This window comes from Rhipicephalus sanguineus, chromosome 2, assembly GCF_013339695.2.
Source record: "Rhipicephalus sanguineus isolate Rsan-2018 chromosome 2, BIME_Rsan_1.4, whole genome shotgun sequence".
Taxonomy (NCBI): Eukaryota; Metazoa; Arthropoda; class Arachnida; order Ixodida; family Ixodidae; genus Rhipicephalus; species Rhipicephalus sanguineus.
This window is the reverse complement of record NC_051177.1, coordinates 28,608,660-28,828,864: the sequence shown is the minus strand read 5'-3', so window position 1 is coordinate 28,828,864 and position 220,205 is coordinate 28,608,660. Positions and strand designations below refer to the sequence as shown.

General features: G+C 46.8%; 3 protein-coding genes across 3 annotated transcripts; 1 reads left to right on the top strand and 2 right to left on the bottom strand.

Annotated features, from left to right (window-relative positions):
- The first annotated feature begins 17,332 nt into the window (after window positions 1-17,332).
- LOC119381132 (uncharacterized) lies at window positions 17,333-27,447 on the top strand. Its single transcript, XM_037649104.2, has 3 exons — window positions 17,333-17,472; window positions 19,283-19,399; window positions 27,163-27,447. The coding sequence occupies exons 1-3, from the start codon at window positions 17,362-17,364 to the stop codon at window positions 27,295-27,297; spliced, it is 363 nt and encodes a 120-aa protein (XP_037505032.2). The 5' UTR covers window positions 17,333-17,361; the 3' UTR covers window positions 27,298-27,447.
- Window positions 27,448-36,850: 9,403 nt separating this feature from the next.
- LOC119382618 (rho guanine nucleotide exchange factor 17) lies at window positions 36,851-165,300 on the bottom strand. The gene is made up of 25 exons (XM_037650398.2): window positions 165,058-165,300; window positions 145,393-145,592; window positions 142,678-145,024; window positions 78,654-78,731; window positions 77,721-77,903; window positions 75,393-75,509; window positions 75,186-75,278; window positions 74,008-74,184; window positions 72,462-72,512; window positions 72,240-72,349; window positions 70,360-70,454; window positions 69,068-69,180; window positions 67,684-67,793; window positions 67,469-67,560; window positions 66,361-66,628; window positions 60,956-61,087; window positions 58,347-58,399; window positions 57,932-57,933; window positions 57,594-57,700; window positions 57,285-57,371; window positions 57,141-57,208; window positions 56,197-56,345; window positions 49,374-49,548; window positions 44,173-44,343; window positions 36,851-42,462 (listed from the first exon to the last, which is right to left on the bottom strand). The coding sequence occupies exons 2-25, from the start codon at window positions 145,497-145,499 to the stop codon at window positions 42,164-42,166; spliced, it is 5,184 nt and encodes a 1,727-aa protein (XP_037506326.1). The 5' UTR covers window positions 145,500-145,592; window positions 165,058-165,300; the 3' UTR covers window positions 36,851-42,163.
- A 2,983-nt stretch (window positions 165,301-168,283) lies between these two features.
- LOC119381511 (circadian locomoter output cycles protein kaput) lies at window positions 168,284-202,227 on the bottom strand. The gene is made up of 15 exons (XM_049412797.1): window positions 202,056-202,227; window positions 193,132-193,176; window positions 192,915-193,063; window positions 190,650-190,741; window positions 189,638-189,727; window positions 188,845-188,968; window positions 188,484-188,600; window positions 183,573-183,789; window positions 181,927-182,033; window positions 181,671-181,818; window positions 179,537-179,721; window positions 177,895-178,199; window positions 174,668-174,976; window positions 170,437-170,754; window positions 168,284-168,459 (listed from the first exon to the last, which is right to left on the bottom strand). Exons 1-15 carry the CDS (start codon window positions 202,142-202,144, stop codon window positions 168,352-168,354), a joined length of 2,403 nt encoding a protein of 800 aa, XP_049268754.1. The 5' UTR covers window positions 202,145-202,227; the 3' UTR covers window positions 168,284-168,351.
- Between the last annotated feature and the right edge of the window lie 17,978 nt (window positions 202,228-220,205).

The window sequence follows — 220,205 nt, the reverse complement described above, 5'->3', positions numbered from 1 at the left end:
ATCATATATACGCAGACCTCGGCTTGCCGGAAGTCGTCCCAGAGCAGCTACACGCCGATGCCGTAGGTGGGCCCTAAATGAAAAACGATCCAATAGACAGCTCACGCGCGACGCTCAGCAACCACCGTGCGTGTTTCCCAAGCGGTAAATTTCTCACAAACCCTCGCTTTTTTTTTTTCGCACGACTTTCAATTCAGTCAAATGTGTTGTGGCACGCCGTTCGAGCGAAGGAGTTCCGTATATGTCAGCCATCGACACGGACGTCTTTGTGAAAGCCTCGCCGGCGCGTGGTCCGGAAGAGGCAATCCCGCCGCATCAGTGGCCGTAAATCCGACCCTGACTCTGGCCCCACGACGACGAAAGGCCAGCGCACCACTGTGAGCGGAAAGAATAGTACAAACATCAACCTCACGGACGGCGTAGCACTGGAAGCGCCGCCACTGCCTCAAAGAGTGCGGCGTCGGCGCGGTTACGGGCGAATCGTGTTCCGGCGAGACTCATTAGAAGCCGCGAGGTCGTCAAGCTAGCGCCTCTCTCAGCGGCATCGGGAGCGCTCACGCGGTCCTTCTTTAAATGGCTACCGCTGGACTCCTCCCGCTGTCTCCACAAGCATCACTCGTCTTTATTTCCCTTCCATTTGCGCTTTCTTTTTTTTTTTTGTAGCTTGCTCATCCGTTCGCGCTATGAACTCTCTCTCTCTCTCGCCAACTACCTTCTCACCCTCTTAACTGCACGCACAGATAGCCAACCTCCTCTCCCTTCCCTCCTAAGCACTTACGCTCTCTTGTTCATTGCATCCGTGCTACGTGTAACCAAAATCGTGCAGTGAGCGTTTGGAAGATGTACAAACCGACCTTAGCCAATCATGACCGAACTACGTCACTGGCTGGGGAAATCGGTGGTCACGTCACTTATTATACAGTTATTGGCCAAATCTCGCAGCTGATAATCAATAACAGCGGTGAACGTCACGCGAGCCAGTTCGAGAGTGCGTTCTCCGGGTGCGCGAACGACTCGGTAGTTCCCACAACGCTGCACCGTATTAACGCGGAAGGAGGGGCATTAGCATGCCCCTCCACTCGCCATCTGAGAGCGAGAGCCCCTCCGGGACCAAAACCTCGCGCGGCGGGCCCCAGCTGTCGCAAGGAGCCCCCGCGCCGTTTACGAGTCTCGTCACGAATAGCCATAAAAACGGCCGCCCTGCCCCCACGCAGCAGCGGCGTCGTCAGACGAGGTGAACGCTGACACAATCAACGAGCGGCGCCGAGAGGCCTGCCAAAATCGGGACGCAGCCGCGGGTGCGCAGGTGAGTTGTGTGTGGGCGTACGCGTGCGCGCGCGAGCGGGCGCGCAGATCACAACACACGCGCGCCAACACGCGCTCGCAGACGGAAGCGAGCTTGCCAAAGCTCCGGTGGAAGATCAGAAGACGCACGTCTTGTACCTGCGTCCAGGGTCACGCTGTCGTAATCATGGACTCTTTTTTGGTGTCGTTGTTGTTGTTTATTTGTTTGTTCGTTCATTGCTGTTTATTTTTCTTTGTTTACGTGGCACCAACGATTGCGCGAATGGGGATGAAAGAGGAGGTATAGCGAGCCAATCATTCATATTAATTTCCTGGGCGGGTGCGACGCGCGGCTGCAATTCCAGTGAAATATCCCCCCCCCCCAAATCACGTGACCCGGGTTCGATATGTCAGTTCTCGTTCAACGCCACCGCTCCGAATGAACGGCAAATAGAGGAAGCGCGACACGTGACCACCTCCCCTGAGCGAAATACCTGCTCATTGCAGGAATTGCGAAGGTGAAGTTGTGAGCTGAGACGGCTGAGGCGAAGTGCGAACAAGGTATGGAACATGCGCAATTTCTTTATGCATACCTCTGGCATTTAAACAACTTCCTCAACTTATTTTTGTCTTCGGAAGTCGCTATTGAGGAGACAGCAACTTCACTTAATCCATACAGCTTTCTTAGCTTATGCGTAATCCTATTCTTATCCACGCTCTCAAGTAGTTCTCAAGTCAAGTTCTCTTCAGATAGCTCCAAAATGCTACAGCTCTTATTCGAGTGATTTTTCTGTGACTTCTACAAACTGCGCTATATATCACAAGGGCGTTTGTACAGAGCGAGCGCGCGGTTTTCCATCGCAGACCTCTAAAGGAAAGCTTCATGACAGATTAAACTATGAATGAGCTTGGTTCACTACTTTCACCTGCGCTGCTTTCAACTTTAGCCAACTCCGGAAAAGCAAGTGCAGTTAAGAGAAAACTATTCCAGAAGCGCGAACAAAAGTAACGCGTGTTTAAGAAGCTGCCTACGAAAGCTAACTAGTAATAACTGCACTTTTTGGAAAAGTTTGGGGTAGTTTTTTTTTTTTTTTCCTTCTGGGGCAGCGTCTCTGTGTGATGTACTTAAAGCTCACGTTTGAACGCGTGTGGTAGAGGTGTCGTGCACTGATGGGAGCGCATCTTAAAGCGCACGCTAAATGGCATTTCCCGAATAGGACCTGCTTGCATCACAATTAGCAGCTCATCTGAAAAGGGTGCAGCAAAACTGGGTCTTCTGAACATCAGCGCTCGTTTGTGTCTCCTTCTCTGGTGTTTCGTCCTTTTTTTTTGCGCTGTTCCGCAATGAACTATTACCAACTGGCCCAGCTTACCACGCTTCCTCTGAACATGTGTCTTGACAAAGCGTGACTAACGCCAAAGCAGTCATGTGTGATGTCCTTTGCTAGAAAAAGTGATTAGCAATTCAGCATTATTGCCCTTTCTCTTTTTTTTTTCACCAATAGCGGAGGGCTCAGATATTTCTTTCTTAACTCTGTTGGGAAGATATTATTGCGATAGCAGTTATATGAACACTCTAGGCACATTTCTGCCGTCGCCGTAGCCGTGAGGTTCCGTATAAAGTCCAAGGCCGATAACGTCGCCCCGTGCGTCGTAGGTCCTATGTGCGAGTGAAAGCGTGCGGGGGCAGCCGGCGATCGCTGCTCAAGTGGAGAGGAAACGCGCCGGTCGTATTTTGTTGCGCGAAACGCTCACGGGGAGTCCCGGCGGGGGGCTGCGCGGCACCGGCAGGCACTGCGTACTTTAAATGGCCGGGCGCGATCGCGCGTGCCCTATCTTGACATGAATTAGCAGATGGTTCATGTCTTTGTACGCGCCATGTTCTCACCGCTGAGTTTGTGTTGAATCGATAAAAAATTGGAAATCCGGCCCCTAGTGCGCACTTCAACCACTAAGTGCATACTTATTAATGTGTATTGTTACACACACACGCACACAGACACACACGCGCGCGTGCGCGCGAATGGTACAAATTTTTGATCTAAAGCAAGGGTCGCACAGCCTCCAAGATATACGCCGCGTGCTCGCCATCTCGGAGGCCATGAAGAGTCGCACAATGCCTCATAGATGGCAGCACATTATCTAGGGTTTGCTGTTTGCTTGATGAACACCTCCGCAAGCAGGCGTTGGCTTGATATGTTTTCCGCTAGATGGACATAAATATCCATTTTTGTTTGAAAGTTCGTGTGTGTTTTTAGCGGCGATGGCTGCACTATCCCGGCCTTTTTCGACGTAGTTTGATGGCCTCCCAAATGCGCCTACAAATCGCCGAATGGGCTTGTTTTCGTCGTGACACCTGCCGAACAAAATGCGTTAGGAGACTCCTTCCACTACACGGCATTTATGTAGCGTTTTTTTCCGAAGCGGCTACAAGTAACATCGTGGCTTTGTGGTAAGACACCTGCTTGCCACGCGAACGGCCCCGGTTCGATCCTCAATGGGCCCGAAGGTTTTATTCTTTATTTTATTTGCTTCTTTCTCGATTTTTCGGTCACGGACGATTTTTCGCTCACAACCAACGGTGCCGACGGCGACGGCGGAATTTCTGCGAGACGAGCTCTCTAACGCTATCGCGTTAAAAGCACGAAGGGTCTCTTCGATCACCGCAGCGGCCGCGTCTCCTTACACCTGCGTTTCGTTCAGTTACGCCATGGTGGACGCTATAGGATTTAGCTGCTAGCCTTGCTTCGTATAACATTCCAATTCCTTGCTATCGCTTTCATTGCTTCGCCCTTATGGGGAGGCTGTGACTTCTACATTAGTATTTCCTCAGAAATGAGAAAAGTCGATGCGATATATGCAGCGACGAATGTTTGGGTGACTAATACACTGGCGTGAATTCCGTAACTATAGTATAAATGTCACTCCATAGCATTTAAACAGCTTCCTCGAATTCTCCCTGTTCATCTGTAGCGATCGGCTTCCCTCTCGTTTCTTCTGCCCCGTGCGTTTTCCTGCGCTGTAATTCACGAATCCACCCAATAGTTTTGACTTCTTTTTACTTTTTTTTCCAAACGAAAAAGTTCTGAATGTTCAGAGTTGGTGTCTACAATTTCATCGGTACTGATTCACTCGAAAACAAAATCCTTCACGAGTTTTCTTCGTTAAAAATATACCACACTGCAAATTTAACCGAAGCGATCCGCGCATCACCCGCTCACTGGAAAGCGCGTTCAAAAAGAAGGAGGAGGAGGAGGAGAGAGAGGGATGTCAGGAGGCGAGGAGTGTGCTACTCTCCGAGAAGCCGTGGGCAAAGGCAAGAAAAACCGCACTGACCGAATCGCGCTTTTATGTTCAGGTGCTGCGACCGCGTTCTGTCGCGCGGAGACACGCTTGGACAAACCACAGCGAAGAGTAGTGAGAGAGAGAGAGCGAAAGAACGCGATAAATAGAAATGAACGCGTAAGCCGTGAAAAGACAACCAAAATACGAGAATCGCTGCTGAGATTCAGGTCCGCGACGAGCAAACCAAAGGTGTTTAATTGCATCGCCAACAGACGCCAGATGCTTTCCGCGGAAGCGAGCCGAGCGAATCGTATTCGAGGGCAAAAGCCTGCAATATAACGGGGAAAAAAAAGAAAGACCGACGAGGCTTAGGCTTGACAACAAAAGGACACGCACACGGCGCCGCTCTGGGCGAATAACAAAAATAAAGCACAAAAATAAAGGAATATGAGCTGAGGGATGAAAGGAAAAGAGAGCAGATTTCTTTTCACGTACGCACGCGCGCGCGAAGTAGGCTAAGAACGAGAGAGAGAGAGAGAAAGAGAAAGGGAAGGAGCGAGGGCGAGGAGGACGTAGTCGTAGATCTGTCGGGACAGCGTGTAAGGGTGTCCACAACCACAAGCGAGTGAGGGAGTGGGCGAGTAAACGAGAGCGTTTGAGCAACAGGCCGCGACGGCAGCGGCGCGGAGGACTCTATACGTCGATGCGCAATAGTACCGCGCAGTAATGTGGAGTGCACTAAAAGTCAGCGATGCGAGAATGTGATTCCCCAAACAGGAGGCCGCATTGTCTTCTCTGTCGAAAACAGGCGGCCCGTGGAATGATCGCAGAGCGCGTGGTTCTCCGTATGCGAGGCCTTGCATATAGCGCCTGCGTTTATCGCGAAAATAGCCTGCGAACGACGGCGCACGAGGCGAACTCGCGGAATGTTTAAAGTCAGCTAAATGAGTGTTATGTGTGTCACTTTAATAATTGTTGGGGTTTAACGTCCCAAAACTACGAACCATGAGCTAGGGACGCCGTAGTGGAGGGCTCCGGAAATTTCGACCACCTGGGGTTTTTAACGTGCACTTAAATCTAAGTACACGGGCTTCGAGCATTTTCACCTCCATCGAAAATACTGCCGCCGCGGCCGGGATTCCATCCCACGACTTTCGGGTCAGCAGTCCAGTGCCATGACCACTAGACCACTGTGGCGGGGGTTCTGTGTGTCACTTTAATCGAACGATTTCCATCATTCAACTTCTCATAAATATATTTTTTCTCCGTATCGTTGACACTGACGACCAAAATAAACGTAAACTTGGCTTCCTAACTAGTCTCTGAGCGATACCACTTAGGAAGTCGTTCAAGTTGAAGTTAATTGTTTCAGTTATGAGGCATGTATACAGCAGATGCTATACAGAAAGAGAGGTGGCACAGTTTTAAACTGCAGCGGGAAAGTGGAGAAAAAAATAATAAATGAACGACATTACAAAGCAGACACTTTACAATACCATGCAACAACTTATACGACAGCTTGGTGCTTCAGCTACTGTACAGCCGTCTTCACGCGCATGCCGCTATCAGAACAATATACGAAGTACAGGCAACGGCAAAACAAGGGACCAACTTCACAGATTTCTGCTCTTAAGGGTTGTTTTGAAAGTTTCGCAAACCTGGGAACGCCTCTTAATTTCGTCTGCCGGAATTAAAATTTCGGCAATGTTAGAAACGTTTTCCTTTTTTTGTTCGCACTTAATGTGATGGCAGCGGAGCAGCAAATTCATCGCGCCATGTTATGTACTTACTACCTCGTCCTATTTGTGCTTACTGAAGTGGAGAACGAATCGCTACTCTTGAGCAGCGCATTTTTCCGTGTGCCTGATGTGTCATTAACCAACAGTAATGAGTTAGTGAGATGTGTGTTCTTAGTGGCTACACCTTGCAAGTGTCGTTTAGCGAACGGGCGTGATTTACGACGCCATGCTCAGAACAATATATCAGTGTCCGCTACTTCACCGAGTGAGCTCTCATTCCGTCCGCACATCATACCTAATTAGTCGGCGCAGATCGTTATACGTGCTTAATCGTTGTTTGTGCTCAGGTTCATCTGTTATTTGCTTTAGGGGTGAAGAGAGAACGAAGTTATTATTCTTTTTTTTAATAATAATCTCATGACTGTTTGAGAGCTGACATATGTACATTAAGTAAGGGGTCTATTCCTTGTTTTTTGTTTTGTTTTTGTTTTTTTACGCGTGCTAGCTATTGTCTTTAGTAGTATTTAGATGACATTTTTTGAGTGTCATGTTCATTCTGTAAACGATCATTCGAGTCTTGTAAACTTTATAAAATAATAATGGCAAGCGTTATTGCATCATAATAATTTGTTATGACATTTGTTTGTAGAAACCATTTCCTATACCAGTACCCACGAGGCGCCTGCATGACGATTTCACGTTACACTGACTGCCTCCATACGAGCGAATACCAGAAGCTTTCTTCCCTTTAAGGACAGAAGCGCCTGCAGGGCCAGATGAAGTGCTCTATACCGCAGTGCAGCACACGTTTGCATTTCGTGTCACACAAGTGTGTCCGAGTCGTCGTAATTTACAAAGCTTAATCTTTCGAACGTGCGAGGAGTACTTCGTAGGGCCCGTACGAGTTTTCAAGCAAGCATACGTCAGTATTTATTTAGCATCAGTCCATGGCGTCCACAATACAGCGTGATTTCCGGTAATCGGAACGCGGTTTTTGGGCTGCGAAATTACCGGAACTGCAGCGATACCTGGCAGCAGCATGCAGCGGGTCCGGTGTCCAATGTCAGTGCATTATTCTAATCTGCCCCGCAGAAACTCTTTCAAACATTCGTTCTGTGTTTCTAAAAATCCGCTGAGTTGGTTTCTTGTGCAGTTACTGTATCCTGTATTTCTTTAATTGTATTTTGTCTCCATGGTCGATTATGTATTTGTTAATATCGTATACCGGCCATGTTTAGTTTCTATTTTGCATTCCTTTAACTGTATTCGGCTTTCGTATTTATGTTTATGTTTATTTTTCAAAAGTCACAATTGTACTTCCCACCCTGCTAAAATTCCGCAGCTGGGATTGCAGTATCTATAAAGAAAAATAAAGCGGGCACGGGTTCGTTGATTGGACAGGTCTACCTCAAGTACCCGGTGGAAGCTGAGCGCGCTCGCGCGTGTGTGTTAAGGTCCCTGTATTTTTCCTCGGTACATGTGTATAGCTCAACCGCCACATCATCGGTGCTGTCGTGTGGTCGGTGAAAGCGACAGCTCAACGAGCGCGCCTGTTCGCGCAGTGTTTGTGCACGAAAGCGTCTCGCGGCTGCTGCTCCCTGAAAACACTCCCACCCCGCTCACGATCTCTTTGCAGAAAGGGAGGGCATGGCCGACGCCTTACGGACACTCGCGGTGCTCGCAGCCGCGCTGCTCGGTGAGTCGACACTTTAGCAGCGTTTCTACAAGAGGTCTTGTCATTAAGCTAAGGCGTGTGCAAAACTCTAAAGCAGTAAAAATGGCCCCACAGAGAGAACGAAGACCACAATACGGGCCTGCACTTCATTACGCATATTGCACTTTAGAGCGCTTTGTCGTGATAATTGTTGGGGTTTAACGTCCCAAAACCACGATATGGTTATGATGGACGCCGTAGTGGAGGGCTCCGGAAATTTCGACGACCTGGGGTTCTTTAACGTGCACCTAAATTTATGTACACTGGCCGCAATCATCTTCGCCTCCATTGAAAATGCGGCCGGGATTCAATCCCGCGACCTTCGGGTCAGCAATCGAGCTCCATAACCACTAGACCACCGCGGCGGGTTAGCGCTTTGTCGTGAGACGTGTGGCTGTGTGTATGCAGTTTTTCTCAGAGTCGAACACAATAAAAATTCCTTCTTTGAGGTCTATGCAGCAAATTTTGTTGCGATGCTTGTAACAGGTCCCATTTTCTTTTTACAGCATTGCTTGCGGAAGCCTCTGGTGAGTACGATGATACCGTGTCTATATTTTATTTATCAGCTCAGTACTTTGATTAAAAAAGAACCATAAGAACTTCATCATGCATGTTGTATTTGCAAATATGCTGTGAGAAATGGAAGTGTGAATATTGTCACCACGCAAGATTGCACTAATCTGTATACGCCATGCGGTAATATGTAAATGCCTTTTTCGTGCTAGCCGTACTCAAAAGTAGTCAGCTAACCAGGATATGGGAATGTGTTTGTCACCTGAGGCAATTCTAACAAAAAAGGCAGTTCTTCCATAAACTTTCTGGGCGCCACGTAGAACCAATAATCACGGTACGTTAATACTAAATATTTATTAGTAACCACACTAAAAACCTTTAGTTTCATTAGTATTTATACGTTCGATGGCAACTCCAGTCATATTAGAATCCATTATAACAAAAGTTCGATACATAAGGATCAGGAAAGAATAAAACGCGTTCTGTGCGTGTTTGTGAACGACACGCGGCTATATAATCGCTGCATATTTACATAAGCCCTGCAGTACAAAATTGTACGTTCACACCTCCATCCTTACGGTTTAGGAATGTGCCTATGGCAAACTGCAAATAAACCGGATACATGGGTGCCGCGTGCACTCCACGTCGTGTCTACGTCAATCTATATATTTATTTAATTACGTGCGACAGGAAGTCATACTTTTCGCTCACTCTGTTTCGTGAAGCCTCGTCTCTGAAGCCTCTTTGCGTCATATCTTTTTTTTTGTCTTCTATCTTGTCATATATATACATCGTATCAGGTAAATAAAGAGCTAAATTGTTCGCCCAGTCACGACACCAGTACCCTTGTAATCCTTCTACGAGTGTACATATCTAACACGTGCAATCAGACTCGCTTCGAAGACTCTTGTCTGGCTGCCCATTCTAGACATGTACTTACACATCTGTACCAAGTTCGTGACTGCGCAGAAAAACTGGTCTTATTCTGCGGCTTATTCATCTGATTCGCTTAGTTTGCCGCATTCAAACGTCCTTCACAATCAAAACCCGCCCTGTCAGCAGCTTTCTTTCACTTTATACGGCACTTTTACTGAGAAAGGGTTAAACAGCCAAAATTTTAAATATTCACAATCCACGTGAAATTGCCCGCAAAAGGAATCTCCAAGAAACGTACGCTACCCCTTCCCTCTCTCCCTCCCTCTCCTTCTTTCTTCATCAAACACGCGCTTACTTTCACTGCACCGCTTGATGACGGTACAAAAATTGGGGGACCCTTAAGCTTCGCCTTTAAGAGTTGAACGCGATAGCGAAATCCGGCCCCTAGTGCGCACTTCAACCACTAAATGCATACTTATTAATGTGTATTGTTACACACACACACACACACGCACGCACGCGTGCGAATTTTACAGGCTTTCGATCTAAAGCAAGAGTCGCATGGCCTCCAAGATATACGCCGCGCGCCGGCCCTCTCGGATGCCATGAAAAGTCGAGACATATTTCTCACAATGCCTCACAGATGGCAGCACATTATCTAGCGTTTGCTGCGTTGGCTTGATATGTTTTCCTCTAGATGGACATAGTTGTCCATTTTTAGAGCTGTTTGAAAGTTCGTGTGTGTATTTAGCGGCGATGGCTGCACTATCCCGGCGTTTTTCGACGTAGTTTGATGGCCTAGCGAATGCTCCTGCCGTATGGGCTCGTTTTCGTCGTGACACCTGCCGAACAAAATGCGTCGAGACTCCTTTCACTACATGACATTTATGTAGTGTTTTTGCCCGAAGCAGCTGCAAGCAACATCGTGGCTTTGTGGTAAGACACTTGCTTGCCACGCGAACGGCCCGGGTTCGATCCTCATTGGGACCGAAGATTTTATCGTTTATTTTATTTGCTACTTTCTCGATTTTTCGCTCACGGATGATTTTTCGCTCACAACCAACGGTGCCGACGCCGACAGCGGAATTTCTGCGACACGAGCTCTCTAACGCTACCGCGTTAAAATATATCAGGCCGATGCCTCAGGCGCTTATCACGAGGATGCAACGTCCCATAAGTCAAACGCAAAAAAGAGGCTGCGTGGTAATGTCTTGTACTCCAACCTCCACGTCATTTCCTAAATATCTAGCGCACACGGCTGAAGCATCGTGCAGTCATTTTTTGCCGAGAGTGCCGATCGAAAAGCCACAAAATAAAACAAATCAATCAGGCGGCGTCTCAGATATTCTCCACGCCGCTTCGTCCAGGTGTGAATAGCCCGTTAGTAAAGCATTGACGCTATCTCGTAAGCGGACTCGTTTTCCCGCGAATGGCCACCGCTAAAGGACGGCTTCTATCGGCTCAGTGTGCAGCTCGATCGAGTGGAGTTAATGGAAACCAGCGTCTAACCCCCTATATCGCCTTCGACGCCGCGTCTTGCTTACGTCCGTCGCACCTGAGGCTCCGAACACCGCCGTAAACGCGGGCGACCGCCAACCTGCGACAAGTTCCTCGACGCCTCTTTTCCTCCCTCATCCCCGTGTACGACGCCCACTTGGGGGAAACGGTGGTAATTAATGGCCGCGTACGCCATTCACGCCTCGAATACCTTCGTTAGCGACACGCTTGAGCTGAAGAGAGGGCATTTTTGTGGAAGCTCAGAAACCATGTCCCAGAAACGAGTGGCGGAGGAAACGAAGCGTGGAGCGATCTGTGTGCCGAGACGAAGGGGGAGACCGGGTTGAGGCCGAAGGCGAAAGGTTAATCTGACTGAACCACGCGATAATCTTGCCGATTACGAAAAAGACAATGTAGGCTGTATTAAGAATGCTGCTTGGGCGACACTTGTAATTGCGTACTGGTATAGCTGTGCTTTCTCAGGCAAGGACACCGACAAAAACCAAGACAAACGAAAGCGCTCGAGCAGGCAACTAATATTTATTGAAATGTTTCCAGCGTGCATAGTTGTTACGGTGTTTGCCTCTATAATGTGCCAGTTCGACAACAGCGGTGAACCGCATCGCAGTGCTTTTAGCAACATATCGTTGCTATATAGCGCTCCCGTTTGCTTCTCCGTGTGTCCTACTGTCCTTGAAAGGGGGCGCAATTTTGCCACTATGTTGCTACCAAAGTAAAACAATACTCTACGCGCTGTTCCGCGAATACGATCGGTGAGGGGTGGTAGTCAGCGACATTTGACTCGCCCCTTTCCCGGATAATCATGCACATAGCGCAAGCCCCAACGTGGTTTAGTTCTGATGAAAATCGAAAGAAAACGTGATACGAGCTCATTTGGCCTAATGAAGGAAATGCGAGTCGCGTCTTTTCGACGCGACAGTTATTGACATTACGTGTCCTTTTTTTTCCCCCTTCTTTTGTGATGTGTGCTCACTCTGAATGGCGGTTCTTCGAATTTTTCAGCTCAGCGTGTAATCAGGTTGTGGTTTTAGTTGTTCCTATTTGTGTTATTTCTGACAAACTTCCCCATAACGAGTAGACGACCGGTGAAGAAGCAGTGAAGAGTAAAAATACAGCGATGAAACAGCGCCAGCGCAGTTTCTTCACTGTTTGTTTAGAGTTTGTTCATTCATTAGCAATTGCCCTAATCGTGCGTAGACTGTCTTGGTGCAGTTGTGGACGAACTGTGGGCGTATAGTTTTCTGAGGTGTCTAATTATCCCGATATAATTAGGTTGGACGAAGTTCGGCGATACCTGCTTCTATACTGACGCCTTCGACGCTGTTTCTATTTCCTGGGAAGTGCACGTAGCCTGATGGGCTTCTTCATTAACATGCAATCGCACCTCCAACAGAGCCTTTAACCAGTGTCAGCGAGATTAAGTATAATTGCCTAATATATATTCTTCCGTAAAATAAATATATATCTCATTAGGAGGGAAGGTTTCGTGCGGGCGAAAAGGTGAGGTGTCGTTCCCAGGCAACGCATTCTATTTAGTGTCTCAGCCGTTTCGGTAGGACGAGGAGCAAATTTCAATTACTGTTATACTGAAATTGCGATAATGACATTAGTCAGCCAACAAGTTCTAAGAACACGTGTTGAGTTTGTTCTTTAGCAAAAGCAAAATGACGATTCACGGTGGTTTTTGTCGCCTGGTGAAATGATCAAATGGCTATCTGCGCCAAGTGCACAGTTTGTTCGTTTGAAATGACTTTATTATGTTTTTATGCGCACTACCCCTCCGGATTAGTTTAGTTAGTTCGTTAGTTTAAGTTGGTTAGTTTTAGTTAGTTCGTTCGTTCGTTAGTTTAAGTTAGTTAGTTAGTTAGTTAGTTATTAGTAGTAAGTTAGTTAGTTAGTTAGTTAGTTAGTTAGTTAGTTAGTTAGTTAGTTAGTTAGTTAGTTAGTTAGTTAGTTAGTTAGTTAGTTAGTTAGTTAGTAGTTAGTTAGTTAGTTAGTTAGTTAGTTAGTTAGTTAGTTAGTTAGTTAGTTAGTTAGTTAGTTAGTTAGTTAGTTAGTTAGTTAGTTAGTTAGTTAGTTAGTTAGTTAGTTAGTTAGTTAGTTAGTTAGTTAGTGATGCGGCCGAATTTATTTGTGGGTGAATGGACCTGAATCAGTGCTAGCCTGTCAGTTTACACAGCGTTCCTTAAACGTGCCGAAATGTCGTGCTTGTACACTATTTGACATTATGTGTTTTGTTTTGTTTTCTCCCACCACAAGTATTCGACGGTCGGATGGGTAAGCACACCCCACAACACTCAACACTTTCAGTAGTAAATGTTCGGTTGAGCTCCAACGATGTTTCAGACGTTATGAACGGAGCGGGTTCACGCCGCAGGCTGTTTCCTGCAATAGTGACCAGATACTTGCATTTTTTTACACGTGGACATAAACTATCGTGATTTTAGATTGAAGGCGTCTTGGATGCATCAATTTATTTCTAAAAGTACATAAAATATTTTAATACTTCATATTTACTTACGTTTATTTGTTCGATAATTTTTTACAGCAGTTACGTGCGCACGATGAAAATGAACATTTAAAACTGATCTGCAAGAATTAACCGCAAAACCTCTTAAGAACAATGGTAACGCCAATACCGCCATCGCGTGCCATGCAAGATTATATACATTAGTTGATTATGTAGTGGAAAATTAGCTTTTGTAGCATTCAGCATCACCAACTCATCGTTCGCACTAATTTTGTGGCTCCAGCTACGAGGTAAAAATCAATTATAACACTACCTCTTCACGTTGCTGTCTCTCTGGAACAAGCAGCATCGATGACGAAGAATTTATATCAGTAGTAACACCACTAACTGTTCTCAGCGCGACGAAATCGAGGGAAGGCCTTTTTTAGTATAGTTGTTTCTCGCGTTACACAATGGATAGCAAGTAGCAAGGACAAATTCTGGCACAAGCAATCTGGCCGCTGCCATATTGTTACTCAATCACGTTAGCGTACAATCCATTATCCCCTAGTAAAAAATCTAAGCAGAAAGGGGGGCTCGTCGAGGCTAGACCAACTGGCAGAAAGCTGAGTGATAAAGTCCAGCGTTAGGGCAAATACACATTTTGTCTGCTTCAGGGTAGTTGGTGCAGATGCTTCAGGGTAACTTCTCCCCTAACGAAGACGTCTACTTGTCGTAACCTTATCTCCAGCGACATGCCCTGTTCAATTTTTTCAATTGAGGCTTGAAGTGATTTTTTTCTCACTTCAAGCCTCAATTTTTCTCTGAATCTCTGTCTCGTTCGAAGGCCTAGTGTAGGTGTTTAACATAAGCACGGTTGTGTGCCCAGTGGGTGAATCGTTATAATAAGTTAAGAAGCACAATGTACACAATATACCTACTTCTTTTTTTTTTCATTTTTTTAGCTCACCGTGTATCGCATGATATCGAACGAATTGTGAAGTATAACCACGTTGTTGAGGTTTAGATTGCGTCTGTACCCCGCGTACTGCTTTATTTTATTTGTTCAGGAGCGCAAATGGGGATGGGAGCTGGATGCGTTCCCGGGCAGTGCTTGGCGCAATGCCAGAGCGCAGGGAGCGGCGTGGGAACTTGCTCGCCGCAGGGATGCATCTGCGGCGCCGTTCCCGGAGGGGTGAGTGTACGCGCTTTTTAGTCTCCACTAAGCCTCGTAGGCAACTATGAAAAACTGCAGAGCATAGTGGCACAGGAGATGTTTTCATCGACATCTGTTAAAGGAGGCACGTAATTTCCGCCCAATTTCTATCACACAACGGTGCACAGCACGTGCAGAATGTTATGACTATCTACAATGTTCCCAGAAACGCCAACAACAGACATAGCAACCTTAGAAACTTGTAGATGCTCAAAAAATTCAAGTCGGCAGCTATTTCGAACGTGAAGGGAACCTGTTTTTGTATTCCACTTCCACAAGACATGGTACTCTTCATTTTAAAGCTGCTTAGCTCGAGGGAGCGGGTTCGATTCCAGGCCCTGGTGGCTGTATTTAGATGAGGTGAAATGTAAAGAACACCCGCGCACTTAGAGTAAGGTGCACGTGAAGGAACCCCAGATGGCTGAAATTAGACCGGAGTTCCCTGCTATGGCATGCATAATAATCATATCGTAGTTTTGGCACATAACGCCCCAGCAATTAACTATATTACATTTTATTTCAAAGGGACGTACAAAGTCCTCCTAAATTATTATAACGGACTAGTAACACCAAAATAAGTACAGATTCATGTTTTAGGGGTAACAGCTTGTTGGTGCGTTGGCGCTATTTCATAGGCTACAATAGTAGCATCTACGTGTAATAAAGTCTATAGGGACATGTTATATGTTACTGTACTTGTACCAAATGATATATCATATACTGATTTACGGCTAGCCGACACCGCCGGGCTTACAACAAAGTTGTACCTCCGCGTGCTCGCACGCTCGATCCTGCCAGATTATCAGAGATTAAAACATGATGTATGGGGCCACAGTTACCCGCCAACTGCTCCTGTAAAGTATACCCGCACCGACTATCCATTTGCGTCCCACACAAGAAAAGCCAGCACCGAATATTAAAGCAAACGAGGAATCTAAGCTCTAAACATTCATTAGTGCTAGAGCGCAGACGTTACCCTTAATTATAAAGATGTGCGGCTCGAAATACAAAGACTGCGGTGATGAAAGCGTTCGATACGATCACAAAGACTCGAAAATATCGGGCCATTCATCGGAAACCATGTTATGCTTTTTATATGCCCGCCATGATTGCGCGCACGGAGCCTATTCCATAAAACACAGCCTAACAGCAAAATGACTGCCCCACCCCTCTCCCACTCTAAAACCGAGATGGCGCACTTGTAGTTGTTTAGTTGGACACTCTCGGCTCAAAAAATACCAATAAAGTTTTGTTCATGTAGCGCCACAATCAATGTAGAGCTACTTGAAAATAGGAATCTTGAAAATCAATCTTGTCTATATACCCTGTTATTTCGGGGCTCTTATCAGCGTTCTTGATCCACCTTCCCTAAGCTGCTCTTCGGCACACATCACTGAACATAGCAGCAAGAGATCTGCTAGATTTGCAAGGGCTGAAAACTCAGCGACAAGCTTGTTTGATCAACGCGCGGGTCTACGCCCCCAACAAAAGAAAAATATCTGTCTTAACTCCGGCGGAAGGTGACAGAAGATGTGTATTTGCTCGCGTTCCGAGAATAGAGCAGGAACGTTTCGACGAGTCTTTGTCATCGAAAGGTCTACGTCGAAGAACGTTTCAGTATCCCGCCCCCAGTCTTTTTTTTTTTTTTCGCGAATGTACGTGATTCAACAGGGTTACCCTTTTATTCCCACGGTTGAGCCTGCGTAGGTGGACTGATCGTGGCCTGACTGCCAATAATTGTGTACTTCTCGGGTTGCTTTTCTTTGTACGAGACCTTAAATATGAATAGAACCGCCCTTTGATGGTTGCACAAGTCATTCGCGGGCCCTTGGCACCGTTATGTAACCCGAGTAAGAAGAACGCAGCTCTCCTATTTTGGCAATCTCGTTACCATGCCAACCATGCACAGGCCGAAAATGCGCACAGTACTTCGCTTGTAACTAACAAAAACAGGATCCCCTTGAGCCTATTTGTATTTCTCACTTACAACATCGCTTTTGCCTTTTATATTCTTAAGGTGAATTACCAGGAAGTGTTGAAGGTAAAAAGCCTGAGTATCTCTCAGATTATTAATTATATCATTCGCTGGTCCATTTGGCCGGTCAAAAGGAACAAACCTATCGCTGTTATGTTAAATTGCGTGAGTGATCAGCAAGACCAGTCTCCTCAACAAGACCACCTTGCATCTAGCAATTCGGGAATAGTATCGCTTAGTTTGAGTCTGTGGCGCGTTCGGGAAAAACATAGGTGTACAAAAAGGAAGAAAATTTGTCTACTTCCTGGAGTTGTGGGAACTTCATGAACTTCCAATACATTATTTAAGTGCGACGAATGCCACTTACGTTTGTTTCGTGACGCCCTAGTGTCGACGACGACCACCCGCGGATATTTGAGAAAGCGTTTACGAAACGCAAGGCTAGTAATATCTCGAACGAAGCCGCAGAGCCGTGATGTCCCATTAGTGCGCTGACGTTTGATATTTCAAGTCTCGCTGTCGTGAAAATACGAATACGGCAAGTGCTTTGCTGTGTACTTGATAGAACAGAGGCGTCCATATGTAATGTTGGACCAAGGAATGTCGTCGGAGCTAACGCTAACGTTCCTCACATCCTTGTCTGTCGTGTGGGCACTGAGAAACTTTCCATAATGCAACGGCTTACCGCGTTTCAACGCCCCTTTCGAAGAGTGTCGCTCTAAGAGTAAGGCTTAACGACTACTCCTCGACATACACCTGGTTTCGCAGGGCGTGCCGGGGGGACCCCCGGGCATGCCGTGCAATAACGCGCGCTGCCTGGCGACCTGCCGGGAGTACAACCCTTCCGTTGTGAGGGCTCACTGCAGTAACACGGGATCTTGCAAGTGCGAGTGGCTACAGCCGGTACGTGCGAACATCAATTATCTTGTATACCTCGAAAAGAGCTGCCTCGGCGCTGGGCTTCGCGACGAACAGACCGCATATCTCAGCGCCTACTGTAATAGCGGATGCTTTTAATGTCATTACAATGTTCTTGCGTGAGCGGTAATCCAATTTGACGTTTCCATAATACCGGATTACCGGACCCTGGTAGCCTCCGGTACACTAGGGATTGGGGAAGGGTAATAGAAAGATGAGAAAGAGAAGAGGGAGTGACGAAAAAGAGCAGTGTATTCACTGAAGCGTTGATATTTAAAAAGCACGAAGTTCACGATTAGGCCGTTGCCGAAACCTTACACGCTCAGCGAATTAGTATACACTCGATTGGTTACTGTATGTCCACACATTACGTTCCTTCAGCGCAATTAGTTCGGGGTACGGTACTGACGGAAGCACAATAATGAACCCCGACTGCGTCCAATTAAATTACAGTTTTACCGCCTAATTTACAAGGAATGTCAACAGCATGATCCAAGGTAAAAGGCGCGAAGACGACGACGGACAGGAGAGAGACACACACGCAGGGCGCCACTTTCAACTATGTTTATTCCGGAAAAAACATGGGTGCCATTTATACAGACAGCGCTGTCATACTTCATCGCTGAGCAGTCGCTTTCAGAAAACGCAGCTCTTTTTGTGATAATGAACGCGACTGCGAAGCGATGAAGTGTGACAGCACTTTCTGTATAAATGGCATCCATGTTTTTATCCCGAATAAACATAGTTGAAAGTGGTGCCCTGCGTGTGTGTCACTCTCCTGTCCGTCGTCGTCTTCGCGCCTTTTTCCTCAGATCATGCAGTACCAACACGCCCACGTGTCCACGCCAACGTCAACAGCTTCTGATGTTTTGCTATTTCACAACTGAAAGTTACCAAGTATCTAGGATAACTAAGATTGGAAAAAAATCCGAGCAGTTAGACCCATGATTCATGCGCATACTAACTCCGTGCGACTGGTGACAATATTATTTTTGTGAAGCGTTCAAAATTTGCGCATAACTCGTTCAGAGATTTCCTCTGCAGCAAAAGAGGTATGCGATGTCAAATGCCCAGGCAGCCAGCAGCCAAGCGCTCTTTTCGGGGTCACTATTTTTTGTGTTGGTAAAGTGCTGTTCTTTCCAACGCAGCCACAATTTTCCGATAAGTCAGCTACAGAGCATAACACGTGTGCGTTGAACACACAGACATGTCACTTAAACCACTAACATAAGCACGCACAACCATTACCTATACATAAACCACAAACACTCCGGCTTGGTGACTCGCTCTAAAACTTGCGTTGCGTCTCCGGCCATCCCATACCCTCTAACTCAAAAGAAAAACCTTCGCTTACTTTTACAGCACTTCAGAAGGACATCCACGTTAGGATATGATGTCTTTCATATATTCCCAATTTATTTCGGACGTTAAACCCCGTTAATGAGTGACTCAATGAATGAATGAATGAATGAATCAATCAATCAATCAATCAATCAATCAATCAATCAATCAATCAATCATCAATCAGTCAGTCAATGAACCCATTTCCCACATTGACATCCAGTAACAGATGATTCACAGTGACAACATAAACACCAGCAATTTCCAACCACAAACAACTAAAAGACCCTGTTGCCGATATATCTGTTTGCGCGTATAACAGTAGTCAGCAGGCAGAGGCCTTCACTGACATTATTGTGCATCCCGTTGACGGGAAGCGCTCTTAATTAGTTTTGCTTCTAGAGCACGTAATGTGCATTAATTTATCGCCGCATTCGGCCCGTTACGTTTGCAGCCTCACGAGCCGTGCAACGTCCTCAAGTGTGACAGACAGTGCCGCATGGATTCGAGGAAACCGTTGATGAACGCCCGCTGCGCCCCCAACGGCTCCTGCAAGTGCACCTATCGGGAGGTGAGAGCAACGCCCACGCCTTGCGAATGTTCGTTTGCCAGTGGGCGGAAAATAGCACGACATAATAGTAACGGTTGTTGTTTTATTCACTAACTCACTGCAAGAGCGGCAAGCCATGACTTCTACCACGCCCACGCGAGCGTGCACAGATGCCATTTAGAAGAAAAGCCTCGGCGTTATGGCGTTCATCTCAGCGGTCGAAGCGACAGAACAATTAACTGCGGAGCCGTTCAAGGGACCGCCCTGTCGTCTTCTCATGCCTCGCGTTGGCGTCATGCAGGTCACACATTCTATACGCATAAACCGAGCAGACTGCACGTTTGGAACGCCAGCGTCGCCCGTCGGCGACGCTGGCGTTCCAAACCGGCCTTATGCCCCAGCTGGCATAACGACAGTTTGCTGGCGTTACGTTGGCGTTATGCTGGCGTAATGCCCCAGCCAGCCTCACCCCAGCCAGCGTCTTTCGTCAGTCCTGAGCCAGCGAAGCTGACAGCGGAAACCTCAGCGTCGGGAGTTAGACACAGATCTACGGAAGAGAGAAGCGGAGGTTAAACGCTAGCGTAGGGAGTTAGACGCACCGCGCTCGGAGTAGCAAGCAGTTGAAAAACAGTAGAAAGGAGACCCTAGAACAGCAAAGTAGATAATCGCAGCAAATAAATCAGGTAATCACAAGACAAGAACAGAAAAGGATATAAAATATCACATAATTACACGAAAAGACTCACCGTAACAATATCAAGGCAGACTAAAAATTCCACATTGTGTTCAATCAGTATCAATCCAATCATTGAGTTGTACGATCTTTTTTACAACTTTAAAAAGGCGGATGTCATGCAAGAAAACTTTACTAGCCTGCTTTTCATGTCTGTCTGCTCTTTTTTTCTTTCTCTCTCTCTCTTTTGTTGGTACAAATAGACACACTAAAAATAGAATGAGCATTTTATGTCTTTAAAACTTTGCGTAACCAACGGCACTAAAGCTAATTGTGTCTGATGTGCGAATACGATTCGCAGTAGAGATTAAGAAGGAAAAAAAAAAAAGTTTCGGGAACCGGATAACAACCTTGTAGCCGGAAGGCCAACAACACCTCTCGCGGTGGCTTAGCGGTAGCCGTAAAACCGCGTAATAAACGAGGATTAACTCGCATTCATCTCTTTTTTTGCAGCGCGTTATACAGTCAAAACAGCTTCTCGTGAAGTTGGTACGCTTAAGCTCCCATGCTCTCTTTACCATACCGACCACTTAGTTCTTTCGTCGTCGACATAAAGACACGCGTAACCTTCTTTTCTAGCTATTTTGCATCACCTAAGGCTTCTCTGTCTGGTTTGTTCGTTATTCTCTAAGATGGGGCCGTGGCCTTCGCAAGAACTTCAACCGCCCCATTCAAACACGTGTGAAACCAAGCAATGCATTCGTTAGAAAACTTACTTCGAAGTAAAGGTCGCATGCCAGTGACCAGTGGTCAAGCACTTGTCGTTTGGATCTCAAATGTCTTGAAAACACTTAAAAATGTTACGCAGCTTCACGTAGCTCGAGACATAAGATTTGAGGCTCCACAACTACGCAGCAAAGGGAAATTGCAATTTTGTAAATTGCGTTTGGTGAACAGTGTGGAAAGAATGACTTGTACGTAAAATGGGTAGAATACGTATTTCTTACAAATTCCATGAAACATATTACACAAATACGAGTACTGTGACGTACTGATCCTGTCTGCTTAACATATATATGTGAGGTGCAGCTTAATGGACCTCTTCAGCGGAGTCATGAAATTCTGAGAAAAGAACTACTTTTTCGCTCCTTTTTTTTCGCACTGTACCATTCTTGTCAATTTTTTGTGATGCAGCAGAGCAGACCCGTAGCCAGGAATTTTTTTCGGGGGGGCGGGGGGGGGGGCACTTGCTGAAAACCTTGACTTTTTGAGAAAAACACCCGTTTTTATTATTTATTTTTGGTAAAAACACATACTTCACCAAAATTTCGGGGGGGGGGGAGGGGCTATACCCCCCCCCCCCTGGCTACGGGCCTGCAACAGAGTGCTCCTATTCAATAATGAAGAGGAACGATTGGCATCTACGTGCCTGAGGCCCGAAGTTGCAGTAGAAATCCGTACATATTTCTCAGAAAAAAAATGCCACGCAGTTTACAAAAGTTTGTCGTGGTTCTGCTTTCTTTTTTTTTTTTTATCTAGGAAGCTTCTTCCACCTTACGAGCTTTGACAGAAGTGATTCACCATATTAATTTGAACTAGATTTGTCGCAAGTCACTACTGTATAAAGTTTTATTTTAATTTAATTTTATAATTGCTGAACGATGGCGTTAGTAGAATCTGTGGAGCTTGTCTCTTTGAAAAATTCGCCGCATGCTTTCGTCAGACGCTTACTGTACCCCCTGTTCTCTCTCTGTTGAATTTTTCTTTTCAATAACGAGTTTTCGTCAAATTAAAACATTTGTTGGTGATATGAAACACACACACAAAAATAAAAAATAACGCCACATTCAGTACGTCCCGCCGACCCCTAAACAAGCGATATGCTCACAGAAGCGCTCTTCTCTGCATTGTGTGTTACATTGTGGAGAAGCTCCTTACTTCTACGAAAGAGATCAATTTGTAAATAAATCTACAATTTTATTAGCCCTTGAATAACACTGCTTACAAGTGATCGCGCGATTTACGCCATTACTTTTCTTTGCCATTGTACGCAAGCAGCATAATCTGTACACACACAAGCAGCGCAAGCGTGTGTACAGTTCGCAAGCCGCGCTGTAATCATTAGCCCAACAACGTAATGTGCAATGTGTGCAAGTGTGGAGACATTGCAAAAGAATTCAGGGGGTCAATACAACAGTGTGACTGAGATACGCGCCAAACCAATGCTTTCAGACGCAGTGTTTAAACTGACGCCGTAAATCTCTAACTAACTTAACTAACTTACTAACTTAACTGCAAGGTAGAAAGAAAATCTCTTTTTTCGCTGCAGCTACCGCCAATATGAGCCTTTTTTAGGCACCACTCAATAGTCTTTAGACACCAGTCAACCACTAACCAGTAACCACACTTCCCGGGCACCTGCACTGGGGGTTTATAAACCAAGGTCAAAATAAAGTATACATTCCGGCTTACTTCGTCAGCATTACTAGTGTTATCTCCGTGTTAGTGTTATCACTGGTATATAACAGTCAAATGAGCGCAAATGCTAGAAGCCCGTCTACTTATATTTAGGTGCACGTTAAAGACCACCAGGTGGTCGAAATTTCCGGAACCCTCCACTTCGGCGTCCCTCATAATCACATCGCGGTTTTAGAACGTAAAAGCCGAACAGCTATTATTATTATTTCATACAATAATCAAAGCATGTTGCAACTCTCCTGTGTGCTGCTACTGACCTAACACTTTTTTCTAGATGTACGGAGGACGGTGACCAGCAAAGCCATGCGAAGATGTTCCAGCAGAGCCGTCTAACCTTCACCCACCAATAAAGCGAAGTCCTGCTGAAGCGTGGTGAAAAACCGTTCAGCCGACGCGTTCCACGGCAACACCGCTTTGTCGATAATTCGAGAAAACAAAAATACATATGTTTGACTATACACGATTGATCGAACGAAATATATATGCGCATCTGTCTGTGCACTTGTGAATAGTAGGCGATTCGTGATTTTACAGCCAGCAAACGTATTCGTAACTTCAGGATACCGTTGCCTATTCAGATATCCGAAATAAAACTTGGAAATACCGTCGCAACGTTGGCGTGTTCTACCCTGACGGTTACGCAGGAGATAAGAGCAAATTTTGCGTGCTTGTTATTGTATAGCTAAGGATTCGAAACTTTGATAACAAACTTTCGTCTGCTAGAAGGAAAAAAAACAAAAAGGCAGAAGAAAGCTCTTCAATCTAGGTTGCCTGACGACAGAAGCAATCATACAGATTTTATCAAAGTTCAGGCGGCTCGAATCTTGGTCCACGGCAAATTAAGCAAGCGCTCGTTATCGATTATTAGCCAAAATTATTGCAATACACCTCGTCGCACTATAAAATCCGCGTCGCACTTGCGCAATGCTCGAGCGGAAATGGCAGAACACTTCCGTCTCTACACCTCCCCTTGCGAGCGTGTTAACAACTTCCTGCATAAAAGCTTACGCGCGCCATGAAAGCGTGAAATGATTGCGGTTGTCTGTAGATGGCTTCAGTTTACGTCAATGAAACCGCTATGCCGCAGTACCAGTGCGGTAGGAAGCTACGTTCGCGGCGCCACGCAAATGTTATCAATTATATCGCACGCAGGTCCTGCCATTATACTGGCACTGAGAGTGATAACGTCTCGGTCGTGTCTTTATCGCAATGAAGCAGTTTTACCGCAGCAGTGAATATGCCGCGTTGACATCGTTATAGGGGTCATATCGCAGTACGTTAATTAAGAAGCTGCGTCCATGACGTCCCGTGCAAACTATCATTTGTTCTCATTGTGAACACATCGGACGCTTCTCTGTCCTTTCTCTTCATAGCGTTCCGAAATTCCCATTTTTTTAAGACTTCCTGCCACCGTCAGAGCGTAAAACCAGTTTCCTGCGGACTTTCTTTTTTTTCTTGTCAAGAAAGGCTTATGCCCCGACAAACAAAAGTCGAGTGTCACAAGTGTGTGGCTGCGATTTCGACACTTGCTGCGAATAACCCGAAACTGAGCTGAACAACAAGACAGTAGGTTTTTGATGACCTTCATTTGTATCGCCTTTATTGTGCAGGCCGCCGGCACACTGCCAACGTAAACGGCAGAAATGGTTATGGCACAGCATAAATGACGTTACACATTTTCACTTAGACGTTCGCGTACATTCTTTATAATGCATCAATGGCTACTGCCCGACAGAGAAATCCGGAAGAAGCAGCAATGTGATGCAACGTCGAAAATGTGCACAATTTATGCGTAACGTAAAACGTAGGGTTCATTCCATGCCGACGAATACGTTACCAAATGGGCGACAATGTCATATTCATTGCTATTCGCTAAACACTAAATGTGTGGCGCAGAGTACTAAATATTGATCATTTACTGACCCGCTTCGACCACGTCGAACTTGCATGATTGTTAACCTAATAGCGAAACCCAATTACACATACTAAACTACTTATTGGTCATCACTAAATGTACGAAATACAAAGTTGTGCAAATCCGCAATCGTTACTGCTATTTTGCCACACTAAGGGCCTGATATACATTCTCTTCATTAGAAATTTAATTGAATTCCGGGATTTTTGCAAGCCGAAACTACAATCTAATTATGAGGCACGACGTAGTAATGAGTACGGATTAATATTGACTACTCGTAGTTTTTTAGACGTGGTCAACTCAATATTTGTACACGAGCGTTCTTACATATTGCTTCCATCGAAATGCGGAAGCCGCGGCCAGTATCGAACCAGCAACCTCGATATCAGCAACGTGACGTCATAATCACTATAAGCTACCGCGTAGGAATACACATGCCTTCAGGAACCAGAGCAATGAAATAGTGTTCTTGTACATCGCAATGCCAACAATGGAAACTGCCTCCTCGGGCAGCGAACTGGGCTCGGCCTTGTTAACCTCCTCGCCTTTTAAGTGCGAATGCACTTTATAAGCGACCCTGAATCCGCCGTCCCATAGCAACGGCGCGAGGAGCGGAGAGGAGCGTCTGTAGCAACGGCGCAGCGACGTCACGCCCCACGTGACTGCGCGCGCTCCGCCCTCCGCTCCGTGGCTGCGCGCGCCCCGCGCATTGCCTGTGGTGATGAAGGCCGGCGGCGAGACGCCGAACGAAAGCGTGCGAAGCGAGCCGAGCACCCCGAAGCCGATCTGGCGCGGGGACGCGCGATGCGTGAGCGAGCGCGGGCCCTCGAATTCGACCGGCCGGACGCGCGCTTCAAGCGAGACTTCCTGGACCGCAGCTTCGGATATAGCTGCGCGGTGTGCGATCGACTGTGGTTCGACAACAACCTGAGCACCATCTCGGGCGTGCGCAACGCCGCCAACAAGTTGAACGCGTTGCGGGTTCTTTGGAACGAGTTCCGAAGGCAGATCATCATCATCAGTAAAAGTGCTTTGCACTTAACGGCCAGACCTCCGTGGGTCGGCTGGCGCGTGCTCTCTCGCTGCCGTCGCTTTCGCTCGGCTCTGCAGTTTAGTCGCGCGCGCCCCCTCATAGCATCACCCCGTGCTTCGCACTTCCTCATACTCCCCTTCGGGGAAATGCGGGTTTTTTTCTTATGACTTTTGCTTTCCCTCTATCTTACCTTCTTATCGTCGTCGAAACTTGACACCACAACGTTGGCATGTTGATTGATGAATCTACCGCTAGATAGCGACCACAAGCGTACAAGACTAAACTATCAAATGCAGTGCGTTAGCCAACTCTGCTGGGATACCGTGCCGCCACCCACTGTTCGTTTTTGCCACTTTTGCCAAATGTATAGCTTCTGTTATGCAAAGGTTAAAAATCTGAAAAGGTGGAAGAAGTGGGACGTACGAACATTTAGGGCGAGCAGGTGCCCACCTTGACCACCGACTGTGCTCCCATCGTAAATCCGTCGTGTAAATAGTCACCCTTGTAACGCAACGATGTGTAGCTATGTCAAAGCATTATAGTCCTACTTAGATTTATACAGAAATTACCACATCAAGGCGTGAATCTACGTCCGTTGCCGTCTTTTACAACGTTTTGCCAAATACTTCCAACGTGTCATCCTTCGCTTGAACGACATATTGTAATGCTTGTCCCTTCATTTTGGTTTCTGATTTTACAGAATACGTCGTCGTTCTCTTTTCCGTTTTGTCGTCATTACACGCTAGCGCCAAACGTAGTATGCCAACTAAGTCTTGAAAAACCTGACATCAACAGCAAACGCTGCATTAGCTTTTGCACCATTTGAAGTCATCGACCTTCAATGTTTCATCTTCACGTGGCTCTGGGGTAGGCACTGTTACGCACGAAGTCGGTAGAGAAATGCAAGAGGCACAGCAAAGACTACCTGCCATAACGCAACAAAAAGTTGAAGCGCAGCACCAGTTACGTCCACTTCAAGCTCTGCTTACTTTCATGACCTTTCCATGTTTAGTTTAGTTTTTTCTTGATCGCATGCACGTTGTGTGACAGGAGGCGCGGCTACTTCAAGTTGCGGTGAACTTACCCTTGGCTTCAATTCTGGCTTCATGCGGTCACTCGCTGTGGTTGAATCGACGAAAGAACAGTTGTGTGCATGCGCTCTTCCTCGTAATGTACCGGTCGCGAAAAACTGTGTACAGGTCATGCGAAGCGAGCACAATGTGGTTCGTCAGTTGCATCACATTGCACGTCTAACGCATTCAGATCCATCCAGGTAACACAAGGTCTACACACGTGTAGCATCGCCGTCATATCTAGCAGTGGAATGGTAGCCAACACAAACAAGTATATGCCGATAAGTCTGCAGTAACGCTTACCGTACTCGCCATTTCGTCACTTCTTAGTTGGCAATGCAAACGTATAGTTCCCGCAGAAAAGGATTAACACAAGTGACCGTTCAGGGCAGTAGTCGCTTGTAATAATCTTTTTTTCTTTTTTTTGCGGCAACTATACTTTACCTTGATTAACGTCACTACTCCAACAGCGTAGGCCTTGTATTGTCTGTAGATTTAGGTGATGCTATCAAGCTGATTTTTGGAACCAAGTTTCACGCCTGGCTTATAACCCTTCTTGCAACCTCGTTCTCGCGCTCATACTTGTTTTGTTGTTTTTTTTTTTCTTTGCAGGTCTGCGACGAAGGCGTGTGCAGGCAACAGTGTTTGGCAAGGCAAACAGGAAATGCACGAACAGAGTCATTTTGTGAGAACAACGCGTGCCACTGCAGGTACAGCAGGGTAGTGTTCACACCAAACAAGCGCTAGATGGCGGCGGCGTTGATGACCACCCGCAGTCTTCATTCATGCTGGAGTTGTTAATAAAACGGCGAAACTTCGTACGCACGAGTGTTCAGTGCCTTTCTTTAGTTCTTTTCCTGCAAAAAGAAGAACATGATTAAAGGTATAGCGCGTCGAGCTATCGCTAACGTGCGGAAATTGTTTGGAGCAAAACAACTTCTTACGTGATTCGTTCGCATGCAGCGATATCTAATTAAAGATTCGAGAGCTCGTGCACGAAGGCACTTCATTGTGGAATATTCCAAATCATGGTTTTGTGCATGCAAAGCCAAAACTTTTGGGGGGGGGGGGGGGGGGGGAGCTCAACCCCTTCTCACCCTAATTTTTTTAAATTTTGCATGTGTATATACATGTAGTACACGCACACATACAAACGCACGCATAAACATACATGAAGTATGGTCGAACCACCCCCTAAGAAAATAATTTCTGGATACGGTACTGATGTCCTGGTATTACAAGCTGTGTTCCCCTTACTCTGTCTTTGTTCAAAGTGTGGCGTGGGCAAGCTGAAGTCTTTTGTGTTCAGCAAACAACGCTAGACATACACAGGGCAGAGTAGAACAAACACAAAATGTCTCACCTAGCCAGGGGGAGGGGTTCAACCCCCCTCCCCCAGTTCAATTTTGCATTTGTACATATACATGCCCGCATACAAGCACGAACCTTCATAAAGTATGGTTGAACTTCTCCCCCCGCCTCCCCGAAAAAAATTGGTGGCTACGCCCCTGCATCTCACGCTCAGGTGTTATGAGCCACTGTAACCACAAAGTAGCAGTAACGCTGGCAGGAAGGCTGGTTGGCGTTAGTCAAAGGTGTTTAGCTTATTTATTCGCAATATCCGCTTCATCTATAGAAGCTTCAGTATGAGTTTCCTCTATCAGAAATGACACGACGTCGCCGGAATGTTTCGTACAAGCTTGCGAATATGCTTTTCAGTGCAAACGCAGCACGATCGGTGACTGGTCTACTTAGTATGAATTCTCCAAAACTTATTTAGCGCAACAAAAAACGGAACAGGAGAAACAGAAAGTGTCTTGTCCTGTTGTTTCTCGTGTCCTGTCTTTTGTTGTGCTTAGTAAGTTTTGGCGATCAGTGAAAACGTTTTCACTCATTTTACTCTGAGAATTTAATAGCAGCTTGACTCCAACGAATCCCCTGCTTTCACCGACTACGTTTCCTCTAATTCAGTAGCCACGCGTTCACGATCTGTAAACAATTAGGTCATGAACGCGTGAATTAAATATTGCGCTGCAGCATGAAACCTACAACTATGAAACGCGGAATAATTACGGAATATGTACGTAGACAATCGCACACGATGTTTACAAACGTTGTGCATTATCTACATAAGTTCAATAATTGCGCATGTATTAGTAAACAATTTTCACTAATGAGGTAAGCACCGCTAACGGTAAAATTTACCAGTTTGCGCAAGACTGAGGTTAACAACAAAACCATTGGTCCCACTGTCATACTTATCTCCTGCACCTTTTATTTTAAGTATTATATGACCCGAGTTAACCGGGTCGCACTGCACCATGTATACATCAATGTGCGGCCTGCCCCATTCGCCATCCATGGCTTGTATGTTTTCGTCTCAATTTTGATATCTTCAATACTGCCTTAGCAGACCTTAAAAGCATAAACATACGAAATCAATTAAGTAATTTAGTACAAATATGTGCCCGTGCCATTGGTCCTCCCGAAGCTTCTATACGGAATCCCGCACCAGACATTGCAAAACAAGCTAAGAAAAAAGAATGATAGGAAAACAAACCTACAGCTTGGTATTCTCAAGGCTGCATCTTCATTTGCATATATTTAAACCTTCTACCCATCGTGCTTGTCTTGTGGTTATGGTACTCGACTGCTGACCCGAAGGTCCCGGGATCGAATCCCAGCCGCGGCGACCGCATTTCAATGGAGGCGAAATGCTAGAGGCCCGTGTACTTAGTAGATTTAGGTGCACGCTAACGAATCCCAGGTGGTGAAAATTTCCGGAGCCATTCACCACGGCGTCCCTCAAGATCATATCGCAGTTTTGGGACGTAAGAACCCCAACAATTATTTTAACCTTCCGAAACTTACCTTACCTCGTTTATTCGAATATATCTGGATCCAGCCCTCTTGTAGTGGTCCCGCAGACTTCTCACCGCTACAGAATTTTAGTGGTATATGCATAAGGTCCACGACCGTGTTTGCACACCACCTAAACTAAGTCAATAGAACTTTTCAAATTGGAGCAAAATTTGATTTTACAGAAAGAAAAAAAAAACGCAATGAAAGGCAGTTCACTTCAAAATACGTTGCTGCGCGGAATGCAAACTAAACTTTCAACTAAAATTTAGAGCCATGCATTAACCTCGTACACTTGCTAACCTGCATCATTTTCGTGTAACGTTCAAGTGCTCAATTTATACTATACCGCATACACTTTGACCCCCATCTCAATACCTGATGCCCAAATCTATAGAAGCAATAATGGTTTCAGACGGGTACTTTTGATATAGCGATCAGGGCCGGTCCGGATTAGGCTCGATCAGGTGCTACTACGCGGTCACTTTTAATCGCGCCAAACTCGATACGTATTAGGTTGGACCATGCAGCAGTGAACGCTGTTGATCGCAATCAAGAAATCCGATCCGGATCGGCCCTGATCGCGATCAAAAGTGTCCGTGTGACACCGGTATGAAATTAAACCGCTCAGCTCGAATTGGAAAGTGGAAGGTTATAGAGTAACTCATTCTACAGAAATCTAGCAATGTGTAAACGCTGATTGTCGATCTCTCTACGATGTCAAAGTCTATACTTGAAGAATAAGTGATAAAAAAGTCAGCACACTTCCCCGATTAGCTAGGTTAGGAAGAGAGTTGTCGATTACGTACCGAGAAGTAGCTACGTCGTCATAGCTGATCGCCTGACGGTCAGCCGTGGGCCCCGTCTAAGCCAAGTTTCGGCGTCCTGTGCGCGCATTCGCGGTGCCCCAAGTGCTCCACGCACATTTCCTAAGTCTACTTCGCATTCGTAAACGAAAACGGAAAAATAAGAAATGGGCAGAAGATGGCGCGTTTCATAAATCACTGTCGCTTCTAGGCGGACGTCGTGCAAATATACAGCAATGACCCAAGCGGATCCATGTACAACACTCGCGTGCGTTATCTTCCTAAACAGGTGGCCCCATACAGAAAGGGGGAAACGTACGGCGGAAGTCCTCTCGGTGTAGGAAGGGTGTTAAAGGACGTTAATCACGAGGCCGCCTTTCATCTCACTTCCAGCCTCACTGAAGTTTCGTCTCTGTAAGACTGCGCGTGACTTTCATATTATGCCGCATGCGTGTCCCACTGCGGCCCTGGGGAATGGCTGCCTTAAAATGCAAACAAATGAGCGAGCAAACAAACAAACAAACATCCCTCTTAGATATGTGCATGCGTGATTGGACGTCTTCGTGAAGACCAGAGGAGGACGTCCTAGTAAAAACTGCAGGCATCACGGCGGTGAAAGGCCGCTTAAAATGAAAACGAACGAATACACCTAAGATGTGCGCTCTCGAGATGGTGCCAGCAGCCCGGGTTTTTTTTTTTTTTTTTTTTTCGCGCCATACCCCAGGGAAGTAGGCACAGAACGTTCGCTTTAATAAAGAAATTAATATTTTGATGACGCATATATATTGCAGTAAGGATGTTTAGCTACCATCTTATTTATTTATTTATTTATTTATTTATTTATTTTGTATCCCCCGCGTCTGTTCCACAGAAGGCCAGCAACCAGCACATCTGTTGGAGTAGCAAGTAGGTCTTCATTTAATGTAAATATTTCTGTCCCTAGGGTGTGTCCAGATGAGATCGAACACGAGGTCCCGGTCACGATTCCCGATTTTGATGAAATTTACTGTAGGTCTAGGCATTACATCCAGAACTATTGTTTCGAAGCTTGTTTCGCGAAAAAAGTTTGTTCGCCTGAAAAAATATATAGGGTGTGTCCAGATAAGATCGAACACGAGGTCCCGGTCACCATTCCCGATTTTGATGAAATTTACTGTAGGTCTAGGCATTACATCCAGAACTATTGTTTCGAAGCTTGTTTCGCGAAAAAAAATTTTTTTTCGCCTGAAAAAAAAATATACAAATTTTGGCCGCAAAAAAAAAAAAAACACTTTTCCGCCAATTTCGCGATTTCTGAATTTTGAGCGCACCTAGGGAAAAAACAGTGCACTTCTTCGTCACAATATTTATTCCCCTTAAAGAACAAGTGAAATACAATCTTATGAGTCTTTTATTTCCCTTGCTTTTTGAAGCACTTTTGAAGAAAAAAATCACAAAATTGCCGTCAGAGTTTTCGTTGCATATTATGACATTTGTTGGCACTTAACGGCCTTTAACTTTCACAGTGATGCATTCCTTCTCTCGTTTGTCCTCTGAGCGTAGTTTGGCGCGCAAGCGGGCCTCATCCGCAGTCGAAGTGGCACTCATGTAATGTGAGTGCCCGTAGCATCGAGCGGCCGCTGCTGCGGGCTTCTCAAGCGGCTCATGGCAAGACAAAGGTTGCTGAACCATGACACCTGGCTGGGCATTTGTTCGTGTGGAGCTACTGATTTGTGATTATGTCACGTACAAGTATTTTTAGCAACTTATCTCCGAGTTTCAGCACATAACGAACGACGCGGCCGCTAGGCTGGCATGATATCACATTCGACGCACTCTAACTTGTTAGCAACCAAAATAATGCAACGTCTTTTTTCTGCAGAATTGTAGATGACGTCGTCCAGAATTAATCAGAGGTATTTTAAAAAAAATTAAAAATGGCCTTTTTGAGAAAATCATTTCAAAGTCCGGCGTTTTTGGTAAATCACTTACGTTACAGCCCACTTATCGAGTGAAACAGAACGCGATAAAACCATGCAAATTATTTTAAAAGAGAGCGAAAGCATCAAAGTTAATATGTACCGAGTTTTATTATCCTCACTTTTACTTGTTCGCAGCAATAAATTCCTGAAAAACAGGTATTTTGTACGATTTGCCAAGTTCGTGATTTTTTTTCTTCAAAAGTGCTTCGACAAGCAAGAGAAATAATAGACTCATAAGATTGTATTTCACTTGTTCTTTGAGGCGAATAAATATTGTGACCAAGAAGTGCACCGTTTTTTCCCTAGGCGCGCTCAAAATTCAGAAATCGCGAAATTGGCGGAAAAGTTTTTTGCGGTCAAAATTTATATTTTTTTTAGGCGAACAATTTTTTTTTCGCGAAACAAACTTCGAAACCATTGTTCTGGATGTAATGCCTAGACCTACAGTAAATTTAATCAAAATCGGGAATGGTGACCGGGACCTCGTGTTCGATCTTCTCTGGACACACCCCCTACAGCCTTCTCCAACGACTCTTGTTTATCTTATTTTGCGGTAATGCGTTAAACATCAGAACAGAAAAAAAAAACAGTTAAAGATTCATTTTGGAATTTTGCGCCTCCTCTCCAGGGCCACTAAGTCAATGTGACGTCACGAATCGTAAATATCTTGGTTTTTATTTATTTATTTCTTACATTTGGACTTCGCGGTTCATTAATGTTATTCGCTTTTACCTATATATATATATAACACGAACTGACTTTGTCTTTAATCATTGACATCACTTCCAAGACCGCGTGGTATCTTCGAAGTTCTCGTCTACTCGGGGTAAGATCAAATTGCTTTTACTTAACTTTTTTTTTGTATTATGGTTGAGCGTGATGATGTCCTCATCCTGATGGTGCTCACCTACAAAGGGGGATGGGCCAAAAACCGGGCGGCAGGATGTTTAAGGTTAAGACTTTTAAGGAGCAAAGGAAACTGGAAATTTAGATTACAAATACAGCATCGACTAAATTAAAATGCTTAAATAGCAAGCGGTCAGACTATCAGATGTGATGTATGACGGCGATAATGAAGGATTTGGAGCCAAGAATAAGAAATTAGAATATGCTTTATTACTACCATAACCCAGATCGTTTTTTTTTCTTTAGTTTTGTTCCATAAATTCATCCTATTCCGGGCACCAAATTGGGGATTACCGCCTTTCCGAGGCATTCTCTCTGTTGCGTAAGCTAAGCAAAGAAATAGCAGACCACGAGTCGAGGCTACCTGAAACGCAGGGATGCTGAATATTGGCAAGCGTACAGACGTTGCTGTGTGGAGCTGATAGGCCATGTTCTTAATAATCAAGCCTCGCTCTGCGGCATAATAGCATTCTAATCAGTACAAGTAGTACAGCGACCATCCAGGAATGGCAATAATAACTGCTTATATTCCTGCAGCAACAGAGTGAACTCTTCTTCAAGAGCAAAAGTTTCATTAGAACAGCACATGGTTTTCCCCTGTGGCATCCTGCTACAGTCAAGTAGAAGGTAATATTTTCCTTTTCGTGAATTAATATATTCCTTTACTTTACAGACTTCCGCAGCGCTTATTTGCCAAGTCATCATTCGTAAATTTAAGAGCCATGGATGGAGCAATATCTAAATTCATGCCTCGGCAACAGTGCCCTTTCGATTAAAAAGAAACAAAATGGGGCAGCTACGCAATGGTGGAGCGAAGACTGAGGAAACAGCAGAGCTTGTGGCGGTTCTCTCCCCCTCACCCTCACATTCCTTTCCCACCCCCTCGCTATATTGTACCACCCAAGACTACGCTATGCACTGCTAGCGTGCCTGAATAGCAGAGCGGTTACGACTGCTCGCCTTTGGATCGTGGGATGAGGGTTTCGAATACCGCATCATCAAGAAATCTGTTTCGCCAAGAATTTCTCTCTTTCTCTCTCTGTACGCATTCTCTTGCCCATCAGGGTAATTGCATCCCACGCCGGACAAATCAGCACACGTGTTCTGGGAGCGACCCAGAAGCTGAAGAAGAGGACAAAGAGAGTGCATGCCGGTTTATGGTGATAATTATTGCTCACGATTAATGGGGCTTCTCCGAGCTTAAACAGCTCTGCTGTTAAAAATGTTAATCTTATAGACCATCATCCTGTTGGCTGCAAGCCGTAGAAGTGATCACAGGAACCGGAAACACTTCATAGATGTCGAGTTTTGGATGCCACTTATGAAGGTCTAGTGAGGGCAAAGGTAGAAACTAATCGACACAGCTAGGAACAAATCACAGCATTCCACAGTCGAAAAAGTGAAGCCAAAGCCTATGCAGAAAGCAGTAGGACAACATGAGTGAACAGAAACTTCTATAATATACAACAATAAATGCTGCAAACAACTAGTCTATATTTTATACCTTTTTTTCTATATATAAATAGTGAAGACACTTACTGGTTGCACACATGCTCTTTCTGTCTCATGTCCAATTGTATTTCTTCACCAGGATACAATTGGACGTCATTGTGCCGTGACAATTTTGTTGTTCCCTACTAGTAGTTCATATATGACGTCAGTGCAGATCTGATTCCTGTTATGAAAGTACCGAATGGGTATGAACCAGTATTGGCACATGGAACCAAAGGATGAATCTTGGATACACATTGATTCATTATAAGGAGTTGTAGCTACAACTGTATAAATACACCAACCGGTGTTCTGAGGCCCCAAGTTCCAGTTGGTTTTTTGGTGACTGCTAATAGGTCTCAGTTGAAAGTCACTTGCTTGTATAATGCCCTGAAACAATAAAAAATCGCTAGGAAAAATTATAGCATAACTAATGCTCTAGTCCACAGATGAGAGAACTTTTTGGTTAGGTACGATAAAGCAGAAATTTAGCTCATTGTTACGATTCACAAGATGAGCAAAATGAAAGTTGGAGGACCGCTTGAGCTTTGCCTCAAGAGTTGAATGTGACAGCGTAATCAGGCCCCATTCACATCGCCTTCTCAACCGGTACGTAGCTTCCCTTCACTTCTCGGTGAACACCTCAACCAGTGCCGAAAGGGAACGAACGTCTGTACACATAACATTGGCGATTTCAAACTATCCTACAATGCCTACTGCAAGTACAGTTGCGAAGTGTCCCACTGTGCCATCATTCTTCCTTTTGCGAATCAGCGAAGTACCCATTACGCATCCATAAGGCAACATGCTGCAAACCTATGCAGCTGCTCACTTTGTTGATGCGTTTGCTGCTGATGATGATTAAATATGCCTGAGCGCTTTGTAATGGGTGGGCCTTTAAACCCCTCACTCGTTGTACAATTCACAGGTCTTGATGCCTGGTGCGATTCTATGCGTCCGCCACACAATATTACATACGTGTCTGCTTGCGTTACATGACATTCATGTAGGGTTTTTTTCGGAAGCAGTTTCAAGCTATGACATGGCTCTGAGGTAGAACACCTGCTTGGCATGTAGAAGGCCAGGGTTCGATTCCCACTCAAACCGAGTTTTTTTTTAAGTGCGGAGCACTTTATGGGCCCGGGCTGTCGTACGCTGTCATCGTTTGGCATAACTGCAGGCAAAGCCACGTATAAAAATAGAAAAAAAAAGAGGAAGCAAGCGAGAAATAGAAAGAGATAGAAAGAAAGGGAACACTAGCGCCAGTCCCGTGTTCATCGTTGGTCCTTGTGTTGTTTTGCGCTACAATTTTCCTACAGAAGTCATGAACCAACTAGCCCAAGAAAACGTTTTGCTAAGGAAAGAATAGGAGGAGAAAAAAAGGAAAAAGAAAAAGAAGAAAGAAAGAAAGGAGGAAAGAAAGAGAAAACTGAAGAGAAACAAAGATGGCTGCCCAGCTCCGCACTTCCTTCAGGCTTGGCACCACTAGTGCAAAGCTGCCTTAATTTTTATGTATTTATTTCGCATCTATCTTGAATTTTTGCTCACAGACAATGCTGATTTTTCGCTCACAGCCAACGACGCCGATGCCGACACTGAATTTATGCGAAACGAGCTCTTTGAAACTATTTGCATTAAAACTTTACCAACTTGCTCTGAAACTCTAGCAATTAGTTAATGCTAATCCAATTTTTTATGTAAAATAGAATGCATGAGTGAGATCGCATTCAGCAAAATGGTAGGTGCCTTTTTTAAGTCAATTGTTGTTGCACTATTTGTGCATGTGTCAGCTTCTTGAGGTGACAAGTGCTCATGTTCTTTGACACAGCCAATATTGCAAGTTTCACAAGTTTTTCTGTTTTTATGCAACTGTTTGGGAAATCAGAAGGATTGAATAGAGCCAATCAATCCCTGTTGTGCTAAAAAAACAGTTGGCCTAATTCAAGAATGAAAGCGCATTCTTGTTTTCTATTTCTTTACCTGCTATGCTGATAGCATCAGCGGAACACGTGCATGCCCTGCTCTTTGTAAATCTGTGTATGCATTTGTGATGTAATGAAATAGTGAATGATTAGTGAGCCTGACAGAATTTGCTTTCCACCCAGCTACAGCCTCTCATGTGGTTAAACAGAGGCTAGGATGATTCATCTCATACCAATTGCATAACAAGAAAGATGCTAAAATGCCCTAAATATTTGATGAAGCAAGCGCTGAGACTTCTTGTACACCTTGTGTAAAATAACGAAGCATAAGCGTATGAAGCACAGTGCAAGTGAATACTCATTTTGTCACTTGTTTTCATTCACTTCTGTTTAGTGCAATGTTTACACAGAGATGAGTAAAGCAGTGAAGATACAAACAGAAAAATACGACGCTTTTATAGCACGACATGCAGTGGTGCTGCAATGGTTTTCTCACCGTCAGTGCAAAACAAGAGTACACATTCCATAGTTACACATATTTTTACAAGGTAGTTCAAGCAACCAGCAATTATATGACAACAGGTCCTCACAGAACAAACAGCAACAAGGAGAAAGAATAAAACTGTATACACGCTGCAGGCCAGCATCTGCCTGCCAGCAGACTGATCATAAACAAACATCTCTCGCATGTGGCTGGGGAGGTGCGCAACTGAACATAGTGTGTTACATAAATGCGTGCGTAATGAGTGAGATGACGTTCTTGTCATTGCGGTGTGATGACAATGATCAACTTTGCAAGTGCTGCCTGGAAAGTGCTTCGTGGGACAGTGTAGGCCGCCCTGCATTTGTGCTTTCGTTGTCGTTGAATCAACTGACTACCCTCACCCCACCCACCCATCTAAGGCTGATCTGGACCGCTTGTTTGAATACAGCTGATTGCAGAGGACGTGTTTTTGCACATCACATCCATGGTGCACACAATGGGAGGAAATTTTCAACCTACATGTTTAAGTAGCAACAAGTGGCATATTTCTGTTTGCAATAACTTAAGAAGCCTGGAAACCAACAAGACCGAACTGTTAACAGTTGAGACTAATGTTTCAGTTCAGACAGTCAAAACGTGCCAAACACGGCTGTGGCAGACTGCCTCTTCGAAAATGGAAGAAATATTTTAATCGAATGCCTCAGAGAGGTCTTGTTATCTCTCTTAATCTTTTCATTGTGATAATTTCATCACCACTAAGTGAACCTATCATGCCAACCATCACCACAAGCCCATTTTGACCGTCATAGAACTGCAACCAAAATTAGCCTAACTTTAGGGCCACTCAACCTTCATTACAAAGTGAAGCCTTTGTGGTTCCTTGTGTCGGTCAGTTAATTTCGCCAAGCCTTTTTTTTGCAAGTATAGATGTTAGACAATACAATTTTCAGAGGTGCATTCCTCATGTGCTATATGAAACAACATGTGCATTACGTTTTGTCACTAAAAATTATAGCCTGCTGTTACAGAAGTGTTATCGATCAAACAATGCTGCTTACAAACAAACAGCAAACAACACAAGTTTAAGAACCCCTCATCAGGGATATCAGCCGCTAATATTAGCATGAGTGTGTGAACAGAACCGACATGAAGGCAGCGCTTTTAGGTCAGAAATTTAAGCAGTCCGCCCCATTTTTTTTACTTCATCAATAAATTATATAAGTGCCCCATTTTGTGACAAAAAATTCCATGTGTAGGGAAACGTTCCAGACCACCATGCTCAACAATATAAATGCGTTTCAGCCATCAGCTGTTATCTAGCAAAAGGCTAAAGAGCTTCAAGCCCCTATAGTGTTATGGATTCGAGCACAACTGCTTACATGCCCTAGCTAAGCCTTGGGCAAGTCGGAAGACAGCCGTGAGTAAAAGATTAGATACAAGCTTCCACTTATTGATACAGAAGGCCTAAGGTTTATCTAATTTATATGTGTACATATGTATATACGACTCTTCACGCGACTTAATATTACAATTTTGTTGCCTCCATCATTGCCCCTACTAATGGAACATTCAGGCACAGATGTGCTACAGCATCGCTCTTTGTGAGTATACCAGCTGCCTTGAGAGATATCAAAGTTTCACTAAAGAAGAAATGTTCTCGCAGCAGCCAAATTACATAAGCTCACACTGAAAGTACTGCACAGGCTTCTTTACCAATGTTATTACAAGCATCACCGGGCCTAAGACACGGAACAAAGCCACACAAAGTGCACTGTGCTGACATGTAAAGAACTGGATGAAGCGCCATTGTATAATTAATCCCAACAATGCTACACATAGAAAAAGTAAGTGCTATGCTACACAGTATCGTTGTCCGTTCTTCAGGGGAGATCTGCAGGAATTGAAGGTGGCCAGAAACGTGGTCTTCCGAGTGGTCTAATTGAAGATTTAAAATTCTATGATCTAAGCCAGCCATTGCTGAAAGATAACTCCACAAAGCAAACTCCATCCCGTTTACAGAGGAAACATGATACAACTTGTATCACCATGCACAGACATGATGTCCACAAAAATTGAGATGGAGCAGGACAGTCGGGACAAAATGAGGACAATCTAAGAGCAGCTGCTGCGTGCAAAGAAACTGAGTGGGCATCTCCACCTAATTGCCGTTGCCCAGGAATAGCCCGATTTTTCTAAAATATTAATGACGGCACCCCTCACAGAGGTACGCTGCTTCGACTACCGCTTTTCGGCGAAAAACCGACAGACTTGTGCATTGCACTTGGCCTGCACGGTCGAAGATGCCACGCCGGCCATCGCAAGCAGCCTCGGTGACACACACAACCACATTTCAATGTCTTTGGCACTTGCGGCAGTATGCTGAGTCTCTAGGTGCACAGCACCGGCCACACACCACGTCTCTCCGAGCTGAATCAGAGCCCAGAGAAGACACACACACACACAAAAAAAAGTGGGATAAACGTTAAGTCATCGAACATACAGGGGAGGGACACAGTCAGGTGTGGGAGGTTTCTGAAGAGGTCTCTGGGGCAGCCACCACAGAGTTTTAGTCGTAAAAGACTTTCCCGTCACTGGGCACAGTCGCACAGTCACCGAGCTTCACCAGCGCCAGTATACCACTGCAGTGGAGGAGGTACCGCGCGCGCTCCCGGTCTCTTCACAAGGCCTAATGCTCCCCCCTGTTCGTGGTGGCAGCATGTACTAGGCAATGTCAGGGTCACTGGATAAGGCTCTCGGAGCACCACAGCCGATTCAGTGTACCGCAGCAAATATGTTGCGCATAATGTCACACAGTATCAACATTAACGTGTTGATATCCATCTAAGCAGCAACTTGTAATCATGTTTTGAGGACTATGTACTTAGGTGTTTATCTTCAAAAATACACTTTGGAACAAACATTCACATGTTCTTCCTTTCTTTCTTCCTTTTCTTGCAGCTCTCTGCGCTGCCTTCAAGCAGGTAGCTGCCATGTAGCATTTGTTAAAGCTACCCTCAAGCACATTGATTTAGACGCAAAAGTACAACTGAGTTTCAATCACTTCTACTAGCCCAAATTTTGTTTTCAGACAATCACGTATAACCAGCTGCTATGGCATATAACCACACACCCAGTTACAACCCTCAGAAAAGGGGATCAAAACTGCACAGATAACCGAATACAAAAATATTCATACTTTAAAGGAAACACAAGTGTCATCACAAAGCAAAGCTGCGGAAAGGTTCTTGTTTTGTACATGACAGTCATCACTGCATTCACAGCTGCTCTCTGTTCAAGCGTTGTGCAAGTTCACAATGACAATTTCACTTCCAGATTTGCCTTCACACCAGCACGAATCATGCTTCAGTGAAGCCAGAGCTAGAAACTAATCCCGTGCATAGTTTGCATTCCTTCATTGGCCTGAAAACTTTCGGTGCAGGTTATAGCTGTGAAGAAACTTTAAACTAATGGCATCTAGGCTGCAGTGAAAGATAATATATGCTTTGTCTGTTTTCAACCAAACTGCACAACTACCCTACTTTCTTGTCTCGCTATCTATTGCCAATATATCTTTAAAGTAGGGGTGTGCGAATATTCAAAATTTCGAATATTTTTCGAATAGTGTTTGCTATTCGATTCGATTCGCACTGGAATTTTACTATTCGAACTATTCGAACCTCCCAAAAACAAATACAGTCAACGTCCGACTGAAAGTGCCCCCTTCAGATTTTTCAATATGCTTCACCTCATTACACTCTCGTATTGCGGCAAAGCTGCCTTTCAAGCTCCGTTACGGTCGAACATAGCCAAGAGACAATGTCCGATTAGAAGTGGTCTCTAGATTTTCAATATGCTTCACCTCATCACACCCCCGCATTGCGGCAAAGCTGCCTTTCAAGCTCCGTTACGGTCGAACTTGGCCAAGACACAATCAACGTCCGATTGGAAGTGGTCCCTAGATTTTCAATACGCTTCACCTCATTACACCTCTGTATTGCGGCAAAGCTGCCTTTCAAGCTCCGCTACCGTCGCAAATGTATTAACTCAAGAAAATGCTCGCTCCAACATGGAGATGAAAGATGTGGCAGAGGTGGGGGCTCAGTTAATGCTGTTTTGGAACTGAAATTTGGACAGGAAGTCTGAAAAATCGGATGCCGAAGCTTTTTAGCATCCAAAATTTCAGATGTTATTATATGTCGATGTCTGCAAGGCAGATTTAGAACTCCGGACTTGAAGGGAGCACACCCATGTCCGCCACATCAATTGGGCTTCCACAGAAGTTGAAAGAGGAGAGGCGGAGGAAATGGCATCTTTGTCTATCGCGTGTAAAGTGTTGTCGGCAACACTTTGGTTGCACCAAATCATGTACATAAATACCATTCGGCTTCTACATTGTGCTTCAACCTAGCGAAAAGAAACACTTTCATGTTGCTATCTCATAAGAATATGCTTAGGAATCCTCTCCAAATATTTTTTCTGCAATTTCGCTTCATAGTATTCGAAAAATATTCTAGAAATATTCGAGAAATATTCGAAAAATATTCGATTCGATTCGCACTCACACTTCAATATTCGAATTCGCTTCGCACCCAAAATTTTGCTATTCGCACAGCTCTACTTTAAAGGTCACGTTTTCACCGTCAAATACACAAACTGTGGTGGAGACATGAGATGAGGTCGTGAGCAGCTTGAAAGGTAAAAAATCATGCAACAACGTTGAAAGAGGGATCAGTGGTCTCTAGATAGAAGAGCACAAGCTGTAATATATTGCGCACTCGGTTCTTTCATCCCAGTCTCAGTTGTACTTTTCGTCATGAAACGCCGAAAACAAGTTTATTTCACATAGTGACTGCAAACTGAAGACTGTGGAGTGCTGCCTTTACTATTGTCCTTACTAATCGCCATTGTCTCTCAGGACCTTCAAAACAACTATAGTACAACGCTACATTCTGACCCATCAAGGACAGGTACTGAGGCACATAGGAGCGATCATTCAGACTTCAATTGAGAAAATACAATGACAATCTCTCAAAAAGCTAGAGGTTGTGGTGAAATTTGCCTATTTTAAACCACGCACCCTCCAAGTAAACAAATGAGTCAGCTGCGGTGCTCCCAGTGACCATTTCCTGCGGCCCTGCGTCATGTTGAGTTCCCATAGGCGCGATCCGCGAGACCTCGTCGTCATCACACTTGCCACAGCAAGAGGTGGTTGGTGCTGTCGTCTCGGCCGGCGGCCTCGCTCAGTCCGGCGCTGCGGAAGTCCTCGTAGCCATCGCCACCACTGATGACCAGCAGGCGGCAGCCCGCGGCCGGCGTGAGCGATGCCCTCCGGCCAGCCATCGAGGCAGTCCCCGAGGCTGATGTGGCGCCACTGTCACGCGAGCACCGCAATGACCGATGGTGGTGGTGCCGGCTCCCCGCGGGCTCCGTCGTCTCCACGGCCGTCAGGAACCGTACGTGGCCCGTGTGGCCATGAGGCACGCCTGGGCGTGGCAACAGTGACGTATTGATGTTTGGCATTTCGCTGTGAAGGCATTCCCCTCTCGTTCACCGTAGGAAGTGAAAAACAGCCGGTAGTCAAGGCCAGAACTTATCTATGAAAGCAGTTTTCTCATCCTAACTGCTTGCTCATTGGTTAATTAGATCCACTCACACTAGCTCGTTGACTCGGATATAGGTCTAATCTTTGCTAGACGAAATCAACATTGACTGAAACTGTACGTGTGCCACTTGGGAGGACTGAACTTCGTGAATTTCAAATTTGGAAGCGCATTTTCATGCTACAGCACTGTCAGTTCTCTCAGTAGCCAATCGCACCATGATCGGCTGAACGAGAGTCGGCAGCACTATTTAAAATGACTTGCAACCGTCAGTCGCATCACTGCCGGTGCGATGATGAAATGACCTGCCAGTGACATGGTCTGCTCAGCACGCTCGGCTGTTCATTGCCATTGGCATCTTTTCAGAGTGATTGTCGGCCTAAAGAGTTAGGCCTTATCCAAATGCCAAACAGGTACGTTAAGTCAGGCATGTACTACCAGCACGAGAAAATGCTACATTCCAGAAAACATGTTAGCAACATAAAATTTCCCTACAAAATGACATAAATCGTGCTAATTCGGACGACATCCACGCCGCTTTTCGGTTCAAATGTATGTGTTGTTACAGGTGTACACATGCACATTTTCTTGGCAGCACACTGATGTGCTCAATGCAATGAAAGTGGTACACAGCGTGCGTCTGTAATCACTAGAACGCCTCTGAGATCGAGCAGTGTTTGTGGACCATAAAAAATGTCTCGCAGCCTGTCCACTAAGAGAACGGCACATGCGACAACGCACCGTGAAAAAGGCAAATGATAGCCATATCCTGCCATAAAATTCACATTTAAAAAAGACCTCACATTACTTTAAACTTACAGTTCATTAGACAAAACTGTACTCTTTAATTAAAGGGACATTAAAATGAAACAATAAATTAGTTTAGACTGATAAATTGTACTCTGAAAACTCTTTATATAGTGTCATTAATTTCACTACCATAGGTTTATTGACAGATGAGAAAATCAATGTCAAAGGCTTCACTTTTAAATTTCCCGCCTAAATCTCTGATGGTAATGTCATGAATTTAAAGTGTTATTTCTTATTTTGGCAACACTGGCTCAACAGAATTTCATGAAACTAGGTATCATAATTAAGTCTCTACCTCCCTCAAAAGACAATGAACTTCAATTTTACTAAATTAGGAACTACACAGGTTCCAGCAGAAGCCGTTAAAACCTATAACATCACAGCGACTGGTGCGGGAACTTCAAAGTGGCGTCACCACCCGCATTCTCTTTTTGTGTGTTTTCCCAATTACCAAGCATCTTCTTGCAACAAGCGTGGGGTTTTCGGTATTGTGAAAGCGTAACTTACTAATAAGTGAAATATCGTTTTTCTCTTTAGTGTCCCTTTAAAAGTGGCTCTTGCACCATAAGAAAACATCAGTCAAATACCACAAATTTCGCAACCTTGGCACACTTTCATGGGTAACAATAAATTGAAATAGGTGATGGAAACGTATAGTGCAAAAATTATGATCACGTGATTGTAGTGGGCATAATGGGCTGAGCTGCTGTTTGTAGCTTGTCAATGAATGCCAAGTGCACAGAATGTACTGCATTCGCAAGCCATAAAGTTGCACGGCCTTACCGACAATGTTGGGCGGGCTGCCCAAACGACTGGTGCTCGAGGTGAGGTGGGGGAGGGGGAGGGTGAGCAGGACACCCGCACTGGTGCCAACCCAGAGCAGGTCCTTGCAGGCCAGCAGGGCAGTGACCCGGAGGCACGCCGCTTTGTGCTGTCGGATTATGTCATCACATGCTGCAACCAAGAAGAAAGAAAACTGAGCCCACAATGCCCCACTGCACTTGACAGGTTTACAGTATAAACTACCGTTCACATCTACAAACCTGTTTAATCATGTTTAATTGTTTCCCTTACCAAATGCAGAAATGCTCAAGTGGCATACTGACCCACAGCCAAACGCTCACAGTAGGGTCATCAACAGAGTGACCTCGCTGCTATCATAACAATGGACAAGTGCCTACGTCTTGAGCTACAAGCCCTTTTTTTTTCAAGGTCCGACTGGCTGCCAAATAAAAACAATTATGAAAATCCGATAACACAACACGCACGTATATTGAGGATGAAGATGCGGTCACTGACCAAGTCAAGGTGAAAACAAAGAGATGTTTCGGGACCTAAAGTGATTGTATGTTGCGCAATCTCTCTAGTATGCCTGCCTACTGCATGAGGCCGCAACTCTCAGTCTGAGCGCGCACAGTCGGCACGTAAACATGCCTCGGATAGGAGTAGAGTGTGCCAAGTGTGAAGTGCGACAGTAGAATCTGCCGAGTGAGAAGTGCGTGCTCTAATTCGATTTCTGCATGCTGAGGGGTGCAGTTCAGTTGGAAATCATAGGCGAATTAGTAGTGTATATAGCACAACTTTCATGAGTGACAGCAACGTGCGGCAGCCTCATACAGCGTGAATCTTTAACATCTACGAAGGGCAATTCAGCACAAGCGAAGAGGAATGTTGTCATCAGGCATTGTCCTTGTTCATGACAATGCACAGCCACACAGTGTAGCCGCAACAAAGAAGCTCCTGCAGTGTTTTCGGTGGGAAGTGTTCAATTACCCACCATACAGCCCGGACTAGCTCTCTCTGATTACCATCTCTTTGCTCACATGAAATGCTGGCCAGGAGGACAGGAGTTTGACTGGGACAGCAAGCTGCAGACCAGTGTACAGAACTGGTTGAGGAGGGTACAGAAAAGTTGGTGCCACATTAAGACAAATGTCTCACTCGAAATGGCAGCTATGTATAGAACTATAGCTGGTACATCCCTGCCAAGTTTGGAGAAACGGAATCCGGGAGATCTACTCAACGGGGGGGGGGGGGGGGGGATATGAAGTATGCCGACCGCGGGGGGGGGGGGGAGTGGGGTACTGCGATAGCAATTATATAGACACTGTCAGCGGGATTTTGCGGTCGCCGCTGATCTGTACAGAGTCCAAACCGATAACATCGCTTACGCATTGTCTGTTTCATGCGCGAGTAAATGCGCGCTAGCGCTAGGGACGAACGCGGTTGAAGCAGAGATGAAACGACCTGGCCGTCACCGTCGCGCAAAGGGCACATGCGATAACATCGCTCCGCGTGCGAGGCCTGTCGTCGCTTGCTTACCAGTTATTTCATCGGGCAAGGGACCATAAGGGGCGCCGTTGAGACGGGGACGGTCGCGAGCGCTGGCGAACACGCTATCTCGACAGACATCGGTAACGACTACCCTTTTAAGTGCTGGGCTCTCCACTTAAAGCAGTAGTGACACAAAATTTTCAAGGCGAGATAACTTGTGGGATAGATTTTTGTTTACACGAATGCATTATCTACGAAATATTAACGGCTGATATAACCTATAACACATTTAGGATCAATTTTTAAATTGCGTGTAGCGCATCTGTACGCGAAACATCCCACCTCGCGTCACCGTGACACACAGGGCGCGCAATGCACTGGATGCACGGGGCAAAACTGGATTTCCGGGAGATTTTCCTATGACCCGTACAACCGAGAGAAACGTTCAAAATCTGGGAGTCTCCCGGGTAATCCAGGAGACTTGGCAGGTATGCTGGTATGTGTACCTAAATGTTCCAAATTAAGCAGTTTTAATTTTCAGTCTGGTTTTTATTTTATGACCGATCCGATCTTGAAAAAAGAAAGTAGCCCCTGTATAAGTGCCTCAGCAAGTGGCCTTACTGCATAAATGAGAAAACTCTGAGGAAGCAAAACACTGCGACGATGTGATGCAGCTAATTATTAGAGCTGTGCGAATAGCAAAATTTTGGGTGCGAAGCGAATTCGAATAATAAAGATTGAGTGCGAATCGAATCGAATAATTTTCGAATAATTTTCAAATATTTCTCAAACATTTTTCGAATAATTCGAAGTGAAATTACAGAAGTTGCAGAGAATCCCTAAGTATCTTCTTGTGAAATAGCAACATGAAAGTGTCTCTTTTCGCTAGGTTGATGAAGCGCTGGTGGAGTCATATTTCATAGTTGTCTTTCTTATCAAGAATGAGGCAATGTAGAGGCCAAATTGTATTTATGTACATGATTTGGCGCAACCAAAGTGTTGCCGACAACACTTTACACGTGATAGGCAGAGATGCCATTTAATCAGCCTCTCCTCCTCTTTGAACTTCTGTGGAAGCCCAAATGATGTGGCAGACAAGGGTGTGCTCCCTTCAAGTCCAGAGTTCCAAATCTGCCTCATAGATGTCGATATACTATAAGAACATCTGAAATTTTGGATGCTAAAAAGCTTCGGCGTCCGATTTTTCGGACTTCCTACCCAAATTTCAGGTCCAAAATAGCATTAATTGAGCCCCCAACTCTGCCACATCTTTCATCTCCATGTTGGAACCAGCGTTTTCTTGAGTTCATACATTTGCGACCGTAGCGGAGCTTGAAAGGCAGCTTTGCCGCAATACGGGGGTGTGAGGAGGTGAAGGATATTGAAAATCTAGGGACCACTTCCAATCGGACGTTGTCTCTTGCCTAAGTTCGACCGTAACGGAGTTTGAAAGGCAGCTTTGCCGCAATACGAGTGTAATGAGGTGAAGCATATTAAAAATCTGAAGGGGTCACTTTCAACCGGACATTGACTGCATTTTTCTTTGGGAAGTTCGAACAGTTCGAATAGTAAAATTCCAGTGCGAATCGAATCGAATAGCAAACACTATTCAAAAAATATACGAAATTTCGAATATTCGCACACCCCTACTAATTATACACTTAAATATACTAACTGAATCCTCGATATGACGAAGGATTTAACTTATCAGGACTGCAAATAAGGCAAGTTGGTAAAGGCCCATCTTCAGCAGCCCCACTTCATGTCCACAGAAATCAGTGCTAATAGAACATCATGTATTTTTAACCTCCGTATTACAATGTGAGCTTGCACAAAGAAAAAAAGTCATATCAGCCGAGTTGGAACTTATTTGCAATAGCACCACACGGAAAAACATAAGTGCAGAAATAAATAAACTGCGACAAGCACTATACATTCATTTCCTTTCTTTTCTGCGTATATAGATTTCCCAGTGCACGGATATCTTGGAAATGTGATTACCTGCAATTTCAGTATAATAACATTTCACTGCTGTAACAAAGGAAAATTGCATTAATGAATCGAAACTGCTATACAGATTGGAAGGCAGCAGAATGGGTTGGGGAACAGACAGGGGTTACAGATATTACAGTTGACGTAAGGAGAAATTAATAGACCTGGAGCCACGTAATGCATAGAACAGACAACAGGTGGACAGTAAGAGCAACAGAATGTTTACCAAGGGATAGGAAACGCAGTCGAGGAAGGCAGTTCGCACAGGATAGGGTAAAGGTAAACTGAAGGTCATTGGGAGAGGCATTGGTCATGCAGTGGACCTAAATAGGCTCGAAATGATGACTTCAAGCTCAAGTGGTCAAATAATTTCATCGTACGTGGTTGTTTGCAAATGCAACTTTCAAATGATGTACCGTATGACAGAAAGCAGCTGCTGATGTGGAGCAGCGTCTTTTCTGCAGTGGCAAGATGCACCACTGGATCTTGGAGGCCACAAGCCGGCATGCTGGCATGTATAGTATTGATCAGAGGCATCAGGACACGCACAAGTATAGATGAATTGTATGCACACTCTACTCAGCACAGTTCTGTCTCCCCCGTGTGTGCCTCATATCAACGCAAGATATGGTGATTTTGCTGCCAAGTGGCAAGTGACAGCATAAGAGACTGTTATAATAAACACAACACCCTATACACACCCTATAGCTGGAGCACAATAAGGCTAGCAGTATCTTGCAAGTGATCTCAATCGATCAGAGAAAGGATATTGTTAACGCTAGAAAACGTTCACTTTCAACAAGAGGTGACTCATCTTCAACGCATTTGTTGTCCACGACCGACAGGGCAACTACTGGAGCAACAATTCAGGTCGCACACAGGTATGCCACTTCATCAAGTTCAAACCGTTTGGTGAAGGCGAATTTTATGAGTGAACTAAGGTTTGTACACATAGAAATGTAAGGGGCACTCACTGAAACCTTTAGCAAGGACCGAGCTAACTGCTAAACTGAACTAAAGTCACTTCAACTGGTCACTGTAGTAACAAACGCTAATCAGTGCACTCATGAGCTTGCAGAGGCTTATTTATTACATTGAAAAGCCGTTTCGTTTGTGAGCTTTCAAATACGCTGAAAAAAATGAATTAATGCTATTACACAAGATCTGAGTACGTAGTGTACTTTGTTGGGCAGTTTTTGTCACTTCTGTTTTGTTTTTCTTTTCACAAAGATGTCTGTTTTTATGCCTTCCTTAAGTGGTGCTTGATGTCTTACAGACATGACACATGCAGCTAGGTTTCCAATATATTCTTTAAGTTATTGATTGAGTAATGAATGCTCAGTTTCTAAGCAGCATTTGTTTAGTCTCTCCTTCACTTGTCTTCTCTACAGTAATATGTAATAATAATAACTGTTGGGGTTTTACGTCCCAGAACCACGATATGATTATGAGGGATGCCGTAGCAGAGGGCTCTGGAAATTTCAACCACCTGGGGTTTTTTAACATGTGCCTAAATCTAAGTAGACCGGCCTCGGGCATTTCGCCTCCACCGAAATGTGGTCGCCGCGGCCAGTTGTTTCTGTCCTGCAGCCTTCGGATCAGCGGACGAGCACCATAACCACTAGACAACCGTGGTGGGACTCTACACTAATATATATATGGCCTTTACTGGCAACCATCATTTGGCTAGCATGAAAAATAAAATTTTACTTGCATACCTGAAAGCATTTTGGTAACAGCAGGTGCAATGTTTACATCCTGCAGGCACTCATAAGTGGTGGCGTGAAATAGCCGGATGACTGCACTGTGCTGAATGGCCAGCCAGACACCAAGGCCGGACGTCACCATGCACAGCACAGCTCGCGATGAGTCGCTGCTTACTTGGAAAGAATGCTGTAATAAAGAATGACACCTGCGTTATACTACAGATTTCTTTCAAAATGTTTAGTCAATAAAATTTAAAAAAGAATACACACATTCACCATGAAAGTGATTGAAGGTAACGTACATATCACACCTCCCAGAAGCACCAATTCACTATAGTTTCAGGTAGTACTTGCCAATTGTGAAAAGAAACAACATATCAGTGCGTTTATAAGTGTCACATATATGACTCAACAGCAACACTGCTATTGCAATGTTAACCTGTTTTGCTATCTAACATAAGATGATCATGAGTTAATAGAATTGATTTATTGCTTGCCCAATTCAAAAGGGGTGTCAATTAGTTCCCACTGGTTCTTACAGGTATGAATTGGTGGTTGTCCATATCACAACGTATTTGAGAGTCAATATCTTTTCAACGGCAAAAGAACAAAATCTATTGACCTGTATTATAAATATTTTGACGGTTCTGTTGCATCCACAGATGTAGTAAATCATGGGATATAACAAAGTAAATTAAAATGTATCCCCGCTGTTACGTCGTAACATATTGTGCTTATATTACTAGATGATTACTACTGAACAGTTCCGCATGCAGTCCAAGGTTTCATACAATTCCACATTCCATCTACATAGATTACACACGAGGCATGTTGCCTTTAATCCGTGCAAGAAAAGGAAGAGGAATGCAGTGATGCTACCGAGGGCTTCTGATTTGGAGCAATTTTTGGAGCAGCAATATTTTCATTTTGGAGAACTTTGGAACAGCAAAAATATCCATCTTGGAGCACTTTGGAGCCAGTAATTAGGCACCTCGGAGCACTCTGAAGCAGCTAATTTCACAACTTGGAGTACACTGGAGAAGCAAGTTGCATATACGTTCAAGCACCTGAATAATTATTATGGAACTCTGATGAAGAGCAAGAAATATTTCGGTTCATTGCAAATCTCATGAAAAAAATCATCTCAGGAGCACCTCCTTATCTCACTCGATAATGCACAAATAAGGGCGTCATACAGATGAGTGTTCTAGAATAACCTCTTCAGCGATTATCTTCGACACTAGCAAATAAACAGAATACTGGATCAATAAAATTGTACTTTATGAAATAGCACTCTAAATACATCTACAGTCGAACCTCGTTAATACGTACCCGCTTTAAGCGCACTAACGGTTAAAACGTAGTTGCGACGAATCCCCGACCGAGTCTCATAGAGCCTAATGCATTCGCTGACCGCTTAAGCCGTAATGCTTCGTCCTACGCCTACCGGTTAGTGTGTACCCTGCGTACTGTGATAACTTTTTGTGGCATAAAATTTTGCTGCACTGCTGAACTTCCTGATGCCATAATGTGCCGCCAAAGGTTTTCCGTATTTTCGAGAAGTGCGTAGATTGGTCGATCACTGATTCCGACTTCCGCGCGATTGCAGCGACGCCTTTGCGGGTAAGCATCGGGAAAGAACGAAGGTGAGGCGGCGGCCACCGACGAACGCGCCAGCATGACTTATCGCCGGCAACCTTATCACAATAGGTATCTTCAGATATCTGCTCGGGCACGCGTGCGGCGCAGCACTACTTTCAGCCCACTGCACGCCTTTAATAGGCGACAACCTGCACGCGCTGGGCCGCCGATCCCTGCCGCGTCGTTGTGCGGGGCCGTGTTCAAGCACGCGCCGCTTTGTAAAAACGAAAGCAGCTCGCTGTTGCGGAGTTGAGCGTTGCTGGTCGCGGGCGACGCGAAACCTCTTTGCATTGACGCTATCACACTAAACGCAAGCGTACGGCACAGCAAGCGTAGCCCGTCCACTGCCAGGACCGCTAGACCGGCCGTCGCGAAGTGCGCATCGCTTGCAGGAAGTTCGTCATCGCCGCATCTGTGCACGGCCTGGAGCGAAGTGGGTACGAAGAACACCCCCACGACAAACGCGCACGTGCGGTACAGCAAGCGGCCCGGCAGTGACGGCGTGAGCCGAGAAGGCGACGCGCTGCACGCAACTAGCCAGGAGACGATCGGCTCCACGCAGCCGTACCGCGTTTCACTGGAACTGCATCAGTTTTCGTTTAGGAGCAGATCGCGGTACAGACGCACGCACATATATCGCGGAGAGCCGACACTGTCCGTTCTGTCGCTATGTCAGTCACTGCGTATACCGGACCCTGTAATAGTCTCGAAATGCTCCTTGGCGTCGCCACCGCGTACTATCGGACGGTCTTGCGAGAGTACCAGAATCTTTTCTCCACTTTGGCAAAGAGAAAGAAAAGGCTTTGCAATGGGTACTTTAGGCAATATTTGCTGTGGCACTGTATTTATTTCTTTGCTGGCGGCGATGGCGTACGCGAGGAGATGCAAATTTTTACTTGGTGGTTAATGCGCACTACCGTTTAGTGTGTAGTTATGCGGCGTTCCCGGCAAGTACGCATTAACGAGGTTCCACTGTATGTGGTTATCAGCAGACGTGCAGACAAACGCCGTGACGTGCAACAGTGCCTCAATGCTAAAGAGTCACAGTCTCCCTAATCCAATTGCCTGAGACGATTCCAAGGCGAAAGCCAGGTACTTTTTCTTTGATCTCGATCGATTGCATTGCTGGGAGCAACATGATGTCGCGTAGCTATCCTCAGAAAGCCAACATCCTCTGACACTCCCTTTCCTCTCTCTGAAGCCTCTTTGTGCTGAAGCAAAGGCATTCTCGCAGTGCTTCCAGACTATCGTTCGCGCATGCACCGGGTTGCCTGGAAGATGGAGATCCGCTTCAAGTTGAGCTTGAAGCGGAAGAGTGAAGAACAAAAGAAAGAAAAATGTGATGTGCACGCGGCTTTTGTTTTGTTTGTAATTTACGTCTTAAGAAAGACAGGCGAGGCGTTTCCTTTTGGTTTGATAAGTAATCGATGGCAGGCCTCGCACGCGGGATGATGTTATCACTGGCCGGAAAAATAGGCAGGCAAAACAACGTTTTAGGTGCCAAAAATAGGCAGGCAACTGACATTTTAGGTCTTCAACGTTGTTAATGTAGGACAGTAAGTTTTTACATAGATGAAACTAATCTCAAAACAAAGATGTGCACAACCTGCATATACGACAGGAAAACAAGGAAACTTTATTGTTTATGACTGCACAAAGAGACGCCATAACAGCTGTACATATAGCTGTCTTCTGTCCTGCGCAGTTTGCTGTCCTTTTATTCTTTCTAGCATGGCGAGTTTTCAAGTGTCCACTGTCGAATGAACACACTCCTGGGTCTCTTTCCTTTCGGCATGGCTTAGAAGGGCAGCACAGGAGCAGGTAGCCAGACCGCTGAAAGACCAGGAGGAAGGAATGCCTTGCATTGGCCGGGTCTAATTACGTAGGGTCAATTTCTGCCATGTCGGTGAACACCTTAAGGAGCATGAAGGGACGCCAGGGGAGAGGAGGGGGGGGGGGGGAGAGGGACTGCATGCGTCAATCGAAGGGCGCAGTCGGGGGCGCCGACTATCTCGAGGTATCGGGAGACGGCTCGTAAACATGCTGTGCTATCAATGCTTACTCAATCTCGTTTAAAGAACTGACGGCACGCACACCGCTTCAGTCGTTGGAACGGCCATATTACCAGCGTTTTGTTCAGTTACACTAGATCAGATCCAAAAGAGTTAGCTGCCAGCCTTACTTTGTATAATAATACAATTTGTTGATATTGCCTTCACGGCTTCGCCCTTAAAGGGACTGTCTACCGCTCGGAAAAATATTTCTGATTGTGGTGAAAATGAGAAGATTGTTCGTCACATTGGCAGCAACGAGCATGCTTTTGCCCCATAAAAAAGGAATTATATTTTTAATTTGATGTTGAAAATTGTGAAAATATGACCGCTAGCGTCACGCAACGGTGATGTGGTTCAGTCTACTGGTAGGACAAGAAATCCTTGCAGCTAGACTCATTTTGCTTAAAAACAATTATATGTATAACTTGAAGTTGTATTTTACACGCTTAAGACCTTTCGATTGTATCAGAGAGTAATTTTTTGCTTTTTTTTTTTCTCACGCATCCAAAAAGGCGCCCTGTGGCGCTGCTTGCGGCACCGTCTTCGATTTCGTCTGCTTTAACTCATGCGCTTTGCCATGCGGCTCTCCGTGCTACGTACTGTGCCACTGTATTGTTGTTAGGATGTCTCACATGTGCTGCGCTGTGAAGGCGCGCATTTATTGTCTCTTTTTGATGAATCGACTTGGCTTGGATTGCGGGAGGCGGTTACCACAACCGAAGCAGAAAACGGAACTGAAGAAGATGAAGGAGTGCGCGAGAGAGGGCGATGAATGTGAAGCGCGTGGGCTTTTGGAACGTTGACGAGCTGAGTAAGAACGCGGCCAGCTTGCAAGAGAGCGGTACGCTCGGCCTGAGGGACCAAACGGACCGAGTTGGTGCCACCAGGCCAGCCAGGACGACCTTGGCGTGTCCCTGAGACGAGTGGGTGCTCCGGACCGGGCCTGTGGTGCTGTTCCTGTGGTGGGCGAGAGTACGGGCCAAGGCGAGCAGCTGAGCCTGTTCCAGATTCGGGTCCGGCACAACCAGTGGCTGAGATCGTAGTCATGGTGCCACGTCAGAGCGCATCCAGCACAACCAGTTGCTGAGGGCGTGACCTCAGCGGGCGAACGCGGTTTATTCAGCAGAATAATTCTTGGTCCGTGGTTGTGACTTTGGCGGCCAAGGTGCACATGTTCTGACGTGCCGGCAGTGCGATTCCCGGTGACAGACGCCCCCAAAGCCGAGACTCTGGCGCAATTTGGTGCAATTTCAGTCGATATTATCAGGATGGCGCAGTACATCCAATTTGGCGCACTTTGGCGCAGATGGCGCAGGAGTGGAATCACTGGGAATGTAGGGGTGCTATCGCACAGCGATGATGCCTTTTATGCTCTTCACGCTTGCCAATTGGTCAGATTGAGGGGCAGGCCATCACTCTGACCAATGGGCAAGCGCGAAGACCATAAAGGGCATTAGCATTGGAAAAGGGATCGCTGTGCGTTAGCACCATAGATATATAGTGAAAAAGATGACGCACTACTGTTCAATGACTTGGTTCTTATTTAATGAAAGGAACTGGGGCTTTGAATATCAAGTTTCACGTAACCTTCCCAGTGGTGTAGAGTGCGTCTAAGAACGGCTCCTTGAAGAGGTATTGTGACTGGGTGCCTCTGGCCAGCAAGGGCACATTTTTGTACAGTCGAACCCGGGTATATCGAACTCGCCAAAAAACGTTTATTAGTTCGATATATGGCATAATTCGATATAGGCCCGCTATAGGATTTTCACACAAAGGCACATAACAACAAGAAAAGTACTTTATTAATATGGTGGCTTACTTGCGTGCCCTACTTTGGAACAAAATAGTCCTGGATTTTCTTCTGTGTCAACGACTTCGCTGCCTGCGACAGCACACACGCCTCAACGTTGTCCAACGAGTCGGAGCAGCTGAGGCTGCAACCTTCCACATTCACGCAATAGCACCGGACCAACGCAAGTGCACTAATCACTTCGGAGGATGTAGGCAATGGGCCATCGTCAATCTCCTTATTGTTGTCGCTTTGGCTCGTGGTCGGCACGACGTCTGCAACGTAGTCCTCATCTTGTAGCTCACCCATGATGGCGACATCATCGTCCGCACTGACGAACTCGTCTAATGTCGATCCGTCGATAGCTCCCGGGAACTCTGCCAGCTCGCTCCAAACTTCGGCGGAAACACCTGCGGTGTTTTCAGTGCTGTCATCGGAATTTGGGGTGTCATGACCATGCATGCGGAAGCCGGCACGCCTAAAGCAGTTCTGGATCGTCTCCTTCATGACATCTGCCCACGATCTACTCAACATAGAAAGAGCTCCGAGCAAGTCGATCTTAAGCTCCCTGCCGACACGAAGGTTCACAGAGCACCAACAGGCAACACCACCAGCACGGACCACGCTGAATGAGGACTCGAGGAAAACAGGCAGCAGCAGGCACACAAGCATAAAGAAAGAAAAAATGGCGCTCACTTCTACCGCCTCTGTACCTCGGAGAAAGCACGACGGCCTCTGATTGGCTGTAAGCGCTGCGAGCGGGCCAGGATCATTTCTTGCAGGGGGGGTGTTCGCCCGTGCACAACCGGGTCTAAACCACTTTTTCTAGGGTGGTGCCGGCAGTTTTCCCCGCCACCGCGAGGGAAAGCCAACTTGCTGGGGCACTTTTGAGGCACATGGAGTTTGATATATCGGTTGTCGTTGCTATTTTCGTTCGATGTAACAGTAACTTTTGCTATATATTCTCAATGTAAATTTACCGTGTTTAGAAATTGTTCGATATACGGGATAATTTGATATAAACGGGTTCGATATAGTCGGGCTCGACTGTATTACATGTTTTCAAGTCTTACACCTAACCGGATACGTGAGCAAAGTGAGCCTGGAAGTGTGAAATGTGTTATTTTCAACTCATGAGAAAAAGGAGAAGAGAATGGTAAGAACGAATAAAGAAGACAGGGCAGTGCTCTAGCAGTGCAGAATAAAGTGGCCGAATATGTCTGCATGTAGCTCCGTTTTGTTTAGTAGTTCACTTTAAGAACATATTACAAAACAAAAATGTGTAGACTCAATAGGCCTTCCACGTGAATAATGAAACTGTCTGAATGCTGGAGACACCATTTTAACATACCTCTACTTCTAAGGATGCAGTGCTGAGAACCTTGATGTAGTTTTGGCAGCCACACCATAACTTCCCAGCAACGGCCAGCATGCGCAGCACTGGAGCTACACTGCTGCCCACTTGAACTTTCTGCGGATCACTTGTGTTCCACCCACCTCCTGAAAAATGTCATGAAAGTAACTAAAAAAGTTCTCCCTGCATAGAAATGTCTGCTGCTCACCGAAAAAGTTTAAAGCGACACAATTCAGACCCAAGCTATACCTGAGAAACTGAGCGACATGTGGATGCAGTTACTGGCATAGGCCATGTTGCATTTTGCACATACAGCAGACTCCACTAAATACGTAGGCACACATGAAGAGATTATTTTCAAAGGGACAGCCCCTCAACCAACACAGATGTCTAGCAACCCTGTGAGGGAGCCAGATATATGTATTGGTTCTCTTGCGTTTGGCTCATGAGGCAGTCAGTCCCTCGCAGTTATGTGAAATAAAGTGTTTGCGTTATTTGACACTACCATGGGTCGTGCATCTGGCTCGTTTTCACTGCACCACTCATTTCCACGTCATTCCCTTCATTTTAAGGACAAGCCATTGACCCCCTAGTTTGTAGTGACAGCGACTAAATGAGACAAAGAGGGCGCTAAATCAACTGTATCTCATAGTTACCACCACTTACTTACTAACTTCTGATTCTAATAAGAATTCCGAATGCTGTATGACACTTTGTTAACAAGCAATAGTCTGGGATAGGAGCAGTACTTGCAGTAGCTGTTACAAGTGAGTGGTGCTGCCCACATTACTGGCCTTGAATTTATACATTGGGAGCTGGAGTGCAGTACGTGTGTAGGAAGTAGCTACAGTTAACAAATGCTGTTTTAGCTGGACTATTCTTTGACAACACATTGCTGTTATTTCCCACATTTCTTTCAAGAAAAGTTAATGCCACCTTACCAGACTCTCTTCTGTAGATTGCAATTTCTCCACTTGACAATGACACAAATACACGGTTGTCAAGGTATCTGCAAAGCAACAATATAGTGTTAGGCACTGCACCTTTATTACTTCTTGAAAACGTATAGTTCGAAAGAGACGTACATGATGCAATGAACTGCTGCCGAGTGCTGCACCTTCATTTTGTTTTTCTTTATCCTGATATTATCATTGCAATTATAGACGTGGATGCTGCAAGAAAAAAAAAACAGGTGTGGTTAATTTCTTCAGGAGGAACTGTCATGTGTGTGTGAAGCACTAGTTGTTCATGTCATGCACCTGTAACACTAGCCAACATCTGTCTTATATGATAGCCTCCGTAAGGTTCCTGAGATGCAGCCACATAACATATTTTATGTCCATGCATTATGATGACTGAATCTGTGCCAGATAAAATAATGAATCCCATCTTACCAGCCATCTTCAGTTCCTAACCACATGGTAGGAAAGTGATTGTCAGTTTCTTCAACTTCTTCCTTTGGCACTTTAGAGTTTTCCTGTGGCTTTGTTTGATGTTTCTTCTAAAAATAAAAAGATATAGGTGAAGAGCCAGCACAGCCTCAAGTTCTAAAATATTGTTATTCAAGTTCAACAAATGTTTCGAAGCAGATGAATGTGATGATAACATAGCATTGAGTGCATACCAAGGTGGGAGCAGTAATGAAAGCATTACTGTATACATATCAGAGGGACACTAAAGCAAAATACTTAAATATTAAAATGAGTTAAATTTATTGAATACTTGCGTAAACGTCTATCATTGCTTTTTCTATATACTGTTGAGTTGAAAACTGCCAGGGAAAGTTCCACTGCTGCTCCTCAGCTTGAACCACTGTGCCAAACAGATGAATTAACATAATTCCCAAATGGCCTATTTTTCTGGCTCTCTCTATAATCAGCCAGTGTTGATTCACATGAGAAGTACTATAGTCTAACATGTATAGCCTAACTTCAATTTATCATCACTTACTTGCTTACCAAAGCTCTGCTCTTGCTATTAACGATGAACTCGTTATTACAGAAGCCTTATATTTTTCTATCTAGCTTTACTTAGTATTTTTCTTTAATGTCCTTCCTTTTAATAAATGGAACCAGTTAAACATTTATAACGCTTCAAGCTCTAATGAAACAAATAGTTTATTGCATCCTTAAAACACTGCTTCATACCTTGAGATTCGCTGTTCGCCTCCTCTTCCTCCTCTTCATCTTCACTAGATTCACTGAAAGTGATCAGAAGCAAATATCACATCAAGCACTGCTGACAGACAAGGCCTCAATGTTAAATTAACACCAAATGCAGTATAGAAAAGTTAGGATATGAATGTGAAAAAAAAAAATGAAATAAAATAGCAGTATGTTTCCAGAGGGGTGTCCTGTCTAAAAAATAAAATAAGTGTTCCATCTACATCGTCCTTATGCACCCATTTTGGAAAACACACTAGGGCCCCTGTAGGAACTAATACGTCTATTGTGTTGTCGTTTTTAACACGAAAGTGTTTCATGCCGGGGTCCACCAAGACTTCAGTGACGTATTTCCGTCACGGAAATGACGTCGAAAAAATATACACGATCACATGGCAAAGAAAAAAAGGTACCGTCAACGGGCATCAAACCCACGGCCGCTCAGTTTGCAACAACAGATTCCGGGCACGCTATCCACTGCGCCACGGTCACAGACTCTGGAGGCTTTACAAACGCGCCTTTTATATCTACCACTCTCCCAGTCGGCTGGGTGGTGTTGAACTCTGGGAGTGGTAAGGTAAAGTAATTCATCATTGCTGCGGCCTCCGCGACTAGCACCTGCAACGCGTTACGCGCCCATCCCGTTCGGCGCATTTTGAATAGATGTTGAATTTTGTCCATGTCTTGACACACCACGAGGTGGCGACCTTTGCCCAAGCGTAGTAAAAGTGTCGGCCTCGCTCATAGCATCACGCTAATACAAACCAAAAATAGCTCTGCGACGTGCGCCTGCCTCACCTGGCCGTAACACTGCATTCCACGCTCACGCGCTCGCCCCGAGAAAAATCGCGGCCGGGCTACCGAGGTGGCACGACGCGCTTTGCGTTTCCCTCTAGTCCGGCCGTGGTGTTCAATCACATTTTAACATGCCGCGGGATGGCGACCAAGTTCTGCGTCCAATATGCGATGCTCTTCTGGCTATCGCACCTCGTTTTCCGATTACGCTTTCACCATTAACAGCTACCACAAGGGTTTGTTTAATCATTTAACATGGACGTTAGTCGTCAGGATGGAGGTGCACCACCAATCATCAAAGTGGGTGCATCCACGTTAAACGGTGCCATTAGCTGCGAGACATCAATATATATTGTGCAAACTCTCTTATATCAATGTACAGTAAGCATTCAGTTACTTCTGTAAGGGCACGCTTTACTTTCGTGTTATTCGATTCCTATGACGGAGGGATCAACCATGTTTTTTTTTTTATGAGGTTGGCTTTGTGACGTTTCGAAATTTTGCCATATGCAGAACCCAGCAAAGGGACATCCTTGTTTTGACACCAAATAAGTTTTATAAAACAGTAGTTCATTAATGTATCACAGGTAGGCTTGTGCGAATATTCGAGCACTTCGAATATTCGAACGAATATTACAGTATTCGAATTCGTTTCGATTCGAATTTAAATTATTGGAAATTTCAAAGTATTCGAAATGAACGAATAGGTGTACATTAGTCCGCATGTAACCCCCCTGCAAAGGTGGTTTCACTGCGGTGGAGGGGTGCTACGCCGTGAATACATCTTTCCAGGAGAAATCCGCACTGCCGCGAAGCCTCACTTCAAGTTTAAATGAACATAAACATCGATTCATCATTTTTGAAGTTTAGAAGCTTGTTATACCGGCTTATACGCTCTAAGTATAGTAAATTTTAAAACGTAACAATTTTACAGGTTATCACTAGCATTCGAGCGAAAGTTAAATTCTGCTACTATTCAAAGTCGCTTCCACTTCCTTTGAACCAAAAGGAATGACATTTGCACATGCCTTGTTCCAATTAAAAAAAAATCGTCGTGCAGGTTAGTTGGGTCATGACAAATATGCTCATTTTTCTTTCTAATATGTGATATATAAATTATTGAAATTCGATTTGAAATTATTTGACCAAATCACTATTCAGCTTTGAATTCGCTTCAAACATAAAATTTACTATTCGCACATGCCTAATCACAGGCTATAGTGACAATAGAAAGGTCTGAGGATCAGGACTTTGCCATCAGCAAAGTTATAACAGGATAAACAAAACATAAAATGAAGTTTCACTGTACACAGTATGCCAATACAAAATGGAACACTAGACTTATATTTTAAGCCAGTTATTTTCTTCATTGTAACATAATAAATATTCTACAGGAGGTACCTTTATACCTGACAGCTATGTATAGTCAACAATAGTAAATGGGACTCTGATCTAGCACATATTTGCAGGATTCACTGTTTGATTATTGATTAAGTGTCCTCTTTCGGACAGGTACGCTACACTCACAGGATGAAATGGTAAAAATGGTACAAATGGTACAGGAATAAAGCTGAATACCCAGTAAACGAAGCCAATCGAGGGTGCAGTAGTAAAATGCTACAAACCTGCTAAAGATGAGATTAACTCTACCTAAACATAAAGACCAAAGCTATGCTGATGTAACACCAACTAAAGAAAACAAAGTATGTACTACTTGTCTAAATTAGGCCTAAGTTGACCCATTTGATGTTCCATGAGTATAGTACACCAGCTAAACTGAAACACAATGACTTCCTCACCTGTCAAGTTGGATATTGCCATTGTTGTTTAGCTGGGCTGCTGTGGGCTCCTGCTCTTTGCTCTCTGCGTCTACGCTGGCAAGCGCATTTGATTCAGGTACAAGTGACTTCCTGCGTCCCATTGATGACAGCCTGCACAGAAAACACAGCCAAAATAAACTGAAAATCTTTGTAGATCACTTATCACCTAAATGGATATAACAGGGACTGATACAACAGGGAGATGCTTCATAAGAACAGAGCTTGCTACTCTGTGCAGCCATCTCTGGCGCATTTTTATGGCATACTGAGAGAAACCAAGATTTTGTAACCTGAGATATCTTAAACAGCATTCCAAAAACATCTTGATGAATGGAGCACAGCTTGCAAAGCGAAACTGAAGACAGTGGACCTTATTCCAGGTTGGTTGAGTATGCTTTGTTTATTGTTTAATAAGAGCTAAGCCTAGGTAGCAGTGAAACTTCAAATTTGACTTTCCATTTAGTTCTCACAAAATGCACAGCACCTTTATTTTCCTGCAAAGTGCTTAAGTGCATTTTTGCTTTCTCTTTCAGAGAGTGCTGGTGATTCCTGGATGGATTTTCTTGAATTTAATAGCTGAATGGATCTTCCTTCTAAAGCATTCAATGTTTGCTCATTACAGCCACTGCTTGATAGCGATAAGCCATTATACGTGTCTTCGTTGCTCAAGATAAGTCTGGCAGGGGCCTAATGTGTACAGTGTTCAATGAGAAAGTTTAGGAAAAAAGCTTATGTGCCATAAAGAAAATAAGTTTGTTGATGTAGGTACTTGAATATAAACAACAAGAGCTACAAGAGCTTGATTTGGGCGAAGTTGGTTCATGCTGAATATCGTAGGTACAGCGCAACATCAGTGGGAAAAAAAACGACACAGAGGAAAGAGCGCTGACTTTCAACTAAAGTTTATTGAAGGTGCTCCGGCCGCTTTTATACGTGGTGCAGGATCCATGCGCATGCGCGATAACACGTGTGAGACTATGTGTGACTATGGTAACTAAGAAAAGAATATTCTCTATCGGAGCGGTGAAGTGAGGGTGTACTATTGCACTGATCCGAGGCCTTCCTGATAAAAAACGCTTCTATTATTTCTCTTTCATGCTTCGTTTTTGCTTTTTTCAAAAACCTTGTCTTATGGAACATGGGACTGCACTTGCATTCCTTGCAATGTACAGCCATATGGCTACCATACCCATTCTTAATGTTGTACGCATGCTGCCTACCCAACTGAAATTGGCCGATGGCCGATGGTTGGTAAAGAGCTGGGCAGCACTCGGCAACCGGTATTATCGGCCAACCAATGGCGGCCCAAAGTGGGGCCCTGATTGACAACCAATTATGCTGGTTATCAGTTGGCCGAAGATGTTCAGCCAAAGGTCGGCAAATGCTATAGGGGAAAGAGACTGCACCCAATGCTCGGGCGACCAAACGTGGTCCTCCGTAGGGCCATGCTTTGATGCCTACCACGTTGACTAGGTACTATGAGCCAGCAATACGCCGACATTGCATTATATTTGTAGGCGCAAATTTTTTTCCTACACCGTGCCCATTATTTCTTGGTCAGCCAAAATTTCTTGTTTGAGCGTTCAGCGCCGGCTGTCACTAGATTGCACTACATTATTCACACAAGATTATTTAACCCAGCTGTGCACCACCTGATGTCTACAAGGTCGGCCTACGGCCTTGGGCCTATGTTAGCAGCCAAAGGTCGGCCGGTGTTAACCAATCCCAAAATCGGCCCAACTCTGCTGGCCAAGCTCGGGCCATGGCCGACCAGATCGGCCATACAGGAGCCAAGGTCGTTTTTTCAGTTGGATAGTAGATCATTTAAACATTGCCCTGTTTGACCTTTATATAATTTTCAACAGGTTAGCGGTACCTCATAGACAACATTTGATTGGCATTCTGTGACGAATGGCTCATGACGAATGTTGCATGGTCGACCAGTCTTCTTGCAATTTAGGACACACACTTTTGAGAGCTTGCATGGGGCGGAAAACAACAAATTAATATCGTATCTGGTTGCTATTTTGGGGAGACATGGTACTTTAAAACATATTATTAAGTTCTTGATCGATTTTGATGGAACTTGCAGAGTTTAAGTATGTTTGTGTGCTGATTTCAAATATGCAATTGCTTGTTTCCTATGACAAGTAGTTTACAGGATATTACAAACACCTACTTCTTTGTTTAAGGCCTAATTAGCTAATTAACCACAAACTGCACACCAATGTACAATCCACAGAATACATTGAGAATGTTCGTAGTGTGTCGTAAAGTATAAATCATTGCTTTAGGACATTTCCAAGCAGAGTTGTGGGCTATTGCACCCAACTTAAAAAACACTCCAATTAGCACTCAAAACAAAACCTTGATTTAGAACATTTTCTTAAGGAAGTACTATAACAAAATTTGCCTTACGACACATCGCATCTATTTATCTTAGAAGCGAAAAAGAAATCGTAATGATAACCCAGACAGAACAAAAGATATTGCTCCTGCATTACAGGAAGAGCATGAAAAATTGTTTGCCGTTTGCCCTCAATTTAAAGGGTAGGATGCATGGTTTTGGTTTTTTAAAGTAAGATGTGGATAGAAGACGACAGTATGTAGCAATGAAAATTTGTAACTAGGTGCACAATGATGTCAGAAACGTGAAGAGATGGCCAGCGAAAACTAGATTTTTTGGTTGATTTTCATTCCCTAAGTGCCACGTCACCCCTTAAGCTGTGAGACACACGCAGGGCCTGAAATGCAATGGTCTTTGATCATTTTGTTTTCCCTTTGGTCCCGTGTTTTGGCGCTTTACTTTCTGTAGGAGGCTTTCGCAAACGGGTACGACCACGCTGCTGGGATAGCGAGCAGCTTTTAGTTTTTCAATCTGCGTAGTGAGACTGGCCTCAGCCTTATGCTCACATGACTTATGAAGGGCGGCCTGAATACAAGTGGTGGCAATTCCTCATGTCATTTTTCATGAGCACAGCTGCACAGAATGCCAATCAAATGTTGTCTATGAAATACCACTAACCTGGGGAAAATTATATATAGGTCAAGCAGGGCAATGTTTTAATGATCGAGCTAGGCAGCATGCGTACAACGTTAAGAATGGATATGGTAGCCATATGGCTGTATGTTGCAAGGAATGCAAGTGCAGTCCTATGTTCCATAAGACAAGGTTTTTGAAAAAAGCAAAAACGAAGCATGAAAGAGAAGTAATAGAAGCGTTTTTTATCAGGAAGGCCTCGGATCAGTGCATTAGTACACCTCACTTCACCGCTCCGATAGAGAATATTCTTTTCTTAGTTACCATAGTCCTACATAATCTCACACGTGTTATCGCGCATGCGCACGGATCCTGCACCATGTATAAAAGCGGCCGGAGCACCTTCAATAAACTTTAGTTGAAAGTCAGTGCTCTTTCCTCTGTGTCATTTTTTTTCCCACTCATGTTGCGCTGTACCTACGGTATTCATTGAATATAAAATCACATTAATAAAACTTAAATGGTATATCAAGCATAAGAAATGTTGCTGCTGTCAAGGCTTCAACAAGTCCCCTTTTTGAAACATTGGCTCCAACATTACTTGTTCAGCGACTTCCAATCACTTCCAAGCCTCCATATTCCCTTAACTTCTAAATAGGGGTGTGCGAATATTCGAAATTTCGAATATTTTTGGAATAGGGTTTGTTATTCGATTCGATTCGCACTAGAATTTTACTATTCGAACTATTCGAACTTCCCAAAAACAAATACAGTCAACGTCCGATTAAAAGTGACCCCTTCAAGTTTTCAATATGCTTCACCTCGTACACTCTCGTATTGCGGCAAAGCTGCCTTTCAAGCTCCGTTACAGTAGAACTTTGTCAAAAGACAGTCAACGTCCGATTGGAAGTGGTCCCTACATTTTCAATATGCTTCACCTCATCACACCCCGGTATTGCGGCAAAGCTGCCTTTCAAGTTTCGTTACGGTCGAATTTTGTCGATACACGGTCAACGTTCGATTGGAAGTGATCCCTAGATTTCCGATATGCTTCACCTCATCACACCCCGGTATTGCGGCAAAGCTGCCTTTCAAGTTCCGTTACGGTAGAATTTTGCCGATACACGGTCAACGTTCGATTGGAAGTGATCCCTAGATTTCCGATATGCTTCACCTCATCACACCCCGGTATTGCGGCAAAGCTGTCTTTCAAGCTTCGTTACAGTCGAACTTTGCCAAGACACGGTCAACGTCCGATTGAAAGTGGTCCCTAGGTTTTCAATATGCTTCACCTCATCACACCCCGGTATTGCGGCAAAGCTGCCTTTCAAGTTCCGTTACGGTCGAATTTTGCCGATACACGGTCAACGTTCGATTGGAAGTGATCCCTAGATTTCCGATATGCTTCACCTCATCACACCCCGGTATTGCGGCAAAGCTGTCTTTCAAGCTTCGTTATTACGGTCGAACTTTGCCAAGACACGGTCAACGTCCGATTGGAAGTGGTCCCTAGGTTTTCAATATGCTTCACCTCATCACACCCCGGTATTATGGCAAAGCTGCCTTTCAAGCTCTAGCTACTGTCGCAACTGTATTTACTCAAGAAAACACTGGTTCCAACATGGAGATGAAAGATGTGGCAGAGGTGGGGGCTCAATTAATGCTGTTTTGGACCTGAAACTTGGGCAGGAAGTCCTAAAAATCGGAAGTTGAAGCTTTTTAGCATTTAAAATTTCAGATGTTCTTATATATCGACATCCACGAGGCAGATTTCGAACTCCGGACTTGTAGGGAGCACACCCTTGTCCGCCACATCAGTTGGGCTTCCACAGAAGTTGAAAGAGGAGGAGAGGCTGAGGAAATTGTATCTTTGCCTATCACGTGTAAAATGTTGTCGGCAACACTTTGGTTGCACCAAATCATGTGCATAAATACAATTCGGCCTCTACATTGCCTCATTCTTGATAAGACAACTGTGAAACACCACATCGCCAGTGCTTCATCAACCTAGTGAAAAGAAACACTTCCATGTTGCTATCTCATAAGAATATGCTTAAGAAACCTCTCTAACTGCAATTTCACTTCGAAGTATTCGAAAAATATTCTAGAAATATTCGAAAAATATTCGAAAAATATTCGATTCGATTCGCACTCACACTTTAATATTCGAATTCGCTTCGCACCCAAAATTTTGCTATTCGCACAGCTCTACTTCTAAACTGTTTCTATAAAAAACGTAACAAAGAAATACGAGATTAATACAATGAGGCATGTCCTCTTCAACTTGATACGACATAAATAGGAGGGATTTGTTAAGCTGTGGACGAAGTGGGCTAGTTTTGCTTAACAAGGGTTTTCCTTGATTTCACTTCATGGTGTTTGTAATGACTGCATGGCTGCTCACACTGGGCTGGCCGCCGGGATGGAAGCGATGCAGAGGATGCGGGCATTGCAGACACCATTGCAGGACATGACCGTGGGCTCCGGCTGGAGACTGAGCACACACACTTGGCCCACGTAGCCATCGCTGTTGCAGACCCAGACGTCTCGCAGGCCATGGGCATTGAGGCCCAGGGTGGCCACTGCGCACGTAAACTGCAGTCCCGCCCGAGTCTTGCGGATTGGCACAGGGTGCAGGAACTCTGGGGGTGGCCGCCGGTCTGTGGACAGCGCTACACACCGAAAATTACAGTCCATCAGTATCGGGGCTTTCAGGTATGAATGGCCTTTCAGGTAGTATTAACATACAGGTTCGCTCATTAAAAATATTTTGATTTGAGTGGTGTCAAATGAAATGTTTAATTAACATAACAATAACTGTTGGGGTTTTACACTACAAAGCCACATAATGATTATGAGGGACGTCGTAGTGGAGGGCTCTGGAAATTTCAACCACCTATGGTTCCTTAATGTGCACCTAAATCTAAGTACGTGGGCCTCTAGCATTTCGCCTTCATCGAAATGAGTTCGCCGCGGCCGGGATTCAATCCCGCGACCATCGGGTCAGCAGTCGAGCACCATAATAACCACTAGACCACCATGGCGGGTACGGGGTTTAACTGGAAGCAAGGTAACTACAATCAGTTCATTTATGAAGTTTACCTACTAAAGCAACAAGAAGACTATGAAAGAGGCGATGGTGGAAGGCTCCACACTAATTTCATGTGCCTGGAGTTCACTGATATATACATTTAAATTTAAGCACACGGGCACTTGTGCATTCTACTACCACTAGTAGTGTGACCAGTACAACAGGAAATCAATCCCAAAACCTCATGATGAGTGCCATAATAACCACTAACTAATATAACATCTGGTTTTGACGGCCTTAGCAGAGCTTAGACAATACACTGCTTTTATAATGAACACACAATGCACACAGAGGGCTACCAGCAACGCTAATACCTCTATACTGAAAAGCATATTAAAGCTTCAAAAAAGGATCAGTTTATAACTACAGTATGAATTCGTGTACCAAGATTGTCAAAAAGGTTTAGGAGTCTGTCACTCACCAAGTTTCTGCTTGGCTTCATTGAAGGCAACCTCCCATGAAGACCGTTTCTCGGTGGAAGGGAATATAATGGCTATGTTCTCAACACCCTCTCTGTAATATAGGAGAATCTCATGTAACCTCTGCATTACTGTGTTCACCGCTCATTTTTGTACTGTAACAAGCCAATTTACTTTGAGTTGTGAAAAACGCACTTCATGTGCTTGGAACACTTACGGAGTGGTTACTGAGAGCTGCAGGTTCAAAAGTTGCAAGTCATAGCTTTGACGCTCAGCGAGCTGCTTGTTCAGGCAATTTGTAATTTCTTTCACTGCATCATCCAGGGCCTGTGGAAAAAAAACAAAGAAGTTATTTTGCCAATTTAGTATTTGCAACTGAAGCTGAAAAACATTAACTGTGGTCCCCAGGTTCGGAACAAGAAACTGTGAGGTTCCCCGAGCAATCATTACTTCTACAGCCATTAATTGATTACACATACAAGTTTCTAGCCTTTAGAAATGCTTTATTCTGCGATTTGAGGACGTTTCGTTAAAGAAGTTTTGCATGTCGGGCAAAGCAGTGACAGCAGCAGTAAGGTTGAGCATTGTGAGTGAACTCTTTTCAGACAATGTTATATATCTATAAGGGGTGCAAACCTTATGCACAGTGCAGTGCAGCATGCGAGGTAAATCTGTACTATCACAAGGTCGCCAAGATACAACTGAACCTCACTATAATGAACGCTAATATATAGTGAATTATCGGTTATGACGAACTAAGCACGAACTTTAGTTTGTCACACTTCATTTCAGAGTTATTTATTCTTTTTTAAATAACGAAACTGAAAACGTGAGAGCCGCAACGATATATGGCTGTAATGGAGAAACATCTGGTTTGTGTGCAGTTAAAAACTTGAAAGGTAGCATAAAAAGAAAAATCAATAGTGAAAGACAATTCACAACCACATTTTCCTCTAAATTTCGTTGCGAGATTAAAACTTTGGTTAAAAATGAGATTTAAAATTTCTGGAAATTTTGGTCATCGAATGCAAAAAAAAGAGCACTTGACTGGTTGTGCCACCTGAGACATATAAACAGAACAAGAAAACGCGTTTTCGTATTTCGGCATACTTGGTTTGAAATGCCACAAGTAGACAAGTATGGATTACTTCTTTATAATGAGTTTGAAGCCTAGAATAATGCATTTTTGTATCTCGGATATTTGCGCAAGCCAGATTGCCGATTTGTTAGAGCCCAATTTTATCTCTACTGTTACAACGAGTACTGGATATAATGAACTAATTTATGGTAACGACAATACTTCGTTATAACAAGGTCCAACTGTACATCAGAAAGTTTCTGTCTCCATGACAGACATTTTACTTTCCTAGACATTGCCACTGTACCATTCACTAAGAGAACTGCTTTTCTGGTACAGCGTTTGCAATGGATAAACTGCTGGTTTTGATTTAGGATTCACCAAATCGGCAAGCACTGCACTCAAGCATGGTGTTTAATATGATTTACATTTGTATTCTCGACCTAGGGAATGTGCACAGCACGTCTCAGCATTCCCGAGAATTTACTCATCAACTTCACCAGTTGAAATTTCCTTTTCGTACCTGATGAGGGCAGTTCAGTCGAGAGGCAAGCTCGGATATCTGTGTCATAACAGACATGTCTTCTTCCAAATTTTCCGCTTCTCGTATGGCCTTCTTAAGTCCCACATCAGCAGCTGAAAGTCAGCATAGTCTTTTACAAACAACAGATTCACCTTCATGTTCAATACTAATTACGAGGGAACGTGACTCCCTCGTTTATAATAGCACTAATGCACCTAGGACTCAAAAGTGTATTTATGATGCAATCACGTGATTTTCTTTCTTAACATTAGGGAGCACTAAAAGTAGCACAGAATGTAAGAAAACAGCAAGAATCATGGCAGATGACACAGGCAATATGTTTGCAACATGTCATGCTTGCAGCTTCTGTCCTTGCTACACATTTCATTCTTTAATAACCTCCCAGCTTGAGAAACAATGTTTAGAGTTTGAACACCAAACCAACTATATGCACACTTTCACGCACTTGAAGCAAGCACAGTTAGTCCATCATTTTTCAAATTTCTCAGCCCATTTAAACATAAAAATTTCACGTCAGCTATCAGGGGCATAGCCAAGGGGGGGTTGGGGGGGTTCAACCCCCCCCCCCCCCCGAAAGTTTTCAGTTTTGCTTGTGTATATATACATGCACACATACAAATGCACGCGCAAACATGCATAAAGTATGTTGAACCCCCCCCCCCCCCCCCCCCCGAGAAAAATTTCTGGCTACGCCCCTGTCAGCAATATAATATTGTTACATCACGTATGAATAAACCCTTTCGTAGACATAACAATATATAGACACATGTTGCTCGAACAGAAAATAATCTCGGCACTAACAAAGCTACAGTACCGCCAACCTGACCAATACTATTACACACTTGTATCCTTTAACAATGCATCACCTAGTTACTGTCAGCTGTAACCTATACTTGTCCCATTTTCACAGCCACTCAAAGCCACTCAAAGGGCACTATAAGCATGCAGGTTCAATGTACTCAATGCTGTAACATAATGAAGCAGAACATATAGTGCAACAATGGAACATAGTAAAGATGACAATTTACAGTGGTTGAAATAAAGAATGACTGTTATACAGCGCTGAATCTATTGTCCTTACAACATCACGTTGATGAGCTATTGGTTCTGCTTTGTTATGCACCAACCAGACCAGTTAAGTAGCCTCCCACTGGAATACAAACAGATGAAGTTACTGCAAATGCTCGCATGAACAAAATGAAGCCTTCAAGATGAAAGCAGCCTAACATTACTGCTGCAAGAAAAAGAAGACAACAAAAATAAAAACTCACATTTCAAGATGTCCAGGTTGTCAAGGGAAAACCTAAGTAGCAGTTTGTACTTGTTCATATCAAACACAGAGAATCCAAAACCAGCTGGAGAACTCCTGCACAAAATAAAAGATATATCTGGCACATGCTGTCGTGCTACCTCATTATTAATACTTTCTAGTCTCCGATAACTCACACAACTGCTGCTTGAGTGATGCTTCTGTGATGCTTTTAATAATGGCACCGATTGTTCTTTGCTGAAAACTGTTCTTGTTCTTAATTTCTCTAAGTGATACAAGTTCGCTTGGCATGTCAGTTTGTCGCCATTCTAAGACGTTCTTTTTTTCCTACGCATATGTCTCTTCACTTAACATACAAATGAATGATCCTTACATCATCCTTACCTCTAGTGCACAGGGCACTGATAAGCTCATTTCAGACAGTATGGTCCTTAATTTACAACATAAAATAAACTAGCAATGCCAAAATTAAGATTTCACTACATAGCTAGCAAGCTCACCAGAGATGTAAAGCATTAAAGCACTATGCAGATAGATTAATACAAATTTTGTGATCCAAATGTGAACGGTACAGTTAATGTGGTATTAAGTTAATGTGGATTTGAATTTCTTTGCAGTCATGTGTCATTCTTCATTCGTGAAAATTAATACCATATTTATTTGACTTTCATTAATGCATGCCTACCTATCTATACATCTTGAATTAATCTGTCTGTGTTCGCTAGTGCCAAAGTTAAAACCCACATTTTCATTCTCCAAATGCCATTTCTTCAGTTCCTTTTCATTTATGCACAGTAGGCATGTTTCTCCTACTTTCACTGTACAATTAATTTGAAGCTTTCTTATTTAGGAAACAGACTGCTTTCTGACGCGAAACTATAATAACTTGCAAATTAATGCAAGCCATCCTGTAGCCTTACCATAATCTACATAACTAGCACAGTCACTGGGTCAATTGTTAATTGAACTCTTGAGGCCAAGGGCTGCTAGAGCAATAATACCCTTTACCGCAATAGGATGAAAGTAAACTTAAGTAACGAAGCCTCTGGTATGCCGTTGAGCAGCTTATACATGCTAGCCCCATGCATTTTGCAACACTTTTCAAAAGAATGTAGCAATCCTGCCACATGATCATGATAGGAGAAAACATTCATTCTAAAAAGACAGGGCGTGCAAACACGAACACAAGAAAGAAGTCAGGACACCACAAACGCTGACTAACAACTTAAGAGACGCACAATGGCGGAAAAGAACGAAGGCACGAAAACTTATCTGTGTGTGCCCATGCAACAGGCGAACCTATCAATCCGGCACGCGTGGTGGTCTACGTGGACCGCCACGCGTGCGTTGGCTTGTGTCCGTGTTTGCACGCCCTGTCTTTTTAGAATGAATACTTACCAACTAGCTCAGCTCTCTGTTATTCTGAGAAAACATTACACTACATTATATAAAGTTGCTGGTCCTCTATTCTGCCACTGATCCTCATTGACATTTCTCAGCGAATAAGAGAGGAGGAGGAGGAAGCAGGGGAAGATCCTCTTCCTCCTTTTCCTTAGAAAAGTGATCTTGCCTAGGTGTTTTCTGCATTAAACACAGCATGAAAAGTCAGCAGATAAATTTTCAAGACTGTGCATAATAATTATTCCTTTTGGTGACATGGGACAAACCGTGGCTATAACAATTCAGCACGGCACTACACCTCCACCAGTTTCCTGCTGTGTAATCATTTGTTCCAGTTAGTCATCGCAGATATGCTGCTGGTTGATTTTTATGCACTGTTCCCTTTAATCCTTTAACTGGTGAACAACCATGAGGATGAGCAAGTATAATCAATCACATGCTCGCAATTTTTCATAAAAGAAAGAAAAAAGGAAGGCTTACGAAGAAGGTGATGTTTTTCGCATTGTCCCACTCTTTCTTTTGATGCTTGTGATCAGCAAAAGGTCGGAAAACAAGAAAAGGCATCTGTCTTTTTTTGTGCCGAGGCCACCCTGTGAAAGCACGGAGGGTGAAAGACATCATTAGGCATTGCTGACTCTCGGTTCTGGCTAGTTCAAAATATACAGGCATCTGTGGTGAAAAGAAAGGAAGGAAGCCACTCACAGGTATTGTCACAAAGTCGTAACGAATAAATGTCCGATCTGGCTGGACGAGCTGGAGAGAGAAAGTATGTGCATGTATTGAGGTTTATTTTTCTCACATTGAACTGTGGGTAAAGAGTATGGAAAAACACGAATGCATGTGATGAAGCAGGAGAAATAAAAGGCCGACTAAGTGAATAAACATGACAGGCACTAGATGTCATTTACATCGAGGCAAGCCATACAGCTGTGGATTCCAAACATCACAACATAAGGAGGGAGGTGGGGGGAGGCACCTCCTTGAAACTGTTTCTTAATTAACCTTATTGAAATTGCTCTAAGACTTTTAAACACTTGTGCCTGTGCTAATGCATATGCAGTACAATCAAACATTGGTATAATGAACATGTAAACAGTATATAAATCTTCAAGCATAAATGATCAAATGAAAAATTTGCTTCACAACACTTCATTTCTGTCATGTTTTCATGCAAAATTTTACATGCAATTTCCATTTTGAAGTTTAAGCGAAACCCTGTCATTGCTTGCACTGGCTAGAGTGCTCACAAAGTGCACATACTGGGGCTTAGCTTGGCTGTTTATAGCAAGTAATCATAGCAAACAAAAGGAATGTAGCAGATATATGACTCAACAAAACATTATTGGACATGCAGTTTTTAGTGATGCTATAATGATAACAACATGCTGACAGACTGAGAAAGGGGTGCATGTATTTATTAAGTTGTCTGCGCACAACCTGGAAACCTTGATATGTGATCACCTTTCAAACAGTCAGACCGAAGTTTATAAGTACTAAAAGAAGTAGCAAAACATACAGCTGGTTGCTTCAAAATACTTCATAAGCACCACAGAGGTTGTCCTAATATGGCTCTTGAGCATTAGTGTATGATAGCAGACTCTAACAATAACACTTACATTTCATTATTGCTATTACAGCCCATTCACTCTTGCATTAACGGGCCTCTAAACCACAACTGATATTTTTTTGACATTTCAAGTAAATGCATGCATCTAGTTCAGAATGCTGTCCCTTTCAACAATGCCAAACACGGCAGCGCTATGAGCTGCGGGCACGCCACAAATCCCTAGACTCAATCCCTCGTCCTCTCCAAGTCTTTCCATAATCCCCAGCATTGGCCATGACATCAACATTCGCATTTGGTCATGTCATCCACAAAAACAACCTGTTTGTCTGCTCGCAGGTATGCCCGCTTTCCGCTATTCCTCTTTGCACATTGAGGAGGAGTCCTCGACCAGGAGGAGAGATGAGCAGGTGCAAGGAACGTAGCAAAGGAAAGATTGAAATACTTAAGCAAAGACCTTCTTTTGGACCATCAAATGCGTGTAACTCCACTATTACGGCACCATTCCGAAAAATTCTTGATTGCTGAAGACTTGTGCACAACTGCAACACCACAACTAAATTCCAACCTCTGGGTGGTTCAGGGGCCCTTTAAGGCCTAAATGTGGGCTTGTATTGCTTTTGTTGCACGACTAGAGTACTATAGAAAGAAGCAGCACTTTCTGACAAACGTGAGGGAACTCACATCTATGACACCCTCGATGAGCTGCTCAATATCACGGACCCTCTGCTGCATCTGTTCATGCTGAAAAGCCTCTCGCTCCATGCGGTTGATCTTGAGAGCCAGTTCATGCACTTCTTTCTGCGCCAGTACCAGCAGCTGGTGGTCAGGGTGGTCATGCTGCGTGTGCTTTATCAGCTCCTGAAAAGGTCATCCAAGAGTAAAAATTTATGACAGAAGCTTGGTGTGTCTCGTTTACAAATTGGAATGAGTTTTTTAAAGGAGCAACCGTAATATAGCAAGAACCAGGCTAGTTGGTGTTCATTCATCCTGTAATGCACTAGGCATAACATACAATGATCAAAGGATCCACCAAAGAAGCATCAAGTATGCAGACATGAAGAAGGAGAAGCATGCCTTATGGTTGGGGCTTTAGTATATCAATATTAGCGGACGTGTGTGCATAAACTGGCCTTTGATTACCTTATGTATATTTAAAAATACCTTACAGACCCCTAGAGGCATTGCATAAGGGGAGAAAGCACAATCAGAGATTACTATAACATGTGCAATAATCAGAAAACGTATGAGGAAGCAACAAAGGTATGTACAGAGGAATGAAAATGAGAAAAAAAGAATGTAAGGGTAATAAATGCAGTATTTAATGTATCACTGCACATAAGTAATGGGAGAGGAAACGACGAAACCAGTATGTAATAGTACATTAGGTTATGTAGAATTGTTCAAAAATGCAAAAGATGCAAAAAGTTTTCTTGGTCACTCTCCGAAGCTACGGTGTTAGGAAGGTCATTCCAAAGGAGAGTGGCTCTTGGAAGAGCGGAACATTTAAACGAATTAGTCAAATCAAATATAGATGTCATGCTTATAAACAGCTATCCTTCACACAGGCCTGCAAATGTCCCTGATGCACAGATAGGTCTTGTGCCTACCTCCTTTTCGACGGCAGTGCAACCTTTCAGTTGTAAACATGTGCAAGTGATCATACCAATGCAACAGAATAGATGCTACACTATACCACCCAGTAAAGCTTCTTTTTGTTCTTTTGTTTGTTTTCAGACTGTGCTGATAACCAAATGTCTAGCTACACAGTAAAGAAGTATTTGCATTTATCATCAATAATGATAATGTGCTATCATTAAAAACACCTCCATTCAGCAAAAGAAAAGAAAGAAAATTGCCACCTTAATAAGAAGTTCATAACGAGGTATCCTCTGCACTGGCATGATAAGAAGGGCATCCAGGGCTAATTTGCCTTTGTGCTCCCTTGATGTGTTCTGCAAAGTTCAAGAACACCAAAGATAAGCAAAAGAGCTTTACATGCTTAAAAAAATATGAGGTACTGATGGGAAATCAGTTGCGATTTGATAATGTGAGGCCGATTAACCAACCTCAAGAAACTTGGCAAAGGCAGGCTTTGCTTGAGTTGCCATCTTGATGGCCTCCTTGGCTGACTTCCAATTGTTGATAAATGCAGTGTAGGTGTCTATCACAGGCTGTTTAGTGAACTGCAAAAGAAGAACGGTAGCAAGAAAGACCGAGTTGTCAGACCTCACAGCTTTTCAAGGATCATTTAGTCATCTTTGGTGAAGATGCCTTTTTTTCCGGTTCACTAGAACAACAGAAAGTAAAGTAGCAGCTGAGGCAATAAATACCTTCAAAAAACATATATTTAAATAATGGTTCAACAATATTTTCACGCTCCGTACTCAATACGATACTCAAGCTACTTTGAATAAAGCAGTGCACACCACACACCAGTTAGTCGCTGGGCAGTAGTCCAACTTCTGACATCGCTTTATGGCACACCGCCGAAGTACATCACCACTCTTTAGCGACACATGTCTACGACACACAAGCTGTGTACTTTGCGGGCACAGTCGTAAACGGACAACAAGCTTTAAAAACAAAATTCGAACGAAAACACCAATCCGGCATTACGCTGCGCATACATGTCACGAAATTTGCTGCCGCCAGAAATGCGAGGTTTCGCTCGCCGAATGAGCGTTAAAGTGGCGCCGGGAAAGTCGGGTGACCAGCACCACGCCGACGCCATGCGGTGAAGCCAGCCGATTGTGCAACGCAGCTCCGACGGCGCCCCCGTTCGCTGCGGGCCGTAAAAACGCTATGAGCCGTTGAATTGTGGCCCTGTACCCTCTTTGTTACTGCTGCTGATGTCACTCGCAGTTTAGTCTCCTCTCTTTTTATTTTCTTTCCCGCAATACAACGATGGTATATGTGCGTCTTCACGGTATTTTATTCTCAAGGACCGAAAAAGTTCGCGACGTCGTCCTTTGTCCTTTCGACTCTTTTGTACACGCCCTCTTTTTCATTCGTAAGCATATAAACGACCATTTGGCCAGCTATAAATTACGACGACGAAGTGAGTGCCTAAATCTTGTACAGCCCGCGCTTCAAGGAATCTTCGCCGTCGCGGCATTGAAAGAAGCTAGGGGGGAAAGCCTATACACAACGAAAGCCGCTTTCTGCACTTAGCAAATTAAAAGTTCGGGATGGATAAAAGTGCAAGAGAAAGGAAAATCAAACGAAATAAGCTTTTCCATAGCTAGCTAACTACTATAAAGTATGGCCGGCGTACACCGATCGCAATGAACAACGCGAAAATGTCCAATCAACATAGGTCGCATCGCCAATCACTCGAAGACGCGAGACGCATAATCCTGTAGTATGTTTTTCCGCCGCTCATATACCTCATAAAATGTAGGCGTTTTGCCTGTTCTCAAAAGTTATATCTAGCTAGCTGCACGCTACAGCTGCAACAAATATATGTATGTCATCGTTAAAGGTAATAATATATTATATGGTCATGTGGTCATAGGCGTGCGCAGAGTTCCCCATTAGGAGTGGTGGGTGGGTGGGGGGGACAAAGTCTTATCGCAGCCCCCCCTTCCCCCTTCCCCCGCATTGGTCAAGTCCAAAACACAACGTGCTTCAGAATGGATGAAAAAATGAAAATGAAGCGATGACGCTTCTCATAATGGCCTGCCTTTCCGAGGTTAAGGATGGGAAGTAAACATGCATGTTCTGACTTTTTTTTTAGCGCATAAACGAACAAGGACGAAAAGCGACGCGGACACAGCGTTTTTTTTTTTTTTTTTTGTCCTTGTTCGTTTGCGCGCTAACAAAGTGAAACATGAATTACCAACATGCCCAAGCATACGCTCTTTCATGGAAGTAAACAGTTCTTGGAATAACAAAATTTGTTGCTGGGCTAGTTGGTTCGTACTCTTAAATAGTGGATAGCGCGAATTCGATACAAAACTAGGAAAGAACCTCTGCTTATGTGTTCTTCCTTAGTCCCGTATCAAATTAGCGCTACCCAGTATATAAGAGTTCTTCCTTAGTCCCGTATCAAATTAGCGCTACCCAGTATATAAGAGTTCTCGGAATGCAACATCAGGGGAGTTCGGCTGCCATTATCATCAAAAACCTGCATGGCCATAACTCTGTTCTTTAAACAAGACGGGACAGGTCCGACTTCGTAAAAGTAAGGGGCAGACTTTGTGTCCGCCCTTTAGGTAATTAGGGAGACCCCCCCCCCTCCCCCCTTCCGCCTTCTTTTCGTGCACACGCTTATGTACATGGTTATTTAAGGAAATGAAAGAGATTTCAAGCGTCTGGTAGAGAAATTATGACTTCTGTTGGCAGCCCTGCGGTGCGCGATCTCTTTTTGTCAACACGTTTGGCAAGAGTCTCACCGCTTCGACGAATACGTCGCCCACTTTCTGGCGGGTGTCCCAGCAGGAGAGCCTCTGTCGGAGCACCTCGAGGAATGCTTCGTGGTGGCTCAGGATCTCGGGGATCATGTAGAAGATCTCGTCCACCAAGCTGCTGTCCACCGTGCCCGCGGTGTCCGGGCTCTTCAGAGGACGCATGTACTTCTGCGAAGGACGTCGACGCAGTCGGCAAACAACTCGCGACCATCCTAGATACGATATTTCGGTATCCAAATGATGGACGCATTAAGTGATCGGCTCGCTTGTCAATATCTAACTGTCTGAAGCTTTTAAACTTGCACTTAACTTTACATGGCACTTGCGATCTTGCGTATGCTCGCAAGTCTTGGAGATGTCTCATTGCAAGCGCAGAAACTCTCTGCCAACGACGTACTGAAACTACAGTAAAGTGAGTGTGCGAATGTTTGATTTGTTTTGTTAGAGTCTCCATCCACAAAACTCGTGGGTGTTCCCTTGCCGTTCATCTGTGAGAATATTTATTTGCAGTACGCACAGCAGCCAGCCTTTCTGTAGTCATTTACTTATTCATAGAGCAGGTAATGCGAACTTTGCATGAAGATGAAAATAATTGCTGGCAGTAAATTCTTTGGAAGACAAACAGCTGAAACAAGCGCTGATGATGAAGGTGACACGGTCCGCCACGACCGGTCATCAAGTGGTTGCCATCAAACCACGCAAGGTCCAAGAATGCAAATCATGTGCAGCTGTGTTTTCTGTTGCGTAATTATGCACGAACTGACCTTAAATTATTGGCAGTGCACACGTTGCGCTGGCAATGAACCAAGTGATAGCACAAAGTGCGCGCCGCATCATGCAGCGTGCGTCGCGTCATGAAGTGCGCCGGTGTAACGTCAGACAGGTTGACATTCTTATTGAAAGGTGGTGTCCACTTACATTGACCAGAATCTGAAGGCTCTCCACGTACGACTTCTCCGTGTCGTAGAGCTCCCCGACGACATGCGTCCGTGTGTCCTGCGCAGAGAGGAAGGCGAGAACGTCACGACACGCTGCATGAAACCCGTGGCGCGAGACGTTCGCATCCTGCTCACCGAACGGCAGGTTGTTCCTTTCCATCCACATTCATTTCCCTTTATCTTACCAATTCTGTATTCTAATAGACACAGCAAACTGTTTTCCTAACGCGTTAACTGACTTTATTGTCTGCTTGTTTAATATTGATTTTACTAACACAAGTCAGACCCTCGCCTTCATTCAAAACGCTCTCACAAAATTCTAGCGGCGTGAAACATCGAATGGCAAAATGATTACGGCACACGCTAACCCGCCCCGCATATCAGCGACTATCGCAGTCAATCGCAAAAAGAAGGTCAATTGGCTCACAATAGTTTTTTTCTTTCTTTGCGCACTTCCCGCTTCCGTAATTACTACTTGTGAAAAAAAAAAATTGAAACCAGGACGCCACGCCACGGGCTTATGAGAAACAGGAAAAAAAAAAAAACAGAACATACGATGACTGCGCATCGAGGTAACGGCTTAAGTGTTCCATTCTTCGAGCTCGGCAACAAGCGAGAGTCAAATGTTGAGAGCAACAGTGCAGAGGAGGAGGAGGAGAGCAGGCTAACGAGCGACCCAATTTGGAAGCCGCGCGATGCGCACGCCAGCGGCAGGTGGCTGCGGGATAAACGGCATGCACACAAATGAGGGAATATCGAGGGAGTGGGCGGATTCAAGGCGCGACGAATGCCGCGTGTCAACAAAAAAGTACCGTGCAGAGCCAGTGACAGCCCGAAGCATGCCGCCAGGAAGTAACCTGCGATCCAGCGCGCGAATGCGTGTCAACTGCGCGCGATCGCGGCAACAACTCTCAAGGACTGAAAACTTTCACGCTGAACTCTGAGCGGCGGCAAGCTTAACGACCTCTTTTTACCCCCGAAAATGTTAATCGAGACCTTTTGTTTTTTTCCCCTTTCTTTCTTTAAAGCCATCGGGGATCATTTCAATCACGAAACGCTTTTTTTTTTTTACACAGACTGCTTTTTACGCTTGCTGCCTTTACGCACGCTACACGAATAGCAAAGGCATGTTGTGTTTGCTTTTTATGTTGTAGAACGCCCCATCACGGTGTCTAAAAATCATATTGATCATATTGTTTCTTCTTAATGTTTTAGCGACGGTTTCAGACAACAGTCAGTCATGTGTTTGTCAACGCTAGATTATTGACAGGCCAATATGGATGAGAAGGCGGTGTGTTTTACGTTCAAAGTACATTTGGAGACGCGAACACACAAATGGGAACATGTGCTTGATCTAACCGACGAAAAAAAAAAGAAAAAGAACAGGAATACTTTTGAAATAGTTGACAGTGTAACTGGAGTGGCAGACCGGTGTGCTATTATAGCCGGCATACTGCGTGTGGAACTTTCAGACATATCCAAGAAAACTGTTGGCATACACGAGTGCAGACCTAAGCAATGAAAAAAGTTCTCGCTAAAGCTGGCTGCACCGCGTTAAGGAGCTCAATATGGGGAAGCCCGCTTCTGGAGATTCCCTTCACGATAATTTTTAGGGAAAACCAGACGAAGGCGAAGAAAGGAACCATACCACAGCGTCGTCATCGTATTCTTCATCTGGTTTTGTGCCAGACATTTCCATCACGAATCAGTAGTAACTAGTAAGTCTTTCAAGTCACCTCTCCTCATTACTCAGATTCCATTCATTCTACACGCCACTACACGATGGGGATGTAAGATACTTGCACGCACTAAATGGGTTTATAAATTCGACGATGACGATGATGATGGTGACGGTGGTGGTTGTAATAATTATGATGATGCTGATTGTGGTGTCTAGTGGCGAACTAGTGAGTGGCACATACGGCGAATAGAATACGTGTAAGATGGAGCGGGCATAGGTGTTTTTTTGTATGCTGTCGGAAATAGAGGCAAATATCAGACATATTGAAAAGAAACCCGTAAAGGTCAAAGACAGTTGAAAGCGACTATAAAATTACGAAAGGCACTACGAAGAAGGATGCCTGCCGAACGTAAGGGTTTCGAAATGTCAACTGTTTTCTCCTGTTCATTTCATCGCATATTAATGCAAATCAGCCAGGAATTTTCAATATGACTTTCCCGCGGACACCACTTCTGCCTACCTTCCGACGCTTTCTTGCGTGCATCATGCGTTGCGATTAGTTGTTATGTACAGGAATGATCTGCGCATGACGTTGCGGCGTACGCGACATAGACAAACTGACTAACGTGCTCACAAAAGATGCGCTAGTACTGACGTCACTTTCAATGTCAGCCAAAGTATGAGATAATATAGCTTGCAGAAGCGATCTTTCAATATGCTGCCAGGGTTCTTCCGAGTCATACCCATTTTGTTTTCAAACATTTGAGTCCATCCTCGAACACTACCTACAGTCTGCGCCCACCGCCTTTGCGCAGCGCCTCACAGACTCCGCAGCGCTGCACCGTACAGGTGACACGTCGGCACTGTGAACGCACGCGTTTAGACTTTGCAGGGAACACACACACGCATACGCACGCACATAGTTATGCATGTTGTAGGATCACACTGTCCAATCCCATATTCACAAACACGTCATTTTCTCCGTAGCCGTTCCATGTGGCGCAATCTCCCAATGTCGCCGCGGAACTTATACGTTTGTTGGTTTCGACCCGTTTTCATTCCCCACGGAGGTCGCGCTCCGAGTAATCCGTTTTCGCGAGGAAGCAGGCTGATCACTTTTCCACGAAGCGGAACGTATCAGCAGCCAGACGAACGAAACGCCCGATAAATGAGCGACGTTCTCCGCGAAAGCCCATGACTCGTGAATGTTCCATTTTCGCCTCCGCGTTTCAGAGGCTTACTCGTCACGCCTTCTTATCGGTTGTGTGCGAACATTGACTTTTGGGACTGAATCAAATAAGAAACCCATAGTACCACAAGTGAATCGAATCGATTATCGAATACTTTTCGAACAGCGAACAGCTGTTTTTGAAGTTATTATAAAACTATGTTCACATCATGGTGTTCATAACGCTATGACGAATGAGCATGTTCTTCGCTTGCACAGAACCCTTTAGAGACTGCGAATGGTCGCTGTACAGCCAGTAAAGCGTGGCTCCAAGAGCTACGTAGCCTGCTGTATTATACGCAAGGTCTCATGTTTTATGCCTATATTGTGCCCGCGGGGACGAAATGTATATTGTGTTTGCACCAATGTTGTATTATTTTGGCGCTGTTTACGTTTTAGTACAATCGTGAACCATTAAACAAAAATAGTCTAATACTCATAATTGCTGGTGGTATTCTATGTGCCAAAACCACTACGTGATCACGCGGCACGCCGTAGTGAGGGACTCCGGATTAATTTTGATCATCTGGGTTTTTTTTTTTCAACGTACGCTTAAATACAAGTACGCGGGTGTTCTTGGATTTGCCCTCATTGAAATGCGACCGCAGTGGCTGGGAATCGAACCCGCGTCCTCAAGATTAGCAGCGCGTGGAAAGATGTTCTTGACGAATAGCACCTATTCAATTCGAAGACCGAATCAAGTACGCATGTCATTATTCGATTCAATATTGGAAATTTTCGAATAATCGCACTGCTCTAAACTTCCTTTCCCCCTCTCTCTCTTTCCGCGTTAGAACTCGCTTGCCCTGCGTGCGCTGTAGTATCGACCGTTCTCTGTCACACGCATGCACGCGAGCATGTTTGCTAATCGCCAAGAATAAACCGAAGAAAAAGATTGAAAAGAAAACGCTGCGCCTCTTCGCGATCCTGCCGGTGCGTGGGACGCAATCGATAAGCTCAAAAATAATAACACGCAGCGACGCGCCGAGCACACCTGTGCGAGATCGCATGTGTTCTTTCTAGAAACAAGGTCAGGTGAATAAGACCATTTGCGCGGCTTTACTTCAGGTTGAATACATTAGGGAGGAGCGTTACAGTGACACAAGATTGCTAGAGTAATCTCTCGGGTCACTGATGTCGGTCCAGAGGTAAAGTGGCGAGCAATAAGGCGCGGAACGAGTCAAACTGCGACCGCGCAAGCTGTTATCATCTATCTTAAGCCAATCGACACTGTAAGCCCACTTAAAAGAAACACTAAATCAAAGCTGAGAGCTAAAAACGAACAGACTTAACGTGCGAAATCTGTCTTGTAGTTACGCGCGTTTTGCAGAATATCGATATTTTAAACATGTGACAAGCGATGCGTTGTTGAACCATCCTGTAAGCATGAACCTGTCTCCAATTCCTTTTGTTTTCCTTTTGCTCTCTTGCCGTCTCTTATCGCCCGTAGCTAATTCAACGTCGTTACATGAACGCTCCTGCGACTCGCCTTTTTACGTATCTGTATATTAAACGACTGACTTGCCGCATCTGACAACGGTGAGCCGATGTTCGAGATCTTCGCTCACGGCAACGTTGGGCAAGAATGCAGAAAGATGGTTAGACGCACGCACGCTGCATCGCGCTCTTAAAGATACGTCTATATATGCCCCCGCTTGAGAAAGTAACGGTATACCGCCGAGGTGGTGTAGTGGTTATGGTGCTCGACTGCAGACACGAAGGTCGTGGGATCGGAACTCAACCGCGGTGGCCGCATTTCGATGGAGGCGAAATGCTAGAGGCCCGTGTACTTAGATTTGGGTGCGTTTCAAAGAACCCCAGGCGGTCGAAATTTGCGGAGCCCTCCACTACGGCGTCCCTCGTGACCATACCGTGGTCTTGGGACGTAAAACATCAATAATAATAATTATTAACACATTAATGGGTCGTCGATATCGCTGAGGGCGCCTTGGAGAAAAATAATTAATTCTGTCACCATCGCGCGGTTAGTGGCTAGTGGAAAAAAAAAACAGAAAGAAAACAGTGAATACAGCGTTCACGCAAAACTTGCTGAATTTTATCGCGAGAGAATAAAAGAAAAAAAGAGAGAAGGGGAGACAGAAATTTAGCGTTGCGAACTAAGGCGAGTAAGTTTCAGTATGTGCATCATACCCAATAAATTAGTAAGAGGAGCTCCCGATGTGACCCCCACGTCAAAATATGTTTTCTCTAACCTAAACTTTTAATCGCTAGCGAAAGTCTAACCATGACACCTGCATACACGAAAACAGGCGAAAGAGCGAAAGATAGCTTCTCGCATTATAATGTGTACCGACGCGAAGAATGGCTCCTGAAACTTGATTCCGAAACTTAACGTCAGATGCCAGACAGTCACGTCGACCGAAGACCAAGCATCGTGCCTCACCACGACACGTTGAACTCCCATCAAAACACGAAATGTTTAAAAGAAAGCAAATGGGCAAAGAAATAAATGAAGAAAGCACGCCGTCCGCGTAGGTTAAGGTTGCTCGCTAATGAAGCCCTTGCAGTCAAAATTAATGCGGGGTTCCCCAGCACAGCATGCACCACAATCACCGTGGTACTAGCCCACTTTTCCTCTTTTATTTTGTCAGGTTTGTTAACATTTTCGCCGGTACATTTTTTTCTGAGAGAGCCAACGAACAAACTTTGCAAGTTCCGAGAACCTTTTCTGAGCTACAACAGCCCAAGCACGTGAGAAAAAAAATAGTAACAATAATAATTTGAAATCAACCACACCACAGTCAAGCAGTGCCTTCCATAGTATCAGGCCGAAATTAAGTAAACTGTAATTTTCGGTCTACATTCTGTCTTCCAATGATCATATTACCGCGAAGGTAAAGAAAAGTAGTTTCAAAACTGCACTTGATCAGGTTAAACTGATTTAGCGTTTGCCTTTGGTGTTCTTTGCACACTGCTCAGTTCGAGGAAAGTGACCGTTTGGAAGAAAAAACAAAATACACAAGCAGCGGAAGTAATGTTTTTAGTTGAATTAGTAGTTGGCTCTAGCACATTTTGGCCCGTATACTGTGCACGTCAAAAAGCACTGAGTGCTCTCAAACTCCTCCACCGCCACCCAGAGAAAGTGTGCTTTTAAGAAAATTGTGAAGAGGAAACAAAAAGGAAACAAAATTCAGTAGCGTATCCCGCGCCCAATAAATTATAAAGACTGACGGCACCTCACGCACAACAGCGATTCGCGTCGTCGACGTAAGACCAACGCCTCAACACGGCGATAAAATTTTCATAGCTGCATCACGACAGAACTGACGGCCCTCGCTGTCACGATAAAAGGGTCGAGTTACGACAAATATTGTTGTCGCTACGAGAGAAGCCATTTTTCACGGACGCGGGCTTGTGCAAATAAAATTTCCGCTGCCACTACGTTGGTTTCTGTCGTGAAAACTGCAGCAATAGGTTTCAAGAATGCAAGAACTCGAACCGCTGTCACAACGACACAAACTTGAAAGAAAGAAAGAAAGAAAGAAAGAAAGAAAGAAAGAAAGAAAGAAAGAAAGAAAGAAAGAAAGAAAGAAAGAAAGAAAGAAAGAAAGAAAGAAAGAAAGAAAGAAAGAGCCGGAAGGAAACAAGCCTCAGGCCAAAAATGTTAGCGCAAGAGACAGAAATAATACAAGAGAACGCTGTCGGTCCACACTGCCAAGGAGGAGTCGCCTTCCGTTCTCTGGAACTGGAACTGTGTGCCCCTTCTGTTTACTCCCGAGTCTTGGTTGCCTCACTTGTGCCCGGCAACTGCTTCAGAAAACACGATAACTGGCCACTTTCGGCGACACATCCGTACTTTTCCGAAGTCTGCGGGCAGCACGGAACCACGCTGCTACGATCAAATAACAGCAAAAAAAAAAAGAAGAAGAAAGAAACTTAAGGAGTGAAAAGTGCGAAGCTCAGAGAAAGTCGCAGTACAAGTATTTGTCGTTTCGCAAGTTCCCGTAGGTGAAGAAAGACGTGAAATAATTTCATAATTTCTTTTTTTTTTCGTTGTTCAATGTCTTTCTCTCTCACACACACACTCTCTCTTGCAATCCGTCCAATGAAGTAAAAGTTCGATGTTGACTCAGTGTATGAAGGTACTCCAGTGATCAGGGCGCATCGTAAATGTAAAAGAAACGAAAAAAAAAGAAAAAGAACAGTGACATGGGAATTCATCTGGTTTCAAACGGGATGTTCTCTTCTTCTTTATCGTCGCTATTTTTTTTTACATATTAATAACTTCCTATTGGTAGTGAGGCCCATTACGGCGAAAACGGCAATGCTATAGCATCTCCCATTCGTGCACTATTCTGCCCCTCCAACTACTGAAATTAGCCTTTCTTCAAACTGCCGTTGTGATGTATTTAGGTCAAGCATCCCTACTTCGTCCGTCGGAACCCTTTTCTGGTTCTGCATCCCACCTCAGCAGATTTTCCTCAGTAAAGGAAGCCTCCCTTCGGAGAGTGCAAGCTGAGGCCGCCATTTACCGTCCGTCGCCTGCACCTGGGGTCTAACAGCCGAACAAACAGTGAACTGTCCCAAATGTACTTCTGAAACGACTGCAGCGCACTTTCACCGCTTAGCTGAGGCTTTACGTAGGAACGAGGGCTATACTAGAGTAAGGATTCTATGAGAGCTACCAAGCTCCGAACGCATCAGAGAAACAGGCATGGGCACTTATACAATAAACAATAAGTTCGGCAAGCCACTGCCGCAATTTCTGCAAGGAGACATATTAACAGAACGAAAAATTTGGCTCTCTGGTTAGCAGCGCTATACAGAACGAAACACAAGACGAGTGTTGTATATGCGTCATCATAGACGTGCGCAGGGTTCCCGGGGGGGCGAAGGTTCATCGCCCACCCACCCCCTATTAAGTCAATGCATGGGCCAGATTTCGCGCCCCCCTCTTCTTAAGTGACTAGGGCGCGCGGCCGCCTCCCTGCACCCACACCCCCGCGCGCACGCTTATGGGTGTCATGAGACGACCACAACAGAGACAGCCGAGGCACATTACATGCATTGCAGTGGTGACAGGGACGTAAGCCAAACGTCTATATCCTCGCGGAAAGGAGGGATGGATTAACTACATGGACAGCCCGTGGGAACGTATCCGTCGCTCAAGGTTTGTTTGTTAATAAAGTTCAGTTGAAAGTGTAGCAATACGGAAAAGCGGGCTAGTTGGTTTTGCTGCATATTGGAACTTTAGCGCACACACAGTTGATAGTCTGCGCTGGTCCGTGTGTTCCTTCTTGTGTGTCCCTCGTGTGTGTGCGCTAAAGTTCCAATATGCAGAAAGTGTAGCGCTTCAATTTTTTTTTTCTGGCGTTTCGTTCAGTAGCGCTACTTCAATGGACACTAAAGAGAAAAACGATTTTTCTCGTATTAGTAAATTACTCTTCCACAATACGAAAAAAAAAAAAAAAACGCCAGGCCTGCGCCGAACACGCAGCACAGCCACAGCGAAAGCTGGAAGCGGCCTTTCTAGAGTCCGTTGTAGACTCTCTTGGGCCAACTAATATAAGTACACATGCAAAGTACTCGCTAAGCCATAAATCATGGTAATTTTCATGAAGAAGGGAAGCACCCACCATGCCATTTCTCGTCATTCGGCGGAGAGGCGTGGTACCCGCTAGACATCCGTAAGGCATTATGTGCACTTTGTTTGTGCTGTGGCAGATGACGATTAAGAATTACGGCTGAGCCTTATGTAATGTGTTGGAAGCATTCAACGACCCACTCGTTGCGCAATTCGCATTGTGTGACGCCTGGTTGTTATTTTACTCTTCTCCGACGCTATACTACATATGTTAACACGATTCCTTGCCCGACATGATCCCTGTATAGGGCATTTCTGCGAAGGAGTTTAAAGCACGGCGTGGCTCTGTGGTAGAATATTCGACTGTCATTCAGAGGGCGCGGGTTCAAATCCCATCCGAGCCTAGAGTTTTTTTTTTTTCTTATTTCGCGCGATGATGTTTACATACCGGCGGCGGCGGCGGACAACTACGGCGCCAAAATCGGCTGCTGTTGTGATGTCATCACAGCTTTCGCTGTAAAACCCCACGCTTGGCACGAGAATACGCTTGGTAAGCGAGAAAACGCGCAAAAAATAAAGTGCGGGTGACGACGCCACCTTGAAATTGCCGCACCGTGACGTCATAGATTTTGACGGCGTCTACTAGGGCGTGCGTCGTTCCTAATCGCTAAAAATGAAGTACATTATCGTCTGAGGTGGCCAGAGACTTAGCATACCAAGTTTGAAAAACTTCATCGAGCCAGATGGCCGAAATACGAATAAAACATTTTGAAATCCGTGACGTCCCATGCGAAATTTAAAAATGAGACCTTGGCCTTGATTTTCTCTTGTATTAACGACCCCACGATGGTCATACTAACGACAAAAGAGTTTTTAGACTATAATTTAGCAGTATAAACTCATTCATCGTTTCACTTTAGTGTTCATTTAACATCATTCTTACGAGAACATCTACGACTTTAGAAAAACATACACGCATGCCGCAAAACAAGCTAATCGCAGGAAAAGAAACTGATCAATGTCAAAGTATTAAAAAAAAAAACAAAGCCCAGGAAGCAACTGTACGTTTCCGAACACTTGCCACATGTTTAGTTAGCAGCGGAGTTCGATCTATAATCCGGCGCCACGTCAGACGCCGTGCAGTTGTAATCTCAGATTTTCGTCAGACTGCACCGATCCCACCATTAGCGACGGAAGTCGTAACGGCTTAATGGAACCCGCGTCGTAAAGGTATTAATCAACGTCGTTAGGGTATACGAAGTTCTGGAAACTGCTTGCGCCAGAGACACGGTTTCCGTGTCTGTCACGGGAATCAGTGGCGTGGAAGATGCCAACATCAATACTCTTTTTTTTTTCTCTCTCTCTTTGTGTTGGTGTATGGGGGATATCAACATTACTCCTTGTCGACCAGCTCGCGGAGAATGCTCGTGACAGTACAACAAGCGAAGTTTCTTCAACAAGCCAAGATTCTACAGTCGCTTACAACCTAAGAATAAATACAAGCTCCGCCCACACAACTGCGAAGCGCCTGTCATTCATCTGTGCAAGAGAGCCATGCATGCTGGTTTCCTTTCGAACCGTAAGCAATTCTACGTGCTAATAAATATACCACGCATATCGACAACTGAAGGTTCATCGTTCTTAAAATATGACATTTGGCTAAGCATCGATGTCAGGATCTCTAACAAAATCTTCCAGGACGGTCAAGTTTTCGATTAAACGCCAGCGAAACGAACATGTGTCTGCATGGGAACACCAACGATCCGAAACACGCGTAGAATGCTTGACGTCGCGGAAATGAACAAATGGGAATGGATGGAACGTTTATGCAAATTCCCTCTCGATTTGACAGTGATGGCCGTGGGTGGAACATTTATTCATTTCTTGGGTTGTAACCCAAGAAATGGGTTACAACCCATTTCTCGTCTAAACGAGAAAAGGCGAGGTAACCCGGATGATGGTAAGACATGATTTCAGAACACTATAATAAAAACGGTGCTATAATAAAGACAAGTACAAAGAAATAACATACGATCGCATGAACACAACAAATTGTGCCAGCCAAACGTTGATCACCTTATCAGTGGGGAAGCAGATATCTGTGGAATGGTTCGGATTTTGACCGTGACAGATCAGTGTTTGTCAATCGCTCGCACCCAAAGTTAGCTCTTCACGGAAATTATTTGTTACATCATTTTTCTCAATTGCAGCCTCACGTACACTTGTGCCTGTTCTTTCCAGAATAAAGCCTTTAGCTGAGAATTAATGCTTACGTCATCATCTTCTAATTTTTGGTCAGCGGCTGTCTTTTTTTTCGGCGTCTTTGTTTTGTTTTTTTTTTAATCATGGAATTACACAAACTATAGCCTAGCGTGCATGTAGTCTCGACTTGTGAAGAACTTGTATAAAGTACTCCACAAGCGATTAGTGAATAGGCGGAAAACCAGCGTGCGTGTGTTCGTGCGTGTGAATTACGCAACACAACACACAAACACACTAGCTAGTGCCAACTTTGGCGAAAGCTGATAGAAACATCTTGAAATCACGTCCATACAGTACCACAAGTCCGACTGAACATCAGGTACGAACATTATACGCAATCTCTCCAGAGTTAAGTTTCTAAGATCCTTAGATACAGTATGCATTATAATGTACGGTGAGTCGCAGAGGGTATCAGAATAAACCATGAAATCACGCATGTTACGCGACACGCACAACATATATGAGGGAGAATTTCGGGAAGAGAGAAAGAAGGATATACAGACGTCCGGTTAAACATGCACACACACACGCGCGCGCGCGCGCACGCACGCACGCACAGACAGTTGCTTCGTCTTGCAGTAATATATGACTTCAAATTATGGCTTTAAGAATTGCGTGTCAGAATATATCAGAAACAGGATATTCATTCGCAATATTTGTTCTCCCTACTTTTTCGTTCTTTCGTCTCCCTCTCTCACTCTCGAAAATATGTGTTAGTGCTTCATTAAACCGCGTATTTCAAAGGGGAAGATGACGATAGCCCGCAGCCCAAATATCCCTTCCAAGAAGTTCTCGTACCAAGCTCAAGAGGAGTGCGTTGCCGGGGCCGACGTTGAATGTTCGGGTGAGGAAGTAGCGGCGTATGCGGTCCGAGATCCACGGGTCGCTCTGGGCGCGCTTTCCGAAGCGACCGGTGAGCCAGGCGAAGCCGGCCGAAGGACGACGTCCCGTCGGCACCGGAACCACACACGACGGCAGGCTCTGGCGAGAGCAGTGAGAGCCCTTGGCCACCCAGGTCGCGGGTTCGGACTCGGCGCGCCGTTGCTGAGCCGACAGACGGCGCCGGCTCACTGATGAGGGCGGCGCTGCCGCGGCAGCTGCCGACATGGAGCGCTGATCCAGGACTGCTTTCTTCTCCAATACGCTCGCACAAGAAATGGAAAACGAAAGATAAGTCTATGCAACTCGAACGATAGGACCCGACGGCGAATGCGGGAGTGACTGGAAGTCAGGAGTTGGTCATGCCAGGATTGAACCTACTTGAATGATTACCCGTGCTTAAGTGACTAGACGGTATAAAATGACGCATGATGCGACAGGATTCGGACGGGATTACTGAGTGACCAGACAAAGAACGGCGAGATAAAAACGGCTAAAACGTTATATACAGGCCAATACACGATCCATATATTGAGCCTGTGTGTAGTGCATACTGTGGAAGGAAATTGGTTACACAAAAAGCGCCCAGGAAGAGTGAAATAGAAAACGGTCCAGGCACCGGCAATGGTTGTGGCTAGAAACAACGATGACAATCGTGCAGTAGATGCGTCAGGACATCACAACAAGCTTAAAATGAGAAGCTGTCGGTAGCAAGAAATACGATAGATGCGATAAGATATAACGCTAGAAACTGTTGGGGGCGGCTGACATGAGAAAATCGCTGACGTTGGAGGCCTAGTGACTAGACATGTTGGTGGTACTATGTGTCAGCGATAACTTCAGAGTACATAATATTAGGTTTGTGTCGACGGTCTGTCGCGAACCAGAAACCTTGCCAAACCACTACAGGCCTATTAGAAGCACACACTTTGACGAAACGGAACGAGCGACACATGCTCAACTTACATTTAAATCGCACACAGAATCACATACCATACGTGAATGACTAAATATCAACACTAACGTAGCCGGCCGTAGGACAGGTCTTTGATCAATACCGCGACAAATGGTAAATGGACTCATCCGAGAAAACAGTGGGAAATGAAAGAAACTAGTTGAGCGTCGTTCTGGGTAGTTGATGCCCTGATTTCTCAACGAAGCACACAGCAAACGATTTCCGGCGGCAACAGGACGAGAGAGAGCTAAACAGGAGGAGGCACCGCACCGCACGCAACAACACACAACAAACAGCGCGGCGCGGGGGCGTGTCACAACAAAGGAGGCGCTCCCGAAGCGCGCCTGAAGCTCAAGGGCACCGGGTCCCGTCTTCTCCTCCAGGAGAAATCGACGCACGGTTTGTAACGCGCCGATACACAGAGCCGCCTCCGCCGCCTTCCCTGCTGCCAGGACCTGTCATCGCATTCTCCGGGTGTCTCTTTCGCTCCGGCGCACACACACACAGAACAGGCTCGCTTCAAAACGCCGGTGACGCTTTTCGGTTGTCAAAGGCCCACTCCGAAGACAGCTTCTTCCCGTTGCCACGACGACGAGCCGGCGCTATCGCGCGCATTCCGCCGTCTCTTCAAACAAGCCAGACGCAGCGCGGAGTGGTGACGACCACTGGGCAGGCAATGGGGCACACGCCAAGAAGACGACGGCACAACCATGCGCGTGGGCTCTCGAACAGCAGCGGCCGCGCAATCGGCCGGCGCCGGCGGTGGCTCACTCAAAAGGGAGCGTCCGCACTGCAGCAGATCGCCCTCCTCCGTTGTGTTGAGCGGAGGAGAAGGGGATCGGAAGAGGAAACGGGTGAAAAAGGAGAAAGGAAAGCTCCTCTCTCCCGCGCCGGAGAAAGAGGGGCAACAGGGCCCTCCGCAGGTCGCCATGGCAACCGGGAAGATCCTCCAGCATCTCTTCTTCGCTCGCGCTGCTCTCTTCATCCACGCTCTGTAGCACCGCACGAACGAACACGTGGCTTTAACCCGCTCAACCTCCCACACTTCATTTCTTTTTTCTTTCTCCGTGGCACTTATATGCGGGCTTTGGGGATGCCCCTCCGCGGGGCGAGCACTGTATTAGCGCCCGCTTTTCACTGTCGTGGCAATGACATATAAGCGTTCTGCGGGCCACGATCTCCTCTACTTACAGAAAGAAGGAAGGCGCCTAGGAGACCCCTTTTTTTCTTGGTTCTATGGCTTCAGACCGAAGACACGTGTACGCGAGCTGGTACTCTTCGCGCGGCAAAATCGGGAATCTGACATGTGTCACCTAATCCTACATGGCATACGAAAGGAAGAAAGCGCATCGAGAAAGACACGATGACGTGTGCGGAAAATGTGAAATCTGATGTTGCGTTAGATATCCACACGGACACTGGTGTGATAGCCTGCGCAGAGAAGCTAATATAAAGGCATTATTTTGTCCACCATCTTTTGTTATCAACTATCCAACAAAGTACGAAAGAAGTCAGTGGATGCCGTGAACACGCTCTTTTGTCAACGATTTCGCGATCCTGGCTTGTCTGAGGTGTTTAGCTAACTCAGACAAACCTATACCGACATCCTGAACTGCGATGCGTCGATGTGTCAATGCAAGCGCGGCGAAATTATTATGACAAGTTCGCACTCGAGAGACAAATATTTTGGCAGGAAAGAAACGACGAGGTGAATTCACCAAACACATTTGTTCAATCTATAAAGAGTCACCCCTCAATGGCGTCGACCATTTCCAGGCATTTGCTAAATACAGATAACGACAGAGGGAGTGAATTCAGTAACATTGTTTCCTTCTTCTAGGTGTTATCTGAGAAACTTAAGACATTGGGCGCAAATATGTTTTGCATAGCGCGCGAATTCGAGGACCCTTGCTTAAAGGCCAACTCCAGGCGATTTTTCGAGGTCGATGGATCTCAATGGAATTCGCTGGGTATGTTCCTTTGCACATTTCCGTCATTTATGCCAAATTACAGGCTTGAGACATGCGCAGATTGTTTGCAAATGAATGTTAAAGATTGTTTGAAAACGCCGTCCTGGCTTCCCACAATTATTGGCAACATTGCGTCTGTGACGTCATCATTATTGGCAACATTGCGTCTGTGGCGCGGCGTGCTCACCTCTACACTGTGCGCCTGCTCGTCCCGGATGTCACAGTTTTCATACTCCGCGGCGGCGTGACCGGCATGCCTTGCACGACTTCCGGTTCGTTCGTAACAACGTCTACGTCATACGTAGACAGTACACTCGGTTGGGTTTCGGATTCGGTGTCGCGCTTTTTTGCTTACTTAAAATTATTCTCCAATTTGCCGAGTATTTCTGCTATCGGGCCCGTAACAGGAGCGTCTCAGGAACATAAAAGCACCATTCCTTTGACATGGCCAAAAAATCGCTGAGTTGGCCTTTAAGCGTGCTGGGCCTGCCAAAATATAGACAGCCCTACCCTTTGTTTCCAACTGTCGTCCAGTCGACATGCGCTTGTTCCCTAGTCCACTATGACACCGTCAGATGTCATGGCTGACTAGATGTTTGTAACAGATATAGAGAGAAAAGTAAAGTGAAAGACACGGAAGCAGATCACACTATTTAGATTGTGGTGATGTTGAAGATAATGCACTCGAGGTAATGTCGTCCCTGAAACTGTTTTTCTGGCATCGCGTTGAACTCAACGATGCTGAGGAGAGAGCGATGATGACAACGAATGCACCGAACTGGCCGTGAAGTCGCGTCGACGCGAGCGACAAAATCCAGTGACGCAGTGAGCCAGAAGCGAAGGGCTAATTTTTCGTCGTGATTCGAAAATCGGAGGGCCGCCGCGCCAGCCGGGCGCCCCCTTCGCGACTGTGCGCGCGTGCGCTCATCTCGCTGTCGTTTTCTTTCGACTGGAAGGAAGGCAGGAAGGAAGGAAGGAAGCGAGCGGCCTAGCGTCCATACAGTAGCATTTCCTCACCCACTCCCCCGCTGTTCGGGTCATCTCGGCCGCCCCTGCGCCTGCTTCGCTTCCGTTTTTTCCATCGCTTCGCTCTTCTCCGCCACTCCGTCGCAAAAACTCCGTCGCATTCCCCCGACCCTCGTCGCGCTCATCATCTCGCTGCTCTCCTTCATCCGTTTCCTCCTCTTCCATCGCGTTCTCTACTGCCCGCTCGTCGTGCCCGGGACCTGCCGCCTCCTCTGATTCGCTCATGTTTCATCCTCCGCGTTTGTCTCTTTGCCTCGCCAGTCGTCCTTGTGCCGGGCCAACTTGCCTGTCGCTTTTCTTTCTTTTCCTTAGCGCCTTCCTTCCTCTGTCTTGGCTTATTTGCGACGTGCTGCGCGACTCGGTGTCTCAGTAGCAGCAGCAGCAAAAGCTCTCCCCGTGCCTGCGCCCGCTCTTCGCGTGCGCGGCACTTATTGCGTTTGCCAGCGAGGTCCTCGCGCCACAGCGCGTGTCCGTACCGCGGTTATCCGATCGTGCCTGCCCGGCGCGTGTCAGGATGCTTGCCATTCCGAAGAACGTCCTCCACCCGCTGCTTCACCCCCCACCCCCCCCCTTTTCTTCCCTTAGCAACGCTAAGCAGCGCGCTGGTACCCCCCTCCCGCACCGTTTTCCCGCGCGCTCACGAGCGGAATAACGAAATGCTTGCATCACGGAGCACGTCTCTTCTCTGGCCGTCCTCTCTCGTGTACGTTTAGTGGACGGCTCGTGTGCGTGTTTGTTTTGTTCTCGACTCGTATTCCCTTCGTGCGGTATCTTGCCTGTGTACACAACCGCCTGCTGCACGTTTATATGCGAGTGGTTTCTCCGCACACGTTTGTACTTTAACGTTGTGTGCATGCGTGTATGCGTAAGTAATGTATGTGCGTTTGTACACGCGGGTGGTTGGCTGGCTGAAAGATGAAGTGAGTGAGTGAGTGAGTGAGTGAGTGAGTGAGTGAGTGAGTGAGTGAGTGAGTGAGTGAGTGAGTGAGTGAGTGAGTGAGTGAGTGAGTGAGTGAGTGAGTGAGTGAGTGAGTGAGTGAGTGAGTGAGTGAGTGAGTGAGTGAGTGAGTGAGTGAGTGAGTGAGTGAGTGAGTGAGTGAGTGAGTGAGTGAGTGAGTGAGTGGAGTGAGTGAGTGGAGTGAGTGAGTGAGTGAGTGAGTGAGTGAGTGAGTGAGTGAGTGAGTGAGTGAGTGAGTGAGTGAGTGAGTGAGTGAGTGAGTGAGTGAGTGAGTGAGTGAGTGAGTGAGTGAGTGAGTGAGTGAGTGAGTGAGTGAGTGAGTGAGTGAGTGAGTGACGAGAAGGAGGACGGGCAAAACATCTTTTTGCTGAACTTAAATAAACTATAGGTATACTGTTTATGACCGTACTTTCTGTTGAAAGATATACTGACTTGTATAGTAAGCGTGCACAAAAATGTAATTTCGGCAAATCGTATACCGCATGGAAAAGTGAGTTGCCATACAAGCAGTCCTTTCAAGAATCGCTGAATAATTTCGTTTGCCCAATCGTTTCGCTTTAAATATGATCGCCTGCTTTCACTAGCTCGGAGTGTGTAAGCGATGGATTGCGAAAACGCAGTCTCTAATCCAACTTCCACCACATGAGATTAAAAAAAAAACACTAAGTGAAGAACGAGTGTGGTTGGCCCATCGTAAACAGGAAACATATATAAAACGAGCACAGGTTAGCCACGGGCTTCTTTCAGAGACAGTGATTTTTCTTCGTAAGTGACATTTCCTTCGAAATGATCGATAGTAGCAGCGTTGGGAAGAAATGCAGTTATTGAGCAACACACACAGGGCTTCTTCTTCTTCTTAGATTTCCTTCGAATACTTTTTCTAATATCATTCTTGAGCTACGATACAAGTATCGAGAGGCGCTTTATCTACATGCGTAGTGCAAGCATTAGACTGACCTTGTAGAGCACGCTGGCTCTCCTATGTAATACATCTGCTACATCGCATCTACCTTTCGAAACTATCCTGAACCGATAACGAAAGGCAGTAACATGATTAGAGGAAGTGCAGGCTGAAAGGAAAAGTTATGTGAAGCAGCACATTATCAGCTGCCGCGAACCTATATCAAAAGCGAAAATACGCGGTCCTCAAGACACGTCGACAAATCGGCATATAATACACGATGCTGACCTTCAAGTCACCTACTTGGGCGCTGGTACGCTCCCATAAGCCTCATAGCGTGGAGTCTGCAGCGTGGCATTGTTATATATCAGGCTACACATTTGTCGACTGGCGTTCAGATTGATGTGACGACATCGTGACGCTGTTTGACGAAGTGTAGGCAGCAACAAGATATCTTGCGCCAAGACGATTAAGATGCAACCAACCGCACGTTTACCCGTAAACGAAGTTGTTGGTCAGAAACTGAGACTCTCAATCGGAATAAGTGCCGCGGTTGTGGTCAATCAAGCTTCTCGCCGCCCGTAGTCCTAATTTACAGTAATTATCAGTAATTATATCTGCTATAACAGCATTGCATCCGCTTAACCTTTGACGCGTTCTCTCTGTCACGAAGGCACAGTGCAACTGCCACGGTTAGCTTGCCCCCACGGCAAAAAATATCACTAACATTAGAATAGGTTAAGCTAGGCAAACTTAGGTAGCTTTTGCCTAGATAAGGCAAGTAAGTGTCTCTTGAAGATAAAACTAACGGAATCACAATAATTAAATGGTTAAGAAATTACTAATGATGAATTATTTTTCAATGTTGAGGCATTTTCTTAAGGGTTCTTTCATCCATAATAACGAAGTGCATAACCTCACGGTATTTGCGGCAGAGACTAGCGTGCACCGCGAGCAGGGGCGTAGCAAGAATCTTATTCGGTGGGGCGGGGAGTGGGGGGAGGGGTCACACATACTTTATGTTTGCTCGTGCGTGCGTTTGTAAGTGTGCGTGTATGTATACAGATGCAAAATTGAAACATTTCAAGGAGGGGTTCAACCCCCCTCCCCCTCCCCCCCCCCCCCCCCCCCGGCTACACCAGTGGCCGCGAGGACGACGTTGACCACACAGCTCTGCTGACCACTTAACCAATCGTCTGATGTATAAAGAAAAGAGAGGGAGAAAAGGTGAAATATGCAACAACACTTAGCTACTCGGTGCCCTATATTCCGAGGATTTCGTCACTTAATGGACAAGCGAAAGCCTACCAGGGCACTATCGATGAATAAAAGAAAGCGCTATCCACAAAATGTAAAAAAAAGGAATGCTAGTAATATAATAAGTAATACAAACAAAGTCCTCGCTTGACAATGGCCGTGCCCATCGGAAACCATTCCAGCGGCACACGTAGACAAAAACTTGGAACAAGCGAGCGTTCATTATTCTTAACTCTTTTTGCAATGAAGCGGAAGCGCGTAGCTCTACTGAGAAGCTACAGAAGTGAAGCACGTCTTTAAATTCAATGGACGCTGGTCTCCTCATCGCACGTGCACGAGTGGATCACACGAGAAAGAGAGGGAGAAAAAAAAAGAGGAAAACACAGAAAGCGCCCGATAACGAGACTTCAAGCCAGATTTTGTAATACTACAAGAAGGGTTAGATGTTGAAATGTTGGCGAGTAACGCGCCATAGGAAGTAAATGCACGCGCACTCGGGTACACCAGCGCAAAAATACACACACAAACAAAAGAAGGGATCGACGAGCCGGCAAATGGAAGGACAAAAATCGCGGAAACTGCAAAAGCCGAAACATTTATTCTTTTCTCAACTGCTTCGGAACCGAATCACGGCTTCATCGGTTGTCGGGCGATAAAAAGAGGGGGAAAAAAGGATAAGAAACTGCGGGGAGTGGACAAAAAAAGTAAAAGGAGCGAGTTCCCGGGACGAGTCACTTAAAAGGCGAACACCATGGCGGAGTGGCTTAGGAAAAAGGTCTGTAATCCAATTTACGTAACCTCGTTACTGCACTTTAAGCGCTCAAGACACAAGCCTTACGCGAAGAGCGGCCCGAGAATCCTCAGAAGAGCGCTATGAACGGCTTGGCTATTCGTCCCGGCCACCGGTTCAAGGAAAACGAGATAACATCTAGGGTCACGAGAGGAGGAGGAAGAGGATAGCAGGAAGAGAACAGTGAAAGAAAACAGTGGAACAAGAACGACCGAGCAGGAAAACTCGAAGGGTCCTTTATACATTCGCCTAAGACGACTCGAAGGCGAAAGCCATCCGGAGTAGCTTTTTAACCGTGCACTTTATATTACGCGAACGCCGCTTTATTTTTTTTATTTTTTAAATTCTACCCGTCACGGTGGTCCAGTGGTTATTGTGCTCGACTACTGACCCGAAGGTCGCGGGATCGAATCCCGGCCGCGGCGGCCGCATTTTCGATGGATGCGAAAATGCTTGAGGCCCGTGCACTTAGTTTTAAGTGCACGTTGAAGAACCCCAGGTGGTCGAAATTTGCGGAGCCCTCCACTACGGCGCCCCTCATAATCATATTGTGATTTTGGGAAGTTATTTTTTTTATTTCTTTTACTCACGCGAACTCGGTAAAGACGAAGTGAACGCGCAGCTCGCGCAGTCACGTGACATTTATCGGCTTCATTTCGCTCACGCCGACCTTTCGTTCAAGGTCACGCTCGCATGAGACATATAAGGCTTTCGTGTTTAAAAAAAAAACGCTAGAAATTACGCGTTTCTCTCAATTTCTACATGCAAAGTGTAACAAAGCACACGGGGGAAAATATTACAGAAAACACGTACAGAAAAAAATACGGTTTTCGGTTACAAGGCAAATGTTTGCATATAGAAACTAAAAGGATATTCCGGAGAGAACAAAGCAAAAGTGCAAAACAAACAAATTAAGCCCGCTGAAAGCAATCTGCGGTAGTGTCTTCGGAATCACGTAATTCTATGTAAGCAAGGTCTATGGTTATCGATTCGATTTTTACTGTTTGCCTGCGTGAGTGAAGTGTTCACTCTTTTGTCAAATATCGTTCACAGTAAAGTTGGCAAAATAGCTATTCGGGCGAGTTGGTGGTGTCGTCGGTTGCTTCCTTCTTCTTGTGCTTTCGTGTGTGTGCTCTGTTTTATGATAAATTTGACAGAATCGCGACACCAATGAAACACACCCTTCAACCACACTCCCGCGCCTGAAGATGTAGCTTTCCTGCACTACAGAGCGGTGCTAGAGGAAGTACCTTTTGTAAAGGGTGCGGGAGTAGTTGTAGTAAACCTTACTTATACTAAAGGACCCTACTAAATAAGAAAAGCTTACTGAGGAAGAAAACGCGGAGGTTAACCAGACACATGTCCAGCTGGCTACCCCAGGCAGGGAGAGCGGGAAAGGGGAGTGGAGAGATGAGAGAGAGGAGCGAAGGAAAGAACGAAATGATCCCCATGCGAAAAACGGGTCGCGGGTTCGAATTCCGTGACATGAGGAATTCTTTTCGTTGACAAAGCAGCCTTCTTTCTGAAGAACCTGGATGGATCTCGTTTGTAGCTCGTTCTAAAAACGGGTGGGTGACAATATCTCACTTTCATTTAAGAGATAAATAAAAGAAACCAAGAAACCAAGTTCTCTCTTTCTCTCTCCTTATCATTACTTTGGTTGGGAGAACGAATTCGAGAACACACATAAAAACTCACAGGATCCCTATTGCAATTGCCGAAGACGATTCGAATGCGAAAGCCTTCTTTATCTTCTCAGTCGATTTGATTCATGTGATGACGGCATCACGTGAAATCGTTATGACGTCACGTGACGTCGTAGTGATGCAATTATGACATCATGACGCCGCCACAAATTTTGCCGACCTGTGTCGTTATCAAGTCCCGTTTTTTTCTTTTTTTTTTTCATCGCTCGAGTTGTCGCCGCCGATGCCGACTGTCAATTCTAGCATTTGATCAGGCATCTAAGGCTTTCGCCTTCGAATGCAGCCCACGGCGAAGCTAGGCTAATTGAATGATTGCGTTTTACGCCACAAATGACAAATGTCAAGGGCTCCTCCTGAAGAATTGTAAAAAAATGGCTGTTCAACCACGGCCACAGAAACGCCACGACCGCCGAGCCACCGGGTTCGGGTAAGACGAAAACCGCGGGTCCGCCGCCGAATACTCCCAGAGGCACAGTTGCGCGCGATCCGCGGAGGCTGAAAACGAAAAAATAAAAGAGCGCCTGGTGACGACACGGATTAAGCAACGCGATCCCCGTCAGTCGTTTAAGGAACATTTGGCTCCCTACACGCACGCACAAACACACGCAACGAGATATCGGCTGCGAAAGGCCGTGCAACTCGAGGCTGTAACGACCGCTCCGGCGCGCGTTTCGTCTCGTCGCTACGGTTGTCTCGGAATGAAAGACGAAACAAAACACGCCGATTTCGCTTTAAGACGAAGCAGAGATTGCGATGAAAGCTCTTATATACGAAGGAAAAACTTCGCCGAGTCTTGCCAAATCTTCGCGTGGGCGGGCCGGCGTACGACAATGTCGAAACGCGCGCTGTTTTACGGCGGACGCCTTACGCGCCACTGGAATCTCTAGCGTTCTTATTAAAACGATGACAATAAAGCGATAAAATAAGCACGCTGCGAACAGTGCGATAACGCCCACACTGAAGGCATTTATCAATGTTACAAAAAAAAAGAAAGATTCATCGCTAGCGAAACAGTATAGCATAGGACGCAGATCTTTACTCAACCTAATTGCTTAAGTACATCTCAATCCGCGTAATGAGCTGAAAAATAGCATAGCTGTGCGCAGGGCAGCTAAAAAGAGTGAATAAGGAGCCACGAGAGCCCGAAAACAAATCGCGAAATGGTGCAGCTAACACAAAACTTCCTCACAGAGAATGCAACTTTCACACCTCCATTTAGTGATTCAACTATAGCGCTAAGTGTGCTAGTACATATACCGGCCGTGGAGGCCGCATTTTCGATGTAGGCGAAAATGCTTGAGGCCCGTGTGCTTAGATTTAGGTGCACGTTAAAGAGCCGCAGGTGGTCGAAATTTCCGCAGCCCTCCACTACGGCGTGCCTCATAATCATATCGTGGTTTTGGCACGTAAAACCCCAGATACTATGTGTGCTCCGACTAGCCTGCGTGGTCTATTACCGACGTAAATGTAACTTCAAAGGCTACATACCTCCAGTAAGGCGAGTACAAGTGGTGACCTGCTGGCACACAGATCGGCATAGAATGCAGGGAGAATCCCGTCCTCATTTTTACATATCATGTCCCTTTCCCCAGTGTAGGGTAGCCAATCTGGCTCAGCTTCGTTACCACCACAGCCTCTTCCTAATGACCTTTTTTTATTTTTATTTTAGACATAGAAAGGCATAGAAACTAGAGAAAGAGAAATAAAGAAACAAACACGAAAAAGAGATAGGGAGGGGAAGAAGCGGAGAGGGAGAGAGAAAGGGAAGAAAGAGGAATAAAGATATAAAGAGCGAGAAAGAGATGGAGAGGGAAAGAAAGAAATAGAAAGCAACATGTACCAAAAACTGATAAAAGAAAGAAAGAAAGAAAGAAAGAAAGAAAGAAAGAAAGAAAGAAAGAAAGAAAGAAAGAAAGAAAGAAAGAAAGAAAGAAAGAAAGAAAGAAAGAAAGAAAGAAAGAAAAACAAGGAAGGCCACCCAGCTCCGCTCTTCCTTCAGGCTTCCCACCACTAGTACGAAGCTGGCATAATTTTTTTTTCTTTAATGGATTGTGAAATGACGTTCCTGTGCGGCCCGTTGTAATCTGCAGAGCGTGACATTGTGATCACTGTTGTTGCCAGGCGAGTGAATGTGCATATATATTGAGAACGACGAAAAATAGTTGGAACGTTTGCGCTCGTCCATGTCTTCCGCGACATTGTCTAGTTTGCGTGCAACCAACTTTCCTTGCAAGATTACCAGCGCCCTTTCAATGGCCCCTAAACCACTCGGACGAGAGAGTGGTTTCTTTCCCGCATTTACTGCGCTTCCTACGGCCATTATCTCCTCATCGCCACTTATTTCTTCATAAAACAGGTCGACGATGTCAGCACTGGACGTTGAGACTATCAGGATTTAGCGTTTTTCGGCTGCACACTGACATCTCCGCTTGCGCAGTCAAAAACGCACAGAACGAAGTGAAATCACTTGATCGCCCGCGATAGCCATGCGAGACAAGGCAGAATGAGCGTGCATCGTGCGACTGCATGACGCAGCATGGTAGAAGACAATTCACAACAGATATCCCTCGTATATGGACCAATCGAGGGCGCATTTCCTAGTGACGTCACGTGAAGATACTGCTGGCGTCACGAATTGTGCCGAAAAGACGGGACCCGCCAGGAGAGAATAACGCGCTCGTTCTTTATATCTTCAGAGGTTGTTTAGGGGCCCTTTCAGACATAAAACGAGCCCACTTTCCCAGCCGAAGTTGTAGTAAGTACGTGCAGGATACGGACATCGCAAAAACCGCGTGCTTACCAGTGCCCACAGGCAGCAGTCGCAGTGGTGGTCGGCGCGAGAGTAGACGCTCGTCTCGCCGGTAGCCGTTGGGTGAGACCAGCAGACGTCGTCGCTGGCGGCCATGGTCGGGGCTCCAGCGCCGGGCCAGCGTCCAGCATCCCTCGCTGCTCAGCGCGCGAGCGAGCCTGCTTGCTTCCCGAGACAGATATCCGCGACGCGCTCGAAGGATGCGCTAGAGCCAGCCTTTCTTCGCAGCGTTCTTATTCAACTCCTCCTTCGCTTCGTGCCGGGCTCCATTCCCGTGCGGCGGTACCGTTTCCACTAACGGTACGAGCGCGTGGTCGTCAGTGTTTCGGCTATCAGACGCCGGGCCTTCTTGAAGCGGCGCCTCGTCCTCAAAGCCGTCGCGCAGAGAACGCGCAGCAACTTGCGGAAGATGATTCGCTGCGTTGCCTGGATATTCATCTTCCGCGCAGGCCTTCGAGCTTCCTCTGGGCTATACAAACGGCCGACTGAGCTAGGGTGTGCGGGTGATGTTGTTCTCGCGTATACTTAAGGAGCTGATGAGAGACGATCCGGGCCGGTGACGTCAGGCGCCAAGCATTCGCTGACCGGCGATGAGCAACAGTTTCGGCTCCGAGGAAGGGACGGAGGGAGAGATAGAGGCCAAGTCTGCAGGCAGCACGAGAGAGAAAAGATAGGCAAGAAAAGAAACAGAGGCGTGCACCCTCCCACCAGTCGCTCTCACTCGGCTGACGTCAAAAAGGTGCGGAAACAGCTGGCGTGAGTTAACCGCATGCCGGTCACCGGAGCATCACCGAATCGCTGGGAAGTCGTGCGGGGCCCGCCGGGCTGCAGCAGCGCCGGCTCCGCTGGAGAGCGCACAAAGGCGTTCGCGAAACAACATTGTGGTCGTCGTCAGCGCACTGCTGATGCGCTGCGGAAGAGCAGGGAGGCCGCCATGTTGGATCGGGTATCGCCGGCAGGAAACCGCTCGGGAGGAGGATGCGGAGAGGCTGACCGGATCAAACAGCCCGGACTCGTGCCGCCATCTCTCGCACTGGCGAGGAAAAAAAGCTCCCCATCCTCCCGGTGCACACTCCGCAAACACCTCCACGCTTTGTAATCTTTCTTTCCTTTTTTTCGTTAGTGTTTTTTTTTTTTTTTTTGTTATAGAGCCTTGCGCTTCGACGCTCTCAGTGCGAGGCTGGCCCCGCGCGCCGCGGGCGCGCTACTTCAGAAAAAATAAAGAAGAGGGAGACGTGTTGCGCAGGCATCGCGCAGTCAAACGGTCTTTGCCAAAGCCACGTGCGTCTTCTTCTCTGGTCTATTTCACAAACGTCGACAAAAAATGAGGACGAGTGTTGCCCTAGTAACGAGTGTCAATACGAGAAAGAAGAGAAAGAGAGAGAAAAGTGCTGTGTGGTTAACCACGTTGTCAAGAAATAAATAGGAGCATTCTAAAAAAGCTGAATTCTGAGGATTTACTTGCCAAAACCACGATGTAGTTAACAGACACACCGTAGTGGGCAGCTCCGGAATGATTTTCATGACCTGGGGTTACTTAACGTGCACCTAAATCTAAGTGCGCTGAAGTTTATGCAGGTCACCCGCGCTGAAATTAATTTATCCGTTGCTTAAAGGACGGCGTTTTTGACACTGAACAGTAGCGCAAAGACTCCCAGTAATGTTAACTGTAGTAAAGTATCATTCTTAATACGCTTAATAGTGTAGTAAAGAAGAAAAGACGCAAGCAGCACTGGGGTCTAAATTTCCCCCTTATATTAACCGCCGGTTTCATTGCCAAACCCCCGTAGTGTGTAAGAGCCAAGGGTCAAGCAAGCAAGCAAGCACTGCCGTGGAATCCGGGTTCAACTCCAAACCTTTCGTTTTTAGCGTCTGTCAGTTAGGCACGTCACGGATCTGTACTATAATTGCTCCACATAGGTTAACTGAAACGTCCGAAAGGTTACGACGTTAAGTGTTAGCGACCGTAGGGCACAATTTTTCCGTGATATTTTTATACGTTTGTTCATAGGCGTGCGCAGGGTTCCCCCATCAGGGGGGGGGGGGGGGCAAAGGTAAAGTCCCTTGATATATAGAAAGTAGCGACACTCTCCTCCATATCCTCTCTCAAGTGTCCAACCCTCCTCTCCCAAGTGTCCAAACCGTATCCATCTCCTCTCCCAAACGACCACCGTGCGGGCGCCGGCCCTATAACCCGGCTCGCGCCACTTTCCTATCAAGAATGCTATGTCACGCAGATAACGCGCGAGTTTCCCAGGCGACGGCCCGTGAAGTGGGGAGGTGGAAGGCGGGAGAGGAGGGTGCTCGGAGTGGCGGCTCGGTTAAAAGAAGGACGGTACTTTCCCAAGAATATCCAGGGACTTTAGGCAAAGGTTCATCGCAGCGCCCCCCCCCCCCCCCCCCCACCCTACTAAGTCAATGTATGGGGCAGATTTTGCGCCCCACACTCCTCTTAGGTGACTAGAAGGGTCAATGTACGGGGCAGATTTTGCGCCCTCTTCTTAGGTGATTAGGGGAGGGGGGGGCTGCCCCCCCTGTGCGCAGGCCTATGCGTTTGTTCCTTAATAAGTCCTATTTCTTATATTCCTTAACATAAGCTTTTCCTTTTTTTTTATTGGTGTGGTATTGTGCCCTAATGGACGGTGTTCCCTACGGTAGGCTCTTCGCCTCTCTAGTGGACGGGGTTGGTAACGCTGGTGCGATAAATGAAAGCGTCGTAGCGTCACCTTACTTGCGCAAGGTGTCTATGCCCAAATTGATACCCATAGTAACGCGGCTCGAGCCACGCCTGCGAATTTCCTGGCATGAAAGACTCACGGTGCTCAAATGAAAGAGAATGAAAATGAACGATCGTGCTGTGCGGGTTGTGTTGGCTCAACCCGCACAGCACGATCGTTCAGCGAGTGCAGACCGCGCATTAACTCTCGAGCGCCCCCCGAATTCGACTCATGCGCATATCTTTCCGCATTTCGGGATAGACAGCACTCCGCTCAGTGGCCATTAATTAAAGGTATTATGTCGTGGAGCACATACTGACAGTTGCATACCAACCAAATATCTGTGAACAGCACCCACGGATGTACAGGAGAGGTAAGAAATATTGCATGAAGAAACAAACGTCTTGTCAAGCAAACAGCTCCAAACCAATGCACGCATCTCTCAGCGCGGCTCCGTGCGTTCCGGCGCTTATAATGGCTCCTTCAATTACTTTCGAACGGCGGTAACCATAACGGCGAGTAAGCCGCGCCGTTGAGACCTGGCAATTATCGTCGGCGTAATTTAGACACCTCACTCTGGGGGTCAGGACGGGATGCGATTTCGTCAACCTCGATGCTGGACAGGGGATTCGCGCGAACGGTGGCGAAGAGTACACCCTCACTCTCGTATGTGTTCCTGCGGCGCTATACTGGCGGCCGCGGAAGCAAGGAGTTCCCGTGACCCCCATGATCGTCGCCGGATCGGGTCAAGCGATCGCCCCTTCACACGTGTTATATAACGGAGGCCGCGGGCATCCGGTGGCGAGCGCTGCGCGGTCCAGGAAATGAGTGGCCGTCGCCATGGCTAGCGGGTAACGAGAGCGCGCAGGCTCTTATGTAGACTATGTGCATGGAGGGGCGTCGCAGGGGATTTGAGAAGACGTAGCTAGCTGCGCGAATGAGAGGATTCGCGAAGGCGGATGACGCCTCGAAAAATAGGGTGGTTTAAGGTGTACTCGTAGCGTACCGGAATGGCAGTATGCTTGTTACACACATGTGCCGGGGAGTAATTTTCACCAGGCATATTTGGCTTTGACTGACGCAGGCTAGGACTCCTATTGAAAACTCATATCCAGGCTTAATGTCACGTACACAGGATATCAGTGATTTAATTACTTATACAGCTTTGCCGATGTTTTCAAGCCTACCGCACAGCACGTGACCCGAGTGGTCAGTGTATTGGGGCGCTTGTCATGCCGCATGTGTCTTCTTTTGCGGTGTCCATTAGCAGTTGTGCAGTGGAATATGCAAACAGCTCACTATCTTAAGCCTACACGTTGTAAACACTGTCAAAATCATTTAATCAATCAGTATATCTTACCTTCCTTCCTACCCTATGCTTGGGCTACCACTGCTTTCTCTGGCTCGAGAGTATACGTCAAATACGTGTTGCGTCAAGTTGCCTCCTGCGGGAATTAGAAGGCACGAGACGGCAGACGTGTTGTGAGCAGCAGCCGTTCTGCGAAGCAGACCTTGAGCCGCTGGACGAGATACATAACGCAGCAGTTTGGCCGTCACGTGAAAGTTCGGGTTTGTGTACAGCCAAGCCCCATCAGTTTGCTGATCCCTATCCGCAGGTACACTAGTACCGTACAGCATTGTGGGAGCTGCAGTACCGGCCACAGCTATACTCGGGGCTACCCAAAGCATCATAGTAGAAACAGGTTTGAAGAATCCATAGATTTGTCGGACAGACTCTGCCGGGGCATTATGCCAGCTGGGTCGACTACTCTCAGCAAGCAAGCAGGAACTCTTTTTGGACTCCTGTGAAGGTTTAGTTCAAAAAGCAATTCTATAAAATGAAATTCAACACGTACCGGCGCATCAAATGCTTTCGCAACTGGCCAGTTGTAGAAGACACCATACACAAACTAATTTTGTCAACCACGGGTAGCTTGTAGACTGTTTTTTAGGCGGACGGCTATCTGTTGTGTGTATAGTTATGATACCAAAACACAAAAAACAAGAAAGATTAACTAATGGGTTAGTGGACAGCATATACAGAGTACATCTGACGTCTTTTCGCAATGGTCGGCCGCTCGCGAACCTAACAAGTGCTGCACATTCAAAGTTATCTCTTACAAATATAATAATATGTTGCACAGTTTAATGACACTACGCAAACGCGAGACCACACAAGACGGGGAACCGCGCCAACTGCCCTAATGAAGCCATTAGAACGAACGAGAGAGCGCCGTGCGGCGGCAGCAACGCACGCTAATCAGACACCCGTGGTCCGTTTAACGCATTCTGCGCTACGCCGGCGCGCGGCACGCCAAACGAAGTCGTCACACACGCTTACCATCGTCCAAACCCAAAAAATAAATCAAGAGGGTACAAATGTATGCGAGACACACCCAGGCCCGACTGAGCGCCGTATTACACACATACACGCACACATAAACACACACAAACGTACATAAGACGGCGGGGAGCAGCTATGGACATCCAAGGGACGCCGACGTCAAAGCTTAAAAGCGTTTTACCGCTGCCACGCGCGGGCATGCCAAGAGTGCGTTGCGGTTTCTTGGCCCCTTCACGGCACACCCTTTCGTGTTCGCGCGCGAGACGAGAAAGTGGTAAACACCGGGCTAGAAAACGTCGTCTTCCGACGCGGCGCTTCAAAGGCAGCGGCTGCCTGAGTGGGCGGCAGGCAGGCCAGTGGCCGCACACGCGATGATGTTGCAGCGTCTCATCCGTGCACCCGTTTCGTCCCTAACACACATACACGGGCTACACGTTTCATCGCTTTAAAGCGTTCACGTCCACAGCTGCTACCGTCCGCTCTGAAGCGAAAGTCGGGAGAAACTGCCGTGTTTTCCCTCGACAAGGACGTTCGCCTCCCTGCAGCGCACGCGGCCGTCCTCTGGGAAACGCCATAACGCGTCGCGTGCGGCAAGTCGTTCAATAGAGACGTGAAAATGCACAGGCGTACGTGGGGGCACGCTGCGGTAACTCTGGGGGCGAAAACGCGCAGCGATAGAAAAAGATAGAAAAACACGAAGAAATCTCGAAGCAAAAGGGCAGTTACATATATAAGTGAAAGGTTTCGTTTGTTTTACATAAAAAAAAGGAAAGAAAAACTTGCGCATACTGACTCTGGAGGATTGGCCGAGAACAGGATTGCATAGTAAGCAATTCAATAAGAATGGCTCACCGTATTATAGCACAATATAGACTATTTTACACATGGGTTTCGGTGCCGCCATATTTGGCCTTGCCGTTTTGTATCTTTAAGAGCTAAACGAACAGTGCTACGATAGACGCACACGCATGAAAACGGTTGGCTTAGTGCATTCGACGTTTCATGACATTGTTATATCACGTCACGAAGGTTGCGCCGCCCATTTGCTTTACGTAAAATCGTCTATGGAAAAACTTGGTTGCAATTTAATATTTTGCCTGTCTCCCCATATATCTGTGTAAACTTAAAAACAGCGCGCGTTGTGGTTGAGTCAATCTTCTCTCCTTTTGCGAACCTGTCAACACGGCATGTGCACCTAGTGACATGCTGTTCTCTTATTTCGTTACTGCCATTGCCACGGTACTAAAAAATAAGTAAAAGCTGCCGTACACCATAAGCAAGCATCTTAGCTGCCCGCCAGCGTGAGAATGATGGTTATAGTAGATAGATTTGCCTTAAATTTCGTCCTCGCCTTTATCAAAGATGCATCTTGGATAATGGCCGATCCCCGGTCGAAGCTTCAGTATAAATGTCATGTTTTTCCTTGTGACATTATATATCTGCCAAGGCAGTGCTTCTCATTCCTTGGTCACCAGTCTGTCACCCTAACAAATGACCACACTCTAAAAAAAAGTGTGTGTGACTCCTTTCGTGGAGTCTTCGACGTATATAACTCTCTTTGAAGAGACACGTTAACTCTCTTTTGTGTTCCACGACTCTCCGACGAGAGTACAATAATGTTCAAAGAGAGTCGACATGCCTCTTTAAAGAGAGTCATATACGTGGCAAGTCAAGACTCCCTGAAAGGAGTCACACACACTCTTTTTCTTTTTTTTTTCTTTGAGCGCGGTTACCTCTCACGCGCAATACATGACTAGCACAGCTCCATTTATTCCTCTTAGGAAACCCTATATGGTGTAAAGTTCTCAGCATCCACGATTCAAGTGGTAATTGAATTGAATTACTTGCAGTCTGCACTGCTACAGTTCTTAAAATCTACCGGCCTTATCAATCAATTGTGGGCATGTAATGGACAGGCACATAAGTTCCACGCCGGTATCATTTTCATTTCTTTCTTTCCGTTTCTTAATTCCTCTCTTCAAGGGCAGGCAAGCAAACCGTACGGGGCCTCTGGTTGACCTTCCCGTCCTTCCTTTCCTCCTCCTGCTCTTCCAGATTGTCATTTCACAGTAAGCGGACGTAAGTTCGCGGTAATGTCAACGGTGTTTGCACAGATTAGCTGATTATATTACGGGGAAATAAACGCGCGTTTATTTGACACGTTACGAGTGGACCTTCAAAATCTGGGTCGCAATGACGTCAGCACGGGCCATCTCTAGATGGGAACGCCGCACCCGAGTCGCTATCATATACAGCACATTTGGCGTGTATTGTAGCTCGCCCGTATTAGCCGGCGCCAAAGCCGACCTTGCAGCGCACGCAGCATCGATTTTGCAGTTTGGCGCACCTGTGGAACCCGCGCGCCCGTAAAGACGTTATATAGCGCCGACACTTTCGCGCCGCCACAGCTTTACTGTCTCCGCCGCGCGCTCTTCTCGGCGATGACGTCAGAGCTGGGTCTGAAATAGTTTTGCGAGGGAGCCGTTTCGCCTTAACTAACAACCGCCATGCCACCGGCATATATCCCCGACGGTTCCAAACTCTTCCGCGTCGCCTGCTGTAAACTGGACACATTTAGGCGCAACGGTTCCGTTAAGTGCGAAAGGAAGATGCGGCAACAGTATCCGCAATTACGAGCGTGCACTCTTCTTAAGTGACTATTTAAGTCGCTATTTAATGGCAATTAATGGCCCCTATGCTTTCCCTGGCTTAATTGCCTGTTGGGTTTATTTGGTTGTTTCTAACAAAGAAACGTGCCCCTCGAAAAAATTCCCCTTCTTTCGTTGACTTCAGTGCGGCAAACGCGCAGAAGTTTTGCCACCATATGTACGGGACCGGCTACTTTTAAAGGAAACGACTCATTTCCTCAGCGTCGCGCGCTGCATAGTTGCCGTAGCCACCGCGGGGTGCCGCCACGTGCCCGCTCGCGCGCTGAAAGCAAGTCGCGCGTTCGAAGAAAAAAAGAAAGTGATCAAGGTCATGAGGCGTGCTGACGAAGGGACGCATCGTCTTGCCCCCTTGGCATCCCCTTCCCTGCGTGGCTTTTAGAGCGCTCGTTAGTACGAAATAAGAGATAAATCGTTTGAAACGTGCGACAAATCCCTGTAATTCCGCTCGTACTTGACTGATTTTTAAAAATATTTGCGTCAGTCGATTCCTGAGGCCATAAGCTCCTTTAGTGAGGCCATTCGACGATTACTTGGAAAAGTATTGCGTGGCCCATAGCTGATGAAATTACAGTGGACTGATGTTTCGCAGCCTAATCCGGCCTAATTAAAATACACGACTACTAAAGACAATACGAAACCTCCGCATTCCATATAAGAGGTGACAAACTACATTTCCGTGAAACGAAAAACATATGCACGGATAATTACTACGCAGTTTTACTTGCTATTTATTGCAAGGGGCGGCTATATTGTGATTACACGTTATTGCAGCGTGGATATATGGTACTGTCATAATGAGTTTACGCCCTACCGGATGATCCACGGTCAATTACGAAAAAAAAATTAAATAGGGCAATCAATTTATATTTCTATAACACGCTTGGTAAATGTTTCATTGTGATTCAGGTTGACAGTTAGAGACCGGTTTTGCAGGTAGACGTGACATCAAACCAATACAATTAAACGGCAGTTCTTGAACACGTCACTGTATTTTAGTTGCTATAACTTTGCGCTGCTGAGCCACGGTTGCGATGCGCTGCGACAGCGTCTTGATAGAGGTGAAACCCTCTAAAGACTCGTGAACGAAGTGCGCAGATTCACACTAAAGAGAACAGGTGGTTAAATTTAACCCAAGGTTGCCCACAGCGGCGTGTCTCATAATTGGATCTCTATTCTAACAAGTAAAAAGTGAAAACCCATAATTTAATGTCTTGATAGTCGGATCATTCTTTTGAGATAGACAAGAGGCAGAAACGCAGAGTTTGGCAAATCTCACTTAGAAGCGTCACATGCGAAGAAACCGCAGTGGGTTAACATCAATCGAAAGACATCACCGTCTCGTACCTGTGGTAGTCGTAAAAAAAAAAAAAAAACTCCTTAGCGAACCAACAAGACGTGATGTAAGCTGTGTGTACGAGTAGGCGAATGCAGATTTCACGTAACAACTCAAATAAAATTTCAAGAAAGGGATGCAGCGCATGCAGCAGACAAAAACCGATCCTGCCATCGCACAGCGCCTATAGAAGCGATTACGCGGAAAAGTTTCCAGGCGCTGTTACGTAAAGCGGACGGGCTGCGGCCGCCTACACAAAGCGGAGGAGCGGCAGCGGAAACAGCTTCTCGACGAGAAAGGGGAAAAAAAAGTTAATAGTAAAGGAGGAGAGTAGTTGAGAAAGAGGCGAGAGCTTGTAGCAAGCAGGCGCGCCCCTCCTCCGCTGCTGCCAACCGAAGCTGCTGCTCGTCCATTAATCGGAAATCCCCAAATAAGCCGGTAAGGGGGGGGGGGGGGTTGCGCCATTAACGGTCGGCTCCTCCGGCTAGCTCCGGTGCACGACGGCGCAGCTGCCTCTGCCACCTATGAGGCGAACGGGCGACTCCCTCCCGCTCTGACCCACTGGCCGCACCTTCGCATAGGTACGGCCGCTGTCCCCAGGCGGCGCTGGCATCGCTCCCGCTATTTTTCTCCGCCAACTCCTTCGTAGAGCGGGGGCGTGCGTAGTGTACCCGCGTCTTCGCACCCATGTCGCAGTCGTCCAGACTAAGCAGGGAGAAGTTCGCCCGCACGTATAAAAAACTGCGAATAAGAAAATACGGCGCGGACACTGGCGTAGCCAGGGGGGCCACAACCCCCACCCCCCACCCCCCGAATTCTATTTCTAATTTTACATGTGCGTACATATTCACACACATACAAACGCACGCAGGAACATACATAAAGTATGGTTAAACCCCCACACGCACCCCCCCCCCCCCAAAAAAAAAAAAGTTTCTGGCTACGCTAGCGGGCGCGGATGAATCGAATTTACTATATAATAACTTTAACGCGCACGCCGAGACAATGCGCTCTGACGCAGCAACTTGTAGCGACCCACTTAGTTTACCATATTTCTTATCACTGGTCAAACCGAATAGCAGATGTCAATGATAATCGCGGCGGGAAGACATGATATATAATTGCTGGGTTTCTACGTGCCAAAACGACGATATGATTATGAGGCACACGGTAGTGGAGGACTCGGGTGTTCTTTTCATTTTGCCCCCATTGAAATGCGGCCGCCGTGGCTGGGAGTCGAACTCGCGCCCTCGAGCTTAGTAACGCGACACCCTACGGCTAAGCTACCACGGCGGGTGCGCGAAAGCGTATGAGCAAATGATAGGTGTGTGCGAATATCAAATTTTTCGAATACGAATCGAATACGAATATCCACCTTCGAATATCGAATCGAATATTGAATATCAAAGAAAAAATGCCTCCACAGTAACAATATTTTATTTAACATGTAGCTATTTGAAAAAAAAAACACATTAACAGCCTGACTGGCAACACAACATACACTGCTATCTCCAGAACACAATGTCCAGGCTAGCACAATGCACATCACAACACAAGCAAATATCACGGCACAATGAAAGTAATGACTACATGTTATCATGAAGAAATATGAGTTGCTCCACATGATCAGGCAGCAGGCGCTCCCTTGTAACAGAGACAACCCCCCCACCCCCACCCCCCTGCCACTGAAAGGGCACGCTCGCTTGGAACAGAAGTGGCTGGTATAGGAAGTTACATGGGGCAAAGCTTTGCCAGACTGGGGTATCTGAACAGTCCGCCACCAGTCACGTGGGTCACTTTCTTCAGAAGTGATCCCGCATAGTGAACGAGTGGTAGTGCGGCACGTTACGGCCGCATAATATTGAAAATGCACGATTACATGATCGCCAACAGCGCTGCACGTCGGAGATTCACCAGCAATAAATCATACGTATTGGGGCGCTCGTCGCAGGCAGATATCGTGCCTCCGTGTACTTACGATGTTTATCGCTCCTCTCGGCAACGTTTTTATCGATACGAACGCAGCAGAAATGCGGAGGACGAGTTATTTTATGCATGATAATCCAATCGCATATTCGAATTTTTCGAATATTCGAAGTTATGGAATATTCGAAACTTTTCGAATATTCGCACACCCCTAGCAAATGACAAAACTTGGATAACGCAGAAAGTGCAATCAATCGCTTTCATGTGAAATGGGTGCATTTGACATAAATGTATGAAGAGACAGTATAGTTCATACGGACACATCTATTCCTCAACAGAATAATTGCTATGAGGATAAGTCGCCCTCATTACAGTTTAGCGGATCTAGATAAAACCTTTCGCAGGACTGACTGTGCAACACAGCGGCGTCGATGACCTCAGTGCATACCCCTGTAATAGGCCAACAAATCCGTGTGGCATTGTATAAGAACGGAAGAGTACCGAAATAAAGCACTTTTTAAAAAACAGAAATGAGGATATATGTCTCGTTTCCTTCCCAATCATTATGCAACATTCTTGAGGCTTATGATCGCGTAAACTGGAAGCCAAACTGCAATTTATCTTCACGTGCACATTTTTCTTAGCCAACCTCTTGTAAGTAGCCTCCAGCATTCCGCACAGCGAACAAAACTAATAAGGACACTGATAAACAAAAAATATACACATAAGCGCACAGGTATAAAAGAAGGAAAACCCGACTTTCGAACTGTAACGGCCACGCTAGCGCGAATCACTTCGCCCTCGATCTCGCTGCATGACCTTTAGACGCTCTTAGGGCAACTCAGTTTAGGTAAGGAATTCTGTCGGAATTCAGAAATCGGAGCCCGAATTCACGAAGTATTCTTACGTTAGCACAGCACGTAAGATAAACTTTCAGCCAATCCTTATGGGCACATAATTAGCGAAGCCAGGTCGGCAATGGCAGAGAGAACGTATGACCGAAAAGCTTTGTGAATTCGGCCTCAGATACTGTGAATCCGATCACGTGTTTACCACGAGGGTCATTCCTCTCACGTGGTTTGCGTGGCATAAACCCTTACGCAAAGCTTTCCGCACCGAAAGTGGTTTTCCACTTACTCCGGGATCGGCCCACCTTTGACCAAGCGGCAATGTCGTGCGATGGCGTCATCATGTGACGTCACGCGATGTGACGTCATCGCGAAGTCACAAATTTTGGCGACATGTGCCGTCATGAAGACGTCACAGGAAGACGTCATCGCACGATGATGATTTTTCGCATCAATAGTGTTGACCCCGCCGACGCCGACGGTCACTTTTCGCGTTTGATGAGGCATCTAAGGGCTCGGTAACATCGTCATCGCAGTCACCGAATAAAAGCGACGTTAGCGCTCACCCAGGTATCTTTTACTGCTTGGTTATTTTATTTATTTATTTACAGATACTGTCGGTCCACATCAGGACCAAGACAGGAGTGGTAACAATACATCAACATACAGCAAGCAGTCAACGGTCAACTTCCGTCGTTCTATCACATTAACTCAATTAGTCGAGTTGAGCTAAAACGTGTCCCCAAGCATCATGTTATAACAACGCGGGCAGTTTGTCGCCCTTGTGTTACGGACGCAAAGGTTCCCGAAAAAAAGAAAGGAACAGGAACGAAATCCGGTGCTGTTCTTTGTCTGTTCCCGTTTGCCGAAAGTGCATGCGAGCCCGGTTCTCTAAAGGAAACTCGGGCGCCGGTGATCAATAACGGACACCTGTTGTGTGCGCCGAACAAAGTCGATACGAACGCGATGCCTCTCTTTGAGCATTCTCTACCGCTCCTCGCTTGCGTATATCGTGTTTCAGTTTGTTTTGTTTTGTTTGTTTGTTTGTTTGTTTGTTTGTTTGTTTGTTTGTTTGTTTCACGAAGATGCGCATGCTTCGTTTTCTTACGTAAAACCTAAAGTCCAAAGCAAACGTACGCAATAGCGATAAACAGCGGCCGCTCTTGTCACGGCCGATATTTTGCTTCTGCCAGCCATGTATACAGGGCTGCTTCGGGAGCGCGTGGGCAGTGAAGGTCGAAGCGATACCTTGAGTAACAGCGCTACACAGACAAAGATAAAAACAAAATCGTAAGAGGCGACGGGACAGGTGAAAGTTGCGCATTTATTCGTTTCGCGGCCACGTAATTTTCGACGAAGGGGCAGAGAAAGAAACAAAAGCAGCAAACAAACAAAGGGTCAGCGTCTATTGTGTGAAACAGCGAGAAATCATTCTTCTATAGGCAGCCAGCTATCCCAGTCCAAAAAGCCGTTGGCCAATGCCGGACACCCTCCAACCAATGATTCGCGCCCGCACAGCGACACAAATACTCAAGAGGAAGCTACAGAATTACGAGAATAGCAATAAAATACTGCACAATCTATTGAAGAAGCGTCGTAGGCAGTGCTAACGGCATCGAGCATCGAGAATCAGCGGAGTCTGGTGGAAGTGACGCAGGGGCGGCACTAGTATTTTTTTTTTTTTTTTTTGGGGGGGGGGGGGTAGTTGAATATTGTGGGCACCACTTTAGAAGCCGTCTATAGTTGGGAAATTTAAGTTTCGCAATCGATTCCGTCGGGAATCAACGGTTTCCATTATATATAGGTACTTTACTGCTAAGTCGCTTAAGACACGAAAACTTAAAAAGGTTTGCTGATTGATGTGCAGGTGCTTCTCTGAGCAATGGAAAAATAAAAGCAATGTAAAAAAACGAATGAACGAAAGCGGATGAGACGGGAACATGACGATCATCTGATTGGCTTACTGAATAGCTAGCTAGCTGTACGACTACCTCTGATAAAGCTCAGTATGAATAACTGCGCTCAGGCCAAGCGTATACCGTATACCATCAACACTCGTTCCATTTACGAAAGAGACAAGGAGCATATATAGTAGCACGCGCAAAACTCATCTACAATTTAACACACTAAAGAAATGAACATTTACACACACCTATTTTGTTAGCGCTTTACCGGCAACACACCAGCAAGGCACCGTGCGATGCTCCTTCAACGAAGCACGTTTTCATTTTAAAAAGTAAAGGCAGTATAAAGGGCGTTTCTTTTGTCCTATATAGATTAAAAGAGGTCGGCAAATTTCACTTGATGCCGCATCGGTGCAAACGACATAGCCCCTCCCCCCCCCCCTTTTTTTTTCTTTCTTTTGTCTTTTTCTCTCTCTCTCTCTCTGCTACACGCCGGTAGCGACAACAGAGCGCGCGAGACGGCAAGGCAAAAAACTGATAAACGCGTTCAGGGATAAACGGAAGCCGCTTAGCGCTGGGCGTCCTGCAGGCAAAACAGACTGTAAGCCAAGACGGTGTAAAGAGAAACCTCGCTTTTACTTTCCGACTCGATATATCCTTCCTTTTAATACACCGACAGTGCCGAGACCCCCGCAGCCAAGCGCGTATGCGTCTTCGATTCCAGTTCGCGCGCGAGGGAATGTATAGATCGAATAACGAGATAGCCATCATAATAATGCAAACACAGAGAAATGAAATGCCGGCTGCATGCGCATTGCCGATGTTCTTGAAGGCGCCACGAGGAACGATGTAGCTGCGCTAGTCGTCGTGGCTTCGATTTCTGTCCCGATAAGAACGCTAGAACATGAACTATGTTCGCGAACGAGATTTCCTGTCGCGGGCTTACACTTCAATAACGGGTCAACAAGAAACCTTTTTTTCTTTTTTCATGCCTACTCGAGATTTGGTTATAAACTCGTTACGGCAAGCAATGCAGTGACTTCACTTAATACTATTGTATTGCAGCAGTGGCATTCAGAGATACTTGCCTGTGCTCACTCGACAGTGCCTCCTGCAGCTTTCGCGTTTGCAGCGAGGTTATCTAATAGACCTGTCGCAGGTAACCTGTAGCAGACACCTGATGCTGCAACGATAATATCAGAGTCTTCAAGAATGTAGATCCTCGAATGTAGATCCCTATACCATGGAAGGTACGGCTGGATTTTGAGTGCGCAGCGAATTTTGTATACGTGTGTCCGAGCATCACCTTTTGACATTCTCCCTTTTTCGTTGCTTGCGTTCTCATCCCCTCAAAGTGATTTATCATCTGGCACGCGCCAATTGACTTCTTCGACGGCTGTACCACGATATGTTTTTGCACCACCGTCTGTCGAATTCAGTTTTCGCGGGACATCCAGCGAACTGCTCCGGACACGAAAGAGAAGGTTGAGGGGAACGGGGTACGCAGTATGCGCTAGTGTATGCCGAATGCACAAGTACGCCCGCACGTAGCCAAGCGATCGAGATAATCGATGCTCGGCTCGGCATAACCAGCGCGTTAATACAGTCATATAGGCTGCGGAGGGGGATGGGGGCGGCCGCGCGTGCATGCGTAATTAATGCACGAGTATGGCGCGTTACGTTTGCACGGTGGAAGTTGCTGCGTCTACTAATGTCGATTATGCGGCCTCAGCGGTAATATTTGTGCGTTGGTATATTGCACACGACACATCAAGGTCAGCGCTGATAAAACGTTACCGCAGGATTCCTCCTCCCCCCCCCCCTCCCCCCAGGAAGCGTGCATACCTGTTGGTTATTCCAAGCTGTCTTTTTTCTTTTTTGTTGCAACGCACAAACATTTCGCAGAAAACAAGTATATGCGGACGGACCACCACGTTTATTTTCCACCGCTATTGCGACCAAGGTTGCATAATGCGTAGCCGCCAACGACGTTCAGAACTCCTTTGGGAAAGGAATAAAGGGCGGGAAAGCACCATCTATGCTTAAAAAAAAAACAACGGAAGGAAGGCAGAAGGTGTAAGCGAGCTTCCTTCCAGAACAGCAATAAGAAAAGCACTGCATTCACCATCGAGTGCCTTTACGTACACAAGGGCTTGCGTTTCTGCCTCTGCTGCCAACTACACGGTTTCAATGTCTCAATGAAATAACCTTACAAAGAGGGAAACACTTGGACGCCTAGATTCACATTAACGGGAGCCTATCTTATGCACGTCCCGCATTAAATTGCCATTACTGCAGGCCCTAGAACTCTGCTACGTTCACTGCTTTCTGTGCACGTTGAGCGCACAGGTAGCATGCATCCTATAGAGAAGACCGAATACGAGGTCTATGGGAATACGAAGTGCTCTATACATAAGAGGGCAAGCGAATAATGTTTTACAAAAGTGATTATGCAGCATTTATTTCACGGCCTCAGGTTGCCTCACCCGTGTGCGAGCATTAGCATCAATTTTGTACTTATATACAGAATAACACGGCAGTAATGAAAGGCATACCTTCAGAGGTCGTGTATGACCAGCGCCTCCTCTAGGAGGCGCTGGTATGACTGGAGATTCCCCATGGCATTTCAGCATTACTGGATAAAGTATGGCGCGACAGACGAGTGCCTGTTTTCTAGAGTAATTCTGGTGCCCCGTACAAGAATCGAAGCAGCAAGTATGGCCCATTGCATACGGCAAAGTGATAGCGCATAACTTTGTGTACGTCTGACATGACTGTTCGCATACCTATCGCGAATACGTGATGAACATGTCCGCAATCTTACGATATGGATATTACATCTGAGGTTTAACCCACCGCGGTGGTCATGTGGTCATGGTGGTTTACTGCTGACCCGAAGGTCGCGGGATCGAATCCTATAGGCGCGGCGACCGCATTTCAATGGCGGCAAAATGCCAAAGGCCCGTGTGCTTAGATTTAGGTGCACGTTAAGCCCAGTTGGTCGAAATTTCCAAAGCGCTCCACTACGGCGTCTTTCATAATCATATCGTGGTTTTGGGACGTAAAACACGTACAATCATTAAATCTGGGGTTTAGAAGAAAACGTAGCGCTAACGCAGAGACGTAATACATCACGGAATATGCCATGCATTGAAGGCAAGGTGCCCAAGGTTTCATACGTAGACACCCTGTTTACGTCATTACCGGTTTCGCTTCGACCGCTAACGCCCACTGCACGCGCAACTATACAAGTGATCCACGCGCAGCGAGTAGAGTCAGTGAAAGGTCAGCTGTGACTGGAAATCCTTTCAACAGGAAACGCGCGGTACCGGCTGCCTTGCTCGCCGCTTTAAGGGATTAAAATTCCCGGGCTTCGCGGGCGACCGCTTCCTCCGAGCGCCCTCGGTCGAAGCAGGTAAAAGGGATGATGATGATGCTTTCTTGCCCGCGTAACCGTGCCGGCCGCCGCCGCTGCAACGTCGACGTGGGCAGCGCGGAAACCAGTTTTTCGCGGTGGCGGCGGCGTCTGCGGAGATGCGGGGACAACCCTTCCGTGTCCACGAACCTTACAGACGGGAGAAGAAAGCGTCGCTCCAGTCTACACGGCGCGGCAGACGAGGCTTCCGCCAAGACGTGGGGCCTCCCGCGGCATCACGCTCTGCTCTCGCCCGCAAATATCGAGTGCCACGACGGCGGGCAACTACATGGAGCGTATTTCCAACTTATTTTCCGCGTCGATCGCCGCGCTCAACTAGAGCTTAATGCGAAGCTTTCCTAGCAATGGCAGAAATTCGGCCTTGTTGATAAGATGTAATGCACAACTTCTTTAGCGCAAAGCAACGCAAGGACAAATTTTGGAGAGGGACACGAACGCGTTGTGTCCCTCCCTTTTTGTCCTTGCGTTGCATTGCGCTAAAAAAGTCGTATTTATTTCCTAGCAAACCTTCTACGACTTGCTACTGCCGCTATTGTCTTGTCGAATAACGCAGGACAAGAAGAAGGGTAAGGAGTAAGGGTAAAGAAAGAAAGAAAGCGACTCCCCCTTGATCATCCTCTTCCTATACGCTTTATCGGTTGCCGCCTTGCTCAACTGCTTTAACGCTACAAGCCCGGACGTCGAGGACACACAATTCGACGCGGTTTGCACGCGGCCACCAGCGCTCGTTAAAAGGGAGCAATGCGTTCCGACTCGCGCGCGTAACGTTAGCTCGGTGCGTCGTGAGTTGGAATCGACACGCGCGGCCTCCCGTGTCGAATTGTGCGGAGATGACGCGTCCCGTCAATTCTCTTAACGTGACGAACGTCTATACGGCGATCGGACGCGCGGAAAGAAAAGTCTCGCGCGAAGCCGACTCTCATAACAGATGCGGCGCTTACACTTGGCACTGACGGACGGACGGCGCGGCAGAAGAAAAATGAAAGGGAAAAAAAACTCGGTCGTGCACTGGCTGGAGGCAAAATGGTTTAGACGGCCCTTCAACTCTCTTCTCTTGCTAGCAATCAAAGTATAACGCCCTCCGGCCACCCTGCCTCCCCGTATACCCTCTAAGGGTCACACGCCATCGCATCCAACGCAAACAGGACGGAGTGTCGTCATGACGGCCCCGCTGAATCTGTCTCCCCAAAATACTTGTCAATGACAGCTCAAAAGACGCTCGCGGATGTATGCAGGCTGTCGTGCGGCGATCTGGGGCAAGTTTCTTTTATTCTCTTTCTTTCTGTCTTTACGTGACAACTAAACAAGAAAAGCGGATCTACAGTTAACTATAACAGCCTTGGCAAAAACCGGTTAGGCGCGCATTCGCACTGAAGTATACAGGTGGGTGTGCGTACAAAATGGAGGTGAAAAGTCGCGCGTCTCCCGGCTTGCCTCGCGTATGCACACGTTCCATGATGCGGCCGCCAATGACATTTTATAGAAGACAGTACGTACACTGTCGTCGTCTATCGGGCGTATGACTGGTACGCGTGGGCCATGGGCCGTTGTTCCGATATCATTTTCAAGTTTATTCCCATGAACTTGAAATACAAATTTCAAGTTAGAAGTAAATACATATGGAGGTCTTGCTGCAAATGACTGAGTGCACGTCTTCATGCTGATAAGTGCATCGAAGGTATCCTACTAAACAATGAGCACAGCAGGGCACTTTCAAAAACTGTTCAACAAAGTGCATGCGTAAGCCATGGGGCGGCGCCCAAAAATGTACGCTCAATAACGTAGCTATCTCGACGTGCATCTTTTTAATGGATATCTCTTTTGTTTACGGCTGCTCTCGTGCGTGAATGTCCAGACAACAAAGCTGTCTGCGCGTAACAATGGTCGTTCAAGCTGCGCTCAGTCTGACTGCAAAAACTCTGACAACAACCGTGGCGTTTTGCGAATGGCCTGCTCGCTCACATAGTTAACAAACATCTCTACAGTGGCGCGGAAGGAAGCGCGTCTGACTGAGAAATCAGTGCAATATTGCACCGGAAGTAAGTATACCCGAGCCATCGAAGACACCGAGCTTTTGGGGTATATTCACGCTTAACAGGAGTACACAAGCCGACAAACGAGGTGTGAATACCAGCCGTAGCGTTCCCTCTAGTAATTATTGCAAAAAAAAAAAAGCCCTTACAGCTCTAAGTGATACAAAGGGGGGGGGGGGGGGGACGTGACACATTTACGACTGTTATGTTTCTGTGAGAGAAACGTTAGCGTTTCGTTCAAAACACTCAGGTTTTGCGCAGGACCACGCTCTTTATTTCTGAATGTTACTGATGCATCCCCTGCTTTGTAATTGATATGCGCGTGAAAAATTATACCCACGCACGAATATTAAATATAAGTTGCTTGGAATACCCTTATCTCCTTCGCGCATACGCAATGAATGTTCTTAGGACAAAATTAAAAGCACTCATTTTGCCGTGCGCGCGCGTGTGTGCGTATGTGTGTGTGTAGCGGTACTCAACTGTCGTGCGAGTCACGCTATACCAAGCGACACATCCCGTTGCTAAAACTAGAAGCAGCGCGAAAAAAACGACGACAAAAATAGGAACACACACAACAGGACTAGCGCTGAACTGCCAACTGAATGTTTATTGAAGAATCACCACTTATAGCTATGCCACCAAAAACGCCTTCCGTATGATAGTGCCCATTCCAAGCTTGTAGAAAGGGGAATCGCCATCACCTGTGTACAAAGTGCAATTAACAAATCATGTGAGCACCTAATGAAGGCTAGCCTAATGCATCAGACCGAAAGACTTAAATCATTCGGTTACCCTACTTCCGTCATCACAGCTGTGAGTGAAACTTTGCTACAAAGATTGAAACGTTCAGGAAGAAAAACTGATGAGCAAGAAAAAGACAAGAGACCGTTTCATGTGATACCATATGTGCACAGGTTATCGCATAACCTGAAGAAAGTGGCCAACAGGCACCAAGTCAACCTCGTATTTTCTGCTCCTCGTAAACTTTCAACGCTGTGTAATGCTATGAAAGATCGAAAACAAATGATATGTACTACTAACCATGAAACGAAGTTCACCAAGTGCACCTCTGATGTTGTTTATGAGATACCACTGAGTTGTGGGAGAGTGTACATCGGACAAACTGGGCAATGCTTTAATGATAGAGCCAGGCAACATAAGAACAATGTCAAAAATGGCTATGGCAGCCATCTAGCCTCGCACTGTAAAAAATGCGCATGCACACCCAAGTTCGGGCAAACTAGTTTTTTGACGTTTGGAAAATCCAAAAAAGAAAGAGAAATCGTGGAAGCTTATTTTATCAATAAAGCTGGAGTTAAGTGTGTCAGCGCGGCGTCACTTAGTTTAACTACTCATGAGAGATCTTTTCTCGATAAACACCTGTTAGTTTAGCAATACGCATGTCCGCAATCGTTGGTTTTTTGTGGCGTTTTTTGTGTGACAAGGCGTTTTTGGTGGCATAGCTATAAGTGGTGATTCTTCAATAAACATTCAGTTGGCAGTTCAGCGCTAGTCCTGTTGTGTGTGTTCCTATTTTTGTCGTCGTTTTTTTTTTCGCGCTGCTTCTAGTTTTCGCATCATGAACTGACTCGCCCAAACCTACAAGTTGTTGCTAATCCCGTCGCTGTCTGGCTACGGTAATCCCAGCACTGTTGCGCTTCAGTGGCCGCCAACTGGAGCATCGCAACAGTGTTTCGATTACCGTATATCTGCCATGCAGCCAAGGCGGGAGAAAGGCGTTCTGGATTGAGCGTGGGTGTGAACGAGTGAGTTACCGAATAGTCTCCGGGAGCATATACAGCAACTCTAAGAGAGAAAGGTGGTGGCTCAACAATTCACGCGTTTGTGATCGTGCCGCCTGACAGAGAAGAACATGGATACAACGGGAAAAAACGTATAGTCGACACCGCCATCGTCGTTCGAGAGAGAGAGGGTGAGGGCGCTTGCGGTCCTGGCTTCGGGACCACTGGAACAGCGACGGCGCACGGGGCGCGCAAGCGCGCACGCGCCGCAGTTCTTAAATAGAAAGGTGCGACTCCGCCACTACCAGCAGCAGCAGGTGCTCCAAGCCAGCGCTGGCCCGAATCCCGCTCTTCGATCGCTGCGCCGCCCGCTGGCGAGCGAGCGAGAGAGAGAGAAAGACCCATCCTCCTCTTGCGCCTCCGTGGAAAGCCCCGCGCCGTCATCGTTACCGCGACGAGCGAGCATGCGAGCGCTGTGCTCCGAGCGCTCGTACCGGCGTCAACACCCCGTTATAACCCTCTCCTACGCTACCCCACCCCTCCACAAACTTCCTGCGCCCCGCGGCTGTAGCAGCAACACCCGGTTCGTGTCACTGTCTGGGGACCCCTCTGTTTACAACACGCCTTAGCTGAGCCTTAGCTCGACCTTCTTCCCTCAGCTGTACCTCTTCAAATGGCCGTCGGTGCACCGGCGGCGGGCACCGCATGGAACGCAGCTCAAAAAAAAAAAAAAAAGAGTTCGAAGTTTTGTTTGAGCAGAAATACCTGGATGGGCTTCAGGGTTAAAAGTTGCTCCAGGCATGCTTGACTGGGTCCCTGAAGACGCTTAACGTGGACAATATGGAATGTTCACGGTAAAATTTACAGTCGAGCAAATGAAAACATGGCGTCGTAATTGAAAAAGAACGTTGGTAATCTCTAAAAAAAATAGAGTTACGGTAGGAGCGGCATCAAATATTTATTATGGCGTAAACAGAACTGAATACACGAATACTGAGGCATACCACGCTTTGAAACGTGTGTTACGGTACGAAGAACTTTATTTAAAGATCCGGAGAAGTGCCACCCCTTAGGGTGACACCGCGGGCCGCTCCCACGTGGGGACAGTTAGACCTAGCCTAACCGCCGCATCGCAGGCTCTCTGGACAGCCCAAAGTTGTTGCTGATATTCCGAGCTCTTGAGGGCCGAGCTCCATTTCTGCTCTGTGAGGTCCTTATCCCCACGTAACGAGGGGCACCGCCAAAGCATGTGCTCTAAATCGCACGTTCCCCCGCAGCCAGGGCATTGCGAGCTGAAGTCACTTGGGAAGAGACAGTGCATGAAAGCAAGATTCGGATAAGAATTAGTGTATTACTGCAAGGAAACAAGTGTTGAAGCATGAATACTTGAAGGCTGATAAGTGGCGGTTAGTGGCGCAAGAGCCAGTGATGGCCGAATTCCGCCAAGACAACAGTTAAGGAGTGATCAAAAATAGTGTAAGGTGGCTGTATAGGGGCCTAAAATCCTGCGCACTAAAAGTGCATAAAACTTATATAATTAAGAAAATTATGACAGTGAAGTGAATATTTGAAGGCTGGGCCATTGAGCGTGTCGTGCTGAATACGCCTGCTCTTGCAGCATATGGATGCGGCGGAGTGGGAGAAGGGGAACGTTTACACAGGCACGCACAGAGAGAGAAAAGGGGGGGGGGGAGATCTTGAACCACGACTGTTTGTAAGAGCAGATGCCGGCCATGATGATGTTGAATGCGGCAGTAAACAGCCATTACGAACTCAATGAAATCAGTGTGTTCCTATAACGGAGACGGTAATGATGCCTACCGAATATTCTTCTGTTATATACTCCTCGAGCCATGTCAAAACATATTCTTCTATTGAATGCCGAGAGATCACGAGCGCGGAGCCGCGAATCTTAACACGAATTCACAATCTCTTACAGTATAATTGTTCGTATACGAGAGCATTTCAGCTAGCTGCTGAGAAGATGCTAAGCAGATGCTAAGCACACTGTTAATTTACACGCGCAATGACTCATCATACAAGCAAGAATTCTTTATAGACTTGCTAAGAGAAAGAGCACAATTATCTACATCGGCGACTGTAATTTTCACGCATGTGCCTTGTCATGTATAATTGAGTGCTTGTCTTCAAATCGTTTTTTTTTTTTTTTTCAGACGCTATATATTCCGCTACGTCGAAAACAACTCGTTGTTGTTAGTCAGCGCCCTGTCCTGCTGTCGCCCCTATTCTGTGTCCCGTCCTAGCGCTGCTTTCGAATTTCATTTTATTAGGCCATGCGGTCGGCCAATGGCGAAGTGCACTTAGAAAGAAAAGTGTTGCGAATGTGGGGCTGAATACACAAAGCTTTTACTTTTATTTGTTTCGTATAAGTGCATTTAGCCATTGGCCGATCGGTTCCCGTTTTGCTATATAAGGTAGCTCAGTTTGAGCCTGATGGAAAGAGACAAGTGCAAAGAAAGGTTTCCTTCTTTGTTGTTATTGTCTATTTCCTTCATGCTCAAACATAGCTGCGCTGAAGCAAGACGAGATTATGATGCACCAACTTGCCCAGTCTGCAGTGCATGCCGACCGGTTCCGATAATTATGTCTTGTTACGGCGATCCTGAACGGCTGCCTGCAGCCTTCACAGCCAAATTTTGCAGCCAAACTCATTCAATCACTATTCCGCGGTCAAATTCAATGTTTGTTCGTTTGTTTCATTCGTGGGATTGTTCCAACCCTTTATATGCGTGCGTGCGCGCACGTTCGTGCTTGCCGTTAGCGATTTTTTTTTTATTTCGATCTAAAGATCATCACGATCAAAGACATCCGCATAAATGATCACAAGAACAGGCCCACACGATCACATTAAACCTCTCTGCGCATTCATTATTAAAGATCACCGCCTCAAAATAGGTTCCAAGGCGGCTTTATTATCCACGACCGCGGTCGCACGCATAATGGGACGATTCGCTTGTAACGCCAAACAAGACGCGCGCGTTATTAGCCCGCGAGTACGGGAGCACATTACACAATTATTACGCGCATAACGTAGGTCTCCGTTTCGCTAATGCCAGGGCGCAGGATACGCTTTACGGTAATTAGGCCTCGCGGCGAGCATGAACCGGCGTCAAAAGTACCACGCTTCACGCAATGTGTATACATACTCTCCGACCATCAAAGCGAACGGTTGGGGCGGTCGCAAAAACATTCCGCAGGTGTGACAGAGGACTACATAGTCCGCGGCTCGGGATAGGTCGTTATTTATTTATTCGGGAGCGTTTTATAGCGAGATAAATCAATTGAGAGGCGGGGACGCGTGCAAACGGCTGTTAATACGTGGCAATATTAAATCCCCCCTCCCTCCCCATTTTATTGGTGTGCCGAATAAAACGGGAACAAAATATCAGCGCTTATAGCGGTAGCCACCCGATATCTCGATATCTGCCATTACATTATGCGTGTAATGCACCGGTATGCCTTTTAAGGCTGTTTTTTTTTTCTTTTTTATTCTTAATGAGTTATCGAGTTAGATCTCACGAAGACAAGGTTAACAGGGGCGTGAGTGCTGGTTACTTACGCAGGCCTATATAAACCGGTTCGCGAAGCGGACAGGGGCGAATAGTGGAACGCGATGGTGAAGACTACACACGGTGCCAGGACAGTTTTGTGACGACCGCCGCGTAGCAGGGAATAAGTGTGCTTTGTGATTGGTCGGCCCTTTCGCTTGTGACACGTCCAGCATCCGGAATGGCTGAGATTTGCTCTTATGAACAATTTTTTTTATTGTTACAGTTTTTGTTTTCTTGCACTCGTACAGGTTTCGGTGATTCTTTACGTGATTTCAACATTGCAAGCTTTGCGCACACTTTTTTTTTTTTTACTTTCTGGAAGCATCTCATGCAGAGTAGCTTGTATGCGAACGTGTGTCGGTGAAACAGTTTCACGTAATGGAGAACTCGTGCTTTCCCGCAGGGGTTGACGAAGCTTGACAAACATCTAAGAACCAAGATAAATTTAACGTAAATTTTAATGCTAGTGTAACACAAAATACAATTCCTACTAAAAGAGCATGCGCACTCTTCCGATTTATTATTATTTTATTATTTGAAATGACGGAGAGGTTTATGGTGGCACCGGCTGCTGCTTCTCGCTTAGCAGACGAAATATGCAATAAAAAAGTAATAAGAAGGCCACAAAATTTTATACAGTCGAGCACACTATTCCGAATTCCTCCTCAGCCGGCATTATTATTGTCATTTGATTTGTATACACAACGTTGCTTGTTGGGCGAGTTGGAACGAGTCAGTCATAACGTAGTTCAGCGCAAAAAACAGGCAACAGACGAGCGAGAGGACAAGGACACAGCGCATTCTTCCAACTAAAGTTTATTGGATTGCGACGCATGTATATATACACACAGGGAAAGCAAGAAAAGATAAAAGAAAAAAAACAGGAAGTAAAAACCGAAAGGTGAAAAGAAGAAAAGTGCCGATAAGTCACACACGTGTGCCAACACCGCCCCCCTTCCCATTACTCGCCAAAAACAAAAGCTCTTTGTCAGAAAGATGCAAGGAAGGCATGCTTACGCATGCGTCCCCAGACCGTTTAATTTCCTCAGCCTCGATGAATAAACTTTAGTTGGAAGAATGCGCTGTGTCCTTGTCCTCTCGCTCGTCTGTTGCCTGTTTTTTGCGCTGAACTACGTTGTATACACAAACACACAATGACGCAGAGTAAAGAGGGAGGTAGCATGCTGACAACTGCCACCTAGAGGGGCACAATGCCTGCCTACTCCTTCGGGAATGGGGAACATAGAGGAAGGGAAGATAGGACGAAAGAAAGGAGAAAGAAACTAGGAAAGTAAAGAAGTCACACAGACGGGGACAAACATAAGCAGTAAGAGACATAATGCAGCGCTAAAACACAATCACTAAGAAGAGGAACACAAGACGACGTGTTCCTCTTCCTAGTGATTGTGTTTTAGCGCTGCATTATGTCTCTTAAAAAGCACCAACTCGACCAACACGTTCTTCATAAGTATAGTAACATGGAAAAATGTCGATGAACGCGAGGCCGAATCGGTTTTGTTCATGAAAGTTAGTAGGGCTCTAGGTGTCTGGTCACGCTGAGCAGCGCACCCTCCCGGAAAAAGGCAATGAAGGGTCGCACAATCAAGTACAATAAGTAAGGGAAGATGAGTAGCCGGAGCCATGTATAGGCACCAACCTCTACTTAAACACACTTAATAAACAAAAAAATAAGTCCATACTCCTTAATGGGCAATGCCCGCTGCATAACGAATGCGGGACATTCTAAAATAAGAAGTAAAAGTGTGTACAAGGTGTATAAGCTGTACAAGTGTATAGGGTGTACAAGAGTATAGGGTGTACAAATGCATAAGGTGTAGAAATGTACAGAAGCCACAAGCCGTACTTCACGGACTGTCCACACGTTCTTGACGATATAATCGTTCGCGCATCAACACAGACCACACTCTCAGCTTATATAAGAGGGCTTTGTCCCGAAAGTGCAACTTTCCATAAAATACATAAGTTGGCCCATCTACACGCATATGCTTTACACAAATCCGGTGAATTACTGCGCACGCACAAAGCAAGAGAAAGCCGTTGTAGCTGACTGCATTACGAATAGCTTTAGTAACTTCCATCGGCCGTAACTTGCATATTTATGCAAGCCCGTTCACTAGCAGGAAATAGGTTATCGAGCAGCCGATGGTAATCGTCTGAAGGAGGTTAAACTTCTCATGATTTAATTCGACCCTGAGCACAGACAGCATCTTCAAGCCTGAACATTCTATGAAGAGGTGGGCGGACCTGCCCAACGTGCCCGTTCGCTCGCAATGGAGCTGCTGCCTGGTACGTGTAGTCTGTGCCTGGGCAGGTACTACATGCACCGCGAGTCGCGCCAATGGTATTGAACCCGTTTTCTGCACGAATGCACGTGCTACATAATCGTTTCTCATATGGCGGCCGGCTAATGTACGCGGACAATGTACTCGCTGAGACTTCTTGCGCGGATGGAGTTCAAAGAAACACAAGAGAGATCGCCTTCAGGCGGCCATGGCCCTGGTTCGCACAACGGTGCCGTGTGCCTCTCTATCCTTTATAATCCAGACTTATGAGTCGGCTCATCCTCGAAACACGCGTGCGCGCTTTCGGCAGGGCCGTTGAGCCCGATGAACGAGCTCGCCGCGAGCGAGCACGCAAGTCACTGCGCGGGCAATCGGCCGCACCAGGGAGGGAGGGGTCTCCGGACCCATTTCCATTGTGTCTGGCACCGTCTATCAGCTCGGCCAGGGGTGGGGGTGGCCTCGTAAAGTACAGCACCGATGGAAGACGTGCCCGGTCCGTTTTGAATAAGCGCTCAAGCAGGGCTCTCGACGGGAGGGCACATTTCGGAGCGGCCGATGCATGCAGCAGCCTACGCCCCAATGCGCCGAGCACCTTGCACACACCGCGAGGAGACAAAGTAAGGAAACGCCGCGGCGATCGGGACGTGGCCGTGCTTCGCCCTGTGCTGATCTGACTGGGCGCAGTGAGGCAGACCTTCCCGGCCGCACCAACGGCAATGTGGCTCAGCACGAAACCTCATCCGCGCGACAAGGAGAAAGCGCATGTGGTACGTATACCACAACGCGCCTACTCAGCGCCTCAGACGAAACAACGCGACAGAGATACATGAATGACACAGCGTGTGTATGATATATATATATATATATATATATATATATATATATATATATATATATATATATATATATATATATATATATATATATATATATATATATATATATATATATATATATATATATATATATATCTGATGTTTCGAAGGCGGCAAGGCCAGGGACTCAGCACTACCCGTGTCAATGTCAAGGGGCCTATGTCGAGCTTTTCCGCATTCACGTGATACCGTTGTCCCTTCAAAAGAAGTTACGAAACAGCGTCGCCTCTTGCCACGCAGCATGCGAGAACCTGCGAAGACGGATGCGTGAATACGTCCAAGAATAAGCATTTTTGCTGGTGCTCCCGTTCGGCGTGTGATGAATGTATATATATACCCTATTCTCTTTTTCATCCTGGCAACGGCCAAAAAAAGCTCGCTCCGGCATTTTGGACGAGCTATTCTGGCACGATAATGTGCAACTGTGTTCTTATGTAACCGATTCCTCGAGCTTCAAACGTAGGCGGGGGTGTGAGGCATATATTCAGGGTTGCTATAATCGGGGAGCACGCAGATTTTAACGTCAGAGCCTGTCACTGACACCGCCGTGAAAGAAAGTGCCCTTTACGCAGAGAGGTACGCAGAGCACGTGCCATGGGCATCAGCTTTTTACGTTCGCACAGTATAGACGGCGGCACAGCATATACTGTCTCGGTGACGCATTTATCCAGATATGCTTGACATAGAAAGAAACAGAGAACACGACTAAAACTGAGAGTTGAAGCTCGTACGTGAACGCGGAAGGCAAAACCAAACAAAGAAACACAACCACGGAGATTGAACGAAATGTTCCCTTAAACTTCTGTCTTAACTGTTTGTTCGTCCGTAGATGCTATCTTTCCGCGTCGCGACAAAAAGTCGACGTATGATGCTTGTCGACCAAACACAGAAACACAAGAAAGACTGATATATTTAAACACGTATCGGTACTCTTGTGCATTATGTCACAGCGGGGCAGATGTTATTAAATGCATGTAAAGAGATGTTTGCTCCCGTTGGACACCGGTTACTGCTCTTCATCGATGAGTAACCCTTTTTATTTTATTGATGAATGTGCTTACTTTCGCATAAAATAAAAACGAGACAACTATCTGGACCCATAGCCACAAGGCTATATGGGTGACGTGTTTGTTTATTATACACGTTTCTTTCTCATCGTTTCCGTTTCCGGCCGCGGAGGCTATACCACTCACTGCAAAGCAACTTAACATAGACCGTACTGCATAGACTGTAATTACAATCGATGCAATATACGTAGACTTTTGTTTCGACGATATCGGCAGGCTGCAGCACATGACACACGCTCGAACTCACCAAAATATTTTGCCCGATTTTCGCGCTTTTACCTTTAGCTATACATTTAGCTATATAAAAAATGATGTTTTCAACCTAACCTGAAAGGAGGAAACCGGCCGGTGCAACTGCCTGCATATCTCGAGAGGTTAGATCCGCCGGCAACCTACAACATCCTGCTCCTCTGTTTGAATGATTTCTGCATTTACTTTCAAGTGGAGATCACACGTTAAGCTTCCTAGAACTATGCTACAGTTCTCCTTTCTCCTGCTTCATTACTCTTTACCTTGTTTTTCGTTTTGCACTGCACCATAACGAAGGCCTCGACTGCTCGTGAACACTGTCACAAATTAATGAATGAATGATCACAAGACAACGTGTCCGCGGGTCACGCGTATTCTCGAGCTGACACGACGTTCGCGTCCGCCAAGTCCACGCAGCAGTTCAAGGCGGCCGAGCTTTTGCCCAGCTCGACGGGGCTGCGTGCCATGCCGAGGAACGAGCGAGCGAACGCGGCGACGCGGAAACCCGCCTCGTCGCCCTCGTTCGGGCGCCGGCGGAGGACGCTGATGAAGTGCCTTTCTTCTCGCCTTTCACGGTCGCGCCTGGCCATGCAAGGCGTCTCTCCTACGCGCGCGCGATAGGCTAAAAATGACCACCGCGGCAAGCGCGAGGCGTCATTACGCGCCGCAATACAAGCGGCGAAGACGTAGCATCTGGGAGATCGCATTGTACGTATACGCATATAGCAGTGTACGCAGGGGCGTTAGCAATCTGGACAACACCACCGTAGCAGCCTGTATGAGTGTGTGTGTGTGTGGCGGGAGAAAACAACACTGCCTCTTTCGCTTCTCTTATCGCTCATTCGGGCTTGCGCTGCATGCAGTGAGCTGACTTCCACCGTTTGGCCCGTTCGCGGATGATTCCGCCTCTGTAATGCAGCGCGAAAAAAATGAGCGCCATTCCACGAGGTACCGTAAAATTTCGAGTACACAACACAGGCCCTATCATTACATGCGATGGGTAACTTGGCATCCTCTGCACATACTCCGTCGCACCAAATATGCATACGATCTGTGGAGTAGTACAGATGCTTACAGGCCCGGGTCAGCTGGTCAGTGTCTATGTACCTGAGCCGGCTGAGTCTTTCAGATAAGAAAGGATGGCTGGCCCTATACATACGCTACTAAACCTTCGGCGGCGCTTCCTCATCAGTCGGGGAGAATACTGTCTGAGGCGATCCATACTTTCATATAGCGTCGCGTGGTCTTAGTTAGATAGAACATAAATCATATAAACACATCCCCCTCCTTCTCCTCATCTTCATCATCATCATCTATCTGCCTCTTGCCTTATTCTAGTGCAGGGTAGCCAACCGGGCTCAGCCTATTTAACTCGGCTGCTTTTCCCTAACCCATCTCTCTCTCTCTCTCTCTCTCTCTCTCTCTCGACAATGTCAAAAAAGACCAACAAAACGACTTATACATCCTTCATAGCCTCAATACCCGGACACAGTATGCGAGAAGAGCAAACGTAACGGCGACGATCCGGAACGAGAGCTCGTATTGTGTGCGCCGTTTTACGGTATATACGAAAGCGGGCAGTTTGGTGGCCGGGGGTGCCGGCAACACACACACAAACACGGTGCACGATAAGGCTCTTGCACATCGAAATTACGTGGGTATTTTTGAGTGACCTCAATGATGTATTGTGCGAGAGGTCCGACATGGTGTATTACTATAGACCCGGTACGCGTTGGCGGGGCCGATTGGTGTCCATGGACGTACTGCCGCACAAAGGAAAAAGTTGAGCTAGCTCTTCTCTCAGGTCGAACGGCCAAGGTCAGGCCAGCTCGTTTCTTTAGAGAACGCTGTCGACGTCGGCCGCTGGTGTAAGATGGCCGCGGCGCTTTTATAGCGACAGGGCGAATATGGCGGAAAGGAGCGAGGGGAAGTTAAAGAAGAAGAAAGACGGACCGCAAACTCGTTCAACTGCCGAAGTACGCCTGCTTTTATAGCCAACGCGTGCGGATTTTGTTTCACGATTCGATCGTTACTTGGTCGCCTCTTTTTCGTCGCTTCTGTGCTCAAGTCAACCTCTCGACTTTATGAAGCCGTTTCGCCTGCTTAATAAGACGGGTATCGACGTAACCGCTTCTAAAAGCCCAATAAAACCGAAGATTACAACGTCTTCTTGTTCGTATATCTGCAGGTTAATAGCTAGCCCTGTCTCTGTCCATGCAAAGTGAGCGAAATAAACCAGAGAACAGTTCTCTCTCTGTTCTCGTATAACGTAAGGCTTCATTTGGTTGTAAGGCTTACTTTTTGTCGCACGCAAATACGCGCTCACGAACCAAATTAATTAAATATATTCCGGGGTTCTTTGTGCCAAAACCACATTAAGATTATGAGGCACGCGGTAGTGCGAGAACACGAATTAACTTTGACCACCTGTGTTCATTTACGCGCACCTTAATCAAAATACACAGGCGATTTCCTATCGGAATTCGCTGGCCGTGGACGGGAATTGAACCCGGGCTCTCGTGCTTAGGCAGCGCAATGCAATAGCTGCTAAGCCACCTTCCCTCGCATTATAGCACCATCACTTTAGCTTCTTTGATCTCTTTCGAGGAAAGAAAGAATTATATACATATCATGCAACGAGAGCAACCTTGTCGTTTTCCATGCTACAACATGCTTAGGTTTCCAGAGACTCCGGGTTGTGGTGAAAAGAAAGCAACGCCATGTAATACTACGGCTTGTACATGACGTCACGGTCGCCATATTGGTGAAACCTTCGGAGCCGTCATAGCGCCGGAAGAGCAAAGCCGGAAATTGGTAGTCCGTTCAAACGCGAAGCCTGCAGTACCTTCGTTGCGTGTGATTCGCCGGGTCAGCGGCCGCGGTGACGTCAGTGCAAGCCCTGGCGATAGCGGCGAGCACGCGAACACAAACATCGCTATGTCGTCGCCCTTGTCACCGCACAGCCGAGGACAGTTTATATTAGCGATGTTTGTGTAAAGCACGCAACCATGACTTTCTCGCTTCAATGGCGAAGGGCCCCGAAAACTTATCGTACACTTACCCCTTGCGCACCCTCCACGTATCACGTGACATCGAAACTGGCAGCAGTACAGTGCAGTTGCACATACGTTCATGGATAGGAGTGAGTATACATACGCTTGACATCGAGTGCGCGGGAATAGCAAAACTGCTTCCGTGGCTGTTCTAATGAGGACAGTGAACGCGGCAACGCTGCGTGTTCCATTAACAGCTACTGCTCTGGTAACAATGATGTCTGGGACATTCGACCGGCTTGTTTTGCACTCAAGTGTGCCGCTGTCAAAGCCCGTCTCCAGCTCGGATCGAGAAAAACGGTGGGTAGTGCACAATGGGGCGGCCGAACCCGATATCAAAGTGTTGCACATGTATGCGCGTTTTGGGCATGCGACACGGTCGCACGCCGGAAGCCATGAACGAACACTAAACTTGACCTTTCATTTTCGCAGACTACTAGACACGTAGACAACTGCATCGTTGAACTGAGATTGAATAGAGACGATGTTAGCCAACAGTGGCCAATATTTAGCCAACTGTCAGCCAACATTAGCCAGTGCAAGCCAAGGTTGTCCACCATTTAGCAAAGAGTTCATCGTCGTCAGCAGGAGCAGCCTGACTACGCCCACTGCAGGGCAAAGGCCTCTCCCGTGTTTCTCCAACGAACTCGGACCTGCGCTTGCTGTGGCCACGTTATCACAGCAAACTTCTTAATTCTCATCTGCTTACCCAACCTTCTGCCTCCCCCTGGCGCTCTTGCCTTCCCTTTGAATCCAGTCTGTTACTCTTAATGACCAACGGTTGTCTTGGCTTCCCACTACATGCCTTACCCATGCCCTTTCTTTGTTTTGATTTCGACTAAGATGTCCCTTAACCACACTACTCTCTTCTTGTTCCTTAAAGTTACACCTACAATTTTTCTTTCCATGGATGGCTGCGTCGTTTTCAATTTATGTTGCACCCTGTTCGTGAGCCTCAAGGTTTCTGCTCCGTAAGCAAGTACTGGTAAAATGCAGATTTTACAGGCCGGTGGCCAGGGGAGGGGGGGAGGGGCTAGGGTCCAGCCCCCTTCCCGAAATTTTGGTGAAGTGGGTGTTTCTACCAAAAATAAATACTGAAAATAGGTGTTTCTCTCAAATAGTCAAGATTTTCAGCAAGTGCCCCCCCCCCCCTCCCCCCGAAAAAAATTCCTGGCTACGGGCCTGAGCTGTTATATACATTTCTCCTGAGGGATGGTGGTAAACACTCATGATTTGAGAATGTCTGCCAAATGCGCTCCATCCCATTCTTATTCTTCTAGTTCTTTAAATCTCTTAGTTCGGCTCCGCGGTCGCTACCTTTCCTAAGTACACGTATTCCTTTACCACTTCCAGCGCCTCGCTACCAGTCGCAAAGCGTTGTCCTCTTCCGATATTGTTGAACATTAGGTTTCTGCATATTAATCTTCAGGCCTATACCGTTATGCTTTCCCTGTACAATACAGTAATCATGATTTGCAATTCGGCGCCCGAGTTACTCATCAAGGCAATGTCATCGGTGAATCGAAGGTACTCTCCATGAACTTTTATCCCTAACTGTCTTCGCAATACCACCCGTCATTTCCGTAGCTCAGCGACCACATAGCAGTACGGTTCGAATCCTTGCAGGAAAGCGCACGTTTCGACGGCACTGCGCGAGGCCTCGTAACTTGGCACCTCGTTTGGAGGAAGCGAGGAGGAGGGGGGCCTCGCTAAGAGCAACAGCAGCAGCAGGAGCGAGGCCAGCCTCGTTTACGTCCCGGCTCCCTCCGCCCACGTGGATCTAAAACGAGAGCCTCCACGGCCTCCGACCGCGGCCACCGGGCAACAACGCTCGGCACGCCGCGCGAGCTGCCTGCTACCGGGGGCCCGCAGCAGCCGCCAAGGCGCCATCCGCGAACCGAAGTGTACACCTATACGAAGACTTGTTAAAGGAAAAACTCTGGCGTTGAGATCGTCCAACTTATATGTCGTGGGAATGAATGATGGGTATTGCTCACGGATTTCACTAGGAGGCGGCCACTGTGAAACCGCATCCTCGATATCGAAACCGCACGTGTTTTTCTTTTTTTTTTTGTCAGTACATTTTAAAGAGTTCGAAGCGCAAGCACGTAAGTGCTTTTTGAATTTTTTTTTTTAGGTAGCGGTATTAAAAACTTATTCCATGAGTTCCGAGGCACCATGATACTCTTTTTTAAAGCTCTCGGCACCAGTGTTCTTATATACAGCAACAAAAGAAACATTTCTAAAATTTGTGTCAGTACTGCTTTAAGCAATATGTCTCCAGTGCTGTCCACCTTGACATCAATCAGGAATGCAGAGAGCCCGTGCGCTTTGTAAGAGATCACGAGCGGCCCCTGAAGCGCGGTCAGCTTCCTTCCTTCATTATGTTTTTTTTTTTTTTAACGTGGTTATCGATGAGTGCGTCGGCCTTCGATCGGAGACGAGGTCACAGTCAGAGCACGTATACTGTTCCTGTTACCTACGAGCTATTGGTTAGGAGTATACCGGTAGCGCCGCGTGTAACGAGAACACGCATTCAACGGACACGGCACGAACAAAATAGGACAGTGCGTCCGTAAAAAGGCCGAAGAGACTAAACGAATGCTATAATCGCAGCTGTTTTGGAAACTGTACTCATCATCGTCATTATCAGCCTGACTTCGTCCACTGCAGGGCAGAGGCCTCTCCCATGTTCCGCCAACCAACCCGGTCCTGTGCTTTCTGCTGCCACATTATCCCCGCAAACTTCATAATCTCATCTGCCCACCTAATTTTCCGCCTCCCCCTCACGCGTTTGCCATCTCTTGGAATCCAGTAAGTTACTGTTAATGGCCACCGGTTATCCTGCCGACGTGCTACGTGCCCGGCCCATGTCCATTTCTTCTTCTTGACACCTGTCGACTAAGATGTCCTTAAAGGGACCGACAACTGGGCAGAACGTGTGATTAGATTCTGGTAGAAATGAAAAGACCATAAAATATAGTGACAGATTCCAGCATCCTTTTCGCGTTGCGAGTAGAAAAGGTAACAAAAACCGGTATGTCGCGCAGCCTAGCGGAAGAGCCTTGAAGCAGGATTATGAAGACGGTCACTTTGCTGTACGTAGTCTGATGCTGTCATGCGCGCCATAATTAGTCCTAAAAGTTAGAGTATGTATATTATTATCGATCCCCGCTTTGTTCTGTGCTGCCTACGAGGTAAAAGGAGTTGCACGGTGAGAAGCGGCGCTGCCTTCGCGGCCGCCAGTGGCCCATGTCCAAACCGCGGCGCATGCGCGCGGAGTGCACGCATGCGCAGTAAACCACCGCGCTTGAACACAAACCGCTCTCGCGCTCACTGTTTGCAGCATGTGTTGTCAAGTGTGTATAAGACTTAATATTCGCCGCAGGTAGAAAAATTCTCGTTAAAAATGTTTGACGGTGTTTTCTACGTTACCATTTCGTGGCTAGACACTCTGACCAGTTAACTTTCCGTTGTGCTGAAGAAAATAGGTGTCCTAAAAATTGGTTGTCAGTCCCTTTAACACCCGTTTGTTCCCTGACCCACTCTGCTGTCTTCTTGTCCCTTGGGGTTACACCTATACCATCTTCCTTTCCATTGCTCGCTGCGTCGTCCTCAATTTAAGCTGAACCTTCTTCGTAAAATGTACTGACGCTCCGCTGAACACATGCGGCTTAAAGAAAATATAAAAAAGAAAATGTGTTGTGACAGCTGATACCAGGTCCAGTCAAAACAAATTCATGTTTCGAGATCCGTCGGATCTCTTCTTCCTAATTTTTCGCGCATGTTAATGAGCAGGTTGCACTAGATCTAGGCCCCTCCTCCTACATTCTAGTATTTCTTACAATTCCGCATTATATAATGACTTTCCAATCATTACACCTCCGCGTTGTATAACACTCTGCCCTAAGTACAACACAGATGCAACGTAAATCCAACATCCTCAAGCTAGCCCTAGCTCAACGATTGTCGTTTTCTCTACACATGGCTCATACCCACACTGGGGGGATTGGCCTGAGGAACGACTAGCTTCTTTCTTATCAGTGGTACTGGCCCGTAGCAATATATCTAAAAGAATATCTTGCTAAATTCTGCTGGATTTAAATATTTCGTTGCTGATAATCGGCACTACGAATCAATAGATTAGTTAACTACAGCATCTGGGACGACAGAATACAGAAAATAATGAAAAAATTCACTCACTACTCGGCCAATCACCTGCATTGGGTATGTGCCATACTCAGGGGACAACTCAGTGGCGTAGGCAGAAACTTTTTTCGGGGGGTACGCCCTTGATCCGACGTGGGGTCTGGGCAGGTAAGTGTGGTCGAGTGTCATATTGTGCTCTGTATCCCATGGCAGACAAAAAATTCGGCGGGAGAGGGGGGAAAGTACGGGCTCGGTGTGCCACCTCTTCCTACGCCACTGCAGCAACTACAACAATACCTTCCAATCTGTTCGGCAGCAGCCGATGTGAGTGCATTCTTTCATTTGGCACGAATGAATAGCGAAACCGGTGTTTGTACTGAGATGAAAACTTCCTTTCGAGCACAGAAAGCTACAGTGCGAGACCCTTCAAAGTTATCTCCCATGGCGCAGACCAATTTATATTCACCACCGCTCGTATACCCGCTGTAGTGAAACGCAGAACCATTTCTGTCACGCGGCAGGAAGCGTCCAATCAGAGTCCCACGACTTTAAACCCCGCAGACTGAAAGAAAAGCGTCCCACGGGTCTGCACAAAGTAACTCCCTCCACGAGTTTCAAAGCTCGTAAAAATGGTCCTGCCGCCCAAACACTCTCTTCCGCCGTGCGCTTGCGAGCGCTTCTATTTTAACAAGCATTTGGTCCGTACAACACGCAATGAAGGAGCGCAAACGTACATTGTCATGGCAACTCGCATCGCGAGAGTAAATCGTAGAGTTGTGCTGACAGATTCCGTTTTCGGGTGCGTTCGTGTGCGCCGCGTAGTTAGCTTGAGCTGACTTAGATTGTTCACAAGTGCATCGAGGCCCGAGACCTCCCTAAAACGTAAAGCTGCTCCGTTAAACTTCCGCTGATATGCATGCCTCGCACTGCGATATTGTTTTTTAATAATTATTTAATGCTGCGCAAAGTTAAGCTGAAAATCGTGAAAAACAAGGGACCTGCGTCCCTTGTGGTGCATTTAGTAGTGACAAGCAGGCATCGCATATAGAGGAACACTCGTCGGTTATAGATAGTAGACAGTACAGAAGTACTAAGCTTGGGTGTATCATTTATTATGCCAGCGTAAGCAACAGCCAGCCCATGCACAAGATCGTAGAATAAAGCTATCGTTTAATCGTTTTGTCATATGAGCAAGATCATCGAAGCCAGACAAAAAATAACTCTTCATCGGTCGTTAAATTGTAACAGCTTTCAGCTTGTGTGTCGCCATGATAACACCTCTCCCCCCAAACCAAGGTTCAAGGCCGATGCTGCTTTGGCTTGCATAACTCGGCGAAGGAAAATACGTTCACTATGTCATGGTCCACAGTTCGATGAAAAAAATGTCCTTTTGTATTTGGTAGAGTTGCGCGGGAAGATGTGAGCGGTACGTGATAATCGGTGGCGGAGGCGGGGGTGCGGTGATGAGTCGGTGACTATAAACCTGTCATTTTCAACATTTTCAAAAAGCATCCCTTGTCACGTCCGCTCTAGGAATGTCGCCACGCGCGCTAAGCCTCGATTACGCAAGCGACACGGCCACTGCATACATGTGTGAGTGGCATCGATCCAAGTTTGTGAATTATCGCCGCAGATGCGCAAAGCCGCGCGGCGGCTGCGCGATTTTATACCGCTGCAGCGCTAGCGCGGTGCTTCTCACGCCAGTTTGTAAATATAGTGCAAGGTTCAAAGTCCCCATCGTGGGACGAGGTCGGGCGCCTGGAAAAACACGGCTCGGATGTGAAAGGGAGGGATGGATGTAAATCAGCGGGGCAACGTCCGAGCGTCAGAAGTTTTTTGAGTGCGGCTGTTGGCAAGGCGACGCACAAAACTGCGCAGCAAAGAACGGGGGCCATCAAAAATCGAACAGGAAAGTCGCTTTCCAAAGTATGCGGCAATGCAACGCCGGCGCGTCGTGGACCCTTTCCTGCGTGAGTTGGCTTCACCGTTTGCTCATTTGATCCCAACCGCGGCGAGAAAATACAACACAGAGAAAAGATTCTGTGAAGCCACAGTACTTTCGAACCGTAGAGGCCAGCTGACAACTCTCGAACTCCTGCATATTTGTGACTCGTGCGCTGTTGGATTGTACCGTGTGCACACATCTTGTGTTCTATACTGTATGACACATCCCGTGCCCTTTTTATTATTATTTTTTTTGTATTGTAGATTTCGTTTGCTAAGCGAGGAGTAGACGGTGCCGCCATAAAGGCGCCAACCTCTCCTATTTATCATTTCAATAAAAAGGAAAAATAAATTACAGAGGCATTTCATATCTCCAAATGCAACGACACGTGCCTAAGTTGTATCCCAACGGCCACAATGCCAGAGCATGGGAAATGATATTTTTGTACGACAAGCGTCAATAGAGATAAAGCTTGCATTAATGAAGCGCCGTTTTTGTACGGCTTTTTTGTTCTTAAGAAGTGCGATTGTCTGTTGTATGGTAGTGCTTACGAAGTGAAATTGCCTGTTGTATGGTAGTGCGCCGGTATACACATATACTCGTATCCCAGAATAACTGGGTCCAAAGAACAAAGCAGAGCTTACTAGTGTCGTCGATCAAGTGAACAAAACAAAGAAAATCCGACAGGGTTTGGTGAAAAGAGGATGAACTTTGGCCATAAGACCGAAAAAATGATAACTTCGTTCAATAGCCGTACATTCTTTCAGCCCAATATTTTGCCAAGTACATGTGCACAATATATACTTGTATGCACAGGGGTGACGGACAATAAGCTTGCGGAGACGCTGCTGCAGATCGTTCCTACACGGTTACAGTTACTAGACTTTGTTTCACCTTGTTTTATTCCCTGTATGCCTTGCGACAAGTCCTCCGCAAATGAAAATAGTAAGCATTTCTTGAGCTCCATTCACGAGACTTATCCTGTACTTTCCTTTGAATGAAATGTAACACGAGATTCAGTCAAAAGGAACGGTAATGAAACCCGTTGTGTATAGTGAGCAATTACTGTGGACCACAGCGAAGCAGCCACAAGACAGCCGTGAGCAGAGTACTTCACCCCTATATGAAAGTTTAGATTAAACATCATATACAAGATTATATTGAAGAGAGAGAGAGAGTCGGAATAAGAATAGAAGAAAGGCAGGCAGGTTAACCAGGGCTGAGCCCGGCAGGCTACCCTGTACTGGGGAAGGGGGAAGGAAAGTTAGAGAGGAGGAGAGAAAAGTCACTCTCAGCCGACGTAAAAGTTCCACGTTTGCCATCGCAAACGGCGAATCAGTCCGGTATCCTTGAGAAAACGCAACAGCGCTTTCGTAGCCTTTCGGAACTGTGATGGGCAGCCCCATGGTCCCAATATCTTCTCGACAGTGAAAGCGCTTCCGTCCAGTTTAGTCAAATGTGGTAGAGATGAAATTTCAACGGCGATATCCGCGATAGAAATAGTAATAACACAGAAACTGTAAAGAGGCGAGGTAAACAAACACATAGTCCTACAGTCGAACTCGGCTTCTCACAAAAGCCAAACACAGCACTTAGGCCACAGCACGCCGACAGTGACGTCACCTATATGGCGGAAGGTCGACGCTCTCACAGAAAATCAAAGTGCGCCGGTACACTGGCGCTAAGCGTTGCACGCGTATACCACTGAAATGCTTAACCCGTCGGTACTCCCTAGCGTGACGCCACGGTTCAAAGCGCCCAGAATTCCTTGCAGCGGGGCGTAGCTTGGCGTCACCGTGCGCAAGAGTCACGACACTAAATGGACGAAACAGGAATGTTTATACCAAAAGATGACATGCACGCACTCACCTGATGACGTCGCAAGGAGCCCGTCCTGACGAGCAAGGGCGAACCATCTGACGTCGTCGCGGGGCTGCTGTGGGAGCGTTCGTGGTGGGCAGCAGCCACTCTTTCGGGCGCGCCGCCGCCGCTCAGCTGCGGGGACGGCGGCACGGGTGACGGCGCGGGCGTCGTCGATCGAGCACTGGAGTCGCCGCCGCCGCCGGCGGCCGCCGTCAACCACGACACGGGTTGGGCCTTGGCCGCGGCGGCAGTCTCGTTCGCGTTGTTGCACACCAGCAAGGAAGCCGTGTCAGAACCCGTAAGCGGGTAATTGGCGCTGATCTTTCGCCGGGGCGCGGAGGCCTCGGGCACTGCCTCCAGAGACGCCGAGGAACTCTTGAGCTGGGTGTCGTCCAGCGAGAGGCTGTTGGACAGGTGGGCGGGCCTGGACCGAGCCGCCATCGTCGGTGCGTTCGTTGCGATCAACTTGGCACCATCACCACAAGTCGTCGTCGTCGTTGTTGTCGTCGATATCGTCGTCGCCGGGGTCGTCGCTGGCACCGCGGGAGACGTCTGAGACTTCTCGGCCGGCAGAAGAAAGCTGAGCTCCTCGCAGAAGGCGGTCTTCTGCTTCTCGCCGGTCTTGCGCATCTCCTGTTCGAGCATCTCACCGTAGGGCCCGCGGAGCCGCTTCTTGGAATACCGCCGCTGTGGGCTACAGGTGCGCTCGGTGTCCGACGTGGCACGCTCCGAGTCCGACAATGGCGGCGGTGGAGGCGGCGCAGGCACCGGGGTGCGGCTCAGCGCGGCGGGTCCCGAATGCTGGCGCTTGTGCAGAGCCCCGGGGCAGGAGAGCTGCGGCTCGCTGCGGCAGCACGCGCCCAGCAACAGCTCGGTGGCGGCGCCCGTGTTGTCGGCGCTCGGGTCGGAGAGGTGCTTTTTCTTCTGGCTCTTCTCCTGACGCGGCTCAGGCTGCTCAGGTCGCGAGGACAGGCTCTGCACCACGTCGCCGAACGTCTCTTCGCCCAGCGCTTCACTGGGACAGAAGTGGCTGTCGGCGAGCGACAAGTCGCTCGGCTGCTTCTCCGGTCTTCCACCAAGCGCCTTGAGGCCGTTGCTGTCGACCGAGCCGAAGGCCAGCTCCTGCTCGGCCGTCTTCCGCTGCGGCGGGTATGTGAGCGAGCGGCCAGTCTCCTTCTTGGGGCCCTCGACGGGCGCCAGCCCCTTGCGCCGCTTCCGCTTCTCGGGGGGCTGCGGCGGCCCGCGGCTGCCATCGTCGTCCAGAGGCGCGAAGCGACAGCCGCGCTGCACGCGCCGCTTATCCGCGGGCGGAGAGGCCTCGCGCTGGTACGGGGTCTCGTCAACGATCGACTCGACGGCCGAGTCCAGCGACAGGCTGGACATGGCCACATCGTCCAGGGCCACCCTGGAGGCGTCCCTGGCACCACCACGTCCAGTCAGGGGCCTGGAAGCGGGGGCCTTGCGCGGCAGCGTCAGCGACTCGCGCGGGATCGCGGGCACTGACGGCAGGTCGGACGTCGAGAAGGAAGCGCTGCGGCACACCGGGGCGGGCCTTCGGTTCCACGACTCCGAGGGCCTGCCGGGTGCACCGACGGGGCTCTTGAGCTTCTCGGTTAGCTCCCGCAGCCGGGATCCCTGCAGGGCTGCCTGCTCGGACATGGCGGAGGGCTGGCGACCCTCGTCGACCAGCGTGCCGCGCTTCTTGCGGTAGCGCGAGAAGTCGATAGAGGCCAGTATCGTCTTGATCTGCTCGATCTCTAGCGCGTCGTCATGGCGGGCACGCCGGGCCAGCGTCAGGTAGGCCGGCAGTTGAGGCTTGGCGCGTACGCGGGGCGAGCTGGGCTGCGAGCGGGCGCAGCGCGGGTTGAGCCGGGACGCCGCCTCGCCGGCGTCCGGCAGCATCACGGGCGCTCCCGCATGGCCGCCGGGCACCTCCTCCAGCTGGCTGCAGATCTCCTCCAGGGACTGCAGGATCGCGTCCAGGGGGCCCCGCGCCGAGTCACCTTGCGCCGCGCCCAAGATAGGCGCGCTATTCTCGTCGCGGGGCTCATCCGAAATAGCGCCGCTAGCCTCGGGCCCCTGCGCCGCTGCGGCGCACAGGGCCTCCCAGGCCATCCGGATGTCGGCGCAGCTCGAGCCCTCGTCGGCCACGAGACCGCCGCCCGGGGCGCCCCGCAGCGGCGTGATGGCCGGCGCTGACGCCTTCTTGCGCGGCACGTGCGGCACGGACAACAGCCGGCCGCCGCCGTCGCCGCTGCACAGGCATTCGTCGGCCGGCTGCGAGCAGCAGTGGCACGGGCCCGCGCGGCCGCCCTCGGCACCGGGCTCCGAGTCGGCGCGCGTCAGCCCGAGCCTGCGGAGCGCCGTCGGTCAGTTGCGCGCTTTAACTCGGCATGCGTGCAAGCGATCGCGCTTCCTGAGTGCGCTCAGCAGGTCAGTATTGGCGTTAACGACAAAGCAATTGTCAGGCAGCATGCATTACCACATGGCTCGTAGTGCACCCTTGCAAGCCGACGTGCACCCATACCACGGCACCGATCACTGAGCAAGCACACTAAAATCTTCGTAGCTTCTATCTTCTCACGAATCGTACGTATATCCAAGTGCGCAACGCTGCAGCCAAGAACATACAAGACCTCCACCGCGCGAGCAATCGCGCATTTTGACACTCATGCAGCGCGCATGAGAGAACATGGGGGGAAGGGAAGGATGTGCACGTACCTGCGGGCCAGGCGCGCCCTGTGCGCCAGCTGCGGCGATGCCTCCCTCGCCGCGAGGGCTTCGAGTTCGCGGGCGCGCTCGCGCACCGACACGCGCCTCTCCGTCATGGGCGCCGCCGGCAGCCTCGTCGCACCAGCGTGCGCTGCAGCGAGTCAGCATCCTCCCCCGCCGCCACGCTGCGGCTGCCACCACACGCGGGGCTGCGACACGAGGGAAGGGGACATCACACTCTCGGAGACACACGCCGTACCTCACTGGCGACCACAGGCGAGTGCAGGGTTCTCCCTTAAGGGCAGCGAGGCAAGTCTCACCTCAAGAAGCGTTTGTTTGGGGGGGGGGGGCTAGTTGGTAAGACATATTATATAAACTTAAAACTGCCTTTGGGACGAGACACCAGAGTATAAGTAGACAGGACGAACGCAAACATGCGTTCGTCCTGTCTGCTTATACTCTGGTGTCTCGTCCCTAGCGCAGTTTAAGTTTACATTAAAAATTTCACCTCCGCGCCCAACACCGGCTGAGTACGAAAACAAATGAGCTCCGCAATGGACGCAAATACGAAAATTAAGCGACGAGGTGCTTCTCACAAAGGCCTGCCGTTGGACCTCGGATTTCAGGGGTAAACGTCGGAACTAAATTCAGCAAAATTTTAAACTGCGCGAAGAGGAGGGGAAGAAAACAGGAACACAGACGCACACACGAATCGCAGGACTTCCAAATGACTTTAAGTTCTGCGCTGCGGGTGTGCGTCTGTGTTCCTGTTTTCATGCCGTATTCTTTGCACAGTTTAAAACTTTGCTTAATCTATGAACCGACTAGTCCAACAACATGCCGTGGGAAGTACACAGATCTTTGAATGCAACACCAGGGGTTCTTGGTCGCCATTGGCGTCAAGAATAATGCGTAGCCATAATCCTGCGCATTAAAAAATGACGTTAAGGGTCCGACTGAGTAAAGGTTATGAGGCAAAATTGGCGCCCCCGTTCAGGTGACTAGAGGGGAAGGGGGGGGGAGATGGATGCAACCCTTCCCCGGCCCTCCTCTGTGCGCACGCCTATGCTGGCGACAGCACCGCGAGACATGCCGCCTTCCAGCGTGACACGCGCATCATCGCTCTCGTGGGTCGGCTGCGCAATCGTCGTCCTGCGGAAAAGCCTCGAAGTATATACGCCATAGGCTGCGCACGGCTGTTGCACACGCGGCGGTCTGAGTCATAAGTCCGAATCACGGAACGCCGCTCTGAGATTTCAGTGGGTTGACTGACGCTGGCAATTTCGAAACCCTGAGGAGGTGGGTTATATTCGGGTGTGACCATGTATATACAAGCGCTACTTTCGCATCGAACACGCTGTCGTTCAGCGTATATAAAGATAACACTATGCGTAGTGATATTCTGATTTTTATTTTTCAGGCAACCGGTATGCATAGTTGCCTAGGGGATCGGCGTACAGGCACAAAAAGCCTAACAAAGCACCAATACTCCAAAGACCCATTTCCCTCTTACACGCATATGAACGTTAATTAAAGCATAAAAAAGCAACAATCTAACATATGCTGAAAAAAAAAAAGACTCACGCCGACGTTTCTCCAAAAGTATACCGAATAGAGACGGGGCCTGAAATAAAGACGGCGGAAGGAAAGGATACATGGAGAGGGAACAACGAAGCGACAGCACGTCGTGCAAATTACAAACATCCAGTTCAGCGTCGCGTGGCCGTCCACAAGTTCAGCGTCGCGTGGTCGCCCGCTTTCTGTCTATCCTGAGTCCTGCGAATCTTCCTGAACATACTTGTAACCGTGTAATATGAGGAAGGCTTCTTACACGGAGGGGAGAGAAAATTCAATGGCATATAACTCCGTGGCATACAAATAATGATTCGCATTTTCGATGGAGGCGAAAATGTTTGAGGCCCGTGTACTTAGATTTAGGTGCACGTTAAAGAACCCCAGGTGGTCAAAATTTCCGGAGCCCTCCACTACGGCGTCTCTCATAATCATATGGTGGTTTTGGGACGTTAAACCCCAGATATTATTATTATATTACAAATAATGATTCAAGTATGGTACGCACACATGAATAAACAAATGAAAGCAACAGGAACAACACACGCAGAGGCAACCACTATATATGCATGCAGTATAGGTTCACCTGCAATATTAATGACAGCTATAATCAGTCCTTGTGATTGTACAAGCGCAAGGACTCGTTTTATCTACCATTAATTTGTACCTATTAAAGTTTGCGCTGCCAATTCCAGCAGAGATCAGCAAGAGCCATAATAAACTTGCAGGCCGTATACGTGCACACCGAATCGCGCCTGCTGGTCAGACGCTTCTATGGGACTTTCTTGCCTGCGCGGGTTCGCTGTGCCGTGCGACTGGGCGACGCCGTGTTTATTGGGAGTCGCGTACGTCATGCTGCTCACAGAAGCCGTTCGGCAGCTTTCGAGTACGTTCCTCTTTTACTTGACGACTCGCCCGAAGCCGCCATCCTTTGTGTCCAATTCAATCAGCGGGAGTTTTTTTCTCGCACGACGTCGAACGTTGCACTGCACGGCATGCACCCCTCAGCCCCATCCACCCTCTCCACTCCTTTCTATTCTGTTCTGTTTGGCAACAGGAGAGAGGGAGAGCATAGCGCGCGTGGTTTCACCTTATCATACATCATCATCGGTCACATTACCAGCACGAATAAATGACAGCGCGTGCCGCGGTGCACACAGCGCCAGCTCCAGCTGAGACGGATGCGAGCAAAGCTCCCAAACGGACGAACTGTGCGCGTCAAGCAACTCCTCATTACGCGGCGTCGCCATGAGGTAAGCGCGGAGGTGCGCGCGTAAGTATGCTCTGCGGGCATATCGGCCTCAAAGGAATAGATAAACACGGGTAGAAAAACGTGAAGCGCGTGCCTTGGCGATGTGAAGGCCCTGCCGATGAAGCCGTTCTTTGTTGCGGGACCGAGCTCATTACTACGGGTGCGAGAGGGTCAAGGAACGAATGACACGTATACCTGACATAAGCTGCGCGACTTTCGAGACGAAATGACCTAAAATGGCGCAACGCCTGTGACGTAACCGCTTCATAAGAGTCGAATGACTGTGAAAGATGTCACACAGCGTTGGAAAACAACTCACAGAATCCGTCATGCATTCGCCTAAGATGACTCGAAGGGGAAAGTCATCTTTTTTTTTCTTCTTCTTTCCAGTCATCTGCACTGATCCCCCCCCCCCCCCCCCCCCCTCCCCCCCGAGTGATGTCTACACCTAGCGTGGTTTTCCGATCCCGCCGGCATCGGAGACATTGCAAGCTTTTGCACCTCACGTGCCTCCGGGCAGGGTTGCCAGGTTTGGCTACTATGCGCAAGTTTGGCCACTTTTTTAGGCCGGTAGCGGCTAAATAAACGTGTTGGCTATTTGGCTACTTTTGGCTACATTGTTGTTTCCTTGATTTAAGCCAAATCTGGTGACATCGCAGCCGCTGGCGTTGGAATATGTGTGTAAAAACATGGCAACCAAATCGTGTTTCCAGCGCCCATAATTGAATTTGGCACTTAGATTACACAGAAAACTGACTTTAAGAAAAGGATGCCTCAGTGGCCTAAGCAGGGGTAAAAGTCAATGCTGGCAATCATAATATAAATATTAGAACAACTGCCCGATCATAACCTGCCAGTCAAGTAGGCCTCGCGCGCAACAACAAAAGGCTTTCGGATACGTGGCTTGTACACACACAAAACTGTTGCATGGGGCCTCATTGTACTCAAAGCGACTTTAAACCTCGATTGGAAGTCGAAAGGAATCTACTCCGCATCCAGGGTGCTCTGCACTCATCTACATTACAAATCCAACATCCGACTAACTCTTTGAGTCATTTCTTATGATTAGGTACAAAGGCTGACTCTGGAATATTAACTGCTCGGACTTTGTCAACAAGCGAGAAATAATTGCGAAGGTGAGTACAATCTATGCCTTAAATTCCAGCAACTGTGATTTTGAGTGCACTCATATCGTCTGCTCACTTTTTATTGTCGTTACTTCTAGTTCTTTTTAAAAAAGTAATGCAAGACGCGCGAAGAGAGTGTCGTTTTTTTTTTTTTTTGATACAGTGCAAAAACTCCGTCATCCTGCATAAAATCATTGTTGAACTCAACAATTTATGCTTGAATCTCAGCAATTATAATAATAGGTCTTTTATTTTTCGTCGAGCATAAGATGAGGGAGGCAGGGAGAAAAAGCGGACGAGCAGCTTGACTAGCTCCGGCCCCCCACAGTGTACACTTCGGCGCGTTTACAGCACACTGTGCTGAACATAATGAATAATCAAAATGACAATGAGAAAGACAAAGTGACAGGCTACTAAACAGTGTACATAAACAGGGCAGAGAAGCACCAAGGAAATAAAATTGAAGTGATTGAAGAAAGAAAACATTTAGGAATAATACAATGCATTTTCATTGAAATATCATGTAATCACACACTACAACACTTAGTATCAAAAAACATTCTTAACTAGAAAACAGTCGTAAGAAAACATTCGTAACTAGAGCAACTAGTGTTGAGATTTAACAGTAGCAAACGAGACAACGTATGCCTTAGATTTATGAAATGACAATGGTGCTTAAAGAACATAAAAAATTGTGTCAAAACAAGCATTAGAAATATAAGGGAAAACGATTGCAAAACTATGAATACCATTAACCGTCAACATTTGAAAAAAAAAAAAGTACGCAGTTTCTTTGTAGATGATCTCTCCGGTGCAATGTTCTGGTTGCTAAACAAGTTTAGTAACTCCGGAAGCTTGTGTTTTAGCATTTGTGTCCCGTAATTTGTTCGACATATCGGTACTTTCTAAGTCTCTGGATGGCGCACTGAATATTTCTGCATCCTCCTTTCTAAACAGGCTAATCGAGCTAGGAAATGGCCATTATCTTTAATTTCTGATTTGCATGCTATGGAGAGGCGGTAAGAATACAGAGAGGGAATACGTAGAATATGATGCCTATGGAAAAGCGATGCTGAAGGATAATCGAATGCCACATTATATATATATATATATATATATATATATATATATATATATATATATATATATATATATATATATATATATATATATATATACTTTAACTTTTTTTTTCTGATGTGAGTACAGTATTCGTAAATTCGTGAATGTCGTTGATCCCCATACAAGATGACAGTAGATTACGTGTGAATAAAATAGCGAGTTATAAATAACAAGTTTAATCATGATATTGAAGTGTTCATGCCATACGCGTTTAAACTTTCGCTGAAAGGCTTTCGCATTCAGTCATTTAGATAAAAACGTCGAAATTATTTTCACACACGGGTGGCTACTTTTCACTGCTTTTACTCCCCTTTGCTCAAGTTGTCTACTTTTCGGCTAGTTTTTTTCAACTTTCTGGCTATTTTTTGCCTTTTCGACCTGGCAGCCCTGCCTCCGGCATCGGCCCACCTACGACCAAATTACGATGTCATGCGATGACGTAATGTGACGTCATAGAGATAAAACTATGACGTCATGATGACGTCACTGAATTGGGTGCCTGTGACGTCATCACATGATGACTATTTTTCGCATCACTCGCGTTGACGCCGACGGTCACTTTTCGCATTTGATGAGGCACCTAAGGCTTTCGCCCTTAAACAACGACAATGTAACTGGAACCAAATTTACAAAGCCTCTCGCTCGTAAATGCTCACTGCAACTGGTCAGCCGGCTTCGTCGCTAATTATATGCCCAGCGACAAGATTGTTTGAACAACTCTTTTAGGAAAATTTTTATGGACTAAGACATTTTTTATGAACACGGGCTCTGTTTTCCAGGTCTGCCAGGCTAACCCCGCATGTGGCAACATCATCATCGCCACCACCACCATCGCAAAAGTCAGCACGATTTGACTTGATGCTGTTTTGTAGCAATGTGTCGTCAGTGCGGAGTGGATCAGGTCAAGGACACTCTGCTGTCGCTGATTGGCTATGGCGTTCTGCACGAGGTCGTGAGTTAGATTTCGGGTCTTGGTGGCTGCTACTATTCGTAAGGACGTAACAGAGAAACGTTCGTGCTAAATCATGTTAAGCTGTAAGTGAAGTTATTTTCAATTAATTTTTCCTCCACTGACGGTGTTTCATCATACGAACAAATCATCGGGAGTAGCACGTGATGAAGGTAACATCTGACGCTCTCATTGAAGTCTTTCTAGAGACTCTAGAGACTCCATAGATAGACCATAGACTGTCGCGAGTCCTCCGCCATGGCGTCCCTAATAGCCACACGGCTGCTTTGAGACGTTAGACAGTAGGAATCAGCAAAACAATAAACAAAGAAACAATCAATCAATCAATCAACGTGTTCTATTCATGACTATCACAAACTAAAAAACAATCACAATCTAAACAGTTCAAGGCTGCGTTGAACGAGGAGGAATGTAAGTCGGTGCGACTTACGGTCTCCCAGTGTCTTCTTCAGCGCGCAAGCATTGTTTGCTACACTCGAAGGTGGCTTGCCTTGCCCGTCAGGGCATCGCACGCGAGATAGAAGTGTGGCCGCCTGTACCCTCGGTGCGCGTCGCCTCAAGGCTGACGTGAAACAATTGCTTTGCTGCGGACGAAGCTGGCGGGGTGCAAAGACCGAACACCTGCCGGAACAGACCTCGCTCACATCAGCCGTCACAACGCAAGTGCGTGTCAAGCAAAAGACATCATGCGAGAATACAGGCCAAGTGGTGTGCAATAATTAAGCGTCAGATAGAACGATGTATTTGAGCAATAGTAATTGCTAGGGTTTACCGTGACAGAACCACGATATGATTCTGAGGAACGCCGGAGGGCTGCGAATCAGTTTTGATCCTCTTGGGTTCTTTTTACCAACGTTGACAAGCAGGCAAAAGGGGCAAGAGCCCCTTTTGCACCCTCCCCCCCCCCCCCCCATGCCATGGTCTATCGTGCACGTCCTAGGGTTGGGACAGCCATTACGCGACTTGGTTCATGCCTCACGATGCTCTTCAATCAGGGTCCATGCTCTTCTGACTTCACGACAGAACAAGCGCCGTATACCTGAAGAGGCTCGTTTCGCCAAACCAATTACCGATTTCTTTCATGCGAGACCCTTCGAAGTCCACAAAGATCCTTTCCATCTCGGGACGTCCGTTCGAAGCGAATACAAGGCTCACGTCGGCTCCAACCGCTTGGCGGCGGTCCATTCAAAATGCCAGCAGCAGGGCAACTACAGGACGCGCTGGTTGCCGCCTCTCACCCACCGCCGAGAACCACCCGGCCGACGAAGAGCCGGTCGGTCGCATGCGCTGCACGCGCTCTCGTTGTGAAACACGCGAAGAAGCCGAGGGGGAGTCGCCGCCGGCTTGGCGCGGCCGGACGGTTGCGAAACGCTGCTCTTTCCAAGCATGCCCAACAGCGCGCTCCTTACGCATAATTTGCCCCCCGAATGCGGTGCAGCGCGACGGAAGACCGAGTTCGCGCCAGCTAATATCGGTGGTCGAGTTCGCAAAGCTGCCCGCCAGGCGATCGCGGCTCGCGACTGGCGTACTACCACAGCGTAATAAACCAGTGTCCGGACGTCATGGGCGTCCGGAGGGGTGGGGGGAGCAAGGGGCGGCAGCCCCCTCCCCCCCCCCCCCCCCTCCCCGGAATTCCAGATAATATTTTTCTATGCAGTAGCAATAAGCTATGCAGCTTGATCAGCACACTCAGGTCCCGCATATCCACCTGAAACGGCATGCAGGATCGCCAGCCAACTTTACACGTCACACACTATTGACTAATCTTGCCGGTCATGTCACTGCAATGAGAGAAAGGCTGCTTGTGTTGGACGCGGATTCACACCCCTGCAAAAAGTTCTGCGGACGCCCTTGCTAGCGAGCTACTGTGCATATATACACGCACACATACAAAGACAAGCACAAACACGCATAAAGGATGGTTGACACCCCCCCCCCCCCCCCCGAAAAAAATTTCTGGCTACGTCCATGCAGCGTACTACCAATCGTCACTGCCGAATAAAGAAGTGCAGGAAGAAAAAGTAACGAGATAGTTCGTAGCTAACCGCGGTATACGTAAGTATCGATTCGATAGCCATGCAGGTCACGCCAGCCAACGATTATAAAGCCATCGTTGATAACAAACGATTGCTAATGATAAACAGTTCAGGTGTCGGCGCTGCTTACTGGGTTAAAACCGGAAAGTTAAAATTGGTGAAGTACAACTTCCTATGCGAACCTAATATGCCATGCCTCTAGCCTGTAATGTGTTCGATCAATATGCTTTGTTGCTTGAACATTCATTTTTCCCGTATTAGGGGCAAATAAGTAGTGTTGTGATAATAATGATGATGACTACGACGGCTAGTTGCGACTCGATGGCCGAATGTTGCTAATCGCGATAGTCTTAAATAATAAGGTAGTGAGTTACAAGATTCAATGGTTCATAAACAATGGTGATCGATAGCCGGAAATTGCCCATTCCGATAAGCATCGGTTTAATAGCAAGTGCACAAGAGCCAGTGCTTTGAGAGTTAAATGCCGACACAGTATTACAACCACGGAATGCCTACAAGTGCGAAATATCTGAATTCATCCGCTCCGTATCGGACAACCCTGGTATAACGCGAAGAGAGCCAACCAACGTGACCGCGTTGGACAGCCGCGAGATTATTCACGAGATGCACAGCATATCGGGGCAACGGGTGAATGATGTGTCAGCTGCAATGGCTCCACTTTTCACGGACGCTAGAAAGTTTAGAACCAAGTGTTGGCGGTGATGATGATTATGCTGATTATGAGGAGGAAAAGGACGTGACTGCTTCCGAAACTACGTGTAGTAAAGAATCGTGAAATTTTCGGGCGTACTATGATACAGCTGTCACCTTATGGTGGACGCCTGAACTGTCCCGCAGACGAAAAGCAAAGCTAGAGAAGGAAAGTAAAAGAGAGAGAGAGTAAAGTGACAGAGGGCACGCGATGAAAATGAATATCGCCTTTGATATACTTACCGCACAATTGTATCGCACTGGTTATAGAGGCGAATCATAATGACAAAGTATCCATATATATACTACGTAGATTTGATATTCACAAGCTTTCTTTAATATATGTTAAGTTACTAAATTCCGTTCACTGTTAAAGGGAACACTCAGCCATTCTAGATAAATCTGAACAATTATTGTTTGTAATCAATTCGACATAGCTTCGCACATGAAGAACCTGTCCACGGGTCCCTGCATCAGCGATAATTGAGGGAAACACGTCAAACGGTACGTTCCCTTTAAAAGTGTACTCGACTGTAGTCAAGGGGCGTATATAAGCACAGAAAATGATACCACGTTTAAAATTTCACGCGCTAGGAAAACTACAAATCTGAGCGAGCTATGCGCAGGCGCGGAGCGAAGTGCCCCTGCGCTGGTAAAGATTTAAATGCCAGGCGCCCTCAGCATCTCCCAGCACTGCACCGATCTGCAGAGGCGACGCGCGCAGTGTTAGCGGGGCCGGGCCGGCGCGTTTTAACATACTCGCGGGAGACAAATTGGGGCCCCCTTCCGGCTTGAGAGAAGAAGACGCGACGTGCTCTTCTTGGTTCGAGAGCAAGCACCGACGCCGCTGCGGAAGGCCGAGCACCGACCGCTCCATTAATCATACAGCGACGCGACAATGCGGGCGACACACACTGCGCGTGAGACGCGGGCAATATAGCGGCGATAATGATAAAGATACGGAACGGCGAGGACATCGGGAGACGGTGAGCGCATATACACGGCCAAAGGCGTTTGAGAAACGAGGTCTTCCGTTTCTCGCAGAAGATCTCCAGAGGATGCGAAAAGGGCTGCCTCCTCCACTCGGCGCATGCGCGCTCTTCCGGGTATCTCCTATACAAGCTATTTCGCCGTGTACGCGTGCTCGCGCTTGAGCCTTTTGTTCCCGATTGTTGTCGGTCACTCGCAACGATGCCCTAGGTGTGTACGCCTCAAGAACGCGCAGAGAATTATTATGGCGAATCAGTCGCGCGGAAATTCGAGAAGTAGCGAAGAAGTTGGGGGGGGGGGGGGGGGGGGGAAGAGAAGAAGAAGATGTTTAATGACGAGAAAGGAAGAGAAAAGCACAAGACAAGCGCTGCACTGACAACTGACGTTATTTGAAGCGATATAGAATAATTACGCCGAAAAAGGCATCATTGGGAGCCTTCATATGATAGGTTAACGTCAGCCCTCTACCGGTACGGCCCTGTACACTGATGTGCGCCACCTGCAACTGGGAGAACAGTTGCGATCAGTTGTGAGGTCTGCATAGAGTATACATCCACGCTAAAGGGTTATCGAAGGGGCGAATACACGGCGCCTTGTATATACTGTAATTATTATTTTCTTTTGTGAAAGAATGCCATACCCATCGCTAACGCTAAAGAAAAGTATGTTACTAGTGCAAAAGCTCACTAGGGCATGACGCTACCGATAGCTGTCACGGGATGCATTCACGTCCTCGTCGATAACGTAACGTACATCGAAACATTTCTATATACCGCAGTAACACCATACAATGGCAGATATATATACGGCCCGCCTTTGATGCGATTGACATTTATAATCTTTTACACGCTGACGGGGAACTTGAATGCGTGAGCCACTTTTAACGTCTCCCGCTACATCTTTATTACACGAGTGAGAAGTCAACGCGGCCCACTCCATCACTGTGCATACAACGCGTCGCACAGGCGTACGAGCGAGCTGTCAGATTGTGGCGCGCGGGCGCTATGAGAGCGACGCGCCTTCCGAGAAGCTTTCCGTTCTCTGAACACTGGGTTCAACGATATGCGAAGCGAAAACGAACGCGCGCGTAAAACACGCAAGGAAAGCAACGACGGAGGAGCGTCAAAAGATGCGAGCTCATTAGGCCTCGAGATGCCGCGTCGCTTACGTATAAACACTGTCGCTGGCGTTTTAGCGAAAACGCAGAACGGGCAGCTTTTCCGAGAATAGAGATGGGAGCGGGCGGGTATGTAACTGCACTAATGGACAGTAAATCACGGCGTGACGGGTAACTTTGACTAGAGATGAACGGTGATGCAGCGGTGTATATGCAAGGCCATGTACGTATCTCTCGTTATCATTAATTATCTTTAGTCTTTTTTTTTTTCTAGAAGTGCCGGTCTTTGAAAACCGGCTCGAGTTGACAGCGCGGCATTTCCAGTGAAGTTGGGTTACTTGGACAACGCAGCACAAGAGGAAAGAAATAAAGAAAAGCAAAACACAAAAACTTACAGGGTCCCTGACGCATTCCCCTTAGACGACTCGAACGCACAAGGCTTCTTTTTCTTCTCAGTCGACGTATTGACCCCCCCCCCCCCCCCCCCCGCCCTTCTCTTCCTCCTCCTCCAAAAGTTTTATACACCTAACGTGGTGTTGAACAGACTCCAGGATCGGAGGCATTGCAAGCTTTTTGCACCTCATTTGGTTTTGCACTGTCTATACGTGATCGGCGCGCCTCTGACCGAGCGACGATGCCATGTAATGACGTCATAGTGGCGTAATGATGACGTTGATGCTAATTTTTTGCATCGCTCGTGTTGACGCCGCCGACGCCGACGGTCGATTTTCGCGTTTCATGAGGCCTCTAAAGGCTTACGCATTAAAGATAAAAATGAGGGAGGCAAGCGTCCGACATGTAAAAAGAAGTACGCGTAGCTAAATTTTTCGAATCAAACCACGCGTTTCAAGACAGGGAGCATCATCTTGAGTGATGAGCGCATCTTCGCGAAACGTAGCTGCAAGTCGAGCGTACCAAGACGAATGAACACGATGACTGAACAGCGCGCTCGAGGTGCGGCCCAAGCCACCTTACGTACAGGTTAACAAGTGCTCGAATTTTTTAAACGCTATTTTCGTGCTAAAAGAAATTTCCAGCGCCGGTACTGGGGCATAAACACGTGAGCAGGCGATTTCTGAAGAGCGCGAAAAAAAGGGGGAGGGAATGCTGGTGTTTTAATGATGAGAGAGGAGGAGAGGTCGTGACAAGCTTGTCAAATAAAGAAAAATATGAGAACAGTGAAATCGATAAATAAATAGTAGGTGACTATGCAGTAGCACAGTGACCTATAACACACCTTGCCAATTACGCGATGTGCGCACGGCACAGAAAGGCTACACGCAGAAGTAATGGATTTCCAAACAACATATGCTCACACAAACAATCAAACATGTGCATTAATTCACTTCGCGAGAGGAGCAAGAAAAAGAAAAAACAGAGAAAAAAAAGCAAAGGGATCGAAATGCTGGCAGGATTTACCAACCGCTGTTTTTCGTCAGGTTCAACGACATGTCAATAACGATTGGAGAGATCAACTGATCCTACTTTCTGCTGGAGAAAATGTATAGCCTGCAGCAACTGCTTATGCACTAATGTGACGTCAGACGCTCCGAAACAAGTACACAAAATTTGTCTGCGTCCGATTACGGCACGACAGCATGTATTTGTGCATAGCGTGCTCCCTTTCCTTCTTTCTTCTTTGATTCAATGCTCTAATGACGCTAGAGATTTCTTTTGTCGCTTTACTTTGCCTCGACCGGTCAGATGCAGTGTCAGCAGTTTGCGAAGAGGGCACGACAATGTAACACCCAATTTTCAGCGCCATAAATATCCGATTGAGAAAGGTTCGACGGCTACAACTTGCAGGTCACGTAGTGAATATACGCCGATGTTTTTCTTTGATCGGGCGATACCGGAAAATTTTCCACACCTTCATGGAAAGAAGCGGCACACATACGAATCAACTTGTTATGTGTTGTTTTGGCGAAAAAGAAAGCAGGTAGAGAAGAAGCACCGCGCGACGGACACGCTTCCGAAACAGGGTATTTTTTGTAGTTGTTTTTTTTTTCCTACAGAGACATGAAGCAAAGCAGAGACAGACACATAGAAAAATAAGAAAATTTTTAAAAAAGCGTTCGTTGAATGAGTTCAAGCCAGGCATGGAGTTGAAAGATCGAAAGCGTGTACCTGGAAAGATATACAAACACACCGCTTCATGCAGTGCCTTAGAAAGAAGCCCCTCCTCAGACGTCGCTAGGGCATGCCACGTTTGTTTTTTGCCCCAATTCGTGGGAATCGCGGAGAAATGTACTGCGTAGAGAGAAAGCTAGGCGCGCAGGGTTGTTGGAGAATGAAGAAGAAGTAAGAACAAAAAGAGCCCACAGCGATTCGAAACGAAGCATTACAAAAACAGACCACCTACACGTATACTGAAAAACTCACAGGACTCTAATGCATTCGCCTAGAACGACTCGAAGGCGAAAGCCGTCTTCTTTTCCCTCTCAATCGATTTACTTATCCTCCCCCCCCCTCCCCTCCGAAAGCTTTCTGCACCGAACGTGGTTTTGCATTGCCTCCGTGATCGTTGACCTTCGACCAAGCGACGACGTCATGTGACGACGTCATCACGTGACTTCATACTGACGTCACGATGACGTCGCGAATGTTGATAGGTGACGTCACGATGAATCAAAGTCTGTTGGTCTGTGACGTCGTGGTGACGTCATATGGCGACGTCATTTTGTGATGATGATATTTTCGCATCATTCGGGTTGACGCCGACGGTCTATTTTCGTGTTTGATGAAGCATCTAAGACTTTCGCCTTAATAAGAGAACTGCTGCCTGCTATCGACCACACCAAGCGCAAGACAAGACAAATCAAACTGAGACTTCAGAGAGATGGAGGAGAAGAAACAGCAAAAGGAACGCTTCTTACGAACACCGAAGGACGTATTAACGCGTACGCGACGAAAAGACTTTCGGTCTATAGCACGCCGATTCGCTGGATGTTGTCTCCGGACTTTGGAGGTATAATCAGGTCGTGCGAGACGGAAACGGGCGAGCTGTGAACATGTACGTGTTCGGAACAGCGTGTATTCATTGCTTGAAGTTGGAAGGGGAAACGTTCGCCGCTAGCTCGAACTACATAAGCCCGGGTTAAGCCAGTGGAATTTGCAACTGACAATGAACGTGTGAAGGCCTCCCCCAGATTAAAGAGAGGACAGGCATTAAGAAGGGCTCTAGCGACTTAGCTCCATCGAGTAACACCAGTGTTGAAGCGTAATTCCTCGACTGATTACGAATGTGTAGCGAAAAGAAAACGGACGTTAAGAAGGAGTCGTTGGCAATCTGTCTAGTTTGACAGCGTGAAAGGCACGATGAAAAGAAGAAGAGATTAAGAATTGCCCACTGTCGCGAAAACGTAAGCAGGCGTTAGGCAGAGAACGTTTTCAAGATCTACCTGGTAGGCAAGTAAGTCGTAGGGACATGCATAAATTATGAACGCCCGAGCCACTATAGCGCCTCCAATATTGAATCAATTGCAGTGGCGTCACGAATTACACTTTAGATACGTAAAAGAATATTTAAGAAATCTAGAAAAGCCTGAAAACAACTGGCTTCGATACACACGCGAACAGTTCCATATGTAAAGTAATAAGTTTGTAATGCTACAAATCATTTGGTATCCACACAGGCAATGTTTAGGCAAGCCTCTACGGTAACTAATTCCCAAGCTGACTTCACGGCTACACACGCAGCTCCTGTAGTCATTAGCGGCGGAGTTTCTACCGGTAATTTTCGAACGAAACGCGCGCAAGCGCTGCGGCCAACAGCTCTCGCTCGGGGGATGCGTTCGGCGGCAAATTGCGTGGGCATTTTTGCTCCTCTCTCGATGCATGCAACAACGGCAGCAATGGCACAGAGGCAAACGCGACCGCTCCTGCATCTTCTATATACCTTGCCACCACCCATCCAGTCCAATATATATCAGACCGCGATCACCGCGGCCAAGCCTCCCAGAGAAGCGGTAACAACGCGAAGAAAGAAAAACGGAACGAGCCCGAAGCTGCATGCGGAGAAAAAAGGACAGGGCCGGCAGCTATCAAAATTAATGAAAAAGAATGACACTGCGGAAAGCGTCCCGCGCCCGCCGCTTATGCTGGATACCGCGAGCAAGCGCGTATAGACTGGCCAGGCCTCCCAGCGAGTCGGGATCCCCGCGGGAGCGCTAAAGAGCAGCAGCACGCAGTCGTCGCCGTAGTCTCTGCATGGCAGTGTGGCGCGCCTCCGATCTACACTACATGCGGGCCCCGTCGTTGCAGCATATGCAATCCCGTTCAGTGTGCAGGCTGCATCCGCACGCTGCGGCGTTTTCTACTGCGGTTATTATGCACGCATATAGGAAGCGTCCGGAAAGAAATGCACCTTCTCCTTTCCCCTCCCTCTCTACAACTTCGCAACGGCGAAGGCCTGAAAATGAAGCAGCACGATATTGCGGCACGTCGTGAAAACGTTTGCTGTTGCTGTTCGCATGCACGCAACAACCAATTTCGCCGCGAAACTTTCACGCGAAGCGCAGGCATTTTCATTTCGGAGTTTCATATCCCGGCGTGTTCTAGCCAATTTGGATCCTCCTCTCTACTCCTTCCTCCCACCCAAACCCCGTAAAATATAAATGAAGGAAGGAAACCTTACTGGAAAGTAACTTAGACAAAAACCGATAAAATTATCTACACACTACATTTCTAGGCGCATGCGCACGATGTGATAGACACAGCGGTAATACCACTGTTGGGGTTTCACTGTGCCGTAACCACGATACGATTACGAGAGACGCCGTAGCAGGGGGTGTTCTTTAACGTGCACCGAAATTTACATGGGCCTCCAGCACTCTGCATCCATCGTAATGCGGCCGGGATTCGGTACCGCGACCTTCGTGTCAGCTGTCAAGCACCATAGGCACTAGACCACCGCGGCGGGTAGACACAGCGGTACCAAACACGTATCGTTCGAGGCAGCGTGGTGCGTCATGAACCAAGAAAAGGGATAAAACGCTCTCCTGGCCTAGTTGGTATACGTTTCGAATGGAAGGCATGACACGAAAACACGGACATGAAGGACAGGATTAGTGCCAACTTCCAGCTGACTTATACGGAGCAAAATATATGTCAAAGTAAACATCAGGCGCATGCGTGTTTACAATTAGTACAAATGGCAAAATGATCAAGAGCTTTCTTTTATGTTTTATTATCGAGCTTTTTATTAAAAAAATGTTGCTCGTTGCGATACAGGGACAGTGACGATACACTTTCGCACTGCGCACCCCTTTTATTTATGTAAAATGCCTCTGTCAATTTTCTAGCTATCAGATCTCGACTTTTCTCAAGTAATCTATTGTCCTCAAACCAACAAAACAATTATAAAAGATAGAATGATGCTGGCTTTATAAATTTTTACCTCCTACTGCTGTAGTATCAGAAACGATGACAAAGAAGTTTCGCGAGGTTCTCGTTAGCTGCTTCGCTTGCCGACACCAGTGTTACGGAATAGGCACCTCCATTCCATTCCAATTCCATTCTGGGGAATTAGAACTTACCGCAATTCCAATCCTTTCAATTCCTCGGAATGAAAAACTTAGCCCATTCCCACTCCGGGAATGGCCGGCCAGTTCAATTCCATTCCCGTAATTACTCAACGTAGGAAGGGCATCTTGATAGTTTCATCGAGTTAAGGATGAACGCCCCATAAAGCTGATGTTATCAGATGCATTATTAACTGCAAAAGTACGCAAAACACTTTACCAAGGTCGAGGGACAGTAGCTTGCTGACATATATCTCGTGCAGTACAACCACCCTACTAATTCCCATAGCGGCAATTCTCCCGCTATCTATAGTATTTGCATGGTCAGCATGTTTGAACGAATGGTGATGTTTTAATATTGTTTAAGCTTCAATGTGTTAATGCTAAAATGACGACATAGCGTATTTTTATGCTGGCAAAAGTAGTGTTCAAGAAGACTAATCAGTTTTGCCACGCGTCTGGAGCAGATATGGAGGAAACTAAGATTTGGTTAATGGGGAACAAAACCCTCTAGATCTGCTGGTATTAGTTGGAACAGTGCACCACTCGGGCGCCTTGTGCCTTTGCATCGAATACGGAACACTGACCCCCCCCCCCCCCCTGTCTACGGGCCTGCCTTGACGCAAAGGTTATCTACGTTTGTCAGGTACTAAACCTCTTGTGAGATGAAGATCAGACTTGCATAGAGTATTCGCCACTTTCGTGTGGGGGTATCAATGGGGACCAACGCGCAGGGATAATGTGTTTCTCCCTTCAGTATCTGCTGGGATAATGCATTTGTTTGTACACTAACTTATGTCTCGGTTTCTCTTTTACAAATTGGCAATCGTTCACACTTTTGCACCACGCCTACCCTTGGCTCTGGCTAACTAAAAAGGTGGACCTAGAGAATGCTTTGTGGCCTTCGACTTCGAAAAAACATGTACTCAAGCCTGCATGACTAATTTGAGCATGATATTACAGTAGTAGCAATTAAGGGTGTGTCAAAATACGTTCCTCTGCAATGCCCTCCTTGCTTGGCGATGCGAACACGGGTATGTGCCGAGTCGTAGCAACCAACCGAGTGAAGAAAAGTTGGAACGAAAAATGATAACGATAATAACGAAGTGATCCCACCCCGGAGCAGTGGGGAGTAAGGGCTGACCAGCTCTGAGCTCGGGAACGCCTGATCTCACGGGCTAGAGCAGCAGCGGTCGCTTGCAGCTTTCTGAAGAGGCCATGCACCCACCTTTATTTTATTTTTATCGGCTCAAATAAATGTTTCTATAACAACAACAACACGTCCGGCAAGTGGCCACTAGTTCTTTGGCAATCACTACGTCATAAAAAGTGCTTAGGTGTCCTCGTGATTTTTAAATGCTGCAGTAACGGTCGCAAGAAGCGTGTAGACGAAAACGTGCTCTATTTTCGGAAAAAGACGTAATTCCATTCCCATTCCATTCCGTGCAAAGGCGCTTAATTCCATTCCCATTCTATTTCTCCAAGCGTGGTCCCCATTCCATTCCCATTCCATTCCGGGGTCGCGAAAATATGGAATGATTCCGGAGTCATTCTAATTCCGGAGTGGAAACTCCGCAACACTGGCTGACACGTTATCTACACAGCACTTCGGTATGGCTAAAATGCGCTGCGACACAGTAAATGCGCAGGCCAGCTAATTTATTTTACCCTCAGGATACACAGTATACTCTTTACAGAGGGGAGGGGCGATCCCACAAGCTACGATGACGAAGAACCCCATGTGATGATGATCATGTACAGATGATAAAGTGCCTGATAAATGCCCACAATATAGCAATCTGATAATATGTCTAAGGAGTACACCCAGGTATAAGGCTATCGCATCGATAGCAGTAAAATATACAGCAGTTATTAGAAGGCTAAATCCCGTGCTGGTGCTCGTTATACACAGGCTATAAGAGTCTCAGGAAATCAGCGGGATCTCGCGAGAGGTTGATTAAACCGGTTATCGGCTCCCAAAAGCGTCTCATGCTTTGAATGAACTCCTTGTAGAATTGTGTCTAGTGCTACACCAAATTGCACCACAAGAGCGAAGCCGCATATGCGAAACAATACAGTCTAAGATCCGGTACAGAGGAGAGAGCCCATTCCATATAAACCTGACATCTTTTAAGCATAGCAAAGATGTGCGTTGAAAATGAATGTACCTAGGCTACTAGAGCAACCATAATTTGCGTAATGTACAAAAGTTCCTTAAGCTAGCGGCATCGGGAACAAGCAGGTGACCGATTGGCAATAACGAAGTCATGCTGCAATAAAAGTACTGTTGCAAGTTAAACTATGTATGTAAATTAAACATGTTTAAGAGTGCGAACTTACGTAAATGTTCAAAGGTTTAGACACCAGGGAAAGCCACCACGCAACTGCACCAGAGATTAAGCTGAACACGGCTTTCAGTTTCCAGCGAGTTGCAAAGAATGTGGAATGACAACCAGTAATTGCGGTTTCGTGCAGCAAACTAACGCGGCATGACCTTCTGCTAGCGGAAGTTCAAGACTAATGACAGATGCGCATCGCGGATGGAGGATCTGCGAAGCTAACGGAGTCAACGAGCGAGAACTCACGCGATCCGTAAAACGCGACAGGAGTCAATGTGTGTCGCGCTCGCTGCGCTGTGCTTTCTGAGAGGTATGCAAGGCTCAAAGATCAATACTGCGGCAAGCATCGATCAGGAAGCTTCGTGTAAGTCTTTCGTTCCGTCAAGGTAACCGCCACTGGAGCAATCAATATGCATATTTCCCCGTGTCAGTCACGTCCGTGTCGATTGGACGAGAGTGGCTTCCAAACGGGTCCTCTGACGGGAAAGAAAGTTACGACGGAAAATATTCGAAACTTTTGGCAGGCAGCAAGTGTGTGACCACCTGTTGCTTTGAGGAAGGGAATACTGTGGAAAACGCGATCGCCAGTACGGGTAACACAAGGACCAGCGAAGCTGTCAACTACGGCCAACGTCTCTTAATCGTACTGCCAAAGTGAAGCTCTTCCTATCTGCGGTCGCGCTCCTCGAACCGCGTCGCGCGCGGATCTGGAAAAGTAGCGTCCAAGGAGGCGATCAACAGGTCGGTGCACAAAAGAGTTGTACTACGGCGGCGAAGCGGTGGCCGCGCGCGGTCGTCTTTTGGACATCGCACGGGCACGGCACGCGTACACTCCGGCAGCGCGGCATTTCAGGGCGTTCGTGCAACAGCCGCCTAAAAAACTCGAAACAGGGACAAGGAGAGAAGAAGAACGTACGGGGCTCGCTCGGCGCGGCAGAACGGGTCGTCCGGGAGCAGCAGCAGCAGCAAACAGCGGGCAAGCGAGCAGCCGAGAAGGCGGGACTAGCAGTCGTCGATCGGCGTCGGAGCGGCGGCTGGAATCAACAGGTTGCCGGGGTCGGGGCGGTCATCCGCGGCGGCCCCGCGACGGCGCGGCTGTCCCGGCGACGACGGCGATGCGCGGCGGAGGCTGTCGCAGCACCATGGCCACTGGCGTGCTACTCTCCTCCGCTGATGCTGCTGCGCGAACCAGCGGTTCGAAACGCGAGAGCAGCGGCGGCGGCGCCGCTTTTTGTTTTTCACGCCGAGAGCCAGCAGCAACAGGCTGCTGCTTCGGAGACGACGACGGCGGGGCCGCTGGCATCAGCATCGGCAGCATGGCGCCCCAACGCCGGTGAGCCCCGCGGTACACAGATGGCGCCACCATACTGAGGCCAGCGGCCCCTTCGACCGGCCATCGCCGTCGCGTGCCTACCCACCCGCCCACACAGTACGCGTTCTCACTTCTCGCAGGACGCGCCCGCTAGCGGGGAAAAAAGAAACCAGACACTGAAGCTCTTTGGACACTCGCCCCTGGCCTCGCCTGTAGGTCGCGCTGGCACCCCAAAGTGTACCAACAACACTGCAGAGCAGCACGCTTTCCAAGTTTCGAAATCCTTCCTTTGTCCAGGGTCGGAGCCAGGTATAGTGTGATAAGGGGGGGAGCGCCCCCCAGAATTTTCACCTGCCCCCCCCCAAGAGCAAACATAGGAAACACAATGCATAAGAGTCAAAGCACAACGCAAACAGATCACGATGTACCCCAGCTTTTACCTATGTAGAAATGCGCGATCGCATAGTTCAGTACTTTCGACTCATCATACAATGCTAGATAACACAAGACGACACGGAGACAACTTTTAATCGTGCTAGTGCTCAAACCTGGCAGCCACAGATCAGGCATGGGTCATTTTGCACCTGACGGTGGCAGTTTTTCAGTGTATTAAAACTTTTACCGGTTTGTCTCTCGGCGCAAGGCACGCCTCTCGTGCTGTAACGTTTCTTGAACTCTTACGCAGCTTCATGATGGGCTGGCGCCCTCAGATCCTAAGAGAGAAGCCACGAAAGACGTCAGTGCCCATATATATCCATAGTTCAGTACTTTCGACTCTCTGTTGACGTCTATGGAGAAAACATATGGCACTTGATGGCTTGGTAAAACATCTGAATCATGCACAGTTGAACCTCTTCATAACGAACACTGATATAGCGAATTATCGGTTATAGCGAAACAAATAAGACCTTTGGTTGGTTATGCTTCATTTCAGAAACATTTGTTATTTTACAGCGGAACTGTTAAGCTTTCGTTATGCCGCGTTGCGACACCAGAAAGCTGTCACCATCATGAACCGGCACGCGCTCTCCGTCCGCTTCTTCTTCTGTTTCGCTCCCAAAACACGTGCGCCGATTTGTCCGGCGTGGAATGCAATAACTCTGATGGGCGAGAGAACGAGTACACAGAGAAAGAAAGAAATAAATAAATAGAAAGAAAAAAAAGAAAGAGCGATGAAGGGAGGAGGCGAGAGAACTACAGAGAGAGAGAGAGAGAAAGACAGAAAGAAAGAGAAAAACAGCGAGAAAGAAAGAGAGAAAAGATAGAAAGAGAGAGAAAGAAACAGACATAGAGAGAAAGAGATAGAAAGACACAGACACGGACAAGAGGAAAGAGAGCAAGCATAGCCATGTACAGTATAGTATAGCAAGGGGTGCGAAAGGGAAGTGAGGGTGAGGAGGAGGGAAAGGAGTAGGTGAGAGGGCGAAGCACAGCATAGCCCTGTATACTAAAGTATAGCAAGGATTGGGAAAGGGAAGCAATGGTGAGGAGGAGGGCAACGCCACCAGCTCCGCTGCTTCCTCAGTCTTAGTACCACTAGTGCGTAGCTGCCCCAGTTTTTTTTTTTTTTTTATAATGTAACCGAAGATGCGACAGCCGCTGCGATATCGGCTGTAACCAGGGGCGTAGGCAGGGGGGGGTGTTGGGGGGTGCAAACCCCCCCCCCCCAAATTTTTCAGTTTTGCTTGCCTATATATATATACATGCGCACATACAAACGCACACACGAGCATAAAGTATGGTTGAACCCTCCCCCCCCCCCCCGGAAAAAAATTTCTGCCTACGCCCCTGGCTGTAACGAATAAATGTTTGGTTCCCGTGAGGCTCAAAACATCAAAAGTGCCCGAGATGACGCGTCAGAGAGTTGGGGATTGTGTAACACTGTCCGAAGATAACAGCAGCACTGACAGCGGGGATGACGGTGAACTTAGTGAACCACCCATAAGCAGTACGGACGCCGCAGACATGGTCAGGAGGCTGAGAAGCTACTTCGAGATATTCCTGATTACCGGAAGTGCCGAAGCAGAGAAAGCCCTTTCGGGCGTGAAAAACTTCATTTTGTGCAGTGCTGTGAAAAGCCACCAAACTCCTTCTTCAAGTAAACGCGAACGCAGGACTGTTTTGTCAAACTAATATCGTAGTGCTTCAATTTCAGCTTCTTTTCTTCGTGTGTGTCCACTTTTAAATACCGAACGGAAACGAATAAGGATTACATAGTTTAAAGCTGGTTTGAAACCTAGAATAATGCGTTTTTGTATGTAGGATATTGGCGCGAGATTGCCAATTTGTTAGAGCCAATTTTTATTTCTACTGTTTCAACGAATATTGGATATAACGAAATGATTTGTCTTTCCGATCGCTGCTTCGTTATGCCGAAGTTGGACTGACTGTATACGTATCTGCGTCAGTTGTACTGCCAACTATTTAGTCATTTGACAGAAGCTTTCAACGGACGGCTTTCGCCAACAAGATATGCAGAAATTCACTCAGAAATGGTTAATGAGCGTATCGACATATTAAGGATCAATACAAAAGACCGCAATATTATCTGTGTTTTATGCGTTGTACACGCGAAAGATAAGCATACAGTAAATGACGGCATATGAACATTGAGAAATTAGTATTGCGTGTAACTCCGATTTGAAATTAACCTCAGCTGCGTACATGTTTGAAAGGAGACCTCTCAGATTACGTCGATGACTTCAGACTTCGCAGTGATAAGCACCACTTGCAGAAGAAGACACGGGACCAGCTGTTTCTCGCCCTAAATTCTGAAATGCAGTTGCCAGTCATGTTCAATAACACAAGACCACTTGTGGGTTGTTTCAAATGTAATAATCTTTAATGAAGCAGCGGGAACATCCCCGCATTCACGTGTCACCACGATGCAACTCGTCGTTACTGTTCCCCGCTACTGGTGCCGCTAGTGTCCATGTATATGTTCGACGAGGCCCTAAAATTCGAAGTGAATATCATTTGGTCCGCAGGCAGCTGGAGCGGGTACACCTGCGTCAAGGAGGAAGGAAAACAGAAGAGAGAGAGCAAAGGCAGGATTGTTAACCAGCTTCGAATAACCGGTATGCTATCCTGCAAAAGAGAAAGGGATAGAGGAAATTGAAAGAAGAGCAAAGAAAGAGAGATAGAGAAGGGAAGCGCACACACAACGTCACAGTCCGGCCGTCTTGTGCGGTATACGGCATCACTTTCAGTCTACAGCCGCTCGTGCATGTCTGTATAACGAGAAAAAGTAACGGGATGCTTCCCAGAGCAATATCGTAGAGGGGGGTCAGGCGAGTGTGTTACAATTGTACTTCGATTACATTTCTTTTGTCTTTTCCGCAGAGATCCGAGTCAGGGGCGTAGCCAGAGGGGGGGGGGGGGGTTGAGGGGGTTCAAACCACCCCCCCCCCCCCCGAAATTTTTCAATTTTGCTTGCGTATATATACACGCACACATACAAACGCACGCACGAACATACATAAAGTATGGATGAACGCCCCCCCCCCCCCAACCCCCCCGAAAGAAATTTCTGGCTACGCCCCTGATCCGAGTGGAATCCTGCATATCCGATCTGACTTCGGTCACCTGGTCATGAAGAGTGAATGATCAAAAAGGAAGTAAATATATTTCACCCTATACCTCGAATACCACTCCAGGCCTTCAGTCAGGCAAATGCCCTCATTTATCCTCAATATCAGCACCTCTCAAAGTCAAGCTAAATCGTTTCTCTATGCAGGCACAGAATTCCTGCAATGATAGCAGTTTTGAAAGGAGTGAGTGAGTGAGTGAGTGAGTGAGTGAGTGAGTGAGTGAGTGAGTGAGTGAGTGAGTGAGTGAGTGAGTGAGTGAGTGAGTGAGTGAGTGAGTGAGTGAGTGAGTGAGTGAGTGAGTGAGTGAGTGAGTGAGTGAGTGAGTGAGTGAGTGAGTGAGTGAGTGAGTGTGAGTGAGTGAGTGAGGTGAGTGAGTGAGTGAGTGAGTGAGTGAGTGAGTGAGTGAGTGAGTGAGTGAGTGAGTGAGTGAGTGAGTGAGTGAGTGAGTGAGTGAGTGAGTGAGTGAGTGAGTGAGTGAGTGAGTGAGTGAGTGAGTCGGGTAGAAGAATAGAAACTGCGGAAATGGGAGCCTACACGTAAAATTCGGTTTTCAAACGTAAACTGTGGTGAAGGAGGTACAGTAGAAATACAAGAGGAAAATAAAGAAGAGACAGACTGCGCACGCGCTCCAGCATAACCGTACCGCCTCACGTTAGCATCAGTGCTACATATACAGGGCGATTCTTTTAGAATTGACGTAATTCATTTGGGTGTAGTTTCGTTACTAATTATTCGATTTTAATGCGGTTTGCGGCAAAAAATTGAGGAAGGATGAAAATTTAATACCACATGACCTTTATTGATGTGCAACAGAGAAAGAAAACAATAAATAAGAAATAAAAAACCCGCGACTTTTAATTCAAATTTCATGCAAGAGGAACGCCGGGCGCGCGCAAGCGCGCATGCGTCAAGGCGACGCGGCGTGGCGCGCGCGTGGGACTATGGATTGCTCGGTTTTCGCGCCAACGTAACGTGATGAAACTGGCGTCGCCAACTTCTAACGCCGCTGGCTGACGCGAACGATGCGCCGGTCTAGCCATTCCTTCTTGTATATCATTTCGCGGTTTTCAATATTTCTCATGTATTCTTTTTTCCGGCGTTGGACATCAAAAAACAGGACGCGCCAATAAATAAATGTTCATCCTTCCTAAACGCTTCGCCGCAAACCGCATTAAAATCGGATAACTTAATTGTAACCAAACTACAACCCATTGAAAGAGGTATACGTTCTAAAAGAATCACCTAATATTATCTAGCGAACACATAGGCGGCCGAAAAAAAAAAAAGCGGGCGCATAAATGGGTACCGAAAGAATGAGATTGCGGGTTAGCACCAAAACTGAGGCTTCTGTACCCTCTTGCGTGTGATATTTCAGTTCTCCGAGTGGCCTCACCGGAGCAACGGATGCCGGAGGAACAGTTCCCAAGAAGCCCAAGTTTTGGCGGTCCTGCTGATGCTGTTGCTGTCGCTGTTGCTGCTCCTGCTGATGTTGTTGCTGATGTTGCTGCCGCTGTTGTAGCGACTGTTGCTGATGTTGCTGCAGCTGCTGTGTCTGCGTTTGCTGCAGGGAGTTGCCCATACAACCAGCGGGCGCCGTGGCCAGCAAATAAGGCGTCGGCGTCAGCGCAGTCGCCGGACCGGCCATCGTAGACGTCGGCACCGACAGTGTCGTCGTTGGCAGGGACAGCGTGTAAAGGGGAGCGTTGCCACTCTGTAGTATTGTAAAAGAGAGAGAAGAAGGAAGCCTACTCGAAGTAAAAACAGCGCAAAAGACAGAGGACCAGTAAAGGGAGGAAACAGACAACAGCTCTGCAGCATGTCGTACCAACTTGCCCAAGCATCCTCTTTAGCTGAGAGAAAGCGAGATGACAAGTACGTTAAAGGTGCCTTTAGGACCATTTGCTCGCACTGAGAACAAATGCAGCGTGGGCAAGATGAGAGTTTAAACCAGTCAAAAGACGAAGCACAGAGCTAGGAGAGACGTGGCACACGCAGCGACTGGAGTAACAACTGTGTCTCCTTTGAGCTTCGTCTTTTGACTGGTTTAAATTCTCAAGAATACATAGCGACCGACTCAAATCGCAACTCTACTGTGACTAACTTCTTTTGCGGGAGTACAACTTCATGAGGTAGACCCGCCGCGTGGTACCTAGCAGGTTGATGTTTTACGCTCCTAAGTTCGGGGTCACGGTTTCGACTCTCGGCCACAGCGGCCGCATTTCGATAAGGGCGAAATGCAATACCACCCGTTTTCTTACATTTAGCTGCACGTTAAAGGATCCCGGGTGCTCAAAATTAATCCGGAGGCCTCAATACGACGCGCCTCACAATCGTATCGTAGTTTTGGCACGTCAAACCCCAGAAATTATTATTATTGGTGAGATGGACAATACCGTTAACAGTCCTGATAAGGCGTTCCAACTTGAATCTGGGCTAGCGAGATGTTTTGTGGTGCAAATAATAAGTGACTGCGATATCCTGTTACAATATTAGCTCACAGAGCGGCGAAGGGGGCAACGTGTCTAAGTGGGCTTTCCCTTCGTTGGACGATTTGCTTGTTGTAAAATTATTAATGTTTCCGCAGTTGCCTTCGTTGTGAGTTAGGTGGTGGGTTCCGAGTACAACCCCACATGATATGATCGAGATTGGCTCTTTGTAAGGAGCAGTTGCCTTCGTTGTGTTTCAATACGTGGGTGCACGTGATCGCGGGTCTCGCCACTTGCCTACTAACACTCGCCGAACACTGTATTGCTTTTAAGAGCGAAGCTGATTAAGGCAGCCGTAACTTGTGTGGCCCATCCTGTGGGGCCTATATCCTGTGCGGCCTATCAGGTATGTGCACAGAAATTGAGTAAATCACACTACTCAACACTGGTCCACTAAAAAGGAAGGAAGCAACAGTAAGCCCAACAAACGCGTATATACTACAGAAATTTGTGCGGCCTATCAGCAAACTACCAGCATCATAAACAGGTATGTGCCACAGAAATGAGGTAAATCCCACTACTCACCACTGGTCCACTAAAAAGGAAGAAGGCTACAGTTAGCCCAACACTAGGGAACAGGAAAGGCAACGGCGGCTGCGAGAAGGCCCCGAAGCGATAGAAGGCGTACACCAACAACGACGTGCCCGCAGATCTATGAGAGGTGCGAACGCTTGGTTTCAGCGCGAGTTTCTGTCTCTGGAGTTTGGACATCCGTGTCGTGTCTGTGACTGTGTGTGGTTCAACTCGAACCACTCTGCGCTGAGAATCAACGTAGAAACAACCTAGCATCACCTAGCTAAAGCGCAGCAACGACCCAGAAGCAACCTAGGAACAGCCCTAATTACCTAGCTAAGGCCCTAGAAACAACCTAGAAGCAATCAGATTATTCTTCAGAATCGTCTAGTTTCGCTGTGTCAAGCCTTGCGCGGCTTAGTGCAAGCTTCGCCAGTTTTTGTTTGTTTGTTTGTTTCAATGCATGACAATTTACATCGTGTCATTGTCATGACAGCGTATATTTAAAAAAAACTAATATTTTGCATCGGTATTATATTACTGAAGTTACACTTGTTAATACTTAACAGAAATTAACACTCGTAGACAGTTGTCTCACATTTGCTGGTATTCAGCATATCACTCAAGAAAAAAAACTCGTGTAGAGATCTTTTTCAAAATATTTTTGTCTCTGTTCGGGAGATACGGTGTGCTTCGACCGGTGTCATGATTAATAATAACAACTGTCGGGGCTTTACGTGGCGAAACCACGATATCATTATGAAGGACGCCGTAGTGAAGTGCTCCGGAAATTTCAACCACCTAGGGTTGCAATCGAACTAGACAGGCCTCTAATATTTGGCCTATAGTGAAACAGGGCCACATTTCGTTCTCGAGCATATTCATTTATACATGTTAGATTTCTCGTATCCCCCTCCATTCATTCTCCTTTCTTCCCAAATCTTACTTAATTCTCCCTCTTACAAGGTACAAGCCGACCAACCGCATCTGAGAGTACGAGATCTCGAAGAAATGCGAAAACGGCTCTATAGACTATAGACTTTTTAGACTTTGAAAAAGTATTCGACAAAGTCCCACATCAACGGCTACTACTAAAGCTTTCTCGCTTAAACATTAATACAAATGTACTTAATTGGATTTGCAGCTTCCTTACTAATCGTCAACAGTTTGTGTATGCTAACTCCATCTCATCTAGCCGTTCCTCTGTAATCTCTGGTGTGCCGCAAAGTACAGTGCTCGGACCATTACTTTTTCTCATTTACATCAACGACCTTCCATCAAACATCTCTTCTAGCATTCGCCTCTTTGCAGACGACTGCGTCGTATACCGTCCCATAGCAAACAGCGCAGATATTAATACTCTTCAAAACGACCTTAATCTCATTGTATCCTGGTGTGATAAGTGACTAATGTCTTTAAACATAAAGAAAACTTCATTGGTATCTTTCCATCGCAGGCCCCATCATCAGTCAGCAGAATATACCATTTCCGGCTCTGCAGTCTCATCCGCTGAATCCTACAAATATCTTGGCGTCATATTTTCAAGTAACATTTCCTGGTCAGCTCAAGTGACTAACATAGTCAACTCCGCGGATCGCACTCTGTGTTTCCTACGTAGGCACTTAAGACTTGCGCCCCCATCAGTTAAGCTAATATCATATATCACGTTTGTTCGTCCGAAATTAGAGTATGCACGTTCTGTCTGGGATCCCCACCAATCTAACTTATCCAACATTCTCGAATCGATTCAAAACCGTGCTGCACGTTTTATCTACTCTGAATATACCTACAATTCCAGTGTTTCCAAACTTAAAACTCGTGCTCACCTTTCTGATCTAGAATTACGACGTGACATATCTCGACTATGCCTTTTTTACAAATTTTATCATGCTCCCATCGAAGTTCCAGCCATCCTGCCAGTCCATCGCTCATCAAGCCGCACAAACCATTCAAGAGCAGTATATCCTCCGCCAGCACAAACCGCCGCCCATCTTCGCTCCTTTTTTGTGACAACCGCACGGGACTGGAACCGTCTGCCTGCCACTACCGTGCACCACTCCGACCCACATCAATTCAAGATTGCCCTCGAATCACTTCTTTGCTGTAATTAATGCCCATCCCTTATGTAATACCCCAGCTGGGGCCTTTAAGGTATTCAAAATAAATAAATAAACTAGACTCCCGCGCACGCCCCCCCCCCTCCCCCAACCGCATCTGAGAGTACGAGATCTTGAAGAAATGCGAAAACGGCTCTATAGACTATCAACTAGACTCCCGTCCACGCCCTCCCCCCCCCCCCCCTCCAGGAATTTGGGGTTTCGGATATTTGTTCTACGCAGTAGCAGTAAGCTACATAGCTTGATTAGCGCACTCAGACCCCGCATATTCGTGTGAAACGCCCTACAGAATTGCGAGTCAAATTTTAACGGCACACACTACGACTAATCTTGCCGATTATGTCACGGACGTGAAAGAAAGGCTGGCGTCTTAGAACACTCCCGCCCCCCCCCCCCCCCCCCAACTCCCCCCACGGATGCATCCCCCTGCAAAAAGTTCTGCGGACGCCCTTGTTGTACAGAGGTTTACAAAGAGCATTCGGACGTGCTACAGAAATCGGTCGTGTACCGTCACAGTGGCTGCCAGGTTGGGGTTGATGAAGTGCACAAGCATCAGCTGCTCGGAGACCCTCCTCAGTTCCTCCTGCTGCCTGAGGATCTGTTGCTGCAGTGCCTGGTGCCTGCGCCGAAGGTAATCCTGGAACTGGTCCTGCTGTGGCTGCTGTTGTTGCCCACCGGCCTGTTGCTGCTGCTGTTGCTGCTGCTGCTGATGCGGCGGCAGTGGCGACACCTGCCCCTGAGGCTGTGAGTGCATGGACCTCGGGCTGATCTGCTGATCGTTTTCCAGGCACGCCGAGAGGTTCCCCGGTTGCAGCACCTGTCGCGGCCGTTGCTAAGGTGAGGCTGTATTCAGACCACACCTGTGGAACAGCCGCACTTATGAGGAACTTCGAATAGGCACACACACCAAGTGCGGCTCTTCTAGGTGGACGTGTTGTCGCCGCCGCTACGGCGTTCCAAGTGTGAGATCACGTGCCTGCTGCGTCACCGCAATGTATGATTCTGAACGGGATCTTCTTTAGATCCACTAATAAAAGGTTCGTTCCGCCACATACGCTTAAACGCATTTATTGATCATTTCCTTCTTTCCTTTCCCTCCTCTCTACTCCCCTTTCCCATTCCACCAGCGTAGGGTAGCCAGTCGGACATGTGTCTGACCTCCCTGCCTTCTCCCTTTCGTTTTCTTCCTTCCTTACAATGTTCGCGTAGTGACGACATATATCTTTGCTGGGTGGATAAATCACGTGACGATGGCAAAACTGAACTTGACCTCACCACCATTTTCTGACGTCAAGACCTGTCGTGGTGACATGGAAGTGCCATTTTGAAAGGAATCTTTATGGGAACGGGGAACAGTTTTGTTTAATATTGAGAGTGGCGGCATCCCGACTTTTGCCGTAAATAGAAAATAGTTGTCATTGTCATTTTGAGCGCATATAGTTCAGCTTCCACAACTTGCTGACTAATACAGTCGCCCGTGCATGAATCATAATAATACAGCTGAGCTTGTCCTGGTCACCCTCCACGCCACTGTTGCGAGCTGAAAAACCTTTTGCTTAGCAGTTGTGCACAGTTGCCATAAGTGCCTCTCAGAATGCTGGCGAGCGGGTATCGCTAACTTCGTCATACCGGCCACTGTTTTTGTTTGCTCGAAGTGATATACTGGTGCAGTATATAAAGCTCTATACATTTTCAGTGATATCAAACGAATGTAACCTAGACGATTTTATGAGCTTACCGACCGTACATCCCCACCGGCGCATGCTGTATCGAGAAACATGAATCATTTTTCGATAGTTATTGGATAATTTACCCTTAGACGTAAATACTACCACATCGTACAAAAGCTGTCAGATTTACTTTCCAATAATTACAGCGTCGCGGCTATAATGACCGATAGAGTCATAAGTTAAAAAGATATTTGTGATGTGTTTTATCGTGTTTCTTATCGATGTACCTCAAATCAAATCTTTAGTTTAACCAAGCGGTCGTGTAAAGCTGTGTTAGTGGCATTCTTGCGTTATGTAATGACAACACCGCATAGAGTATATATGGTAACACAGCACGAAGCCCTACCGCGCCCTTCAGCTGAAGAAGGCCCAGTGCATCGATTATACGCTCAAGACTAAGACGAACACCAGCTCGTACTCACACAAATGTTCCTAAGCTAAAACTGTTTAAAATACAATGGTCTAATGAACCGAAGCTTGTTTTGAGTTAGCGCAGTCACAGTGGACGCCCTCAGCACAGCCTCTCACCGCCTGCAGCCATTAACTATCTGCGCCCTGAGGAAACAATGATGGACGAAGCTTGTTGAAGATGAGCGCAAGTGAATGATTAATATGCATATTAATATGCCTAGTGATATATCTAGGTTTCTACTCCAGTTATGATGTTGAGGGATGAAAGAAAGGGAGTGAGATAAAAAGCTAAAGCACAGCGTACGCACAATAGCACATGCACTCTTCATCAATACAGTAACAAAAGTCTATGCACATAAAGGTTTCTGTGCTTCCTACCTCACAAACTCGAAGCGACATGTACCCATTTTGGGGACTGACCAGAGAATGGGCACATACCCAGTAGTACACATCCAGTGGCCCAAGTGACCCCAAAGTTCAAACACAACAAGGTTCGGTTTAAGAAGGGGCACCAACTTGCCGTGTTGTCAGACATAATTTTCGCAGGCAGCAGTCAATCTAACCGGTAAATGGCGAACTAAGCTTAAAAACGAAAATCCTCGCAAATTTGTCTTCCGGTTGCAACACTTATTCTTACGAATCGTTGCGTATTGTCACTGCAGCGCAGCGAGGGATGATTCTGCCATACAATTTCTTTAAAGACGTTACTCCTTTGAGGTCATGTGGAGGGCCGAGCGGAAGAGCACTTTAGTAACTACTGATTATACACTCTAAAATTTGTTTTTAAGCCTTATCCTGTCTCCTAGCAATTTTTACCTATTATTCACGCATTTCCTTTCTTTAGCACTTTACGCTCGCAACATTCCCGCCAAGAATTCCACGTCACTGCGAAACGCGCATGGCTGTTCGCATAGGCGTGCGCACGGGGGGGGGGGGGGGGGGGGGGGGGGGGCAGGGGCAGTGGCGTAGCCAGGGGGTGGCACACCGGGCCCGTGACCCCCCCCCCCCCCGGAATTCTTTTTTTTTTTTTTGCCATGCCATATAGAGCAGATTTTGACACTAGACCACACCTGCCTGCCGGGCCCCCACGCCAGCTCTGACCCATATTTTTACTCAGTTGGACCTGTTTCGTCATTGTTTAAAGGGAAGGATTATAGCCACGCCGGTTTTTGGCGGTAATGGCGGCCGACGGCCCCTGATGTTTCATGCGCAGAACTGCTTCCCATCTTTGCTCCCGGAAAGCCAGGTACCAAAGGCAGGCCATTGCGAGAAGTATGTGGTCGCTTTATTTTCATTATTTAATTCATTGTGAAGCATGTTGTCATTTGGACTCGACCAAAGTGAGGGGGGGTGGAGTCGCTGTGATGAAACTTGCCCCCCTCCCCCCCTAATGGCTCCCTGCGCACGCCTATGTCTGTTAGTTAAAGGTACTGGACACGCAGAGTCAAAGAAAGGAGATGCGCGCAAGCAAGATGATGATTATTGCCTGCGGTCGAAATCTCAACTACCCACAAGCGCACTTCGCCTGCATGCTTGTCATGCACATGAAGAGGAGAGCGGTGGCAGAGGCGGCGGTTCGCTCACTCGCCTGCACCGCCGCACTGGCACCCGTAGCCGTGCCACCCTGAGTGGAACCGGCGAAGGTGGCCGCGATGGGCTGCAACGTGGTGAGCGTGATGAGCGGTGCGTGGCACGCCGTGGTGGTCTGGTACGACGGCCGCTGGTCCATGGGCTCGTGCTGAAGGTGCGACGACGACGATGAGGTCGGCTCTGAGGCGAGCGCCACGAGTCGCCCCATCGTCGGCGACTCGCGCGTTATGGTGCACGCCTCGGTGAACGGCAGCGACAGCTGGTTGCCGCAGCTTCCGGCGCTGCTTGCACGCTCGTCCCGCATCACTCCTGAAGAATGCGTGATCGAAAAACATTTCGTAGATAACTCAATTAGTGAATCGAAATTGAATAAACACAACTTTGCAGTTCTGTGAGCAATATACCCGGCTTAAAAGGACGCGCGACAACACTCGCCTGACCACCATCATCCTATCCCGATTCAATGCGAGCCGCTTCCCTCATTCTGTCCCCCAAACCGAAGAAAAAAAAAAAACGCCAGGCCTGAGCGGAAAGCGCAGCACAGTCACAGCGAAAGCAGGAGGAGCGGCATTTCTAGAGTTCGTTGTAAACTCTCTTGGGGCTACTAATACAAGTACACTACGCCATAAATCATAATTTTTGTGAAGTTGGGAAGCACCCACTACGCCACTATTCGTCATTTTGCGGAGATGCGAGGTACCCGCTACACATATGCAAGGCATTATGGGCACTTTGTTGATGCGGCGGCTAATGATGAAGATTTACGGCTGAGCCCTTTCTATTGGGTTGGGAGCTTTAAACGACCCTCTAGTTACGTAATTCGCATTATGTGACGCCCGGTCGTTATTTCACTCTCCTACCACGCTATATAACATACGCTAACGTGAGAAAGAGAGAGAGAGAGAGCTACACATTTGTGAGACATTATATGAACTTTGTTGATGTTGTGCCTGATGACGATGAAGAATTATGGCTGAGCTGTTTGTAATGGGTTGGAAGCATTCAGCGACACAATCGTTGTGCAATTCGCATTGTGTGACGCCTGCTTGCAGAATTCGCGTTGTGTGGCGTCTGGTTGTTATTTTGCTCTTCTACCACGCTATGTTACATATGTTAAGGTGGTTCATTTCCCGACATGAAGCCTGCATAGGATCTTTTTGCAACGGAGCTTCAAGCACCGGCATGGCTCTACGGTAGAATACTGGGCTCCCACGCAGACGGCCAAGGTTCAAACCCCGTTCCATCCTGGATGTTTTTCGTTTTATTATTTCGCGCGATAGCGGTTACGGACACCGGCGGCGGCAGCGGCGGCGGAAAACTACGGCGTCAAAAATGGCTGTTGTTGTGATCTCAGAAGAGCTTTCGCTGTAAAATCCTGGCTACGTCACTAACAGACTCTCTATAGTTGCGCCGACGAAAGAATGGTAGACGGGATTCGTCTTGGTTGCGGTGCAGCGGCTGTCACTTTTTTTACTGTTAAATCAAACTTGGTGCTGCTGCGGCGGTATGAAGCTGATTGGTTGGTTTGTTGGTTCGTAGAGGAATAAAGTGACAGAGGTTACTGACAGCACAGTGACTCGTCTTTTTCTTTCACGCAATGAAAATGATTCCAGGGGCATTGAGCCAAACTGTAATGTCGTACTCACCACCAGCGCATCCGGACTTTTCGGACAGGTTGGGAGACAGGCTGTCCCTGGAGCTGACTGAGGGAGCGGAGGACACCCGCGAGCTCTGGTAAGACATGCGGGTTGGCACTGAAGTCCGCGAGTACGACGCCGCCGACACTCCGCTGGTTGGCGTAGCCTTGCTGTGAGTCAGGTCCTCGTCGTAGCTTGGGTGAGTGGCCAGGACACGATGACCATGGAAACGAGTGCCACATTTAAAGCGCTGTCGTGCGCGTGTGCAAGCCTGTGTGCGAATGCGTCCGTACGTGTTTGTATGTATGCGTTCATGTGTGCATGCGTGGGCGCGCGTTTGCTGTGTGCATATGTGCGTGTGTTTTTACGTATATGCGTGTTTGTGCAGAGGCAGTCAAAGCAAAATCGAAGGTTAAGCGCATTCTTTGTAATGTGCCCTGTTTTTGCACTGCCGTACATCTTTTTATGCCAACAACCTGTACTTACCGACACTTAGGTAGTTTAAAAAGACGTAAAAGATAGTCATTCCATTTAGTTACTGCTACCTACACTTACTTAATGTGAACTTAAGTCATGGTCTACCAACAAGCCCAATCGTTCACCATGCTACCTTATCATATTGCGCCAGCGCTGCAAGGTATATACAAACAACCATTATGCAAAATATTAGCCTTAGGTAAAACCATTATGCGAAATCTTACTCACTAGAATGCTTTACAGCCGAATGTAACTGGTGTCAAACTGTAATCTACATCTGTGCATGCCACGAAAGTCCTCTATTTGAATGAGAGCAACAACCACTCCATGTGCTGAAACGGGGCAAGTACGAGTACACCCTTTGGACTTCGATGCGTTTATCAACGTTTGCTTTCAACCTTGAAGCAGCGCTAAAAGACGTAGGCTAAGAAGGTACGACCACACAGGACGAGATCTCTTTGTATCTTCGTAGTCTACGTCTTTTATAGCGTTGCTTCAAGGATGCATTTCTACCAACTAGTCCAACTTTCTACAGTGAAACCTCGGTGATACGAATCTCACGGGACCACCAAAAATATTCGTATCATCCGAAATTCGTATCAGCAGAAAGCATGAAAAATTAGCATGCGACAAAAAAAGCTGGCGTACATTTTCATTTATTGTTTTTCAGGGCTGCAGCAACGTCCGCAAGAACCCTGAATGATTGTCAGTTAAGTTGTTAGATGTCGGCAATCATACCAGCACTCCTAAATATATGGCCCGTACGCGAGTATTTAATTAATGAACCAGGTGCGTTGTGACCCGCGATAGCAGTAGCCCCTTTAAAATTTTAGTGTTTTTTTGCATGACACCGGAGTACTGCAGTAAAAGTAACGAAGGAAGCACTTTGACGCGATGGATCAAGGCCACAAAATTACAGAACCACGTTCTTATGTTATGATTTTGTTATCGTGGAGGTGTTAGGGATGTTTTGGGGATATTTACGGCCATGCCCGCACAAGTGTGACCTCAATGGTCGCGCATGTTGACACTGTGAGGCGTGACTCCTTCACAACGACCGTCCTGGTCTTCTTTCGGTCATCGTCTACCTTTCATAGGATGTCTGATGCACGAGGCATGCACGTGTAGACACAGTACAACGACAGGAGCCCGCGTCGACGCGTTAGAAAAAGAAGCATGGCGCTAATATTCTCCGTAATCTAAACGTGAAGGCACACGGAGGCACTTAAGAGCTTCAAAGATTCGCGCACACAATTTCGGAGGTTGTGACGCGTCTCTGAAGGTTTATTCTGACCGTAATAAAAGTGTTTTTCTGACACCGTGATTCTGACAATTTGGCGGTGCGGCGCGCATGTCCACGCTTGCGTTCACGCGCTCGCATGTGCTTGGCGCATCTTCCAGGACAGCACGGACAGCACCTCTTCGTATCTGTGCGGTAGCATACGTTCGTATCAAACGTCACAGGGTGAAAACTGGTTCGCAACAACCGTACTCCACTGCATTGCAGGATAATGGACCTTGGCCGGGACCAACGAAAAATTCGTATGACCCCGAAATTCGTATGAGCTGTGATCGTATCACCGAGGTTTCACTGTATCTTGTTAGCTTTCAACAACCACCGGCATTGAACGTACAACACCGGCAGAGGACAGCGTAGACTGCCTACCTCATTACAGTGTGTGTGCACACGACGAATTCTGGCTTGGAGCTCCACTGGTGGTAGGTGATGTAGTAGCGCGTCTGCAGCCAGATCCACTGCTGGCCCTTGGTCAGGAAGCGGTAGTGGCAGGACGTGCCTTCGCCCGTCTGCATCACTGACAGTGACAACGCTTCAGCTGATGACCGCAGACATAACACGATGTCCGGCACAGCCAAATTAGCTATACCCGTTTTTAGGAAATAAGTGAAGCACTAAACCGTACAGGCCTCTTGACCAGCCGCCACTTTTTCGAGGTCCTCGACGTGGTAGTAGTCGTACCCAGATGTTCCGAGAACCTCGAATGGCAGGTACCCGATTATGGGAGGTGCCCTGTAAGAACGGAAGAGAAAGGTAAAATTTGCATAACGGCGACCGCGGTGCAAAATGCAACATCATACAGCAGAAAATGACGAGAAATAATCATATGTCCTTAAAGTGACATATCCTTAAAGGGTCCCTAAACCACCCGACGTCGAAATTTATTTGTGGCGTTGCAGTTGTTCACTAGTCTGCAACGAAAACGTAGCGCCGTGAAAATTTTTCGAAACGGTGCCGTGATAGCGGAGTTACACGCGTTTGATGATCCAAAAGAGGCCCTCGCTCGTTTCGCTCTTTCCTTCGCTACGCTCCGTTCCTCGGCTGGTCTCTCCTCCTGGTTGAGTGCTCCTCCTCACCGTGCGAGGGGGAAGAGCGGCGAGCGTGCGTACCTGCGAGCAGACAAGCGGGTTCTTTTTTTTTTTTTTTTTTGGATGGCATGAGCAGACGACAATGGTGACGTCACGTCAAACGCTGAGGATTACCGAAAGGCCCGGAGAGGAGAAGGGATTGTTTCTTGGAATTTGTGGGACGCCCGCGGCTCGTAGCGCTGCCGCGTTTGGCGCTGTTGATAATGAAGACATTCTGTACTCGACCAACCCGTTTACATGAAATAAAAAACTATCAGAGGTAGTTTAGGGGCCCTTTAAGACCAGTGGAGGACGAAAGCGAACTCGTTACCTTTGTCTGGAGCAAACTTTTTAATGCAAATTTAATGCAAATTTTTTAATGTCGTCACGTCACAGAAATCTCTTCCATTCTTGACTGCGCATTTCTTCCTTTAGTACCAATTAATTAACTATATAGACCATTGGTTATCTTTCCTCTACGCATTACACGACCTTCCCAGCTACACTTTTACTTCTTAATTCCAACTCGAACATCGGCTGCAGTATACCCCGTTCACTCGCTGATCCGCTCCTCTCACTTCCTGTCTGTATATGTTGTGCCTAACATATTTCGCTCTGTTGCTCACTGCGCTGTCGTTATCTTCTCAAGCATGTCTTAGTACCGGCAGAATTAAATGATTAGTATGCGTACGGCTAATTGTAAAAAAATGAAATAATTACAAATTATAAAAATATAACATAACAATTTATAAGTGTGAGTCATTATGTGACCACATTCTCAAACATATTCACGTTGAAGCACGCTGCGCACTTAGACAACAATTAGACCATCGCCACCGCGTAGCCACCCGTCTTTTTTCTTTCATCTTTTGCGGCTTGCCTAGCAACTTTTATTTATTTATTTATTTATTTATTTATTTATTTATTTATTTATTTATTTATAGCCTAAACAGGCCCATACAAGAGTAAACAATGAGTACATAGGTAAATTTAGCAACAGAACAACATAAAAATAGTTACCACATTTCAACAAAATGTTTTACGCGACGAAGTTGTCTACATAGTTCGAGAACAAAAACAAGAAATTTCTGTTTTTACATACATGATAGCGGCTGTTCTGGTATTTGTATTGTTTCTTCTTCGTTGACTTTTTAATAGAGGAGCGGAAAAGAGGCGAGCAAGGAAGGGGGGGGGGTGCTGTCACCTGTGGTCCAAAAAGAGGAACTTCCACTCGAGGCTGTGTCGCGAGCTGAACTCGTTCCTCGAGCCGTCGCACAGGATGAGCTCGTGCATGAGCTGCGGCGTCTGCAGCCGCACCATGGCCACCAGGCAGGGCGCCGCCAGCTCGGCCGAGCCCGTGTTGGGAGAGCACGCGCTGCTACAGCTGTTCGAGTCGTACTCCAAGCCACCCAGAGGAAAGCCTGCTCGTCACACGCGGCAATTACCTTAAGGCGAGAGCCTTAGATGCCTCGTCAAATGCGAAAACTGAACTTCGGCGGCGTCGACACGAGTGATGAAAAAAAAAATCATCGTCTGATGACGCCACCATATGACGTAATCATGACGTCACAGGTCGCCAAATTTTGTGACGTCATCGTGACATCGCTGTTGCGTCACCTGATGACGTCATCACATGGCATCGTCGTTTAGTCAAAGGTGGTCCTATAGCGGAGATACTGCAAACCCACGTGAAGTGCAGAAAGCCTTTGATGCCTCCTACCCCGTAGGCAGTGCAAAACCACGTTTGGTGTCGAGGCCAAAACAGGGAGGGGGGGGGGGTATTGATCAATACATTCGACTAAGAAAAACAACATGGCTTTGCCTTCCAGTCGTCTTAGGCAAGTGCATAAGGGACCGTGTGAATTCATTAAAGTACTAGTGCTATTACTGAACGACGCGGATGACTACTGTGAACTGGCGTGCCACTACGGCTGCACTGCTTCTTTTGTTCAGTCAGCTCCACGGCTGAATTCAGCTGTGAGCTCTGCTGGGATAGGAGCATGTTGTGACTGCTACACTGGAAATCGTTCCATTGTCTTCCTTGAAATTCAGCGAGAATTATGTGGAACGTTTCTGTACGGCTGTTAGCTGTCTAATTATCAGAATTGATTAATTATATCGTGAAATCATCAACCAGTTAATAAAACACGCTGGTTCTGTATATGTATGTCATCTTTTATTTCTTTTTTATTGGGTGACACTCATCACGGGTAAATAGTATTGCGTCGTCTAAGCAATTCCGTCGTTTCGCAATATTCTGAAAACACTCAAATTATAGTATTTCAAACCACAGCATTGTACAACAAGCTTTTCCCGACTGATTAGTTTCATGGAGGTCGGTATAAGGACCCAATGACCTCGGAAACAATAAGTGCGAAGTTATCACAAATAATGAACCACGCACACCTCTCATTATATATATTCCCAATATATTATCATTATATATACTCTCAATATATTGTCAGCTCCCTTCGGTATACAGATGGATGCTTATGAAGGAAAACTGGTGAGTGAGGTTGGGGTTGGCGTGCTATTGCACACACTTGTAGACACACAGCATTCAGAAAAGACGCCCCACAACACAAAACGCACAACATACAATACAGTAGCCTCATGAGACTGGAAAAAGTAGCCCGTAAACATGAAACAAACGAGCCACAGGTGTAGATATATACACCGATGTAGCTACGGAGTTACATCAGCGCCGGCTTTCCGGAAGTGTCAGTTTACATGCCAAACATCTCGCGTTGGCGTGCTGACACGTTCCGATAATGGCCACTTGACGGCAGAACAACCCCTGACCCTGCAGGCCGAAGACTGGTCAGGCATGTATTTCATCATTTTGCGTCTTTTGTTTTGTTAGGTTACGTTGGCGCAAACCATCTCAACCTCCGACCCTGTCATCGGGTGCAGTCACGACCGCAACGCAGCTGCCGAAAGGGTCGAGGGGAACTGGCCACAGCCAGAACGAATCTATCAACAGAAATCACCTCAGGGTCCTGTGAGTATAGCTAAAAAAAAAAAGAAATTAAGGCGGCATCGCACTAGTGGTACCATGCCTGGAGGAAGTGCGGAGCTGGGTGGCTTTCTTTGTTTCTCTTTGTTTGTCTCTTCCTTTCCTTTTCCTTCTTCTCTCTATTTTTTCCGTCTTTTCTGTCTCTGTCTATTTCTGTTCCTTTCTTTCTCCATATATATATTTCTTTCTCTTTCTCGCTCTTTCTATTTTTCTTCCTTCCCTTTCTTTCTCTCCATCTTCCTATTTCTCGCTTACTCTTTCTTTCTATATCTTTCTCTTTTTGTCTATATCTTTCTGTATTTTTCTTTGATTAACTCTCTTTCTGTCTTTCTCTTTCTATTGTTAACAAGAAAGTGTTTTATCCCGGGATCCACCAAGACTTCATTGACGTATTTCCGTCACGGATATGACGTTGTAAAACGTAAACTAACACATTACAAAGAATAAACAAGAAGAAAAAGTACCGTTGTCGGGAATCGAACCCACGATCCCTCGCTCCGCAGCGCGCGACGCGAATCGACTCAGCCCCAATTAAAGCCTACGTTCTTCAGCACACTAACGGCGCGCTATTTATAAACACCATTTACCGCTGATGGTACGCGGAGCTTGGAAGCACTTGCTTTCGTTATCACCAGCGAGATGGCGCGAAGGGTGCGCTTTAAAGGTCGTCGCCCCGCTCGTTGTGATGCGCGCGCGCCCCCACCTGTACACTGCCTTACAGGGCGTGGTCGCCCGTGCGCACGCGCTTATATCGTGATGGTGTCGGTTTGTACCTCTTGTGCTTTCACCGCAAGTTTACGTTGAAGTTACAGAGTGCACGAAGGTAATTTCGCTCGTTGCAGCGGCGCGTTTGCTAAAGAAGCGCGCTGCTGAAACACAAAGGAGTAACAACTGTCGCAGTTGTTAGTTCGCGCTCGTCCTGTGTGTGTTCTTTTCGTGCGTCCTTTGTGCTTTTGCAGCACGCTGCAAATTTCGAGATGCTTGCCGTTCTGCGTGTGACATTCCAATCTGTTGCTATCGCTTTCATTGCTTCGCCCTTGCGGCGGAACAATGAACAATAAACGCTCAACTACCTCTGTGAAAACACGCTTCACTTTCGTGTAATACCGATTCCTATGACGGAGGGATCAGCCATGTTTTTTTTTCCCGTTCCTTCTCAATTCGTCGCCCACAGACCCTTGAATCGTGACACCAGCTACAACTGCCGTCCAAGATTTCGCGACGTGACGCTACAGTGCTGTGTCGGTTGTGGGTCGGTGCAGCGTTTACTAACTCATTCAGCTGTCGCATTGGTATGGCAGAGTCATCCATGTGCAACTGTACATAGACTGTCGATCAGCTCTTGTGCCGCTCTCCCCAATTTGAACAAGATCGCCGGACTCTCCACTGTGCCTTGAGGATACTCGATGATCGGCCCTTTAATGCAGGGAAGGTCTTGGGAGCCTGGTCTCACAGCACAGCAGCCCAGAAAGGCACACGAGCCCTCTTCCCAGTACTTGAAGGCGACAGCATTGAGCGACCGCCTGTGAAACCTTGCGCTGTGTGTGTGTGTGTGTGTTGTGCAATGCGACTTTCCTTCTCTCCCTCTTTTTCTCTCTCTTTTGCTCCCTTATTCCCCTCCCCATGTGTAGGGTAGCAAATTGGACGTAGTTTAGTTAACCTCTCTACCTTCCCTATATTTCTTCTCTCTCTTTCCTTCTATTTCTCTGTTTATTTCTGTGCTATGCTTTACTTTCTCCCCTCCTCCTTTCCCTCCTTCTAACCTTCACATCTCTAATCCTCACCCTGACTTCCCTTTTCCACCCCCTTGTTACAGTATACTATACAAAGCTATGTTATGTTCTTCTAGCGTGCCTGGATTGCCGAGTGGTTACGATGCTCGCCTTCGGATCTTAATAATAATAATAATAATATCTGGGGTTTAACGTCCCAAAACCACGCTATGATTATGAGAGATGCCGTAGTGGAGGGCTCCGGAAATTTCGACCACCTGGGGTTCTTTAACGTGCACCTAAATCTAAGTACACGGGCCTCAAACATTTTCGCCTCCATCGAAAATGCAGCCGCCGCGGCCGGGATTCGATCCCGCGACCTTCGGGTCAGCAGTCGAGCGCCATAACCACTAGACCACCGTGGCGGGGCGCCTTCGGATCTTGGGTATGCGGGTTAGAATCCTGCCAAAGTCAAGAAATTTTTCCGCCAATAATTTTTCCCTTTCTTTCTATCTCTTACTTTTTCTCTCTCTCACTTTCTCTATTTCTTTTTGTCTTTATGTACTCGTTCTCTCGCCCATCCGAGTTATTGCATCCCACGCCGGAAAAATCGGTGCAGCGGGAGAGCGCGCGCCGGGCGCACATATTCGGGGAGCGAAGCGGAAGATGAAGAAGAGGACGAAGAGAGCGCGCCGCCCGATTTATTCCGTTGCACGCGTTAGAAAGGCAGAGGTCATTCATGATGATGATAGCTTATGCTATCGCGTAACGACATGACAGAAAGCACAACATTCCGCTGCAAGAACCGAGTGTGAACGGGGCTTCAATTTTTTTCCTTTGACTTTTTGTCCTTTAATACATTGCTTCCACAACTACACGCTTAGGATGACCTTTGGAATAGTCAACTTAAGAAACAACATATTTGTTATTTACACAGTGGACACCATATGTCTATAGCGAATATGATTGTAGCAATGCCCGCTGTAACAAACCACCTTTTGCATAAAGCGTTTACCCGTGTGCAGTCGAGACTGGAGCCGACGTTCCAACAACGGTGCTTACCTGAGACAAATCCTTTGTCGAAACATTGCCTTCAGCGACATTTCTTGCTACCGTTATTGATTCCTTCAAGTACCTGTCTTCCTGTGAAAATTCGTCTTGCGTGCATTTGTGTTGCGTAAGAAGGCAGGCGCCCTATAGGGTGTCTCACCTTTGGTGTTACGACCGGCCTAACAGCAAGGTCTTGCTGCTTTTACATCCAATTGCGAGCGGCACATGCCTGCAGATCTCGACTAGAACTTTCGTAGAATGTTTCACAGAGAGATTCCAGCTTTACAAGAAGTCTTCCTGAGAAGAACATGGATGGATTAAACACTGAAATACTCACCATCTCCCACCGCAGTTAGGAACGTTCCTTTGAGATTCATTGGTTCGTATCTCGCATTTGAGTCTGTTGAGCCAAGGTTCCCTCTCTTCATATAGAGATCCACACTCACGTAGGTTTCTGCTGATAAGAAAAAAGCATTAAGCATGTGCGAGAGGTGTCCTTCATTGTGACTTTCAATCGATTCCAAATCAACTGATATTAATAGAAATTTCAAGCCTCATCCAACTAAGGTCGATGATAAGAAAGCAAATTTTGAAAGAACTTGAAGCCACAAAGAGCTATTGAAGGTTTGTAGTTACTTGGGGTATGAAAAATGTTAAGCAACATGAGGCACAATTGTTCGGTGCTTACATGACCATACCCTGCGTGCCGTCTTGGCGGATTATGCCGGCTCCTTGTGAAGATGCGGAGCTGAGCAGTTCGCACATGGTGCCATGATCGCTTTCGTGTAAGATATCCAGAATAAATATGTTGTGTAGTTCGTGCTGGAAGAGAAACAGAGAGAGACGATGCAGAGATTATGGTTTGGAAGCACACATAAAGTTATCTTGAAATCTTTTCGCTGAACTTAAATATGTATTATAAGTGTGTTAGGTTATAGATAGCAGCTGAAGTACATAACCTCACGTTCTACTGTAACAAATTCGCATGACTTAAGATGTGATTTCACTTCGACGTAGCATGTGACAAAAACACTTATGGCCGCTATCAATTAATTATAATGGACCACATAATAACGAGTCTTTCTCACAGTTCATGAGTTTCCTCGAATTTATCATGGATGCATGCTGTAACTGCTTTAGATCTAGTCAATTCAGCCTACATGTGGTAGGTATACTGTGTGTGTTTTGAAGACATGAAGATCCTAAAAGGGGGGGGGGGGACGATTGTGATTACTGCTATGTTAGAAAAAAAAAACACAATACGGTATGACCAAAGCGATTTACTATGCGTCTCTCATGTAGCGTCAGGGGGAACTTTGCATGTTATGATCAAAAGTTTTTAAATTTTTGAATTGTGCAGAATAAGGCAAAAAGAAGAAACGTGTTCTCATGCAGCAAGCTTTCATTGGCGTGAAGCAACTGCACCTGCAAAATTTCTGCAATAAAAAGTTCTTTATATCTGAGAATCGTTCCTGAGCTGCGTTCACTTACGGGCAGATAGCCGAGTAGAGATGCCACGCTCTCCGAAGTGTACAGGATTTGACCGCTCAGCGAAAGTACGAGTAAGAAGCCCTCGAGAGACTGAAAGAGAAGTCCGAACAAGACAGTGCAGTAAAAGTTGTTGTTGGGCTAGTTGTTGTATGCTTCGTGGAACGAGAAGACGCAATACACCAAAGGAAAAAAAAAACTTATGGCAGGAAAGGCGCTGTTTCCTCTCGCCTGTTTTTGTTCCCTTTCATGTATTGCGTCTTCTCATTCCAAGAAGACAGTGCAATGGGACCACACGACGATGGATGCTTCAAGTAATCAACAGTGGGATAAAGAGCGAATCCTCAGCCAGGAGCCAACGTTATGTCGGCCGAAAAAATAAGTGCACCAAGATATTAGGGTACTGACAAAGCAAATTCCCCTGTGGAAACGTTGGCCTTAGGCGTCGGCTTCGCTTGTTCGGCCGTTGGTGATCGCTGCAAAAGCAGTGTGACATTGCGTATGACATGCGTATACGCAGAGGTAGGACACCCAGGACAACGCGTCAATGTAGTCTGCGCGAAATGTTACTGAGGACCTGCAACGTGACATATGTGACTGCCGCATATTACTGGACACAAATACAATCTGTGAAGGCCGCACTACACACACTTGCACGGCGACTCGAGCTCAGCGATGCGGTGCATTCTCGGCCCTTGGGTAAGCACCACACTTGCGTTGAGAGCTACGAAAGCTCCGCTAGTGTTTCGTAACTCTACGAGTCTTGTTGGAAAGTGTGAATAGCTTTATTCTGCATTCGTGCCTGTGGGTATGTATGTGGTCTTCCCATGTTTGGTTGATTATTGCATGCGTCATAATTATCACCCAGCACCTGGAGTAACACGCCATGCGATCAGCCAGGCTAATATATATACAGCTTCTCATTAAACTATGCGTCAGAATGGTCACGAAAGGTGCACAGTATAGAGGATGCAGCCATGAATACTTTCCTTGATGCACGTAGGAACGAACTTACCTCGAGCATTAAGTGTGTGAATTCTTCGTTCGACAGGAACGAGGGCTTCCAGTTTTCTTGGCTTTCTTGATCCTGGTTTTGTATAGACACATCTGCGTTGTTTAACGCAAATTCGTAAGTGGGAGAGCGGCTGAGGTAGCGCCGACGCAGTTCATTTGAAATATTAAGGAAAAGTGCCGTTCCTAAACTAAGCGTAGCTGTCAAAGTGCGACGTCGAAATTACCAATGCGTGTCAATTACAGTTAGGCCACTAAAGCACGCCTTCGTGTACGGAGTATCAAAACAAACACAAGTGTACGTATTCAGTTCAGTTCCATTATGTTTCCCGAAACGCTTTAAGAAATTTTCGCTTGACATCGATTCCAACATGAACTCGGCGTTCATTGCCAACATTTATAAGGAAGCTGAAACAATCCTCGGGCACTCCTCCAAGAATAGCTTTAAGAGGTATCTTGTTCAATGACAACAGCACTATGGCGAAGACAACGAGGATGGCCAGTGCGATGACATCCAATACCGTCGCTGACAAGTGCGACCGTAACAGAGACCATGACCTTGAGCACAGCTGCGACGGCGACAACTGCAAAAGCACAAAAGCTAAGATAGGCATTTCGTACACAACGGTTCGAATCTTGTGCGTTGCCAAACATGACATCTACTGACGCACATGACACTCCATGGACATCAGTTATTCCACTACTGTGTAAGTGGGTCAGGTCACAAAAGTCGGATGAAGGGAGATATGTTATGAGCTCTTCCAGTAAAATATCTTCTATAGCGCTCCTGCGGAGAGTTTCCAACTGCTGACCTCGGGAGGCCTGTGCTATTCAAACAGCCCGTTTCCACCCTTAAGAGCCGATCACGTAAGCCTAAATCAATCCAAAGTAGCAGATTGCTATTTCGATAGTCTCGCTGTTCTAATTTGTATTTTTAATGCCCCTGCCACGCGGCTAATTCGTCGCAGCGATGGTCAAGATGTCGAGTGCACCTGCGATGAAAATATTTAAATATCACTCGCATTCCGGCTTATGTACTGATTTACCGTCTGGGTATGTTGTACAAGTATGATCACGTTTTGTCACACTCTTGATGTCAATGTTCACGCAGGTAATGTTTCCGGGAAGCCCGCTTTAAGTAGTGGTAGTCGTCAGAAGGCAGGCGCGCGTGCAAACACAGCTGCAGCTAGCAGATCACACGACCCAAAGTACGAGCCGATAAAATAATGTAAAACTAAAATAGTAACTGCGGTAAATCTGTCATGCAACTTGTAATGTAATAGTAATAGTAATTTGTGGGGTTCTACGTACCCCGATAGCGCCGTATAGCGGAGGGCTCCGGAAATTTCAACCATCTTGCGTTTTACGTGCACTCGCATCACACAGCACACGGGCCCCTAGCATTTTGCCTCCATTGATATGCGACCGCCGTGGCCGAGATCGAATCCGCCACCTTCGGGTCAGCCGCCGAGCACAATAACCACTCTACCACCGTGGCGGGCAACTTGTAACATAGGTCAAACCAGTACGCTATACAATATGCCGATAAAAGCGGTAATTATGCCTAAATAATTTCGGACAATGGCAATTAGCATTCCGCGAACTTTTTATCACTCATCTCTTGGCATACCGAAGCATAATAATACTGAAGTTGCGGTGTTTTTCCAAAAAAATGTGAGCTCGCAAAAGGCGATTGAAACTAGAAAAGGCCGCCTTTACTTCAAGGTTAAATACTGCTTACTGAAATACAAAAATTAATAAGAACTAACAGACAATAATGCCAAGGAAAGTATAGGGGGTGTTATCTGTAGTATTTAGAATATAAAATGTGAAGAAAGTAAAGTGGACGAAAAGATGACTTGCTGCCGGCAGGGGCCGAACCTGCGACCTTCGAATAACGCGTCCGATGCTCTACCACTGAGCTACGGCGGCGGTCATCCTCCCGTCCACTTTGTGGGGTATATATGTTGATTTAAACCTAGGAGTGTTAGTCAGCGCCAATCGCAGCCATAGCGGCGAGTGTGGAACACTCTTTTTTTGCCTGGTGGCGTCACGTAGCACGTGATCTTTTTTACGAGCTGGCAGCTGACCAATAATCCCTCGCATGCTACCTGAAGGCATTAAGTCTGCCAGGACGAGACCCCCCCTGTGAATGAAGGAAAGGAGATTATTTTTTTTAAGGGCTCGTTTATCTTTGTTGGACACACTATTATTGCTAACTTAAAGACTGCATAGATGCGCACTCTTATATGTGATTACGGGGACTCACCGTTGTGGGCTCTGAGAAAAGCGATGGTGGCACGGAGCACCGTGGATTTGTCCATCTTCCTCGAACTCGTGGACACCATTGAGCAGAGCTCGTTGATGAGCATGTTGAACTGGTCGCGCCTTTTCTTTTCGCTGAGGTTACGCGACTTCCTGCGCACAAGCAGAGCCCGCAACAAAGGCGTTGCTCATTTCTATTCGTCCATTGGTGTCATACTCACCTCTTGGTTTCGTCTTTCTCATCCAGGTCGCTCTCATCCGCTGCCCTACAAGACCATCACGGAGCCAACTTAAGGTTCGTCCACGAGGGAATGATTCAATTGTAGTCGTGGAGTCCGCAAAGCATATACAATCGAACCCGGATATATCGAATCTGAAGGGGATCACTAAAATAATAACTGTTGGGGTTTTAAGTCCCACAACCACGATCTGATCATGAGGGACGCTGTAGTGGTGGGCTTCGGAAATTTCGACCTCCTGGCGTTCTGTACCGTGCACTGACATCACACAGTGGACGGGCCTCCAGCATTTCGTCCCCATCGAAATGCGGCCGCCGCGGCCGGGATTCGATCCCGTGACCTTCGAGTCAGCAGTCGAGCATCATAATCACTAGACCACCGCGGCGGGTAGGGATCAACAAAAAGTTCTATTTATAGGAAAGTCGATATATCAAATATTTCATATATCGAAAATATTTTAAGGAGATTTTACATCTATTCGATATACACAATAATTTGTTATATGCGAGTTCGATATATGCGGGTTCTAACGTAGCATACCTTGAACTAAATTTGAGAATGGTAAGGGTTGTGAGATAGGTTCCGCAAACTTGGGGGAGAACAGCATCAATTTATTCCACGTACTTTATATTCTTAACAAAACGCCGTTTCACTTCTTGAAGCACACGAATAGCTGCAACGCCCATGTATTTCGCCGCACACTATCGGAATGAATATCTCGAAAGCTGTATCATCCTGAAGATTTGTTGCAGGCGAATACGCCTTGCGAGCTCACCGGCTACGATTCGCAAATTTTAATACGTTCCATAAAGCTAATTTAATAAAAATTAATTTGATGGTCCTTGCTAGCACTTTGATTTCAAAGTTTATGCAAATGATGTTCACATGCTTGAGTAGTCCAGTTCAAATACCAGAATTATGCGACCTAGCGCAGGCGATTTTTGCACAACGTTCTGTATAGTCTAAAAAAGAAAGCCGGCAACAAAGTTGTTTTTATTCTGCTTGAATTGTCGTTAATGCTTCCATAAGACAAACGCGCTGTTTTGCACATAACCAAGGACGGATGCTAAATGGCATGTTATATCACAGCACGATGATCGAATAACGAAAGACCACTGAGCAATCGCGCTCTGCGTGCCGAATGCCTCACCCCGTTTTGAAGTCGTCCTTGGTTTCGTGCGAAACAGCGTATTTATTCAGAACACTTAATCACCACCTTATCGAATTGCAGCTTTATGACGGCTACCAAATGTCAAGGACGGGGAGGTGAACTGAAAATGTAGCAACGTGCCTTAGCTGCTGCTGGTACCTTGTATTTGGAATCCTGAAGTCGACAGGACTTCACGAACGTTTGTGAACTACTAGAGCACGTTCGTGTTCTCTGTGTTCACACTAACTGTCGAGTTGTTATTCTTCCCACTCTTTTCAGTCACGCGAAGACGAATTCAACACGCAGTTTGCGCAGTCACGCGACATTTGCGCTTTTAAAACTTTTTTTAGTCACGCCATCGCCACTATAGGGCGAAGTGAACGTGTACTTCGCGCGGTCACGTGGAATTTTTTTGCTTCTTGTCGTTCACGCCGGCTGTACGTTCAATTAGGGACACGTTCACCTAAGATATATAAGGATTTCGCCTTAATAACCCTTCGCAGCAAAGGATAATTGGGTGCATAGTCATGGGCGTCGGCAGGGGGATGCAAAAGGGGCACTTGCCTCCCCCCCCCTCCTCAAGCCACACCAGCGCTTGCCCCTATCCAAGCTACACCAGCGCTCTCTCCCTCGCCCAGCCACGATGCAACACGGGTCTGCAGCCCCCCAGACAAAATCCTACCAACACTCATGCGCACAGCTAGAACTGTAGGTGCTATTTACAACTGCCAAAGCGTATACGAATAATCCTTGACTTCTTGCCTCTTGTAACGTTTGTCTTTTCTGGCTTGTACACAGAGGCACATAATTTTTAGGGGAATATTAATGTTCATATGATGAGCGTCACATGCTCTGTTGCACATACCCAGAGAGTAATGTTGTAGAGGCATAGCAGCCAGAAGCCATGACGCAGATAGATGAAGAATGGAAGAGGAGAGGGGGGGGGGGCAGCTTCGCGTTCAAGGATTAAAGAAGTCGGATAACATAACGCTTAACGTGAACTGTAGACTCTATGAGACTGCGAAGTTCTTCACCACAAGATGAATTTTATAAGCCTTCTTCTTTTGTAACTTACACAAGCGCAGACCTTTGTTATACAGATAATCTTTGTAGTAATAAACTAATAAGATATCATTCCTTGTTGACGACCCGCCACGGTGGCCTTGTGGTTATGGTGCTTGACTGCTGGCCCGAAGGTCGTGGGATCAAAACCCGGCTGCGGCAGCCGCATTTTCGATGGAGGCAAAAATACTTGAGGCCCGTGTACTTAGATTTAGGTGCATTTTAAAGGACACCAGGTGGTCGAAATTTCCGGAGCCCTCCACTACGGTGTCCCTCATAATCATATCGTGGTTTTGGGACGTTAAACCCTAAGTATTAACGTTCCTTGTTGGCGAACGTTTACGCCTTCACCATATTAGGGAAAATCGCAGCAGTGAGCCGTAATGTAAGCGACATGTGTTTTGTTTTCAAGTTAACAAAGTATTTAAAAGTCGCCCGTGACGTATCAAATCAAATCAAATCAAATCAAAATGGCTTATTTGGTATTCATTATAGCGTCGGCAACGTAACGAGGTCAACAACAAAAGCCTTCTACGTAGCAGCCTGACAAAGTTCGTAAACCTATTCCTGGCATTCGAAAAACACACATAAAGATACATTGCACAAGCATTTCAATTTGCGTATATACCACGTTAACATAACTGTATAAAAAATACATATTAACATAGCGCTAGCTTCTCACTGCGCTGAATTATTCGGAGAAGCGGACTTGCACATGAAATGGGAAACCCAAACGTGGAAGCATATCACTAACTTTCAGAAAGTTTACATTGAGGCATATACGAATTGCCAAGTTATATTTAATGAGATCGCAAGACATCTCTACACTTGTAATTTAAAACAAGCTTTGAGGCAAGCGCCGCCACACTTTCGGTAAGCTAAGACTGCGTTGTAGTTTCATTTAATTTTTACAACGAAAGCGTGTTTTATGCGTTCAAGTTTACAGATAAAATTACCAGCAACTTCGTCGCAATATTAAGAATGCATGTCTCGAATATTGCGTTGCACGTACCCCTTGTTCCAAATGTGCTAACCTTGCGAACTCACCCGTCACAATTTTTCAGTTTGAAAATGTGCGGTAAATGAAAATGGTCCCTACCTGCGACAAGCTGATTTTTCATCAACTTTAATTCCTTTCCGTTTATGTCATAGTTACTATACTACAGTTAAAACATGCGAATAATGTCCCCCATACGTTCCTTAGCCTCATTATCTATTGGTTTCATTGGATTCTAACCCATTCAATGTGGAATACTCCGGTTTTCTGCATACCCGCCTTCACCGTCTGGATCCGTCGCTTCAACTTCAAATTCCGTCCGGACTATCCCGATCCGAAACGACAGTCATCTGCCGCCTGCGGCTTGGAGTGTCTTTCACGAAAAGCTTTGCTTACTGAATAGGAATGGCAGACAGTGATGCCTGGGATCACTGTGGCAGCGAGGAAAGCATTGCGCACGTCCTGTGTGTCATTGTCCTCACTACAGCTCCCAGAGACAACAGCGCTCAGCAACGCTAGCACGCCTCGATGACCAGCCGCTTTCTGAACAATCAACTTTGGAGTGCCGGAACGTTCGAGCTTCCAACCAGAAAGCGACGAAGGCGCTGCTGAAGTTTCTGCGCTCAACCGGCCTCGCAAAACGACTATGACACTCCCGTGCTTGAGTGTGTGTGCGTTCTTTTTTCTTTATTTTTCTTTACTTTTTTTTCCTTTCTTACCTTTCTATCCCCCCTCACCCATTCCCCAGTGCAGGGTAGCAAATCGAAAACCTTCCCTCTGGTTCACCTCCCTGCCTTTCACTTAACCTTACTCTCTCTCTCTCTCTCTCTCTGGGTTCCGTAATTTTCTAGTTAGTTTAAAATTTACTTATTGAAGGTTCGGTAATTAGACTATTACGTGTTCCAATTTTTCGCACTAATAATATCCCCATTTAAAAGCACTCCAGCTTAAGAAGTAGAAGTTCGCTACATATCATAGGCAACATTTTCTATTCTAGTTTTAATAAAAGGACACTGTGCATTCTAATATGTCACTTTGTCATAAATGTATATAGCCTTCACGGACCTCGAAAAGAAGCACCAGAACTCTCCGGAGAGTATGCATAACCTTAATGCGCTGTAAACAGCGTCATGTTCAAGAACTAATAATCATAACGAGAGCCACCTGGGATAATTAATTTCGGCGGCATTTAATTGCTTAACTCACTCACGGTGGACGTATCGACGTATACGCAGGTCTTCTTGCAGTCTCGAGCCATTGGCTCTTTCCACAGAAGTTTTTACGCCCAGTGAATAAATTGAGCTGTCCGAATAAGCCTGTCTGAACAAATTTAAAAGAGAGAGTAAAAAAGCACGTAAGTTTACACAACTACAAATATAAGAAGATAACGACATAAAAACAACGAAAAATAAATAAATAAATAATAATAATAATAATAATAATAATAATAATAATAATAATAATAATAATAATAATAATAATAATAATAATAATAATAATAATAATAATAATAATAATAAACATGGCTGATCCCTCCGTCATAGGAATTGGTATAACACGAAAGTGAAACGTATCTTCACAGAAGTAGTGCTTATTGTGTAGTGATATATGAGAGCTTGTGCAATGTCTATTCGTGTTTGGCAGCTATAGCACCGTTTGACGTGGATGCACCCATGTTGACAGCATGTCTCTATCGCGACGACTAACGCCCATGATCGTGATTAAATCGTTGTGGTAGCTGACGGTGTGAACATATATTTGGACACAGAGAATCGTGAATCCCGCGTAAGGATGATATCAACAAGCTTGTAATCAACACTGGTACCCGGTATGCACTTCTTCAAAGCGTCGTCAATTAAGGAGAGAAACGGCACGGTGTGTGCTTTCTAGTAATGGGTAGCCGACGCCTGTGCTCATGCATATAACACACACTGCGCTTCAGCAACGCGGGAGGTAGAGGTTCGTATCAGTTGAAAGTTAGCGCTTGTCCTGTTGTCTCTTCCTCGTCCGTGTGAGCGCTAACTATGCCCCATTCTGAAGCATATAACCAACTAGCCCAAAAAGCCACGTTGACAGAGGTTCGTAGCCTGAGCCGCAAACGCGTGCGTCCCGTTGGTTTCTGTCTCGCAGGCGCTGCTCTCGCTCCACCAAGGCACGACATTCGGCCGTCGAAATCGCGTCCTTTCTCCAACGCGTATTGCAGCAGTTTTGTTAGTCGGTGCTCTCGCAATTGAAGCAGTCGGCGGCGGAGAAATCCCGTTGGTGCACGTGGAAGCTGCATTACTCCGATGAGCCGACGCACGCTAACTCGAAGCCAAAGGCGAAGAACGTAACTGCGTCAATGGTGCTTCGGCGACGCCAGCGCGGCCAGTCTACCTCTCTGGTATCGAGACGCTTTAACCATGACCTCCGATATCGCGTGCAATCTCGGAGTAAGCGCTAGTAAGTGTCGATCGTGAAGCATTACTTCTTTTCACATCTCACAGACGGCGGCACCGCCTCGCTCCGCCCGCCGCGAAAGAGAATGAGTGAAAGATATAAGGCGCGTTCGCGCCGTGTCTCGCATCTCCCGAGCTAGGTTAGTTAATAAAGAAAAAAAAAAGAGTTAGGTTAGTCGGTAGGGCGTAGGGCGCTTGACGTCGCGGCCGCAACGTCGTGGGTTCGATTCCCAGCGGGGTATCTTTTTCTTGGTTTTTTTCTTCCTCACCCGTTGGCGTCCATTTTATCAACGTCATATCCGTGACGGATGTACTTGGTGGACCCCGGCATAAAACACTTTCGTGTTAAAATAATAATAACAATAATAATAATAATAATAATAATAATAATAATAATACCCTTTTTTATAAATTTCGATAGCCTCAGTTGCCCTACGAAAACATACATATAATATGGACCTTCTCCTTCCGTGAGAAATGTTTATTTCGTTTAATTTCATTTCATTTATTTACCGTAAGGGCCCGGTATCGGGCATTACAGAGGAGAAGGGAATAACAAGCAGTGCTTTTGTTACAACAGCAACAAACATGAAAAGTAAGAAGCGTAAACCAATTTGCAGGCTGCAATCGCCCACAAGCGGTCTCTCGGTTCCAGCCGTAGAAAGAAAGAAAGAAAGAAAGAAAGAAAGAAAGAAAGAAAGAAAGAAAGAAAGAAAGAAAGAAAGAAAGAAAGAAAGAAAGAAAGAAAGAAAGAAAGAAAGAAAGAAAGAAAGAAAGAAAGATTGTCTGCAGGCGCGGGACAATGCGGCGATTCTTTCCGTTCAATTTTCGTGCTTCTTGGGATAAGCAGCGCTCATCCAACGTGGGATAAGCAGCGCTCGGTTCGCTAACGAAGGGAGAAGGAAAAATAATTGGAATAGAATCGTTCTACGGCCCCCTGTTTATCTGTGTATCGCTGAGCCTTCAACGGCCTCTTTCCAAGATATGTTCTGCCTCCTGCAAGCTACGAGTACCAACTTAATTGTATTTGCTCTACTTGGTTTATTCCGCCTTTCTTGTACTGACTTTCTTACTCCTGTTCACCTATAACAGCCTCATCGACAACGTTTGATGCGAGCGTTTGTCAGTGACCCAACGTTTTTTTATTATTTTTATTTTTTTAAATTTCCCGCAGCAACGCGATCTTCCCAGATAAGTGACAGTTGAAATCAATACATCGACAACGTGTAGGAACACGCGTTGTACAGCGAACAAATCGGTAAGTCGAGTTTGCATTCCCGCTTCAAACTACGGCACAGAAAGCTGCCCTCATCAATCTGTTTTCCTTCTGTTTGTTTTAATAGTGACCTCTTCTTGCCTACACTGGGGTCTGGGTTGTTTGGTATGGTTATGTAACCACCACGCCCCGTCCCGATTTCCCCATTTGCTTCTTGTCTGTCGCTATACGTTTAAAAGACCTCAGGGATAATTCAAACCGACAACTCGCACATGTGCTCGAGTATTTTCGCATCCAACCTTCATATAAATGTCGTGGCCGCAGCTGAGTAATCGAACCCACAACCTTGCGTTCAGCAGCAGACGGCCGCAGCCAGTGCGCCATCGCGTTGGATACGCCCACACACTCTCTCATCTCTTCGCGCCTGCCCACTTTCCAGCCGCTTTCAACGCACTTTCTGTTCTCCTTATTGTCCACTCTGCCGCTCTAGATTACCTTCCGTTGTCTGTTGTACTGGGTGCTTTCGGCCTTGTATTTCGTACTATTTCATTACATGCTTGATCTGCCTTCTTTTGCCTAATTTCGATGATAACAATAAAGTGTATCAATTATTACTTTCTGGTCCGTACCGCTGTATTCCCCTTTCTTAGCGAGAGCTGCGATTTCCGTTGCCGGCCACAGCTGTCGAATTTCTGTTGAGCGAAGTGCGAAAACACCCGTGTGCTTAGATTTAGGTGTACGTGAAAGAAACACAGGTGATCGAGATTATTCCGGAGTCCACCATTACGAGCTGTCTGATAATGACATCGTGGTGTTCGGATCTATAAATTTAACTGACGTTGAAATTTGTTTTATATCTTAACGTGACACGCTCAAATATTTCGTTCAAGCGGTCGTTGCTCAGAAGTTTCAAAACATATTTCCCAATGATACGTTACACAAACAGAAGGAAGGAAGGAAGGAAGGAAGGAAGGAAGGAAGGAAGGAAGGAAGGAAGGAAGGGAAGGAAGGAAGGAAGGAAGGAAGGAAGGAAGGAAGGAAGGAAGGAAGGAAGGAAGGAAGGAAGGAAGGAAGGAAGGAAGGAAGGAAGGAAGCAGAAACAGAAAGGCCGAAGGAAGGGAGGTTAATCGGTAAATCGTCTGGTTTTCTACCTTACGCTGTAGTATTGGGAAAGAAGAATAGAAAGATAACGGCCTCCTGCGAACGCCTTTAACAGGTGGTGCAGTACAGCACGCGTCAGCTAATTCACCGCTCATTTCCCTCTTCCCGTCCCTCCTTTATCCCTCATCTTTCTAGGTATTGATAAATACCCAATAAAGTGGACGGGCGAACGGCCACCAGTTCACTTGGTACGCGTAACGCGAAGGTTGTAGGTTCAGCCCTCACTGGCGGCAAGCTGTTTTCTATCGTGTACATCAATTTCCCTCAACCTCATAATCATCATCACTGCCAGCCTGTCTTATGGACACTGTAGGATGAAGGCATCTCCGGGTGGTCTCGAAATTACCTTATGCTGTGTGAGCTGATTCCGTTTTATCCCTCCGAACTTCCTAATTTAGCCATTTCATCTAACTCGCTGCCGTCGTCGGCTGCGTTGCTACACTTCTACTAAAAACTACAGCCCGCCACGGTGGTCTAGTGGTTACGGTGCTCGAATGCTGACCCGAAGGTCGCGGGATCTAATCGCAGCCGCATTTCGATGGAGGCGAAATGCCAGAGGCCCGTGTGCTTAGATTTGGGTGCACGTTAAGGAAACCCAGGTGGTCAAAATTTCCGGAGCCCTCCATTACGGCCTCATAATCATATCATAGTTTTGGGACGTAAAACTCCAGCAATTATTAACGTTGTCGCTCCATCTTACTCGCTGTAGTCTTCGGCTGTGTTACCACACTTCGACTGAAAGATACAAATAAGTCCCCCCTATGTTTTTCCTGGCTTCGTTAAGCTTAATCAAGTGTTAGCTTCATGCGGTTTCGTATAACAGGATTCGGGCCTCTCGATTCATCGCCCTTTGTTTCGTCAAACGAGAGGCTTGCTACTCACTCATTTCTTCGGTGTGCCGATGAGGAGTGCGCCGGCTGGGACGTTTGCTGCTGCTGCAGCGTCGGTCCCGGTTCCGGAGTCCTCTTCATCACGGCAGTCGTCGATCGTCGTCGCAGCCCGGACCGAGTCGCACGTCGTTCTCGTCCGCGGAGAATAGGCGACTCGCGCGCGATCGGTGCCGCGGCTCCTCTTACGTAAAAGCTTCGTTTCCAGAACACTTATGAAACTGGCTCCCTGTACGCCCGCAGCATTCTCGACTCAAAATAACTGCCTGCCACCACCCCGTCTTTTCTTTCTTTCTTCTTCATCCTCCCTCCCTCCCTCCCTTCCCGAGCCTCTGGTCAGCGGCCATATTGATTTCTTTAGGGCTAAATTACCCGTGTCACCGGTTACGTGAGCGCGCATGTTGCTGAGAGGCAGGCACCGAATGCAGTTCAGATTTTTCTGCGAAGACTGTCGCGCGAAGCCGAGACGAGCACTCCTTTCAGAATAGGCAGATTATCAGTTAATTCGGCTAAAAAGTGAGGTTTTTGATCAGACAGACAAATGGTACAAGTAGCGTTACGCAATGCCACTTCAATTAACTAAAGCACGACAGAACGACCACAGTCCTGTTCATTGTGCCTTGTTCAAAGTGGCGTGTGCCGGCCAACCTGCCTAGATCATTTTTTTTTTTTTTTGTATTAGCGCTTAGGTTATTGCCCGTACATCAGTACATATTTTACTTCTGAAGTTTCTGCGAACGACCAGCCTTCTTGAACGACTATGACACGTGTGTGTGTGCGTGTGTGTGTGTGTGTGTGTGTGTGTGTGTGTGTGTGTGTGTGTGTGTGTGTGTGTGTGTGTGTGTGTGTGTGTGTGTGTGTGTTGTGCGCGCGCGCGCGCGTATGTGTGTGTGTGTGTGTGTGTGTGTGTGTGTGTGTGTGTGTGTGTGTGTGTGTGTGTGTGTGTGTGTGTGTGTGTGTGTGTGTGTGTGTGTGTGTGTGTGTGTGTGCGTGGGTGGGTGGGTGGGTGGGTGTTGTGTGTGTGAACCGGATATTTATCTGCCGGTTAACCTCCCTTTCTCTCTATCTCTCTCTCTCTACCGGAAGGTCAATGCCGGCTCCGCATCTGCAATTTATCTAGAAAACAAGCGCACACTCGCCAATAAAAGTTAAATAAAATATTTACTAACGTTTCCGCGCCCGCACGGGTCCTTCACCAAAAACGATCGCATAGCGACATCTATTTTCAGTCGCTATAAGTTCTTTCAAGAAACGTAATTCTCAACGATGAATTTTGAGTGTCGTGCGATTTGTCCTCCTTCGTGTCAAGCACACATACCTTTGATGTGCTTAAACGCTTTACGCATTGAGTGTGAGGAAGATTGACAGATGCTTTCTCCTGTAATATATGAAAAATATTTTTTTGATAACGCGTCGAAGCGACTGTAAAGATTTTCTCTATTTTGAAGACCAGTGCGCCAATGAGAAAAACAGAGAAATTTTCTGTGTCGTGATACACGGTTAAACTTAAACCCTTTGTAAAATTACAAAAATGTGCTTCCGTTTATGTTTTACAGACCTTATATGCTTACTAATACACCTAATCCCCCCTTTTCATGTAAACAGGTAGATTGTAAAAGAAATACGGCCGAAAGTTTTATAAATTTACAATAACGTGTTTTGATTGGAAGTATGATGACATATCTCAAGTAATAATACAGTTAGCTCTCATTTTTTCCCGAAAAGGACAGAGAATCTGTATTTTGCTTCTGAGAATATTGTTTTGTGTGTTACGTGAGGGAGCATCGTCGGCTGATCGAGAGGATCAGCAGCAGGTTGGTATCTTTGAGCGCTCAAGTACCAGGAAACCATCTGCCCAAATCGGAATGGATTTCATAGGTCAGTTTCAAACTTCCACTGCAGGGAACAGGTGGATTATTGTCGTCACTGATTACATGCCTCGCTACGCTTCGGCTGCTGTCCTTCGCTGCATGTATGCAGCGGGGCACAGCAGCCGAAGCGGTTCTGTTTTTCATCGAAAATGTCGCCCTTAGGACGGTGCTCCAACGGTACTCAGTATAATCAGGCAGAGGAGCTGCCTTCCCAGCAAAACTTCTTGACTCAGTTCTGAGACTAAGCGGTATACAGCCTACCGGTAAACAACCGCACATCGTCGCCAGACAAACGGTATAAAAAACCAACAGGATCCCTTATGAATCCACTTAAGACGACTCGAAAGCGAAAGTTTTCTTTTTCTTCTCACTGGATGTACTTAAAGTACCTCGATGCGCGTTCCAGAGAACGCGCGCATCAAGGCACCTTGGATGTATTGATCCTGCCCAGCCACCCTCCGAAAGCTTTGCGCACCTAGCGTGGTTTTTTGCACTGCCTCCAGGATCGGAGACACCTCACCTGATTTTGCACTACCTCCTTGATCGGCCCACGTTTGACCAAGCTACGACGTCATGTCATGACGGCACCATGTGACGTTACGTCACGTGACGCTACGCCAAAATTTGGGACGTCCTGATGAAGTCACAAATTTTAGCGATCTGTGACCTCATGATGACGCCATATGCTAACGTCATCAAGTGATGGAGATTTTTTGCATCACTTGTGCTGAGCGTGACGCCGACGCCGACGGTCAATTTTCGCGTTTGATGAGGCAGCTAAGGCAATCACCTTAAAAAGCGCTCTAGTAAGAACCTCGCGGACATGCCGTGCATGTACGTAGCACACCGACGTGATACATATAAAGTCTAGTCAAATTTTGTTTTACGTAAGCTTCGTATATGATGCCACTGAACAAGGAACTACGGTTCGACAAGGCTTCGTAGCTGCAAATTCTGGTACAAGCACTTCGTCTACAGGGCTGACATACGCGTGGAACAGTATGCCATGCTGTTCTTGCAAAGAGGCTCTCCACTTGCACAATCCATAACTGGCTGAGACATATTAGTGCAAGTAATAAAACGACGAACACGGGAAAGAAGACGAAGACAAGCGCTTGCCATTAAAATTACCAAGGAAACAGAGAAACAAACGTCTTCAAATCCCCAATAGCGAGTACACGTTGCTACTAATTCCACCGTATGCTCCTGTAGACAGGCACCGTTTCAATTTGGGCTGCGACAGAATTTCCGGTCAGTTTTGATTGCCTCGGCATGGGAGCAGCCCTTTGAGGAAATAGGCGAAGCTTTCATTATCACAGCGTCACCGGCAGCTAAAGCATTAACGCTGCACAAAGGGCGTTAGCGCTGCACAAATCTCATGTACTCGTGTGACTCGCAATTCGACACCACCTTATTAGTCCTTGAATGTGGGCAGTCATGGCTACAAAGATGTGGTTCCGTGACCAGGCCCTGCTTTAAGGTGGAAAAAGGCAGGACGGGAATCGACGGCGCATACGACAAGTCAGTCTTTCACTAAACGCTGCCGTCCAGAAATGTGGGTGCGCTCTTCACAATGCTATAGCTTAGCCACAGAAAGAATATTGTTTCCCTTTGTCAGAGCCTCAGGCGAAATTATTTCTGAAGGTCAATTCGCATAAGTGGGGACGCTAATCCTGTGCGTAAGGCGTATATAGAGATAATTGCGCGCTCAAATTCGCAAGCCCTCCTCGAGTATCGTTATGCCTCGGCCAGTTTTTTTTTGTTTTTTTTTTTTTGCGTACCTCTTGTAAGCTCTTTTTCCTTATAAATATTGAAAACTAATTGGGCAATGTTAAAGAAACAAGACCATGTGATGCAGATTGCATGCGACCATCTCAAATTGCCCTTACGTGACCCGTTAAGTGACATCCCACCCCGCCCTCCCTCCTAAACACAATACTAACAACTAAATTTCAGAGCATAATCATATCTAAGCCCTCCGCAAGAGATTTGCGCCAGACTAGCAAAAATTTTTCGTCATAAATCAAGCTCTACTTTCTGAGAAATTTCCCTATAGATTTCCTCGTACCTTCGTGCTACAAGCAGCTGGATGACTAATTTCCTTTTCAAACCCTTCTTCCACCTTCAGGGAGTCCGCGGAACTGATTTGAATACACCAAGTAGTTTGCGAGAAAGTTGCATTGAAAGTTCCAGCACTGCGGTATATGAGGCAACTATGGAACCTTTGCTCATGCACTCATTTTACATGTGCAGGTATGCGATGAAGTAAGCGCGTATCTCGCTGACCAACGTAATATTGATATCACTCTCTGATATCTCTGGTATGCCGCACTAATATGTGACCTTCTGTCCACGAACGGGGCTGCAAATCTTGTGCCGAAAGAAAATAACATAAAGCATATCAGGCAACCTGCCCACAATCAATTTTATTACCATATTGCGGTAACATGGACGAAAGACGAACAAACTAGAACTTATGCAACGAACGATATATAGTGTGTCGGTAGTCATCGGTATGACAAATGACAAAAGACTATCGGGCGATGAGAGGTCATGGAAAAAGACATGCATGTAAGAATATATAATCGCTGTTGCTGAGCCTTGTGTCGTGATCAAGGCAGTGAAGGCAATCGCACGGGCATCGAAACATATATGTTTTATATTGACCTATATAGTAGCCACAGAAACACTGTAGATTTTTTTTTAATTTACAGTATTTCTTTGCAACGATGCGTTCTCCAAAGCCCATGCGTTGCTTTGGAAGGAAACAAAAGGGCAGGGAGGTTACCCAGAACTACGTCCGTTTGGCTATCCTACTCCGGGGGAATGGGAAAGGGGAATAGAAAGATGAGAAAGAGATGAGGGGATGAAGGAAGAGGTGATATAGAAAATTACGAGTTAACAATTGAAGCAAGGTCAAGCTCAATACTTAGAGTGCTTAATGACACGTTCAAGCACTGTGCAGCAATGCAAATGTAATTCAAAAGAATGCGATCAAAATATCTTGAAAGCGTTATTATTATTACGATCATTATCTCTAGTGGCATGCCTTCGAAATCGGAAGGCCGTCCTTCTGACTTGAAAAGTTTAGGAAAACACAATTTAAGGCAAATCCTTGCACTGTTCACCTTTATTATCTAGCTGCACTTTCAGCTCAATGATAAAAGCTTTGAAAGCTTTAAAATGATTTAAAAGCTTTGAAATGATTTAGCTGCGCCATTTAGCTGTATTTTCAGCTACTGCAGGAAATCGCGTCAGAGTTATGTCCGTGGTGCGGGGCCCCACCAACTCTGTTTCACATTACATGGGAGTGTACACTTCACAACGAAGAACACCACAACATGAATAACACAGAGGAAAAATGGGAGGCACTGCTGTCCAGCTCGGCCTTTGATGATCAGCTTTGTCTGATCCAACGGGCAGAGAAGATGGCAAGGGCCAGCGGAGCCCTGGAATAGGGGCCCGACCATTTGCTTTGCTCCGCGTTATACGCAAATAAAGTTTCTCTCTCTCTCTCTCTCTCTCTCTTCCGTCAACTATTTTCGTGGAAGGCTATGTGCTTTTACGTCCCGGCATCATATATGTTCTTCACTCGCTGCCACTCCAATGTGGCGGCAGAAACGTATCCGCATTGTTATCGATTAATGTTAAGGTGTTACGCGCCAATACCACAATAGGACTATGACACACGCTGCAGTGGAGGACATCAGATCAATTTTGATCGCTTGGCACTCTTTAGGGTTCACCTATAAATGTAAGTACGCGGGTGTCGTTTTATTTAACCCCCATCAAAATGCGGCCGCCATGACTTGGAATCGAACCCTCGTCCCCGGGAACAGCAGCGCGACATTTTAGCCGCTAAACTACTTCGACGCGGTGATCTATAAAGCATTCAGCAGCAAGCTCGTGCGGGAATGCGGGCCTACAAGCAAGTTCGAGTGGAACTAAGGGCACCGGTTTCTTATGTGAATGTCTGTTTTGCACTTTAATTTTCCCAGAAGACATACACCATCTCGCCCAATATCAGGTTTTGTTAAACGCTCCCAATATACCCCACTCGTACGTCAGCCAGTTGAAAGCAGCGTATACACTGACAGAAGTAAACTATACAACGACAAAATAAGCGGCATCGGCCGGAGAAAAACTATAGTGTATTGCGTATTTCCTTGTCCCTTCTTCTCCGTCTTGCCAACTGTGGGTAAAGACATTAATCGCATATGTGCTCGGTAAACCATGCCGACTTGTCTTTCAGCCGTGCTAGAAACGGGCAACTCTCCTGGATATGTCGCGTGTGTCGCTCGACGAAACGCGCTGCAATTACGCCAAGCCGAGCCCCCGAAACTTCCTTTCGCGCAATACCGGACCAAAGCCGCCCAGCTGAAAGAGTCTCCACGATGCGCTCTCCCCTCCCTCCACATCGCGCCACCTTTTTTTTCTTTCTTCCTTCCTTTTACGGTCGCGTGCTTGGACGTGCAGGAATTAGAAGCCGCAGCGGCGATGGCGATGAACGCTAATCCGACTTCAGTGCCCGGGCCGCACGGTCTTCGTATAAGCCGCTTGTGGCTATGCGGGGACTTCTTCGCTCTCTGGCATGCAGGCTGGAAAAAGTTAGTTTTTCTTTCGACACGCATTCTTGTATTCGTGTTCATCTTTTGTTTTAATTATTGAGTGTATGGAAGAAGAGAATGTTGGTGCAAAAATACAACGCCGAATACTTCTCGTATCACAAACAGGTAGTTTTCTTTTGCTTGTTTATACGTGAAAACATCGGAAGGTTGGCTGTGTTAGAGCCAGGTATCCGGAAATCATAAAACCGATCCTCAACTAACAAATAACCAAGAAAACAAAAAAGGAAGAAAGAATTAAAGGTGCTATGCACACACATAATCCCAAGCGTGTAAAGAATGTCTGGATGTCAGAGTCCGAGCCGTATAGGGTAGACTCCCATAACAACGCAAGTAGAGTCTATACAACTATATTTCGTGTTCTTAAAAGATAGGGTGACCATAAGATCGGTCTGATAATAAGGAAATGCAATACCACGAGGACAAAGAGCAATGTCAGCTATCAACAAGTAGCATTAGTTAGACATATACTCTTTTTTGTACACTTGTGCCTAAATAGTGCTGTGCAGAAGAACCAGTGTAGAAAAAAAGTTAATCAACGCAAGCGCAGCGACATTACAATATAGCAGTCGAAATAAAAGAAGCTGTATTTGGAAGAAGCTCTCATATCACCAGTACGAATTCATTTCTTCTTCTTTTTTTTTTTGCAATATAAGGAGTTGAACGGCAGGCTCGCTGCTGTCACGTGACTGTTTACGCGGGCAGGCAGGAACAGACGTAATAAACTGTAAGCGGTACGTTTATTAAGCAAACCTGATTCCAGATTCCTCTCATCTGGGACATAGTTATGTGGCGGCGATAGCAACAGGTGCGGTCCCACGTCGTTCAATGTACAAAGGCCGCTTGATTCGTCTGACCGCTTTACACGTGTGTGACCGGATCATCTAGACACGGTGTAATTTCTAGAACGTACTATACTGATTTACTGCTACGAATCGATATGCGATAGGATTACCTCTCTTGGAAGTAAATTACGTTCAAAAATCATGCGTTATCTGATATCGCGAGCGCACCTTCTCGCGCGAGAGCAGAGACATGATAACAGCCGTGCATCGAATGCGAATTAAACTCGTCTGTCGTTGTTGTCGTTGTCGTCGTCGTCGCCGTCGTCGTCGTCGTCGTTGTTGTTGTTGTTGTTGTTGTCGTTGTTGTTGTTGTTGTTGTTGTTGTTGTTGTTGTTGTTGTTGTTGTTGTTGTTGTTGTTGTTGTTGTTGTTGTTGTTGTTGTTGTTGTTGTTGTTGTTGTTGTTGTTGTTGTTTCAAGGAATGCACACAGATGTCAAAGTAGACAAGATTTGAGTCTCCCATCCCAGTCTCCAGTGGGGAATTCTCAAGACGGAGCTCTTTAAGCTTTTCGTTAAGCCGAGTAGTGCGAACAGAAGAAGATGATGATGATGATGATGTCCTCGTCCTGGTGACGCTCACCCACAAAGGGGGATGGGCCATGAACCGGGCGGCAGAATGCTTAAGGTAAACACCTATGATACTAAACAAATCTGTCAATTTAGGTTTAAAAAACTATAATCATCATGAATTGGCACGCGCTCTCTTCGTCCTCTTCTTCCTCTTAGTCGTCTTCTCCATCTTCTGCTTCGCTCCAAAAACACGTGCGCCGATTTCTCCGGGGTTGGATGGAGTAACTCTGATGGGTCAGAGAACGAGCACGAAAGAGAGAGAGAAAGAGAAATTCTTGGCGAAAAAGGTTTCTCGGCGAGGCGGGATTAGAAGCCGTGTACCCACGATCAGAAGGCGAACGTCCTAACCACTCGGCTATCCAGGCACGCTAGCAAAGCATAGCATATATCCTTGTATAGTATAGTATAGGAGGGTGGCGGGAATGGGGAGTGAGGGGGAGGAGATGAGAAAGGAGGAGGGCAGAGAGCGAAGCGTAGCATAGAAAGAAAGAGAGAAATAGAGAGGAAGGAAGGGAAGGAAGACAGAAAGAAAGAAAAAAAAGACAAAAAGAGAGATAATCAAGGAAAGAATCATACCATAGGGAGAAAGAGAAAAAGAGAGAAATAAATGGAAGAAAGACAGAAAGAGAAAGTAAGAGAGAGAAATAATTAAAGAGGAAACAAGGAATAGAGGGAAAAGAAGGACAAGAAAGACAAAGAAATACGCAGAGAGAGAAAGAACGAAATAGAAATAAACAAAGACAAGAAAGGCATCGAAAAAACAGAGAGATGAGAGAAAAAGAAAGAAACAGAGGAAGAAATAAAGAGAAACAAAGGAGGCTGCCCAGCTCCGCACTTCCTTCAGGCTTGGCACCCCTAGTGCGAAGCTGCCTTCATTTTTTTTTAACACATTTCGTCATAAATAGACGCACACTGCTGGAACATAAAAGTTGAACGTCCCTCGAACTCCGTGTATTTTATTCAGCAGAAAATATTTCTTATTAGCGATGAAAATGAAGGGCATAGCTTTCCTATCCCTAACCAAAGCATATTTACGTTAGTATGGCGGTAGTTTTATTCTTCGTAAACACACGCGTCTGTGGATCAGTCAAAGCCCGAATATACTCGTACGTTTGCCTCTGTCCATATGACACGTGATTTTGCAGCAATATCTTTTATTACAAACGTGCAATCGTTTACGGCGGTCAGCATAATTTTCTGCTATTTTGCATGTGCTCTTTTTTAACGCCATAGTGTTAAAAAGCTCGTTTCGCAGAAGGCGTCGGCGTCGGTGTCAGTGCCGGCGTCGTTGATTGTTAGTGAAAAATCAGCGTTGTCCGTGACCGAAAAATCGAGAAAGATAAGTAAAAAAAAGTTAGGTTTCAGCGAGAATCAAACCAGGGCCAGCGCGGCAATCACGCGTTCTGCCACAGAGCCATCTCATTGCTTGAAACGGCTTCGGAAAAAGACACTATATCAATGTCATGTTTTGGGAGGAGTCTCCTTAACGCGTGTAATATTGCGTGGCAGAAGCGTAGAATCGCGCCATGTGTCAAAATGTGTGAATTGCGCAACGAGCTGGTGTTTTAAAGGCCCACTCATTACAAAGCGCCCAGACATACTTAATCATCAACAGCAACAAAAGCACCAACAAAGTGAGCAGCTGCGTAGGTTCTCGTGTTGCCTTACGGACGCGTAGTGGGCCCTTAGCTGATTCAAAAACGATGAATCACGGCGTAGTAGGCCCCTCGCAAATATACTTGCAGTAGGCATTTTAGGGTAGTTTCAAAAGGCCAATGTTACGCGCACAGAGGTTCGTTTCCTTGAGGCACGGTTGAGGCATCCACCGAGAACCGAAGCCAGGCTAGCAGTTGAGAAGGCGATGAGCACGAGGCCCGATTACGCTATCGCATTCTACTCTTGAAGGCGAAGCTCAAGCGTCCTCCAAGTTTTTTTAAAATGCGAATGCATTTCTTAGTCGAGCTATGTCAGGCGCCGTGCGGCGTCCGCGATCTCTCCGCTCCCGCCCCCCTCTCCCATAGCAACAGCTGCGAGCGCGCGCGCTCCTCCTCGCCCCTAGTACCCCTAGCAAACGGAGCAGGTGGTGCGGACGGATCAGCGGAGAGTGAGTGGAGAGGAGGAGCGTGCTCGGGCGCGTGAGGGCGCTCGCATCGCGGGAGCTCGGCGGAGCTCCCGCGTGTGTGGGAGAGTGTGGGAGATGGTGGGCGCGTGCTTCGGCACTTCTCCTCTCGGCGGGCGTTGACGTGCGAAAAATGAGTGGACAGTGGCTTGTCGAGTACATGCCCACCAAGCACTCTATGCAGTGTGCCTCTACCGCATCCGAACTCTGCCCCACAACCATTCACGGTACTTGCATTGATCTAGTCTTTACCCGAAACTGTGACGCCCGCATGCTTCTCAAAGACCCTCTTTCCGTGCACTTTACCGACCACAAGGCAGTGATCGTGGCCGTCAAGTGCAACGATAACACAAACAGGTGTTAAATAAATGGTTACCCTACAAATCACTGTCTCGTCATTCATTATATAATTACTTCGCCGCACACTCGCGCCCAAAGAAATGCATTCGCATTTCCTCACGATTCCCTTCTGGGAGGTGGGGTGAATTTTTTCCTTTCTAATATATCGGCACACGTTTTGCTATTAGTATTTTTGTTTTAAAGTTAATGTGACACTGTGGGTTGATTCATATAAGAACACTAACGGGAGCGGGAGGCGAAAAATCATTATCTCTAGAGTTACCTAGGACACTCTACGTCAGTGGCAAAAATTACCAAATGGACACATCCCTCAACCAAATATTCGCGATACACCTCTTTGACGAAAATATAACCACTCAGAGATAACGAAATACCTCTTTGGCTTACCGTGAGCTGCCTCTATCCTTTCTGAGGCACACTGCATAGAGTGCTTGGTGCGCATGTACTCGACAAGCCACTGTCCACTCGTCTCTCGCCAGAGAAAACCCACTAGTCATTATAGGCGACTTCAACGCGCAGAACATGCTATGGGGATACCAGAGGCGTGACTGGAAAGGCCTCCAGCTAGAGACAACGATGGAATTGTGTCAACTCATGCTCATCACAGACCCAGTTCCGTGTAGCTGCCTCTCTCCTTTCATAGACGACATTCGCACTCCAGCTGGGACAACTGACAAAGACTGCACTTGACGGCACACAGGCAGCAGTTGCAGAAATAGAAGCACCTAAAGACAGCAAGGCCAAAGACAAGACTCACCACACGGAACTACGCAATAGACTACGACAGAACATCCACAAGATAACCTCTACGACAGGATCAAACCACATACCCCAGACTCAAACAAAAGCAACCACGTGTAAACATGCCTAGACCACGCAAGCAAGCCAAAGAAAACTTAGAACTCTGGCAATGGAACTGCCTCGGGTACCGAAGGAAAAAATGCCTGCTGACACAACTGATCGCTCAATCTTCAAGGCCACCAGGGGTTATCGCCCTACAAGAGATCGGTACCCGACCAACACTTCAGGGATATGAAGCATATCACTCGAGTCAAGATGACAAGTGGAAGGTAGCCACGCTCGTGGATAAAAACATCACAACTATACAACATAAACTGGACGACAACATAGACGTACTGCATGTACTCCTCGAACTCGTCTACAAAGGCAACCAGAAACAAAGTGCTTTCATTTTAAACATCTATAGCCCCCCACGTCAAAGGCGGGCTACCATTGCCAAACTCTTCCGAGACACCCTTTGCCTCGCCAAAGAAAACCCACTAGTCATTATGGGCGACTTCAACGCGCAGAACATGCTATGGGGATACCAGAGGCGTGACTGGAAAGGCCTCCAGCTAGAGACAACGATGGAATTGTGTCAACTCATGCTCATCACAGACCCAAGCACACCGACAAGGGAGGGAAACAGCGTAACACGTGACACAACACCCGACCTCACTTTCTTCACACAAACCACACGAGCCGAATGGCACAACACACTCGAAAACTTGGGAAGCGATCACTACATACTGAACATAACACTACAGACCGGACGCCTACGCAGGGATATTGGCACAGCCAAATTAACTGACTGGCAAAAAATGAGGGAAGCCCAAGAACAGGACGAAGAGACAATCACAAACTTGGAAGACTGGTGCAACAAACTTTGTCGACAAAAAGAACACCACACAAAAGAAATAGTCAGAACAACAGAAATCCCGGAGGTGGATTCCCATTTACTACATCTGTGGGACGGCAGACAAGGGCTTACCCGCCGCTGGAAAAAGCAGAACAATAGGAAACTGAGGACACTCATAGCGAAAATAACAGATGAAGCGGAAGAATACGCCATGCAACTCGCGTCGGCGAACTGGTATAAATTCTGTGACTCCCTGGATGGCACCCTGGGTACAGCCTAGACATGGCACATCCTCAAAGCCATCCTTGACCCCACCAAGACCAAAGGAGAGGGACACAAGGCCCTGGAACGCTTACTACACACCTACCCAGGCAGCAGACAGGACCTTGTCGACGCCATCAAGACCAAATGCTATGGAGATCCTGCTCCCTCAGAGCCATGTACAACATCATACGTGGGACAACCGAACCCAACAATGGATGAACCTATAACTGAAAATGAAATGAGAGTGGCCATCGCAGCTACTACCCGTAACACGGCGGCGGGCACAGACCGTATCACAAACGCCATGATAAGAAATCTCAGCGACAAATCTATCTCTGCACTCGCGGCCTTCATCAACCAACACTGGGAACAAGGCACGGTGCCAGCAATGTGGAAACACGCAAGAATAATGATGATCCCCAAACCAGGCAAGAAGTTGGCAATTGAAAACCTCGGACCCATTTCGCTGACATCCTGCCTCGGCAAGGTGTACGAAAGAATCAAAAACACAAGACTGCAGAAGCACTTGGAAGATAATAAGCACCTGCCCGACACCATGTTCGGTTTCCGTGCTGGCCTGTCGCCGCAGGACGTACTACTACAACTCAAGGAAGAGGTTCTCAGCAACGTTCCCCGCAACGGTGAACACGTCCTCTTAGCCATCGACATTAAAGGGGCTTTCGACAACATCAGCCACCAAGGAATACTGGAGGGGCTCGCAAACACCAACTGTGGTGAAAGAACATACAACTACATTCAGAGCTTCTTAAAGGGGTCATGAACCACCTTTCCAAGTAATGATGTAATGACCTCAGTATCGGAGTTTACTGCCTCCCGAATCGATTGCCGCAAAAATTTCTCGAATCCGTCAAGAATCAGCGGAGTTACGGGGGTTTGGCGCACGCTCCGAGCGCTTTCTCTCTTTTCTCGTGCCGACGAGCGCACTGGAAGCTAGACAGGGAGGGATGGCATGGGGGAAAGAAGTTACGTCAGCGCGCGTCATGAAACGCGATCGCTCTCCCGCTGTGATTCGCTCGCGCGAGTGCGGCTACCGTGTACTGAGGAGTGCGGCGCCGACAAGTGGCGGCACCCCGCGGCAAGAAGAGCATCTGATCCGAACGCCGCTCTCGATTTACGTCGGCTATCGGCCAATAAGCATGCTATGTCTCTTGCGACGTAAACTGCCAGACGCCCCGCCCACCAACGAGAGTGAGAACCGGCCTCTGTTTGAAAAGAGGGCGCCTGGGGAAACGGCAACTTCGCGCTCCGCTTGTGGCCTTTACGCGGCGCGCACGACTGTAGTATTTGGCAGAGCAGTTCATAGCCGTGTCAGCTTTCCGAAGGATGTGTTTTTTCAACACGCCCAAGGGGTGCTTCATGACCCCTTTAAGCCAACACACAGCGGAGTTGAAGATCGGAGAGCTCCAGACTCCTGCATACCAACCTCCCAACAAGGGCACGCCGCAAGGAGCAGTAATATCACCCACGCTCTTTAACGTAGCCATGGTCGGCCTTGCCAGAAAACTGCAGGAGGTAGAAGGGCTCCGACACGCCTTCTATGCAGACGACATGACACTCTGGACCACAAAAGGATCACTCGCTGAAAAGGAAGAGCGCCTGCAAACTGCAGCTCACATCATCCAAGAATATGTCAGCCAGAGGGGTCTACAGTGCTCCCCAGGGAAATCTGAAATCTTACGTGTATGGCGAAGCAGACGTAACCACGCAGCCTCCACAGATCCATCACAAAAACTTGAGGTATACCTCAATGGAAACCTCATACCAGAGAAACCGTTGATCAGGATCCTGGGCATGTGGCTGCAGAGTAACCAACGAGCCACCCACACCCTTATGCTCCTCCAAACCAGCGTCAAGGCTATATCACGCATGATATCTCGGGTGACATCTAAGAAAAGAGGGATGAAGGAAGGAGACACACTTCGACTTGTTCGAAGCCTGGTGGTAAGCCGAATAACATATAGCCTACCTTATTATAATCTCACACAATCTGAGACCAGACGGGCCGACACCCTCTTGAGAATGGCGTTCAAGACTGCTCTCCGTCTGCCGACGAGTACATCCACTGAGAAGTTGATGGCACTAGGGCTTCATAACACCCTCGGCGAACTTGTTGAAGCCCTTCACATCTCACAACAACAGAGACTTGAGCGTACTCGCACGGGCCGGCAGGTCCTAAAAACACTAGGATTCCAAGCCTCGACAACGAGAGCCCAGGAAACCTGCGAGATACCTCGTCATGTCCGGGAGGGCTATCACGTTGCCCCATTTCCACGCAACATGGACCCCAACCTGCACAGCGGCAGAAGGAGAGCAAGGGCCCAATACTTCCAGAAAACCTATCGATTCCAAACTACAGCCCGTTTTACGGACGCCGCCATGTATGGAACGACGACTAAAGGAGCAGTGGCAGTGGTATGCGACCGCCGAGGCCACATAACCTCTGGAGCATCTGTCCGCCCTTGCAAGATCACAGAAGCCGAAGAGCTGGCCATCGCAGTTGCCATCCGCGAAGGCCTGCATGCAAACAAGCCGTTGACAATACTCACAGACTCCCAACAGGCCTGCAGGAAATTCCTGCAGGGCAGAATTGGTGTGTCTGAGGCACATGTCCTTGCACAAATACCAAGGGAAGGCAAGGACGACTCCTACATACAGACCGTCATATGGATACCAGGCCACTCTGGCATCACGGGTAACCTGCACGCCGACCGGGCAGCTCGAGGCTTCGTACACAACCGAGCGCTCCTTACGTCGACTGCAGCGGACCCGGAGCCAGTTGACCTCCAGTATGCCACAATACTGAATTACCACAGAGGGCGACGCTTACGGTATCCACCACCTCATCAAAAGCTTGCGACGAAGGAGGCCACTGCATGTCGTAGACTCCAAACCGGAACCTGCAAAAACCTACACACACTACACCGCATGCACCCCACATCTTACAGGGATGAATGCCCATGGTTGCGGGGCCACACCAACCCTGTACCACATTACATGGGAGTGCACACTACACAACCTCGAACACCACAACATGAACACCTCATGTGAGCAATGGGAGGCACTGCTGTCCAGCCCGGCCCAAGACGACCAGATCAGGCTCGTTCAGAGAGCAGAGCGGATGGCAAGAGCAGCGGAGCCCTGGACTAAGGGCCCCGACCATCAGCAAGGCCCCTACGGGGCAATCCACAGGAGCTTTGCCTGTACATAAATAAAGTTTGTCATCATCATCTCCTTTCTTCCTGTCGTGTGCACGGGACAATACAAAGGTGTAGCTGGTGTTCCGTGTAGCTGTCATGCGCCGTGAAACAGTCGGAGTTGTGGGTTGCTTTGGAGAGAGAGAGAGACAAATGACAAATGAAAACTATGGAGGTTAATGAAGTTGCACCTTATTGTTACTCTACATTGTGGGAACGGGATAGGAGACAAAAAAACGCCAGGCCTGCGCTGAAACCGCAGCACAGTCACAGCGAAAGCTGGAAGAGTGGTGTTTCTAGAGCCAGTTAAGCTCTCTTGGGGCTACAATACAAGTACACTAGAAAGGTACCCACTACGCCAAAAATCACAATTTTTGTGAAGTTCGGAAGCACCTACTAAGCCAGTATTCGTCATTCTGCGGAGAAGCGAGGCACCAGCTACACGTCTGTAAGGCATTATGTGCACTTTGTTGACGCGACGACTGATGACGATGAAGAATTATGGCTCAGCCCTTTGTAATGGGTTGGAATCTTTAAACGGCCCACCAGTTATGCAATGTGCATAGGGTGACGCCCGGTCGCTATTTCCCTCTCCCGTCATGCTGTATAACATATGTTGACGTGGGAGAGAGATGGGGGGGGGGGGGGGGCGAAGAACTTTACTGAGACCCCGAGGAAATGGATCATGCGCTTATGGGCTTCCTTGGCAACCAATACAAGTGCACTTGCGAGGACCCCACTACGCTATACATCACTGTAATTTTACTGAAACCCCGAGGAAGTGGATCATGCGCTTATGGGCTTTCTTGGCAACCAATACAAGTGCACTTGCGAGGAACCCACTACGCTATAAATCATTGTAATTTTTGAGAAGTAGGGCAACAGGCACTGTGCCATTTTTCGTCATTCTACGGAGAGCGTTGGTACCTGCTATACGCATGCAAGGCATTATGCGCACTTTGTTGGTGCTATGCCTGATGATGATGAAGAATTATGGCAGAGTCCTTTGTAATGGGTTGGAAGCATTCAACAACCTACTCGTTGCGCAATTCGCATTGTGTGACGCCTGGTTACAGAATTCGCGTTGTGCGACGCTTGGTGTTTATTTTACTCTTCTACCACGCTATATTGCATATGCTAATGTGGTTCCTTCCCGACATGCAAAAAAAAAAAAAAAAGAAAGCCTGTATAGGACCTTTTTGCAAAGCAGTTTCAAGCACCGGCAAGGCTCAGAGGTTGAATAGTGGGCTCCCACGCAGAGGGCCCAGGTTCGAACCTCGTTCCATCTTGGAATTTTTTCTTATTTCGTTTTTTTTTTTTTCTTATTTCGAGCGATACTGGTTATGGACACCGGCGGCGGCGGCGGCGGACAACTACGGCGCCAAAAACGGCCGGTGAAACGATCTCATAACAGCTTTCGCTGTAAAAAAAATAAGGAAAAGAAGAAAAGAGAGAACAGCTGATACGCGCGCACACGTAACAGCGTTTACCGCGCATGCACAGGTTACTAGAAACGACACTATATTATAGTACGGTTCCTCTTCGGTTGTCGTAGAAATCAGTTCAAGGTGTTATATCTGGAATTCCTGCACGATGGCACTGATGCTTTTTTCCGCTATGACTCGGCATGTTGCCGGAAAAGCTTCTTTACAAAGTCTCGCAAGTCCGACTGTGGATAGCGGCTCCACCCAGATGTACTAATCACAATCATGAATCAATAAAGTTCTCCTCCCCTTCCTCCTCGTCCTCCTCCTCCTCCTCCTCCTCCTTCTTCTTCTTCTTCTTCTTCTTCTTCTTCTTCTTCTTCTTCTTCTTCTTCTTCTTCTTCTTCTTCTTCTTCTTCTTCTTCTTCGGTGGCAGGTTTGTTCGCAAAACATTCGCCCAGCTATGAACATGCTCTCTGCCTTCTCCTGTTCATAGAAATTAATTCTCCGTCAGAGTTGACGAGAAAACTAGACACTAAAACACAGCAAGAGGCTGAGTGAAATTTGCCCCACCTTTGACAGCCCCTTTAAGAGAGCGTACAAAACAGCAGCTAAGGCCGCTTTTGTGATTAAGCTACCACAACACGGCGCAGGAAGAGAAAGTGAGCCCACGATGACGCAGAGCCATAATTTACAGCGATTATATGACAGCATATCGCTCTTCGGCGATATCCAAATTCACTTTTTTTTTCAAAGATTCCCCTTCCGCGTAAAGGTCATACGTGTTTACCACTTCACCGTGATTTATGCTGCCGTTATATCAGTAAAAATATTAATAGCATTCTGTCGCCCTCTCATTTCTTTTCCAGGCCTCAAGTTTCTCACTTTCCTCGAGCACAGCTGCCTCGCTGATGCTGTTTCATGTTGACCCTGTCAGGCTGCTTCCAAAGTCTGTCAACTCTCCGATCAGACATGCCATTCTCGTGACCTTTAACACAGGCACGGGAGAAAAGCAACAGAACAAATCGACGACTGAGAACAGTGACTTCAACATGTGCGAAAATGCGAGGGAAGTAGAATAAACAGCAAGTGACGAAATGAAATACAGAACACAGCTGATCAATAAGTCCCGCGCATGCCGAAGAGGTTCAGCTACAACAGTTATCCCGGAGAGCCTGTCAATATACGTCGCCACAAAAACAGCGGCGAGTGAG

Bases quoted from the DNA above. Each gene is read 5' to 3' on its own strand.
- LOC119381511 (XM_049412797.1), bottom strand. From the start codon at position 202,144: ATGAAGAGGACTCCGGAACCGGGACCGACGCTGCAGCAGCAGCAAACG. The intron at 190,742-192,914 runs GTGAGTCCCCGT...TAAACAACGCAG, and splicing joins TTTTCTCAGAGCCCACAACG to ATGTGTCTATACAAAACCAG. The intron at 178,200-179,536 runs GTGAGTACGACA...CGCATTCTTCAG, and splicing joins AAAGTCCGGATGCGCTGGTG to GAGTGATGCGGGACGAGCGT.
- LOC119382618 (XM_037650398.2), bottom strand. From the start codon at position 145,499: ATGACGGAGAGGCGCGTGTCGGTGCGCGAGCGCGCCCGCGAACTCGAA. The intron at 72,513-74,007 runs GTGAGTTCCCTC...TTCTCTCTCCAG, and splicing joins TCATCGAGGGTGTCATAGAT to CTCGTCCAGCCAGATCGGAC. The intron at 67,561-67,683 runs GTAAGTGTTCCA...CCTATATTACAG, and splicing joins CAGCTCTCAGTAACCACTCC to AGAGGGTGTTGAGAACATAG.
- LOC119381132 (XM_037649104.2), top strand. From the start codon at position 17,362: ATGCCGTGCAATAACGCGCGCTGCCTGGCGACCTGCCGGGAGTACAAC. The intron at 17,473-19,282 runs GTACGTGCGAAC...TTACGTTTGCAG, and splicing joins AGTGCGAGTGGCTACAGCCG to CCTCACGAGCCGTGCAACGT. The intron at 19,400-27,162 runs GTGAGAGCAACG...TTTTCTTTGCAG, and splicing joins GCAAGTGCACCTATCGGGAG to GTCTGCGACGAAGGCGTGTG.